Genomic DNA, 288,358 nt, shown 5'->3' with positions numbered 1-288,358 from the left:
TATTTCCCTCTCCGTGGCATACTTGTTAATCATTACTTTTGTTTTAGCCATATTCATCTTTAGTCCAAAATCCTTACTAACTGTGCATAACTGATTAAGATTTTCCTCTAATTCTTTGGGATCGTGGCTTATGACCACAATGTCATCTGCAAATCGTAAATGGTTTAGGTACTCTCCGTTCACATTGACTCCTTTCTGCGACCAGTCTAATCTTCTGAAAGCTTCCTCAAGGGCAGCAGTAAACAGCTTCGGAGATATTGTGTCTCCTTGTCGAACTCCTTTCTCGATTTTAAATTTTCTACTGTCTTTGTCTAGTCTAATAAAGGATGTAGCACTCTCATATATTTTCTTCAAAATCATAATATATGGAGTATCTATGCCTTGTCTTTCCAGTGCCCGAAACATTGCCTTATGCTGTATGGAGTCAAATGCCTTTTCATAATCCACAAATGCCAGGCATAATGATGTTTTATATTCATTTGCTTTCTCCATTAGCTGTGATATTACGTGAAGGTGATCTATAGTTGAGATTCCTGTCCTAAAGCCAGCTTGCTCTTTCGGTTGATTCTCATCAAGTATTCTTTCTAATCTGTTAGTAATGACCCTTGTGAACAACTTGTAGATATGGGATAACAAGCTAATTGGTCTATAATTTCCAATTTCTGATTTATCTCCTTTCTTATGCAGCAAAACTAAGATTGCATTATTCCACTGCTTAGGCATCACACCTTTTCTAATGCACTTTGTGAAGAGCCTTGCCAGTTTTTGTGTTATGTCTCTTCCTCCCAATTTTAACAACTCTACAGTAATTTCATCTTCCCCCGGGGTTTTCCGATTCTTCATTTTCTTCAATGCATGTTCTGCCTCATCAGGAAGAATATTGGGTATGTCGTATGTGTTGCTACTTTGCAATCCATGTTCCCCACTGCTGGTATCATTCCCTCGCTCCTTGTATAATTCTCTATAGTAGTCTTCTGCGATTTGAATTATGCCTTCTCTGCTGTTTATAAGTACACCATCGCTATTCTTCAGTTTCCGTATCATTTGTCTTTCTGTATTACTGCTCATGGCTGCTGATTTAAATCCTTTGTTTTCCCTTAATGCTTGTTCTACTTTTCTTGTGTTAAATCTTCTTATGTCCTCTCTGAGTCTCTTTCTAATGGCTTTGCATAACTCAGTATACTCAATTTTCTCCCTGTCAGTGTTTTTCTTGCTCTTCATTTGTCGTCTTTGGTTCATCATGACAAGTGTTTCATGACTAATTTTTTCTTCTTTGCATTTCTTTTTCCCTATAGGTTTCTTGGGCTTTATCACTTTCAAAAAGTTGTAATATTCCTCATCGATATCTTGGTCCTGAGCAGTCTGCAGAAGCTCAAACTTGTTCTTAAGTTCCAGTACATACTGATTTTTATCCTCCTCTGTTATTTCAAAGACCTTTGTAGTATTTACTCGAGTCAGTTTTTTCCTTTCCTTTCCTACATCTATATCAAGTGTACATCTTACCATTCTGTGATCACTTCCAACATTTACCTTATTCAGGACGGTAACGTCATTCACAATATATCTTCTGTTAGTGAGGATGAAGTCGATTTCATTAGTTGTTAATCCATTTGGACTCTTCCATGTCCACTTTCTGTTCACCCTTTTCTTGAAAAAAGTGTTTATTACTGACTGTCCTTGAGATTCTGCAAATTCCACAAGTCTTTCAACTCTTTTATTTCTTTCACCAATTCCAAAATTTCCTATAGTTCCTCTTTCTGCACTGTTTTGCCTTTTTCCAACCTTAGCATTGAAGTCCCCCATAATAATAGTGTAGTGGGTTTTCTGCTCATCTAGAAGACTCTCAATTTCAGTGTACATTTCTTCAACCTCTTCATCATCATGGCTCGATGTTGGTACATAAATTATTATAATCTTTAGCTTGTACCTCTTAGAAATCTTGAATATTAGTCTTGACACCCTTGGTGATGTACTTTTGAATTCCAAAATGTTGTTTTTAAAATCTTTATGGACCAGAAACCCAACTCCACCTTCGCTCCTTTCACTGTTTCCATTGGTGTACAGCAGATTTCCACTTGATAAACTTATAAGTGATTCATTTCTTCTTCTTGTTTCAGCCAAACCGATGATATTCCAATTCACATTTTCTAATTCCTTTTCCCGCTCTAATATCATGTCTTCACCGATGAGTGATCGTACGTTATAACAGGCCAAGTTCAATTTCCGTGCATGGCAGCCTGGTCGTACCCAGAGATTCTTAGCACCTTCTGCTTCCACTCTGATCCTCTCGCTGCCGTAAGAGGGAGAGTGAAAGCTGCTGGGGACTGAGGGCCATTTGTATTGTTGTGCTCTCATTGCTGGAGTGTTTGGTCTTTTCCTCTTCATGCTGACCAGGCGTCTTGAAGAGAACCACTCTACACGTTCGTTGCCACCTAAGTGACGTAACAGGGCTTACCATCGAGAAGGTGTGCATGAGTGGATTTTAGGGAGGCAGGCCAACCGGACTTCTCCTAAATCTTCTGTAATAGAGAGATATTGGATCCATCAGTGTTTTAGGCTGAGTGTCTGATAACACACAGGATACCTGTTCCCCTCTAAGCCCCATGGGTATAAACCCATGTGCAACTCCAAAAATATGGCACCTAACATACTGGAGGTGACCACCCAGTGCGAACCAATGTAAGCAGGGGTCTGAGGTGTGATGCCAACACCACACAGAGGAATGCAACCCCTCTGTTTTACCAGGCAATAATAGGTGATAGATGACTCTCATCATCCAGTTTGAGACTCAAAGACGGAAGTGGTGGAACCCATGTTTAGTCTCCATAGCAAAGCTCCAGCAGCCCTCCCATCTCTTCCAACATGCAATGTGGTTGATGTCTTTTCAGGTTATGATGGACATCATGGTGAGATCCAATCTTCCTTACATTTCAAGGGTACAGCTCTAAAATGGTGTTCGCAGGCCGGCCACTAGATAGTCCACCAGACCAAACCTATTGGTAACTCACTAGGAGGCTTCCGGATCAGCTAGTATATGATCTCGTTGCCTCTACTCTATCATATAGTGACTGGAGGGAGTTCGTGTATGCAAGGGTCGGGGGGGGGCAGGCATTGTTGAGGCATATGTGAAGGAGATGGGTATATTCTTGCCAAGTGTACGCCATATTTAAAAATTTCATTACTTCATATAGCTTGTCTTCCCCACCTTTTCTTACTACTGAATATACATCATGAATTGTCAATTTAATAGAACAAACTTATCTGCAAAAAGATCGAAACCTTACAACAATTTGTCGTTCATTTCACAAATATATGTAGCCTCAGTTCTAATCTCAATGATTTCCACTTAGTCTGCCAGACCCGATGTACTTTTTCTGACAGAATCCCATTTTTCAGTTGCTTCAACCACAGCTCATCTTCGTAGCCAGAATTATTCACTTTATGATTCCTTTCGTATCAAAGGTGGTACAGTTCATGTGTCTGTTCTGATATTCTCTGTCAGAGATAATTTGCTATCTTCTCTTTTCGATCTGTGGCTTAAAATCTTTCTACCACATTCTGTCAAATTCATCTGTTGCCTCTATTGTTCTCCCAATTCCACTAATCACATGTAACTCTTTGACTTCCTCTCTTTGAAACTTGACCTTCTCCAGTTCAACTTTCCTAACAGTTAAGTAATTTTACTTGATGATTTTAATGTTCACAACTCCAGGTGGCTTCCGTTTTTGTAGTTACACAGACCCAGCTGGTTGAGATGCTGAGGCTTTTGCAATTACTAATGACCTCACACAGACTGTTCATTTACCTATCAGAATACCAGACAACCCTAACCACATAGCCAACATGCGTGATCCTTTTCTCACAAACAACCTTTCTAAGTACAAATTCGAGATGAGTAGTTCTCCAGGCACCTCAGGTCGCAACTTGGTGATAGTCTCTTCTCCAATGGAGCCTTTCTGCTGTGGCCATTCTCAACCTTGTGTTGTTTGGCATTACAAGAATACAAAATGTTATGATCTGTGAGATTTCTTTTCTAATTTTCCTTGGTCAGATTAATGTATCAAATATTCTGATATTAATGTTTGCTCAGATCATTGAAATTTTTCTTGTAGCAGTGAAATCCTTTATTCCACATTCCAACTTAAAATCTTGTCCTTTATCTAAACCTTGGTTTTTCCATTAAATGTGCTAGGTTAGGTTTTTATTGGCGCATTAGCAACTAAGGCTACCATTAAATGTGCAAAGGCTGTTCAAGATAAGAATGTTGCATATCGCAATTGGCTTGTATTCAAATCTCCAGGTTCATTTTCTGCCTACACCAAAGTTTGCAACAATTGTCAAGCAATGATTAATCATTCCAAACTAGAATTCGAATAGGCTAAGAGTAGAAAACTTGCTTCTTGTTTAAATGGTACTCGACCATTTTAGTCTCTTACCAAGCTATTGTCTGCAACTTTTGCCCATCTCTATTCCCACTTCTGTCAAAACCATTTGGTTCTATTGCCACTTCAGTCAAGGATAAAGCTGACCTGCTAGAATCCTTATTTTCCTTCGAACTCATATATTGATGATCTTGGAAAACCACCTCCTACCATTCCCAGTACACTCCATTCAATGCCTTCTGTGGTCTTCCATCAAAAGTATGTCAGAGGGATTTTGAACAATCTCAAAAGAGTAAGAAAGCTCCAGGTCCTGATTGTATTTCTCCACTTGTTCTCAAAACCTGTGCTCCTGAACTTATTCTTGTTCTTTGTCACCTTTTATTCACTTTATTATTCCAAAGGTGTTTTCTCTTCTGCTTGTAAATTTAATAAAAGTTCCTAAAAAGGGTGACAAATCCCTCCCATCCATGTCTATGCTTTCTAAAGCAATGGAGAAATTAATTACCCATCAACTGTTAAACTATCTAAAAACTTTACATCTGATCAATGATCACCAGGAGTCTGTCAGTGTCGATTTGCTGGTGATATGGCTTATGTTACCCATCTATGGACAAATTCAATGGTACTGTTTGGTGAAACTCAAGCAGTTGCTCTTGACATTTCAAAGGCTTTTTTTTGATCATGTTGGCATAAAGGTCTTCTAAATAAGCTTCCATCTTATGCTTTGCAAGCTGTTTTTTTTTTTTTTTTTTTTTGTAATTGGGTATTCAGTGTTCCTCAAGATTCAGTTCTTTCTCCCTCTCTTTTCCTCTTCTTATATATTAATGCCCTTTTTCCATTGACCAGAAACAGGTCCAGCTTCAGGGGTGATTGAGTGGTGCAGCCGCACAGGGTGCCAAAATTTAGGGGATGCAAATGCCTTCCAAATTCACTGATTTCCTGTAAATCCCAAGTCACGATCTTCCAAAAGTCGCAATATGAAGTCAATAATGTGTTCCGATTCAAGCAATTCGGAAAAGTTCAGATTTCAGTTATCATGCTCTCAAATTATTAAACATGTCGCTCAACTCTCCAGAAATGGGCCCGGAGTCACTGGTGTTTCCCATGTGGCCTGTGGCCGATGACTTTCAGTTAATTTTTCAGTTAATAGTAAAAATATAATGCATAAACTTAATGGGAAGTTGGAGAGGGTGCACCCAAATATCTCGCACAGGGCACTGATAGACCTGGGGCCAGTTCTGACCAGAAATCCTGTCAATAGTTTTGCTGATCACAGCAGATTGCATTCCACAATCCAGTTTGAGAAACTCTGCCCTGCATAAACAGCTTCAACTTCCCAACTATTCTTGGGCTCTGTTCTTCTGAGCTGGCTTTTGTAATTCCTGCTCTCTCTCTCTTCCAAAGCAGTCTGAACATATGCCACAACCAATCAACATCCGTTTACTGTCCAACTTCAAACTCACCAATTCCTTAAATGCTGGTCTCCTCGTAATTCTCCATTGGGGCAAAGATAACTTAGCTGATTTCAATTCTTATAAACCTCAGTCCTGTCTTACATCTCACAAAAATGATTTTTTTTTTTCTGTTCCTATGTTTTTCTTCAATGACACTGATTTCCAGGCAAGATCATATATCTCTATTGGAATTACCCTTACTTCTAATCTGTCTTGGCTGAACTACATTATAAAAAAATTTCTCTCTTCATCTAAAAAACTGGGTTTTTTCTTCGCTGTATACAAATCACAAATTCACCCTACCATGGAATATTGTTCCCACATCTAGAGTGGTACCCCGAAACCTCTCTCAGGTTTCTAGATTCCATTCAAAAGAGGACAGTTAGGCTAATTAATGACTCATCTCAAATAGTGTCTCTCCACCCTCTGTCTCATAGAGGCAGAGAGCAGAAACACTGTTAGAAATGATTCTGTTTCTGCTTCATGCCTTTTCTGTAGATACTTTCATGGGCTCTGTTCTTCTGAGCTGGCTTCTGTAATTCCTGCTCTCTCTTTCAAAGCAGTCTAAACACATGCCACAACCAATCAACATCCATTTACTGTCCAACTTCAAACTCACAGAAACAACTTTTCTTCTTCTTCTTTTTCTTCATTCAACTTCTGTTTTCCGGAACAACCTTCCTTCATACATACAGAAATTCAAGGCTAATGTAATGGCTAAACGTAATGTCAACAAGTATCTTCTTTCATCATCTGCAGACCATTCATGGTACTAAGTACTATAGGTTCTAATGCCTCTTGTGTTTGGGGTGTTCATTAAAAAAAAAAAAAAAAAAAGTGTTCCACTCATGAACCATGCATTGGGGGGAAAAAAAAAACCACAGACATTCTTCTATAGTAAGCCCATTACACCAAGATGTACAAAGGGTACTAGGAAAGTTTTGCAATACAGCTTTGTTTATTTAATTTTTTCAAAGTAATTTCCTCTACATTCAATACACCTCTCCATCCTCCGAAACCAATCTTTAAACCAGTTCTGCCAAGTTTCACTAGGGAGTAAAGCACACTCGTTGTCCCAAGCCCGTAGAAGGTCCTCATCACTGGAAAACCGCCTCCCTTTTAGCTTCATTTCCACATGCGGGAACAGTGCAAAGTCGCAGGGAGCAAGGTCTGGATGTAGGGAGGGTGCTCGAGAAGTTTCAGTCCTGTCGTGGTCAAATATTTGGTGCAGGCTTTGGCGCGGTGAGCTGCAGCATTATCGTGATGGAGGTACCAGGTGTCCATTCTTGACTTTGGCTGCAGGTTCTTCATAGATCCAATGACTTTAGGCAGGCATTCAGTATACCACTTAGCTGTGACTGTCTTCTGCGTGTCCAAAACGACACGTTCCACAATTCCACTCGATTTGAAAAATACAGCTATCATTTTCTTCTTTACAGATCGGGATTTTCTGACAATTACGGGTGTGTCGTCATCATCAAAGACCCAAACTTTGTTTTGAGCCTTGGTCGGCAGATCGTAATAGTACAGCCAAGTCTCGTCACCTGTCACGATGTTGTTCACATACCGAGATTGTCCCTTATCAAACTTTTTTAACATCTCCCGGCACCAAGTCACACGTTGTGTCATCTGCTCTTCAGTCAGTTGATGCGGCACCCAGAGAGAACAAAGTTTCTTCACGTGCAAATGATCTTGCAGAATCGAACGAATTGCTGGTGCATTTAGGCCCAAAGTATCCTCTGTCTGTTGGTAGGTCACTCGCCTGTTTTCGTCAAGCATTTTCCTCACAGCAGTAACGTTTTCCTCCCTAACTGACGTTCGTGGCCTTCCCGGCCTCTCAGAATCCTCCAGAGTGAAATTTCCCCTTTGGAATTCTCTATACCACCTGAATATCATTGTACGATGTGGACAATCATCATCTAGTGCAAGAGTCATTTCTTCTAAGCACTGGTCTATGGTTAAACCACGCACGAAATTATACCGCAAAACTGTCCTTATCTCATTTCGTGACCACGATGCCATCGCAAGCACTTTACACTCTCACTACTAATGAATAACTGAGCCCGTCGACTTGGTTCGGCAGCTACTATGCACGTATGAACATGTCTCAACATGCAGCAACAAGCAGCTTCCTGATTCATTGTTGCGTCATATTGCAAAACTTTCCTAGTACCCTTTGTAGTAGTAAAGCAAGAACACATTTCATACATGGTAGAGTGTAGTCCAACAATAAGGAATTAAGAAAACAGACATTCTTCTATAGTAAGCCCATTACACCAAGATTTAGTAGTAAAGCAAGAACACATTTCATACATGGTAGAGTGTAGTCTAACAATAAGGAATTAAAAAATATCTTTCGTACTCAGACACACCTTAATGTATGTGTGTCTGAGTACTCTACCCAAATCACTCCTAGCATATTCATTTTCCTTATTCCTCACTTAGATTTTTGCCAGGTTTCCCACATGTCTCTTCTTCATTCCTGCCTTGCCATCTCTCTAAGTACATTTTATTTTTCAGCAAAGTGCAAATTAATCAGGATGGAATCAGCATTCAACACACAACATTAGTGTGCCTAATGGAGCACACATCACTCTTCTGGGACTAGTACAATCCTCAGATTATTATGGAAAGCAACTATAATAATATAATCATTTTCAGTCAACATTTGCTACAGCCACACTAAACTCATTTTTATCGGACGACTGGAGAAATATCAGACTGCAGTTTATCTCAATTTTTTTAGAAAATAACAGCCGTTTCTGGTAGCAGGCATTCCTCTAAGATAAGAACAAGGCTTCAACATGATGCCACACTATGTCGTTTTGGTTAAAAAGTAACAGAATATCTGAAATAGCATTACTTTGATTGGTTGTGGTTATACTATCAAAAATCTCATATAAAGAGAAAACTTTTGCATTGAATCATGGATGCTGCTATCTATACAAGATGTTTCATAATGTGTGCTGTACTCTCAGAATCAATTCAAGATCTCACTTTTCAGCAACAAATGCACGAATAACTTTAAATGCTCTATAACAGCCGAGAATGGGATACATGTTCATGTTACACTTGAAACTGAAAATCAATTAACTTTAACCCAAATGATATTGTTTCATGGCACTTCTTTTTATTTCAAACATTGTCAGTCAACTGTTAGATGTAGGTTTCCCACATGTCTCTTCATTCACACCTTGCTTCTGCAGAACCCATCTATTGCACTCCTGCAGTTTTCTGGATTTCATCTCTTCATCAAACTTCTTTTTATTTTAAACATTGTCAGTCCACTGTTTGATGAAGGTTTCCCACATGTCTCTTCATTTATATCTTGCTGCTGCTGCACAACCCATCCATTGCACTCATACAGTTTTCTGGATTTCATCTCTCCATCATACTCTAGGTCTTCTTCCTCATTTTCCATCCATTTGTTTCCATTACATTAATTTTCCAGTCCTTCTTTCATCACTACACCTTGCAATGTGTCCTGCCCTTTTCCACTGTAAGCAGTTAAAAGTGTTATGTAGTTACTCATGTTTTTGCTCTGACCCACTCATTTGTCTTTCTGCCCCTTAGATTAATTCTTAGCATGCTTCTTTCCATCTTCTGTTGTGTTACATTCAGTCTTTGGCTCAGTTGTTCTGTAAGACGTGTTTCACCTCCATATGATATTACAGTCGAAAACTCTTCATTTTAGACTTGGAATTTTTTTATCCCTAAAGATATTTCTCATTTTTACATATGCTATCCAGCCAAGTTGAATTCTCATTAAAGTTTCTACCTTCTCTCTGTCTTCCATGCTTATTATTTGCCCCAGATAGATGTAGAATGTAAGTAACTTAAGGCAGTCACACCAGGAATAAGAGTTCAACTTCACTGTGAAGATAAGATACGGACTCTAGGCTATTCACTGCCTTTCCCAGTCACAATGAGCCAGGCCTCAACTAACACTGTATGCCCAAGGAAGGCAATGATCCTGCACCCACTGGAGGAAGTGCTATACCAGTGGATGCCAGAAAAATGTGATCTTGTACCCCTGGTGGCCCAGACCAAGGGTACTAGCAAAAAATAAAATAAAATATGGAGAGAAAGAGAGAGACAAGCTAAGTTCCTGAGACTTATCAGGAAGATATGTACAAAACAGTGCATTAAAGATATACGATTAATAGAAGTAGTTTAACAGTAAATTTTTTTTAAACAGAAGAATAAATATAAGTTTAATGGAAATTAGGAAACAAAGTTGATAGTAAAATGGCAGAGTATTGTACATAATATAATATAATTTCAAAATATAACAACAATTTAACATAATGGCATACATAGAACAGATATTAAAAATTTACCAAGATGAAATGACATTCAGCAGATTAAAGTAGATTCAGTAGATAAGTTCAGTAGCTTAAAGAGAAGTGAGGGTAATTCATTTTAAGAAGCTATTAATTGCAAAATTTAATACTAAAAATTAGATTAAGAATGAGAATATAAAAAATCTGAAAAGGAAGATTTAAAAAATTAAGAGAAAGAAAGTAAAGCAGTATATAAAGATTGGAAATTGAGTAGTGTAGATAAGAAGGATTTCTTAACTTGGAGATATAGTACTTGTAATTGAAAAGAGATTAAGCTGGAAATCATTATATAAAGAACAGAAAAAAAGTATGTGCTTCCAATCTTAAGCCTGTCAATAGAGACAAGGTCTGTATTGGAAGGGCCATTGTCCTGTAAGAAGAGAATTAGAAAAAAGATTAGGAGAGAACTATTTCAGAAGACATTTTGAGATAGTTGTAATGAATGAGAGAAAAGATCTGTTTGTGAAACCTTTGTGTGGAGGGGGGGGGAGAGAGAGAGAGAGAGAGAGAGAGAGACAGAGAGAGAGAGAGAGAGAGAGAGAGAGAGAGACCAACAAGATTGCCATTTTTAAGGAGAAACTGACATTTTTTTTCAGATTTTGGCGAGGAAGAGGTGTCAATTTCAAAGCCATCAAAATTTAAAGGAATATTTTTCCTAATGTTGTAACAAAAGACTTGGTCAACTAAAAATAGATCAAGGGAGGGTGCAGCCAGAACATGTACATCTATCCTGCAACCATTCTTCCTCAATTTATTCCTCTTCGTGTGAAATCTGAGCAAGAACAAGAAGTCCATCAGCTGAACTTGCTCAATCATTAAGAACCTGCAGATAAATGAACCACTAGGTGGCAGTGATCACAGTGTGTTGAAGTGGGATTTACTCAAGGAGGTAACTACCATCAGAGGTAAAGAGAAGGGTTTTTGTTTTCGTAAAGGCGACTATGATGGTCTGAGACAGTATTTAAATTCTATACAGTGGGACCAACTGATGATGTTACCAACAGCAAACTCAAAATGGGAAGCATTCAAGGAACTAATCTTGGAGGCTACCAGGCTTTACATACCAACTAAGAAATATTGTTCAAGGTTTAGGCCTAAATGGTTGTCAGATGAACTAATGAGACATGTGGCAGAGAAGAAAAATGCATGGGATACAAACAAATTAATGGGTGACATGGAAGCCTATGATAGATATAAGTTGGTCTGTAACCAAGTCACAAAGGAGATTAGGCAGGCAAAGGCAGACTATGAAAAATCCTTGGCAAAGGATGCAAAGAAAAACAGAAAAGAGTTCTTTACATACTTGAACTCGAAAAGGAAAGGGATGAATCAGATTGGTCCACTGGATATTGATGGTTCAACAGTTGAGGATCCTGCTCAGGTGGCTAACAATCTAAACGAGTATTTTGCATCTACATTCACGCATGAGGAGTTATTCAGGAAGGAGAATGATGTAGGTAAAGTAAACATTGGCAGTGAGCTGGATGATTTTGTAATAACTGAGAGGAAAGTGGAGGAGAGATTGTTGAGGATAAACATAAAAAAGGCACCTGGGGTGGATGGGATCTATCCAGTTATATTAAAGGAGGCAGCAAAGGAAGTATGCAAACCCCTAGCCATAATTATGAGAGCTTCTTTGGACTCAGGGGAGGTACCCATAGACTGGAGATGTGCAAATGTAACCCCAATTCACAAAGGAGGATCAAAGGCTGACACAAGTAATTATAGACCTGTTAGTTTAACTTCTGTTCCAGGTAAATTAATGGAGGCACTGGTTAAAGCAGCACTGCAGGATCATCTAGACAAGAATTCAGTTATAGCTCAGACGCAGCATGGTTTTGTTAAGGGCAGGTCTTGCCTGACCAATTTGATTGGATACTATGATGTAGTCACAAAAGAACTGGATGCAGGGAATAACTTTGATATTATATATTTGGATCTTAGAAAGGCTTTTGATACTGTTGCACGTGGAAGACTGCTGCACAAATTGGAGCAGTGTGGCATTGGAGGCAAATTGCTGCTATGGATAAGGGGATGGTTGAGTGGCAGAAGACAGAGAGTGGTAATCAATCAGTGTTGTGTCCGTTGTTGTTTTCGGTGTTTATGAATGATATTGATGATGGGATATCAAGTTTAATGTCCAAGTTTGCAGATGATACAAAGGTTGGCAGGGTCGTTAAGGACAATACTGACGCTATGCTGCTGCAACAGGATCTGGAAAGGTTGAACAGATGGGCTGAGAGGTGGCAAATGAGGTTTAACATCGACAAATGTAAAGTGCTGCATATGGGAAACAGTAACCCCAGAGCAACGTATCAACTCTGCTGTACTACACTGACAGTGGTGGAGAATGAAAAGGACCTGGGGGTAATTGTGCAGGCAGATATGAAGTTCTCTGAGCAGTGCAGACGAGTTGCAAGAGTAGCTCATGGTGTCTTGTCAATGATATACAGGAATTTTTCTAGCAGGGATAAGGAGGTGATTATTCCCTTGTATAAGGCAATGGTAAGGCCACATCTTGAGTACTGTATACAGGTCTGGAGGCCTCATTTCAAGAAGGATGTAGAGCTGCTGGAACGGGTACAGAGAAGGGCAACAAGATTAGTAAATGGAACAAAGGGTTGCTCTTACGAAGAAAGGCTTAAGTTTTGCAAATTACAGAGTTTGGAGACTAGTCACCGGCGAGGTGATCTGATAGAGGTGTATAAGGCTTTGAATGGTTTGAGCATGCTCAATGCCAATGGGATTCTTCATCTTTCTCAGAATAATCACCTCAGAGGGCATAAATTCAAATTGAGGAAGGACGGATGTCGGATAGATGTGCGGAAATTTGCCTTTGGCCAGCGGGTGGTTGGTTGGTGGAACCGACTTCCATCACTTGTTGTTGAAGTTGATAGCCTAAACAAATTTAAAGCTCAACTGGACAGGTATTTCGAACGAACGGAGGGGTGAAATGGGAGTGGGTTTTTTTTTTTTTTTTTTGGCTGATGCTGAATAAGCTTGCTTTCTTGCATCATATGCCTCTGCTAATGCTAATGCTAATGCTAATCCATTCAGTCTTAAACACCTCAAACAGATCACCTTGTAGGTGCCTAGTCTCCAGGCACTAAGATTTGCAGAATTGACACTTTCTTCAAAAGAACAGCCTTTTATTTTACTCACCAATCCTTCGCCCTTCTCTGCATCCTCTTCCAGCAGATCCAATCATTTCTTAAAATGAAATGCCTCATTCTGTATTCAGCACTCAAGATGTGGCTTAACCATTGCCAATATACAAAGGGATAATCACCCCCTTATACCTGCTAGCAAAATTCCTGTATATCATTTACAAAACCCCGTGAGCTGTCCTAGCAGTCTGTCTGCACTACTAAGAGAACATCATTAACAACCTGCACAATTACTCCCAAGTCTTTTTCATTTTCCACTACCCTCAGTGTAATGTCACAAAGTTTGTATGTTAATCTGTGGTTACTGCTACCCCATATGCAGTACGTTGCATTTATCAGTGTTAAACTTCACATACCATTTCTCAGCCCAACTGCCTAATTTTTCTAGTTGTTGAAATAGCATGTTGTTGTTACTGTCATTAAACACCCTGCCAACCTTTGTATCAAGGCATACACATTAAGCCTGATAAACCTTCATCAATATAATCAATAAACACAGAAAACAACAATAAGTCCAGAACTGAACCCTGAGTGGACTGCACTAATATCATTAGTCCACAAAGAGCAGGTTCCATTGATAACAATTCTATCTTCTCCCACTCAACCATCTCTTTATCCATATTAGTAACTTGCCATAATACCACACTGCTCCAATTTTACAGCAGTCTATGTGTAGCAATATCAAAGTCTTTCTTGAAATCCAAGTATGTGATATCAAAATTTATTTTTTGTATCCAGTTCCTTTGTTACTGCATCATAATATCCAATCAAATTGGTTAGACAAGTTCACCCCTTGTAAACACGTGCTGTCTGAAGTAAAATCCTTACTCTGTCTATCTAGATCCTGCATTAATTCTTTAACCAGTGACTCATTATTTTTCCTGGAACAGAAGTTAAGTAACAGGTCTGTAATTACTCATGTCACATTTTAATCCCCCCCTTTGTTAATTGGGGATACATTCACACATTTCAAGTTCATGAGGACTTCCCCTGAATACAAGGATGCTCTCATAATTATGGCTAACAGTTTGGTTACCTGCTTTCCTTAATATAATTGGATAGTTCCCAATCCACCACAGGTGTGTTTCTTACATTTAACTTCAGTAATTTCTCTTCCACTTTCCTCTTAGTTATTACAAAATCTTTTAGCTCCATACTTCTGGCATTAGGGAGAATTCACACATAACATGAGGAATTCTCCCTAAAGAATTCCTCATGTGAATCTCTAAAGAATTTCTACATTCACACATGAGGAATTCTTTAGGGAGAATTCCTCATGTGTGAATGTAGATGCAAAATACATATTCAACTTGTCGGCAACCTAAGGGTCAACAATGGTTGAACTGTTGATATCAAGTTAACCTATGTGATCCATCCCCTTCCTTCTAGTGATTACATAGGCAAAGATTCTTTGCCTGAGTAATGACTAGAAGAATTGTTTATATGCATCCTTTGCCAAAGATTTCTCATAATGTAGATGCAAAATACATATTCAACTTGTCGGCAACCTAAGGGTCAACAATGGTTGAACTGTTGATATCAAGTTAACCTATGTGATCCATCCCCTTCCTTCTAGTGATTACATAGGCAAAGATTCTTTGCCTGAGTAATGACTAGAAGAATTGTTTATATGCATCCTTTGCCAAAGATTTTTCATAATCTGCTCTAGCTTGCCTAACATCCTGTGACTTGATTACAGACTAATTTATATCTACCACTGGCTTCTGTAGCACCAGGTAATTTATGTCTGCAATGATTATTTCATCTTACTCATTTAGGTCTAAGTCTTGAATAGTATGTCTGAGTGTGAAAATCCTAATAGCTTTTATGATTATTTCTTTGAATGCATCCCATTTTGAATTTCTTGAAGGTAACATCATTTGTTGGTGCCACTGTCACCTTTACCAAAGCTTTTTCCCTTCACCCTAGATGGTAGTTACATCTTTAAGTAAATCCCACATCAATACACTGTTATCACTCAGCTCCTAGTGGTTCTTTTATCTGCAGATTATTAATGCATTAATTATCACTGCTGTTAATCTGATCAAGAATATCACTCTCTCTCTCTCTCTCTCTTGTTGCCTCTCAAACATACTACTGTAGAACACAATCATCCAGTAGATCCACAAGTCTTGCTAGTGTGCAAGTGACCAACCACAAGTTCCAATCAATATCTGGAAAGTTAAAATCCCCCATTTTGATTTACTGGCCCACTCTCATTTCTGTGTACTCATCAGAGTCATTAGACCTCTAACACACTCCTACTCTCATTTTTGCTTTCCTAGTGCTTATGTCATACCAAACTGACTCGATATTTGCAGTGGCACCCATGTTAACTGTATGTACTCCCTCATATTTTGTGCTTCTTAACTAAGAGCATAATCCCTCTTTGTATCGTGTCTATCCTTTCTGTACATATTGTATTCCCCATATTCAAATTCTGCATCCTTTGTATCTGAGTGACACCATGTCTCTGATATCCCAACAATGTCTGCAATTTATACATGCACCTGTTCTTACTCCTACTCTTAGTTATCCTAACACAGCCCATATATTTACCTGTTTCATGATGACTCACAGTAAGCCTTGAAATTATCAGCACTTTCCAGGATGTTGTGCATTCCAATAGAAACAGTGCAAGAATCACTTTCTGCGGCTATAATTAATCTATTAGTTCTCATATCCCCTCAAGCTAGCAATTTTCAACCCACCTAGTGCTTATGTTGCCTCAATGGTATCAGAAAATATTCATGTACCCTTTCTATTTAAGTGGAGCTTAACCCTGTAGAAGCAGTCTTTCCCGTTAACTAGTACAGACCATGCTGACAAAAATTCTAATCCAAATTCTAATCTCTCTCTTGTTGCCTCTCAAACATGCTACTGTAGAACACAATCACTATCTCTCCAGGGCTGAATTAATTGACAAGGCACCCATCATAAACTCTTCCTATCATGTCGGGGAAGAATTGCAGACCATTTCAAATTTAACCATAACTTGTACTTTTTCTCATTGCCCTCTCCTGTTAAGTCAGTCACCCAATCTCCTACTCTTAATGTCATTAGTGCCAACATGTAGAACAATATGACTTTTTGTGCCCTTAAAAGTTTCCAACATTTGACCCTCGTAGACATATCCTGGTCCAATTTCACCAATCTTTTGTGGACAGTATATTTTCTGTTTCCCTGACAACAATCACCAACAAAAATTACCTCAAATATTTTTTTTATTATTAGCAAAGATTAGATAACCAATACACATACCTAGTTAAATCTGTGGAGTACATGTAGGTGGTAAATTTATATTACAGATACTTATTAAAATAATAATATATATTTAGCATTAGTAGAGGCATATGATGCAAGAAAGTTAACTTATACAGCATCAGGGTGAAAAAAAAAAAAAAACCTTCCCATTTCACCCATCCATTTTCTCCAAATGATTGTCTAGTTCTGCCTTCAATATATTTAAGCTATCAACTTCTACGACAGATGGAAGTTCTAGCAGTCAACCACATGCTGGCTAAACATCTATTCTACAAGTGTCCCCTCAGGCGATTAATCTAGGCGCCTCCGTAGCCAGGTGGGAAGGAGCAGCAGTGCGTAGCACACGCTTCTTGATTAGACCGGGGTTCGAGCCCGTCACCACCAAATACAGAGCATGCGGTAAGGTCAGAGAATGACCACCGCACCGGAGCAATATGGCCTTAGTTGCTAATACTCCTAAAAAAAACCAAATAACAATAACAATAACAGCGATTAATCTGGGCAAGAGGAAGGATACCATCAGCATTCAAGGCCTTATACACCTCACACAGATCGCCTCACAGGTGCCTAGTCACCAGACACTGTAATTTGCAAATCTTAAGCCTTTCTTCATAAAAGCAACCCTTTGTTCCATCCACTAATCTTGTTGCCCTTCTCTGTACTTGTTCCAGCAGCTCTACATACTTCCTAAAATGAGGGCTCCAGACATGTATACAGTACTCAAGGTGTGCCTGACCATTTCCTTATACAAGGGGATAATCACCACCATATCCCTGCTAGAAAAATTCCTGTATATCATTGACAAGACACCATGAGTTACTCTTGTAGACTGTCTGCACTGCTCAGAAAACTTTATATCTAACTGCACAATTACCCCAGGTCCTTTTCATTCTCTACCACTTTGAGTGTAGTACCACACAGTTGATATGTTACTCTGGGGTTACTGCTACCATATCCAGTGCTTTATATTTGTCAATGTTAAACTTCACTTCCCACCTCTCAGCCCAACGTTTCTAGATCCTATTGCAGTAGCATACTGTCATTAATATCATTAACAACTCTGCTAACCTTTGTATTGTCTGCAAACTTAGACATTAAGACTAATATAACTTCATCAATATCATTAATAAATACAGAAAACAACAATGGACCCAACACTGAACCCTGTAGGAATCCACTAATAACATTAGTCCACGTAGAGCAGTGTCCATTTATTACTACTCTCTGCCGTCTCCCACTCAATCATCCCTTAATCCATTGCAGCAACTTGCCCTTAAATTTGGAGCAGTATGGCATTAATGCCATACTGCTCCAATTTGTACAGTCGTCCATGTACCAATTTGTACAGTCGTCCAACAGTACCAAAAGCTTTCCTAAGATCTAAGTATATGATATCAAAATTATTTTTTACATCCAGTTCCTTTGTGACCATGTCATAGTACCAAATCAAATTGGTCAGACAAGACTTCCTCTTAACAAATCCATGCTGTGTCCCAACTATAATTGAAGTGTAGTCTAAATCATTTTTCAGTGCTTCTTTAACCAATGCCTCCATTAATTTCCCCAGAACAGAAGTTAAACAAACACTTGTGCAATTACTTGTTATTCTTTGATCCTCCTTTGTGAATTGGGGTCACATTTGCACATCTCCAGTCCATGGGTACTTCCTCTGAGTCCAATGAAACTCTCATAATTATGGCTAAGGGTTTGCTTACTTTCTTTGTGGCCTCCTTTAATGTAACTGGATAGATCCCATCCACACCAGGTGTCTTTATGTTTATCTTCAACAATTTCTCCTCCACTTTGCTCTCAGTTATTAAACAATCTTTTAACTCACTACCATAGTTTAACACACCACTGGTATTCCCCTCCCTGAATAGCTCCTCATGTGTAAATGTAGATGCAAATTACTCATTCAGTTTGTTGGCTACCTGAGCAGGATCATCAACAGGTGAACCGCCGATATGATTCATCCCTTCCTTGTAGAGTTTGCATAAGCAAAGTACTCTTTGCTGTTTTTCTTTGCATCCTTTGCCTGCCTAACTTCCTTTGTGACTTATACTACGGACCAGCTTATATCTTTAATAGGCTTCTGTGTCACCTGTTAATTTATATGTATCCTATGCATTTTATTCTCTGCCACATGTCTCATTAGTTCATCTGACATCCATTTAGGTCTAAACCTTGAACAATATTTCTTAGTTGGTATGAAAAGCCTAGTAGCTTCCAAGATTAATTCTTTAAGGTGAATGCTTCCCATTTAGAATTTGGTGTTGGTAACATCATCAGTTGGTCCCAATGTATAAACTTGTCTCAGACCTCCATAGTCACCTTTACGAAAGCAAAAACCCTTCTCCTTTTCCCTAATGGTAGTTACCCCTTTGAGTAAATCCCACTTCGACACTTTTGATTACTGCCACCTAGTGGTTCCTTTATCTGCAGATTCTTAATGCACAAAGAATCACTACTGATAATCAAATCAAGAGTATTACTCCCTCTTGTTATTACTCCTGAATGTGCTGCTGTAGAAAACAATCATCCAGTTAATCCACAAAAACCTTGCTAGTGTGCGAATGACCAACCCAGTCAATACCTGGGAAATTAAAATCTCCCCATTATAAGAAAATCGGATTTACCCGTCCACTCTATTTTTCTGTACTGCTGTTCATTATACTCATCAGAGTCATCGGGCCTATAGCACACTCCTACTCTCAATTTTGCTTTCCCAACACTTATGTCATACCAAACTGACTCAATACTGCACTGTCCATCCGTGTAAACTGGATGCACTTCCTTAGATTTTGTGTTTTTTAACTCATAGCATAATCCCTTTTAACTTCTTATCCTGTCTATCCTTCCTGTACATATTGTATTCCCGAAATTCCAGTTCTGCATTCCTTATATCTGTCTGACACCACATCTCTGATATCCCAACAGTATCTGCCTTTGAAAGTATACATGCACCTCTTCTTATTCTTAGCTGCCTTAACATAGCCCATGTATTTACTTGTTTCCCAGCAACTTGCTTTCTAAACTGCTGCTCAATACAATAGAATCAGTACAAGAATCACATTCGCCTCTGCTTGCAGCTGCTAGTCTGTGAATTCCCCTAATCTAGTTGTTTTCCAACCCACTTAACACTACCTCAATAGCATCAAGAAATATTCTTGCACCCTTTCTGTTTAAGTGTGTCCCATCCCTGTAGATGGAGTCTCTCCTGTTAGCAAGCACAAACCACGCTGAAAAAAATTCTATCTCGTGAGTCTTGAACAGTCTCTTCAGGGTAGAATTGATTGACAAGGCTCTCATCATATGCTCCCTCCTATCGTGTCTGGACAGAATTGCAGACACTTTTAAATATAACCCTAACTTGCAACTTTTTTTTCATCATTGACCTGTACTTGTTAAGTAAATCTGCAGAACTCTTACTCTTAATATCATTGGTGACAGCGTGTACAACAATATCACCTTTTGTGTCCTTAAAATATGATATCTGCTCTACAACATCATCAACTTTTGCCCCTGGAAGGCATAACCTGGTCCTGTTCCATCTATACTTTTTGCACAATATATTCCTCATTTCCCTGACAATAGACTCACTGACCGCAACTAGTTCCTGTGCGACCAGCACATTCTGCCTTGGGGATTGCCGCTGTGTTGCCTGATGTTCAAGTGCAAGCTCCGGCATTGATGCAGGCAGCTGAGAGCTTGATGGGCACCTCAATTTAAGTCCTTTGAGGGAATCGACCCTATTCTTCAAGTTTTCATAAAGGCCCATAACAACACTAAGTTGGTGCCTCATTTCCTCACACTCCTTACAATGAGCACACCAAGACATTCCCCTTGGCAATATCATCTCATTCCTGATAGTCCACAAACATCAAACAAGCAGTACATTTCAAAAGGCTGTGATTCAGAGGACAGTTCTCCTCTGAGCCATAGCATTCCCACTATCTTGAGTTTTGCTTTGTTGCTCAGGTCTGAGGCATGATTTCGATTCAGTTTTAATACAATTCAAATATAAATTTAATACAATTAAAAATATTACACTAAACTTCTATCCCAATGCAGAAAACACACTATACATATATATATACAGTAGACTCTCGATTTTCCGGGATAGATGGTAAAAAAAAAAAATCTCGGATAATCGATTTCCTGGTTGATCCAAAAATATAGAAGTCCCTGGAATAAGAGATACATTCCAGGACTTCTGACTTAAGTCGGGTTTTACGTAACTCAGGAATGACTAATAACATATTGCTATATATTATTATTGACAAATCTGAATTCAGCGCGATACTTGTTAATGTTTGACCATTTTCATATATCCTTATTAGTTTAATTTTCTGATCCAAATCAATTGCTTTCCTTTTGTTGGTAGATTTACTAGTACCGCTGTCACTTATTCTCTTAGTTGGCACCATGATAATGGTGCCGACTAAATGAAAATGAAATTTTCTATAAAGAAATTCACAGGTTAAGGTGAAAACTCACTATTATCACCCCACGCGAGCTCACATTTTACTAAAGCACATTTCTGGAGGTCATTACTAAATAAAAACAATTTGAAGTTTTTGGTTTATTGGGCTTTTCTGTTAGTTCATCTAATTATAAATGGGTAGTAAACTCGATCTTATTGCAATTGCGATAGCTGGAATTCTGTGGGTTTTTACATTATTATGGTGAAATGTGTCTCCCCTTCACTGAAATCTTCAGTCATATAAAAAAAACAAATAAATTTTAAGAATTTTCTCTTCTTTCCTATTTGTTTGCTTGTTACTCTGTATCTCACTTGTGCAATTTGTGTGTGCCGTGATCGTCGTTACTGATTGCTTATTATTATTTTTTTTTGTTTGTTTTAAATTTTACAATCCTAAAAAAACAAAAATTAAGTAAAAAAATATTTACGTCCAAGTTGTGTAAGTTTGGGGACTTACTGTATCGAAAAATGTTCAGCAACCTACGTAAAAAATATGCAAACACGATGCTTCCCTTAATTTTTTACAATGTCCATTTTAAATCTAATAGCTAACCTTTATTTTTTACGATGTTGCGTATGGTTTGGTTACTAACATTATAATGGTTCGTTATAGATTTAACAGGCGCACCATTTTCAGTTTTCAAACTTTTGAATAATTTCAAGTTTTTGTTTAACTGAAAGCACAACTCTTGCATTTACCTATCATTTTTGCGATTTCTAAACAAAAAAAAATATATATATATTTACTATAAAAAAATTTCGACATCGTGACCTAAATAATGAAACGAAATTTGTCATTTTGCGGTGCAACGGAACACAACAGTCGACACAATGCACTAAAACAAACTAAACATTTTTTCTCTCTCTTTTTTTTTTTTTTTTTTTTTTTGAGCGGTGGGTGTGAAGACAGCGGGGATTGCAAGATTATTATAGGCACTCTAATCTCCCAATGATAACTTATAACTCCCGCTTCTTGTCACTTTTTTATGACTTGCAAAACATCTGTTTATACCCATTTTGTTATTACTTGAATTTTATGATTTCTGGTTGGTTTTTTTTTTTCCCCTTTTTCTTTTTTTAATTTGAAGTCTTGAACTGGCCTGGTTAATCCGATCCTGGTAAATCGAGAGTCTGCTGTATTTCAGTAGTATCAAGTTTTATCTCCTTCCGAATTACGTTATATTAATTTCGTGTCTCCTATGAGGTTTAAGTTATGTGTATTAAGTTTAAATGTTACGTTTATAAAATTGAATTATTTATAATAGATAATAAATTTAGCTATCTATTGCCACCCACGTGGTTTGAACTCTCATGCCAGCTATCTATTCCAAATCGCCCATTCTAAAAGCTGTACTAATATTATTATTGTTGTATGTTACATCTACGTGACAAGTTAAAATTATTAAAACACGTAAGCAGTGCTATAATTTGTTTATAATCCTCTGTTGACACTGATTACACTGCTACAAGTTACATAGAAACTTCCAGTATCTGCTATACCAATATGAAAAACAATGGTGGCAGATTCGAATGCTACTATCGATAGTGACAAGTTAAAATTATTAAAACACGTAAGCAGTGCTATAATTTAGGTTTATAATCCTCTGTTGACACTGATTACACTGCTACAAGTTACATAGAAACTTCCAGTATCTGCTATACCAATATGAAAAACAATGGTGGCAGATTCGAATGCTACTATCGATAGTGACAAGTTAAAATTATTAAAACACGTAAGCAGTGCTATAATTTAGGTTTATAATCCTCTGTTGACACTGATTACACTGCTACAAGTTACATAGAAACTTCCAGTATCTGCTATACCAATATGAAAAACAATGGTGGCAGATTCGAATGCTACTATCGATACAATGTCGGCAGAATCGACTGTGGTTTTCTATGCAATTACAAGGCCGAGTGGCAAATAAATGCAACAAATTAATCAGAAAATCCAAAAAAATGCTATACTAATAAATTTAAATCAAAAGTTATACAAGAACAATTTCAAATCAATAAATAAAAAAAGTCGACAGTGGCTTTGAACATGACCAGCTCCCAGTAGTCTCGAAGATATACACACATACACACACAAGGGGAGAGGGGGTTGAAAAGTTTTTATCCCAATATAGATTACAAAGGTTTTCATGAAAGAAAATATTGCCAGTCTGTGCTGTGACTCCTTGTGTATTGTTCACAGAAAATGTCAGGTTTGTGACTATATATCCTTCTCCTTTACAGAGGGCATTAAAGTATGGAAGTGAATGAAGATGCCAACTGTTGAAAATCAAGCACTGTGCAGTGATTGAGTGCCTTCATTTAAACGAAATGTTGCCATAAGAAATTAATGAAGACATGCAGCAAACTAAAGGTGAATCTTGTCCTTCATATGCCAATCAAAAACTGGTTTGCAGAATTTAAGCATGGACATGACAGTGTTGAAGATGCACTCCGCAGTGGGAGTCCTGTTACCTTGTTGAACTTGCAAATGTGGATGCCATTCATGACCTTATTATGTAAGAGTGCAGGGTGACATTGAAGCACATTGAGACAACATTCAACATCTCCCATTAGGGAGTTCACAATATTGTTATGTTATTTTTGGTTTTTAGGAGCATTAGCAACTAAGGCCATATTGATCCGGGATATGCTGTGGTCATGGCTTTAACCCCGGGCTAATCAAGAAGTGTGTGCTATGCACTGCTGTTGCACCTGGCTATGGAGGTGCCTCACAATGTTGCGTGAATGTTTTGGAATGAAGGTGGGTCCCTAAAGCACCAAATGTAGATCACAAGAGAGAAAGACTGCAGTTTTGTCATAGGATTGTGCAGCATTTTGAAACTTACTTTTTGGGGGTATGTCACTATGCATGAAACTCGGGTGCACCATTTCAATTCTAAAACAAAAAGCAATCAAAACAGTGAAAGCATCCCCCTTCTCCCCCTCCTAAAAAGGAAGAGCCAACTTTCCCAGAGGTCAGCTGGAAAAGGCTTAGCATCCATCTTCTGGGATGCACAGGAGTGAACGTCGTTGATTTCCTAAAACATGGTGCCACTATCTATACCGAGTACTATTCTGATCTACTGAGACATTTCCACGAAGAATTGAAACTCAAAAGGCAGGGTAAATTGGCCAAAAGGAGTCACATTGCATCAAGATATAATCTGAAATCATTTTGGGGTAGAATTTTTTTAGCCTCGTCTGTGCTTGTTTACAGGACAGACTGCTTCTACAGGAATAGGATACACTTAAATAGAAAGGTTGCAAGAATATCGAGGCAGTGTTAGGTGATTTGGAAAATTGCTACCTTGGGGGGGGATACACGGACAAATAGATTAACAGTAGCTGCTGGCAGAGGTGAAAGTGATTCTTGCACTGCTTCTATTGGAATGAGCAGCAGCCTGGAAAACAAGATGCAGGGTTTTTCAGAGACTGCTGGGAGTCATTGCAGTACAAGTTAACACATGGGTTGTGTTAGGATAGCTAAGAATAGGAACAGGTGCATGTATACTTGCATATACACCAATGCTAGGAGTTTGGTAAATAAATTTGATGAATTTGAGGTATTGCTCAAAACATCAAAGGCAGATATTGTTGGAATATCAGATACGTGGTGTCACACAGATATAAGGAATGCAGAACTGGAATTTGGGGAGTACAACGTCTACAGAAAGGATAGACAGGATAGGAAGGGAGGAGGGGTTATGCTATTAGTTAAGAAACACCTAAAATCCAAGGAATTGCAACCAGTGGACATTCCAGGACAGTGCAGTATCGAGTCAGTTTGGTGTGACATAAGCATTGGGAGATCAAAATTGAGAGTAGGAGTGTATTATAGGCCTAATGACTCTGATGAGTATAATAAACAACTGTACAGGGAAATAGAGTGGGCCAGTAAATCAGAGAGTCTTATAATGGGAGATTTTAATTTCCTGGATATTAACTGGAATTTGTGGGTTGGTCACTCACACACTAGCAAGGCTTTTGTGGATTTATTGGATGATTATTTTATATATCAGCATGTTCGGGAGGCAATTAGAGGGAGTGATACTCTTGATCTGATTATCAGTAGTGATTCTTCATGCAGTAAGAATCTGCAGACAAAGGAACCACTAGATGGCAGTGATCACAGTGTACTGAAGTGGGATTTACTCAAAGAGGTAACTAGCATCAGGGGTAAAGGTTTTTGCTTTCGTAAAGGCGGCCAAGGTGGTTTGAGACAGTATTTAAATTCTATACGGTGGGACCAACTGATGATGTTACCAACAGCAAATTCAAAATGGGAGGCATGCAAAGAATTAATCTTGGAAGCTACTAGGCTTTACATACCAAATAAATGTTCAAGGTTTAGGTCTAAAAGGATGTCAGATGAACTAATGAGACGTGGCAAAGAAGAAAAATGCATGGGATACATATAAATGAATGGGTGATGTGGAAACCTATGATAGATATAAGCTGGTCTTGTCACAAAGGAGATTAGGGAGGCAAAGGCAGATGACGAGAAATCTTTGGCAAAGGATGCAAAAAAAAACAAAACACAGCAAAGAGTTCTTTACCTATGTAAACTCTAGAAGGAAAGGGATGAATCAGATTGGTCCACTAGATGTTGATGATCCTGCCCAGGTGGGTAACAAATTGAATGAGTATTTTGCATCTACATCCACACATGAGGAGTTATTCAGGGAGGGGAATGCCAGAGATGAATTAAACTCTGGCAGTGAGCTAAATGATTTTTTAATAACTGAGAGGAAAGTGCAGGAGAAACTGTCGAGGATAAACAAAAAGGCACTCTGGGTGGATCGGAACTATCCAGTTATATTAAAGGAGGCAGGAAAGGAAGTAAGCAAACACTTAGCCATAATTATGAGAGTTTCCTCGGACACAGGGGAGGTACCCATGGACTGGAGACGTGCAAATGTGAGCCCAATTCGCAAAGGAGGATCAAAGAGCAACACAAATAATTATAGACCTGTTAGTTTAACTTCTGTTCCAGGGAAATTAATGGAGGCACTGGTTAAAGAAGCACTGCAGGATCAACTAGACAAGACTTCAGTTACAGCTTGGACACAGTACAGTTTTGTTAAGTATCCAATAGTATCCGATTTGATTGGATACAATGGTGTGGTCCAAAGGAACCGGATGCAGAGAATAACTTTGATATCATATATTTGGATCTTAGAAAGGCTTTTGATACTGTTGCACATGGAAGACTGCTACATAAATTGGAGTAGTGTGCCATTGGAGGCAAATTGCTGCTATGGATAAAGGGATGGTTGAGTTTTTTTTTTTTTTTTTTTTATGAGACGAGATGTATTAGAACCTATAGTACTTAATACCGTGCTTGGTTTGAAGATTGAGAAGATGAAATAAGATATTTGTTGACATTAGGACTTGAACTTCTGTAGACTGTAATTTTCAGGAAATACGTACAAAAGAAGGTTGTTGCAGAAAACGGCAGTTGAATGAATAAACGAGGAAGAAGAAAAGTTGGTTCTGTGAGTTTGAGGTTGGACAGTAAATGGATTTTGGCTGGTGGTGGCACGTGTTCAGACTGTTTTGAAAGAGAGAGCGGGAATTATAGAAGCCAATTCGGAAGAACAGTGCCCATGGAAGTATCTGTAGAAAAGGCATGTAGCAGAAACAGTACGTCTATGAGACAGTGAATGAAGAGACTCTGTTAGAGAGGAGTCATTAATTAACCTAACTGCCCTCTTCTGAATGGAATCTAGAAGACTGAGAGAGGTCCTGGGGGCACAGCCCCAGAGGTGGGAACAATATTCCATGGTAGGGCAGATTTGCAATTTGTACAGAGTGAACAGCTGTTTGGAAGAAAAGTAATGCCGATAGTGAAAGACAAAACCAAGTTTTTTAGATGCAGAGGAAGCAGTATTTGTAATGTGCTTGTGCCAAGAGGGATTAGAAGTCAGGGTAATCCCCAAAAAAGATATATCATTTTGCCTATAAATTGGAGTGTCGCCAAATATAAGCATAGGAGCAGAAGAATCCTTTTTGCAAGATATAAGACAAGACTGAGTTTTAGAAGGATTGAAGTCAACTAAGTTGTCCTTGCCCTACTGGAGAATTACCTGGAGATGGGCATTTAAGGAATTGGTAGCTGATATTCGAGAAGTTGAAGCTGATTGAGCAGGGCAAGATTTTTCAAAACAGAAAGTGGAATGCAATGTGCTATCATCGGAAAAACTATGGATAGGATTTCCAGTGAATGAAAGAAGGTCATTAATATACAAGAAGAAAAAAGTGGGGGAAAGAACTGAACCTTGGGGACACCAGCATTAGTGGAAAGCTAGAAGACAGAGAGCCATCTCCCATCTCCCTCGGTGAGCGATCAGAGAGAAAATTGGATAACCAATTACAAAAAACAGTTGGCAAACCATAAGATGGAAGCTTGTTTAGGAGACCTTTATGCCAAACACGATCAAAAGCCTTTGAGATGTCAAGAGCAACTACTTGTGTTTCACCAAAATTTTCCTTTGAAATAGTCCATAAATGGTAACATTTTTTTTTTTTTTTTTTTTTTTTTTTTATGTGAACCCCAAACACGAGAGGTATTAGAACCTATAGTACTTAGTACTGTGCTTGGGTTGGAGGTTGAGAAGACGAAAGAAGATATTTGTTGACATTGGACTTGAACTTCTGTAGATTGTAATTTTCAGGAAATACGTATGAAGGAAGGTTGTTCCAGAAAACGGCAGTTGAATGAATAAATGAGGAAGATGAAAAGTTGGTTCTGTGGGTTTGAAGTTGGACAGTAAATGGATGTTGGCTGGTGGCGGCACGTGTTCGGACTGTTTTGAAAGAGAGAGCGGGAATTATAGAAGCCAATTCAGAAGAACAGTGCCCATGGAAATATCTGTAGAAGAGGCATGCAGCAGAAACAGTACGTCTATGAGAAAGCGAGTGGAGAGACTCTGTTAGAGATGAATCATTAATTAACCTAACTGCCCTCTTCTGAATGGAATCAAGAAGCCTGAGAGAGGTTTTGGGGGCACCACCCCAAATGTGGGAACAATATTCCATGGCAGGGCGGATTTGCGATTTATACAGAGTGAGCAGCTGTTTGGAAGAAAAGTAACGCCGAGAGCGAAAGAGAAAACCAAGTTTTTTAGATGCAGAGGAAGCAATATTTGTAATGTGCTTGTGCCAAGAGAGATTAGAAGTCAGGGTAATCCCCAAAAGAGATATATCCTTTTGCCTAGAAATTGGAGTGTCACTAAAGATAAGCATAGGAGCAGAAGAATCCTTTTTGCGAGATATAAGACAAGACTGAGTTTTAGAAGGGTTGAAATCAACTAAGTTGTCTTTGCCCCACTGGAGAATTACCTGAAGATCGGCATTTAAGGAATTGGTAGCAGATTTTCGAGAAGTTGAAGCTGATTGAGCAGGGCAAGGTTTCTCAAAATGGAAAGTTGAATGCAATGTGCTATCATCGGCAAAACTATGGATAGGATTTCCAGTCAATGGAAGAAGGTCATTGATATACAAGAGGAAAAGAGTGGGGGAAAGAACTGAACCTTGGGGGAAACCGGCATTAGTGGAGAAGTTAGAAGACAGAGAGCCATCTACCATCACCCTCAGTGAGCGATCAGAGAGAAAACTGGATAACCAATTACTAAAAACAGTTGGCAAACCATAAGATGGAAGCTTGTTTAGAAGACCTTTATGCCAAACACGATCGAAAGCCTTTGAGATGTCAAGAGCAACTGCTTGTGTTTCACCGAACCTTTCCATTGAAGTAGTCCATAAATGGGTAACATAAGCCAGAATATCACCAGTGGATCGACACCGACGGAATCCATACTGGCGATCGTTGATCAGACGGAAGGTTTCTAGGTAGTTTAAGAGTTGGCGGTTAATTGATTTCTCCATTACTTTAGAAAGAGTAGAAGTAATTGCAATGGGACGATAATTGGATGGGAGGGATTTGTCACCCTTTTTAGGAACTGGCTGGATATGAGCAAATTTCCAAGCAGAAGGAAAAACACCTTTGGAATAAGAAAGTGAAAAAAGGCGGCAAAGAATAGGAGTAAGTTCAGGAGCACAGATTTTGAGAACAAGTGGAGAAATACCATCAGGACCTGGAGCTTTCTTAGCATCAAGATTCATCAAAATCCTTCTGATATCCTTTTGACGGAAGACCACAGGAGGCATTGAATGGACCGTGTTGGGAATGGTGGGAGGTGTTTTACCAAGTTCATTAATACATGAGCTGGTAGAAAAATGGGATGCTAGCAGGTCAGCTTTATCCTTGGCTGAAGTGACAACAGAACCATCTGGTTTGGACAGAGGTGGAAGCAGAGATGGGCAAAAGTTGCGGCCAATAGCTTTGGCAAGAGACCAGAATGCTCGGCTACCATTAGGGCAAGAAGCAAGTTTTCTACTCTTAGCCTGTTCAAACTCAAGTTTGGACTGATTAATAACTGCTTTACAATTGTTGCGAGCTTTGGTGTAGGCAGAAAATGAAACTGAAGAATTAGAAACAAGCCAATTACGATATGCAACATTCTTCTCTTGAACAGCCTTAGCACATTTATTGGAAAACCAAGGTTTAGATAAAGGACGAGATTTTAAAGTGGAGTGTGGGATAAAGGATTCCATTCCTGCAAGAATAATTTCACTGACACGATCTGAGCAAATGTTGACATCAGGAGTTTTGAAACAGTAATCCAACCAAGGAAAAGAAGAAAAGAAGTCTCGCAGGTCATCCCATTTTGCATTCTTGTAATGCCAAACAACACGAGGTTGGGAATAGCCATGAGATAAAGGTTCCATTGGAGAAGAGACAATCACCAAGTTGTGATCTGAAGTGCCTAAAGGACCTCTCACTTCGACCGTGTACTTAGAAGGGTTGTTTGTGAGAAAAAGATCAAGCGTATTGGCTGTATGATTCGGATTGTCCGGTATTCTTGTAGGTAAATGAACAATCTGTGCTAGGTCATTAGTAATTGCAAAAGCCTCAGCATCTCGACCTGCTGGGTCGGTGTGACTAGAAAACGGAAGCCAGCTGGAGTTGTGAACATTAAAATCACCAAGGAAAATTACCTCACTGTTAGGAAAGTTGGACTGGAGAAAGTCAAGTTACAACGAGAGGAAGTCAAAGAGCTCCAAGTGATTAGTGGAGTTGGGAGAACGGTAGAGACAACAGATGAATTTGACACAATGAGGTAGAGAGATTTTAAGCCAGAGAAGATCAAAGAGAGGAGATTCCAAATTGCCAAGTCTCTGACAGGGAATATCAGAACGGACATATGCACAAGTACCACCTTTGAGGCGAAAGGAATCATACAGCGAATAATTTGGGCATCTGAGATGAACAGTAGTTGAATCAACCGATAACTGAGATTCTGTCAGAAAAAGTACATGGGGTTTGGCAGACTGCAAGTGGAAATGAACATCGTTGAGATTAGAATTGAGACCACGTATATTTGTGAAATGAATTAGGAAATCCTTGGGAGGTTTAGATCTTTTCGCAGATAAGCTTGTTCTATTAGTTTGACAATTCATGGTGTATTCAATAGTAAGAAAAAGTGGGTGGGACATGCTGTATGAAGTAATGAAATTTTTGGATATGGCGTACATGTGGGAAGAATATACCCAGATCCTTGACATAACGTGGCCTCGACAATGCTCCCCGCATACACACTACTCGGACTCCCTCCAGTCACTATCTGGCAGAGTAGAGGTAGCAAGATTATACACTAGCTGATCCGGAAGCCTCCTAGAGAGTTACCAATAGGTTCGGTCCGGTGTACTAACTAGCGGCCGGCCTGCGAAAACCGTTTTAGAGCTGTACCCTCGAAATGTAAGGAATATTGGATCTCGTCACAACGTTCATCATAACCTCAAAAGTCATCAATCATACTGCATGATGGAAGAGATAGGGAAGGGTTGACCGGAACTTAGCTCTAGAGACTAAACATGGGTTCCACCACTTCAAGCCTCCAATAAGCAAAGTGGTGGTATTTCACCGGTTGATGAGAGTCATCTACCACCTAGTACTGCCTGGTAACATAGAGGGGCGGCATTCCTCCATGTGGTGAGGGCGCCACACCTCGACCCCTGCTTACGTTGGTTCACACCTGGGTGGTCACCCACCATGTGCTTGTGCATGGAGGTTATACCCAGGATTACTAACAGTCCCACCATCGTGAAGGTGCAAGCAGAGGATTTGGTTGTCACAGACCGTCCGGACTTCGCCGAAATTGGGTCCACTTGACTTGAGTGTCACCCGAATATCAGTTCCATCAGCGTTTTAGACTCCCAGGTAGCAAGTACAGCTTGTCTGGCATATCTGAGAGAATGTCTGTGACAACCTCAAGGACCGAAGAGCGAACATAAGCCAGAATATCACCAGTGGATCGACATTGATGGAATTCATACTGGCGATCGCTGATCACACGGAAGGTTTTTACGTAGTTTAAGAGTTGGCGGTTAATTGATTTCTCCATTACTTTCAAAAGAGTAGAAGTAATTGCAATGGGATGATAATTGGATGGGAGGGATTTGTCACCCTTTTTAGGGTCTGGCTGGATATGAGCAAATTTCCAAGCAGAAGGAAAAACACCTTTGGAATAAGAAAGTGAAAAAAGGCAGCAAATAACAGGAATTAGTTCAGGAGCACAGTTTTTGGGAACAAGTGGTGAAATACCATCAGGACCTGGAGCTTTCTTAGCATCAATATTCATCAAAATCCTTCTGACATCCTTTTGATGGAAGACCACAGGAGGCATTGAATGGAACGTGTTAGGAATGGTGGGAGGTGTTTTTCCAAGATCATTAATTCTGGAGTTGGAAGAAAAATGGGATGCTAGCAGGTCAGCTTTATCCTTGGCTGAAGTGACAACAGAACCAACTGGTTTTGACAGAGGTGGGAGCAGAGATGGGCAAAAGTTGCGGCCAATAACTTTGGGAAGAGACCAGAATGCTCAGCTACCATTAGGGCAAGAAGCAAGTTTTCTACTCTTAGCCTGTTCAAATTTTAGTTTGGACTGATTAATAACTGCTTTACAATTGTTGCGAGCTTTGGTGTAGGCAGAAAATAAAACCGAACATTTGGAAACAAGCCAATTACAATATTCAATGTTCTTCTCTTGAACAGCCTTAACACATTTATTGGAAAACCAAGGTTTAGATAAAGGACGAGATTTTAAGTGGAGAGTGGAATAAAGGATTCCATTCCTACAAGAATAATTCAACTGACACGATCTGACCAAACGTTGACATCAGAAGTTTTGAAACAGTAATCTGACCAAGGAAAAGAAGAAAAGAAATCTTGCAGGTCATCCCATTATGCATTCCTGTAATGCCAAACAATACGAGGTTGGGAATAGCCATGAGATAAAGGCTCCATTGGAGAAGAGACAATCACCAAGTTGTGATCTGAGGTGCCTAAAGGATCACTCACTTCACCATGTACTTAGGATCGTTTGTGAGAAAAAGATCAAGCGTCAGGCTGCATTGTTAGGATTGTCCAGTATTCTTGTAGGTAAATGAACAATCTGTGCAAGGTCATTAGTAATTGCATAATCCTCAGCATCTCTACCAGCTGGGTCGGTGTGACTACAAAACGGAAGCCAGCTGGAGCTGTGAACATTAAAATTACCTCACTGTTAGGAAAGTTGGACTGGAGAAAGTCAAGTTGCAAAGAGAGGAAGTCAAAGAGCTCCAAGTAATTAGTAGAGTTGGGAGAACGGTAGAGACAACAGATGAATTTGACACAATGAGGTAGAGAGATTTTAAGCCAGAGAAGATCAAAAAGAGAAGATTCCAAATTACCAATTCTCTGACAGGGAATATCAGAACGGACATATGCACAAGTACCACCTTTGAGGCGAAAGGAATCATACAGCGAATAATTTGGGCATCTGAGATGAACAGTAGTTGAATCAACCGATAACTGAGATTCTGTCAGAAAAAGTACTTGGGGTTTGGCAGACTGAAAGTGGAAATGGACATCGTTGAGATTAGAATTCAGACCATGTATATTTGTGAAATGAACTTGGAAGTCTTTGGGCGGTTTAGATCTTTTCGCAGATAAGCTTACTCTGTTAGTTTGACAATTGATGATGTATTCAATAGTAAGAAAAAGTGAGGGGGGGCGGGACATGCTGTATTAATTAATGAAATTTTTGTTACCTCGGTTACCAACAGTCCCACCATTGTTTAGGTGCGAGCAGAGAATTTGGCCGTCACAGGCCGTCCGGACTTCTGCTAAATTGAGTCCACTTCACTTGAATGTTACCCGAATATCAGTTCCATCAGCATCTTAGACTCCCAGGTGGCAAGTACAGCTTGTCTGCATATCTGAGAGAATGTCTGTGACAACCTCAAGAAGTGGAAGTCCATTGATAAAATATTCATAATATTTTGACTCAAACCAGTTGTTAACTGCACCATCACATAACCCAATCTCATGTATATATGTAAGTCATACGTTTGGCAGCACCAGGAATGTTTGTTCAATTCCACTATTTAAATCTGTAGCTTTCATACAGGACACTGTGAATTTATAATTTAGAACAGGCAAAACCAAAAAGCCTTCACAGCATTCTATCTTGTCTGTGTGGAGGTAGGCCTCAATAACCAGCCCAGTTGGTCCTCAAAAGACCACAGATATCTTGTACTCAGGAGGAGAGGAGTAGAAAGAGGGGGTCAAAGTTCTCCTTAAGTTGGTGACCCAAACTGAGCAAAGAAATCAATAAACTGAACATATTTACACTCAGCATAAAACATAATATTACAACTGGAACTACACTCAGCATAAAACATAATATTACAACTGGAACTACACTCAGCAGAATACAAACAGTGCAGATGTGGAAAAAAAAATCAGTTGGAAGCAGTTGGTGTTTGCCAATAGATCGGCATCTTTTAAAAAAAAGAGAAGCAAAGTTCTAGAAGGTGGAGTAAATTTCTTTGTTTTCCACAAGGTGATGATGTTCTAGCCCAGGGTGAAATTTTCTAACAATTTTTTAAATGAATCTCAAGTCCTCAGAAATATCACAATCAAATAAACATGCTGCCAGTCTTAGCATTAGCAAAGGCACATGATGCAAGAAAGCAAGCCTATATAGCATCAGCCAAACCCCCCCCCCTATTTCACCCATCCACTTGCTCCAAAAGTTTGTCAAGTTCTGCCTTGAATCTATTTAAGCTATATCAACGTCTTTGGATTGACAATATAAAAGATCAGAAATCTTATAATACCCTGGACTAATAATAGAATAGCAATTGCTTATAAAATGGTACTCACCTTGAATAAATCTGCAGTGGTATATTGAGAAGAGGTGGTTAGTATTTAGGTTGAATTGGTAGCTAAGAAACTAAGGGGGCAAATGAAGAAAAACGGAATTTAAAATAAGCACAAGGAGGTAAAAGTGTACACATCTGATCCTTGGTTGTCATTGAAGAGGGAAGAAGTAATTTGAAAGCTTGAATAAAATAATACGTAAGGCCAATAGTCATTACAAAGGACTTTCATTAAATAATAACATCTTCAGTTGGCAATTGAATGGGCAGAGAATGCGTGTTGTTTTAAAGGTTTAAGTCTATACTCTCGTGATGTACTTTTCGACACATGGGAAATTTAACCGCGAAAGGTTCCAAGCTGGTGGAAGGTTGAAGGGGAGTTTGGCATTAATAATTTTAAGATTAGAATGATGTCGACACCATTCAATCACGAGTGCTTCATATTGAAGAATTCTAAATTAGATTTGAGTTTAATAATGGAAATAGCAGAGTCGACGAAAGGGGTGTGATTGTGGGTTTGGGCATGAATTGTGAGTTCTGTACTGGCTTGACTTGTTTTAAAACTGTTGAAATGGTAATATGCACGGGTGTTGGAGGATTTGGAAGAACCGAATTTGGTGGTAGTGCTGCCAATATAACAGGCATCACAGTTTGGCTGACATTTTATGAGGTATATTATATTATTAAGATCGCTGGTGGAATAAGTGTGTGTATCTTTATAGGAATTAAAAAAAGATCCTAGTTTATTGTAAGCGGAAAAGACGAGAGAAATGTCTGTGTTATTAAAAATACGGCGGAATTGGCCTGCAAGTTCATTATGGTAGGGGAGGATTATACGAGTGCTGGTTTTGTTATTGTGTCTGGTTGGATTAATAATTTTATTTTTGGCGGTGGAAATTGTATTTAGGATGAGTTGAGGGGGGGGTAACCTCTGGCTAGAAATTTTTCGGTAACGTATTGAAGTTCATTATGTAGGTCATCTTACAGAAAAATTTCTAGCCAGAGGTTACCCCCCCTCAGCTCATCCTAAATACAATTTCCACCGCCAAAAATAAAATTATTAATCCAACCGGACACAATAACAAAACCAACACTCGTATAATCCTACCCTACCATAGTGAACTTGCAGGACAATTCCGCCATGTTTTTAATAACACAGACATTTCTCTCGTCTTTTCCACTTACAATAAACTAGGATTTTTTTAAAATTCCTATAAAGATACACACACTTATTCCACCAGCGATCTTAATAATATAATATACCTCATAAAATGTCAGCCAGTGACGCCTGTTACATTGGCAGCACTACCACCAAATTCGGTTCTTCCAAATTCTCCAACACCCGTGCATATTACCATTTCAACAATTTTAGAACAAGTCAAGCCTGTACAGAACTCACAATTCATGCCCAAACCCACAATCACACCCCTCTCGTCGACTCTGCTATTTCCATTATTAAACTCAAATCTAATTATAGAATTCTTCAATATGAAGCACTCTTGATTGAATGGTGTCGACACCATTCTAATCCAATTCGAAAATTGTAGATCTCTTAAAGTACCATTTATAACTGACACAATATAATAGCGTAGCTTAATTTAATTTATTATGATACTCACCTTTTTATAATCTGCATTGATGTTGGAATAAATTGGATGATAATTTTAAATTAGCATGAATGAGTTAGGATTTAAAAACAGAATTAAAATGTGCGCAAGGAAGTAGAAGTGCACGTCTTCGTCCTTGGTTGTCAATGTTGAAATTTGAAATGATTTAAGTTATACGGTTGGAAACAGAAGGCCAATAGCCATAACAAGTGGCTTTCATTTTACACGTCTTCAGTTGGAAATGGTAGAATGAGAGTAAACGCGTGTATTTAAGAAGACTAAGTTCCCGTGATGCTCCTTGATACACGTGGGAATCTCAGGTGCATGAGATTCCAGACTGGAGCTATGTTATAGGGTAGTTTGGAATTTAATACTTGAAGAGTGGAATGGCGGCGAAACCATTCTATAACTAGGGCTTCATATGGGAAAATTTTAAAGCTGGATTTTAATTTGATAATAGGAATGGCTGAATCCACTAAGGAGGTGTGGTAGTGGGATTGAACATGTGTTGTTAATTCGGTATTGGACTGTCCCATCCTAAAGCTATTGTAGTGGTAGTACGCACGTGTGTTTGATGTTTTGGTAGAACCGTATTTTGTGGTGGTGCTACCGATGTAGCAAGCGTTACAGTTATCTTGACATTTTATTAAGTAGATGATATTATTCATGTCACTAATGTGGTAATTTTGTGTATCTTTATATGAGTTGAATAATGAACCTAGTTTATTATAAGATGAGAATGTAAGGGTGATATCAGTACTTTTGAATAAATGGCGGAATTGGTTGACAAAATTACTATGGTAAGGGAGGATAATACATGGATTATTATTGAACATGCATTTGGGTGGGTTGTTGATATTATTTTGGACTGTGATAATAGTTTGTTTGATTAATTGAATAGGATATTTCCTAGATATGAATTTACTTGTAAGATATTGTAGTTCATTATTAAGGTCATAATGTGTGGAACTGTATTTTATAGCATTGTAAATTTGATTATAAAGGACTGCTTTTTTTGTGTTGAGGGGGTGATGTGAATCAAAGAGTAAGTATTTGCCCGTGTGAGTATTTTTTCTGAAAATTCTTATTCCTAGTTTTGTATCGCTTCTGTATATAGTGAGGTTTAGGAAATCCCTTTTCTTCCAATTCCAGGGTATATTTTAATTTATTATGCATGGAATTAAATTTAATGAAAAGATCATTTATTGTGGATTTGTGCCCTATTAAGAGGATATCGTCAGCATATCGTATAAATAATTTAATATCTGGGGGGGGGGGGGTATGGTTGTAATATATGATTTTCTACAGAGGCTAGGTAAATTTCAGATGGGGGGGCTGAGATCCCTAATCCCATAGGTAGGCCATAGGTTTGCTGGTAAATCTGATTAAGAAATCAGAAGTATCTGGCATCTAATAGAAAGGTTGTGAGCTCTAGTATGCTGTTAATTGAAAGGGAAGTGCGATTGGATAAGGTTTTGTCAAGAAATTACGTAATAAGTTTTGTAATGTTGACGGCAAATGTACATTAGTGTACAATGAGACTACATCAAAAATATAACCTACTATCCCAAATACAACGATTAAGATTCAGCCTAAAAAGAAATATGACACTGCAATCTTGGGTGGATCTTACGACATATAATGAAATACGTATAGCAGCTGCCATCAACGACATCGAACTCAGACACAACAGAAAATGGGGGATCCTCACACAGAAACCTCACACCGCCACAAAATCTTCCACTATAAACATTTCTTCGTACCCTTTTTCTTCCACTGAACTCGCTAGCCTCGATTATGGTTTTAACTTTGCTATTAAAGATAATAAATATCCCTACAAAGAATGTATAATAGAACTACAAACCAAATTAGATAATCATCCAGATAAATGGCAAATTATACACCAAAGTAATTCAATTCTTAAATCCAGATTCAAACCCCAACCCAATATAAACAAACAACAGTTAATGAAAATGTTAATGTTACAAAAAATACATAACAATCCAAATATTATAGTCCAGAAAGCTGACAAAGGTGATTCCATAGTAATTATAAACAAAAGCACATATATAGAAAAAATGGAATCTATACTCTCTGATTCAGATACATACAAACTGGATAACACATATACTATTTCCAAACCTAAAAATAAGCTTGACATTATTTTAAGGAAATTAAGATCCAACAATAAAATTAATTTATACACCCTTCAACAGATTGGTATCCGAAACAATATTCTACCGCATATGTTGGGTATTACTAAACTCCATAAACCCAATCACCCACTAAGACCCATAATATCCTTCAGCAAAAGCTTTCACTAATTTATCTTCCTTCCTGGTTAAAATTATCTCCCCCCTCACCAGATTTTCGAAATTTAAAGTAAACAATACCTCCCAAACCTTTGAAAAAATAAATTCTATTACAATAACCAATGATGACATCCTAGCATCTTTTGATGTAGTCTAATTGTACACTAATATATATTTGCCGTCAACATTACAAAACTTACGTAATTTCTTAACAGTGGACAAAACCTTATCCAATCGCACTTCCCTTTCAATTAATAGCATACTAGAGCCCACAACCTTTCTATTAGATGCCAGATACTTCCGATTTCTTAATCAGATTTACCAGCAAACCTATGGCTTACCTATAGGATTAGGGATCTCAGTCCCCCCCCCCCACATCTGAAATTTACCTAGCCTCCGTAGAAAATCATATATTACAACCATACCCCCCCCCCCCCCCCGATATTAAATTATTTATACGATACACTGACGATATCCTCTTAATAGGGCACAAATCCACAATAAATGCTCTTTTCATTAAATTTAATTCCATGCATAATAGATTAAAATATACCCTGGAATTAGAAGAAAAGGGACAAATTAATTTCCTAAACCTCACTATATACAGAAGCGATACAAAACTAGGAACAAGAATTTTCAGAAAAAATACTCACACGGGCAAATACTTACACTTTGAATCACATCACCCCCTCAACACAAAAAAAGCAGTCCTTTATAATCAAATTTACAATGCTATAAAATACAGTTCCACACATTATGACCTTAATAATGAACTACAATATTTTACAAGTAAATTCATATCTAGGAAATATCCTATTCAATTAATCAAACAAACTATTATCACAGTCCAAAATAATATCAACAACCCACCCAAACGCATGTCCAATAATAATCCATGTATTATCCTCCCTTACCATAGTAATTTTGTCAACCAATTCCGCTGTTTATTCAAAAGTACTGATATTACCCTTACATTCTCATCTTACAATAAACTAGGTTCATTATTCAACTCATATAAAGATACACAAAATTACCACATTAGTGACATGAATAATATCATCTACTTAATAAAATGCCAAGATAACTGTAACGCTTGCTACATCGGTAGCACCACCACCACAAAATACGGTTCTACCAAAACATCAAACACACGTGCGTACTACCACTACAATAGCTTTAGGACGGGACAGTCCAATACCGAATTAACAACACAAGTTCAATCCCACAGCCACACCCCCTTAGTAGATTCAGCCATTCCTATTATCAAATTAAAATCCAGCTTTAAAATTTTCCCATATGAAGCCATAGTTATAGAATGGTTTCGCCACCATTCCACTCTTCAAGTATTAAATTCCAAACTACCCTATAACATAGCACCGGTCTGGAATCTCATGCACCTGAGATTCCCACGTGTATCCAGGAGCATCACGGGAACTTAGTCTTCTTAAATACACGTGTAAAACGAAAGCCACTTGTTATGGCTGTTGGCCTTCTGTTTCCAACCGTATAACTTAAATAGTTTCAAATTTCAACATTGACAACCAAGTACGAAGACGTGCACTTCTACTTCCTTGCGCACATTTTAATTCTGTTTTTAAATCTTAACTCATTCATACTAATTTAAAATTATCATCCAATTTATTCCAACATCAATGCAGATTATAAAAAGGTGTCATAATAAATTAAATTAAGCTACGCTATTATATTGCATCATTCTACTCTTAAAATTATTAACGCCGAACTCCCCTTCAACCTTTCACCAGCTTGGAACCTTTCACGGTTAAATTTACGTGTCAAAAAGTGCATCACGAGAGTATAAACTTAAACCTTTAAAACAACACGCGTTCTTTGCCCATTCAATTGCCAACTGAAGACGTTATTAATGAAAGTCCTTTGTGATGACTAGTGGCCTCATCGTATTATTTTATTCAAGCTTTCAATTTACTTCTTCCCTCTTCAATGACAACCAAGGATCGGATGTGTACACTTTCTACTTCCTTGCGCTTATTTTAAATTCCGTTTTTCTTCATTTCCCCCCTTAGTTTCTTAGCTAACAATTCAACCTAAATACTAACTACCTCTTCTCAATATACCACTGCAGATTTATTCAAGGTGAGTACCGCTTTTTAAGCAATTGCTATTCTGTTATTAGCTATCAACTTCTACAATGACAGATGGAAGTTTGTTCCACCAATCAACCACCCGCTGGCTAAAGGCAAACTTCTGCACATCAATCCTTCAACCGTCTTTCCTCAATTTGAATTTATGCCCTCTCAGGCAATTATTCTGAGCAAGAGGAAGAATCCCATCCTCATTGAGCATGCTCAAACCATTCAAGGCTTTATACACCTCAATCAGATCACCTCGCAGGTGTGACGCCTCCGTAGCCAGGTGGGCAGGAGCAGCAGTGCATATCACATGCTTCTTGATTAGACCGAGGTTCGAGCCTGTGACCACCAAATACGGAGGATGCGGAAAGGTCAGGGAATCACCACCGCATATCCTCGGAGCAATATGGCCTTTGTTGCTAATGCTCCTAAAAACCAAACAACAACAACCTCGCAGGTGCCTAGTCTCCAGACACTGTAATTTGCAAAACTTAAGCCTTTCTTCATAAGAGCAACCCTTTGTTCCATGCCTTCATGTTGTTTGCAAGAGAACAGGTTAGTATGATGAAGTCCAAATGTGTACCATTTATGGACCCATGTCCAGTGATGAGATGACATCTGCATCGATATAGAGAAACATTTTCTTCTTCCTTTTTCCATTAGGTAAGTAACCTCTGGGAAAAACTTTCTAGTAACCTGCCCATTCAGCGACATGTTCCATTATGTCTGCCATATGTTGACAAGCTTGTTCCAGCTGTTTTTCTTCTCACCCTTGGTGTTATGATTATTCAAGTTGATTCTAATATCAAAGAAGTCAGTTGGAATTGCTTTTTTCAGTCTATAGCACAACCCTCTGTAAGCTGTGTGAAGATCTAGTGGAATAGATCATGCAAGAACTTGAAGAGAAGCTGATGAGACTGTATGGCACTAATGATAGTATTAGTACACTCCTTTGTATAGAAATTATTTGATTTTGAAATGTTTTATTCTGTAACCTGTGAAACCATGTTCTGGCACTGAAAGTTACAATAGGGATGAATTCTGATGAGTAATAAAGAGTTTTCCTCAAAAGGTCTCAGTCCTGTTGAGTAATATATATGAGAGCTCTGGAGAAATATTTAACTTTAGTCACCAGATGAGAAAGGTGGGCATTAAAATTTTCATCTAATATTAATCCCAAGTATTTCGTTTCTGTTATTAAAGAAGTTGAAGATTATTAATTTTTATTTGTGGGGGTCTGTTCTGATCTAATTTACTTTCAGTAAGAGTGTTTTAGTTTGAAGTGGTTTAATATTTATCATGTTCAGTTTAACCCAGTTTGTAAGATCCTGTAGAACAGATTTGACATTGGATTCAAGTATTGGTCTTGATCTTTCAGCTGATAATAATATTAACATCATCTGCATAGGCAATGATATGTGTTTGAAAAATTTCTCATTACCCAATTGTTTAACACCAGATTCCATATCAGAGGTCCCAGAATGGAACCCTGGGGCACCCTCTGTAAATAGCTCCAGTAATACATTGATGTTTAGATTTTCTTAGAACTTGTCTGTCCTAGAAATAGTTTCAAACTAAAAGAGTTGGGAGCTACAGTTTGCTGTTCTTAGTTGTTCAAGAGAGCTCACCCACTAGAGGGAATCGAACATGCCCTTGAAGTCAATAAAAATAGCCAGCTTGTATTTCATTGTTTATTAATTGTTCAAGCAATTTTTCCATGTTGGTAAGTAATGCAATTGGTCTGTATGCTTTTGGGTCAGAGAATGGGTTTTCAGGTTTGAGGATTATACACAGCAAAGCTATTTCCGAAGGTATAGGGAAAATCCCCTCCGACAGCCATTTGTAAAACATTAGCAGAATACTGTTAGGAAATATTTTTACAACTCTAATGATGAAAATATTTTCAAAAGTGCTTGAAAGGGCATTTTTGTCCTTTCAAGTCCTTTTTGAGATTTGCAAATTTGGTGAGTAGAATGGCTGCTGTAAAAGTTCAAACCCATGCAGTGTTGCCTGCATCACAAACAGTGTGTGTGTGTGTGTGTGCGTGCATGCACGCTAATGCAATGCAGCTGCTGCTGCATTGCATTAGCAAGTAGAGGGTAGAGATATACAATGCAAGAAAGCAAACTTATGCAGCATCAGCACATAAAAAATAAATAAAACACTCCCATTTCACCCCCTCCGTTCGTTCCAAATACCTGTCCAGTTCAGCCTTAAATTTATTTAGGCTATCAACTTCCACAAAAAAAGATGGAAGTCTGTTCCACCAATCACCTATCCGCTGGCTAAAGGCAAACTTCTGCACATCTTTCCTCAATTTGAATTTATGCCCTCTCAGGTGATTATTCTGAGCAAGAGGAAGAATCCCATCAGCATGCTCAAACCATTCAAGGCTTTATACACCTCAATCAGATCCATTTACTAATCTTATACACCTCAATCGTTCCATTCACCAATCTTGTTGCCTTTCTCCTTACTCGTTCCAACAGCTCTATATTCTTCTTAAAATGAGGCCTCCAGACCTGCATACAGTACTCAAGGTGTGGCCTGCCATTGCCTTATACAAGGGGATAATCACCTCCTTATCCCTGCTAGAAAAATTCCTGTATATCATCGACAAGACACCATGAGCTACTCTTGCAGACCATTTGCACTGCTCAGAAAACTTCATATCTGTCTGCACAATTACCCCCAGATCCTTTTCATTTTCTACCACTGTCAGTGTAGTACCACAGAGTTGATACGTTGCTCTGGGGTTACTGATTCCCACATGTAGTACTTTACATTTGTCAATGTTAAACTTCATTTGCCACCTCTCAGCCCATCTGCTCAACTCTCCCAGACCCTGTTGCAGCATCACACCGTCACTAGTGTCCTTAACTACCCTGCCAACCTTTGTATCGTCTGAAAACCTGGACATTAAGCCTGATATACCATCATCAATATCATTTATAAATGCTGAAACAACAATGGACCCAACACTGAACCCTGAGAGGGACTACACAAGCTAGTGGATTGTGCCAGAAAGTGTGTTGACTTAGGGGGACTATGTTGCAAAATAAATGGGTTTTTCCGGCATTCCTTCTATGAGAACTAGAAACTTTGAGCTTCCTTGCACTATATGATTAATAATAGTAATGTGATTCAGATCCTTCCTTCCTTCTGCTGTTTATGTAAATAAAGAAGCCTTTGCTGCCTTGCTTGGCATTCTTTGCTAGAGACTTCTCATAGTCTGCTTTAACTTGTCTATAAACCCCTTTGTGACTAGATTGCAGAGAAGTTTATATCTATCACAGATATATGAATCCCACACATTTTTCTTCTCTGCCACATGTTGCAGTAGTTTATCTCACATCTATTTAGGTCTAAGGTTTGAATGGTATTTTAGTTGATATGAAAAGCTTAGTAGCATCTATCGTTATTTCCTCGAATGCTTCCGATTTTGAATTTGCTTATGATAACATCATCAGTTGGTCCGATTCTGTACAATTTAAAAACTGTCTAAGATCACTGTAGTCATCTTTATGAAAGCAAAACCCCTTCACTTCACCTCACCCTCATTGATAGTGATATCTTTAAGGGTGTTTCTGTTATTTCCCTGATTGAGAGGTTCAGTGTTGTCTGTCATGCAATAGCCAGAGCCATAATACATTGTGTAATATGTCTAATTATGATTTCTTTAACACATTCTCTGTCCCAACACAATTTTTTCAAAACGAACGGCTTTTATGCCTTTGTGCATTACGGCTGGGGATTTGCTGAGTTTCATTCACACTGTTAAAAAAGCTGTAAACTAGGTTCATAGTTTTATATGTTCTTTGCTTATATTGAAGTTATTTTACTAGTTCAATTAGATGAATTGTAGGATTCCTTAAGGTACCAATTTAATTGACTTAATAAATGGTAGCAATAGCTTAATTGTTAGTACTCACCTTAATATAAACTGCAGTTGGATTTAGAATAAGTGAAGTGGAAATTAGCTAAAATTGAGGTTAATATGGGTGAGCTTAATTGTTTTGAACGGAATTAAAATGCGCTCAAGGAAATAGAAGTGCACGTCTTCATCCTTAGTTGTCGTGAAATAAATTGAAAAAAATTGGAACTTGAGAATGTAATCACAGAGACCAATAGCTGTAACGATTGGCTTTCCTATTAATGTCTTCAGTAATAGTGAAGAAGAGAGCGCGCGTGAATATAAAGAACTCTAAGTTCCCATGATGCTCTTTGATGCATGCGGGAATCTCAGGTGCATGAGATTCCAGGCCGGGGAGAGATTATATGATAGTTTTGCGTTTAAAACATTTAGAATGATGTCGGAACCATTCTACGATTAGGGCTTCATACTGGTAAATTCTGAAACTGGATTTTAATTTAATAATGGGAATTGCTGAATCTACTAGAGGGGTGTGGTTATGGGATTGTACATGTAACGTGAGTTCTGTATTTGATTGTCTGGTTCTAAAACTATTATAATGGTAGTATGCTCGTGTGTTTGATGTTTTTGTAGAGCCGTATTTTGAAGAGGTGCTTCCGATATAACATGCATTACATTTTTGTTGGCATTTTATTAAATATACTATATTGTTCATATCACTGATTTGGTATTTGTAGGTTTCTTTATAAGAGTTGAACATGGATCCTAATTTATTGTGTGTAGAAAATGTGAGTGTAATATCAGTATTTTTAAAAATTTGCTGGAATTGTCTAGCAAGGTCACTATGATAAGGAAGAACTACACGTGTGTTGTTGTTGTTGTGTATGTTATATTTGGGTGGTTTATTAATATTATTTTGAACATTAGAAATTGTTTTTTGAATCAACTGTAAGGGGTATTTCCTGGATGTAAATTTTTCTGTGAGATATTGTAATTCATTAAATAGGTCATTCTGCGTGGAACTATATTTGATGGTATCATATATTTGATTTTATAAGACCGCTTTTTTGGTATTAAAGGGGTGATGTGATTCATAATGTAAGTATTTCCCAGTGTGGGTATTTTTCCTGAAGATCTGAGATTAGTATCGGACTTATATATAGTTAGGTTAAGAAAATTTAATTGTCTGCTTTCTTCTAATTCAAGGATATACTTTAATCTATCAAGAATTAAATTTAGTAAGCAGGCTGTCAATTAAAGTTTTATTACTAATATAAGAATGTCATCGGCATAACGCTTGTATAATTTTAATTCTGCAGGGTAAGGTTGTAAGATTTTTTTTTTTTTTTTCTATGGAGGCTAAGTATATTTCAGATAGAGGGGCTGAGATCCCCAGTCCCATGGATAAACCAAATATTTGTTGATATATTTGGTCATTGAAACGGAAGTGTCTAGTGTCTAATAGAAAGGAAGTGAGTTCTAGTATACTATTTATTGAAAGGGAGGTGCGATTAATTAGGGTGTTATCATTGGTTAGAAATTCGCATAGGGCCTGTAAAGCAGTTGGTAGATGTACATTGGTATATAATGAAACTACATCAAAGGATGCTAAAATATCTGTGCTGGAAATAATAATAGGATTTATTTAGGAACTACATAAACTCAACCACCCACTAAGACCGATAATCTCATTTAATAAATATCAGCTTTTGCCAACCTTTCTTCCTTTCTAGTTAAAATTATTTCCCCCCCTCACACGATTTTTTAAATTTAGAGTTAACAATACCATCCAAGCATTCGAGAAAATAAATCATATTATTATTTCCAAGACAGATATTTTAGCATCCTTTGATGTAGTTTCATTATATACCAATGTACATCTACCATCTGCTTTACAGGCCCTACGCGAATTTCTAACCCTAATTAATCGCACCTCCCATTCAATCAATAGTATACTAGAACTCACCTCCTTTCTATTAGACACTAGATACTTCCGTTTCAATGACCAAATATATCAACAAATATTTGGTTTACCCATGGGACTGGGGATCTCAGAGCCCCTCTATCTGAAATATACTTAGCCTCCATAGAAAAAAAAAATCTTACAACCTTACCCTGCAGAATTAAAATTATACACGTGTTATGCTGATCACAATTAAAGTAATAAAACTTTAATTGACAGCCTTCTTATTAAATTTTCTTAACCTAACTATATATAAATCTGAAACTAAGATCTTCGGGAAAAATACCCACACTGGGAAATTCTTACATTATGAATCACATCACCCCTTTATTATCAAAAAAAGCGGTCTTATACAATCCAATATACGATGCCATCAAATATAGCTCCACACAGAATGACCTATTCAATGAATTACAATATCTCACAGAAAAATTTACATCAAGGAAATACCCCTTACAGTTGATTCAAAAAACAATTTCTAAATGTTCAAAATAATATCAATAAACCAACCAAATATAACATACACAACAACACACGCGTAGTTCTTCCTCATTATAGTGACCTTGCTAGACAGTTCCAGTGAATTTTTAAAAATACTGATATTACACTCACATTTTCTACATACAATAAATTAGGATCCATGTTCAACTCTTATAAAGAAACCTACAAATACCAAATCAAGGATATGAACAATATAGTATATTTAATAAAATGCCAACAAAAATGCAATGCATGTTATATCGGAAGCACCACTTCAAAATACGGCTCTACAAAAACATCAAACACACGAGCATACTACCATTATAATAGTTTTAGCATTAGCATTAGTAGAGGCATATGATGCAAGAAAGCAAGCTTATTCAGCATCAGCCAAAAAAAAAAAAAAAAACACAACCACTACTCCCATTTCACCGCTCCGTTCGTTCGAAATACCTGTCCAGATGAGCCTTAAATTTGTTTAGGCTATCAATAAACTATCAATTGGTTTGTGGAAGTCTATTCCACAAACCAACTGCCCGCTGGCTAAAGGCAAATTTCCGCACATCTATCCGACATCCGTCCTTCCTCAATTTGAATTTATGCCCTCTCAGGTGATTATTCTGAGCAAGAGGAAGAATCCCATCGGCATTGAGCATGCTCAAGCCATTCAAAGCCTTATATACCTCTATCAGATCACCTCACCGATGCCTAGTCTCCAGACTCTGTAATTTGCAAAACTTAAGCCTTTCTTCGTAAGAGCAACCCTTTGTTCCATTCACTAATCTTGTTGCCCTTCTCTGTACTCGTTCCAGCAGCTCTACATCCTTCTTGAATTGAGGCCTCCAGACCTGTATACAGTACTCAAGGTGTGGCCTGACCAATGCCTTATATGAGGGAATAATCACATCCCTATCCCTGCTAGAAAAATTCCTGTATATCATTGACAAGACACCATGAGCTACTCTTGCAGCTCGTCTGCACTGCTCAGAGAACTTCATATCTGCCTGCCCAATTACCCCCAGGTCCTTTTCATTCTCTACCACTGTCAGCGTAGTACAGAGTTGATACGTTGATCTGGGGTTACTGTTTCCCATATGTAGTACTTTACATTTGTCACCTCTCAGCCCATCTGCTCAACCTTTCCAGATCCTGTTGCAGCAGCATAGCATCGGTAGTGTCCTTAACAACCCTACCAATCTTTGTATCATCTGCAAACTTGGACATTAAACTTGATATACCGTCATCAGTATCATTTATAAATACAGAAAACAACAATGGACCCAACACTGAACCCTGAGGAACTCCACTAATAACATTAGTCCACGTTGAGCAGTGTCCATTGATTACCACTCTGTCTTCTGCCACTCAACCATCCCTTTATCCATAGCAGCAATTTGCCTCCAATGCCACACTGCTCCAATTTGTGCAGCAGCCTTCCATGCCAAACAGTATCAAAAGCCTTTCTAAGATCCAAATATATAATATCAAAGTTATTCCCTGCATCCAGTTCTTTTGTAACTACATCATAGTATCCAATCAAATTGGTCAGACAAGACCTGCCCTTAACAAAACTTATATTGATACGTAATCAGGTATTTCTTCAGGGGACCACACCTGATCAAGCATCAAAAACTGCGTCTCTATACCTGTCGCCACTTGTGAAATAAAAGAATTTCAAAAACAAAAATAAGTAAGAGCAAATATGTAGTAGTAGTACAAAGCAGTAGCACTTCCAAAAAAAAACATGGACAGGGCAATCCCAATGCAGTCTATATTGTAGAACATAAGAAATTAAATTAAGAAGTAAAAAAAGTAACAAAATTAAAATTAGTGCTTACAGCGTAACTTAGATGCAATAAAAGGTGGTTATAAGTGAAAATTATTAAATGATGTGATTTAGCAAAAATGTCCCGGGAGAACCTGTATAAGAATGCAAAACTAGAAGATAATGCAAGAAAGTGAATCAAGGAAAGGGAACGGAAGAAAGTGTAGATAAAAAAAAAAGGTGAAGATAGTGAGAGGCCAAGGACAATAGGAACATTCGTATCACCCTCGAATTGCTCTAATAGTTTTACGAATGAGAGAGTTTTAGAACCGAACAATCAAATACAGAACTCACGTTACGTGTACAATCCCATAACCACACCCCTCTAGTAGATTCAGCAGTTCCCATTATTAAATTAAAATCCAGTTTCAGAATTTACCAGTATGAAGCCCTAATTAGCATTAGCATTAGTAGAGGCATTTGATGCAAGAAAGCAAGCTTATGCAGCATCAGCCAAAAAAAAAAAAAAATAACCACTTCCACTTCGCCCCTCTGTTCGTTCGAAATACCTGTCCAGCTGAGCCTTAAACTTATTTAGGCTATCCACGACAAGGGATGGAAGTCTATTCCACCAACCAACCACCCGCTGGCTAAAGGCAAATTTCCTCACGTCTATCCTACATCTGTCTTTTCTCAATTTGAATTTATGCCCTCTCAGGTGATTGTTCTGAGCAAAAGGAAGAATTCCATCAGCATTGAGCATGCTCAAACCATTCAAGGATTTATACAGCTTTATCAAATCACCTCGCCGCTGTCTAGTCTCCAGACACTGTAATTTGCAAAACTTAGGCCTTTCTTCATAACAGCACCCCTTTGTTCCATTCCCTAATCTTGTTGCCCTTCTCTGTACTCGTTCCATCATCTCTACATCCTTCTTGAAATGAGGCCTCCAGACCTGTATACAGTACTCTAGGTGTGGTCTGACCATTGCCTTATACAAGGCAATAATCACCTCCTTATCCCTGCTAGAAAAATTCCTATATTTCATCGACAATACACCATAAGCTACTCTTGCAGCCCGTCTGCACTGCTCAGAAAACTTCATATCTGCCTGCACAACCACCCCCAGGTCCCTTTCATTCTCTACCACTGTCAGTGTAGTACCACAGAGTTGGTACGTTGCTCTGGGGTTGCTGTTTCCCATATGTAGTACTTTACATTTGTCAATGTTAAATTTCATTTGCCACCTCTCAGCCCATCTGCTCAACCTTTCCAGATCCTGTTGCAGTAGCATAGTGTCAGTAGTGTCCTTGACAACCCTGCCAACCTTCGTATTGTATGCAAACTTGGACATTAAGCTTGATATACCATAATCAATATCATTTATAAATACAGAAAACAATAATGGACCCAATACTGAACCCTGAGGGACTCCACTAATAACATTAGTCCACGATGAGCAGTGTCCATTGATTATCACTCTCTGTCTTCACCCCCCTCAACCACCCCTTTATCCATAGCAGCAATTTGCCTCCAATGCCACACTGCTCCAATTTGTGCAGCAGTCTTCCATTTGCAACAGTATCAAAAGCCTTTCTAAGATCCAAGTATATAATATCAAAGTTATTCCCTGCATTCAGTTCTTTTGTGACTGCATCATAGTATCCAATCAAATTGGTCAGGCAAGACCTTCCCTTAACAAAACCATGCTGTGTCTGAGCTATAATTGAATTCTTGTCAAGATGATCCTGCAGTGCTTCTTTAACCAGTGCTTCCATTAATTTTCCTGGAACAGAAGTTAAACTCACAGGTCTATAATTACTTGTGTCAGCCTTTGATCCTCCTTTGTGAATTGGGGTTACATTTGCACATCTCCAGTCCATGGGTACTTCCCCTGAGTCCAAGGAAGCTCTCATAATTATGGCTAAGGGTTTGCTTACTTATTTTGCTGCCTCCTTTAATATAACTGGATAGATCCCATCCACCCCAGGTGCCTTTCTTGTATTTATCTTCAACAATTTCTCCTCCACTTTACTCTCAGTTATTACAAGATTCTCTAGCTTACTGCCAGAGTTGAATACACCTCTGGCATTCCCCTCGCTGAATAACTCCTCATGTGTGAATGTCGATGCAAAATATTCATTCAGTTTGTTAGCTACCTGAGCAGGATCATCAACAGTTGACCCATCGATATCAAGTGGACCAATCTGATTCATCCCCTTCCTTCTAGAGTTTGCATAAGTAAAGAACTCTTTGCTGTTTTTCTTTGCATCCCTTGCCAAAGATTTCTCGTAATCTGCCTTTGCTTGCCTAACCTCCTTTGTAACTTGGTTACAGATCAACTTGTATCTATCATACAATCACATGTTAATTTGTATGTATCCCATGCATTTTTCTTCTCTGCCATATGTCTCATTAGTTCATCTGACATCGACTTAGGCCTAAACCTTGAACAATATTTCTTTGTTGGTATGTAAAGCCTAGTAGCTTCCAAGATAAGTTCTTTGAATGCTTCCCATTTTGAATTTGCTGTTGGTAACATCATAAGTTGGTCAGCCGACCGGGCTAGCCAAGTGGGTAAAGTACTTGCCCGGCAACCCAAAGGTCGCTGGTTTGATTGCCGCCTCGGGCTTGGATCAAAGTACTGCAAAAACCTTGGGAGGTGCAATATGGCCACAGAAGCCGATGCGCCAACAACCACCAAATCAAAAAAAAAAATAAGTTGGTCCCACTGTTTGGAATTTAAATACTGTCTCAGTCCATCGTAGTCGCCTTTACGAAAGCAATAACCCTTCCCTTTACCCCTAATGGTAGTTACATCTTTGAGTAAATCCTACTTCAGCACACTGTGATCAATGCCACCTGGTGGTTCATTTACCTGCAGATTCTTAATGCATGAAGAATCACTACTGATAATCAGATCAAGAGTATTACTCCCTCTATTTGCCTCCCGAACATGCTGATGTAGAAAACAGTCATCCAATAAATCCACAAAAGCCTTGCTAGTGTGTGAGTGACCAGCCCCCAAATTGCAGTTAATATCTGGGAAATTAAAATCCCCCATTATAAGACTCTCTGATTTACTGGCCCATTCTATTTCCCTGTACAGTTTCTTATTATACTCATCAGAGTCATTAGGCCTATAGCACACTCCTACTCTCAATTTTGATCTCCCAATGCTTATGTCACACCAAACTGACTCGACACTGCACTGTCCAGCGATGTCGACTGGCTTCACTTCCTTGGATTTTATGTATTTCTTAACTAATAGCATAACCCCCTCCCTTCCTATCCTTTCTGTAGACATTGTACTCCCCAAATTTCAGTTCTGCATTCCTTATATCTGTGTGACACCACGTCTCTGAAATCCCCTCAGTATCTGCCTTTGATGTTTTGAGCAATACGTCAAAGTCATCAAATTTATTTACTAAACTCCTAGCATTGGTGTACACGCAAGTATACATGCACCTGTTCTTTTTCTTAGCTACCCTAACACAACCTATGTGTTTATTTGTACCCCAATGATTCCCAGCAGTCTCTGAAATATCCTGCATCTTATTTTCCAGGCTGCGGCTCATTCCAATAGAAACAGAGCAAGAATCACTTTCACCTCTGCCAGTGGCTACTGTTAATCTATTAGTCATTGTATCCCCCCAATCTAGCAGTTTTCCGACCCACCTAACACTGCCTCGATAGCATCAGCAAATATTCTTGCACCTTTTCTATTTAAGTGTATCCCATCCCTCTAGAAGCAGTCTCTCCTGTAAACAAGTACAGACCAGGCGAAAAAAAATTCTAGCCCTTGAGCCTTGCACAATCCTTTCAGGGCCGAATTGATCGACAGGGCTCTCATCATATACTCCCTCCTATCGTGTCTGGGGAGAATTGCAGACACTTTCAAATTCAACCCTAATTCACGGCTTTTTTTCAACAGTGACCTGTACTTGTTAAGCCAACGTGTACAACTATATCACCTTTTGTGCCCTTAAAAGATGATATCCGCTCTACAACGTGTCATCAACCTTTGCCCCTGGCAGACATACCCTGGTCCTGTTCCACCTATCCTTTTTACAAAGCATGTTTCCCGTTTCCCTGACAATAGAGTCACCAACAACTACTAGTTCCTTTGGGACCAGCGCATTCTGCCTTTGGAGCTGCCACTGTGTTGCGTGATGACCAAGTGCAAGCTGTGGCATTGGTGTGGGCAGCTGAGAGCTTGATGGGCCCCTTACTATTAATCCAAGGGCATCCACCCTGTCCTTCAAGTTCTCATATAGGCCCATAACAATGCTGAGTTGTCGCCTGATTTCCTTACACTCCTTGCATCGCGCGCACACAAAGACATCCCCCATGGCAGTATAATGTCCCGTACCTGACTGCTCCACAAACATCAAGCAATTAGTGCATTTTAATAGGCTGTGATTCAGAGGGCAACTGCCCCCCTCAGTTCTCCCCTGAGCCACAGCACTCCCATTAGCTTGAGCCTTTTGCTTTGCTGCTCTGGTCAGAGTCATGATTTTGATTTAATTTCAATAAAATTTCAATTTCAGTACAAAATTAAAACCCTAAACTTATATCTCAACACAGTTAGAACTCTATATTTATGTTTCAGTATCGAGTGTTATCTACGAAATCCCTTTATATAACTTCCGTATCAAGTTAAGTATTAATTATTTATTTTTTACTAATTATTTATTTTACGTAACCCAAGTCGTTATATGTATAGTTAAAAGTACAATTTAATTGACAATGAAGTTCAACAAGATTAATTATATGATTAATTGACAATATTATGTAATATTCTATACTATATTAAGCTTATGCTATCTATTTCGAGATATTTTGTATCGCGTAACAATGGCGGCTATTTACAAACGATAAACACGTAGATTTGATACCCTTTCCGATACTAAGTAATACCTACAAAATCTCTATCTAAGTTAATTTACTCTAAGTATCGTAAATAAAAATATAAAACTACTCTAGAAAATAAGTTAATATGCCAATTTAAGCTAATAAAACAGAAAATAAATCAGAAAAAACTTCTGTTCCAGGAGCGGCAAAAATGTACGTCCGCACGACGTACTCATAGAATGGTTCCAACATCATTCTAAATTTAATGTTTCAAACACAAAACTACCATATAATCTCTCCCCGGCCTGGAATCTCACGCATCTGAGATTCCCGCATGCATCAAAGAGCATCACGGGAACTTAAGAGTTCTTTATATTCACGTGCTCTCTCTTGTTCACTATTACCAACTGAAGGTGTTAATACGAAAGCCAATCATTATGGCTGTTGGTCTCTGTGATTACATTCTCAAGTTCCAATTTTTTCAATTTATTTCATGACAACCAAGGATGAAGACATGCACTTCTATTTCCTTGAGTGCATTTTAATTCCGTTCAAAACAATTAAGGTCACCCATATTAACATCAATTTTAGCTAATTTCCACTTCACTTATTCTAAATCCAACTGCAGTTTATATTAAGTTGAGTACTAAAAATTAAGCTATTGCTACCATTTATTAAGTTTATCTAGTTCAGTATTTTCCATAAAAAAGAAAAGGGAAAATACAAAAAAAATATTGAAAATTATGCTTGCTGAATTTTAATTCTTTAGTTTGTGAAAAACAAAACATCATCCTTAGTGCATATGTGTCTATTGGTAAAATTTTGTGTAAAAATGTTTTCGTATAAAATTTTAGCCTAAGGGTTGTTATAATGGATCCAAGCCTAGGACATCAGGACTGAAAAGTATGTTGAAGCTGATAGCACTGAGCTCTTTATAATATAAACCCCGGGGGCTTATATCTGGTGAGTATGGGCTTGGCACACCCAGGGTCCTGAGCTGGATATCATCATTCTTCTCTTTCTTGGTGATTCACTTCTACTTTTGACTCTGACTCTGACTCTCTCTCTCTCTCTCTCTCTCTCTCTCTCTCTCTCTCTCTCTCTCTCTCTCTCTCTCTCTCTCTCTCAGGGCAACTTGGGAATTTTTTTTTTCCTGGTGCAGCATAATCCTTAGGCTTCCTTGCATCATATGGCTATTAATAAAAATAATAATAATAATATTTCATCTAATACTAAAATAAAATTCTGTTAGCAATAGCAGTGGCATATGATGCAAGAAAGCAAGATACAGCATCAGCCAAAAAAAAAAAACTGCCCATTTCACCCATCCATTGCCTCCAAAAATTTTGTCTAGTTCTTCCTTGAATTTATTTAAGTTAAGCAATACAGTTTTCTAGTGATTTTTGTGAAAAATATTGTATAAATCAATTAATGCTATTTCAACACTACAGAAAATTGCTGTAAGTACACCACTCAGAACTATACTTAAGTACACAATGAAATAATATTCTTCTGGCCATTATCTTAGCATTAACAGTGGCAAACTACTAATATGCAAGGAAGCAAGCTATACAGCATCAGAAAAACAAAAAAAACCACCCACATTATATCTGTCCATTCCCACTAATAATTTGTATAGTCCTTCCTTAAATTTATTCACACTATCCACTTTCACAGATGGAAGTCTGTTCCAACAATTAATACATTTGCACATTTCATACGTAAAAAATGCGATGCATGCAGAAATTCTTCATCCACATTTGTTTACTTGTAAGGTTCTCTGAAACATGAATCACTCCATGTTGCAAGGTATGTGAATGATTCTTTGCAGTTGTTATGGCCGAACTAAGAATTGACTCATAGCCAAAAAATTTTGTTTGGCATTTTTTTATTGGTAATTGCTTTGTATATGTAAAAGTAGTTTCTGCATTAAAGGTTTTCTATCCAAACATATTCCACGTTATTTGCGTAACTCATGTCTGGCATATGCTTGTAGAAACAGTCTGGAAGAACTTTTCTAGTATAAAAGAGATCTTCCACAAGCGACTATTTTGGCAAAGGAGGGCAATGTTCCACAGTCTTTTTCTCTTTGCAGCACGCACACCTTAAGCTATCCATGACACAACACAGCATATCAAAATGTTAATATAAATATACTGAGTCCCAATAAAATTAATTATTATTGTTCCAACAATCCAACAGAAATTGGCTCATGCATATATTAACATTTTATGAATCCTAAATCACTGTACAAAAGCAAAGCCAAAAAAAAAAAAAAAAAAAATCTATTAGTATTAAACCAGATAACTATGCATACCTTCAATGTGATACTTGTGCCTGCTTTGCTGAACACAGACGGCTGATGATGCATGGTGGAATTGTTGACAATGCCTTTTCTTCATCAATGGATCCGAGTCTCTCTCCCTCTTTGATGTTTTAATTTCAGTCAAGGTCGAAAAGCCCAGTTCACACAAACATGTAGTCGAAAATAGTAATAACACATTAATTGGCATCTCGGAGTTAGCCGGGTATTCTTTCCTTATTGGCAACCAAAATGTGTCCACCTTCAGATCTGTTAGTTCCTCTTGTACATTCACTGGAATAGATTTTGCATCCACAACAAATGGATCACGAACCCAGTCAAAATCTGCAGTGCTCTCTCCAAAATAATCCTTGAACTTCTGCTGCAAGTTATCTAAATTCTCTTTAATGAAGTACAGCACCAAGCAGCCATACAGTTGAGAACATCTGAAACGACCCATTTGCAATGCAATGTATCCACAAATCCAGCTTATTCTGAAAGCCTTAAATCTTATCCATACTTGTAAAAAAGATTTTCGTTCTTACCTTGCATTTTTCGGTTTAGCTCATTCAAGTGATAAAAATATCGTAAAGATTGCCAACTTAGTCACCCATTCATCATCTGCAATAACTCTGCATACTCATGCCCCTCAACTCTTAAAAATGTCTGTACCTCCTTGATATCACTGCATGCCAGAGAAGAATGTTTTGTTGAGAAATGGCATTTCAGTTTACTGGGGATCATAGCAGCATTGCCAAGTTTTTTTCAGCACACAAGACACTCAGTGATTGGTCATGTTTTATCACCACACCAGAAAAAACCAAACAAATAATTATCACTATACTGTTTGCACATTAATTTTTGTTTCTTTTTTTTTGGGCTCATCATGTTCAGTACTTGCACTCGTGGATGGAATATTCCTTACTTGTATATTGTTAAAAAAAAGAAAATAAAATCAACAGTGTTATGGCTCATTATCACAGTTTTCTGACTATTTCAGAGCACAGCTGTGAAGAAACCGAAAGTAATAGACATGGGACCAATACTCTTCGAAGAAGGGGAACATCTATCGCTTTAAAATATAGTCTTACAACAAAGGGTGGGTGCATCGATACAGGAACAAAATAATGAAGTTGAAGTAGCACGGACAAATATCAAAACAAGCCAATAAAATAATAAAAGACGGGGATGTTTTGCTAATATACTTGTACATTCCATGCTGTTCCTTACACTTTTAAGGAACAGCACATACTTATCTAACTTTAACAAGTGGCATCTTATTTCAGTCAGCGCAGTGACAAAACGAGAAATATTGAAAGGGCAAACATACAAATAACTTTGGAAAGCAAGAGTTGGATACTCCTGCGAAAAATAATTTACTGTCCCACACATACAATTGTGTTTCAGTAAAAATGGCGTATTGTGAAATATAACAATGAGTAGCATTACAAACATATATACAAACTATAACTGGGAGTAAATAATGCACAGTTAATTTATTACAATGGGTAAAGTTCTCAATTGTCAATTTATAATCATAAATTGTTTATACTCTGGATACCGCAGCTACTGGTACTGCTAAGGGTAGTTATTTCAGATTATTTGGCTTGAAAATGTTTGCTATTCATTGCAATTCATTTTCCTTGATTAGCTAATTTAGTAAGTGAACCTGAAATGTGGAGGCTCTATCTTTGAGCAGTGCAGTTGAAGAGTAGAGAAAGTTCAGATGGAAATTTAAACCATGGAGACCAAAAGGCAGAAAAAAAAAAATTAATTTGATGTTTTTTTAAAAAAAAAAAACTCCAGATTTCATATTAAAAAAAACACCAATGACTTTTTTTTTTGTTTACTTATGTTTCAAGTAGAGGTTTCAAAGGCTCACCTTTTTAGATTTAACTCAATCACTTCTGTTGATATGGAAAGAATGTTCTCTACCTCAAAAATTACTTAAGGCAATAAATGCCACAGATTTACAGCAGACCACATTGAAAAATATACTGTTGTTTACTGTAACAAAGGTTATTTGTTATTAGCATTAGCGGGACACATAATGCAAGAAAGCAAGCTTATATAAAAAAAAAAAAAAAACGGCCCTTCTCATATCATCCATCCAATCGCTCCAAATTTTTCTCTAGTTCTGCCTTGAATCTGTTTAAGCTATCAACTTCTACAACGACAGATGGAGGTTTGTTCCAGCAACCAACCACCTGCTGGCTAAAGGCAAACTTCCGCACATCTATCCTACAACTGTCCTTCGTCAATTTGAATTTATGCCCTCTCAGACGATTATTCTGAGCAAGAGGAAGAATCCCATCAGCACTGAGCATGCTCAAACCATTCACAGCTTTATACATATCAATCAGATCACCTCACAGGTGCCAAGTCTCCAGACACTGTAATTTGCAAAACTTAACCCTTTCTTCATAAGATCAACCCTTTGTTCCATTCACTAATCTTGTTGCCCTTCTCTGTACTAGTTCCAACAGCTCTACATCCTTCTTAAAATGAGACCACCAGACCTGTATTACAGTGCTCAAGGTGTGGCCTGACCATTGCCTTATACAAAAAGGGATAATCACCTCCTTATCCCTACTTAAAAATCCTGTATATCATTGGCAAGACACCCTGAGCTACTCTTGCAGACTATCTGCACTGCTCAGAAAACTTTTCACTCTCTTCCATTCTTTTCACTTTTCACTCTCTACCACTGTCAGTGTAGTACCACATAGTTGATACGCTACTCTGGGGTTACTACTTCCCATATGCAGTACTTTACATTTGTCAAGGTTAAACTTCAGTTGCCACCTCTCAGCCCATCTGCTCAACTTTTCTAGATCCTGTTGTAGCAGTGTAGTCATTAGTGTCATTAACAACCCTGCCGACCTTCGTATTGTGTACAAACTTGGACATTAAGCATGATATACCGTCATCAATATCATTAATAAATACAGAAAACAACAATGGACTCAACTAATAACATTAGTCAACGAAGAGCAGTGTAGTAGTAGTAGTGGCATGTGGTGCAAGAAAGCAAGTGTATGAGCTTATGCAGAATCAGCCAAAAAAAAAAAATCGCACCATTCCCTCCAAATCCTGTCCAGTTCCTCCTTAAATTTATTTAACCTATCAACTTCCACGACAGATGGAAGTTTCTTCCAGCAATTAACCACCCACTGGCTAAATTTCTGCACATCTATTCTACATCTGTCTTTTCTTAATTTGAATTTATTCCCCCTTAGGTTCGTAATCTGAACAAGTGGAAGGATCCCATCAGAATTCAGCGTGCTCAACCCATTCAAGGCCTTATACACCTCAATCAGATCACCACGCAGATGCCTAGACTCCAGCCACTGCAATTTGCAGAAGTTAAGCCTCTCTTGGTAAGAGAATCCCTTCATTCCCCTTACCAGAATCCCTTCATTCCCCTTACCAATCTTGTTGCCCTTCTCTGTACATGCTCAAGAAAATCTACATCCATCCTAAAATGAGGCCTCCAGACCTGTACGCAGTACTCAAGGCATGGCCTGACCATTGCCTTATACAGAGGGACAATCAGTTCCTTTTCCCTGCTAGAAAAATTCCAATATATCATTGACAAAACCCCATGACCTGCTCTGGCAGCCTGTCTGCATTCCTCAGAAAACTTAATATCTGGCTGCACAATTACTCCCAGGTCTTTTTCGTTTTCTACCACCTTAAGTGCAATACCACACAGTTGTTACTTTCTCTGGGATTACTTCTACCCATATGCAGTACTTTGCATTTTTTAAGGTTAAACTTCAGTTGCCACTTCTTAGCCCATCCGCCCAAATTTTGTAGATCCTGTTGCAGTAGCACACTGCCATTACTGTCATTAACAACACTGCCAACCTTTGTATCGTCTGCAAACTACGACACTAAGCCTGATATATACCTTCATCAATATCATTGACAAATATACAAAACAACAGTGAACCCAACACCGAACCCTGTGGGACTCCACTAATAACATTAATCCACAAAGAGCAGCACCCATTGATTACCACTCTCTGTCTTCTCCCGCTCAACCATCCTTTTATCCATTGTAGCAACTCACCCTTAATGCCATTCTGCTCCAATTTGTACAATAGTCTTCCATGCCCAACGGTGGCAAAAGCTTTCTTGAAATCCAAATATATGATATCAAAATTATTTTTTGCATCCAGTTCCTTTGTAACCACATCATATCCTATCAGATTTGTCAGACAAGACTTTCCAAAGGGAAAGTCTTGTCTGACAAAACACAGGAAACAAAACTTGTTTCCCAAAACACAGCATGGGTTTTGTCAGACAAAACCCATGCTGTGTCTGAATTATTGCTGCACTCTTGTCTAGATGATCCTGCAATGCATCCTTAACCAGTGACTCCATCATTTTACCCGGAACAGAAGTTAAACTAACTGATCTGTAATTACTCGTGCCACCCTTCGATCCCCTTTGTGAATTGGGGATACATTTGCACATCTCCAGTCCGTGGGGACCTCCCCTGAGTCCAAAGATGCTCTCATAATTGTGGCTTAGTTGCTTTGCCGCCGCCTCCTATAATATAACTGGATAGATCCCATCCACCCCAGATGCCTTTCTTATGTTTAACTACAACAATTTCTCCACCACTTTGCTCTCAGTTATTACAAAATCAATAAGTACCCTGCAACAATTTGATAACCTTCTGCCATTTTCAAACCTTAATAACTCCTCCTGTGTGAATGTAGATGCAAAATACTCATTCAGTTTGTTTACTATCTGAGCAGGATTATAAACAATTGAACCATCAATATCAAGTGGACCAATCAGGATTCATCCCCTTCCTTTTAGAGTTTATATAAGTAAAGAAATCCTTGCTGTTTTTCTTAGCATCCTTTGCCAAAGATTTCTCGTAATCTGCCTTCGCCTGCCTAACCTCCTTTGTGACCTGATTACAGACTGGGTTACATCTGCCATAGGCTTCTGAGTCGCTTGATAATTTATATTCATCCCATGCATTTTTCTTCTCTGTCACGAGTCTCGTTAGTTCATTTGATAACCATTTAGGCCTAAACTTTGAACAATATTTCTTAATAGGTATGAAACTTTTAGTAGCTTCCACGATTAATTCCTTGAATGCTTCCCACTTAGAATTTACTGTTGGTAACATCGTCAGTTGATCCCACTGTATAGAATTTTAAAACTGTCTGAGACCACTGTACTTGCCTTTACGGAAGCAAAAACCCTTTCCTTTACCCCTGATGGTAATTATATCTTTAAGTAAATCCCACATCAGTACACTGTGATCACTGCCACCTAGTGGTTCCTTTATCTGCAAATTCTTAATACACGACTGATCACTGCTGATAACCAGATCAAGTATTACCCTCTCTGGTTGCCTCTCGAACATGCTGCTGCAGAAAACAATCATCCAATAAATCCACAAAAGTCTTACTAGTGTGTGAGTGACCAACCCACAAGTTCCAGTCACTATCTGGGAAGTTAAAATCCGCCATTATAAGACATTCTGATTTACTTGCCCACTCTTTTTCTGTACAATTGTTCATTGTACTCATTCGAGTCATTAGGCCTATAACACACAACTCTTATTTTTGCTTTTGCAGTGCTTATGTCACATCAAACTGACTCAACAGTGCACTGTTCATCTATATCAACTGGATGCACTTCTTTTGATTTTATGTTTTTCTTAATTAACAGCATGACACATCCTCCCTTCCTATCCTATCCTATCTATCCTTTCTGTACACATTGTACTCCCCAAATTCCAGTTCTCCATTCCTAATATTAGTGTGACACCACGTCTCTGATATTCCAACAATATCCGCCTTTGATGTCTTCACCAACACTTGAAATTCATCAAATTTATTTACTATACTTCTAGCATTGGTATACATGCACCTATTCCTAGTTACCCTGACACATCCCATATACCCACCTGTTTCACGATGACTGCCATCAGTCCCTGAAACCCCCAGCACCCCTCTCTCCAGGTCGCTACTTATTCTAATAGAAGTTGTGCAAGAATCACCTTCACCTCTGCCTGTGGCTACTTTTAACCTTTTAGTCTCTGAATCCTCCCAAGCTAGCAGTTTTCCGATCCACCTAACACTGCCTGAATAGCATCAGCAAATATTCCGCCTTTCTATTTAAGTGTATCCCATCCCTGTAGAAGCAGTCTCTCCTGTTAACAAGCACAGACCACGCTGAAAAAAATTCTACCCCTTGAGCCTTGCACATTCCCTCCAGGGCCAAATTGATTGATAAGGCTCTCATCATGTACTCCCTCCTATCGTGTCTGGGCAGAATTGCAGACACTTCCAAATTTAACCTAACACTCAACTTTTTTGCAACATTATTAAGTAAATCTGCAGATCTCTTACTCTTAATGTCATTAGTGCCAACTTGTACAACAATATCACCTTTTGTGCCCTTAAAAGATGATATATGCTTTACAACATCATCAACTTTTGCCCCTGGCAGACATACTCTGGTCCTGTTCCATCTATCCTTTTTACACAATATATTCCCCATCTCCCTGACAATAGTCACCAACAATAACTAGTTCCTTTGGAACCAGTGCATTCTGCCTTGGAAATTGCCGCTGTGTTGTCTGATGCCCAGGAGTGAGCTGTGGCATTGAATTGGGTAGCTGAGAGTTTAACGGGCCCCTCATATTAATTTCTTCGAGGGCATCTACCCTACACCTCAAGCTCTCATAGATGCCCAGTAGAACGCTGAGTTGATGCCTAATTTCTAGACACACTCTCTGGACCTGGCACACACAAAGACATTCTCCTCGGCTAGATTATGTTCTGTTCCAGAGTTCGGCAAACATTTCACATATTGCACATTTTTTTAGGCTGTGATTCATTGGAGAATTGCCCCCTCTGTTCTCCCCCGAGTCACAGCAATCCTGCGACTTTGTGCCCGTTGCTTTGCTGCTCTAGTCTGGGGCATGATATTTAAAATATCATGCCCCAGACTAGGTGTCCATTGATTACCACTCTCTGCCTTCTCCCACTCAACCATCCCTTTAAACATAGCAGCAATAGTAAAATAGTAAAAGCAATAGTTATAGTAAAGTGTAACAAATAACTTTTATTTGTTACCTGTGCAAATTGTAAAATAATCCTTACCGCAAAACTTTTAATTAATGGTTTGCTACTTTTAAATATTCAGTACAAAGAAACTGTAATTCAGTTAATTATGATAAACTGAGAGAAGAACTTTTTATTGCATACAAAAGACACATGCCATACACAATACTCTTCATGGCTACAAGCCATGTAATGAGATGTTTTGTGCTTGTTATTTGTTGTTATTTGGTTTTTAGGAGCATTAACAACTAAGGCCATATTGCTCCGAGGATATGTGGTGATCATTCCCTGCCTTTCCGCATCCTCTGTATTTGGTGATCACGGGCTCAATACACGACTGAAAGCCATGTAATGAGATGTTTTGTGCTTGTTATTTGGTTTTTAGGAGCATTAACAACTAAGGCCATATTGCTCCGAGGATATGTGGTGATCATTCCCTACCTTTCCGCATCCTCTGTATTTGGTGATCACGGGCTCAAATCCCGGTCTAATCAAGAAGTGTGTGCTACGCACTACTGCTCCTGCCCACCTGGCTATGGAGGCATCATGGTTTGTGCTGTTGGATACCAGAGTGTGTAATCTAAGATGTACATTACACATTCTGGTAAATATCATTGTGTCATTCCAACTGTGAATTCTGTCAGAAGTGCCATTGCCATGTGGTTTAAGTATAATGACATTTCGCACAATTCTGTTTTTACTATACTGTGATAGCAGTATGGGGGGAACCCTCCCTCTGTTTCGTTGATAGTGAACCATATATAACTTCAGCTTATAGTGACTTGGTTTGGCATATGCATGCAAAAACTTTATGGGCCTGCCCAAATTCGTTAGGAATCTAAGAAGGCCTTGTGAACACCTGTGATGAACCTTAGCTTTGAGTCAAACTAACACCTCCACAATCAATAGTTGAATTGACTGCTTTGTTCATGGAGGAACGGAACAAAATGTCACCATCCAGTTATCAGAAATTGCTTCAGTCTGAAGTGACAATACTGTGTATGTAATTGAGGTCAAAGGCCACGAAACACTTTATTAAACATTGTAAGTAAAAGATTATTTGAAACATGTAGGCAAAACTTGGTTTGCATTGTACTTTTAATTTTATTTTCTTTACTAAATTGTTATTTTGCCATATCCATTATGTGGAGTTAATTATCTGTTTATTATGCCCATGTACATAATTTGGTAATGCTGACAAAACGAAATGTGTTCAAGGACTTTGTAATATATACTTGTGTTCAATAGGATGGGGGGTCAATACATATGGGGAGGGAGATGCAGTGTGAAAGATAAAAAAAATTAATGGTGTAAGTTTATGGTTGACCCTAGTAGACTGTGTCATTGAACTCCATCATAACAACAAGTTTATGGTGTGGTCATTTGGTGAGTATCCCCAGATAGGGTATGGAAATAACCTGTTCTGACCTTATATATCAACCTATACAGTAAAATGCAGTCATTAAGCTGCTTTCTTAGACACTGTTCTTTTGGCCTTGTAGAATTGATTCTCTGCACTTGCCTCTAAACTATAAAAATGGAAACAAACTGACACAGTTAATAGTGTTTACTTATATGGGAAATTTCACACAAGAGAATAGCAAAATACAGTGGATTCCGGTTAATCGGGGCAGCTGTTTATTTGCAGCAAATCTTAAAAAAGAGACACCAATCATGAAAATAGCCATGTCTTACTTTGCTTAATTGGGACAGCATGCCATTTAATCGGGGCAGGAGACCACTGCACTGGAGATTACCCTACGATTGTCTCCGACGGTACCATGTGGTTTGGTCAAAATTCTGGAGGTCACAACCATAAATCAATAAAAACAATTAGCAGTCACCTGTTTATTGGGCTTTTCTGTTAGTGAAATCTATCATAAAAGGTAGTAAACTCGATCTTATTGAATTTGCGATAATACCGACAGCTGGAATTCTGTGGGTTATTATGGTGAAATGTGTTTACACTTCCATGAAATCTTCAGTCATATAAAAAAATTAATTTTAAGATCTTCTCTTCATTCCTATTTTTAAACTTTGTAACTCGTTACTCCGTTCTCACTTGCATGTATCATGTTACTTGCAATTTGTGTGCCGTGTTCTTTGATATTGATTGCTTATCTTTTTACTGTTTTAAATTTTAACCCCCAAACATAAATGTCAACTCGTTTTATGTACATATTACAGTACGTATCAATTATTCCGATTATCATGTATATTCTTCCGATTTTCACGTATCATTTAATTTTTTAATTGGTAAGGTAATAAAGGGTAAATCTGTGCTTAATATATCTTTGCTTTTATAGCCTGTGGATAATATTCCTCGTATTTTCTCTAATTAGAATCGCTGTTTAATAGAATTAAAATTCAATTCACAATGACCGGCGCTTACTATACATCGTATAGTGAACGGTACTTTACTATGGTGAGTTCGTAATAACGTGATTTGATTTGATTGTACACCTAAACCAATTGTAAAGGGGGGGGTACATTGTATTTTTAACTATTTACGTGAAACTTCGGATAATTGGGGCAGCCGCTTAATCGGGCCAAAATGCACTAGTCCCGATGTGTCCCAAATAACCGAAATGGACTGTATTTATATCCAAGAATTAAGCATGAATTTTTATTTTTAAAATGTGCAATTATGGTAGTACTCTTACCTAATAATGACTGATCTTATGACTAGGAATTGTTCCAGAAGTAGAAGATGCTTTTCCCAGTCTTGCTTACCGATCAAATCATCAGTTAATACCCCATGTATGGTATCCACCATCAGCACCTCGTATACCAATGCCACGCTTCTTTTAAAAGGAGGAACCAGAAAATCAAAGTGCAGAACTTATAGTTCTGTAATTTTATGATTTGCTATAGATTTTAAAAAATATGTATATTAAAAATTAAAGTGTAGTATTTGTTCCCAAATAAAATTTAATACTTTAAGAAATTGGTTTTCAAAATATTTGTTGTTGAACATGCAATATATTTATTAAAGCTGCTTTGTCTCAATTTTTTCACTGCTTTTCCATGATTCTACAATATCTTAATACATGGAGATCATGAATATCTTAAGTAAACTTTATGTATAAGTACTTACCTATTTTTAAATATTTATTTAATTTAATTAATAAAGTAAAACTTTCTTCTATCAGCATATTTCTCATTTACCACACATTTCCTAACAGTTGTGTCAGAGCAGAAAATCTGATTTTAGTCCAAATATTTGGACAATTGTTTAGTCTAGTACTGTCTATTTCAACATTCCTTTGTTTTATGTTTTCATGTAATTGATAACAAAAAAAAATGAATACTTTTTTTTTTTTTTAACTCTGCTAGTGCTACTAAGTACACCGAGGTTTACCGGTTGCACTAAGTAAAGAAAAATTAAAAATTTAATTAATATTAGAATTATGCCAGTGTGAATTTACTGTTAAATCCAGTATAGCAGTTCTGATCTTCAGAATTAATATATTTTTAATTGAAAAGTATGTTATAAAAATTGCTTTAAAAATAAAAAGAATGTTGAATTTGTGCTCCAGTATTAATCTTCAGTAGCTTTTTCGTTTCAGCTTCATTTTCTCCTATCTATTGATTTGCAGTAACAACTTAATTGCATAACTCAAGAGGTTCCTTTGGGGGGGGGGGGGTAAGGTTAGCATAGGCATATGATGCAAGAAAACAAGCTTATGCAGTATCAGCCAAAAAAAAAAAAAAAACTTCAACTTCACCCCTCCGTTCATTCGACATACCTGTCCAGCTGAGACTTAAATTTATTTAGGCTATCAACTTCAACAACAAGGGATGGAAGTCTGTTCCACCAACCAACTACCCGCTGGCTAAAGGCAAATTTCCGCACATCTATCCTACATCTGTCTTTCCTCAATTTGAATTTATGCACTCTCAGGTGATTATTCTGAGCAAGAGGAAGAATCCCATCAGCATTGAGCATGCTCAAACCATTCAAGGTTTTATACACCTAGATCACCTCGCTAGTTCCTAGTCTCCAGACACTGTAATTCGCAAAACTTAAGCCTTTCTTCGTAAGACCAACCCTTTGTTCCATTCCCTAATCTTGTTGCCCTTCTCTGTACTTGTTCCAGCAGCTCTACATGCTTCTTGAAATGAGGCCTCCAAACCTGTATACAGTACTCAAGGTGTGACCTGACCATTGCCTTATACAAGGGAATAATCACCTTATCCCTGCTAGAAAAATTCCTGTATATCATTGACAAGACACCATGAGCCACTCTTGCAGCCCATCTGCACTACTCAGAGAACTTCATATCTGCCTGCACAATTACCCCCAGGTCCTTTTCATTCTCTACCAGTCAGTGTAGTACCACAGAGTTGATACGTTGCTCTGGGGTTGCTTTTTCCCATATGTAGTACTTTACATTTGTCAATATTAAACTTCATTTGCCACCTCTCTGCTCAACCTTTCCAGATACTGTTGCAGCAGCATAGCATCAGTAGTGTCCTTAACAACCCTGCCAACCTTTGTATCGTCTGCAAACTTGGACATTAAGCTTGATATACCATCATCAATATTATTTATAAATACAGAAACAATAATGGACCCAACACTGAGCCCTCCAGGGACTCCACTAATAACATTAGTCCACAATTAGCAGTGTCCATTGATTACCACTCTCTGTCTTCTCCCCTTCAACCACCCCTTTATCCATAGCAGCAATTTGCCTCCAATGCCACACTGCTCCAATTTTTGCAGCAGTCTTCCATATGCAACAGTATCAAAAGCCTTTCTAAGATCCAAGTGTATAATATCAAAGTTATTCCCTGCATCCAGTTCTTTTGTGACTGTATCATAGTATCCAATCAAATTGGTAAGGTAAGGCTTCCCCTTAACAAAACCATGCTGTGTCCGAGCATGGTTTTGTTAAGGGGAAGGAATTCCTGGAATTTTTCTGTTCCAGGAAAATTCCAGGAATTTTCCTGGAACAGAAGTTAAACTCACAAGTCTATAATTACTTGTGTTAGCCTTTGATCCTCCTTTGTGAATTGGGGTCACATTTGCACATCTCAAGTCTATGGGTACCTCCCCTGAGTTCGAGGAATCTCTCATAATTATGGCTAAGGTTTTGCTTACTTCCTTTGCTGCCTCCTTTAATATAACTGGATAGATCCCATCCACCCCAGGTGCATTTCTTGTGTTTATCTTCAACAGTTTCTCCTCCACTTTACTCTCAGTTATTACAAGATTATCCATCTTACTGCCAAAGTTTACTTCACCTCTGGCATTTCCCTTTTTGAATAAGTCCTCCTGTGTGAATGTCGATGCAAAATATTCATTTAGTTTGTTAGCTACCTGAGCAGGATCATCAACAGTTGAACCATCGATATTAAGTGGACCAATCTGATTCATCCCCTTCCTTCTGGAGTTTACATAAGTAAAGAACTCTTTGCTGTTTTTCTTTGTATCCCTTGCCAACTATTTCTCGTAATCTGCCTTCGCCGGCCTAACTTCCTTTGTAACTTGGTTACAGATCAACTTATATCTATCATAGGCTTCTGTGTCACATGTTAATTTATATGTATCCCATGCATTTTTCTTCTCTGCCATATGTCTAATTAGTTCATCTGACATCCATTTTGGTTAAACCTTGAACAATATTTCTTAGTTGGTATGTAAAGCCTAGTAGCTTCCAAGATAAGGTCTTTGAATGCTTCCCATTTTGAATTTGCTGTTGGTAACATCATCAGTTGGTCCCACTGTATAGAATTTAAATACTGTCTCAGACCATCGTAGTTGCCTTTACGAAAGCAATAACCCTTCCCTTTACCCCCTGATGGTAGTTACCTCTTTGAGTAAATCCCACTTCAGCACACTGTGATCATTGCCACATAGTGGTTCCTTTATCTGCAGATTCTTAATGCATGAAGAATCACTACTAATAATCAAATCAAGAGTATTACTCCCTCTAGTTGCCTCCTGAACATGCTGATGTAGAAAATAATCATCTAATAAATCCACAAAAGCCTTGCTAGTGTGTGAGTGACCAACCTACAAATTCCAGTCAATATCTGGGAAATTAAAATCCCCCTTTATAAGACTCTCTGATTTACTGGCCCACTCTATTTCCCTGTACAGTTTCTTATTATACTCATCAGAGTCATTAGGCCTATAGCACTCTCCTACTCTCAATTTTGATCTCCCAATGCTTATGTCACACCAAACTGACTCGACAATGCACTGTCCAGCGATGTCAACTGGCTTCACTTCTTTTGATTTTATATGTTGCTTAACTAATAGCATAACCCCTCCTCCCTTCCTATCCTTTCTGTAGACATACTCCCCGAATTCCAGTTCTGCATTCCTTTTATCTGTGTGATACCACGTCTCTGATATCCCAACAATATCCGCCTTTGATGCTTTGAGCAATACCTCAAATTCATCAAATTTATTTACCAAACTCCTAGCATTCGTGTACACGCACGTATACCTACACCTGTTCCTATTCTTAGCTATCCTAACACAACCCATGTGTTTAATTGTACTGCAATGACTCCCAGCAGTCTCTGAAATATCCTGCATTTTGTTTTCCAGGCATCTGCTCATTCCAATAGAAGGAGTGCAAGAATCACTTTCACCTCTGCCAGTGACTACTGTTAATCTATTAGTCCTTGTATCCCTCTAAGCTAGCAGTTTTGTGACCCACCTAACACCGCCTCTGTAGCATCAGCAAATATTCTTGCACCCTTTTTATTTAAGTGTATCCCATCCCTGTAGAAGCAGTCTCTCCTGTTAACAAGTACAGACCAGGCTGAAAAAAATTCTACCCCTTGAGCCTTGCACAATCTTTCCAGGGCCGAATTGATCAACAAGGCTCTCATCATATACTCCCTCCTATCGTGTCTGGGCAGAATTGCAGACACTTTCAAATTTAACCCTAATTCACGGCTTTTTTTCAACAGTGACCTGTACTTGTTAAGTAATTCTGCCTGTCTCCTACTCTTAATATCATTAGTGCCAACGTGTACAACTATATCACCTTTTGTGCCCTTAAAAGATGATATCCGCTCTACAACGTGTTCCCCGTTTCCCTGACAATAGAGTCACCAACAACTACTAGTTCCTGTGGGACCAGCGCATTCTGCCTTGGGGGTTGCCGCTGTGTTGCGTGACCAAGTGCAAGCTCTGGAGTTGATGTGGGCAGCTGAGAGCTTGATGGGCCCCTCAATTTAGTTGCTTCGAGGGCATCCACCCTGTCCTTCAAGCTCTCATATAGGCCCATAACAATGCTGAGTTGTTGCCTGATTTCGATACACTCCTTGCATCGCGCACACACAAAGACATCCCCCATGGCAATATCATGTCCCGTACCTGAATGCTCCACAAACATCATGCAAGCAGTGCATTTTAAAAGGCTGTGATTCAGAAGGCAACTGCTCCCCTTAGTTCTCCTCTGAGCCACAGTACTTCCATTAGCCTGAGTCTTTTGCTTTGCTGTTCTGGTGTGAGTCATGATTTCGATTTAATTTCAATAAAATTTCAATTTCAGTACAAAATTATAATCCTAAACTTGTATCCCAACACAGTTATAACGCTATATATATTTTTCAGAATCAAGTATTATCTACGAGTTCCGTTTATATAACTTCCGTATCAAGTTATGTATTAATTAATTATGTTACGTTCGTAATCTAAGTTGTTATATGTATTTAGTTAAAAGTACAATTTAATTGACAACGAAGTTTAACAAGATTAATAGATTTTACTGATTAATTGACAATATTATATTATATACTATACTATACTAACGCTATCTAGTTCGGGATATAACGTTGTATCGTATAACAATAGCAGCAAGTTACGAACGGTGCGGACACTTAAGTATTAATTAACTTCCAAATCTCGCTGTCTCAATTCAGAATAAACTAACATTCTTGACTAGGTCTATAAGTTACTTATAGAAAATAATTTGATGTAACAATTGGTCAATAAAGCGGCTAAATATGGCTAAAAAACTTCTCGTTCAGTGGAGCTGCAACTTGTAACACGTGGATTTGATACCCTTACCAATACTTTTATGCAATTATAAGGCCGAGTAAAGAATAAATACACCAGATTAATCATAAAATCATAAAATGATGCTATACTACTAAATTTAAATCAAAAGTTTTAGAAAAACAATAATTTCAAATCAGTAAATAAGAAAATCCACTTAGCGGCTTTGAACACTAGGCGGCTCCCACTAGGTTTGTTTTGTACCCTGCATATTAAAATAAAATTTCAAAATCACCAGTTTCTCATGATACCACACTTACAAAAATTAAGAATTTTGAGCATACAGCATTAATAATTGTAAAAGAAAAAAAGCAATGGTGTAGTAATCATGCACGGACCAAAGATGAATATGGTTAAAACAACAAAAATAATGATGAACAAGTATGCCACAGAAAGGGATGTAATCATTGAAGGAGCAGTAATTGAAAGGCTGGATTCATATACTTATCCAGGACAAGTCAGCTGTAATAATGATAAATGGCTGGAAGTCAAGAGAAGAATAAATTTCGGCTGGATAGCATTCCACCCAAAGTAGGTGGAAATATAGTCACATACTGAGGAGCAATATCCCAATTTGCTTGAAATGTAAAATAATGACCCAATCTATACTCCCCACCATGCCTTATGGAAGAAACTTGGGCACTCACCAAAAGAATGGAAAAGAAGCTGAAAACTACACGTCAAAGAACTGAACAAATTATATTAGGAATCAGACTGTGATAGATAAGAAGAGAAACACATGGATTTCGGCAGCAAACACACAAAAAAAGACATTCTTATCAAAACTAAAAAACTGAAATGTACTTGGGCAGGACACATAGCTGGAAGACATGATGACAGATGGACTAAGAAAATAACAGAATGTTACCCAAGAGGAGCTAAAAGAAAACCTGAAAAACAACAATGGAGATGGACAGATGAAATTCACGCGTTCGTGGGATGGCCATTACACAAAACAGAAGGAACTGGAAAGTTGCTGGGAATTCTTCATCCTGGCAGTGCATGATGGATTCCACTTCGGATGTCTCACGTCAAAATGTATCTATCTTATTAAGGAAGCCATCTATGCAGGAATTCTTATTGATTGGAAATCAAGTGTACAAATTATACCAAAATAAGTAATAACCAGGCTAACTTTTTGCCTCTCCTAAACAGGTGAAGGCAGTATGTTAGCCTGATAAAACAGCAAGCAAAGTGCAGAAGTTGCCAACCTACAACTGAATCCCATAGCAAATGGAAACAGTCTTATCAAATCTTAGGGATATATGGGGAGCACTATTAGCATTAGTAAAGGCACGTGATGCAAGAAAGCAAGCTTATATAGTATCAGACAAAAAAAAAAAAAAAACCTTCAAAATTCACACATTCACTCGCTCCAGATGTTTCTCTAGTTTCTGCCTTGAATCTATTTAAGCTATCAACTTCTACGACAGATGGAAGTTTATTCCAGCAATCAACCACCCACTGGATAAAGGCAAACTTCCACACATCTATTCTACAACTGTCTTTCCTCAATTTCAATTTATACCCTCTCAGGCGATTATTCTGAGCAACATCAGCAGAATTCCAGATTCCATCAGCATTGAGCATGCTCAAACCATTCAATGCTTTATACACCTAAAGCAGATCGTCTCCAGACACTAATTTGCAAAACTTAAGCCTTTCTTTGAAAGAGCAACCCTTTGTTCCATTCACTTAATCTTGTTGCCCTTCTCTATACTCATTCCAGCAGCTCTACATCCTTCTTAAAATGAGGCTGCCAGACATGCATACAGTACTTAAGGTGTGGCCTCACCATTGGCTTATACAAGGGAATAATCACCTCCTTATCCCTGCTAGAAATATTCCTATATATCATTGACAAGACACCATGAGCTACTCTTGAAGACCATGTGCACTGCTCAGAATACATCATATCAGCCTGAACAGTTACTCCCAGGGCCTTTCCATTCTCAACCACTATTAATTGTGTTGTACCACAATTAATACATTATTTTGGGGTTACTGCTTCCTACATGCAGTACATTACATTTGTCAATGTTAAACTTCAGTTGCCACCTCTCACAGCCCATATGCTCAACTTTTCTAGATCCTGTTGCAGTAGTGTACTGTCATTAGTGTCATCAACAACCCTGCCGACCTTCGTATCATCTGCAAATTTGGACATTAAGCCTGATATACCATCATTAATAAATACAGAAAACAACAATGGACCCAACACTGAACCCTGGGATACTTCATTAATAACATTAGTCCATGAAGAGCAGCGTCCCTTGATTACAACTCTCTAGGCGCCTCTGTACCCAGGTGGGCAGGAGCAGCAGAGCGTAGCACACACTTCTTGATTAGACCGGGGTTCGAGCCTGTGACCACCAAATACGGAGGATGCGGAAAGATCAGGGAATGACCACTGCACATCCCCAGAGCAATATGGCCTTAGTTGCTAATGCTCCAAATAACAAACAAACAACACTCTTGTCTTCTCCCACTCAACCATCCCTTTATCCATAGCAGCAGTTTTCCGCCAGTGCCACAGTGCTCCAATTTGTGCAGCAGTCTTCAATGTGCAACAGTATCAAAAGCCTTTCTAAGATCCAAATATATGATAACAAAATTATTCTTTGCATCCAGTTCCTTTGTGACCACATCATAGTATCCAGACAAGTATTCCCCTTAACAAACCCGTGCTGTGTCCGAGCTATAATTGAAGTTTTGTCTAGATGATCCTGCAGTACTCCTTTTTAAACAGCACCACTATTAATTTCCCCAGAACAGAAGTTAAACAAACAAGTCTGTAACAAGTCAAAGGGTGACAAGACTAAAACAGGTCTTGTCACCCTTTGATCCTCCTTTGTGAACTGGAGTCATATTTGCACATCTCCGGTCCAAGGGTACCTCCCCTGAGTCCAATGAAGGTCTCATAATTATGGCTAAGGGTTTGCTTACTTCCTTTGTCGCCTCCTGTAATATAAGTGGATAAATCCCCTCTACCCCAGGTGTCTTTTTTATGTTTATCTTCAATAATTTCTCCTCCACTTTGCTCTCAGTTATTAAAAAATCTTTTAACTCACTACCATAGTTTAACACACCTCTGGTATTCTGCTCCTTGAATAACTCCTCATGTGTAAATGTAGATGCAAAATACTCATTCAGTTTGTTAGCTACCTGAGCAACAGTTGAACCATCAATATCAAGTGGACCAATCTGATTCATAGAAGGAAGCTTCTAGAGTTTACATAAGTAAAGAACACTTTGCTGGTTTTCTTTGCATCCTTTGTGACTTGGTTACAAAGGATGCAAAGATGGCTTTATGTTGCTAATGCTCCTAAAAACCAAATAACAACAACAACAGATGAACTTGTATCTATCATAGGTTTCCGTGTCACCTGTTAATTTATATGTATCCCATGCATTTTTCTTCTCTGCCACATGTCTCATTAGTTCATCTAGCATCCATTTAGGCCTAAATCTTGAACAATATTTCTTAGTGGTATGAAAAACCCAGTAGCTTCTCACTCACACACTTGCTAGTGTGTGAGTGACCAACCCACAAATTCATTAATATCTGGGAAATTAAAAATTCCCCATTATAAGACACTCCTGGCCTATTTCTCTGTATAGTTGTTTATTATACTCATCAGAGTCATTAGGCCTATAACACACTCCTACTTTCAAATTTGCTTTCCCAGTGCTTAGGTCACACCAAACTGACTTGACACTGCCCTGTCCAGCCATGTTGATTGCCTGTACTTCCTTGGATTTTGTGTTTCTTAACTAATAGCATAACCCCTCCTCCCTTTATATCCTTCCTGTACTCATTGTACTTCCCAAATTCCATTTCTGCATTCCTTATATCTGTGTGTCACCACATCTCTGAAATCCCAACAATATCTATCTTTGATCGAAAATTATTTCTTGACTGAATGTCTAAGAGATATGAATAAATGATGCTTTCATACTACCTCTGGGTAGTAGAAACGATGAAAGTGCCATACCCATGCATAAACAACCTCTTTCATACTCTTAGACATCAGCCAAGAAATATTTTTTGATTAAACCAAGCACACCATCAAGCATCTCTCATATTACGGAGTTATACTTCATAACTGGCTTTTCATTATGGGAACAGGGTACCTGCCAACCCACCGATGACGAAGCCAACCAGCTTCGAAACGGTGGTGGTGCCCATCTGAGAATAAGTAGCAGTAATCTTCTCTACCTGTGAAGTGTTAGTTATTCGAAGTAGTGCAATACGCAGGCAAATCGTTGTGAAGGTGTTCACAATACGACATGAATAAACGATACATTCATACTACCTGGGTAGTAGAAATGATGGAAGTACCATACCATGCATAAACAACCTCTTTCATCTGCCTTTTACATTTTGACCAACACCTCAAATTATCAAACTCCTAGCATTGGTGTACACGCAAGTATACATGAACCTGTTCCTATTCTTAACTACCCTAACACAGTCCAGATATTTACTTGTTCTGCAATGACACCCGGCAGTCTCTGAAATCCCCTGCACCTTTTTTGAAGGCTGCTGCTCATTCCAGTAGAAGTACAAGAATCACTTTCGTCTCTTCCTGCGGCTACTGTTAATCTATTAGTCCGTGTACCCCTCCCCCCCCAAGCTAACAGTTTTCCGACTCAACTAACACTGCCTCGATAGCATCAGAAAATATTCTTACACCCTTTCTATGTAAGTGTATCCCATCCCTGTAGAAGCAGTCTCTCCTGTTAACAAGCACAGACCAGGCTGAGAAAAATTCTACTTCTTGGGTCTTGCACAATCTTTCCAGGGCCGAATTGATCGACAAGGTTTTCATCATATACTCCCTCCTGTCATGTCTGGGCAGAATTGCAGACACTTTAAAAATCAACACTAACACATGGCTTTTTTTCAACATTGACCTGTACTTGTTAAGTAATTCCACCAGTCTCCTACTCTTAATATCATTAGTGCCAATGTGTACAACAATATCACCTCTTGTGCCCTTAAAAGATGAGCCAATGTCCCTTATTAGTAGAATGCTGGCAGAGAGCCAGACTAATATTGGCAGCCAGTGGCCTGCTAGTCTTCCTCTTTGTTACCCTAGGGAATGGACAGACAATGCAACCCAAACAAATATAGTTTGGAAACTCAGACCAAATTGGCTTTGGCAGAAACTGTAATGGCTGCAAGAGGTACTAAAGAATGTAGAAAACCATAATGGATACCCAGATGTCACCAGTACTCAAAATCAATATCATTCCAATCATCCATAACCTTCTAATTTGAAGTTTTAATGAACCATTCTGATGTTTCGTTAATAAAGTTTTTATTACAAAAACTTTTATCAAGCATCAGGCAAGGCAACCATGCTCCTATAGATTGATAAAAAATGTGGGGATAATGAAGATGATGATGGGAATGTGCAAACTCACCCCCACAGCCCAATTAATCTTGGATTGTGGGGTGGGTAATATAATCTTCAACAACACTCGTAAATAGAAACAACATGTTGTGCCAATATTGCAGTTTCCCCATTGCTGGGATGCCAGATTAAGTAGAAATTCCACTGCCAGCTTCTTAGGTTGATCAGCTGAGACATTGTTCAGCTGGTGTCACAGTTACGGGCGAGTCAGTAGATGCCACACCATATTCTTGTGTGTACATTTTGGCATGAAACTCGCCTAAAACTGTCGCCTCATGATCTCACCAAGGGATCTGGGCTTCAAAAATCCACCACTGTTTGCACAATTCAGTGTGTGTGTGGGGGGGGGGGGAGAATTACATAATTTGAACACCTTTTAAGTTAAGATTACAGGCAATGAGTGGAACAGCTTTTAAGTTAAAATTACAAGCAATGAGTGGAACAGCTTCTGAATTAAGATTACAGGCAATGAGTAGACCAGGTACATGTGGTGTAAAAAGGATGCACTGGAGTATGTCTTATGGCTTGTGACTAATAACATCAGAGTAGGTGGCCACTATTATCGAGGAGGACTTAAAAACTAATAATAACTGTACATTAACCAAGATACGCTTAATTCAAAATTTATTGTAATACGCAATTCAGAAACAGACCTCCAAACAGCCCACTAGGCAATATTATGCCAATCCTGCTCCACTTATGAGTCAAGAAAGCCAATAAAATACACCATTCAGCTGACTCAACTATTAAACTAATTTAAGCATTGAGCAACAAGCCAATGTGGACTAACCACTGCTGTAGACAAGTGAATCCTAAGAGCATGATTACCAAACACAGATGACATCCCTGTTTGCATCACACAACAAAAAACCTCAGGAATAGCACACAATCCTCTAGCACAGTGGTTTTAAACTGGGGTGCCACAACAATGTTCCAGGAGTGCCACATAATTTGGGTTTAAGTTACTTAAAAACATTTTTTTTTTTTTTTAATTTATATATTTATTTCATTATGAAAAGGTGTACGGTATCTATTTAATTTTATGATGATCTATGATTGACGTTTATTTATTACAATAAAGAATAAAATTATATAAGTACAGTATATATAATTTGTATTATGAATTGTAATTTTGTTTATAGTTATATTATTGTAATAAATACATAATATATATATTTTTTAAGATTAGTTGAGTATGGGTTCCACAAAATAAAATAAATTACTTAGGGGTACCATTATTAAAAAAAGGTTGAAAACCACTGCTCTAGCAAGATAGGTAGTGCTGTGAGTAATTCCATGGCTTATGACATTGAAAATATTTTACCAAAATATTCAGGGTATTAAAACCCAAAAACATATGAACAGCTCACAGAGCAATCACGTGATTTTTTCTGAAAGAAACATAAGTAAGAAAAGACTTTCGCATTAGCATTAGTACAGGCATATGATGAAAGACAGCAAACTTATACAGCATCAGCCAAAAAAAAAAAGAAAAAAAAAAGCACTTCCCATTTCACCCATCCATTTCCAAATGTTGACTAGTTCTACCTTAAATTTATTTAAGCTATCAGCTTCCATGACAGATGGAAGTTTATTCCAGCAATCAACCACCCGCTGGCTAAAGGAAAATTTCTGCATATCTATTCGACAACTGTCTTTCCTCAATTTCAGTTTATGCCCCCTCAGGTTTGTAATCTGAGAAAGTGAAAGAATCCCATCAGCATTGAGCCTTCTCAATCCATTCAAATGCCTTATAGACCTCAATCAGATCGCATCACAGGTGCCTAGTCTCCAGGTGCTGCAATTTGCAGAACTTGAGCCTTTCTTCATAAGAGCACCCCTTTGTTCCCTCAACAGCCCTGTTGCCCTTCTCTGTACTCATTCTAGTAACTCCACATCCTTCTAAAATGAGGCTTCCAGACCTTTACGCACTACTCAAGGTATGGCCTGACCATTCCCTTATACAAGAAGGTAATCATCTCCTTATAACTGCTCACAAAATTCCTGTATATCATTGGCAACATCCCATGACTTACTCGGGCAGCATGTCTGCACTGCTCAGAAAACTTCATATCTGACTACACAATTACCCCCAGGTCTCTTTCAGTTTCCACTACCCTGAGCTGGTGCCTCCGTAGCCAGGTGGGAAGGAGCAGCAGTCCGTAGCACACGCTTCTTGATTAGACCGGGGTTCGAGCCCGTCACCACCAAATACGGAGGATGCGGAAAGGTCAGGGAATGACCACCGCATATCCCGGAGCAATATGGCCTTAGTTGCTAATGCTCCTAAAAACCAAATAACATAACTACCCTGAGTGTAACACCACCCAGTTAGCATTGTCAACTGGGTGGTGTTACACTCAGGGTAGTGGAAATACAGTACTTTGCATTTGCCAATGTTAAACTTTAGTTACCACTTCTCAGTCCATCTGCCCAACTTTTCCAGATCCTGTTGCAGCAGCATACGGTCATTACTGTTATTAACAACCATGCCAACCTTTTTATCATCTGCAAACTTTGACATTAAGTCTGATATACCTTCATCAATAATTGACAAATACACAAACAACAATGGCCCAACTTGGACCTCTGGGGATTTCCACTAATAACATTAGTCCACGAAGAGCAGTGTCCATTGCTTACTATCTGTCTTCTCCCACTCAACCATCCTTTTATCCATTCTAGCAACTTGCCCTTAATGCCATACTGCTCTAATTTGAACAGTAGTCTTCCTTGTGCAACAGTAGCAAAAGCTTTCTTAAAATACAAGTACAGTCGATTCCGGTTATTTGGGACACATCGGGACTAGTGCATTTTGGCCCGATTAAGCGGCTTCCCCAATTATCCGAAGTTTCACGTAAATAGTTAAAAATACAATGTAAGCCCTCCACCCCTTTTACGGTTGGTTCAATGTACAATAAAATCACGTTACGACGAACTCACCATAGTAAAGTACCGTTCACTATACGACGTGTAGTAAGCGCCGGTCATTGTGATCATGTTTGTGAATTGAATTTTAATTCTATTAAACAGCGATTCTAATTAGCGAAAAAAGGAGGAATATTATCCACAGGCTATAAAAGTAAAGATATATTAAGCACAAATTTACCCTTTATTACCTTACCAATTAAAAAATTAATTGATACTTGAAATTCGGAAGAATATACATGATAATCGGAATAATTAATAACGTACTGTAATATGTACATACTAACTAAACTACTTGACATTTGTGGGTGGGGGTTAAAATTTAAAACAGTAAAAAGTTAAGCAATCAATAACAAAAAACACGGCACACACAAATTGCAAGTAACACGAGCGCAAGTGAGAATGGACTAACAAATTGCGAAGCTTTAAAAATAGGAATGAAGAGAAGATCCTGAAAATTATTTTTTTCATATATTACTGAAGGTTCCATAGAAGTGTAAACACATTTTACCATAATAACCCACAGAATTCCAGCTGTTGGTATTATCGTAAATTCAATACGATCGAGTTTACTCTCAGTTTATGATAGATTTCACTAACACAAAATAAACAGGTGACTGCTAATTGTTTTTGTTTTATGGTTGTGACCACTACCTAGAAACCTTCCTTCTGATCAACGATCACCAGTATGGATTCCATCAGTGTCGATCCACTGGTGATATTCTGGCTTATGTTACCCATATATGGACAAATTCAAAGGAAAAGTTTGGTGAAACACAAGTAGTTGCTCTTCACATCTCAAAGGCTTTCGATCGTGTTTGGCATAAAGGTCTCCTAAACAAGCTTCCATCTTACAGTTTGCCAACTGTTTTTAGCAATTGGTTATCCAGTTTTCTCTCTGATCGCTCACTGAGGGTGGTGGTAGATGGCTCTCTGTCTTCTAACTTCTCCACTAATGCCGGTGTGTCCCAAGGTTCAGTTCTTTCCCCCACTCTTTTCCTCTTGTATATCAATGACCTTCTTCCATTGACTGGAAATCCTATCCATAGTTTTGCCGATGATAGCACATTGCATTCCACTTTGCATTTTGAAAAACCCTGCCCTGCTCGATCAACTTCAACTTCTCCAAAATCTGCTACCAATTCCTTAAATGCCGATCTTCAGGTAATTCTCCAGTGGGGCAAAGACAACTTAGTTGATTTGAACCCTTCTAAAACTCAATCTTGTCTTATATCTAGCAAAAAGGATTCTTCTGCTCCTATGCTTATCTCTAGTGATACTCCGATTTCTAGACAAAATGATATGTCTCTTTTGGGGATTACCCTGACTTCTAATCTCTCTTGGCACAAGCAAATTACAAATATTGCTTCCTCTGCATCTAAAAAAACTTGGTTTTCTCTTTCGCTCTCAGCGTTACTTTTCTTCCAAACAGCTGCTCACTCTGTATAAATCGCAAATCCGCCCTGCCATGGAATATTGTTCCCACATCTGGGGGGTGGTGCCCCCAAAACCCCTCTCAGGCTTCTTGGTTCCATTTAGAAGAGGGCAGTTAAGTTAATTAATGATTCATCTCTAACAGAGTCTCCCCACTCTGTCTCATAGATGTACTGTTTCTGCTGCATGCCTCTTCTACACATACTTCCATGGGCACTGTTCTTCTGAATTGGCTTCTATAATTCCTGCTATCTCTTTCAAAACAGTCTGAACATGTGCCGCCAACATCCATTTACTGTCCAACTTCAAACTCACAGAACCAATTTTTCATCTTCCTTGTTTATTCATTCAACTGAAAATTATAGTCTACAGAAGTTCAAGTCCAATGTCAACAAATATCTTCTTTCATCTTCTCAACTTCAAACCCAAGCACGGTACTAAGTACTATAGGTTCTAATACCTCTCGTGGTTGGGGTTTACATAAAAGAAAAAAAAAAAAGGATGTGATCCATCCCAGGTGCCTTTCAAATATTTAACTTCAGCAATTTCTCCTCCACTTTGCTCTCAGTTATTAAAAAATCATTTAGCTTGCCTGCCAGAGTTTAAGAAACTTCTGTCATTCTGCTCTCCAATAACTCCTCATGTTCATGCAAAATATCATGTAGTTTGGCAGCTATCTGAGATTGATCGTCTACAGTAAAACCATTGATATCAAATAGACCAATCTGATTCATCTCTTTCCGTCCTTCTAGAGTTTTACTTAAAGAAGTTTTTACTATTTTTCTTTGCATCCTTTGCCAAAGATTTCCCATAATGTTCCTTTGCATTAAGAGTAAGAGATCTGCAGATTTACTCAAGTACAGGCCAATGTTGAAAAAAAAGTCGCTAGTTAGGGCTGATTGTGAAAGTGTCTGCAATTCTGCCCAGACACGATAGGAGGCAGTATATGATGAGAGCCTTGTCAATCAATTCAGCCCTGGAGTGATTGTGCAAGGCTCATGTGGTAGAATTTTTTTCAGCCTGGACTGTGTTTGTTGACAGGAGAAACTGCTTCTGCAGGGATGGGATACACTTAAATAGAAAGGGTGCAAGAATATTTGCTAATGCTATCCAGGTGGTGTTAGGTGGGTCAGAAAACTGCTAGGTTGGGAGTATACACAGACTAAAAGGTTAACAGTGGCCACAGGCAGAGGCAAAAGTGATACTTGCACTGCTTATATTAGAATGAGCAGCAGCATTAAAAACGAGGCAATGTAGATTTCCAGGAATCTCTGGAGTCATAGTGGAACAAATAAATGGGCTGTGTTAGCGTAACTAAGAGTTGAAACAGGGCATGTATACTTGTATGTACTCCAATGCTAGGAGTATAGTTAATAAATTTGATGAGCTTGAAGTGCTAGTCAAAACATCAAAGGCAGATATTGTTGGGATATCAGAGACATGGTGTCACACAGATATAAGCAGGGCAGAATTGGAATTTGGTGAGTACAATGTGTACAGGAAGGACAGGAAAATAGGAGAGGTTATGCTGTTAGTTAAGAAACACATAAAATCTAAGGAAGTGCATTCAATTGATGTTGGTGGAGAATGCAATGTTGAGTCTGTTTGGTGTGACATAAGACCTGGGAAAGGAAAAATGTGATTAGGTGTGTGTTATAGGCCTAATGAATCTGATGAGTATAATGAGTCATTGTGCAGAGAAATAGTGGGCCAGTAAATCAGAATGTCTTATAATAGGGGATTTAACTTTCCAGATATTGACTGGACCTTGTGGATTGGCCATTCGCACCTAGCAAGACTTTTGTGGATTTATTGGATGATTGTTTTCTACAACAGCATGTTCGAGAGACAACCAGAGGGAGTAATACTCTTGATCTGATTATCAGCAGTGATTATTCATGCATTAAGAATTTGCTGATAAAGGATTTTTTTTTTTTTTTTGTTGTTGTTGTTGGCGCATTGGCTTCTGTGGCCATAATGCACCTCCCAAAGTTTTTTGCATTTCACTGTGATCCAAGCCCGAGGCAGGATTCGAACCCAGGCAGGCAGTTTACCCACCTGGCTAGCCCAGTCGGTGCAGATAAAGGAACCACGGGGTGACAGTGATCACAATGCACTGATATGGGACTGATAGTTAAAGATGTAACTACCATCAAGGCTAAGGGACTTAATCTTGGAGGCAACTAGGCTTTTCAATCCAACTACGAAATAATGTTCAAGCCTAAATGGATGTCAGATGAATTAATGATGCTTGTGGCAGAGAAGAAAAATGTATGGGATGCAATTAAATTATCAGGTGACACAGAAGTCTATGGCAGATATAAGCTTGACTGTAATCAAGTCACAAAGGAGCTCAGGCAGGCAAAGGCAGATTACGAGAAATCTTTGGGCAAAGAATGAAAAGAAAAACAGCAAAGAATTCTTTACTTATGTAAACTCTAGAAAGAAAGAGATGAATCAGATTAGACCAGTTAACATAGATAGATTGACTACTGATGAACATGATCAGGTAGCTGATAAACTGACTGAGTATTTTGCATCTACATTCACACATTAGCAGTTATTCAATGAGGGGAATGCCAGAAGTTTATCAAACTCTAACAGGGAGCTAAGTGATTTTGTAATAACTGAGAGAAAAGTGGAGGAGAAATTGTTGAAGTTAAACATAAGGACATCTTTCTTGCTGTTATCCCTTTCTGGCTGCTTTCTTGGTAAGAGCAAGAAAGGCTTAAATTCTGCAAATTGCTGCACCTGGAGATCTGATTGTAGGCACCTGAAAGGTGATCTGATTGTGGTGTATAAGGCCTTGAATGGGTTGAGCAAGCTTGAATGCTGATGGGATTCTTCCTCTTGCTCAGTTACCTGAAGGGGCATATTTTCAAATTGAGGAAAGAGTTGTAGAATAGATGTGTGGAAATTTGCCTTTCGCCAGCGGGTAGTTAATTGGTGAAATGGACTTCCATCTTTTGTGGTGGAAGTTGATAGCCAAAATAAATTGAAGGCTGAGCTGGACCACCGAATGGAGGTGTATAATGGGAGGTGTTTTTTTTTTTTTTTTTTTTTTGGCTCAAGGTGCATAAGCTTGTTTTCTTGAATCATCTGTCTCTGCTAATGCTTGCCTAACCTCCTTTGTCACCTGATTACAGACTATCTTATATATACCGTAGGCATCTGTGTCTCCCGATAATTTATATGCGTCCCACACATTTTTCTTCTCTGCCACAGGTCTCATTAGTTGCTTGAACAGTATTTCATAGTTGAACTGTATTTCTTAATTGGTATGAAAAGCCTAGTAGCTTCCAAGATTAATTCCTTGAATACTTCCCATTTAGAATTTGTTGTTGGTAACATCATTCAGTTGGTCCTGCTGTATAGAATTTAAAAATTGTCTGAGACCACTGTAGTTACCTTTATGAAAGCAAAAACCCTTATCCTTTCCCATGATGGTAGTTACATCTTTAAGTAGATCCCATATCAGTACACTGTGATCACTGCCACCTAGTGGTTTCTTTATCTGCAAATTCTTATTGCATGAATAATCTCTGTTGATAATCAGATCAAGAGTATTATTCTCTCTAGTTGTCTCTCAAACATGCTTCTGTAGAAAACAATCATCCAATAAATCCACAAAAGTCTTGCTAGTGTGCGAATGATCAAGCCACAAGTTCCAGTCTATATCTTGGAGGGTAAAATCCCCCATTATGATTTACAGGCTCACTCTATTTCTCTGTAGAGTTGTTCATTAGCATTAGCAGAGGCATACAATGCAAGAAAGCAAGCTTATGCAGCATCAGCCAAAAAATAAAAAATAAATAAAACCATCCCATTTCACCCGTCCATTCATTCCAAATGCCTGTCAAGCTCAGCCTTAAATTTATTTAGGATATCAACTTCCAAAACAAAAGATAGGTCTGTTCCACCAATCAACCACCCGCTGGCTAAAAGCAAATTTCCGCACATCTATTCTACAACTGTCTTTCCTCAATTTGAATCTATGCCCCCTCATCTCAGCAAGAGGAAGATTCTCATCAGCATTCAGCTTGCTCAACCCATTCAAGGCCTTATACACCTCAATCAGATCATTTCACAAGTGCCTCCAGGTGCTGCAATTTGTAGAACTTAAGCCTTTCTTGGTAAGGCACCCCTTTGTTCCCCTTAGCAATCTTGTTGCCCTTCTTTGTACTCGTTCTAGCAACTCTACATCCTTCCTAAAATGAGGCATCCAGACCTGTACACAGTACTCTGGGAGTGTCCTGATCATTGCCTTGTACAACAGGATAATCACATCCTTGTCTCTACTTGCAAAATTCCTATATATCATTGACAAGACTGCATGACTTGCCCTGGCAGCCCGTCTGCAATGCTCAGTGAAATTCATATTTGACTGCACAATTACCCTGATGTTTTTTTTCACTTTCCACTTCCCTGAGTGTAGTACCACACAGTTAGTACATTTCTCTTGGGTTATTGCTACCCATATGCAGTACTTTGCATTTGTCAATGTTAAACTTTAGTTGCCACTTCTCAGCCCATTTGTCCAATTTATCTAGATCCAGTATGATAACACCACACCGACTGTGCAGTAACTGAATCAGACCCACGGTTCAGTTTATGGTGAATCAAAACGCAGCATTCACACGCATCACAGTATATCTCATTTTGGATCTAACAAGAGTGTAGTTACCAACTTCACTCTTAGAATCGCCATGTATTGGTGATGCATTTGCACTTCTCCAGTCCAAAGGAATCTCCGCTGAGTGCAAAGATGCCCTCGTAATTCAAGGGTTTAGTGTTAAATGTTAACTATAAAATCATTTTATAGTAAATGTTTTTGTAATTAACCAAGAAAAATCACTTGACATTTTTTTGGTTTACAGGAAATCTGCTTATAGCCAAAGCTAACTTGTAAAGTACTAGAGATACGGCTGCGTGACATAATATGCATTGTTATTTGTATAAAATAAAACTAAAGTTGTGTCAAAACAAAAATGCAATTTTGTAGTTAACATTGTTTGACCCTAAACCCTCGAATTAAACCCAATGGTAAAATACGCTCACTTGCAGTCTCCCTCAAAACTACCGGGTATAGCCCATCAACTCCAGGAGTCTTGCTTTTATGCTCAAACGTTTTTCCGATAAACAATCATATGTAATTACGAAATCACTAATTTCATATGGCTCAGCCTCTTCTCAGCATGAAGGGTCTTTCATCAATAAAGACCGATGCAAAATACCTATTGAATTCACCTGCAACCTCAGGTGGGTTATGTAAGGATTTCCCACACCCAGTGCTCAAGTGTCTGATTTGATTTGATTTCTTTGTTGTAGTCACATAAATGAAAAATTCCTTTTCTCCATTCTTTTCTCTCTGAGCCAATGCTTTCTCATATGCAGCCTTGGCCTTCCCCGACCTTATTTGTGGTACTATTACATGGACATGTGTTTTTGTAAAAGGCAGCTCCTAGAACAATATCAGTTCAATTCTGCCTTGTATCTCTATGAAGAACAGCACCACTACAAATGGCCAGATATGTGGGTAATGTAGGTTTGTGTGTGTTCTGTTGTGTTTTTCTGGCCACTTGGCTACCCAGAAGCATCAGTCACCTGAAGAGATGGTTCTGGGTACTCGTCCACACCAAGGGACGATGGGCCAGTTCGAATAGAGTGGGCCAGTTCCAAATACCATCTCAATTCGAGATTCTGACCCACCTGATATTGCCAAAAGGTGGGTCAGATTCCTCTGGGGGGCCTACTCCAGAGGAATAAAAAAAAAAAGTTCTCGTGGCATGTAAAAAAAAAAAAGAGAGAGAAAAGAGAAGAGACTCCTGCTGGCCTAATCCAGAAGGAGGAAAATTTTTTTTTTTTTTTTTCATTTATACGTTACAAAATTGTACAAGCACAGTAAACTAAATACAGCTCTACAGCTACAAATCGAAATAAATTTAAATGTAGCTAAAACATTCTCAATAAAGAACATACATACGTCAGCATCGCTTGCCATAAACCTCCAGTTTATAACCAAAGTTTTACCAGAAAGAAAAGATCTGAATTCAGTTTTTGTTTTACTAACCTGGCTAACATTCAATAATGCTATGAGGAATGTTTAAAGTACCAAGTGTAACTTGGGATAGCTTTTTATATTTCAAGCTTCTTTGTGCTTCTCAGTTCCCCATCCAAGGACCATTGTACACCAATTCTTTCATAACAGTCTTCAGTAGCTTCTCACAATGAAACTGACAGAATGGATCTGTAAAGCATCTATTTCTTTATTTTTAACATCAAGAAGCACTTGAGATGTCCATAATAAATTTCAAATTTAAAAATGATACACTGCCAATTGAATCAGTTTGTGCTAACTCAACGTTTATAAAAACATGTGTTCCATGGAAACTTGTGGCCCATGTAGTCACATGCAGGGAAAAAGCACTTTTTCACTGAACAAAAGAACAGAATCTTCTCCTCTTAGTTTTGACTCTCCATAACCTTAGTAGAAATGCGATGAGCAAGTCAGAATTATCATTCTGGTTTAGTCTGTTGTGCTATCAATTTCTAAGATGGAATTAATTTGAAAATTGTAGGTAAAATAAATATGCACATAACTTTTGTTATGTGCATAACAAAATATTGCCAGGAAAAATTACCTCAGTACAACCGCAGTCAGTTTGGATTTTCAAACATTAGCATAAATTTAAAAGAAAGAAGCAAATTGCCTTATTAAGCCAGAATTGAGAAATATAAATGGACTTCTGCAAGAAGAGAATAAAATGCCTAGAATTCAGAAGTTCATAAAATTCAGAAGTTCATTTTCTTGAATTCATAGATTTTTCTTTAAAAGCTTTTGGATCGTAAAATGGATTTGAATATTGAGTTAGTACTACCCATTAGTGATTGCTTGTTGTACTTTTCAATTTCATAACTCTTAAAAGCGTTCATATTGCTTTCTCACTCACTTCTAACTTCTTTAAACAGGCTTGTCAAAGTCTATTTAAAGAAGTTATATATATTCTTCCAGTCTAGTTAAACATTTATCCAAAGATAGAATATATATATACCACTAATGTTAACTTTTTATATTATTTTTCTAATTTATTTTAATATATATTTCAGTAATTTTTATTTCTCTATTTAATTTTTGGATTAATTTGATCATATATATATATACACATATATAGACAAATGTTAACACAGTTTAATATTTTTGATTTAATACTTTGTTTGCTTTCTTTGTTATTCGGTAACTTAATTATTTTTATCAATATTACACACACACACACACATATATATATATATATATATATATATATATACACACACACACACACACACACATTTGAATATATGTATATTCAAAGTGTTCTATTAATTTAACACTATAGTACTTAAGATAATTTAATTTAGTCTATAAGTGGCATTAATGCTAATGTATATAATTAGTCATTATAAGCACGTGAAATTCGATATTAACACGTTGAGTGCCAAGGCTTATTTGGGTAAACTGGTGTCCATCGCCAGTTTTGAGTTAAGCATGCTAAATTATTCAAAACACAAATTATTAGCATTAGCATTAGTAGAGGCATTTGATGCAAGAAAGCAAGCTTATGCAGCATCAGCCAAAAAAAAAAAAAAAAAAACCACTTCCACTTCACCCCTCTGTTCATTCAAAATACCTGTCCAGCTGAGCCTTAAACTTATTTAGGCTATCAACTTCCACGACAAGGGATGGAAGTCTGTTCCACCAACCAACCACCCGCTGGCTAAAGGCCAATTTCCGCACGTATATCCTACATCTGTCTTTCCTCAATTTGAGTTTATGCCCTCTCAGGTGATTATTCTGAGCGAGAGGAAGAATCCCATCACCATTGAGCATGCTCAAACCAATCAACGCTTTATACACCTCTATCAGATCACCTCGCTGGTGCCTAGTCTCCAGACACTGTAATTTGCAAAATTTAAGCCTTTCTTCGTAAGAGCACCCTTTGTTCCATTCACTAATCTTGTTGCCCTTTTCTGTACTCGTTCCAGCAGCTCTACATCCTTCTTGAAATGAGGCCTCCAGACCTGTATACAGTACTCTAGGTGTGGTCTGACCATTGCCTTATACAAGGGAATAATCACCTCCTTATCGCTGCTAGAAAAATTCCTATATATCATTGACAATACACCATGAGCTACTCTTGCAGCCCGTCTGCACTGCTCAGAGAACTTCATATCTGCCTGCACAACCACCCCCAGGTCCCTTTCATTCTCTACCACTGTCAGTGTAGTACCACAGAGTTGATACTCTGGGGTTGCTGTTTCCCATGTGTAGTACTTTACATTTGTCAATGTTAAACTTCATTTGCCACCTCTCGGCCCATCTGCTCAACCTTTCCAGATCCTGTTGCAGCAGCATAGTGTCAGTAGTGTCCTTGACAACCCTGCCTACCTTTGTATCATCTGCAAACTTTGACATTAAGCTTGATATACCATCATCAATATCATTTATGAATACAGAAAACAATAATGGACCCAACACTGAGCCCTGAGGGACTCCACTTATAACATTAGTCCACGACAAGCAGTGTCCATTGATTACCACTCTCTGTCTTCTCCCCCTCAGCCACAGCAGCAATTTGCCTCCAATGTCACACTGCTCCAATTTGTGCAGCAGTCTTCCATGTGCAACAGTATCAAAAGCCTTTCTAAGATCCAAGTATATAATATCAAAGTTATTCCCTGCATCCAGTTCCTTTGTGACTGCATCATAGTATCCAATCAAATTGGTCAGGCAAGACTTCCACTTAACAAAACCATGCTGTGTCTGAGCTATAACTGAAGTCTTATCTAAATGATCCTGCAGTGCTTCTTTAACTAGTGCCTCCATTAATTTTCCAGGAACAGAAGTTAAACTCACAGGTCTATAATTACTTGTGTCAGCCTTTGATCCTCCTTTGTGAATTGGGGTCACATTTGCACATCTCCAGTCTGTGGATACCTCCCCTGAGTCCAAGGAAGCTCTCATAATTATGGCTAAGGGTTTGCTTACTTCCTCCTTTAATATAACTGGATAGATCCCATCCACCCCGGGTGCCTTTCTTGTGTTTATCTTCAACAATTTCTCCTCCACTTTACTCTCAGTTATTACAAGATTCTCTAGCTTACTGCTAGAGTTGAATACACCTCTGGCTTTCCCCTCGCTAAATAACTCCTCATGTGTGAATGTCGATGCAAAATATTCATTTAGTTTGTTAGCTACCTCAGCAGGATCATCAACAGTTGAACCATCGATATCAAGTGGACCAATCTGATCCATCCCCTTCCTTCTAGAGTTTACATAAATAAAGAACTCTTTGCTGTTTTTCTTTGCAACCCTTGCCAAAGATTTCTCGTAATCTGCCTTCGCCTGCCTAACCTCCTTTGTAACTTGGTTACAGATCAACTTCTATCTATCATTGGCTTCTGTGTCATGTGTTAATTTGTATGTATCCCATGCATGTTTCTTCTCTGCCATATGCCTCATCAGTTCATCTGACATCCATTTAGGCCTAAACCTTGAACAATATTTCTTAGTTGGTATGTAAAGCTTAGTAGCTTCCAAGATAAGTTCTTTGAATGCTTCCCATTTTGCATTTGCTGTTGGTAACATCATCAGTTGGTCCCACTGTATAGAATTTAAATACTGTCTCAGTCCATCGTAGTCGCCTTTACGAAAGTAATAACCCTTCCCTTTACCCCTAATGGTAGTTACCTCTTTGAGTAAATCCCACTTCAGCACACTGTGATCACTGCCACCTAGTGGTTCATTTATCTGCAGATTCTTAATGCATGAAGAATCACTGCTGATAATCAAATCAAGAGTATTCTTCCCTCTAGTTGCCTCCCGAACATGCTGATGTAGAAAACAATCATCCAATAAATCCACAAAAGCCTTGCTAGTGTGTGAGTGACCAGCCCCCAAATTCCAGTCAATATCTGGGAAATTAAAATCTCCCACTATAAGACTCTCTGATTTACTGGCCCACTCTATTTCCCTGTACAGTTTCTAATTATACTCTTCATATCTGCCCTCAGAGTCATTAGGCCTATAGCACACTCCTACTCTCAATTTTGATCTCCCAATGCTTATGTCACACCAAACTGACTCGACACTGCACTGTCCAACGATGTCCACTGGCTTCACTTCCTTGGATTTTATGTATTTCTTAACTAATAGCATAACCCCTCTTTCCTTCCTATCCAGTCTATCCTTTCTTAATATTCTTAATTATAATATATATTCATCACCAAAACTCATAAAAACAGCTTATTGTTGTAAAAAAAAAGCCTCTCAAATTTTCTCGTAATTGGCGTGTGTAATAGAAAATTCTTCACGGCAGCCAACTACAAGTTAACAAGATTAAATGAGACGTGTTGCAGCTTGCAGAATTCTCTGAATATGAATCTGTGCTGTGTGTAAATCCACTGCAGTGATACAGACTTTGTCATGTACGTTGTATTTAGTACTTTGTTACGTGTTGTTGTTTTTTTTTTACAAAAATTTGAAGAGCTTTTTGACGAGTTGTACAGTTCTGGTTTATAGATCGATCGGATCAAATGCTCTCGTATTATTCAATGCTAAGAAAAAACATCAGATGTCTGAAAAAAACTGCATTATATATTATAGAAATATATATGCATAACGCATACATCCTTTTCCATCAAATTACAGGTTTTTCTGAATTTCAGACATTTTATGGTGGAATCCGTAACTTGATGGAAAAGTTACATTGGATCTTTGATTGGAGAAAAAATTGTAAATGTTCCAATAAGATTAAGTCTGAACGTAAAATTCATTATTTAGAATTTCAGTTGGCTATACCGCCAACTGAAAAAAAACCATGCCCGCTAAGCAGTGTCGAGTATGTACGAGAAATAAAAAAACTCCACGGAACATTCTATTATTGTCCCATGCATTAAGCGAAGCTAGCTCTCTGCGTGAAGAAAATATTTTTTTTTTGTGAATAAATTCTGTTTTCTGATGCACTGGTTGATTTTTCATTCTTATCCCAGAAGCCAACTATCCATCAGTTGCATATATTTGCTACGAATGTACTCGTAGCTGGGCTTGAAAGGTAAGTCATAGCAGTTTGAGTTAACTTTTAGTCGGCGTCCTGGGCCAGATCACCAAATATGAATTAACTCGTAGTCGGCATTCAACATGTTAAGTATAATTTTTACATGCATACAAGTAGTAGTGACAAATGGTACAAGAAAGCAAGCTTATACAGCATCAGAAAAAAGGAGATCGTATAATGGTTATACAGCATTTTAGTCTCCCGGCACTAAGATTTGCAGAACTGAAACCTTTTTTCAAAAGACCAGGCACACATTATCTTATATGCTTAACAGTATCACTTATAGAACCATTAATGCTTATGTGTCAGAAGCAGTGAACGTGTTAAGGTGTGAGTGAAGGAGAGTTAAAAGTGTGCTCCAGTGTGCCCTCTGTCCATGGAAAGCACCATGCAGAGTCAGATTAAGTGTGCCACTAAGAATTTTTGATTGCAGGGTGGAAATCAACTTTCTTACTCATATCTAGGATGATATAATCAACTTTCAAATGTGCATATATGAACCATGTCAAAAATTGCTGCTGCAAATGACAAAAATAGTAAAAGTAATAAACTGAATGCAATGCACTAGCTAGACCTAAGGAAAAGCAGAATCCTATAAACTTTTGTATGGTCTCTAGTCTCCCGTCATCTGGAATCCAAGTGTACATATCATGTTCCCTCCAAACCTGCTGAATATCCCTTACCTAACCACCAGACTTTGGTACTTTAACCTTCCTGGAAACTAAAATTGATGTAAACCTTCCTTAATTTTTATTCAGCAAAAAAAATAGATAACAATTGGGTTATTAGTTGCTTTTTTTGCTATTAAGAAATATTCCTAACACAGATATCAAATCATGTTACTTCAGTGCAAGACAATTTGTTGTGCCTCAGTTCAGTGTATGACATTTTGCTGTATGTGACAATTTGGTGCATGACAAATTGATGAAAGACGATTGTGGTGGCTACTAAAACTTTCATTTAACATTCTGTACATAATATCACTAAATGGTTAATTTAGTGATCATTATTTTATCCACCTTTGTTTTTTTAATGTGCATTTTACTTTTTTTCAGGGAAAACTTATGAAAATGTACCATGGACAAATTAAACATTACGAAATAAAAAGAAGTTTTTCACTATTTACTTTAAAAAAGTTCTTGTTTATACTCTGGCATGACCACCAAGTCAGTGGAGTTTACAATAAATCGTCAATACAAACTTTAATTGTATTTAGCAGTCAGGACTTGAACTAGGGCTTGAACCCTAGTCCACCCAAAGAGTGCGTGCTACTGCACTCTTGCTCCTGACCACCAGACTACATTTCTTCTATAGGTTATATTTTTAGGAAATAGATATGGAAGTAAGTTCCAGAGACCAAAAGTGTCATTAATGAATATTGGCTGGTTAGTGCACACCTGATCTCATTCTGCACCCACTTTACATGTTTTATTGAAAGCAATTCAAGTTAGTGTTAGGCTAGTAAATGTGAATGGGTTGAGGCAGGAATGCCAAAAGAAAGCAAACAGGTAAAGTCTCCCTGGGCATTTTGGAGGGGAACCAGAATTGGAGTCCAGGTCCCCCCCAAGGCCTCAGTAGTCCTTAATGCCCATAATTAAGGGTTGCTAAGCCAGAAGATACTTGGTTAGCATGGGAAGGAGAGGTAGGTAAAAGGGGTGCTTGTTTTTTCATCAAACAACTAAGGCTGTAGGGCATCCATATATAATGGCTACATATATTGAATTGTTTGTTTACCTTGTTTGCTTGATAAAAACTGACTTTTTGGGGTGGGGAATAACCATGTCCCAATCCATAAAATTCCAAGTCCTTTTTCATATGAATGGGCTTATTTATCCTAAGTAGTTATCCTAACCACTGTGCTACCCAAGACGGCATTAATGTGGAAACCACATAATTTAAGGTTTTTTTTTTCTTTTGGTTTCCCAAATCTTTGAGTTCATTGATTTTCTTAATTTTTGATCTCCATGAGATACACCAAATTGCCATAGCCATCAACTGTCTTTCACCAAATTAACTGTAGCACATAGTGAAAAATTTCATGCTCCAAATTGTTTCACACATTGAAATGGTGTGAAAACCATTTCAATGTGTGAAACTTCCTTTTGAAATACCAAACACTGAACTGTTGTACCACAAACTGTCATACAATCAATTGATGTGATCCCACTGAATTCAATCAATAATAATCTATTTGATTAACTACATAGAAAACTACTGTGGTTTTATAATGTTTAACTTGTCTTTCAACTCAGCTGGAAGAAACACTCCACTTTCTGTAATTATGCCTCCTGTTATCAGGTTTGCTGGTGTCACATCAAAAGCAGGATTCCAACAATTGATACCTATATCAAAACAAAAAAAAAAATACACTGAAACTGTGTTTTACTGCCACAAATAAATGGGGAAAAAAAAAACAGTGTGAATGTAGACAGAAGTGGAGAGCATGATCCTACACCAACCATTATAAACTTTTATTAAATAAAATAAAATAAAATAAATTAGAGTTGTTAAAAAAAGGAGGCGGATGCCTCTGAAAGCTTCGGTGTTTTATAGCTTTTATCTACATTATTTTATTTTATTGTATTTTATTTTTATTGTACAGACAGATCTTATATTATCAGTTTTATCCAGTATAATTGTACTATTTATTAGTATTAGTATTAGTATTAGTAACGGCCGTATGGTGCAAGAAAGCCTATGGCTTATGCTGCACCAGCCAAAAAAAAATCCGAACAAAACAATGATAAAAACAAAAATTAAATAAATAAATAATAATAATTAATAAATAAATAAAAATAATAAAATGAAATTAAAAATTAAATAAAAAGGAAATTAATCCTATCATCCTATGCGCTTCCCTTACCCGAAAGTACTATCCAGATGACCTTTGAATTTCCCCAAACTGTCGGCCTCTACCACCCATGAAGGCAACTTATTCCAGTAATTTATAACTCGCTGGCTAAAATAAAACTTCCTGCCGTCCAATCTAAACATTTCCCCGCGTAACTTGAATTTATGTCCCCTAGTTCTAGCATCATTTATAATCTTGAAAATTTTGTCCTCATTCATTTTACTGATGCCTCTCAGAGCCTTAAACACCTCAATCAAATCTCCTCTAAGGTGTCTAGTTTCCAAACTCTGCAACCCACATATTCGAAGTCTTTCTTCATAAGGACGCCCTTTTGCCGATCTCACCAGGCGAGTTACCCTTCTTTGCACCCTTTCAAGAAGCTCGATGTGTTTCTTTAGGTGCGGTCTCCATACTTGAACACAGTATTCCAAGTGTGGTCTAACATAGGCCTTATATAATGGGATTATCACGTCCCTATCTCTACTTGCAAAAGTTCGATAGATCATCGATAGGACACCATGGGCCTTCCTTGCAACCTGTTTACAATGCTCAGAGAATTTCATGTCTGACCGTATCGTAACACCCAAGTCCCTTTCCTCCAGTACTGGGTTTAGTTGAACTCCACCAAGTGAATAAGTTATTTTGGGATTACTGTTTCCCAGGTGTAATACCTTACACTTTGTTGGATTAAAGCACAGCTGCCATTTTTCTGACCATTCTTGAAGTCTATCTAGGTCTCTCTGAAGAAGCTCAGCTTGACAGTGATCATTAACTACTCTACCAACTTTAACATCATCTGCAAATTTAGACATCACGCCCTCTATCCCTTCATCAATGTCGTTTATGAAAATTAAAAACAACAGTGGTCCTAATACTGATCCTTGGGGAACCCCACTTCTTACATCAACCCAATCTGAGGAATAGCCATTTATCACAACCCTCTGCCTCCTGCCCTGAAGCCATCCTTCTATCCATCTAAGGATTTTCCCAGTGATTCCAACCTGTTCCAGCTTATAAAGCAACCGCTCATGTGGGACTGAGTCAAAAGCTTTGCTGAAATCTAAATAAACAATGTCGAAATTATTCCCTAAATCCAGCTCGTGAGTGACCCTTTCGAAATAGCGAACCAGATTTGTTAAACATGATTTTCCCTTTACAATACCATGCTGAGTATCCTTGAGAATTTCAATTCGATCCAAATGATCCTGAATTCCACCCTTGATCAATGCCTCCATGATTTTCCCTACTACTGAAGTCAGACTGACAGGTCGATAATTTCCCACTTCACTTTTAGAGCCACCCTTATGTATGGGAGATACATTTGCACTTTTCCAATCCAAGGGAATCTCCCCAGAGTCTAGTGATGCTTGCATAATTAGCCTCAGTGGTTCAATGCACTCACTTGCCGCCTCTCTCAAGATTATAGGGTATATTCCATCAACTCCAGGAGCCTTACTAGTCTGTAGGCTTGAAAGTTTTTTCATTAAATAATCTTGCGAAATTTCAATATCATTAATTACATATTTTTTAACTTCGCTCCCACAATTTCCCATTGCCACAAAAGGCTTTTCATTTGTAAATATCGATGCAAAATAACTGTTGAGTTCATCTGCAACGGCAGCTGGTGTATTTATTACTATCCCCTTTCCCTTACGTAAAGGTCCGATCTGGTTTGTCCTGCTCTTCTTGGCATTTATATATGTGAAGAATTCTTTATCCCCCCTCTTTGCTCTGTTTGCTAGTGATTTCTCATAAACTGCCTTTGCCTGTCGAACCTTTTCTGTGGCTCTATTACACATCACCTTGTTTTACTTATTTTAACAACTCTAATTTATTTTATTTAATAAAAGTTTATAAGGTTGGTGTAGGATCTTCCAGTCATTATGAACATGAACATTCCCAACCCCAGAGGCCTATTTGAAGAAAACGAAGTGGAGAGGATATATATATATATACAGGGTGTCTCAAAAATATTGGTATAAACGTTTAGGGGAGGTAGGTAACATCTAAAGGAAAGTGAATCGCATAGGAACCCATAACCGTAAGTTGGTAGATGGTGCTGTTCATCAGTTCGCGAGAGGGAAATTTCTGGTTTACTCATTCAAGCAGTAGTCGCCGCACGAAGAGCATGCATCAATATACAAACTGTGAGCTGGCAGCCATGCACCTATCGTATGGATTAGCAGAGGGCAATGGACGAGCCACTCGATGAAATTATGGAGAACGCTTCCCAGACAGATATGTACCGGACCACCGTTTGCTTGTGCGCACGTGCATCAAAATTTGTGCAATTATGGGTCATTTTGAGCAGACCATGTTCGACGCGAACTCCCGCCATGGAAAAATGTGTGTTGAATGCCGTCCAGCATAATCCTACCAGCACAAGTGCCGTTGCCTCTACCTTAGGAGTGTCTCGTTGCAGTGTACAGTGTGTCTTGCATGACGATTCCTTAGACCCCTTTCATCTCCAAAGGGTTCAGTTACTGCTCCCCCAAGATCATCCTGCACGTGTGACTTTTGCACAGTGGTTTCTCCAAGAAAGTGTTCAACACTTTAATTTTCCAGCCTATGTTTTGTTCACAGATGAGGCTTATTTCACTCGGGAAGGCTTATTCAATCAGCACAATGCTCATGTGTGGGCTCACGACAACCCACATGGTGTGCGCCCCCATGTGACACAACATTGCTTCCCAATAAATGTGTGGGCAGGTATGGTCGGTGACTGCTTAGTCGGCCCATACCTGTTACCATCCCGCATGAACTCCGCTAAATATCGGATCTTTCTTGAACAAGTTCTACCAGAGTTACTTGATGATGTTCCAGCAAATGTGAGATGCAACATTTGGTTTCGACATGACGGGGCACCTGCCCATTATGGAAGGTGTGTTTGTGACCATTTGAACAGGCGTTTTGGGCGTGATGGATTGGCCCCCACGCTCACCTGATTTATCGAGCCTTGATTTCTTTCTGTGGGGGCGCTCAAATCTATCGTGTATGAATCGCCTGTGGAGACGGAAATGGATCTCTTGTGCGAGACTCATCTGCGCTGCTGCTGGTACTGTCAAAGAAACTCCAGGTGTTCAACCATGTCCGCCAATCCATGCTTCATCAGTGTCACGCATGCATCGCGTCGGTGTCACGCATGCATAGTGTCTCATGGTGGAACCTTCGAGCATCTGTAACATCATGAAATGCATCCATCTCATACTCGATTGTTAATATTATGTGAAACTTGATTTTTAAGGAGTCCTATTATGTGAAATAAATGTTTGCCACTAATTACTGTCTTGTGTCATTTCTGCTTCTTGTGCCTCTGCTACTACTTTCCCGTGATGTTTCCGGTTATGGGTTCCTATGCGATTCATATTCCTTTAGATGTTTACCCACCTCCCCTAAACGTTTGTACCTATATTTTTGAGACACCCTGTATATATGAACAAAATTATTGGTTAAATTATAAGTTCACCTATAAAAATTTTGTTGCATATATCTAACTTTCTTACTCATATCTAAGATGATATAATCAAAATTATGGAATATGAATGAAAACATTCAAATGTGCATATATGAACCATGTTTGAAAGAGAAAATCACTTTAATTACCTTTAGGATACCAAACAACATTCTTAATTCCTACAATATTTCTGACAACATGGAAGACAGAACTCAACAAAATTTGATAACAATAATAATCATAAATACAGAAAACCCTCCCCAACTGTCTTGCCAACAACAGATTCCAGTTAGAGATTTTATATTTATACAGTAATACCCCGAAGTTACGCGATAGGTGGGTCCGACGAAAATCGCTTAAGTCGAATTCACGTAAGTCGGGGTACAACTTTGCATATAAATACATATAAATTTTGTTTAATTGGGACAAAGGACTAACAAAAACACTAGTTTAAAAGAAAAATATTTAATAAAATTGCAGTTACATATTAATACAAATTATGTATTAAAAAAATAAATGGGTTACGTAAAAACGTTATTCCGATGTCGATGGCTTCATAAAATCTAACAAATTCGTCTGAAGACACAGCGCCTTCTTTTTTTCACGCAGAATTTCTTCGTAGCAAGCTAATAATTTTTTTATTCCTTGCTTTGTAGCTTTAACGCGTTCTTCGTTGGAGTCTGTTTTCTAAAATTTTTAAGCTCTTTTCAATTGAGCTGAGACCTTCTGTCAAGCTTGCAATTGTCGTGTGCTTTTCTGGTGGAACTGGATCTGAAGTGTCGGATAATTCAGTAACGTTTTGCTCACGCATCTCTATGAGCTCATTCATTGTCAGCTCCTCACTATGTGAATCCAACAGCTCGTTCATTATCACCATTGACTTCCAAATCTAATTGCCTGGCAAGATTAACAACTTCTATCATATGAGCGACATGATCAGTTTCTGGCGTTGTTTTCGTCTCGTTTTTGAAAAAAAATGGACAAAGTTTCTTCCAGAAACCATTCAATGTTTTTTTGTGAATTTCATCCCAAGATTCTTCAATGATTCTTACGGCATCTAAAACATTGAATTGCTTCCAAAAGTCTTTAACAGATATCTCACTATTTTGTCTCATAGCTTCATTCAGACGTGCAAACGAACGCCTCGTGTAGTAGGCCTTGAATGTTTTGATGACTCCCTGGTCCACTGGTTGAAGCAAGCTGGTTGTGTTTTTGCAAGATGCAAAAACACAACTTTCACACGTTGGCAGGAGGGTGACCGGGTGCATTGTTAATAAGAAGGATAAATTTAAATGGAATCTGTTTAGACTTGCAATAACGTTCGACTTTGGATATGAAGTGGTGACCAAACCAGTCCTCAAAAACGGAAGCTGTCACCCAAGCTTTGATTTGACTTCCAAATTTTAGATATATTAGATGTAGGATTTTAGATGTAAGCTAATTTTAGATATATTTTTTTTAATTCTTGGGTTTTCAGAGCGATAAATTAAGAGAGGTTTTAACTTGCAGTCACCAGCTGCATTCCCGCCGACCATCATTGTCAATCAGTCTTTGGAAACCTTAAAGCCTGGAAAGTTTTTTTTTATTTGTGAAAACGATGTAATTTCCGACAAATGTTGAGCACGAATCCGAACGCGCACACATAAATATGACAGTTGGAATGCAAATTCTTGTATATGTGTGTGCAGCTCATGGGGCAGCAAAGTTGAATTTTGTTCATCTTTCGCTCTCACTCTCCGCCGTAGCACCGTATAATAATAGCATATGAAAAATGACATTGAAGATAGTGGGCGGCAGCATTGCCAAACATAAAAAATCAAGAACCGCGTAACTCCGAGTTCACGTAAGTCGGGGTATTACTGTATAGTAAAATTTTATAATTCACACTTTTTTTTTACACAAAGACACACCACACATTTTGAACAAGTCTCCTGCAGCAAAAATACAAGACAACCATTACTTTAACCTCCTGTAGGTCACAAGGGAGAAACTGTACAGTAATTCTGCCTGTGTTCTTCAGTCTATTTACTGTTCGGTGGATGAAAAACTCAAATTTCTGGGAAAGAAAAAAAAAACCCATAATCCTCGTCTGAGACTGACAGCTGCACTGTGAAACAAACAATACCTTGTACCAATAAGGATTCAAACTCAGGCAGTTTCCATTTGGTGCAGGAGAATGGTGATTATAACACCCTACTAGCTGGTCTGTAATCAAGTCACAAAGGAGATTAGGCAGGTTACGAGAAATCTTTGGCAAACAACGCAAAAAAAAACAGCAAAGAGTTCTTTACTTAAGCAAATTCTACAAGGAAGGGGATGAATCAGATTGGTCCACCTGATATCAATGGTTCAACTGTTGATGATCCTGCTCAGGTAGCTAACAAACTGAACGAGTATTTTGAATCTACATTTACACATGAGGAGTTATTCAGGGAGGGGAATAGCAGAGGTATGTTAACTCACTATGGTAGTGAGTTAAATGATTTTTTTAATAACTGAGAGCAAAGTGGAGGAGAAATTGTTTGAAGATAAACATAAAAATCACACCTGGGGTGAATGGGATCTATCCAGTTATATTAAAGGAGGCAGTAAAGGAATTAAGCAAACCCTTAGCCATAATTATAAGAGCTTCCATACTGGAAGCTTCATAATTATGAGAGGCCCATGGACTGGAGATGTGCAAATGTGACCCCAATTCACAAAGGACGATCAAAGGGTGACACAAGTAATTACAGACCTGTTAAGTTTAACTTCTGCTCTGGGGAAATTAATGGAGGCACTGGCTAATGAAGCACTGCAGAATGATCTAGACAACACTTCAGTTAGTTCGGACACAGCATGGGTTTGTTAAGGGGAAGACTTGTCTGACCAATTTGATTGGTTTTTTTGTTTGTTATTTGGTTTTTAGGAGCATTAGCAACTAAGGCCATATTGCTCCAGGGATATGCAGTGGTTATTCCCTGACCTTTCCGCCTCCTCCGTATTTGGTGGTCACGGGCTCGAACCCCGATCTAATCAAGAAGCGTGTGCTACGCACTGCTGCTCCTGCCCACCTGGCTACGGAGGCGCCCCAATTTGATTGGATACTATGATGTGGTCGCAAAGGAACTGGATGCAAAAAAATAATTTTGATATCATATACTTGGATCTTAGGAAAGATTTTGATACTGTTGCACATGGAAGACTACTGTACAAATTGGAGTAGTATGGCATTAAGGGCAAGTTGCTGCAATGGATAGAGGGATGGTTAAGTGGTAGAAGATGGAGAGTGGTAATCAATGGACACGGCTGTTCGTGGAATAATGTTAACAGTGGAGTCCTCCAGGGTTCAGTGTTGGTCCATTGTTGTTTTCTGTATTTATTAATGATACTGATAAAGGTATAGCAGGCTTAATGTCTAAGTTTGTAGACGATACAAAGGTTGGCAAGGTTGTTAAGGACACTACTGATGCTATACTGCTGCAACAGGATCTGGACAGGTTGAGCAGATGGGCTGAGAGGTGGCAAATGAAGTTTAACATTGACAAATGTAAAGTACTGCATATGAGTAGCACTAACGCCAGAGTAACGTATCAACTCTGTGGTATTACACTCAGAATGGTAGAGAATGAAAAGGACCTGGAGGTAATTGTGCAGTCTGATATGAAGTTTTCTGAGCAGCGCAGACGGTCTGCAAGAGTAGCTCATGGTGTCTTGTCAATGATATGCAGGAATTTTCTAGCAGGGACAAGGTGATTATTCCATTGTATAAGGCAATGATCAGGCCACACCTTTAATACTGCATACAGGTTTGGAGGTGTCATTTTAGGAAGGATGTAGATCTGCTGGAACGAGTACAGAGAAGAGATTAGTGAATGGAACAAAGGGTTGCTCTTAGAAGAAAGGCTTAAGTTATGCAAATTACAGTGTCTGGAGACTAGGCACCTAGGAGGTGATCTGATTGAGGTGTATAAGGCCTTGAACGGTTTGAGCAAGCTCAATGCTGATGGGACTCTTCCTCTAGCCCAGATTAATCACCTGGGGGGACATGAACATAAATTCAAATTGAGGAAAGACAGTTGTAGAATAGATGTGTGTAAATTTGCCTTTAGCCAGCGACTGGTTTATTTCTGTAAAAACTTACATCTGTTGTTGTAGAAGTGGACAGCTTAAATAAATTCAAGCAGACCTAGACAAACATTTGGAGCGAATGGATAGGTGAAATGGGAAGGTTTTTTTTTTTTTTTTTTTTTTGTTGGCATATGATGCGAGAAAGCATGTTGTATAAGCTTGCTTTCTTGCATCATATGCCTCTGTTAATGCTACCCACAAGGGGCTAGTGACAATGTCAGATTTAAGTAATATGGGGACCCTGATTCACAATTTAGAAGTCATAAAAATAAGGCTGCAGTAGTCCTGCTCTAACAGTAATTACTTTATTCTGGGATCCCAAGCAGCCTTGGGAACAGTGGACCAACTGTGGCACTGCACCTCCATAAATCCATCTTGCTAGTGCGTAAGGCAAAGGGATGGAATTTGCATATGTTCTCTCTCTCTCTCTCTCTCTCTCTCTCTCTCTCTCTCTCTCAGTGATGTATGTGTCAATACCACATATACCAGTCGCAACTGGTTCATTTTCTTTGTGGTCTATATTAGTAGAAAATGTAACATATCGCAGTCCAAATTCCATCTTGGCATAAAATTAATAAAAATTAATATTGTGATAACATATTTTTATTTCCTTCTATGAACACAAAGAAATTTGAATTCAATATAACGTACAATCAATTTTTTAAATGTAGCACATCTGAAGAAAATTTACAAAAATAAATAATCGATTAATTGAGAGTATCAGAAATAAAATAATTACTTTATGCTAAAAAAATTATTCACTTAGGTTCAGATAACTTGCAGTCTCTGAAAACTCAATGGCAGTCTGCCAATTAGTTACCCTGTATACATATTAGTTTGGACTTGTTTTCTTAATGCTTTGAACAATCATAGCAACCACCATGCTTGTTATACAGTAATTAAAATTAACATTTATTTTACCTTTTATAACAAACATTGCATGTATGTTGTAAAAATTAAATTTACTGTTTCTTCATATGTTTTATTGGCATGATTATTAATTTTCCCTTAATCCAATTTCTATAGGACCTTTGTCTTACTAAATTCAGCACTTTCCAGGAACATATAAACTGTTACAGGAATCCTATGCCAACTGTTGGGGAACAGTTGGCATAGGATTCCTGTTAAATTAATTTTTTTTTTATAAGTGTTCACAACTTATATATCCGAAATGGCATGCCCAGGGAATAGAGATAAATTTATAGTTGTGTCATTGACTTTGAATGCATAACATGACAGTCCTTTTTTTTTCTTTTCTTCAAATAAAAAATGTTATAAAGAGGATGAGTTACAAATAGAGCTTTCATTCAAAATGACAAAAATCAAATCTCCTACCAAATTTATGGAATAGTGGAAAAGTTACTGCTCTGGATAAAGGGATGATTGAGTGGGAAGAGACAGAGAGTAGTTCTTATGGTCACTGCTCTTCAGCTCTTCTTATGGTCACTGACCTTGGTAAAAACACCTCCCACCATTCCCAACACGTTCCATTCAATGCCTCCTGTGGTCTTCCGTCAAAAGGATGTCATAAGGATTTTGATGAATCTTAATGCTAAGAAAGCTCCAGGTCCCGATGGTATTTCTCAACTTGTTCTCAAAACCTGTGCTCCTGAACTTACTCCTGTTCTTTGCCGTCTTTTTTCACTTTCTTATTCCAAAGGTGTTTTTCCTTCTGCTTGGAAATTTGCTCATATCCAGCCAATTCCTAAAAAGGGTGACAAATCGCTCCCATCCAATTATCGTCCCGTTCCAATTACTTCTACTCTTTCTAAAGTAATGGAGAAATCAATTAACTGCCAACTGTTAAACTATCTAGAAACCTTCCATCTGATCAATGATCACCAGTATGGATTCCATCAGTGTCGATCCACTGGTGATATTCTGGCTTATATTACCCATTTATGGACTAAATCAATGGAAAAATTTTGGTGAAACACAAGCAGTTGCTCTTGATATCTCAAAGGCTTTTGATCGTGTTTGGCATAAAGGTCTTCTAAATAGTTTGCCAACTGTTTTTTTTAACTGGTTATCCAGTTTTCTCTCTGATCGCTCACTGAGGGTGATGGTAGATGGCTCTCTGTCTTCTAACTTCTCCACTAATGCCGGTGTGTCCCAAGGTTCAGTTCTTTCCCCCACTCTTTTCCTCTTGTATATTAATGACCTTCTTCCATTGACTGGAAATCGTATCCATAGTTTTGCCGATGATAGCACATTGCATTCCACTTTCCATTTTGAGAAACCTTGCCCTGCTCAATCAGCTTAAACTTCTCGAAAATCTGCTACAATTTCCTTAAATGCCGATCTCCGGGTAATTCTCCAGTGGGGCAAAGACAACTTGGTTGATTTGAACCCTTCTAAAACTCAGTCTTGTCGTATATCTCAGAAAAAGGATTCTTCTGCTCCTATGCTTATCTTTGGTGACACTCCGATTTCTAGGCAAAATGATATATCTCTTTTAGGGATTACCCTGACTTCTAATCTCTCTTGGCACAAGCACATTACAAATGTTGCTTCCTGTGCATCTAAAAAACTTGGTTTACTCTTTCGCTCTCGGCATTACTTTTCTTCCAAACAGTTGTTCACTCTGTACAAATCGCAAATTCGCCTTACCATGGAATATTGTTTCCACATCTGAGGTGGTGGGGTGGTGCGGTGGTGACCCCAAAACCTTTCTCAGGCTTCTTGATTCCGTTCAGAAGAGGGCAGGTAGGTTAAATAATGACTCCTCTCTAACAGAGTCTCTTCACTCGCTGTCTTATAGACATACTGTTTCTGCTGCATGCCTTTCTACGGATACTTCCATGGGCACTGTTCTTCTGAATTGGCTTCTATAATTACCGCTCTCTCTTTCAAAACAGTCCAAACACGTGCTGCCACCAGCCAACATCCATTTACTGTCCAACTCCAAACTTGCAGAACCAACTTTTCATCTTCCTCGTTTATTTATTCAACTGCCATTTTCTGGAACAACCTTCCTTTATACGTATTTCCTGAATATTACAGTCTACAGAAGTTCAAGTCCAATGTCAACAAATATCTTCTTTCATCTTCTCAACCTCCAACCCAAGCACGGTACTAAGTACTATAGGTTCTAATACCTCTCGTGTTTGGGGTTTACATAAAAAAATATATATATATTTCGTGGCTGATCTGGCAGAGAAGAGAGAAAGAAAAGTAAAAAGGAAATAACTTACTAGAATACCAAACAAGAGACGAGTTGGTATACGGACTGTGGGGAGAGTCTCCACACCGCAGAGGCATGTATCCAGAAAGATTACTCATAGCCAGTTCAAAGTTTTTATAGCTTGTCACTACAACCCCGTGTGTTGGACAAAAGAGACATTGTCATACAAAATTAAAATTACGAGGGTATATTAGGAAATTGGCATTAAATAAATGAAGTAGTTCACCCCAGGATAGAAAAGAAATGAACTTACGAAACAGCGGTAAATAGTACTTAACTTTGTGTACTGTAATACATACTTTTATTTGCAATAAAAGTATGTATTATAGTGGAAAAATAGAATCTTGTTATTGCATTCAGTAAACTAATGGCTCACGAGAAATAAAAATATATGGTAGTAGGATAGTGAAAAGAGTTCAGAATAGGAGGGAAAATAGGTGGGCTCGGGCAGTCAAGGGGTTGCATTTCCTGTTCCTATTGTGTACTGTAATACATACTTTTATTTGCAATAAAAGTATGTATTATAGTGGAAAAATAGAATCTTGTTATTGCATTCAGTAAACTAATGGCTCACGAGAAATAAAAATATATGGTAGTAGGATAGTGAAAAGAGTTCAGAATAGGAGGGAAAATAGGTGGGCTCGGGCAGTCAAGGGGTTGCATTTCCTGTTCCTATAGTAGGACCCTGAACATAGTTCTGGGAGTCTACTTCATGTGTTTAAGTCAGTTATGTTAAAATTAAAATTAAATTAATTAAAACTAAATTAAAATTAAGTATATATAAAAAAGCACATATAAAACCAATATCCCCTTGGTAGCCAATCGGTAGGTACAAGTTTTCTAGACTGTGTGACAACAGGATGGGAGTATAATCTGTACAATATGTACAAGCCTGTTAGCAGTAGAATATCAGCATACTATGTTAAGTGGTTAAACATCTTCTTATGCTTGATGATAATGATTGCTTTTATTGAAATGGTAATAAAGGTAGGCTGGAAGAAATTGGTTGTCCAAAAGCTTGTGGTATATATTTCTGATGTTATGAATTGTCAAACTATTGCTGTTGCATATGCTGCCTATCCTGATGTAATTATCATTACATCAGGATAGCCATTTTCAAATAGGGTACATTCTAATATCCTGATGACAGGATGATATTAGAATGTACCCTATTTGAAAATTTAGTGTCAGTGGGTGAAATTAACTACATCTACAGAAGAAAAACCTTTCGTAGCAATGGGAAATTGTGGGAGCGAAGTTGAAAAATATGTAATTAATGATATTGAAATTTCGCAAGATTATTTAATGAAAAAACTTTCGAGCCTACAGGCCAGTAAGGCTCCTGGAGTTGATGGAATATACCCTGTAATCTTAAGGTAGGCAGCAAGTGAGTGCATTGAACCACTGAGGCTAATTATGCGAGCATCACTAGACTCTGAAGAGATTCTGTTGGATTGGAAAAGTGCCAATGTATCTCCCATACATAAGGGTGGTCCTAAGAGTGAATTGGGAAATTATCGACCTGTCAGTCTGACTTCAGTGGTAGGAAAAATCATGGAGGCAATGATCAAGGGTGGAATTCAGGATCATTTGGATAGAACTGAAATTCTCAAGGATACTCAGTGTAAAGGGAAAATTTTGTTTAACAAATCTGGTTCGCTATTTTGAAAGGGTCACTCATGAGCTGGATTTAGGGAATAATTTCAACATTGTTTATTTAGATTTCAGCAAAGCTTTTCACTCAGTCCCACATGAGCTGTTTCTTTATAAGCTGGTACAGGTTGGAATCGCTGGGAAAATCCTTAGATGGACATCAGGATGGCTTCAGGGCGGGAGGCAGAAGGTTTTGATAAATGGCTATTACTCAGATTGGGTTGATGTAAGAAGTGGGACCACTTCTTACATCAACTCAATCAGTATTAGGACCACTGTTGTTTTTAATTTTCATAAACGACATGGATGAAGGGATACAGGGCGTGATGTCTAAATTTGCAGATGATATTAAAATTGGTAGAGTAGTTAATGATCACTGTCAAGCTGAGCTTCTTCAGAGAGACCTAGATAGACTTCAGGAATGGTCACACAAATAGCAGCTATGCTTTATTCCAATAAAATGTAAGGTATTACCTGGGAAACAGTAATCCCAAAATAACTTATTCACTTGGTGGAGTTCAACTAAACCCAGTACTGGAGGAAAGGAACTTGAGTGTTACGATATGGTCAGACACGAAATTCTCTGAGCATTTTAAATAGGTTGCAAGGAAGGCCCATGGTGTCCTATCAATGATCTATTGAACTTTTGCAAGTAGAGATAGGGACGTGATAATCCCATTATATAAGGCTTTTGTTAGATCACACTTGGAATACTGTGTATGGAGACCGCACCTAAAGAAAGACATCGAGCTTCTTGAAAGGGTGGAAAGATTGCCTGGCAAGATCGGCAAAATGGCGTCCTTATGAAGAAAGACTTCAAATATGTGGGTTGCAGAGTTTGGAAACTAGACACCTTAAAGGAGATTTGAATGAGATGTTTAAGGCTCTGAGAGGCATCAGTAAAATGAATGAGGATGAAATTTTCAAGATTATAAATGATACTAAAACTAGGGGACATAAATTCAAGTTACGGGGGGGAGATGTTTAGGACTGCAGGAAGTTTTATTTTAGCCAGCGAGTTATAAATTACTGGAATAAGTTACCTACATGGGTGGTAGAGGCTGACAGTTTGGAGAAATTCAAAGGTCATCTTGATAGTACCTTCGGATGAGGGAAATGCATAGGATGATAGGGTTAAATTTCCTTTTCTTTTATTAATTATTAGTTTTTTTTTTTGGCTGGTGTAGCATAAGCCATAGGCTTTCTTGCACCATGCGGCCATTACTAATACTAATACATTAAATTTGAAAGTGTCACATTTATTGTACATATTGATTTTGTGGGGCTATTAATATCAATGTCCAGATCCAAGTAATTTGCAGTAAGGTTATTGCAGTTAGTTCTTTCCAGTTTAAGCTCTAGAGGGAATATATTTGCAAATCCTGTAGGAAATTGGGGTTTATTACGAATAAATCATCAATTTATTTAAACATGTAGAGTTCTGTTGATAGTGAAGTTTCTGACCAGTATAGATAGAGGTTGGCTATGACACAGCTAGCAGGACTGGCCAAAGGAGTTCCCATGATTTGTAGGTAAACTGTATTATAGTGAAAGATGAAATTATCGGAGATACACAAGTTGATTAAATTATTCCGATATCCTAGTTTGCAGTTTATTTGCTTATATTTATTGTATAGTTTGTCAAAAACAGACTCAAATTAGATCAATCCTGGTGAAAAGACTATGGAAATCAAATGTTTGTATGTGTGAAATATGGTTTTTTCAGTGCTTCTAATACAGGTAAATTGTTGGTAATAATTCTACTGTCGGGTAGGATATTCATAATGGGTTTGAGTAACTACTCCAAGGCCTTATACCAGGTTTATGTGCATGGCTGTTCTTACATGACGAAATAAATCTGAAACCAATAGGAATCTTATGAAACTTGGGTATGAAATATATGTAAGGAAATCTGTAATTACCGATGTTAAGCTTGAATTTTTTGTTGAAAGCTATTAACTTTTTTTGTAATAATGTTACTGTTATTTGGTTACAGGCTTTTATGTTTCACTGGAATTGGGTTCTGTACTTAAGATATGGAAGTAAAAGGATTTGCATATGAAAGCATAGTTGTTGGAGGCTTTATCAACTGGAGTAATGATAAGCTGTTTATGCAGTTCTGATAATTGCTGTTTGATTTCGGTGAAGTTGCAGTTAATACTAGTTGTAGGTGGGGTTCCATATTATTAAAGTCTTATAGTTATTGATTAATGCTGTAAACACAATAATCCATATTTGGAAATCTTCTATGGGTGTTTTATATTTGTAAGCAAGCATGAAGCAGTAGCTAAGTAAGTCCTAATATAGTTGCTTTTTGACAGTAGTCAGGTTGATTTTTGTGTATAATCTGAATTTATAGCCATATGAAAGAATCTTTCTAAGCTCCAGGTAAGGTATAATTTCTAAGTTACCAGTTTAGATTATTTAGTTTAGAATTTCTAAGTTACCAGTTCTAAGTTTAGAGATTTTGTCAAAGACAATTTATCTTTAAAATCGAGTGAAATTCTCCTTACAATTAAGAAAGCCAGAAATATCTTTGAAACCATTGCGATTAGCTGTGCTGAAGCTGAGTGAGCTTTCAGCGTAATGAATAATATTGTGACAATTAAACATGTTGCAGATTATGATGACCATACATTTAATAGGGCTTAGAGGGGAACAGGTATTGTGTGATATCAGACACTCAGTCTAAAACACTGATGGATCCAATATTTCAGATTTAGGAGAAGTCCGGTTGGCCTGCCTCCCTAAAATCCACTCGTGCACACCTTCTCGATGGTAAGCCCTATTTTGTCACTTAGGTGGCAATGAACATGTAGAGTGGTTCACTTCAAGACGCCTGGTCAGCGTGAAGAGGAAAAGGCCAAACCCTCCAGCACATGACAGTAGGATGGAACAAATGGCCTTCAGTCCCCAGCAGCTTTCACTCCCCCTCTTATGGCAGCAAGAGGATCAGAGTGGAAGCAGAGGGTGCTAAGAATCTCTGGGCTGCCATGCACGGAAATTGAACCTGGCCTGTTACAACGTAAGATCACTCATCGGTGAAGATAGGATATTAGAACTGGAAAAGGAATTAGAAAATGTGAATTGGAATATCATCAGTTTGGCTGAAACAAGAAGAAGAAATGAATCGCTTATAAGTTTATCAAGTGGAAATTTGCTGTACACCAATGGAAACAGTGAAAGGAGCAAAGGTGGAGTTGGCTTTCTGGTCCATAAAGATATAAAAAACAACATTTTGGAATTCAAAAGTACATCACCAAGGGTGTCAAAACTACTACTCAGGATTTCTAAAAGGTATAAAATAAAGGTTATAATGATTTATGCACCAACATTGAGCCATGATGATCAAGAGGTTCAAGAAATGTACACTGAAATTGAGAGTCTTCTAGATGAACAGAAAACTCACTATACTATCACTATGGGGTACTTCAATGCTAAGATTGGAAAGAGACAAAACAGTGCAGAAAGGAGAACTATAGGAAATTTTGGAATTGGTGAAAGAAATGAAAGTGGTGAAAGACTTGTGGAATTTGCAGAATCGAGGATTGTCAGTAATGAACACTTTTTTTCAAGAAAAGGGTGAACAGAAAGTTGACACGGAAGAGCCCAAATGGATTTGGGCTCTTCCATGTCCACTTTCTGTTCACTTCCAAATGTTGGAAGTGATCACAGAATGGTAAGATGCACACTTGATGTAAGAAAAGAAAGGAAAAAACTGACTCGAGTAAATTATACAAAGATCTCTGAGATAACTGAAGAGAAGAAAAAGCAATATGCACTGGAACTTAAGAACAAGTTTGAGCTTCTGCAGACTGCTCAGGCCCAAGATATTGACGAGGAGTATTACAACTTTCTGAAAGTGATAAAACCCAAGAAACCTATAGGTAAAAAGAAATCCAAAGAAGAAAAAATTAGTCAAGAAACACTTGTCATGATGAACCGAAGATGACAAATGAGGAGCAAGAAAAATACTGACAAGGAGAAAATTGAGTATACTGAGTTATGCAAAGCCATTAGAAAGAGACTCAGAGAGGACATAAGAAGATTTAACACAAGATAAGTAGAACAAGCATTAAGGGAAAACAAAGGACTTAAATCAGCAGCCATGAGGAGTAATACAGAAAGACCATATTACTGAAGCTGATGAGGTAGAGCTGCTCTACCTCATCAACTTCAGCTGTCCTCCAAGAGCATTGAGAAGACAATATGCTGGCACAAGAGCCATTCAGAACTGATCAACTTAGATTCCATTACTTCAACAGAACTGCAAAATTGCTAAATGAATCCAACATTGATATTCTAGATGAAAATATTAATATCAAAAAAGAGTTTCAAAGGTTTTATAATCAAGTTACTAGAGAATAGGCACCTCGCAGATGCCTAGTCTCCAGACACTGTAATTTGCAAAACTTAAGCCCTTTCTTCATAAGAGCAACCCTTTGTTCCATTCACTAATCTTGTTGCCCTTCTCTGCACTTGCTCCAGTAGCTCTACATCCTTTCTAAAATGAGGCCTCCAATGGTCAGGCCACACCTTGAGGTGTGGCCTGACCATTGCCTTATACAAGGGGATAATCAGCTCCTGTTAGAAAAATTCCTGTGTATCATTGACAAGACACCATGAGCTACTTTTGCAAACTGTCTTCACTGCTCAGAAAACTTCATATCTGCCTGCACAATTACCCCCAGGTCCTTTTCATTCTCTACCACTGTCAGTGTAGTGAATGAAAATGACCTGGGGGTAATTGTGCATAAAAGAACCAGGAGCTGATGGAATAACTGCAGAGTTGCTTAAGAACAGTGGAGTGATACTATGGAGAATACATAATCTGTGCCGTCTGGGTAGTGGTATCCGCTGAAAATAAGTAAGAACAGTCTTCTCCTTTGGTGAAGCGTTACTTATTCGAAGTACAGGAATACTTCGCATAGCGTGGTTTCGCTATAGCGCAGTTTACAAATTGAAAAAAAATTAACTGCGTTACGCACCAATACATTTGATATGTATGTATGTATTCTAATGCCAGCACATGGGCCAATGCGCTATGGATTCAAAGCCATTCTGACTGTTGTCGAAACTCCCATTATATACGGACTCTGCTAGCATTCATACATTAGTAAACACATTAGATTCCTTGCTGTGAGGTCATTGATTGTGCGTAAGCTGTACAAATATTTTTCGCTGTGTATTTTTATTAAAGATTATTTTTTAAAAAACGTTACACCATTATACGCAAATATGAGTGGAAAGAAGAAATATAATGGCACCGCGTGTTCTTCTAGATCCAAACATCGAACAAGGTATGAAAGTAAGGCAGGTGTTGCAAAATGACATTCAATGTTATAAAGAGATTTATGCAGATAAAAAGAAAAAAAACTGTGCAAACTAAACTAATCAGTTATTTTTCTAAATAAAAATACAGTACATACTTCACTTATATTCTTTTGGTACTGCAATAAAAATGATTTTTACTGTACTTACTAGTATTTTTCATTTTTATCATTTTAGTTTCTTTTTTTGCAAGAACTTCATGTGCATCAATTTATAGTAAACAAACACCCATATATTTTTGCAACTCGACCCATATAATCAAATTGTCAGAAAGCATTGCATTAAAATACATACTAATAATACCTCGATCAGTGCGGTTTTGCATAGCACAGTATATTTTTGGCACGAATTAACCGCGCTATGCGAGATATTCCTGTAGTGCAATATCATGGCAACTCATTGTGAAGGTATTCAAACAATATGAGATATAACTTAAACGATGCCACCTTTGCATATTTTTGAAATTGGAAAATATCAGTGTGGTTTCAGACCCAAATGCTCAACAACTGACCAGATTTTCATTTTGAGGCAGATACAGGAAAAAGCATTTGAGTATAATATACACTTATTTAACCTATATGTAGATTTTAAACAAGCTTTTGATTCACTCAACAGAGAGGAAATGATAAATGATCTCCTTCTCCTTCTCCTGGTCATACCTACAAAGATTGTTAGGCTCATAAAAGCAACCCTGGTTGGCTCTAAAGCAGTAGTGAGAATTGACAATGAGTTGATGACTCCCTTTGACATTAATGCTGGTGTTAGACAGGGCATTGCACTCTCTACTGTGTTATTTAACTTGATTTTAGAGACGGCTGTCAAAAAATTAGAAGTGACTGGACACACATGCACAAAGACAGTGCAGGTCTGTGCATATGCTGATGATGTCGCTATTATCAGGACTAAAGGAGCACTGGAGGAAAGAGTGGCCAGGCTGGATAGTGAAGCACAAAGAAGAGGACTTAGGATAGATGAAGCAGAGACAAAATATATGGAAGCCTGGAGAAAGGCAGATAACACGGCAAATTTAAGAACCAGCAGCTTCTCGTTTAAGCATGTTCAAAATTTTGCTTTATCTAGGTTCGTAGATAAACCAGTCCGACTCTATTACTTATGAAATTAAGTCCCATATCCTGAGTGGAAACAGATGCTTCTATGGAGAAGAATATATAATCTGATACTATTAATAGAATACATAATCTGACACATGAAAAACTAATGAAATCCGGAGTATTTAACAGACATTGAAAATTAAGAATATACAAAAGTCTCATTAGACCAGTTGTAACATATGGTTGTGAAGCTTGGACTTAACGAGTAAAGATGAGCAGTTGTTGACAGTGTTCGAGCGTAAAATTTTGCGAATAGTCTTTGGGGCCGTACAAGACGTTGATGGATCCTGGAGGATCAGAATGAACCATGAACTTGACAATCTTATTCAGGGTGTGGACATCGTCAGATTTGTGAAGAGCCAGCGTCTTGCCTGGTTGGGACATGTTATGAGAACGGATGACAGCAGAACGACTAAGAGAATAACGAAATGAAAACCTACTGGTAGGAGGGCAAGAGGAAGCCTGCGGAAAAGATGGATAGATGATGTAGAAGAGGACTTAAAGATCATGAGAATAAAAAGTTGGAGAAGTTTGACTTCTGGGAGGGCTTTGTGGTGAAACATCATTGAGGAAGCTAAGACTGGGTTATAATGCCAGAAGAAGAAGAAGAACTGTATTACCATGAAAGATGTAATTATCTCCAATAATTACATCTTTCATGGTAATACAGTTTACCTGCAAACCATGGGAACTGCTATGGACAGTCCTGCTAGCTGTGTCACAGCCAATTTCTATCTATACCGTTAGAAATTTCACTACCAACAGAACTTTGCATGTTTAGATACACTGATAATTTATTTGGAATAATCTACCCCAATTTCCAATAAGATTTTGCAATTTTGCAATATCTACAAGATATTGCAAATATATATCCTCTAGAGCTCAAACTGGAAAAAACTAACTACAATAACCTTACCACCAATTACTTAGATCTGGACATTGATATTAATAGCTCACAAACTACAATCAAAGTATACAATAAATGTGACACTTTCAACTTAATGTAGTTAATTTCACCCACTGGCACTCTAATTTTTCAAATATGGTACATTCTAATATCATCCTGTCACAGTGCATCAGTATAGCCACCACATGCACATGGCAACAGTTTGATAATTCATATATCATAAATCTCTACCAGAAGCTTTTGGACAACCAATTTCCTCCAACCTACCTTTATTACTATTTTAATAAAGCACTCCTTATCATCAAGCATAAAAAGATGTTTAACCACTTAACTGATATACAGCAGACTCTTGATTAACCGGGACACTTCAAGACTCCAAATTAAAAAAAATAAATAAAAAATAATAATAAAAAAATCAACCAAAAATCAAAAATTCAACCAAAAATCAAAAAATTCAAGTAATAACTAGAATAGGTAAAATAAACAGATATTTTGCATGTTGTAAATAAGCGACAAGCAGCATTATAAGTCATCATTGGGAGATTAGCGTACCTATTATCTTGCAATCCCCGCTGTCTTCACACCCACTTCTCAAAAAATATAAAAAGGAAAAAAAAAAAAAAAGACCAAATGTTTAGTTTGTTTTAGTGGGTTGCGTCGATTGTTGTGTTCTCCGTTGCAGTGCAAAAGGACAAATTTTGTTTCATTATTTATGTCAGGGATGTCAGAATTTTTTTTATAGCAATTTTTTTTTTTTTTTTGTTTAGAAATCGAATAATGATGGGTAAATGCAAAAGAGTTGCGTTTTCAGTTAAACAAAAACTTGAAATTATTCAAAGGTTTGAAAATGGTGCATCTGTTAAATCTCTAAGGAACCTTTATAAGGTTGGTGACCAAACCATACGCAACATCATAAAAAATAAAGGGAAGCTATTAGATTTAAAATTAACATTGTAAAAAAATATAGGAAAGCTATTAGACTTAAAGTCAACATCGCAAAAAATAAAGGGAAGCATCGTATCGGACAGGCGAGTAGTGCGTGGTAAGTTCATTCGTTTTTTTATCTATCGCCATATTTTTTACGTAGGTTGCTGAACATTTTTCAATACAGTAAGTCCCTGACTTACGTAACTACAGTTTTATGTAAATTTTTTTTTCACTCAATTTTTTTTTTTTTTAGGATTGTAAAATTTAAAACAAACAAAAATAATAAATAAATAAAATAAGCAATCAATAACGATGATCATGGCATGCACAAGTGAGATACGGAGTAACAAGCAAAAAAATAGGAAAGAAGAGAAGATTCTTAACAATTTATTTATGGTTTTTTTTTTATATGACTGAAGATTTAAGTGAAGGGGACACATTTCACCATAATAACGTAAAAACCCACACAATTCCAGCTGTCAGTATTATCGCAAATGCAATAAGATCGAATTTATTACCTGTTTATAATTAGATGCACGAACAGAAAAGCCCAGTAACCTGGAAGGTGCAAATTGTTTAATGGCAGTGACTTCCAGAAATGTTCTTTAGTAAAATATGAATTCGCATGAGGTGATAATAGTATATTTCCCACTTAACCCTGTGAAGTTCTTTTCAGAAAATTTCATTTTGACTGTTGTCATGGTGCCGACTAAGAGAATAAGTGACAGCACTACTAGTAAATCTATCAACAAAAGGAAAGCCATCGATTTGGATCAGAAAATTAAACTAATAAAGATATATGAAAATGGCCAAACATTAACAAGTATTGTGCAGAATTCAGATTTGTCAATAATAATATAGTAGCAATATGTTATTAGTCATTCCCGAGTTACGTAAAACTCGATGAAGTAAGAAATCCTGGAACGTATCTCTTATGTATATCGGGGACTTTTGTATTTTTGGATTAACCAGGAAATTGGTTATCTGGGATTTGTTTTTTACCATCTATCCCAGAAAATCGAGAGTCTACTGTAAGAGCATGCTGAAATTCCACTGCTTATAGCCTCTTTGGTGTCATACAGTCTAAAAAACTTGTACCCACAGATTGGCTACCAAAGGGGTATTGGTTTTATATATACTAACTTTAATTTAGTTTTAATTAATTTTATTTTTAATTTTAACATAACTGACTTAAGCACATGAAGTATACTCTCAGAACTATGTTTAGGGGTCCTACTATAGAAACAGGAAATGCAACCCTGTACTGCCCGAGCCCACCTATTCCCTCTTATTATGAACTCTTTTCACTGTCCTACTACCCTATATTTTATTTCTCATGAGCCATTAGTTTACCAAATGCAATATCAAGATGCTATTTTTCTACTAAAACATACTTTTCTCACATACACAAAGTTTAGCGACCACTACTTCGAAAGTTTATCATTTGTTTTCTATCCTGGGATGTACTACTTCACTTTTTAATGCCAATTTCCCAATATACCTTCGTTTAGTTTTGTCTGAATCAATGTAGCTTCACCATTTCCACCACATGCTATGTATATTTCATGACACAAACAGAGGCCTTACTTCTTGCTGTCCTTCCTGTGATTTCGATGGTTGACTCTTGATGAAGATGTTGGAATCATGGGATCTTCGGCATTAAGTGTGTCTTTTTATTTTTACGTTTCATGAACCATCTGGGTTTTCTGTACTTTTGATTCCCACTTTGTTAGCTCATTATAATTCTCTTCCTCACTTTCTACCAACTTATATTCCATTATGGTTGTTGGGTTCATTCTGCTATAAATTTCAGTGTCCCTGGTCCTTAAACTATCTAAATAAATTCATTGGAACTATTCTCTACAACCTCTCATTAATACATTATATATGCAGGGTCATTATAGTCCTCGTGCAGTTTTACTGTGTCCTTTTTCCAATGCATGGGGTTGTCGTGACAAGCTATATGCAGGGTCATTATAAAGCCCTTACACAGTTTTACTGTCTCCTTTTCCCAAAACATAGGGTCGTCATGACAAGCTGCAAATACTTTGAACTGGCTATGAGTAATCTTTTTGGATTCACACCTCTGCAGGGTGGAGACTCCCTCCACAGTCCATATACCGACTCGGCTCTTGTTTGCTAATTCAGCAAACAAGAGTCGAGTCAGTATATATTCCATTAGGAAATAACTAAAAAGGAAATAAAGGAAATTCCAAAAAAGAAAATAACTTACTGGTATTCCAGTAAGTTATTTCCTTTTTTCTTTTTCTGTCTCTCTTCTCTGCCTCTGTCAGGTCAGCCGTGATATATACATATGGTTTCCTCTTACCTACCGCTACCTTTTGGCCATACTTCTGCTTAATTCAAAAATCAATATCGCTTCATTGTTTCCACCACATGCTATGTATATTTCATAGCTATGTATATTTCACGGCTAACCTGCCTCTGTCAGGTCAGCCGGGATATATACATATGGTTTCCTCTTACCTACTGCTACCTTTTGGCCATACTTCTGCTTAATTCAAAAATCAATATCGCTTCATTGTTTCCACCACATGCTATGTATATTTCATGTCACAAACAGAGGCCTTACTTCTTGCTGTGGTTTCGATGGTTGATTCTTGATGAAGACGTTGAAATCATGGGATCTTCAGCATTAAGTACTTCTTTTTATGTTTCATGCACCATTTTCTACCAACATATTCCATTATGGTCATTGGGTTCATTCTGTTATAAATTGCAGTGTCCCAGGTCCATAAACCCTCTAAATAAATTCATTGTAACTATTCTCTACAACCTCTTATTAATATATTATATATACAGGGTCATTATAAAGTCCTTATGCAGTTTTAAATTTTCATAACTTCTAATCTATACATGATAAAATTAATCTGTAAAAAGGGTAAGTGAAAGAATTTATTAAAGTTTTACATACATTTATTCTTGGTTCACTGATATGGTACATTTATCATTGACTTGATATATTTATTGTGGTTTATCATTGGTGGGACCTGTTTCTTTAATCGTTTTCATCCAATTAGTTATGGAATTCCAGTGTGGTGCATCTTTGTTGTAATGGGTTCTAAATCTTTTTTGTATTGCAATTACAGACTTTAACTCAAACAACCACAGCACACAATTTACTTTCTCTTCTATTGAAGCCATTTGGTCAAGCCTAATTCTGCAAAAAAAATAATAATAATAAAATTTTTGTAAACTACAATAAAATAAAAAAATCACTCTTAGTACATACTAAACTATTAAACTTCACTAAATTAAATTTCTAACATTTTTAACAGATTGATTTCATCATGTATAGAACGGAAGTTATGAAAATTTAAAACTGCACAAGGCCTTTATAATGACCCTGTGTGTGTGTGTGTGTGTAAAATTTTAATTAGTTTTTAACTTATATGTATTTTTATTAAATATACATTGTCCAAGAGAAATATAATTCTGTTTTTCAATAAAATACCTTCTAAAAAAACAATTTTTAATAAATTTTATTAATAAAAATAACTTTATTGTATTATCAAGATGGATGTATATTCTGTTACCATACTCTGACTTAAATTTAAAATGAATAAGAAAAATGCATTCATTTAAAATGAATGTATTCATTAAAAAAAAAAAATGCATTTATAGCCAAAGCTTATTTGTGAAAAACAATTGGATAAACATTCAAAAATTAAAGCCATTTTTTGCTATAAATAACTGTATTATTTAGGTTGAAATTATGCCAACAAGCACCCTCTACATAAAACTAAATTTTTAAGTAGCTTTTATACATAAAATGAATATTTATCACTTTTATTACAGCAGTTATGCAAAAATTTATAAAACATAAGTCTTCCATCATTTTATTTCTTGGAGAATTTATGAAAGATCATCAGGACTTTAGACTGACCCCGTATATTTTATACACTTCAGAAAATTTTCCCACACTATTAATTAAATGCAAAACAAATAATATCAGATACCTTGAGCAGCTATCTGTATGCCCTGCAATGAAATCATTTCATTATGAGGTCGTTCTTCTATGGGTATTGATACTCCAGACTCCAGCGTTAAATCAATTGTACTGAGCGGAGATGCCACATAAAAAGGAATCCCATGGTACTTAGCACAAACAGCAATTTGGTAAGTTCCAATTTTATTAGCTGTATCACCATTGGCAACAATGCAATCAGCCCCAACAATAACAGCTGATATTTTAGTAGAGTTCATTAAAGCTGCTACCATACTATCACAGATCAAAGTGGCAGGAATCTGATCATGTACTAACTCATAAGCTGTCAATCTAGCACCTTGATTGTAAGGTCGTGTTTCTGTACAGTAGACATGATTTAATTTTCCGAGCCCATGGAGGTAACGTATAATTCCTATTAGACACAAAACTCATATAAATTCCATGTAAAAACTTGTAAAAAATTTTTAAAAAATTATTGTTTTATAGCAAAGCCTGGAACAACATTTAACTAAGGCTCATCCCACCCAATATAAAATATTACAATAATCATAAAAATCTGACGTGTCATGGTCAGTAAGTATCTCAGTTGGTTCAAGCTTCCTTGTCCACACTACTTCAAAAAAGTCATGAAGCCACAGCAAATAATAAGGAGCATGTGATCAGGAGCATGAGTTTTAGCAGGCATATCATATATGCCTGCTAAAACTCATACTAACTTATTGAGATTTTTAGTGTTTCCTCTTGACTAAGAAAAACACTAAACTAGGGGTGGCAAACCTTATTAAAGGTGCATGCCAAAAATGGCTAAATCTGTTAAAAACTACCGTCGCATTCCAGAACACAAAATTATGCATTTTGTATTCTGTGTGTAGGACCTACACAAAACTTTTACAGAACACAATGCTTTATATATTTTGTTATCTTTCACTCCAAGAATGAAATTCTTTACTACCCTCTTCATTTGAACCTTTTTGTTTCTTTGCTGGTTGAGCTGACATTCTAAACAATGTGTAAAGGGCAAATAGCAATTAAAATATTTATGAGAATTTATGGGAATTAATGAAGAATAATCTCCAATCTACATATAAACAGTAATTGACAATAAAGGAAGCTACACTAAATAATGAATGTGGATAATATATCTCACATAACTTTACCAATAACTTATGTTCTGAATAAATGTGTGAAATGCATGAATTTTATTCGTAATTTCATTTCACAATTTCGTCAGTACATCTCACCACTCCGACGTCAAGCAAATCACTGCATGAAGTTTTAAATGGGGGGGGGCTCTGAATTCTGTGTGCCCAAAAAAATTGTCACGTGCCATGGGTTTGCCACCCCTGCGCTAAACCAAGCAGCAAATTGTCTAGCCATATGCTTCTATTACTTGTCATAAGGCCAATAATAGTTTCCAGATGTAACAATAAACTTTAGTTCATCAACAATAAACAACCAATCACATAGGAAACACAAATATACAATATATAAGTTATTTAAATGTAGAAATAAATAACAATATATGTTTTATCCATAATACATATTATTCCTGAAGTATGTCCAAATATTTCTGTGTATTATGCTCAGCTCTATGTTAACTGTTTTAATTTATATATTTTGTAAAGTTAATTCTGCAATATTTTGAAATTTTAATTCTTACATTAATAATGGTTGCCACAATATCCATTTTAATATTTGTCCATGGGTATCAAGATTCAGATGGAAATGGCTGTAGGCAATTCGTGTGTGAATCATGGATTCATCACTTGTATATCCTGTAGCACGTATTTTAGTCTAGTAAGTAATCTTATCTCAACTGTTCATTCTTCTCTTTTTGTCAGTGAAGTAAGGAGTTTGTCAATCTTAAATTGTGGTCAGAATGTGTATATAACAACAATTTTGCCCAGTAGAGACTTAAGAATACACCTAATTTACAGACAAAATACATATGGGTAGATGTAATCAATTACGGGTGGCCCTAATATAATAATATCATAATTAGTATGCATCTGCAAAACATTTGGAGAAAAAATTTTTTATCAGTGTATGGCCTACACTTACAGGATAGATTCTTTTTACTTGCAGGTAAAAGGAATCTATCCTGCAGAAACAGAAAACATTTGAACAAAGGCAGTCCAAAGATCCTTGTGAATACTACTGAGCAAGCATTAAGGGTTAGGAGACCCACTAGTTGGGGGAGGAGGGTAATACAGATATGCATACATTGATGATATGGGACAAATTAATGCTTGTGCACATCTCAAAGGTTCCTGTTGTTGCCACAAGAGCCAATATTGACAAGAAGTGCTAAGAGAAGCAAAGTTCCAGACAGACAGGAAGAAGCTAATGCTGCTAGGGACACAACCTTAAATAACTTTAAGATGTGTGCCAGGGTAGTAAACTAAATAACAACACTTAGCCTTAACTGTGTCTACAGTAATGTCAGGAGTTTAGTCAATAAAATTCCTAGATAGGCAAATTAATTAGCATTACCATTAATAGAGGCATATGATGCAAGTAAGCAAGCTTATAGCTTGCTTACAGAATCAGTCAAAAAAAAAAAAAAAAAAAACCTTCCCATTTCACTCATCCATTCACTCCAAATGTTTGTCTAGTTCTGCTTTGAACTTATTTAAGTTGCTGATCTCCACTACAACAAATGGAAGTTTGTTCCAAATATCAATCAACCACTGGCTAAAGGCGAATTTCCACAAATATATTCTGCAGTTGTCTTTCCTCAATTTGAATTAATGCCTCAGTAAGTAATCTGAGCAAAAGGAAAAATCACATTAGCACTGAGCTTGCTCAATCCAGTCAAGGCCTTATACACATCAATTAGATCATCTCGCAGGTGCCTAGTCTCCAGAAGCTGCAATTTGCAGAACTTAAGACTTTCTTGGTAACACCAACTCTTTGTTCCACTCACCAATCTCGTTGCCTTCTCTGTACTCGTTCCAGCAGCTCTACATCTTTCCTAAAATGCGCCTCCAGACCTTTATGGATATTAGTGAAGAATAATCTCCAATCCACATACAATTGTATACAGTACTCAAGGTGTGGCCTAACCATTGCCTTATACAAGGGGACAATCATCCCCCTTATCACTGCTAGCAAAATTCCTGTTCCAAGGAAATTCTGTTCCAGGGAAATTAATGCAGGCACTGGTTAAAGAAGCATTGCAGGATAATCTAGACAAGACTTCAGTTATAGCTCAGACACAGCATGGATTTGTTAAGGGCAAGTCTTGTCTGACTAATTTGATTGGATACTATGATGTAGTCACAAAGGAACTGGACGCAAAGAATAACTTTGATATCATATATATGGATTTTAGAAAGGCCTTTGATACTATTGCACATGGAAGACTGCTGAACAAATTGGAGCAGTGTGGCATTGGAGGCAAATTGCTGCTATGGATAAAGGGATGGTTGAGTGGGAGAAGTCAGAGAGTGGTAATCAATGGACATTGCTCTTTGTGGACTAATGTTATTAGTGGAATTCCTCAGGGTTCAGTGTTGGGTCCATTGTTGTTTTCTGTATTTATAAATGATATTGATGATGGTATATCAGGCTTAATGTCCAAGTTTGCAGATGATATGAAGGTTGGCAGGGTTGACACTAATGACAGTACACTGTTGCAACAGGATCTAGAAAAGTTGATCAGATGGGCTGAGAGGTGGCAAATGAAGTTTAACATTGACAAATCTAAATAGAGAATAAAAAGGAACTGGGGGTAATGGTGCAGGCAGATATGAAGTTTTCTGAGCAGTGCAGACGGTCTGCAAGAGTAGCTCATGGTGTCTTGTCAATGATATACAGGAATTTTTCGAGCATGGATAAGGAGGTGATTATCCCCTTGTATAAGGCAATGGTCAGGCCACACCTTGAGTACTGTATACAGGTCTGAAGGCGTCATTTTAAGAAGGATGTAGAGCTGTTGGAACGTGTACAGAGAAGGGCAACAAGATTAGTTAACAGAACAAAGGGTTGCTCTTATGAAGAAAGGCTTAAGTTTTGCAAATTACAGTGTCTGCAGACTAAGCACCTGCGAGGTGATCTGATTGAGGTGTATAAAGTCTTGAATGGTTTGAGCATGCTCAATGCTGATGGGATTCTTCCTCTTGCTCAGAATAATCACCTGAAAGGGCATAAATTCAAATTGAGGAAAGACGGTTGTAAGTTAGATGTGCGGAAGTTTGCATTTAACCAGCGGGTGGTTGATTGCTGGAACCAACTTCCATCTGTCGTTGTAGAAGTTGATAGCTTAAATAGATTCAAGGTAGAACTTGACAAACATTTGGAGCGAGAGGATGGGTGAAATAAGGAGGGTTTTTTTTTTTTTTTGGCTGATGCTATATAAACTTGACTTCTTGCATCATGTGCCCTTGCTAATGCTAACTACAAGTTGATCTGTAACAGTACCACAGATAAGGTTAGAGAGGCCAAGGCTGAGTATGAGAAAGCACTGTCTAAAATAGCAAACAATGGGACAAGGAGTTTTCCGTATATGGTGAATACAAAGGAGGAGGAAAAGAATCAGATAGAATGCTTGTACAGGGGTGTGGGAAAGTCACAGATAACCCAGCTGATGTTGCTGATGAATTGAATTGGTATTTCACATCAGTTTTGACTGACGAAAGACTTTATGCTAAGGAGAGGCCATGTGAGGGATGAGCCATATGAAATTAGGATTTCTAAATTAGATATGACTGTTTATTAGAAAAACTTTTGAGCCTGAAGGCAAGTAAAGCTCTTGGAGTTGATGGCATATACCTAGTAACTTTGAGGCAGTCATTGGAGATTGTATTGAAACAATGTGGTTAATTAATTAAGAAGGCGTCTTTGGATTCAGGAGAGATTCCTTTTGGTTGAAAAGTGCTAACATATTGCCAATAAAAAAAAGGTGGTTCTAAGAGTGAAGTTGGCAAATCCAGTTATTACTATTATTATTATTATTATTAGCCATATAGTGCAAAGAAGCCTGAGGCTTATGCTGCACCAGCTTAAAAAAAATTTCCAAAGTTACCCAGAGAGAGAGAAGTAGAAGGGAATCACCAAGAAGAGAAGAGAAGAATGATGATATCCAGCTCAGGACCCTGGGTGTGCCAAGCCCATACTCACCAGATGTGAACCCCTGAATTCAAACTAACAGAACCCTGGGGTTCTGTTAGTTTGAATTCAGTATTAATAAAAAAATCTTGGAAGCAATGATTAAAAGTGCAATCCAGAAACATTTCTATATAAATGGCATTTTGAAGGACAAACAACATGGTTTTAAGGGAAAATCATTTAACTAACCTGGTAAGCTATTTTTGACACAGTTACTAATCAGCTAGATGTAGGGAACAATTTCAACATAGTTTATTTTGATTATAACAAACTGATGATGTGACAGAAGTATAACTGCATTCCTGTCTAGATGGTCCTGCATCGCTTGTTTAACCCAACTCCATTCTTTTCCCTGGAACAGAAGTTAAACAAACAGATCTGTAATTACTCATGTTACTCTTTGATCCCCCTTTATGAATTGGGAATACATTTGCACATCTCTAGTCCACAGTGATCTCCCCTGAATCCATAGATGCTCTCATAATTATGACTAAAAGTTTGCTTACTCCTTTGCTTCCTCCCTTAAGATAACTGGATAGGTCCCATCCACCCCAGGTACCTTTTTATGTTTAATTTCAACAATTTCTCTTCCAATTTCCTCACAGTTATCAAAAAATCATTTAGCTCCCTGTTAGAGTTCAATAAACTTCTGGCCTCTTCTTCACTACATAATTCTCACGTGTGAATGTAGATGCAAAGTACCTATTCAGTTTGTTAACTACCTGAGCAGGATAATCTACAGTCGAATTATCAATATCAAGTGAACCAATCTGATTCATATCCTTCCTTCTAGAGTTTACATAAGTAAGTCTTTTGCTGTTTTTCTTTGCATCCTTTGCCAAGGATCTCTGATAATTGCCTTGGCTTGCCTAACCTCCTTTGTGACTTGATTGCTGACTATATCTACCACCAGCTTCTGTATCACATGATAATTTATATACATTCCATGCATGTTTCTTCTCTGCCACATGTCTGACCATCTGACACCCATTTAGGTATAAACCTTTAACAGTATTTCTTAGTTGGTATGAAAAGCCTGGTAGCATCTATGATTATTTCCCTGAATAATATGTTTTTAGTAACATCATTAGTTGGTCGCGTTATACAGAATTTAAAAACTGTCTGAGACTACTGTTGTTGTTGTTAATTCATCTTTAAATAAATCCCACACCAATACATTGTGATCACTGCCATCTAGTGGTTCTTTTATCTGTAGAATCACTGCTGACAATCAGATTAAGAATATTGCTCTCTCTTGTTGCCTCTATAACATGATCCTGAATAAAACAGTTATCCAATATGCATGATGCATAAACATCATGCTGGTGTTTGATTGAACAACCCACAAGTTTCAGTCTGGTATATGGTAAGTTAAAACCCACCATTATAACATATTCTTATTTATGGCATATAACTGTTATGCCACTCTATATATCTGTAGGGTTTATTCTACTCATCATAATCTGTAGGCCTATAATACACTCCTACTCTGGGGGTTGTTTTCTCAGTGCTAATGTATTGCATTGGCAATCCATGTCAACTGGATACACTGCTTTTGATTTTATGTGCTTCTTAACTAAGAGCATAACCCCTCCCTCCTGTCTTGTCTCTCCTTTCTGTATACATTGTACTTCCCATTTTCAAATTCTGCATCCTTTATGTCTGAGTGACACCACACCTCTGATATCCACACATTGTCTGCATTTGAAGACTTGAGCAAGGCTTCATATTTGTCAAATTTGTTTACTATGCTCCTAGCATTCATGTACATGCACCTGTTTTTACTACAAAGGGTACTAGGAAAGTTTTGCAATATGACGCAACAATGAATCACAGGAAGCTGCTTGTTGCTGCATGTTGAGACATGTTCATACGTGCATAGTAGCGCCGCGCCAAGTCGATGGGCTCAGTTATTCATTAGTAGTGAGAGTGTAAAGCGCTTGCGATGGCATTGTGGTCACGAAATGAGATAAGGACAGTTTTGCAGTATAATTTCGTGCGTGGTTTAACCATAGACCAGTGCTTAGAAGAAATGACTCTTGCACTAGATGATGATTGTCCACATCGTACAACGATATTCAGGTGGTATAGAGAATTCCAAAGGGGAAATTTCACTCTGGAGGATTCTGAGAGGCCGGGAAGGCCACGAACGTCAGTTACGGAGGAAAACGTTACTGCTGTGAGGAAAATGCTTGACGAAAACAGGCGAGTGACCTACCAACAGATAGAGGATACTTTGGGCCTAAATTATGCACCAGCAATTCGTTCGATTCTGCAAGATCATTTGCACGTGAAGAAACTTTGTTCTCTCTGGGTGCCGCATCAACTGACTGAAGAGCAGATGACACAACGTGTGACTTGGTGCCGGGAGATGTTAAAAAAGTTTGATAAGGGACAATCTCGGTATGTGAACAACATCGTGACAGGTGACGAGACTTGGCTGTACTATTACGATCTGCCGACCAAGGCTCAAAACAAAGTTTGGGTCTTTGATGATGACAACACACCCGTAATTGTCAGAAAATCCCAATCTGTAAAGAAGAAAATGATAGCTGTATTTTTCCAATCGAGTGGAATTGTGGAACGTGTCGTTTTGGACACGCAGAAGACAGTCACAGCTAAGTGGTATACTGAACAATGCCTGCCTAAAGTCATTGGATCTATGAAGAACCTGCGGCCAAAGTCAAGAATGGACTCCTGGTACCTCAAAAACGATAATGCTCCAGCTCACCGTGCCAAAGCCTGCACCGAATATTTGACCACGACAGGACTGAAACTTCTCGAGCACCCTCCCTACAGTCCATACCTTGCTCCCTGCGACTTTGCACTGTTCCCGCATGTGAAAATGAAGCTAAAAGGGAGGCGGTTTTCCAGTGATGAGGACCTTCTACGGACTTGGGACAACGAGTGTGCTTTACTCCCTAGTGAAACTTGGCAGAACTGGTTTAAAGATTGGTTTCGGAGGATGGAGAGGTGTATTGAATGTAGAGGAAATTACTTTGAAAAAATTAAATAAACAAAGCTGTATTGCAAAACTTTCCTAGTACCCTTTGTATAATACAGCCCATGTATTTCCATGTTCCCAGATGACCCACAGCCGGTCTTGAAATCTCCAGTATCTTGCTTTTCAGGCTGTTGTATTTTCCAATAGAAGCGGTGCAAGAATCATTTTCACTTCTGCCCACAGCTCTTGTTAATCTATCAGTCTTGTATATCTGCATGCTAGCAGTTTTCTGACCCGCCTAACTGTCTCTATTCTTCAGCAAATATTCTTGCACCCTTTCTATTCTATTCCATTCCTCTAAAAACAGTCTCTCCTGTTAACAAGTACATATCATGCTGAAAAAAAAAAAAATTCTACTCCATGAGTGTTGCACAGTCTATGGCAGAATTGATTTACATTTTCTCATCATGTACTCCATCCTTTCATATTTAACCCTAATTCACAAATTTTTCTCAGCAGTGCCCTATGTTTGTTAAGTAAGTCCTCACACCTCCTACTCTTAATGTCATTAGCACCAACATGAACAACAACAATATCACCTTTTTGCCCTTAAAAAGATGATATCTACTCTATGTCATCAACTTTTGCCCCTCCCAGACATACCCTGGTCCTCTTTCACATATTCTTTTTGCACAATATATTTCTCATTTCCCTGACAATAGAGTCACTGACAACAGCAACCTCCTGTGGGACCTCACAAACACCTGTTAGTATGCTCAGCTGACTCCTGATATCATCAAACTCTTACATCGAACATGCACAAAGATATTCGCCCTTTGATTTATCATGTCCCATTTCAGATAGATCTGCTAACATCAAACAAGTAGTACATTTGATAAAACCATGAATCAGAGGACAACTGCCCCCTTCAGTTTTCCCCCAAGCCACAGTACTCCCTCTAATTTGAGCCCTTTGCTTTGCTGCTCTGAAGCATGCTTTCTGCTCAAATTCAGTTTAATTGAGAGTATTACACTAAACTAACATGTTTAAATATAATAATAACACTATGCACCAGTTATTTATAATAAAATATATATTATGTTATCGAGTTCATTACATATGTTATGTTATTGGGTTTATTCTATACCTTTACACTTGTAAAGTTATAAGTTAATTACAATGTATAATAAATTATCTATTAACACCAATTTATGTGATTTGAATTTTTCAGATACCTATTTACCACAAAATTAAAACACTAGAATTTCCCTACCATGCACTACAGTACAAGTTACAAGATACAATATTCATGCCAAATCACAAATACAAAGGTGCTATGTATATTAAGTTATAACTTACAAAACATCTAGCTAAATTTAAAAATAAACTAACAAATGTGACTAGGACTATAAAACTATTTATAGAATACTATTTAATAGTTTGAACTATTACTATATGAACTCCTGGGAACAGAAACTTATCTGTTCCCAGGAGTTCAAAATTCTTTGACTTTGCAGTCCACACTCTCAAACTGCAGTCTCAATCCATATTGATTAAGTTGTAAGTTACAAAATCTCAAAAGTAAATTTTAAAATAAGCTAACAAATGTGACTAATGCTATTCAGCTATTTATTGAACACAATTTAATATATTAATTAAGCCAAAAAATGGAAAAATTTTCCAAAAAACTTATCCGTTCACAGGAGCTCAAATTCTTTGTCTGTGACCTCAAACCCAATAGTTATGACAGCAGAGAGAGAGAAAGAGAGTGAGTTGTTGTTGTTTGATTTTTAGGAGCATTAGCAACTAAGGCCATATTGCTCCAGGGATATGCGGTGGTCATTCCCTGACCTTTCCGCATCCTCCGTATTTGGTGGTCACGGGCTCGAACCCCAGTCTAATCAAGAAGCGTGTGCTACGCACTGCCGCTCCTGCCCACCTGGCAAGAGAGTATAGTGAGTATAGTAGCCATATGGTGCAAGGAAGCCTGAGGCTTTTGCTACACCAACTAAAGAATAATAAAATAATAATAATATTACATACAAATAAAATATTAATAAATAATAAAATAAGATGAAATAAAAACAAACCATCTACTTGACTTCTCCTTATGCAGATACCTATCCAAATGACCTTTGTTCCCAAAATGTCAGCATCAACTACCCGTGGAGGAAACTGATTTCATTAATCAACAACTCAGCGGCTAAAAGAAAACTTCCTGCACTAAATCTAAACCTTCTCCCCCGCTCCCCAGCTCTGGAACCAATAACAAACAACAAAATTTCGCCCTCACTCATTTTATTTTAAGAAGTTAATATCACATTTTTGTTCTTGTATGTACAGGACCGTACTTACACTTCTCGGGGCCGAGGTACTAAGCTCTTACTGGGCCCCCTTTAAAGATAACAGAGGTCCAGAGTCCAAAATGAAAACACTTGCATATATAAATATAATCAGAAAAAAATTATTTTTACCGATCTATTTAAACAAAAACGTTGCAAAAAAAAACTGGTTTATTTTTAGTTATATTAACAGAACCCTCACTAATTCCTTGTTCATGTGCATTGATACTACATACACAGGGCTGTACTTATAAGCAGGCACATTGGGTTTTAATGTGCTGCTTATAAGCAATACAAAGATCGCTTTAAAATTTTGAAATTACAGATGCCATGCATGACCCTCCTCAATGGTGAGGCCCGAGGCTAAAACCTAATGTGCCTGCTTATAAGTACAGCCCTGTGTATGTAGTATCAATGCACGTGAACAAGGAATTGGTGAGAGTTCTGTTAATATAACTAAAAATAAACCAGTTTTATTATCATAGTGTAATTGTATGTATAACTTACTTTCTCTTGATAAAAGCTTGTCATTCTCATTCCTAAGTGCAGATATGCCATTCAGCCAATAATCTGAATTTGTATGTTCCCATATCGTGATGTAAGTTCAGGTGTTCGGTAAGCCTGCTACTTTGGAAATCTATAGCCAAAATTCTCAATACTGATGAAAAGTTCCATTTGGGTACACTTGCCAATTTTTCGCAGTATTGAACAAATGAACAGTGACATAAATTATGTCAGTCCAAAATTTGGTGGACAAATTTATTATCTGAACGGATGAGTGAAGAAAGACACAATAGGCCTAATATCTTTGGCAAGAAAGCATTTCAGCACAATGAGTTTAACAACAAAATTTCAAATACAAAAATGCTTTTCTTAGAAATATCAAATAAATTTAGTTACAGTTCTTATTTAATGAAATCAATTATAAAATAAAATACAATTAATTACATATAAATAATAAAATACAGATTACCTAGTGCTGTACCATAACCTGCTGTTGCTAAGCTACCAGTGTTGCAGTGTGTTATTACAGACAATGGATAAACAGAAGAATTCTCAAGAATATAATTAGCCCCATATTTACTTATTGATTTATTTACTGATATATCTTCTGGCAGAATATTTTCTATTTCCCTAATAATGCTGTAAAAAAAATAAATTGTACATATGCCACAAATATTTCAAGACAATACTTTATCTTATATCAGTAAAAAAAAAAAACAACAAAAAATACACTATACTGTAATAAAAGAATAATTTATAATCATTAAAAGTTTCAGAAATACAGTACACCCTTGCTAATTCAGTTACAGTTAATCCAGATTGAAATATGAAAAATTCTGTTCACAGCTGAATACTTTGAAAGACACATGGGATTTAGGAAGGCAGATGAGTCACTCTGACTGCACACTGATGGACTGCACAGAGAGAGAGAGAGACAGAACATACATTACATTGTCTTGCGTGTTGTTCAGTATTGCTGTTGACTTTGAGTTGGACTGATGTTACTGCTTGTATCACTTCATTTGCACACTTCTTTATATGTATTTATGTACATAAGTTAACATATTTTATATAATTATGGGTTTTAAAGAATTGAAAAGTGGAATAAAAAGAAAACACATCACTTTAACAAGCTCATAGTGATAGAACAACTTGAAATGGTGTTCCTGGAAAAAAAATTGCTGAAGAATTTGTACTGGCCAACAGACTGTGTCAAATATTAAAAAAACAAAAAGAATCTATAAAGGCTTTTGCTTTTAAATTTGATGTGGAGAGTGATAAAAGCAGCATATCAAACAGACAGACATTAAAAAAAGCCAAAAGAAGTATTGCTGGAAGAAGTTGTATTTAAGTGGTATTTACAGCAATGATCAAGTGGCGTTGCCATGCAACACCAATGCCACTTGATAAATGTATAAAAAAACAACAGACAATACATTTATCCATCTATTGATGGATAAATCTATTGTATTTTTATAGTTTTTAAATAAAGACTGTAGAGTGATATTTTTTTAATTTATTTTCATCAGCACTACCTATACCATTAAACTTTCCATTTATTTGTGTTCTAATTTTTTTTTGTCTTTTGGGGCTATCTTTTGCTTCACTAATCTAGATTATCACTTAATCCAGATGACCTTTTTCCCCAATTAATCTGGATTAGCAAGGGTTGACTGTAATCATATATTCTCTATAATCACATTTTTTCATCAACAAGATTAAAATAATATACAGATAAACAAAATTAATCTAAATGATATTTTCGATTAATTAGTAAGAAATTTTAATTTAACTTTTATCCAGAGCTGATATCCATTGAAGATGATAATGATGTATGTGCTTGATGATTATGGTAATCATAGTAGGGAAGGGAGATTAACTGCTATTAGGAAGAAGCCCTCTGGACATTCTTCCTCCCCAACACTACCATCTCATTTCAAAGAAATATGGAACATCATCTGAAAGTTGAATTGTGTAAGTGTCTGTGTGTAGTTTAATGCTTTTGGTATTTTTTTGAGGCCACTGCATGATGGGTTGAGGCTCTTCTGAATCTGCCTTCACCTTTTTGAAAAAGGCACAAAGTGTTGGCTGAGTCGCAGTTTCAGAGAGAGAGAGAGAGAGATCTTCCTGTAGCTCCCTGTAGGGCTTGGACACATCTTTTGTCATCAATTGGAAAATAAAGTTTCATTAATGTGCATGTGATGTCACATATGCATTTTATAACATAGTGATACCACATATGCAGTTGATCACATACTCTGTATCTGATAAACTGCTATATTAAAGCAATAGAGTAATATGCCAAACACAAATTTCTATGGAGACTGAATGCAATATGATCACATGTAAATAAAGTTAAACACAGAAGAACAAACGATATAACTGTCAACTTTCGACATTTGTAAAGCTGGAGATCGAGTAACCATAAAGAGGATGAAACAGCTAATAATTTTGGCCAAAATCATCCAAAAATCGGGGAGGGGGCTTTTTCACAAACAGTTATTTGAAAAAATATATTATTCAGAAAAAGCACATAGTTTTTTAAAGTATGCACCACACTGGAAATTAAATTTCACTGACTTTTTATATTAAATATTTTATATTCATATTAAAATATAAATAAGAAATTTTATATTAAAATACAACCACTGGATTGTTAACAAGTACAGCTTACTTCTGAGCATTAGAATACCTGGATTTTTGTCAGAGGATTTCTGTTTGGACTGTCTGTTAGAGACCAACCGATTATGAGTGCTTTGACAAAGATACCATTCCAGATGAGGCCTCTTCAGAAATGTTAAGTCAAAGTATTGTTGATTTCAGTGGCATTACTATTTGCAGGGCCACTGATATGATATAATGCTATGCTAATCTCACTAATTTAACAGAAATACAAATTACACTCTTTTAGATTGTCACATACTAGTGATAAAGTCATGTTATTAAAACACATTTGCACTGCTATAAATTTTAGTTTATACACCTATTCTAATGATTACACTGCTACAAAACTATGTAGAAAACTTACAAGTATCAGTCATTAATATATATTAATGCTATAACAATGGTGGCAGAGTTTGAACTTTCTTATCAATACAACATAATGGCAGCAGAAGTTGACCGTGGTTTCTTAACCAATTACAAAACTAAGCAACAGATTCAGCAGCTTAATCAGAGAATCACAAATAATAACTACACTGCTAATTTTAAATCAAAAGTTACAAAAAGCAATAAAGAAAATTACACTTAACAGTTCCCATCATAACAAGCTAATAAATTTTGTGTTCATAATTAACTAATAAAATATATGTACTTTTTATAGCTTTTGACTTGACACGTTGATGAATGTTGCCGGATAATATGTTGTATATTTTTTAAGAACTGGTTTATTTTTTCCACTAAGGAGTCCCCTCCCCACCAAAGACCTGTAGCAAGCTGCAGACAACACTTGGGGAAATGCTAGTCCGATCCATCCTTAAATTTATTCATACTACCCACTTCTATAGTACCAAATGTAAGAGTGTTACACTGATCAGTTATCATCTGGCTGAAGCAAATTTCTGTACATCTATATTGCAATAATCATCCTTTTTTTCAGCCCCTCTTACTTCATTGTAGAAAGAAAGATCCATCACCATTTAGTTTAGTCAGTCCATTTGGAGCCTTGTTCACTTCAATCAGGTCAACACGCAAGTGCCAGTTTCCAGACGGTGCAGTTTACAGAACCCAGGTCTTTCTTGATAAGGATACCCTTTTGGATCCCTGATTAATTATGCTACTCTTCATTACACCTGCTCCAGCAGAACCACATCCTTCCTAAAACAAGATTTTGAGAGTCGTATACAGTATTTAAGATGTGGCCTGACCATTGCCTTATTCAAATTACCCCCTTATGCTTATGGGCAAAATTCTTGTATAGACTTTACAAAACCCAATTAACTATAGTGACATTGTGTCTGCACTGAACAGAGAAATTCCTATCAAACTGTACAATTAGCATTATTATTATTAGAAGTATTATGCAAGAATACAAACTTATACAGCATCAGCCAAAAAAAATAAATAAATAAAAAAATACAATACTTCCCAATTCACCTATTCATTCCCTCCTTGAATTTAATTAAACTATCAACTTACACAAAAACAGATGGGAATTTGTTTCAACGATCAACCACCCATTGACTACATGCAAACTTCCGCACATCTATTCTTCAACCATCCTTCCTCAATTTGAATTTGTGTCCCCTCGAGGTCTTTTATTCTAAACTATTGAACAAGTAAATTATTATAAACTAGTGGGCCAGGAAATCAGATTGTCTTATAATGGGGGATTTTAATTTCCCAGATATTGACTGGAACTTGTGGGTTTGGTCACTCACACACTAGCACTTTTGTGGATTTATTAGATGATTGTTTTCTACAGCAGCATGTTTGGGAGGCAACTAGAGGGAGTAATACTCTTGATCTGATTATCAGTAGTGATTCTTCATGCATTAAGAATCTGCAGATAAAGGAACCACTAGGTAGCAGTGATCACAGTGTGCTGATGTGGGATTTACTCAAACTACCATCAGGGGTAAAGGGAAGGGTTTTTGCTTTCATAAAGATGACTACGGTGGTCTGAGACAGTTTTTAAATTCTATACAGTGGGACCAACTGATGATGAATTACCGACAGCAAATTCTAAATGGGAAGCATTCAAAGAATTAATCTTGGAAGCTACTAGGCTTTTCACACCAACTAAGTATCGGTAAGGGTATCCAATCCATGTGTTGGACAAGATTTTGCAGCTCCGGCAAACGCTAAGTTTGTAATTATATTTAGCTGTTTTACTGACTTAGCATTAGCATTAGTAGAGGCATTTGATGCAAGAAGGCAAGCTTATGCAGCATCAGCCAAAAAAAAAAAATAAATAAATAAAAAATAACCACTTCCACTTCACCCCTCTGTTCGTTCGAAATACCTGTCCAGCTAAGCCTTAAACTTATTTAGGCTATCAACTTCCACGACAAGGGATGGAAGTCTGTTCCACCAACCAACCACCCGCTGGCTAAAGGCAAATTTCCTCACGTCTATCCTACATCTGTCTTTCCTTAATTTGAATTTATGCCCTCTCAGGTGATTATTCTGAGCAAGAGGAAGAATCCCATCAGCATTGAGCATGCTCAAACCATTCAAGACTTTATACACCTCTATCAGATCACCTCGCCGGTGCCTAGTCTCCAGACACTGTAATTTGCAAAACTTAAGCCTTTCTTCATAAGAGCACCCCTTTGTTCCATTCACCAATCTTGTTGCCCTTCTCTGTACTCGTTCCAGCATCTCTACATCCTTCTTGAAATGAGGCCTCCAGACCTGTATACAGTACTCTAGGTGTGGCCTGACCATTGCCTTATACAAGGGAATAATCACCTCCTTATCCCTGCTAGAAAAATTCCTATATATCATCGACAATACACCATGAGCTACTCTTGCAGCCCATCTGCACTGCTCAGAAAACTTCATATCTGCCTGCACAACCACCCCCAGGTCCCTTTCATTCTCTACCACTGTCAGTGTAGTACCACAGAGTTGATACGTTGCTCTGGGGTTGCTGTTTCCCATATGTAGTACTTTACATTTGTCAATGTTAAACTTCATTTGCCACCTCTCAGCCCATCTGCTCAACCTTTCCAGATCTTGTTGCAGTAGCATAGTGTCAGTAGTGTGCTTGACAACCCTGCCAACCTTCGTATCATCTGCAAACTTGGACATTAAGCTTGATATACCATCATCAATATCATTTATAAATACAGAAAACAATAATGGACCCAATACTGAACCCTGAGGGACTCCACTAATAACATTAGTCCACGATGAGCAGTGTCCACTAATTACCACTCTCTGTCTTCTGCCACTCAACCAGGCGCCTCCGTAGCCAGGCGGGAAGGAGCAGCAGTGCGTAGCACACGCTTCTTGATTAGACCGGGGTTCGAGCCCGTCACCACCAAATACGGAGGATGCGGAAAGGTCATTCAGAGAATGACCACCGCATATCCCGGAGCAATATGGCCTTAGTTGCTAATGCTCCTAAAAACCAAATAATAACAACAACAACAGCCACTCAACCATCCCTTTATCCATAGCAACAATTTGTCACCAATGCCACACTGCTCCAATTTGTGCAGCAGTCTTCCATGTGCAACAGTATCAAAAGCCTTTCTAAGATCCAAGTATATAATATCAAAGTTATTCCCTGCATCCAGTTATTTTGTGACTGCATCATAGTATCCAATCAGGTTGGTCAGGCAAGACCTCCCCTTAACAAAACCATGCTGTGTCTGAGCTATAACTGAAGTCTTGTCTAGATGATCCTGGAGTGCTACTTTAACCAGTGCCTCCATTAATTTTCCGGGAACAGAAGTTAAACTAACAGGTCTATAATTACTTGTGTCGCCCTTTGATCCTCCTTTGTGAATTGGGGTCACATTTGCACATCTCCAGTCCATGGGTACTTCCCCTGAGTCCAAGGAAGCTCTCATAATTATGGCTAAGGGTTTGCTTACTTCCTTTGCTGGCTCCTTTAATATAACTGGATAGATCCCATCCACCCCAGGTGCCTTTCTTGTATTTATCTTCAACAATTTCTCCTCCACTTTACTCTCAGTTATTACAAGATTCTCTAGCTTACTGCCAGAGTTGAATACACCTCTGGCATTCCCATCGCTGAATAACTCCTCATGTGTGAATGTCGATGCAAAATATTCATTTAGTTTGTTAGCTACCTGAGCAGGATCATCAACAGTTGACCCATCGATATCAAGTGGACCAATCTGATTCATCCCCTTCCTTCTAGAGTTTACATAAGTAAAGAACTCTTTGCTGTTTTTCTTTGCATACCTTGCCAAAGATTTCTCGTAATCTGCCTTCGCCCGCCTAACCTCCTTTGTAACTTGGTAACAGATCAACTTGTATCTATCATAGGCTTCTGTGTCACGTGTTAATTTGTATGTATCCCTTAATTGTTATATTAAATTATTTTCTATAAGTAGCTTATATCCCTAGTCAAACTCTTGGATTATTTTGAATTTAGATATCGATTTTGAAAGTTAATACTTAGTGACCGTAGATTTACCATTCATAACCTGCCGCCATTGTTATACGATACGTATATCCCGAACTGGATAGCGTAAGGTTTAATGTAAAACTAGATAGTGAAACACACAGCACTTTATTAGAAATCTGTTAGCATGGTATAGTAGAGTATTATCAATTAATCAGTAAAATTTATTAATCATTAAATTTCATTGTCAATTAAATTGTACTTAAACGGAATCATGACGCAGACTTGAACAGCAAAGCAACTCTCACAGATTAGCCAGAGTGCTGTGGGTCGAGGTAGAACCGAAGGGTTGATTCTCCAACACATCGCAGTCTAAAAAAATGCACAAAATATGAAATGTTTGCAGACCTATCTAGAACACGACATGATCTAGCCAAGGAGGATGTCTTTGTGTGTGCTAGGTGCAGAATTTATAATTTTCTAATTTGGCACCTAATTTAGGCGCCAAAGGAAATTAGAGGAAATTAGGCACCAAAATTAAGAGATCTGAAGATTTACTTAACAAGTACAGGTCAATGTTGAAAAAACATTGCGAGCTAGGGTTCGATTGGAAAGTGTCTGCAGTTCTGCTCAGACACGATAGGGGGAGTATATGAAGAGAGCCTGTCAATCAATTCGGCTCTGGAGAGATTCTGCAAGGCTCAAGGGGTAGAATTTTTTTCAGAGTGGTCTGTGTTTGCTATCAGGAGAGACTGTTTCTACAAGGATGGGATACACTTAAATAGAAAGGGTGCAAGAATATTTGCTGCTACTATCAAGGCAGCATTAGATGGATCGGGAAACTGCTAGCTTGGGGGAGATTTACAGACTAAAAGACTAACAGTAGCCACAGGTAGAGGTGAAAGCGATTCTTGCACTGCTTTTATTGTAATGAGCAGTAGCCTAAAGAGCAAGTTGCTGGGGGCTTCAACAGCTGCTGGGAGTCATGGAACAAAAAAATACATGGGCTCTGTTAGGGTAACTAAGAATAAGAAAATATGCACATATACCTGCATGTACAACAATGCTAGAAGTATAATAAATAAATTTGAGGTGCTGATCAAGCCATCAAAGGCAGATATCGTTACGATATCAGAGACAATGTGTCACACAGATATAAGAAGTGCAGAATTGGAATTTGGGGAATACAATGTTTACAGAAAGGATAGACAGGGTAGTATGAAGGGAGGAGGCATTGAGTGTTAGTTAAGAAACACATAAAATCTAAAGAAGTGCATCCAGTTGTCGTGGGCAGACAGTGCAACATTGAGTCAGTTTGTACTGACATAAACACTGGGAAAGTCAGTTTGTACTGACATAAACACTGGGAGTGAGTCATAGGCCAAATGAATAGGTCTGATGAGTACAACGAACAGTTGTACATAGGAATAGAGTGGACCAGTAAATCAGAATGTCTAGTAATGGGGGATTTTAACTTTCCAGATATTGACTGGAACTTGTGGGTTGGTTACTAGCATGCTAGCAAGATTTTGTGGATTTATTGGAGGATTGTTTTCTACAGCAACATATTCGATGGGCAATCAGAGGGGGTAATACTCTTGATCTGATTATCAGCAGTGATGAGACATGCATTAGGAATTTGCAGATAAAGGAACCACTAGGTGACAGTGATCACAATCTATTGATGTGGGATTTACTTAAAGATGTGACTACCATCAAGGGTAAACGGAAGGATTTTTGCATTCGTAAAGGTGACACAGTGGTCTCAAGCAGTTTTTGAATTCTGTACAGTGGGATCAACTAATGATGTTAAAAACAATGAATTCTAAATGGGAAGCCTTCAGGGAATTAATATTGGAAGCTACTGGGCTTTTTATAACAAAATTAAGAAATATGTTCAAGATTTAGGTTTAAATGGATGTCAGATGAACAAATGAGGCTCATGGCAGAGGAGAAAAATGCATGGAATGCATATAAATTATGCAGGTGATACAAAAGCCTAAGTCAGACAGAAGCCAGTCCATAATGAAGTCACAAAGGAGGGAAGGCTGATTATGAAAAATCCTTGGCAAAGGATTCAAAGATAAACAACAAAGGCTTCTTTACTTATGTAAACTCTAGAAGGAAGTGGATGAATCAGATTACTCCACTTGATCGTGGTTTGACTGTTCATGATCATGCTCATATAGCTGACAAACAGAGTATTTTGCATCTACATTCCCCCATGAGGAACTCTGTAAGAAAGGGGAGGACACAAGTTTACTAAACTCTAACAGGGAGCTAAATGATTTTGTAATAATAAAGAGCAAAGTGGAGGAGAAATTGTTGAAGTTAAACATAAAAAAGGCACCTGGGGCAGATAGAATCTATCAAAATATATTGAAGGAGGAAGTGAGGGAAGTATGCAAACCCTTAGCCATAATTATGAGAGCATCCTTTGGTTCAGGGGTTCATCCTTAGATTCAGGTCCCCATGGACTGTAGATGTGCAAATGTATCCCCAATTCACAAGGGGGATCAAAGGGTGACGCAAATAATTATAGACCACCTTATGCAACATCAGCCAAAAAAAAAAAAAAAAAAAAACCACTTCCATTTCACCCCTCCATTCGTTCGTAATACCTGTCCAGTTGAGCCTTAAATTTATTTAAGCTATCAACTTCCACAACAAGGGATGGAAGTCTGTTCCACCAACCAACTACCCGCTGGCTAAAAGCAAATTTCTGCACATCTATCCTACATCTGTCTTTCCTCAATCTGAATTATTTATGCCCTCTCAGGTGATTATTCTGAGCAAGAGGAAGAATCCCATCGGCATTGAGCATATAATGGAGTCACTGGTTAAACAAGTGATGCAGGATCATCTAGACAAGACTAGTTCAGACACAGCATGGGTTTGTTAAGGGGAAGTCTTGTCTGACCAATCTGATTGGATACTACAATGTGGTCACAAAGGAACTGGATACAAAAAATAATTTTGATATCATATACAGTCGGTCCTCGTATAACACGATAGTTATACGTGGATTAGCTGCATGATAAACAATAACAGGCTTCAGTTTCAAGTCCTAGAAATCCTCGTGCAATGCAAAATTGTGCAGTATAAACAACAGGCCCTATGGAAAATATAGGGTTAGGTGCCGACCACCCAAGATTGGACACACATTTTTAACCAAAACATTACCACACACAATAAATAATCGTAATAAAACAGTTACAGTTGAAAAATGTAAAATTAATAATTTAATCATTTGAATTTAGATTCTTACCTTAAAAGTAAATGAAGACAGCTTGAGGGAAAGGGCTTGAGAAAGGGTTGAAGCAGCGTAATTATGGGGAAAGTGGCGGCAGGTTGTCATCGTTATCGGAATTGGGAGGTGGAGGAGATGCCGATGAAGACTCTGAACGAAATGTGGTCACACCAGAACTAGAGGGCTGCGGCTCATTTTCTGTATTTTTCTTGGGTGTTTTCATAAAAAAGACATCTAGTTTCTGTTGTTTCGCAGTCTTCCTCCTTTCACAAAGCAGCTGCTTATATGGCTCCAAAGCAGACCGAATTGTATAAAGTGCTCTTCTGCTTCTTTCTGCATTATAATCATTATCTTCTAGCCATTGCATACTTTTCTCAAATGAATTTAAAACTGAAGATAACTCTGAAGTACAAAGCGGTTTTATAGTGGTGTTCAGGCATTCAACTTCGTCGTCTTTCTCATCTTCCACCTGCCTTCCAGCAACAAGTTGTTGCAGTTCTTCAGTTGAAAGTTCTTCTTCATGAGACTGAAGCAACTCTTCTAAATCATCTTCCTCCAATTCCTCAAAGCCAACCTGCTTTGCGAGGGCAACACAATGTGCTTTTAATTTAGGAAGCTCATTTACAGGATCAAAGCCTTTAAAATCACGAATAAAATCTGGTAAAAGTGGCCGCCAAACACCATGTAAGCATTCTTTTGTCACTTCGTTCCAAGCCTCCACAATTATGTAAATTGCATTCTTAATGTTGAATCGCTTCCAGAAGTCTTTAACTATTGGTGCATTTTCGCCCTCTGTTTCTGCTATCAGCATCTTAAATGTCCGTCTTGTGTAATAGTGCTTAAAAACAGCAATTACTCCTTGGTCAAGTGGCTGGATAAGAGATATTGTGTTAGGCGGTAAAAACAGGATTTTGATGTTTGGTGACAGTTCAGCAAGGGTTGGAGGGTGACTTGGTGCATTGTCCAAAATAATTAAAATCTTAAAATTCAAATTTTTCTTTTTGCAGTAGCTTCGAAACACATCCTCAAACACATGTAGTAGAAGTTCAGTGAAGATCTGCCCTGTCATCCATCCTCTTCTGCTGTTCCTAAAGTAAACACCCAGGGTAGTCCTTGTGATCCCTTTTAACGCTCATGGATTAGCTGCATGATAAACAATAACAGGCTTCAGTTTCAAGTCGCCACTTGCATTTGCTCCTAACATAACGGTAAACCTATCCTTAGCAGCCTTGAAGCCTGGAGCTCGTGCTTCCTCTCTTGAGATATATGTTCGTGATGGCATTTTTTTCCAATACAGTCCAGTTTCATCAAAGTTGAAAATTTGGTCCAGTGTATAGCCCTCTTCCTCAATTAGTTTTTTCAGTATCGGCGGAAATGCCTTTGCTGCTGCTTCATCTGCACTCGCAGCTTCACCTGATAATTTCACATTATGGAAAGCTTGACGTTTCCTGAAATTGTTGAACCAGCCACTACTGGCAGTAAAGGGAGGCACTTCTTGAGGGTTTTCAGCTTTATTTCTGAGGTCTTCAAATATTGCCAATGCCTTTATCGTAAGCAAACTTGTTCCTGATCTCTTCTTTGTTTGATCTTCTATCCAAACAGATAAAAGACGTTCCATCTCTTCCAGTTCTTTGTGTCTTGATCTAACTGATTTTGTTACACTTTGTGTTGTTCCTGCTATGAAAGTTGCTTTTATTTTTTCTGCATTCTTTCTGATTGTTCTCAGCGTTCCCTCATTTAGGCCTGTAGCACGCACAATATCGCATGTTCTTTCATTCCGGTCAAAGCGTTTCACAACTTCATATTTTTCTTCTATTGATATTGCTTTTCTTTTTCTCTCTGAAGTATTTTCACCAGAACGCTTCCTTTTCACACTTTTTTCCAGTATTTTACTCATTTTTTTGAGAATAGAGCACAATTATAAAATGAACAAAAATGAGGAGGCAAGCTTCATATACATAAACGCACAGCAAACAAGTAGCAACTGAATAAACGATGCAACGCCCCGTGAACAACTGAATAAATGCAGTAAAGGCGTAAACACACTATTCTCACATATTACATGCTTATGTTTTACTAAAGCACATTTCTGGAAGTCACTACCATAAAACAATAAAAACAATTTGCAATTTCCTTTTATTGGTGGTTCCTGCTAGTGGAGTCATTATAAACGGGTAGTAAAAGTCGATCTAATTACATTTGCAATACAGTAATACCGATACAGTAGCTGAAATTCTGTTGATTTTTACGTTATTATGTTAAATGTGTTTCCCCTTCCACGAAATCATAAAAACAAATTTTCAGAATCCTCTCTTCATTCCTACTATGTTGTTTTCAGTTGTGGTGATTTCGCCGCGTTCGACTGTCATTTATTGTAAACACAAAGGCGAATCGTGCATAAGCGAATTACGTTCGTGTTATATGCGACATTGTTCCCCTATTTATAAATCGTGTATGATCGAATTCGTGTAATGCAAACACGTGTTATACGAGGACAGACTGTACTTGGATTTCAGGAAAGCTTTTGATACCATTACACACTGCAGACAAATTGCTGCTATGGATATACAGATAGTTGAGTGGGAGAAGACAGAGGATGGCAATCAATGGACCCTGCTCTTAGTGGACTAACATTATTAGTGGAGTCTCCCTACGTGCAGTGTTGGGTCCATTGTTGTTTTGTGTATTCATTAATGATATTGACGATAGTATATCAGGCTTAATGTTTAAGTTTGCAGACGATATAAAGGTTGGCAGGGTTGTTAATGACACTAATGACAGTATGCTACTGCAACAGGATCAGAAAAGTTCAGTAAATGGGCTGAGAGGTGGCAACTGAAGTTAACATTGACAAATGCATAGGGGCAACAGCCAAAGTAGGTCATGGAGTTTTGTCAATGATATATATAAGTATTTTGCTAGCAAAGACAAGGAGATGATTTTACGTTGTATAAGGCAATGGTCAGGCCACACCTTGAGTACTGCATACAGATTTGGAGGCTTCATTTAGGAAGGATGCAAAGTTACTAGAATGAATTCAGAGAAGGACAACAAGATTGCTAAGAGGAACAAAGGGGTTCTCTTACAAGGAAAGGATTAAATTCTGTCAGTCGCAGCATCTGGAGACTAGGCACATGTGAAGTCAACTGATTGAGGTGTAAAGAATGGTTTGAGCAGACTCAATGCTGATGAGATACTTCCACTTGCTGAGATTAATAACCTGAGGGGGCATAGATTAAAATTGAGAAAAGACAGTTGTAGAATAGATGTGAGGAAGTCTGCCTTTAGCCAGCAGGTATTTGATTACTGGAACAGACTTCAATCTGATGTTGTGAAAGTTGATAGCTTAAATAAATTTATGGCTGAATTACACAAACATTTGGAGTGATGGATGGGTGAAACGGGTAGGTTTTTTTTTTTTTTTTTGACTGGTGCTCTATAAGCTTGCTTTCTTGCATGATATGCCTCAACTAATACTAATGCTAAGAAATACCGTTCAAGGTTTAGGCCTAAATGGATGTCAGACGAACTAATGAGATGTGCTGCAGAGAGGAAAAATGCATAGGACACATAGGTGACAGTGAAGCCTACAGTAGATATAAGCTGGTCTGTAATCAAATCACAAAAGAGGTTAGACAGGCAAAGGCAGATTATGAGAAATCTTTGGCAAAGGATGAAAAGCAGTAAGGAAGTAAGCATACCTTTAGCCATAATTATGAGGGAATCCTTAGATTCAGGTGGTATCCCCATGGACTGAAGATGTGCAAATGTATTCCCAATTCACAAAGGGGTTCAAAGGGGACACAAATAATTATAGACCAGTTAGTTTAACTTCTGTTCTGGGGAAAATAATGAAGTCACTGGTTAAAGAAGTGATGCAAGATCACCTACACAAGACTGCAGTAACAGTTCAGACACAGCATGGGTTTGTTAAGGGAAAGTCATGTCTGACCAATTTGATTGGATACCACGATGTGGTCAAAAAGGAACTATATACAAAAAAATAATTTTGATATCATATATATCATATACTTGTATGTCATGAAAACTTTTAATACAGTTGCCCATTGAAGACTGATGTACAAATTGGAGAAGTATGGCATTAAGTGCAAGTTGCTGCAATGGATACAGGGATGGTTGAGTGGGAGACAGCAGAGAGTGGTAATAAATGGACACTGCTCTACATGGACTAATGTTATTACTGGAGTCTCCCAGGATTCGGTGCTGTTGATTGGTGTATTTATTGTTGATTGGTGTATTTATTAATGATATCAATGAAGGTATATCAGGCTTAATATCCAAGTTTGCAGATGATACAAAAGTTGGCAGTGTTGTTAATGATAGTAAAGACAGTATGCTACTACAACAAGATCTAGAAAAGTTAGGCAGATGGGCTGAGAAGTGGCAACTCAAGTTTAATATTGACAAATGCAAAGTACCGCATATGGGTAGCAGTAACCCACGAGAAACGTACCAACTGTGTGGTACTACACTCAGGGAGGTGTAGAATGAGAATGAAAAAGACCTGGGGATAATTGTGCAATCGGATATGAAGTTCTCTGAGCAGTGCAGACGGGCTGCCAGAGCAGGTCGTGGAGTTTTGTCAATGATATATAGGAATTTTGCTAGCAGAGACAATGTAATTACCCCTTTGTATAAGGCAATGATCAGGCCATACCTTGCATACTGCATACAGGTCTAGAGGTTGCGTACTGCATACAGGTCAGGCCTGATTTTAGGAAGGATGTGGAGTTGCTACAATGAGTACAGAGAAGGGTTACAAGATTGGGGAGAGGAACAAAGGTGCTCTCTTACCAAGAGAGGCTTAAATTATGCAAGTAGCGACATCTGGAGACTAGGCAACTGTGAGGTGATCTGATTGAGGTGTACAAGGCCTTGAATGGTTTCAGCAGGCTCATTGCTGATGGGATACTACCACTTACTCAGATTAAGAACCTGAGGGGGCATAAATTAAAATTTAGAAAAAAAGAGTTTGCCTTTAGCCAGCTGGCATTTTATTTGTAGAATAGACTTCCATCTGTTATTATGGAAGTTGATAGCTTAAATAAATTTAAGACAAACATTTGGACTGACCAGATGGGTGAAATGGGAAGTTTTTTGTTGTTTTTTTTGACTGATGCTCTATAAACTTGCTTTCTTGCATCATATGCCTCGCCGACCGGGCTAGCCAGGTGGGTAAAGTGCCTGCCTGGCAACCCAAAGGTAAAGTGTGTTTAGGGTCAAACGGCACCAGGGGTTTCTCCCATCTCTGCATAGTTTACATTGTAGGTGAACCAGTTGAACAATACCTTCTACATTGACAGTGAATAGAAGAATACCAGAAGGTGAACAATACCTTCTACTGTTGTTCATCTGGTCATTTAGCCGCTAGGCCTCTATTGAGGCCCAACGTTGCCCCACTTACGCCCTGTGGAGGCATACCACGAACCCAGTAGTCTGTTTCACTCTGGCAGGTCCCGCCACTTAATTTTCTGAGATTTCGACGGATAGTACCTAAAAAAAAAAAAAAAAAAAAAAAGATGCATCGACATAGGGGTTGAATCGCTTGGTTTTGCTAGGCCAAGTTATGGGCGTAAGGTAATTTAGACATGTTAAGTTTTTGGTGTGTAGGGCTTTCACTAGAGTATAGGTAGAGGGGGGGGGCAGAAGGCTGGGGAGGAGAAAGACAGAAATATGGAGCCAATACAGTAGGTAGCCCAGGTTTCAGCGGGGCATGCCCTTGTCCCACCAGAGTATAAGATATGGGGTGGGAGGAGGGGAGAGGATAATAACGTCCCCCCAAGGATGTAGGTATAAAGGTGAAGGGGGCTAGAGTGCTCTCTTCAGATCACCATATGGCTATTGGCAACTATTGCTGCATTTCTGTTTACAAGTTTCTTCACTCGTGGGGCAAGCTCCGTCCTTGTGCTTGTGTCCCTCATCTTTAGTTGCAACCCTTACATTGTCCTGGCTGGTATCTCAATAGTGGTACTTGATGTCAGTCATTGTGGATGGTGATTAATGTCCTTCTCATGATGAAGAGGTCTTGTGCGAACTAGGATAATGCTCTATATTCATCCTCAGTATCTATGAAATGGGATTCCAATCCTTTTGGTAAGTATCTTATTTTTGTTATAAGTACCCCCTCTGAGGTCTTCGTATTGTGGGCACTCGTACACTATGTGATTCCAGCTTTCTGTCTCCCTGCACATACAATTGGGGTATGTGCGGGGAGACACATACCCCAATTGTATGTGCGGGGAGACAGAACATACAATTGGGGTCCTCAGTGAGTCCTAATCCATGCAGCTTCTCATTGTAGGGTCCGTGTCCTGTTATTAGAGGTGTCATATGGTACCCTGGGAAGTACCAGGTCAGCTGTTTTGGGTAGATTTTCTGGAGGTCTGGTAGATATCTTCTGGTTATTTCGCCCTTGGTGGTCTCCGTCCATCTTCTCTGCCATAATTTTAGCAGGTGGGTGTGTAGTCTAGTATTTTCTGTTTTTAGGTTGTTTGCTGGGTCAGTTGTGTAGTTCAGATGTGTGGCTGCAACTCCCCTGGATAGCAAGTATAGCAGACCTGTGCGAACGACCTCCAGGTCCAAAGGAAGCGCTCCAGCGAGTACCTGCAGTGCTGGGGTACTCACTGTGCTACTTGCATGCATCGTAGTTAAGAGTATGGTCCTTTGGATCATGTCCAGGATTCTTCTATTCACTGTCAATGCAGTTTTTGGGAACCAAATTGCTGAGGCGTAAGTAATTGCTGGGAGTTTGTTTGTTTGTTTGTTGTTTAGGAGCATTAGCAACTAAGGCCATATTGCTCCGGGATATGCGATGGTCATTCCCTGACCTTTCCGTATTTGGTGGTGACGGGCTCGAACCCCGGTCTAATCAAGAAGCGTGTGCTACACACTGCTGCTCCTTCCCACCTGGCTACGGAGGCGCCTAGTAATTGCTGGGAGAAACGTTGTCTTGTAATATACAACGTCAGGGTTCTTTTTTTGGGTCCCCAATCATTCCTAGTAACTCTGGCTACCAGTGCAGAATAGCTCCTGATTTTTTTCTTATGTACTTTAGGTGCGGCTGGAACGAGAGGTTGTTGTCGGACCATGCCTAGATACTTAAGTTGGTTTACAAACTTAATGGTGACATTGTCAATTTTGATTTGTGGTAGTCGTCGCAATTGCAGGGTTCCTTTAAGCAGGATTGAAGAGGTCTTTATGGGTGAGATTTTGAGCTGGTGTTTTGCGGCCCATTGCTGGAGTTGCTGCAGAGCCTGGTTTGCTTGGGTTTCCAAATGGGCCCCAGAATCTGCTCCCATGGATTGTGTCCTGACATGCCCCAGATCCATCACCAAGAACTCATCTAAGACCATATTTCACAGAAGTGGTCCCAGCACCGACCCCTGAGGACAGCCTCTGTGCACTTCTCTTGTGATCTTTTGATATTCTACATTGATCTCCACTCTTCTATGTGATAAATAGTTTTCCATGACCTTGAATAGGTTGGTTGGCACCCCTGCCTCCCTTAACCTCACCAGGACGCTTGACCACCAAAGTGAGTCAAACGCCCCAGCAAAGTCAACCGAGTTGAGAAGCAGGTACTTGTTTCTACATTCTTGCACCGTCCTGAGTAGGTTTCCCAGTGCGTCCACTGTCGAGGTCCCTGGCTTGAAGCTATATTGATTTGTGGCATGGAGTCCAGCTTTTCCGTAGTGGGCAATTATTCTTCTGTGAAGTAGTCTTTCAAATAACTACCGAGAACAACTAACCACCGAGAACAGTGCGATGGGTCGATATGCATCTGGGCTTTCTGTTGGATTTTTTGGAATTAGTTTTAAGTTGGCCGTTTTCCATGCCTTTGGAAAGTGGCCAGCTTCCAGGCATCTGTTGTATAGGGTGAGCAATAGGTACAGTGCGTATTCAACAGTTTTCTTTAAGATTTCAGGCTCAATCATTAGCATTAGTAGAGGCATTTGATGCAAGAAAGCAAGCTTATGCAGCATCAGCCAAAAAAAAAAAAATAAAGTAAAAAAAAATAAATAAAAAATAACCACTTCCACTTCACCTCTCTGTCCGTTCGAAATACCTGTCCAGCTGAGCCTTAAACTTATTTAGGCTATCAACTTCCACGACAAGGGATGGAAGTCTGTTCCACCTACCAACCACCCGCTGGGTAAAGACAAATTTCTGCACATCTATCCTACATCTGTCTTTCCTCAATTTGAACTTATGCCCTCTCAGGTGATTATTCTGAGCAAGAGGAAGAATCCCATCAGAAATGAGCATGCTCAAACCATTCAAAGCTTTGTACACCTCTATCAGATCACCTCGCTGGTGCCTAGTCTCCAGACACTGTAATTCGCAAAACTTAACATTAGCATTAGCAGAGGTATTTGATGCAAGAAAGCAAGCTTATGCAGCATCAGCCAAAAAAAAATAAAAAAAAAAGAAACCACTTCCACTTCACCCCTCTGTTCGTTCAAAATACATGTCCAGCTGAGCCTTAAACTTATTTAGGCTATCAACTTCCACGACAAGGGATGAAAGTCTAAAGTCTGTTCCACCAACCAACCACCCGCTGGCTAAAGGCAAATTTCCGCACGTCTATCCTATATCTGTCTTTCCTCAATTTGAATTCATGCCCTCTCAGGGGATTATTCTGAGCGAGAGGAAGAATCCCATCAGCATTAAGCATGCTCAAACCATTCAAGGCTTTATACAACTCTATCAGATCACCTCGCTGGTGCCTAGTCTCCAGACACTGCAATTTGCAAAACTTACGCCTTCTTCATAAGAGCACCCCTTTGTTCCATTCACTAATCTTGTTGCCCTTCTCTGTACTCGTTCCAGCAGCTCTACATCCTTCATGAAATGAGGCCTCCAGACCTGTATACAGTACTCTAGGTGTGGCCTGACCATTGCCTTATACAAGGGAATAATCACCTCCTTATCCCTGCTAGAAAAATTCCTATATATCATTGACAATACACCATGAGCTACTCTTGCAGCCCGTCTGCACTGCTCAGAGAACTTCATATCTGCCTGCACAACCACCCCCAGGTCCCTTTCATTCTCTACCACTGTCAGTGTAGTACCACAGAGTTGATACGTTGCTCTGGGGTTGCTGTTTCCCATGTGTAGTACTTTACATTTGTCAATGTTAAACTTCATTTGCCACCTCTCAGCCCATCTGCTCAACCTTTCCAGATCCTGTTGCAGCAGCATAGTGTCAGTAGTGTCCTTGACAACCCTGCCTACCTTTGTATCCTCTGCAAACTTTGACATTAAGCTTGATATACCATCATCAATATCATTTATGAATACAGAAAACAATAATGGACCCAATACTGAGCCCTGAGGGACTCCACTAATAACATTAGTCCACGACAAGCAGTGTCCACTGATTACCACTCTCTGTCTTCTCCCCCTCAGCCACCCCTTTATCCACAGCAGCAATTTGCCTCCAATGTCACACTGCTCCAATTTGTGCAGCAGTTTTCCATGTGCAACAGTATCAAAAGCCTTTCTAAGATCCAAGTATATAATATCAAAGTTATTCCCTGCATCCAGTTCCTTTGTGACTGCATCATAGTATCCAATCAAATTGGTCAGGCAAGACTTCCCCTTAACAAAACCATGCTGTGTCCGAGCATGGTTTTGAACATTTAGACAAGACTGAAGTCTTGTCTAAATGATCCTGCAGTGCTTCTTTAACCAGTGCCTCCATTAATTTTCCAGGAACAGAAGTTAAACTCACAGGTCTATAATTACTTGTGTCAGCCTTTGATCCTCCCTTGTAAATTGGGGTCACATTTGCACATCTCCAGTCCATGGGTACCTCCCCTGAGTCCAAGGAAACTCTCATAATTATAGCTAAGGGTTTGCTTACTTCCTTTGCTGCCTCCTTTAATATAACTGGATAGATCCCATCCACCCCAGGTGCCTTTCTTGTGTTTATCTTCAACAATTTCTCCTCCACTTTACTCTCAGTTATTACAAGATTCTCTAGCTTACTGCTAGAGTTCAATACACCTCTGGCAGTCCCCTCGCTGAATAACTCCTCGTGTGTGAATGTCGATGCAAAATATTCATTTAGTTTGTTAGCTACCTGAGCAGGGTCATCAACAGTTGACCCATCGATATCAAGTGGACCAATCTGATTCATCCCCTTCCTTCCTTCTAGAGTTTACATAAGTAAAGAACTCTTTGCTGTTTTTCTTCGCATCCCTTGCCAAGGATCCTTTGTAACTTGGTTACAGATCAACTTGTATCTATCATAGGCTTATGTGTCACGTGTTAATCTGTATGTATCCCACGCATTTTTCTTCTCTGCCATATGCCTCATTAGTTCATCTGACATCCATTTAGGCCTAAACCTTGAACAATATTTCTTAGTTGGTATGTAAAGCCTAGTAGCTTGCAAGATAAGTTCTTTGAATGCTTCCCATTTTGAATTTGCTGTTTGTAACATCATCAGTTGATCCCACTGTATAGAATTTAAATACTGTCTCAGTCCATCGTAGTCGCCTTTACGAAAGCAATACCCCTTCCCTTTACCCCTAATGGTAGTTACCTCTTTGAGTAACTCCCACTTCAGAACACTGTGATCACTGCCACCTAGTGGTTCATTTATCTGCAGATTCTTAATGCATGAAGAATCACTACTGATAATCAAATCAAGAGTATTACTCCCTCTAGTTGCCTCCCGAACATGCTGATGTAGAAAACAATCATCCAATAAATCCACAAAAGCCTTGCTAGTGTGTGAGTGACCAGCCCCCAAATTCCAGTCAATATCTGGGAAATTAAAATCCCCCATTATAAGACTCTCTGATTTACTGGCCCACTCTATTTCTCTGTACAGTTTCTTATTATACTCATCAGAGTCATTAGGCCTATAGCACACTCCTACTCTCAATTTTGATCTCCCAATGCTTATGTCACACCAAACTGACTCGACACTGCACTGTCCAGCGATGTCGACTGGCTTCACTTCCTTGGATTTTATGTGTTTCTTAACTAATAGCATAACCCCTCCTTCCTTCCTATCCTGTCTATCCTTTCTGTAGACATTGTACTCCCCAAATTCCAGTTCTGCATTCCTTATATCTGTGTGACACCACGTCTCTGAAATCCCAACAATATCTGCCTTTGATGTTTTGAGCAATAACTCAAATTGATCAAATTTATTTACTAAACTCCTAGCATTGGTGTACACGCAAGTATACATGCACCTGCTCTTCCTCTTAGCCACCCTAACACAATCCATGTGTTTACTTGTACCCCCATGATTCCCAGCTGTCTCTGTAATATCCTGCATCTTATTTTCCAGGCTGCTGCTCATTCCAATAGAAGCAGTGCAAGAATCACTTTCTCCTCTGCCAGTGGGTACTGTTACCCACTGGCAGAGGTCCTTGTATCCCCCCAAATCTAGCAGTTTTCCGACCCACCTAACACTGCCTCGATAGCATCAGCAAACATTCTTGCACCCTTTCTATTTAAGTGTATCCCATCCCTGTAGAAGCAGTCTCTCCTGTTAACAAGTACAGACCAGGCTGAAAAAAATTCTACCCCTTGAGCCCTGCACAATCTTTCCAGGGCCGAATTGATCAACAGGGCTCTCATCATATACTCCCTCCTATCGTGTCTGGGCAGAATTGCAGACACTTTCAAATTCAACCCTAATTCACGGCTTTTTTTCGTCAGTGACCTGTACTTGTTAAGTAATTCCGCCGGTCTCCTACTCTTAATATCATTAGTGCCAACGTGTACAACTATATCACCTTTTGTGCCCTTAAAAGATGATATCCGCTCTACAACGTCATCAACCTTTGCCCCTGGCAGACATACCCTGGTCCTGTTCCACCTATCCTTTTTACAATGCATGTTTCCCGTTTCCCTGACAATAGAGTCACCAACAACTACTAGTTCCTTTGGGACCAGCGCATTCTGCCTTGGGGGTTGCCGCTGTGTTGCACGATGACCAAGTGCAAGCTCTGGCATTGGTGTGGGCAGCTGAGAGCTTGATGGGCCCTTCACTTGTAATCCTTCGAGGGCATCCACCCTGTCCTTCAAGCTCTCATATAGGCCCATAACAGCGCTGAGTTGTCTCCTGATTTCCTTACACTCCTTGCACACACAAAGACATCCCCCATGGCAGTATCATGTCCCATACCTGACTGCTCTGCAAACATCAAGCAAATAGTGCATCTTAAAAGGCTGTGATTCAGAGGGCAACTGCCCCCCCCTCGGTTCTCCCCTGAGCCACAGCATTCCCATTAGCTTGAGCCTTTTGCTTTGCTGCTCTGGTTTGAGTCATGATTTCGATTTACTTTCAATAAACTTTCAATTTCAGTATAAAATTAAATCCTAAACTTGTATCCCAACACAGTTATAACGCTATATTTATGTTTCAGTAACGAGTGTTATCTACGAAATATTTATGTTTCAGTAACGAGTGTTATCTACGAAATCTACGAATATTTGTTTCAATAATGAGTGTTATCTATGAAATATTTATGTTTCAGTAACGAGTGTTATCTACGAAATTTACGAGTGTTATCTACGAAATATTTATGTTTCAGTAACGAGTGTTATCTACGAAATATTTGTTTCAGTAACGAGTGTTATCTACGAAATCCCTTTATATAACTTCCGTATCAAGTTATGTATTAATTATTTATTTTTACTAATTATTTATGTTACGTAACCTAAGTGGTTATATGTATAGTTTAAAGTACAATTTAATTGCCAATGAAGTTCGACAAGATTAATAGATTTTACTGATTAATTTTCCCGTAACAATGGTGGCTAATTACGAACGGTAAACACGTGGATTTGATACCCTTTCCAATACTAAGTAATACCTACAAAATCTCTATCTAAGTTACTTTAAACTTAAGTACCGTAAATAGGAATATAAAGCTACTCTAGAAAATAAGTTAATATGTCAATTTAAACTAATAAAGCAGAAAATAAATCAGAAAAAACTTCTCTGTTCCAAGAGCGGCAGAAAGGTACGTCCGCACCGGCAACTCTCGTCCTCAGACGAGACCTCGTCCTCATGTCAAGACCTGGGCATTTCTTGCTTCTTACTCAACTAGCTGCTGCGCTGAGCTCGTCCATAGTAAAGGGAGGGGGGGGGGTCCATTGCCTGATTGGTGTAACTGGCATTGCTCTCGCATATTTGGCTCTGTGCTGGTAGTATCGGCATCGCTGGTTTCTGGTAGATTGTGTCCCGTATGTCCAGTATCCATCGACTGCTCCCAGGTCGTGGTAAGGTTTCCCTGCCGGGTCCTGGTGGTGGTATTCACCTCCCATCTGGGCATTTTGTTGGTGGTTACCTTATAGACCAGGCCCCAGGGATCAGTGTTTCCTTCTGTAGATACTAAGAGTTCCCAAGAGCATGTTTTACTCTTCTTAATGGCATCAGTATATATTTCTTATCTCCCTATATTGCTGTCTCAGGGCTTTGACTTCGTTTGCAGGCCATGATCTGCGGGCCCTCTGAAAGTCCTTCCTTGCTTTTATCGTTTGCCGCCGGAGCGTGGAAATTTTTCGAGTCCACCAGGGTACTGCCGCCAGTTGAGGGTGTTTTTTTGTTATTGCTTGGTTAATGATAGTTGTCATCAGTTCAGTAGTACCTTTGTGCAGTTCATTCGGCAACCCAAAGGTCGCGGGTTCGAATCCTGCCTCAGGCTTGGATCAGAGTAAAATGCAAAAACTTTGGGAGGTACATTATGGCCACAGAAGCCTATGCGCCAACAACTAACAAAAGAAAAATCATATGCCTCAACTAATGCTTTTCTAAGAAAAGCAGCAAAAAGTTCTTTACTTATGTAAACTCTAGCAAAACATTCCTTACTTATGTAAATTCTGTTAACTAGTACAGTATTATCAATTAATCAGAAATATTTATTAATCTTATTAAATTACATTGTTAATTAAACTGTATTTAAATGAAAATCATGACCCAGATTAGAGCTGCAAAGCAAAGATTACAGACTAACAAGCGTCTGTAATCTCTTGTTAGTCTCGGGGGAGAAACGAAGGGGGCGATTCTCCAAAGCATTACAGTCTCAAAGAATGTGCGAAATGTGAAATGTCTGCTGAACTTTCTAAAACGGGACATTATCTAGACAAAGAGCTAGAGTGTCAAGAAATTAGGTGCCAACTCAGCATTCTGATGGGCATCTATGAGTTTGAGGTGTAGGGCTAATGCTCTAGAAGAAATTAATATGAGGGGCCCATCAAGATCTCAGCAGTCCAGCTCAATGGCAGAGCTCACTCCTGTGCATCAGTCAACACAGAGGCAATATCCAAGGCAGAATGCACTGGTCCAAAAGGAACTAGTTATTGTTGGGGACTCTATTGTCAGGGAGACGGGGAATATACAGTCAGTCCTCATATAGCACGATAGTTGTGTTCCTAGAAACCCTCGTGCAATGCAAAATCGTTCAATATGAACAGGCCCTATGAGAAATATAGGGTTAGGTGCCGACCACCCAAGATTGAACACACATTTGTAACCAAAACATTACCAAACACAATAAATAATCGTAATAAAATACTTACGTATTTTATATTATACTTTATATTTTATTATACTTACGTATTTTATTACGACTATTACGTAATAAAATACATGTATTGCTAATGCTTTTGCTTCTATCGTAAGCAAACTTGTTTTTTATTTGATTTTCTATCCAAACAGAAAACAGATGACAGCCGTTCCATCTCTTCCAGTCTTAATCTAATGGATTTTAATTACACTTTGAGTTGTTCCTGCTATGAAATTTGTTTTTATTTTATCTGCATTCTTTGTAATTCTCGGCGTTGCCTCATTTAGGTCTGTAGCACGTGCAATATCACATGATCTTTCATTTCGCTCAAAGCGTTTCACAATTTCATATTTTTTCTCTATCGACAGAGGCGGACTGGCCATAAGCCTTGCCGGGGAAACCCCGGTTGGCCGGAGGCCGGTGTGATTTTGGCCATAAACGCTAGTATGAGGCCACTATAAATTTTCCCGGGTAAGAATTTTTGACCCAGTCCACCTCTGTTTATCGATATTGCTTTTCTTTTTCTCTCTGAATCTGCAGTGTCTTCACCAGGACGTTACTCATTTTTAGGGAATAAACACAATTACAAAACGAGGAGGCACGCTTGATACACATAAACAAAGCTGCGTGTGTGTAGTAACTGAATAAACAACACCGTAAAGGCAAACAGCTCACATTTTACTAAAGCACATTTCTAGGGGTTACTACCATAAAACAATAAAAACAATTTCCAGTTGCGTTTCTGCTAGTGGAATCTGTTATAAACTGGTAGTAAACTCGATCTAATTGCATTTGCGATAATACCGATAGCTGCAATTGTGTGGGTTTTTACGTTATTATGGTGAAATGTGTTTCCCCTTCAGTGATATAAGAAACATAAATACATTTTCAGAATCTTCTCTTCATTCCTATCGTGTTGCGTTCGGTTGGGGTGATTCTGCTTTCGACTGCTATTTCTTGTAAACACAAAGGCGAATCGTGCATAAGCAAATTCGGTTCGTGTTATATAAGATATCGTCTCCCTATTTATAAATCGTGTATGATCGAATTCGTGTAATGTAAACACGTGTTATACGAGGACTGACTGTACTATGCAAAAATGATAGGTGGAACAGAACCAGGGTGTCTGCCAGGGACAAAAGTTGATGACATTGTAGAGCAGACATCATGATTTAAGGGCACAAAAGGTGATATTATCGTACAGGTTGGAACTAATGATATTAAGAGTAAGAGATCTGCAGATTTACTCAACAAGTACAGGTCAATGTTGAAAAAAAGTCGTGAGTTAGAGTTAAATGTGAAAGTGTCTGCATTTCTGCCCAGACACAATAGGAGGGACCATATGATGAGAGCCCTATCGATCAATTCGGCCCTGGAGAGATTGTGCAAGGCTCAAGGGCTAGAATTTTTTTCAGCCTGGTCTGAGCTTGTTGACAGGAGAGACTGCTTCTACAGGGATGATGTACACTTAAATAAAGAGGGTGCAAGAATATTTGCTGATGCTATTGAGGCAGTGTTAAGTGGGTCAGAAAACTGCTACCTTGGAGTGATACACAGACTAAAAGGAAAACAGTGGCCGCAGCAGAGGTAAAAGTGATTCTTGCACTGCTTCTATTGGACTCATATACAATGTGTGCAGAAAGGATAGACAGGACAGGAAGGGAGGAGGCGTTATGCTGTTAGTTAAGAAACACATAAAATCCAAGGAAGTGCATCCTGATGTTGGTGGACAATGCAACATTGAGTCTGTTTGGTGTGACATAAGTACTGGGAAAGGAAAATTAAGAGTAGGTGTGTGTTATGGGCCTAATGAATCTGATGAGTATAATGAGCAACTGGACACTGCTCTTCAAGGTCAAATGTTATTAGTGGAGTTCCCCAGGGTTTGGTGTTAGGCCCATTGTTGTTTTGTATATTTATCAAAATGTTGATGAAGGTATATCAGGTTTAATGTCCAAGTTTTCAGATGATACAAAGGTTGGCAGGGTTGCTAACAACAGTAAAGACAGTATGCTACTCCAACTGGATCTAGATAAGTTGGGCTGAGGAGTGGCAACTCAAGTTTAACATTGACAAATTCAAAGTACTGAATATGGGTAGCAATAACGCAAGAGAAATGTACCAACTGTGTGGTACTACAGTCAGAGAAGTGAAAGTGAAAAAGACCTGGAAGTAATGGTGCAGTCGAACATGAAGTCTGCTGAGCAGTGCAGACAGGCTGCTAGTGCAGGCAATGGAGGCTTGTCAAAGATATATAGGAATTTTGCTAGCAGGGACAGGGAGGTGATTATCCTGTTATACACGGCAATGGTCATGCCACACCTAGAGTACTCTGTACAGGTGTGGAGGCCTCATTTTAGAAAGGATGCAGAGGTGCTAGAACAAGTACACAGACAGGCAACAAGGTTGGTGAGGAGAACAAAGAAGTGCTCTTACCAAGAAAGGCTTAAGTTCTGAGGTGTATAAGGCCTTGAATGGGATGAGCAAGCTGCATACTGATGGGATTCTTCATCTTGCTCAGATTAAGAACTTGAAGCATAGATTCAAATTGAGGAAAGACAGTTGTAGAATAGATGTGCGGAAATTTTCCTTTAGCCAGCAGGTGGTTGGCTGGTGGAACAGACTTCCATCTTTTGTTGTGAAAGTTGATAGCCTAAAGAAATTTAAGGCCTAGCTGGACAAGCATTTGGAATGAATGTAGGGGTGAAACGGGAGGTTTTTTTTTTTTTTTTTTGGCTGATGCTGCATAACATATCAACTCTGTGGTACTACACTGAGAGTGGTAGAGAATGAAAAGGACCTGGGGGTAATTGTGCAGGCAGATATGAAGTTTTATGAACAGTGCAGACAGTCTCCAAGAGTAGCTCATAGTGTCTTGTCAATGATATACAAGAATTTTTCTAGCAGGGATAAGGAGGTGATTATCCCCTTGTATAAGGCAATGGTCAGACCACACGTCGAATACCGTATACAGGTCTGGAGGTCTCATTTTAAGAAGGATGTAGAGGTGTTGGAATGAGTACAGAGAAGGGCAACAAGATTAGTGAAAGGAACGAAGGATTGCGCTTACAAAGGGTTTTGCAAATTACAGTATTTGGAGACTAGGCATCTGCGAAGTGATCTGATTGAGGTGTATAACACCTTGAATGGTTTGAACATGCTCAATGCTGATGGGATTCTTTCTCTTGCACAGAATAATCACCTGAAAGGGCATAAATTCAGACTGAAGGAAGACAGTTGTGCAAAATGTTGCATTAATTGATTGGTGGAACAGACTTTCATCTTTTGTTGTGGAAGTTGATAGCCTAAATAAATTTAAGGCTGAGCTGGACAGGTATTTGGAACGAACGGAGGGGTGAAATGGAAGCTTTTTTTTTTTTTTTTTTTGGCTGATGCATACACTTGCTTTCTTGCATCATATGTCTCTATTAATGCTAATTCTAATGAGCTTGGTTTCTTGCATTGTATGCCTCTACTAATGCTAATTGTGCAGAGAAATCGAGTGGGCCAGTAAATCAGAATGTCTAGTAATGGGGGGTTTAAACTTTCCAGATATTGAATGAAACTTGTTTGGGTCAGTCACTCACACACTAGCAGGACTTTTGTGGATTTATTGGATGACTGTTTTCTACAGCAGCATGTTCGAGAGGCAACCAGAGGGAGTAATACTCTTGATCTGATTATCAGCAGTGATTATTCATACATTAAGAATTTTCAGATAAAGTAACCACTAGGTGATAGTGATCACAATGTACTGATGTGGGAATTACTTAAAGGTGTAACTACCATCAAGACTGAAAGGAAGGGCCTTTGCTTTCATAAAGGTGACTACAGGGGTCTCAGACAATTTTTAAATTCTGTACAGTGGGATCAACTGATGTTACCAATGTTGAATTCTAAATGGGAAGCCTTCAGGTACTTAATCTTGGAGGAATTTTCATTCCAACTAAAAAATACTGCTCTAGGTTCAGGCCTAAATGGATGTCAGATGAATTAATGAGACTCGTAACAGAGAATAAAAATGTATGGGATGCGTATAAATTATCAGGTGACACAGAAGCCTATGGCAGATATAAGCTTGTCTGTAATCATGTCACGAAGGAGGTTAGGGTGGGGAAGGCAGATTATGAGAAATCTTTGGTAAAGGATGCAAATAAAAACAGCAAAGACTTCTTTACTTATGTAAACTCTGGAAGGAAATCGATGAATCAGATTGGACCACTTAATATAGATGGGCAGTCTATTGATGATCATGCTCAGGTAGATGATAAACTGAATGAGTATTTTGCATCTACATTCACACATGAGGGGGTTATTCAATGAGGGTAGTGCCAGACATTTATCAAACTCTAACAGGGAGCTAAGTGATTTTGTAATAACTGAGAGCAAAGTGGAGGAGAAATTGTTGAAGTTAAACATAAAAAAGGCACCTGGAGTGGACGGGATCTATCCAGTTATATTAACCCAAAGGAGGCAGCAAAGGAAGTAAGCAAACCTTTAGCCATAATTATGAGAGCTTCCTTGGACTCAGAGGAGGTCCCCATGGACTGGAGGTGTGCAAATTTATCACCAATTCACAAAGGGTGTTCAAAAGGTGAACAAGTAACTACAGACCTGTTAGTTTAACTTGTGTTCCAGGTAAAATAATGGAATCACTGGTTAAAGAAGCATTGCACGATCATCTAGACAAGACTGCAGTAACTGTTAAGACACAACATGGGTTTGTTAAAGGGTGGTCTTGTCTGACCAATTTGATTGGATACTATGATGTGGGCACAATGGAACTGAATGCCAAAAATAATTTTGATATCATATACTTCGATTTCAGAAAAGCTTTTGATACAGTTGCACATGGAAGACTGTTGTACAAATTGGAGAGGTATGGCATTAAGGATAAGTTGCAACGATGGATAAAGGGATGGTTGAGTGGGAGACGATAGAGAGTTGTAATCAATGGACACTGCTCTTCTTGTTCAAATGTTATTAGTGGAGTTACCCAGGTTCGGTTTTGGGCCCATTGTTATTTTTATATTTATCAATGGTATTGATGAAGGTATATCAGGTTTAATGTCCAAGTCTGCAGATGATACAAAGGTTGGTAGGGTTCTTAACGACAGTAAAGACAGTATGCTACTCCAACTGGATCTAGATAATGTGGGAATTACTTAAAGATGTAAGTAATTGAGCAAATGGGCTGAGAAGTGGCAACTGAAGTTTAACATTGAGAAATGCAAAGTTCTGCATATGGGTAGCAATAACCACTGAGATACGTACCAACTGTGTGGTACTATACTTAGGGAAGTGGAAAGTGAAAATAACCTGGGGGTAATTGTGCAGTCAAATATGAAGTTCGCTGAGCATTGCAGAAGGGCTGCCAGGGCAGGTCACAGAGCCTTGTCAATGATATATAGGAATTCTGCTAGCAAGGACAGGGAGGTGATTATCCCTTTATACAAGGCAATGGTCACGCCAGACCTAGAGTACTGTGTACAGGTCTGGAGGCCTCATTTTACGAAGGATGTAGAGTTGCTAGAACGAGTACAAAGAAGGGCAACAAGTTTGGTGAGGGGAACAAAGGGATGCTCTTACCAAGAAAGGCTTAAAGGCTTAAGCAGCACCTGGAGAGTAGGCACCTGCAAGGTGATTTGATTGAGGTGTATAAGGCCTTGAATGGGATGAGCAAGCTGAATGCTGATGGGATTCTTCCTCTCTTGCTCAGATTAAGAACTTGAGGGGGCATAGATTCAAACTGAGGAAAGAATGTTGTAGAAAAGATGTGTGTGGAAATTTGCCTTTAGCCAGCGGGTAGTTGATTGGCGTAACAGACTTCCATCTTTTGTTGTGGAAGTTGATAGTCTAAATAAATTTAAAGCTGAGCTGGACAGGCATTTGGAACGAATGGAGAGGTGAAATGGGCATTAAGGATAAGATGCTACATTGGATAAAGGGATGGTTTTTTATTTTTTTGCTGATGCTGCATAAGCTTGTTTTGTTGCATCATATGCCCCTATATTTAAAGATTCTGAGGGGTGGCTTTGGAGCCTTTCAGCTCCAAAGCCACCCTTCAGAATCTTTAAATGTCTCATCATCTCCACCAAGTAGCTTATGAAATTTAAGTGCCTGTGCTTTCAAAATTACCCCATTTATCGGTACTTCTTGACTACACTTCTGTAGAAACCACTTTTATAAGTATTGGTCCACATCACTGTTTTCAAAAATCTAGTTTTCTTTCTTTGGAGGCTTGCTTCACCTTCTATGGAGTCTACGAATGAATGCAATTTTTGTATCTCTTTCATCCAGCCGCAGATTGTTTCTTCTGGAATTCCACACACATGAAATATACTGCATTTTGTTTCACCACTCTTAACACTTTGAATAATCTTTAACTGGTATTTATACCAATCTCATTGCCCTTCAACTGTATAATTTTTTTATTTTGATGGACATTATTTCAGTCCAACTGATTTTCTAATTTTGTTGTGTATTTATTTCTGATGCTGAAAATTTTCTCCTATTTTGAGAAAAATTATTTCAAAACTAAACTGTCCAGCCTATTGTAGTGCAAAAGTGAAGCCACATGATTTCTCCATAGTTCATAGATATTTTTGTCTAGTTTAGCCCGTAAAATATCCTATAAAGAAGCCATGGTCATGCTGTGGCTTCTTGTTAATATAATAAGATAATAGTCTTCCCTTTTATCTTTTTATACTGTTAGTTGTAATTTATTTAACCTCATTTCTTAAAAAAGCCTTCCTAAGCCTTTGCCCACCTCACCCCACAGTTCTTTTCACTGATGCAGGTGCACTTGGTGTTGCACTATAATGAAACTAACTTTTCAACCTCGTGAACCCATAAATTATAAAAATTCTTATCCTACTATTACAATAGCTAAAAGAGTATATGTATTAGGCTCTTCTTTGTATTAGCATTAGAAGATAGAAGCATCTAATGCAAGAAACCAAGCTTTTACAGCATCAGCCAAAAAAAAAAAAACCCTTCCCATTTCACCCATCCATTTACTCTAAACGGTTCTCCAGTTCTTCCTTGAATTGATTTACACTATCAACTTCCACAATGACAGATGGAGGTTGTTCTAGCATGGCTAAAGGCAAACTTCCATACATCTATTCTACAACTGTCTTTCCTCAATTTGAATTATGCCCTCTCAAGTGCATAATGTGAGCAAGAGGAAGAATCCCATCGGCATTGAGCCTGCTCAAATCACTGAAGGACTTATACACCTCAATCAGATCAACTCACAAGTGCCTAGTCTCCAGATGCTGCTATTTGCAGCACTTGGTAGGACCACCACTTTGTAACCTTCACCAATCTCATTGCTCTTCTCTGTACTCGTATACATCACAAATACATCCTGTCTAAAATGAGGCCTCAAGTATGCAGTACTCAAAGTGTGACCTGACCATTTCCTTATACAAAGGGATAATCACCTCCTTATCTCTACTAGAAAAATTCCTGTATACCATTGACACGACCCCATGATCTGCTCTAGCAGCCCATCTACACTGCTCAGAGGACTTCAATCTGACTGCACATTTACTTCCTAGTCTTTTTCATACTCCACCTCCCTGAGTGTAGTACCACACAGTTGGCACATTTCTCTGCAATTACTGCTGCACATATGCAATACTTCGCATTTGTCAATGTCAAACTTCAGTTGTCACTTCTCAGCTGATCTGCCCAACTTTTTTAGATCCGGTTGCAGTAGCATACTGTCATTAACAACCCTGCCAACCTTTGAATCATCTGCAAACCTGGACATTAAGCCTAATATACTTTCATCAATATCATTAATAAATACACAAAACAACAATGTGCCTGGCACCGAACACTGGGGGACTCTACTAATGACATTAGTCCACGTAGAGCAGTGTCCATTTATTACCACTCTCTGCCATCTCCCACTCAACCATCCCTCTATCCATTGTAGCAACTTGCCCTTAATGCCATACCGCTCCAGTTTGTACAGCAGCCATCCATGTAACAGTATCAGAAGCTTTCCTGAAATCCAAGTATATAATATCAAAATTTATTTTTTTGCTTCCAATTCCTTTGTGACCATATCATAGTATCCAATCAAATTGGTCAGACAAGGCTTCCCCTTAACAAACCAATGCTGTGTCACAACTATTACTACAGTCTTGTCTAAATGATCCTGCATCGCTTCTTTAACCAGTGATGCCATTATTTTCCCCAAAACAGAAGTTAAAATTACAGGTATGTAGTTATTTGTGTCACCTTTTGAACCTCATTTGTGAATTGGTGATACATTTGCACACCTCCAGTCCATGGGGACCTTCCCTGAGTCCAAGGAAGGCTCTAATAATGATGATTAAGGGTTTGCTTACTTCCTTTGCTGCCTCCTTTAATATAACTGGATGAATCCTGTCCTAAAAGATCTATAATTATTTGCATCACCCTTTGAATTGCCTTTGTGAATTGGGGATATATTTGCACATCTCCAGCCCATGGGGACATCCCCTGAATCTAAAGATGCTCTCATAATTATGGCTAAGGGTTTGCTCACTAACTTACTTCTTTGCGTCCTCTGCCAATAATATCCAATCAAATTGGTCAGACAAAACTTCCCCTTAACAAACCAAAGCTGTGTTTGAATTATTACTGTAGCCTTCTCTAAATGATACTGCAATGCTTCTGTAACCAGTGACTCCATTATTTTCCCCGAAACAGAATTACACTAACAGGTCTATAATTACTCGTGTCACCCTTTGATTCCCCTTTGTGAATTGGGGATACATTTGCACATCTCCAGTCCATGGAGTTCTCCCCTGAGTCTAAAGATGCTCTCATAATTATGGCTAAGGGTTGCTTACTTTAATATAACTGGATAGATCCCATTTTCCCCAGGTGCCTTTCTTATGTTCAACTGCAACAATTTCTCCTCCACTTTGCTCTCAGTTATTACAAAATCATTTAGCGTCCTGTTTGTGCAATAAGTTTCTGCTCTCCAATTCCCTACAGAATTCCTCATGTGTGAAAGTAGATGCAAAATATTGTAGGTGCAAACAATCGATATCACGTAAACCAATCTGATTCATCCCCTTCCTTCTAGTGTTTATATAAGTAAAGAAGTCTTTGCTATTTTTTTTTTTTTGTATCCTTTGACAAAGATTTCTCTAAATCATACGTCTGCTTTCACTTGCCTAACCTCCTTTGTGGCTCGGTTACAGACTAGCTTATAACTACCAAAGGTTTCTGTGTTGCCTGATAATTAGCATTAGCATTAGTACAGGCATATGATGCAGGAAAACAAGCTTATGCAGCATCAGCCAAAAAAAAAACACTTCCATTTCACTCCTCCGTTCATTCAAAATACTTGTCCAACTGAGCCTTAAATTTATTTAGGCTATCAACTTCCACAAGGGATGGAAGTCCGTTCCACCAACCAACTACCCGCTGGCAAAAGACAAATTTCCGCACATCAATCCTACATCTGTCTTTCCTCAATCTGAATTTATGCCCTCTCAGATGTTTATTCTGAGCATGAGGAACAATCCCATCGGCATTGAGCATGCTCAAACCATTCAAATCTTTATACACCTCTATCAGATCACCTCACCGGTGCCTAGTCTCCAGACACTGTAATTTGCAAAACTTAAGCCTTTCTTCATAAGAGCACCCCTTTGTTCCATTCCCTAATCTTGTTGGCCTTCTCTGTACTCGTTCCATCATCTCTACATCCTTCTAGGTGTGGCCTGACCATTGCCTTATACAAGGAAATAATCACCTCCTTATCCCTGCTAAAAAAATTCCTGTATATCATTGACAAGACACCATGAGCTACTCATGCAGACCGTCTGCACTGCTCAGAGAACTTCATATCTGCCTGCACAATTACCCCCAGGTCCTTTTCATTCTCTACCACTGTGGTACTATCAACTCTGTGGTACTACACTGTCAGTGTAGCTTATCAACGTATCAACTCTGTGGTACTACACTGTCAGTGTAGTACCACAGAGTTGATACGTTTCTCTGGGGTTGCTGTATCCCCATATGTAGGTGGTAGATGACTTTCATCAACCGGTGAAATACCACCACTTTGCTTATTGGAGGCTTGAAGTGGTGAAACCCATGTTTAGTCTCTAGAGCAAAGTTGCCGGCATCTCCCTTCCCCCATACTTCTTCAACCCATGCACGGTACTAAGTACTATAGGTTTTGATACCTTTTGTGTTTGGGGTTTTCATAAAAAAAAATGTAGCACTTTATATTTGTGAATGTTAAACTTCATTTCCACCTCTCACCCATCTGCTCAACCTTTCCAGATCCAGTTGCAGCAGCATAGCGTCAGTAGTGTCCGTAATAACCCTGGCAACTTTTGTATCGTCTGCAAACTTAGACATTAAGCCTGATATACCATCATCAATATCATTTATAAATACAGAAAACAATAATGGACCCAACACTGAACCCTGAGGGCTCCACTAATAACATTAGTCCACAATGAGCAGTGTCCACTGATTACCACTCTCTGTCTTCTCCACCTCAACCATCCCTTTATCCATAGCAGCAATTTGCCTCCAATGCCTCACTGCTCCAATTTGTGCAGCAGTCTTCCATGTGCAACAGTATCAAAAGCCTTTCTAAGATCCAAATATATGATATCAAAATTATTCTCTGCATCCAGTTGCTTTGTGACCACAGCATAGTATCCAATCAAATTGATCAGACAAGACTTCCCCTTAACAAACCCATGCTGTTTCTGCGCTATAATTGAAGTCTTGTCTAGATGATCCTGTAGTGCTTCTTTAACCAGTGCCTCCATTAATTTTCCTGGAACAGAAGTTAAACTCACAGATCTATAATTACTTGTGTCAGTCTTTGATCCTCCTTTGTGAATTGGGGTCACATTTGCACATCTCCAGTCTATGGGTACCTCCCCTGAGTCCAATGAAGCTCTCATAATTATGGTTAAGGGTTTGTTTACTTCCTTTGCTGTCTCCTTTAATATAACTGGATAGATCCCATCCACCTCAGGTGCCTTTCTTGTGTTTATCTTCAACAATTTCTCCTTCACTTTACTCTCAGTTATTACAAGATTATCTAGCTTACTGCCAGAGTTGAATACACCTCTGGCATTCCCCTCACTGAATAACTCCTCATGTGTGAATGTCGATGCAAAATATTCATTTAGTTTTTAGCTACCTGAGCAGGATCATCAACAGTTGAACCATCGATATCAAGTGGACCAATCTGATCCATCCCCTTCCTTCTAGAGTTTACATAAGTAAAGAACTCTTTGCTGTTTTTCTTTGCATCCTTTGCGAAAATTTTCTCGTAATCTGCCTTCGCCTGCCTAACCTCCTTTGTAACTTGGTTACAGACCAGCTTATATCTATCATAGGCTTCTGTGTCACATGTTAATTTATATGTATCCCATGCATTTTTCTTCTCTGCCATATGTCTCATTAGTTCATCTGACATCCATTTAGGCCTAATACTTGAACAGTATTTCTTAGATGATACGAAAAGCCTAGTAGCTTCCAAGATTAATTCCTTTAATGCTTCCCATTTAGAATTTGCTATTGGTAACATCATTAGTCGGTCCCACTGTACAGTATTAAAAAACTGTCTGAGACTACTTTAGTCACCTTTACGAAAGCAAAAACCCTTCCCTTTACCCTTGATGGTAGTTACATCTTTAAAAGTAAATACCATCAGGTAGTGGAACTACACACCATCTTGCTGTAGACTGGCAATATCACAATATATAAATATGTATACACGTTGTTACAATACATCTAAAAATTTAATCTCCTTGTACCCCCATGCCTATGGATGTATAACATACTGGGATATGTCCTCCTAGGCCGTTGCCCAACTGACCCCACGTTTCTTTACACTATGGCAGGCGTTCTGGTGTCTCACTGTACTGAAACAGTCACTTTTCACCCTTCTGAACCCATAAATTCTAAAAATTTTTATACTACTACAATGGCAAAAACAATTTCTACACACACTATATAATCAAGTATAATATAACTTATTGGAATAATTGGTTTAATCTTTGTAACTTTGATAATTTTGTCGATGCTAATTTAGTTTATCAGCGTATTAAAGGTACACCTATAGGCACTCAAGCTTCTTGTATCATTGCTAATTTATACCTCTACTGGTGTGAAATCACTCTCCCACAGGACACTGTACTATTTAGATATGTCAGTGAGCTTTGTATGCTTAAATTTCAAAATTTTCTTGAAGATTCTTGCCATATATACTAATACTAAAAGACTAATTCATGTAACCATACTGCTAATTTTTAGGACCTGAATATCAACATTAATAATGTGCAAACCAGTATTAATCTTTATGATAAATGTGATTCCTTCAACTATGAAGTAGTTAATTTTTTCTCATTGGTTATCAAATATCTCTAGGAATGTTCACTCTAATATCATCATTTTCCAAAGTGTCAGGATTGCTACTATTTGCAATGATTACGAAATTGCTATTTCCAACATTAAAAAATTCTTAAATTCATTGGCAACTGTTTTCCCTTACTTTTTTTGAAGTATCATTTTTTAAAGCTCTCAATATTGTTAATTTTAAAAAAAATTTCCCAAAATACAAGGTGAGGCAAAAGTCAGGATGCAAAATATTTTCAGAAATGGCTTTAATTATAAATACACCTACAAATACCATTATATGAACACTGATCTATAATATTTTATTTTAAGTATTCAAAGTGGCCACCTCCTCCCATGTTGATACAGCATTGCAACCTGACCCAGATACTTGAAATTACCTTATCATGAAAGTCATGATCATTTTCATTTCCTTCAATGCATCCTTGATGTAACTTTGCAACTCTTGAATTGGTCTGGGTTTGTGTACATACAATTTATCTTTAACCACTCCCCAAAAGTTATCTGCTATAAGGTCAGTCAACCTAGGTGGACATTACTGCTCCACTACTACTGCTCTTCATCCGATGATCAATAGTAGTGGAGCAGTAATGACCATCACAGACCATCTTTGAACAGACTTCAAAGATGATCAGAGAAGTGGCAGCTAAGTTTTAATGCTGCTAAATGCAAGGTCTGACACTTGGGAAATAGCAACCCATAAATAAATTATACACTTTGTGGGGTTGAATTAAAAATAGTGAGGAGGAAAGGGATCTGGGAGTTACAATTCAGGCAGATATGAAGTTTTTCTGAACAGCGTAAACAGGCAACCAGGAAAGTCCATGGTGTCCTATCGATGATTTATTGAATATCCTGTAGAGATAGGGAGCTCATAATCCCACTGCATAAGGCAACTGTCAGACCACATTTGGAATACTGTATTCAAGTATGGAGACCTCATTTGAAAAAAGACATTCACCTTCTTGAAAGTACTCAAAGACAGGCAACTCGAATGGTGAGACCAGCAAAAGAACGATCGCATGAGGAAAGACTCAGATTACGTGGGCTACTTGGCAACTTGTTTGTTTGGCATTTTTTTCTATATTTATTAACGATAATGATAAAGGAATGTCAGGCTTAATGTTTGAGTATGCAGATTATTATCAGCCATATAGTGCAAGGAAGCCTGAGGCTTATGCTGCACCAGCCAAAAAAAAAATTTTGTAACCCAGAGAGTGAGAGAGAGAGAGCAGTAGAAGGAAATCACCAAGAAAGAGAAGAATGGTGATATCCAGTTCAGGACCCTAGGTGTGTCAAGCCCATACTCACCAGATGTGAGCCCCTGGGGCTAATGATACAAAGGTTGATAAGGGTAGTTAAATCACAGTTACTGCAGTATGCTGCTGCAACAAAATCTAGACAAATTAGGCAGATGGGCCAAGAAGTGACAACTGAAATTAAATAATGACAAATTCAAGGGTACAGTAATCCCAGATTGATGTACTAGCTTGTGTGATAGCACACCCAGGGCAGTGGAGAATGAAAAAGACAGGGAGGTACTTGTGTAGTCAGATATGTAGTTCTCTTCACAATGCAAACAGAAGAACAGCTCATGGGGATTTGTCAATGATAAGTAGGAATTTTGCTAACAGGGATAAGGAGGTGGTTATCCCACAGTATAAGGCAGTGGTCGGGCCACAACTGCATACAAGTCTGGAGGCCTCATTTAGAAAGGAAATAGTACTGCTGTAAATGCTGAAAAGAAGAGGAAAGACTATTAAGTGAAACAAAAGGGATGCTCACTAAGAAAGGCTTCAGTGCTGCAAATTGCAGAATTTGCAGAACTGAAGCCTTTCTTAGTGAGGAAGGAGACTAGGCACCTGCAAGGTGATCTGACTGAGGTGTTTAAGGCTTTGAATGGATTGAGCAAGCTCAAAGCTGATGGCATTCTTCCTCATGCTCAGACTGTGAGTTGCATAAATTGAAATTGAGGATGGTGGCAAAATAATGTGTGGAGGTTTGCCATCAGCCAGTGGGTAGTTGATTGTTGGAAAAATCTCCATCTGTTATCATGGAAGTGAACAGTTGGAATAAATTTAAAGAACTAGACAAACCATTGGAATAGATATACAGGTGATGTGCAAAGGTGTGTTTTTTTTGTTTTTTTTTTTGCTGCATAAGTTTGCTTCTAGCATCGCATGCCACTATTAATGTTTTTTTTTTTTTTTTGTTATTTGGTTTTTAGGAGCATTAGCAACTAAGGCCATATTGCTTCGTGGATATGCGGTGGTCATTCCCTGACCTTTCTGCATCCTACTTTCTACACCGTATTTGGTGTCACGGGCTCAAACCCTGGTCTAATCAAGAAGTGTGTGCTATGCACTGCTGCTCCTGCCCACCTGGCTACGGAGGCACCACCACTATTAATATTAATACTTTGTCATTATTAATAATAATCTTAACTCTCATTCTCCCACTAATTCTCATTCCAACCATAGATTGCAAGTGACATTCATCACTATCCTAAAAATACTCTAAACACCAGAAGTTTAAATGATATATTGTATATTAAATAATAAACATGCTAGCCAAAAAAATATGTACCTTTGTATTAAAGCCAGTCACAGATAGAATAAATGTAAACGGATGCAAAGAAAAATGTGACATGGGGATGAGGACTTGTTGTCTCATTGACAAAAGACTGTACAGGCTGTTTGCCTACAGCAATTTGAACTCACAATGGGGAAAACACTTGATCTATCAGACTTTGAAAAAGATCTTAACATGGGTGTATGTTCAGTAGAAGCCATGACTCAAGAAATGAAAAGACATAACTGGTTTCACAAAAGTATCCATGTCAGAGGTTTTTAGGGACTGGAAAGCAAGCAGTTCTTCCACATCTCAAATGCATATGTGACAGAAAAACAATAATTCAAAAGTGAAGCTGTCATACTCTAAACAGAACTGTATAAAAAATAGGACATCCAGTGTGAGAAAATAACATCTGAATTCAATCAAGCCTAGAACTGCCCTATTTAAAACCATACCATGCACAGGGAATTGAAAAAATTGGGTAATGGCAGTTGCATGCCTATTCGGAAGCCACTTGTTTTGGAGATAAACAGAAAAATCTGCTTGCAGTGGTTCTGAGAACATCATAATTGGGCAGTGAAACAATGGAAAAAAGTCATGTGGTCTGACGAATCAGATACACTTTGTTTTCACTAATGGTAGGCAGAGAGTGTGGCAAGAACCTCATGGCAATGGACCTTGCTTGGCTTGTTAAGATAACTCAATCATGTGGAGGTAGTATAATGACATGAGGAATGTTTTGTTGGCAGGACTGGATCCATTGATACCAATGGAAGGTCGCCATCAAGGGAGCCTGAATTCTGTATCAGATCTATCTACTGCACCCTGCAATGTTAGACTTTTATACTGAGGGTGATGTCCCCTTTATATATGACAATGCAACAGCGCATCATGCCAGATTCGTGCAAGAATGGTTCAGAGAAGATGACACAGATTTTCATCGTCTTCCCTGGCCTCCAGATTCAATCCTATTTGAGAATGTGTAGGATATTCTGGAAAGCTATTTGGCAACAAAAGTCCTCTTCCTTCAATTTGTTGCACCTACGCTGTTATTGTTGTTGTGGTATTTTCTGGTGCAAGAGCTATTTAGGCCATATTGCACCTCCCAAATCAATTGATTTTCTATGTAAAAAACTGCTTGAGCAGCATGCAGCTATGCAATATTTTTCTGGAAGAATGATTACAATTAGACCAAAACATATTAGAACACCTTATAAAATCCATGCCACATTGCACACATGCTAACAGAGATGGCCTGATTCAATACTGAATAAAGGTTCATATTGTTTTGGCCAGTGTGTGCAACTTATAACAATATGCAAAAAATAAAAATTCTGTACATACCATCTTTTCATTTCTTTAAGAGTAACCTTTTGATTTATTAAAAATGAATGACTAAAACCAATAAGTTTATTTGCTGTTTGCTTCATATTTACTGCTGTAGGTCGAGCAGTCATTAAATATTCCAAGTTTTGCTTAACACTATTATGTAGTTCCTGTTTTGATTCTGGAACAAAAGAATGAAGATGCACTGCTAAACTCAAGGCACCAACAATGGCAATGGCAGGTGCTCCTCTCACCTGAAAAATAAATGTGCATTAGCTGAGATTCAGATCAAGTCCTATAAAATGCCACATTGAATGAAACATTTTTTTTTAACATTTATAATGTTTATTGTTTAACTGTTAACTTCAATGATTAAATGTTTAACTGTTGTTTAATTGTTAACTTCAAAAATTAAATTAATTAATTTTTACTATAGGTCAGATATGGCTGTCAGATTAACCTGCATAGATACCTTTTTTCTCCGGTGTTTTATTTGAGATGAAACTGTAGATCGCTTTTCTATTTCAGGTAGTTGTTATCCTTCAAGCCACAAAAAATATTAATATAATTTTTTAAATACAATGATATGTACCCATTTAACACATGTAGTTATGTTAGGATGCTATAGACATACCAATATCTCTTATTACCGTTAATGGGATTGCTGCTTACTGCACAGCTACCAATTTTAAACTTTCAAACAGCTGGAAATTAGATATTTATTAAGAATCATTTAAAGACTGAAGCCATTTCCAAAGAAAATGAAATTATTCTCGATTTTTTTTTCATGAAAAGCAAGGTAACTAGGCAAAAACTATTTCTTGGTTTTCATACAGTATTAATTTCAAACTGATAAAAAAAAACCAAAGCATACATTTTTTTTTTATAATGCAACGAAAGCATTATAAAAAAAAAAGTAAATTGGGAGGATTGGGAAAAACTGTGGAAGCAGATGAAACAGTATCAGCAAGAACAAAACATCACAGGGCAAAATTTAACTGCTAAAAAGAAATGCATGTTTGGAATATATGAAAAAAGATTAAAATTGGTATAGTCAACTCAGTTATAGCATATAATGAATGGACCACAATATTATTGATTAGCATTAGTAGAGGCATATGATGCAAGAAAGCAAGCTTATGCAGCATCAGCCAAAAAAAATTAAAAAAAACCCTTCCACTTCACCCCTCCGTTCGTTTGAAATACCTGTCCAGCTGAGCCTTAAATTTATTTAGGCTATCAACTTCCACAACAAGGGATGGAAGTCTGTTCCACCACCCAACTACCCGCTGGCTAAAGGCAAATTTCTACACATCTATCCTACATCTGTCTTTCCTCAATTTGAATTTATGCCCTCTCAGGTGATTATTCTGATTATTCTGAGCAAGAGGCAGTATCCCACCAGCATTGAGCATGCTCAAACCATTCAAGGCTTTGTACACCTCTATCAGATCACCGTGCCGGTGCCTAGTCTCCAGACATTGTAATTTGCAAAACTTAAGCCTTTCTTCGCAAGAGCAACCCTTCGTTCCGTTCACTAACGTTGTTGCCCTTCTCTGTATTTATTCCAGCAGCTCTACATCCTTTTTGATGAAATGAGGCCTCCAGACCTGTATACAGTACTCAAGGTGCAGCCTGACCATTGCCTTACAGAAAGGAATAATCACCTCACTATCCCTGCTAGAAAAATTCCTGTATATCATTGATAAGACACCATGAGCTACTCTTGCAGCCCGTCTGCACTGCTCAGAGAACTTCATATCTGCCTGCACAATTATGCCCAGGTCCTTTTCATTCTCTACCACTGTCAGTGTAGTACCACAGAGTTGATACGTTGCTCTGGGGTTGCTGTTTCCCATATGTAGTACTTTACATTTGTCAATGTTAAACTTCATTTGCCACCTCTCAGCCCATCTGCTCAACCTTTCCAGATCCTGTTGCATCAGTAGCGTCCTTAACAACCCTGCCAACCTTTGTATCATCTGCAAAATCGGACATTAAGCTTGATATACCATCATCAATATTATTTATAAATACAGAAAACAACAATGGACCCAACACTGAACCCTGAGGGACTCCACTAATAACATTAGTCCACGATGAGCAGTGTCCATTAATTACCACTCTCTGTCTTCTGCCACTCAACCACCCCTTTATCCATAGCAACAATTTGTCACCAATGCCACACTGCTCCAATTTGTGCAGCAGTCTTCCATGTGTAACAGTATCAAAAGCCTTTCTAAGATCCAAGTATATAATATCAAAGTTATTCCCTGCATCCAGTTCTTTTGTGACTGCATCATGGTATCCAATCAAGTTGGTCAGGCAAGACTTCCCCTTAACAAAACCATGCTGTGTCTGAGCTATAACTGAAGTCTTGTCTAAATGATCCTGCAGTGCTTCTTTAACCAGTGCTTCCATTAATTTTCCTGGAACAGAAGTTAAACTCACACGTCTATAATTACTTGTATCAGCCTTTGATCCTCCTTTGTAAATTGGGGTTACATTTGCACATCTCCAGTCTGCGGGTACCTCGTTGTTATATGTTATTTGGTTTTTAGGAGCATTAGCAACTAAGGCCATATTGCTCCGGGATATGCGGTGGTCATTCCCTGAAGGACCTTTCCGCATCCTCCGTATTTGGTGGTGACGGGCTCGAACCCCGGTCTAATCAAGAAGCGTGTGCTATGCACTGCTGCTCCTTCCCACCTGGCTACGGAGGCGCCTGCGGGTACCTCCCCTGAGTCCAAGGAAGCTCTCATAATTATGGCTAACGGATTGTTTACTTCCTTTGCTGCCTCCTTTAATTTAACTGGATAGATCCCATCCACCCCAGGTGCCTTTCTTGTATTTATCTTCAACAATTTCTCCTCCACTTTACTCTCAATTATTACAAGATCATCTAGCTCACTGCCAGTGTTTACTTATGGCATTCCCCTTCCTGAATAACTCCTCATGTGTGAATGTAGATGCAAAATATTGATTTAGTTTGTTAGCTACCTGAGCAGGATCATGAACAGTTGAACCATCGATATCAAGTGAACCAATCTGATTCATCCCCTTCTTTCTAGAGTTTACATAAGTAAAGAACTCCTTGCTGTTTTTCTTTGCATCCCTTTCCAAAGATTTCTAGTAATCTGCCTTCGCCTGCCTAACCTCCTTTGTAACTTGGTTACAGATCAACTTATATCTATCATAGGCTTCTGTGTCACATGTTAATTTGAATGTATCCCATGCATTTTTCTTCTCTGCCATATGTCTCATTAGTTCATCTGACATCCATTTAGGCCTGAACTTTGAACAATATTTCTTAGTTGGTATGTAAAGCCTAGTATCGTCCAAGATAAGTTCTTTGAATGCTTCCCATTTTGAGTTTGCTGTTGGTAACATCATCAGTTGGTCTCACTGTATAGAATTTAAATACTGTCTCAGACCATCGTAGTTGCTTTTACAAAAGCAATAACCCTTCCCTTTACCCCTGATGGCAGTTACTTAATGAGGTTATAACAGAGGCTGAAATTTTTTAAAATGTAATTTTAAAAAATTTCAACCTCATTTTAAGTTACAATTGAAATTAGTATAATAATGACAAAATTTAATTGACAGATATAAAATACATACACATCACACATAGTTATGACTACAGTTACACTAAATAACATTACAGTTTCACAAGCATTGCTCACGCTACATCCACACATTAACAAAAATTTACATACATAGTACACTGAAAAAGATCCCAGAATTGCACACTGTTATTTAAATTGTGCTATGGCTGTAAGGTTTTGTGGGGCACTGACGACCTTACTGCACACGCATGGGAACTGGCTTGACCACTTTTTGCTGCACCAGCTAAAAAAATAATTTCTGAGTTACCCCTAAAAGAGAGAGAGAGAGTCAGAAATAGAAGGGAATCACCAAGAAAGAGAAGAATGATGATATCCAGCTCAGGACCTGGGGTGTGCCAAGCTCCTGGGGGTACCACTTAACAAATTTGACTGACCCATCAAACAGGCAAAGGAAACCAGAGTGTATCTAGAAGAATATATGCACAAGCAAACCAACAGGATTACTTCTGCAATTAGGTTGCAGACAGTGAACTGTTGGTCACTGCTTGAACAGTGCCTGATTGAATTAAACACAGAGAACCAAGTGTTAAAATCAAAATTAGAGATTACAACTGCGGAGAAGTACAACTAAAAAACAATGAACACATTAAGCTATGCCCAATGTGCAAAGGTTAATGGCAAACAGGACATAAGTAGAGCAAAACAAATAGCTACTAAGCAACCTGATATAAACAAGGAAAGCAACATTATTATTCTGAAAGCAAAAAGTGACTCTACCCATAAAATCAGTGAGGCAGTTAAGGTAGGATTGTCCATACGTCCTGGGATTTGTCCCGGTTTATGTGAAAACTGTCCCGGTGTCCCAAAATTTTTTTTCGGGACACTTAAGTGTCTTAGTTTCTTATCAAAAACAATTTTGCACAAATTTATTTGTGCACAATAAAAAATTAGTAGCAGAGTTCATAGCATTGTCTTCAATCGCGTCATCAGTTACAGCCTGTTCACCGCCGGTTTGCGGCCACCTCACTATAAACTTTATAATGGTCAAAAAACTTAATCCATATAATCGAGGAGATGGTGCCTAGCACTGACTGGCAGGCCTTCATTTCTCGTGCATGCACTTGCGATGTTACGTGTTCAGTTTCATTTCACGCAACTTTTAGTTTAAGTTCAGTAGTAGTGGCATGTGATGCAAGAAAGCAAGTGTATGAGCTTATGCAGCATCAGCCAAAAGCCAGTGATTTGGATGTTCGGACGTGTGTTTTCTTCCTTTATTTTCAGTGCATGTGGCTCGATCAGTTTATAGATAAAGATAAAAACATAATCAAGTTTTTGTGTAAGTTTTTTAAATTAGTTTAAGCTGCATAATAAAAAAAAATGCCTAAACATAAATGTGTTTTCAAAGAGGACTTCCAGAAAGAATGGAGTTTTATAAAAAAGGGAAGACATGAAAATGAGGCTGAATGCAGAATGTGCTCATGTTTTATCAACATAAGTCACGGTGGGAGATGTGATATCAAAAGATCATGTTAATTTGAAAAAATACGCAATGAAATTTCAAGCAACTGCATCATCATCTAAATTGGAACACTTCTTTGTCAAAGAAAATTCAAATGAACATGACAAGGTTGCCATCGCTGAACTTACGATGGCGTATCATTTAATTAAACATCATCAGTCGTTTAGAAGTGCTGATTGCTCCTCAATCCTTTTTGATGACTCAAAAATTGCACAAAATTTTTCTAGTACACGAATGAAAACAATTACACTAATAAATACTATACTGGCTCCTTATTCACTTAACAAAATTTTAAAAGATGTCAGTAGTACTGAATTCTTTGGAATTTCCATCGATGCAAGCAACCATAAATCGGAGAAAGTATTTCCATTGTTATTGCATTATTTTAACGAGAAAAATGGTATGCAAGTTACGCTTCTTAAAATGAATTGTTTATCCGATGAGACATCAGAAACTATCGCCAACTACATCTCTAAAGGAACATAATATCCCCAAAGAAAAGTGTATTGTGTTCAGAGCTGACAATACGAATGCTAATTTTTGAGGGATCAACAGAAGAGGCCAATGCAACGTATTTTCTCGACTCCAAAATTTAGTTAATTCCAATATATCAAAGATGTCGGATGTATAGCACACATATTTCATAATTCTGCTCAATCAGGAGGACTAGCCGTTGACGTGGAATTGGTAGTTATAAAAATATTTTCTTACTTTCACACTTATACTGTTTGAACGGAACGTTTAAAGCAATTTTGTGCTACTGTTGATATATAGTATAAAAAATTACTCTCTCACTCTAAACTCGCTGGTTGTCATTATTTCCTGCCATTGAATGCATTTTAAAAATTTTCGAAGGTTTAAAATCTTTTTTTTTTTTATCCGAGGAAAAGCCTCCCATTTTTATTGAGAAATTTTTTAACCTTTTTATCTGAGGAAAAGCCTCCCGTTTTTATTGAGAAATTTCTCCCATTGGGAGAAGCATATTTGTGGACTGCCCACAGATTTCTCAGTTTCTTTAAATAACCAGATACTAAAAATTTAAAAAGCAAGCATAACTATTTTAGAGGTTAAAATTATTGTTTAAGAAATGATTGAGATGTTAGATAATAGAATATCTGATCAATTTCTGCCATTTGAGGCTAGAAAAATTATTCAGTGTGATATAGAAAACCAAAAAGTTCATAAGTTTAAAAACGTAATCATAGATTTTTATTCAACAGCTAAAAATTATTTAGAAAATTGGTCGAAACCCCTAGAACAATTCCAGTTCTTAAACTGAATGCTAATGAAAAACATCCCGAAATGGGAGGATATAGCAAATTCTCTGGAATCATTTGAAAAAATTGAAATTAAGTTTGATGAAAATTTATTATATGATCAGTTTGGAGTTTTAAAAAATATTGCCATAAACAAAATCGAAAATAATAAAGAATGGAATACAATGAGTTGTGTTGAAAAATGGAAAACATTACTTATAAAAATAGAATACCTTGAACAAAAGAGCGAGTTTATTAGATTATGTTCATATTTACTTGCAATTCCAGGTCACAACGCCAGCTAGCGAATATTTTCTTTAATGGAAATACAATGGACTGGTGAGCGTAAGAGGTTAGAGATAAGTATAGTTAATGCAATTATTACCTGTGTTTTTAATTTGAGAGACTTAAACTGCACAGATTTTAGGAATAAAATTAAAAATAACAAATCTCTGTTAAATGCCGTGAAGAGTTCTGCTAAATATATTAAGAAATAGTTTTCATATTTATTGCATAAATTTTGTTCAAATTTAAGAACTGTATTCTGTTTTTGTTAATTCTACATTTTGAAAATAAAAATGGGGGGAAAAAAAATCTTTTATTAAAAACAAAATTTCCAAATTTTTTTTATATTATCAGACTTTTTTTTTTTTTTTTTTAATCGGGGGAGGTGGAAAAGATTACCCACCCTCGATAACAATGCCATAAGATAAGTGTTCCGGTTTTGTGTTCTTCCAAAATGGACACCCTAAGTTAAGGACACAGTGGTAACAAAGCTGAGGCCTCATCTGAGAGAAATACAGATAAACAACATGCGGAAAATGAGGAATAATGGAGTCCTGATCGAGGTAGCAAGCAAAGAAGATCTAAGAAAAATAGAAAACCATCCTGAGGTGGAAAAACTGGGTTTGCTCCCTGAAAAACCAAAAGGGAAAAACCCAAATATTATAATCTCTGATGTACCTGTGTCAGTAATAGAAAAATAATTCATGATGGACATCTACTTTAAAAACTTGAACAATGAAATGACAATAGATGAATTTGCTGCTGAGTTCCTGCTGAAAAGAGCAACAAAAAACAAAAGGAATGGACAGCTCAACATAATTGCAGAAATTACACCAATAATTTGGAGGGTATTGCAGGGACAACAGAGAATCTATGCTGACTGGACCAGTCATAGATTTAGGGAACACTTCCCTATCCAAAGATGCTTTATCTGCCATAAATATCGTCACATTGCCGGAGACTGCAGTCAGAAAGAACCTGTGTGTGTGGTCACTGTGCAGTAGCTGGCCATGATTGCAAAAATAAGTCTCAGCAGCCAAAATGTGCTACCTGCAACGCAGCACGGCTGACTGACTATACACATAGTATCAGGGATGATAAATGCCCGTTATAAAAAAAATTGCAAAACTTATTCAATCTAGGACCAACTATGGGCCAGATTGAAAACATAAATGTGACTGGGGTTCTAAATCTCGTCCAATTGAATGCTCAAAGAGCAAGAGCCATTGTAGATCAGATCAAACTCAAAACCCAAGAGGCTATAAAATAATAGAATACACCTCAGGTGTCCCTTCTTGTGACTGTAAGATCAGTATTTGTTAAAAATACTGATCTTACAGTCACAAAGGTGGGTCACCTCTGCTCCCCAGTGGCAGTGTGTGCCCATATCATCAGTGCAGTTGGACAGTTCTATATTATATCTCTTTATGCAAGACCAGGTGAAGACATTTCTGAAGACTTTTTTTAGCCTATATAAACCTTAATATAGATTACTTACAAGCAGTCATAAATTTATTACCTACTGCAAATATCATAGTGTGTGTTGATGTCAACTGCCGGTCAGCCTTATGGCACAGCCGTACAGAAGACAGAGAAGGCACACACAATTTCCAGATATTATCACCTCACCCTTCCAACATATCTTTCCTGCATATCTCTGTGCAAGTGATAAATCAAACTAATAACTTACCAACTTTTAGCAGTACCATGCGGGAGAGTGACATTGATGGTTACTCTTGCCACCAATTCAATAGCTTATAAAATCACAAACCGGTGTGTCCAGCCAGCCTGGATCACATTAGATCATAGAGCCATCACCTTCAAACTAAACAGGCAATTACAAACAACCTAATACTCTTTGTTGGATATCAAAAGGTATAACCTTAAAAATGTAAACTGGCAGATTTTTACAGAACATACAGGAAAATGAGTGGTCTAGATCAGGCAACTGTAGCCCGGACGAACAAGCACTGACTATGACAAACATTTTAACAAAAACAGCAACCCTGTCTATCCCATGGAAAAAATCGAGGAAGCAGGCAGTTTCCTTGTGGTGCCCCAAACTGACTATACTCAGAAGTAGGGTACACCAGGCTAGGAGACATTTTCAAAGAGCCAGAACATCTTGGCCACAAAATGAGGTGGATGCACTGAGAGATTCTTATAGAACTCTCAGGAATCAGTATACAGTCCTCATAAGAGAAAAGAAAAAGGAATGCTGGAGGCACTTGGTGGGAACTACTGGAAATAATAACCCTTGGGGAGTTGTCTACAGAATAGTAACCAACAAGCTGCCAAGAGGAGATGTGTTAGAAACTACTGTCAAACCAGATGAAACCCCAACCCTTTGTTCGGTGAATTCTGTAAATAACATCCACGCAGTGCTTCTCAAACTTTTTTGGATCACCACCCCCTAAAAAAAGCCCTCGCCAGGGCCTTTTTTTAGCCTACCAATATAAAGTGAAGCTAAATAACTGAAATGAATATTTGTCTGTTTGCCTCCAAAAACATAAATGCAGCCCTGCACGTATGTGTGTGAATTATAAAGAAAACTATTTACTGCACTTTATTCCTTCTTCGTAAAAAATTACAACTACATAAATAAAGTCAGTAATAGTCACTTAAATTAAGTCATAAAAATTAAAGTTAATTATATAAATAAGTCATGATATTAATGGAAATAGTTAATTATATTTTAATATTTAATGTGATGGATGAGCTTGGTGGAGATTTATTAGCTTATAAATATAAGGTTTAATATCTGTAAGTTGAAGTCGTAAATCACCACGTTTAACAACATCCAGACAATTTCTTTGTTTTGTCAGCAATTGAGATACAGCACTGAAACCAGTTTCGACTAGATATGATGTTGGAACGAAATAAGTAATTTTTTTACAATTCCCCACAATGCAGGATAATGATCAGGGATTTTCTTTTGTAACCAAAATTCCTGATATGAATTTTGAAATTTTGGCTTCAATTCAACTTCATTTTGTAACTTAATCAATTCTTCTTCTTCTTCTACAAAACTTTCACCATCGTCATTATTTAAAAAAGGATTTATAACCCAATCTGTAATTTTCAAATTAAGGAGATCTTCGAACCTTTCCTGCATATCTCTGTGCAACATTTCTAGATGATTACAAAAAGTTAGTAGAGTTTCATCAGCCTATTTTTTTCTTTTTTCTCTATTTCCAACAGATTTGGAAATTGAATATTTGTATAAAAAGCTTTAATTTTGAAATAAATGCTGAAATTTGAGTTTTCGCCTTAATAAGAGTTACATCTTGTTCTTGTAAATTCATTGAGTTGAATCTAGTAAATAAATCTGCAAGATAAGCAATATCAGTTTTCATTTTCTTGAGGTCATTACTAAGGTCGTTGTTCCTATCTTCAAAAAACTTGACAACAGTATCAAAGAATTCATAAAATCTGTTGAGACAGTTGCCTTTTGACAGCCACCGAACCTCGAAGTGAAGTAGCAATCGTTCAAAATCTTCACTGTTTTGATCACAAAGCTTTCGAAATATACGATCATTCAAAGAATGTGCTTTAATTTTGTTTATAGCAGTAATAACAGTTTGTAGAGAATTGTGCAGTTGATCAAGTTTTTTCGCAACTAAATGTTGACGGTGAATGACAATGAACAGTCATTCACCGTCAGCATTTAGTGAGTCATTGACTCACTCTTTGGCCTAGTGTCCTTAGGAGACTCTGCCAGGCAAATGCACTACAAAACCTCTATAAGGTAATAAACAGCTACCTTACAGACAGAAGTGTCTCAGTATGCACAAGGTTCCAGGAATTTACACGCCCTGTGAATAAAGGCTGCCTGCAGGGTTCAATCCTTGGCCCTTTCTTCTGGAACATTGTTCTGGACGAATTTCTGGCCTTGGATCTGGGCCCCATGGAAAGCCTGATCTTTGCAGATGACAAAATTTTCCTTGTAAAAGGTAACATGCGAGTGGCTGTAGAGCAAAGATCAAATGCCGCCCTCTTGCAGCTGCAGGAGTGGGCACAAATGCACATACTCAAAATATCGCCTGAAAAAACCAAACAAATACTTCTCAAAGGCAATTTGGACATAAGAAGACGTCCATAAATCAAAATTAACACAACCACTGTAAAAATGGTAACAGAACTGAAATATCTTGGAGTGGTCTTTGATTCAAAATTAACTTTTTACCCCCATTTTGATCTACTTGGCGAAGAAAGTGAGAAATTATGCAGATATGATTGCCAGGATCAGTCGAGCAGACTAGGGACTCAAAAGAAAGACACTGGCAATCGTATACCGTGCAATGTTCCTACCTGTTATCACATATGGAGCCAGTGCGTGGTTCACCCGCTCGGCCATAGTAAGAATCATCATCATGAACTTGGTCCGACTTAGGTCTTTAAGACCTGTTCCGTTGTAGCTCTTGGGGATAGTCTTGATCTTGCCATCATTGTCTTGGTCAACCAACATCTCTCTTGCCTGTAGGTTTGTAGCTAAAAGCTAATTTTGGTATCCGGTCTGGGTTCATTCTTTCTATGTGGCTGATCCATTTTTCCTGATACCATTTTATGTCATTTACTATGTTATCTATTTTTAATTCTTGCAGATATCTAAATTTCTTTGGTGGTCTAGTCTTGTAAAGCCTAATAATGGTCTAAAAATCTCATTTGTGCTGCTTCTAGTTTGTGTGCATCTTTCTTATTTATGACCCAAGTCTGACCTAAGCTGTAGAAGAGGGCTGCTTTTGAAGTGATATTGTGCAGTCGTAATTTTGTTTCAGTTGTCATTTGTTTTCCAAAGTGGCGTTTAATCATTCCATTCATTTTATTATATTTTTGTAGTTTAGTGTGGATGTCTTTCCCTTCATTTGATATTAAATTTCCCAAATAGGTGAAGTCAGATATTTGTTCTATTATTTTATCATCAATAACAATTTTGACTCTTTGTATGTTTTTTCCACATAATCCCATTGATTTTGTTTTTGAGGTGGAGATTTTCATCTCGTACTTTTTACCTATTTTATTAAGTTCATCTTCAGATTTTGCAATTATAACTTGATCATCAGCATATAATATAGTTTGGATTTTATTCCTGTTGTTCATTGTTTGTTTGTTATTTGGTTTTTAGGAGCATTAGCAACTAAGGCCATATTGCTCCGGGATATGCGGTGGTCATTCCCTGACCTTTCCGTATCCTCCGTATTTGGTGGTGACGGGCTCGAACCCTGGTCTAATCAAGAATGGAACAAAGGGGTGCTCTTACGAAGAAAGGCTTAAGTTTTGCAAATTACAGTGTCTGGAGACAAGGCACCAGCGAGGTGATCTGATAGAGGTGTATAAAGCCTTGAATGGTTTAAGCATGCTCAATGCTGATGGGATTCTTCCTCTAGCTCAGAATAATCACCTGAGAGGGCATAAATTCAAATTGAGGAAAGACAGATGTAGGATAGACGTGCGGAAATTTGCCTTTAGCCAGCGGGTGGTTGGTTGGTGGAACAGACTTCCATCCCTTGTGGTGGAGGTTGATAGCCTAAATAAGTTTAAGGCTCAGCTGGACAGGTATTTTGAACGAACAGAGGGGTGAAGTGGAAGTGGTTTTTTTTTTTTTTTTTTTTTTTGGCTGATGCTGCATAAGCTTGCTTTCTTGCATCAAATGCCTCTACTAAGAAGCATGTGTGCTACGTACCGCTCCTCTTTCCGTTGTTAATTGTTTGTTTCCATTCTTTAAGAATTTTATTGATGTAGATATTAAATAAATTTGGTGATAGTCCACATCCTTGTTTCACTCCTTTATTGGTGTTAATTGGGTCTGATAGTTGGCCATTAGAATATTTTATACAGACCTTTGAGTTTTTATATAGGCTTTGGATCGCTTTCCGGAGTTGGGTTGGGATATTTTCTTCACGTAGAATCTGCCAAAGTTTTTCCCAGTTTACACCGTCATATGCTTTTTCATAATCAATAAAGAGCAGAAATGTTGGTAGATTGAATTCTCTTTTTTTCTCCAAAATTTGTTGCAGTGAGAAAATGGCATCTATTGTGCTTCTCCCTTTTCTGAACCCACATTGTTCTTCTTCTACGAATTGTTCACTGTGCTCCAATTTATGTATATTATTGTTTGTTTGGTGATCTCATGCCAGGTCTCAGGGGCCAGACTGAGCACCCTGTTTGTAGAGCCTCCTCTTCTGCTCTTGGTTTGGAATCTCGGCATTATAAGGCTGTAGGAGCTCTGTCAGGTAGTGCCTGTTGCAGGTTTCATCTGTACACTTCTTCACATATGATGGAAGAGGTGACGTCTTTGTCACTGTCAAATATGATGATAGAGGGGCCTTTCTATCTGGGCAGTTCAGCTGTGAGCCCAAGCGTGGGGATCCTGGAGTTGCTCGTGATGAAATTTGCATCACCTTTGGTTTCAGTTTCGATGATGACCCCTGTGTTCCGTGTCTTCCTAACGGATCTGATTTTGGCAGATGTGAAGCCTTGGGGGTGAGAGAGTCAATCACTGTTTTCTTTACTTTCTCACTGGTTTTGTGGGTATCATTAGTAAGGGATTTAAGAATCACTAGTTGTGGCTTTGGGAGTAATGTCTTCCTAGGAGTAGGCATGGAAGTGGTGGTTATAGTTGAAGCTGTGGTTGTGATTTTGTTGCTCAGCACCTCAGAATAGGTAGGGGTACAGTGTGCCATTTCACTTGCCCCTCCTTGCAGGTATGCCTCCAGTGTGGCATTCACTTTCTCGTATTCCATTTGCATTTTGTATAAAATAATCTAGTTTTGTCCAAAAGGAGACTATGTCAGTGCGAAGCCATGCGGTCACTGGATTGCTCTGTTCCTTTAGGAGGTCCTCAAGCATCTGATCGGGCACAATGCCCTCTAGCAAAGCTGGGTCTAGGCTGCAGCGTTCTTCAACAATTTCTAGTTGTTGACTATGTTGTTATTGTTGCTTCCTCTCAAGGTCAGATCGAGATCTAGTTTCCCTTTCTGGTTTAGGGACAGTTGGCCTCTTGTTTTGCTTTTTGGAGAGAGATTGAAAGAGAGGAGCCAGTTTCTGTTCCTCAGCACTGTCTCTTGGGTCGTCAATCAGTATAGTTTTGGGTACTTCTCCGACGTTTTCTTTCATTTGGGTGAGATCTTCCAATGGCTTATTAGTTTAGGTCGGAAAAACAGGGTTTCCAAATTAGCGGGATTCTGTCAGTGGATCCTTGTAGGGGATAAGAAAAGAAGGATTTTGAGGGGCTGCACACAAGTCCGTGCATTTATTAGGAGCTGCACAGCTCTCTGTTGAAGATTTGGGATATCCCCACAGTCACATGAGGGAGGGGAGGGAGAAAACAGCCAATTTAAAATTTGTCACAGAAGGATAGAGCTACTTCCTGTAGGGGTATTTGGGGATGTAGAACACAATGGTAAGGTCTGTTTCACAGCTAAAGTTATTTGTTGTTGTTGTTCTGGAGGCTTAATGGCACATAAGCTGCTAAGGCTATAATGTGCCTATTCACTTCTTATATTAAAACATGAGTTTTTCATAAATCAGAAGAAAATCTGAAATCAGAAATAATTAAAAAGCCCAGTTTGCCTGAGAAAGTCAAAAAATTCAGAAATAATTGCCTTATCACCAGTGAGATTTTCAAGAGTTATAGGTTTATGAAGATTAACCAGTGAGATCAAGGATGACGTTCTGACTTGTTTATAATAGGGACGGCCAATAAGAATATGTTTTACAGTCAAATTATTAGAACAATGTGTACATTGTGGTGGATCATCTCCTGTGAGTAAATGAAGGTGGGTCAGATGGGTATGTCCTATTCTTGCCCTTGAAAGGACTACTTCTTCTCGTCTCGATGTACGGATACTGGAGCGCCAAATTTTCGGATCATGTTTAAACTGAAAGAGTTTATTATTAGTCTGAGAGTGCCAGAGTGCTGTCCATTGTGATAGGCAAGCAGCATGAATGGTTAGTGCATAATCTGATGCTGGAACAGGGATGTTGGTTAAATCTAAGGTAGTTGGATTTTTTGCAGCTTTATCGGCAAGTTCATTGCCTAAAATACCCGAATGGGCTGGAATCCAGCAAAAAGTGACCAGTAGGTTGCGTTCTTTAATTTTCAGTAATAAGCTTCTGATTTCATCTAGAACAGGGTGAACTTTATCTGAGGAATTACATAACGACATGATTGAGCTGAGTAAATCAGTGTAAATAACTGATTTTAAGGAACTGTCAGAATAGAGATTTTCTAAAGCTAGTTTGATTGCATATAATTCAGCAGAAAATATACTGAATTCTGATGGAAGGGAAACTGATACAATTGTATTCGGAAACACTGCAGCTGCTCCAACATTTGAATTAGATTTAGAGCCATCTGTATAGATTGGGGAGAAATCACTATATCTTTTGAGTGTGAACTGCATGAATTTGGTTGACATTTGATGCTTGCAAAGTATTCTTTCTCCATTGACAGAGGTAAGTGTCACAGGTTGGAAGAGGAGGAGGAGCCCATGGTGGTTGAGTATAGGTTGGTACCTGCTTTACGGAATGGATGGAAATATTCCAAACTTGCACCAATTCAAGAAGGCGAAGACCAGCTGGTTTTACTATGCTAGGTTTGTTTTTGTATAGGATTTCTAACGGTGGGTTGAAAAGGTATGACTGAACGGGATGAGAGGCACAACTTTGTATCTTGACAGCATATTTGAGTAACAGTGTTTTCCTGCGTAAAGTTAGTGGGGACTCGTGAGCATCAATGTAGAGACTATGTGCTGGCGACGTTCTGAATGCACCAATTGCAATTCTCAAAGCACTGTGCTGAATTGGATCAAGCCAGCGTAATGCACTCTTTCTGGCAGAATCATAGATTGGAGCACCATAATCGAGACGGGATCTGATTAATGCCCTGTATAAACGAAGAAGCGAGGTACGATCTGCACCCCACGTTTGGGCAGATAAAGCTCTGAGTATGTTCAACTTTTTTAGACATGAAGTCCGTACATTTTTAATATGATCTAGGAAATTTAACTTGTTGTCAAGGATTAATCCAAGAAATCTGATGTTGCTGGTGACCGGGACAAAGATGTTAGAAATTTGAAGTTCAGGATCTGGATGAAGTTTGCGTTGTCTACAGAAATGAATGGCAACTGTTTTCTGCTGCGAGAGCCAATAGCCGTTGAGGCTTGCCCATTATTGAATTTTATTAAGTGATATCTGAAGCTGTCTTTCAATAGACCTCATGTTTTGAGAATGACAGGAGATGGAAAGGTCATCTTCATAAAGGTAAGTCTCAACTGTATTTGGAAGCTGCTTAGTGATAGAATCTATTCTCAGAGCAAAAAGAGTGGCACTCAGTACTGATCCCTGTGGAACACCTTCTTCCTGGATGAAAGTTGTGGAGAGGGCATGTTGGTATCGAACTTGAAATGATCTAGTATATAAGAAGTTCTGAACAAATATAGGAAGGTTGCCTCGTAGTCCGAGAAGGTAAAGATCACTAAGTATACCATACCGCCAGGTGGTATCAAAAGCCTTCTCTATGTCTATTGAAACCATTACTAGATGTTCATGTTTGACAAAAGCATTACGGATGGCAAATTCGACCTTGACTATAAGATCTAAGCATGACCTGTTTTGACGAAAGCCATATTGACTATGGCTCATTAGATGTTCCGACTCAATGATCCAGACGAGTCTTCTGTGGATAATTTTCTCAAGGATTTTACTGAGGCAGCTTGAGAGAGATATGGGTCTATAGCTATTTGGGTTGGATGGATCTTTTCCAGGCTTCAGGAATGCCAAAATTGTAGAGTGATGCCAAGATGCTGGAAAAACATTTTCTAAAAATATGCGATTGTAAAAAATCAGCAGCAAGCGCAAAGCTTTGTCATCAAGATGTTGTAGCATGACATAATAAATCCCATCTGGCCCAGCAGCACCATTGTGAGCTGTTCTAATGACATATAAAAGTTCAGAATATTGCAGAGGTTTGTTATATGGGAGAAGACGGGCAGTTTGAAAATGAATAGCATGCTTTTCTTTATTGTTTTTAATTCTTTGGAATGCGGTAGTATAGGCTGACGTTGCTGAGATTTCTGCAAAAGTATTGCCTAAAGCATTAGCTATATCTACAGGATTAGAGAGATCTTTCCCATTCCAGGAGAGGATTGGAGAAGGTATGGTAGGAAACTTACCAGACAGCTGTCTAATTTTTTTCCATATTATTTTGGGATCAGTATTTCTGTGAAAACTGCATGCAAAACGGGTCCAGGATTCTTTCTTTGCTTGCTTTTGTATGAAGTGTGCTTTTGCCCTTAATTTCTTATAATTGATGAGATTGACTGTGCTCGGACATTTTCGAAACAAATTCCAGGCATTATTTTTTGCTCTCTTTGCTGTGGTGCATTTGTCATTCCACCAGTAATTATAATGCTTTCGGCCCGGCGGATTTGATAGTAGTATTGTGTCTTGAGCCACATTTAGAAGATGCTACGTGATGTAATCTGTCACATCATCAATGGGCTGGAGGCGGATTTTTTCCTCATCGAGGTCAATTGATAATTGAAATTTTGCCCAGTCTGCTCGGACAAATTTCCACTTTCTGCAGGGTTGAATTGAATGAGTCTTTGCTTTCAGAAAGTTGCATACTATTGGGAAGTGGTCACTGCCCATGGGATCGTTTATTGCATACCACTCTATGGCTGGGACTAGTACTGGTGAACAAATTGAGAGATCTATTGCTGAGGTGTGTCCTGTTGGTAGCTGTACGTGTGTCAGTGCACCTGTATTGAGTATAGTGAGATTTAGTGCCTCCAAAAAACTTTCAATTAGTCGGCCTCGTCTATCCAATTTAGGAGAGCCCCATAATGGGTGGTGCCCGTTAAAGTCTCCTAATATACAGAGAGGTGGAGGTATCTGTATAAAGAGGGCTTCAAGATCTTTTAAGGAGTTAGCACAGTTTGGTGGTAGGTATATTGAGACTAGTGTTATTGCACTATGGAGAATTATACGAACAGCAACAGCTTCTATTTTGGTTTGGAGTGGGATATGCTTAGTTGGGATCTTTGAATTTACTAGGATTGCCACACCACCATGGGCAGCGCTAGCAGTATTCCGATCTCTTCGATAAATGCAATAGTTCTTTATCGAAGGAGAAATTTGTGTGGTTAGGTAAGTTTCCTGTAAACAAAAGGCAACCGGAGAATATTGGTTAATTAGGTATTGAATATCGTCTGTGTTGGAACGAAAGCCTCTGCAATTCCATTGTAAGATGCTGTGGTTCATTTTGGTTTAGTTGAGGATGATTCATCTGACTGTTTTTTGTTTGAGGAGGATTTTTTTCGGTCTCTTTTCGGGAAGGTAGGGCGTCTGGTATCCATAGTATCGTTTGCGTGAAGTTCTAGTAATGGTTCTTCATGATCTGGGTTTACATCTACTTTCATACTACCAGTGGATGATTCAGGTTTATTGTTGTGTTTAGTAGTTTTTAGTTTTTCTTTGTCATGCAGGACTGTCCGAGTCTCAACTGGGATACTGATTGGAGTATTGGTCGATTCACTGATTTTAATTTGATGTGTGTCTTTTACAGGGTTTGATAATGTGTTTTTAACCCAGTTAGCTAGAGATGTGCAGGGAGGTATTGATACATCTGTTTGAGCTGCTGTTGAATTAAAGCTTCGAGTGTGAGATGCATATGAACGACTGGGCATGGTCGACGTAATCTGTCTGTGTGCCTCAGGGTACATAACTTTGTGTTCTATTTTATATTTTTGGATTTTCTTCCCCGTTTTCCACATTTCACAAGATTTCAAAAAGGCTGTGTGACTTTCTCTGCAGTTGGGGCAAATGGGACTTGAGGCTGAACAGTCTGTTTGTGTATGCTCCTTGGAACCACAAATTGGACAAATGGCATCACCTCTACATGCTTGTTGCGAGTGTCCATATTTTTGGCATTTAAAGCAACTTAGGGGATTAGGTATGTAAGGCCGTATTCGGCAGTTTAAATAGCCAGCTTTTACTGAGGATGGCAAATCTGGGGTGCTGAATGTTAAAATTATGGATCAGGTTGGAACAAGATTTCCATCTTTTTTGGTCTTTATATGTTTTGCACTAATTACTTTTTGATTGCCCAGTTCCTGTACTAATTCCTCTTCAAATACTGTAATCAGGTCCCACTCTGTGATCACACCTTTTGACGAGTTTAACGTATTGTGGGGAGTGATAGATATGGGTAGCCCAGCAAAAGTTGTTGTTTTAAGCAGCCACTCTGAATGTTTTGAGGAGGCTGTTTCGATTAGGTCTCCGGATTGCAGTCGTTTAACCATTTTCGGTGTACCAGCAATGGATTCCAAAAATCTTGGGATGACAAAAGGTGATAATTTGCCGACAGGCTGGTTGGAGAGCGAATGTATTACAAGGAAGTTTGGCATCTCATTGCTCTGCACTTCTCTTCGGAGCCTTTTTGGTTGGTTTGGGTCATCATCATTTGGTTTGTCTGGCCTTGAATTTGAAGGCTCTAGTGGTGGATAGTCATTTATATCCATCGTTACTCCTTTTCGCCCTGGAGGATAACTTTTCCCCCAGGTTACCGGCCCCGCCACGGGGAGGCAGGAGCAGTGCCGCTCGGAGGCCAAGCGGTTGAAGTGTTAGTTAATTAGTAAAAATATAAATAGAGGAAAATGTAAAGAAAGGTATATTTCCTTTTTGTGTTCTACTTGTTACTTTTCAAGTATAGAACTGTTTTTAAAGTAAGACTGTTTAAAGAAATGTGAACGTAAAATATAATTTCAATCGCTTATCAAGAGCACTTTATGAATCGCAAGAATATAGCTTGGCCTCGAAATACACTTGGCACCCGGGGCCAGCTAAAATTATAGGTTCCAAGATTCTGTCCATATAAAGTTTATGGCAGGGTAGGGGGATCACAAAATACATGTTTCTAAGTCAGGAACAAGGGTAAATGACACAAATAGGTGGAGCACTCTTGCAGTTCGGGCTTGGCACAATATGGGACACCTCCCCAGTCAAGTGCAACCTACCAGCATGGCAACCACTTTATATTGGTGCCTCTCTGTGGCCCTGATGTCAGCCACATGGTGACCATGCAGTGTGACAACAAAGGACACAGAAAACGCTGATAAATTGCTATATTCCCAGTAAGTTAATAAAGTTTTATCACCTAGAGAGTCCTCATATATGAAGGTCAATTGATGAGCACACTTTCCTTGAATAATTAGACATTTAAAACACATATTTAGAGACAAAATTCAGGAGCGCTGAAAAACATGACTGCACATAACAGCAGCCATCGTTGTTTACCTCCCAATGAAGTAATGAAATTTTTGGATATGACATACACATGGTAAGAATATACACAGCTCCTTGACGAGGCCTCAACAATGCCCCCACCAAATACACACTACTTGGACTTCCTCCAGTCACTACCTGGGAGAGTAGAGGCAGCGAGATTAAACACTAGCTGATCCGGAAGCCTCCTAGAGAGTTACCAATAGGTTCAGTCCAATGGACTATCTAGCAGCTAGCCTGTGAATACCATTTTAGAGCTGTACCTTCAAAATATAAGGAAGACTGGATCTTGTCATGATGTCCATCACAACCTCAAAAGAAATTAATCATACTGCATGACGGAAGAAATGTGGGAGTTTCTGTAACTTTGCTCTGGAGAGTAAACATGAGTAAACCACTTCAAGTTTCCAATAAGCAAAGTGGTGGTATTTCACCAGTTGATGAGAGTCATCTACCACCTAATATTGCCTGGTAACACAGAGGGACAGCATTCCTCCGTGTGGTGTGGTGCCACACCTCGATCCCTGCTTACACTGGTCCGTACCTGGGTGGTCACCTCTAGTATGCTAGGTGCCGTATTTTAGGACTTGCATATGAGTATAAACACAGGGTTATTAACAGTACCTCAGTTTCATTGTATTCCAGAGGAAAAAGTACCTTATGGTGACTTTTTTTTTTTTTTTTTTTTTTTTTTTTTTTGGCAAGTTCTCTTGATCTCTCTCTCTTTGTAATTTAGCCTGAATGGTTACTTTAAAAGAGGACCGCTCGCCTATACTATACTTGGGTTGTTTGTGAGAAGAAAATCAAGTGTTGGCTGTGTGGTTAGTACTGCCTCGTATTCTAGTAGTAAATGAACCATTGATATGAGGTCATTAGTAACTACAAAAGCCTCAGCATCTCAACCAGTTGGGTCCTTGTGACTAGAAAACAGAAGCCAGCTGGAGTTGTGAACATTAAAATCAAAAAGAAAATTACCTCACTGTTAGGAAAGTTAGACTGAAGAAAGTTAAATTTCAAAGAGAGGAAGTCAAAGAGTTTCAAGTTATTAGTGGAGTTGGGAGAATAATAGAGGCAACAGATGAATTTGACAGAATGGACTAGAGAGATTTATAGCCAGAGAAAATCGAAAAGAGGAGAATCCAAATTACTGATTCTCAGACAGGGAATATCAACAGTGGACATATGCAGAAGTATCACCTTTGAAGCGAAAGGAATCATACAATCAATAATTAGGCAAACTGAGATGAGCAGTGGTTGAATCAACCGGTAAATTTGGAACAGGACCAGGGTATGTCTGCCAGGGGCAAAGGTTGATGACGTTGTAGAGCAGATATCATCTTTTAAGGGCACAAAAGGTGATATAGTTGTACACGTGGGCACTAACGATATCAAGAGTAGGAGACCGGCAGAATTGCTTAACAAGTACAGGTCACTGTTGAAAAAAAGCCGTGAAATAGGGATGAATTTGAAAGTGTCTGCAATTCTGCCCAGACACGACAGGAGGGAGTATATGATGAGAGCCTTGTCGATCAATTCGGCCCAGGAAAGATTGTGCAAGGCTCAAGGGGTAGAATTTTTTTCAGCCTGGACTGTACTTGTTAACAGGAGGGATTGCTTCTACAGGGATGGGATACACTTAAATAGAAAGGGTGCAAGAATATTTGCTGATGCTATCGAGGCAGTGTTAGCTGGGTCGGAAAACTGCTAGCTTGGGGGGATACAAAGACAAATAGATTAACAGTAGCCACTGGCGGAGGTGAAAGAGATTCTTGCACTGCTTCTATTGGAATGAGCAGAAGCCTGAAAAACAAGATTCAGGATATTTCACAGACTGCTGGGAGTCATTGCGGTACAAGTAAACACATGAGTTGTGTTAGGGTAGCTAAGAATAGAAATAGGTGCATGTATACTTGCGTGTACACCAATGCTAGGAGTTTAGTAAATAAATTTGATGAATTTGAGATATTGCTCAAAACATCAAAGGCAGATATTGTTGGGATATCAGAGACATGGTGTCACACAGATATAAGGAATGCAGAACTGGAATTTGGGGAGTACAACGTCTACAGAAAGGAAAGGAGGGGTTATGCTATTAGTTAAGAAATACATAAAATCCAAGGAAGTGAAGCCAGTGGACATCGCTGGACAGTGCAGTGTCGAGTCAGTTTGGTGTGACATAAGCATTGGGAGATCAAAATTGAGAGTAGGAGTGTGCTATAGGCCTAATGACTCTGATGAGTATAATAAGAAACTGTACAGGGAAATAGAGTGGGCCAGTAAATCAGAGAGTCTTATAATGGGAGATTTTAATTTCCCAGATATTGACTGGAATTTGTGGGCTGGTCACTCACACACTAGCAAGGCTTTTGTGGATTTACTGGATGATTGTTTTCTACATCAGCATGTTCGGGAGGCAACTAGAGGGAGGAATACTCTTGATTTGATTATCAGCAGTGATTCTTCATGCATTAAGAATCTGCAGATAAATGAACCACTAGGTGGCAGTGATCACAGTGTGCTGAAGTGGGATTTACTCAAAGAGGTAACTACCATTAGGGGTAAAGGGAAGGGTTATTGCTTTCGTAAAGGCGACTACGATGGACTGAGACAGTATTTAAATTCTATACAGTGGGACCAACTGATGATGTTACCAACAGCAAATGCAAAATGGGAAGCATTCAAAGAACTTATCTTGGAAGCTACTAGACTTTACATACCAACTAAGAAATATTGTTCAAGGTTTAGGCCTCAATGGATGTCAGATGAACTGATGAGGCATATGGCAGAGAAGAAACATGCATGGGATACATACAAATTAACTCATGACACAGAAGCCTATGATAGATACAAGTTGATCTGTAACCAAGTTACAAAGGAGGTTAGGCAGGCGAAGGCAGATTACGAGAAATCTTTGGCAAGGGATGCAAAGAAAAACAGCAAAGAGTTTTTTACTTATGTAAACTCTAGAAGGAAGGGGATGAATCAGATTGATCCACTTGATATCAATGGGTCAACTGTTGATGATCCTGCTCAGGTAGCTAACAAACTAAATGAATATTTTGCATCGACATTCACACGAGGAGTTATTTAGCGAGGGGAAAGCCAGAGGTGTATTCAACTCTAGCAGTAAGCTAGAGAATCTTGTAATAACTGAGAGTAAAGTGGAGGAGAAATTGTTGAAGATAAACACAAGAAAGCCACCTGGGGTGGATGGGATCTATCCAGTTATATTAAAGGAGGCAGCAAAGGAAGTAAGCAAAGCCATAATTATGAGAGCTTCCTTGGACTCAGGGGAGGTACCTACAGACTGGAGATGTGCAAATGTGACCCCAATTCACAAAGGAGGATCAAAAGCTGACACAAGCAATTATAGACCTGTGAGTTTAACTTCTGTTCCAGGAAAATTAATGGAGACACTAGTTAAAGAAGCACTGCAGGATCATTTAGACAAGACTTCAGTTATAGCTTGGACACAGCATGGTTTCGTTAAGGGGAAGTCTTGCCTGACCAATTTGATTGGATACTATGATGCAGTCACAAAGGAACTGGATGCAGGGAATAACTTTGATATTATATACTTGGATCTTAGAAAGGCTTTTGATACTGTTGCACATGGAAGACTGCTGAACAAATTGGAGCAGTGAGGCATTGGAGGCAAATTGCTGCTGTGGGTAAAGGGGTGGCTGAGGGGGAGAAGACAGAGAGTGATAATCAATGGACACTGCTCGTCGTGGACTAATGTTATTAGTGGAGTCCCTCAGGGCTCAGTGTTGGATCCATTATTGTTTTCTGTATTCATAAATGATATTGATGATGGTATATCAAGCTTAATGTCGAAGTTTGCAGACGATACAAAGGTAGGCAGGGTTGTCAAGGACACTACTGACACTATGCTGCTGCAACAGGATCTGGAAAGGTTGAGCAGATGGGCTGAGAGGTGGCAAATGAAGTTTAACATTGACAAATGTAAAGTACTACACATGGGAAACAGCAACCCCAGAGCAACGTATCAACTCTGTGGTACTACACTGACAGTGGTAGAGAATGAAAGGGACCTGGGGGTGGTTGTGCAGGCAGATATGAAGTTCTCTGACAGTGCAGACGGGCTGCAAGAGTAGCTCATGGTGTATTGTCAATGATATATAGGAATTTTTCTAGCAGGGATAAGGAGGTGATTATTCCCTTGTATAAGGCAATGGTCAGGCCACACCTAGAGTACTGTATACAGGCCTGGAGGCCTCATTTCAAGAAGGATGTAGAGCTGCTGGAACGAGTACAGAGAAGGGCAACAAGATTAGTGAATGGAACAAAGGGGTGCTCTTACGAAGAAAGGCTTAAGATTTGCAAATTACAGTGTCTGGAGACTAGGCACCAGCGAGGTGATCTGATAGAGGTGTATAAAGCATTGAATGGTTTGAGCATGCTCAATGCTGATGGGATTCTTCCTCTCGCTCCGAATAATCACCTGAGAGGGCATAAATTCAAATTGAGGAAAGACAGATGTAGGATAGACGTGCGGAAATTTGCCTTTAGCCAGCGAGTGGTTGGTTGGTGGAACAGACTTCCATCCCTTGTCGTGGAAGTTGATAGCCTAAATAAGTTTAAGGCTCAGCTGGACAGGTATTTTGAACGAACAGAGGGGTGAAGTGGGAGTGGTTTTTTTTTTTTTTTTTTTTTGGCTGATGCTGCATAAGCTTGCTTTCTTGCATCAAATGCCTCTATTAATGCTAATGCTAAATGGGGATTCTGTCAGATGGTTTGGTTTGGTTTTTTTTTTAGGAGCATTAGCAACTAAGGCCATATTGCTTCGGGGATATGCGGTGGTCATTCCCTGACCTTTCCACATCCTCCGTATTTGGTGGTCATGGGCTCGAACCCCAGTCTAATCAAGAAGCGTGTGCTAAGCACTGCTGCTCCTGCCCACCTGGCTACGGAGGTGCCGATTCTGTCAGAAAAATATATGGGGGTTTAGTAGACTATAAGTAGAAATGGACATCACTGAGAATGGAATAAGACAACTTATATTTGTGAAATGAATGAGGAATTGTGTGAGAGGTTTAGCAGATAAGCCTGTTCTATTAGTTTGAATATTCATGATGTATTCACTAGAAATGTATTGCAAGAAAAGGTGGCAAGGACATGCTGTATGAAGTAATGAAATTTTGGTTGTGCCATACACACAGCAAGAATATACTTAGCTCCTTGACATATCGTGGCCTCCCTCAGTCAATATCTGGCAGAGTAGAAGCAGCAAAATTAGATACTAGCTGATCTGGACAGCCTATGAACATTTTAGAGCTGAAACTCTAAATGTAAGGAAGATAGGATTTCGCCATGATGCTCATCATAACCTCGAAAGAAATCAATCATGATGCGTGATGGAAGAGATCAGTGGGGGGAACTCGGTTCCTCCAATAATCATGGGTCCTCCAATAAGCAAAGTGGTGGTGTTGCACCGGTTAATGAAGATCATGTACCACCTACTATTGTCTGGTAACAAAGAGGGGCGGCATTCTTCTGAGTGGTGTGGGTGCCACACCTCAACCCTCTACTTATGTTGGTTCACACATGGGGTCACCTTTAGTATACAGGGGTCCTCGTTATCCAAGGATAATTGGTTCCAGAAAGTTCCACTTAAAACAGGGACCAATTTTAGTAATGTTTATTATTTAAATAAAACTAAATGCAACTAGACATAATATTTTAAGAGTTTAAGATTCTATATCTATATAATATCGGTGGCGCCTCCGTAGCCAGGTGGGCAGGAGCAGCAGTGTGTGGCACAAGCTTCTTGATTAGACCGGGTTCGAGCCCGTGACCACCAAATACAGACGATGCGGAAAGGTCATGGAATGACCACCGCCATATCCCTGGAGCAATATGGCCTTAGTTGCTGATGCTCCTAAAAACCAAAACCAAATAACAACAATATCGGTGTAGATACACCATAGACAACTCTTAAAGAAAAACTATAATGGTAATGTGAAAAGCATCATGAGCATATTGTGCTTGTCCTTCACATCGAGTTGCCCATGTATTGCAATACCTCGAATAAGTAATGCTTCACTGATAGAGAAGACTATTGTTACTTATTCTCGATGGGCGCCGCCACCCAGACGGCACTGTTTCAAAGCTAGTTGGCTTTTCATGGGAGTACCCAGGTATTGCAAGTGAAGTGTTACTTATTCGAGGTAGTGCAATATATGGGCAACTCATTGTGAAGGATGAGTAGATATGGTGTATCTACACCGATATTATATAGTAACGTTTATTATTAGCACTAGCATTAGTTGAGGCATATGATGCAAGAAAGTTTCATTATGTACTTGTACATAGTAAAAAAATGGATGAAGGAACTGAAAAAGGAGAAAATTATTTTATTAGACATTTTTTATTATAATATGTAGACACAATGTAGACATTTTTTATTATAATATGTTACACAATATAAGGCTAAGTAAAGTTTATTGAAGTTACATTATTTTTCAGTTGTACAAATAGAGTTTGTGTTTTCTTGTTGATATTCTCAGGAACCGATATACCATCCATACGATCTTTTATTTTAAGGAGCGATGATATTTTGTTTTGCAGGTACCGATGGCTTTCCGATATAGCTGGAAAGATACGTGGGTGTAATTTTCAGACGTGTGGTGTGCGGAACATTACTCATACGATTGTTTCAGATCTATGACAATCTGAAACGTCAAGCTCCATCAACCAGTGGCAGTGCTGTGTGCTTCTAAGACTTTAAAACCAGCAGAGGCTGGTTTGAGCACTTCAAAAAAAAAAAGGGCGAATATCAAAAGTGTTGAAAGACATGGGGAGGTATCCAGTGCTGATAATAAAGCAGCTGAGACTTTTAAAATTGAATTCCAAGAGTTAGTTGATTGGGAGCAGGTTTTTAACATTTATGAAATCAGCCTCTTCTGGAAGTGAATGCCCAGGAATACGTACACCCAAGAGAAGAGTGAGCCTATGAAAGATAGGCTCACTCTTCTCTTGGGTGCCAATGCCTCTTGCGATTTTAAGCTGAAGCCTTTGCATATCACTCTAATACCCCCATAGTATTTAAACAACAAAAGGTCGACAAATGCGTGCTGGGAGTGTTTTGGCACAGTAACAAGAAGGCCTGGGTTACAGGATATGTCTTCAATGAATGGGGACTTGAAGTTTTCTGTCCTTCAGTGAAGAGTTGTCTTGAGAAAAATAAGCTTCCTGTGCTCCTGCCGGATAATGCACCAGGCCATGATCCCAACCTTGTTCAATCTCTTCAGGTACAATTTTACTTTGTTCAAGTCAAATTTTTGCCACCCAACACCACTCCTCTTCTTCAACCAAACCAGCAAGTGGTTACAAACTTCAAGAAAATCTACACCCCAAAAATGTTCGCAAGTTGCTTTGCAGCGACCTCTGGTGAAAATGCTCTCACCTTCAAAAGATTTTTAGAGGTCGAAGTTCAACATGCTGGACTGTGTGAGGCCGATTGTAAGTCCTTGGAATGATGTTTCCACCAGGTACTTTAATTCAGCCTGGAAAACGATCTGCCCTTTTAATTATTCATAATGTTGACAGATTTGAAGACGATGGTGCTTTGACAAGTGATAAAATATTGTCACTCTTGGAAAATCAATGGGTCTGGAAGTTGGCGAAGAGGATGTGGAGGACCTTATTGATGCTCATGGGTGTGAGCTAACAACAGAGGAGCTACAAGAGTTGGAGAAAATTACGGAGAGTGACACTGGACTTCAGGAAGCTACAAAAAAGTCGTTGAAATCAGTGCATTTGGACAGTTTCTTTGCCAGTAGCAACAAAAGACTGAAAAGACACCTGATGCTTGATATAGTCCCACCACCACTACGCCACCATTGATTTCATCAGCTCTGCACTTCAAGTATGTTTTTGGTTTGTTTTTTTTTTATTTTCAAATGTTTCATGACTATATATTAAGTAATCTTTATTAAAAAAAAAAAACAAAACTCATTTCTAATGTAAAAACGAAGTATAACATGTAAGAAATACCTATTTTATGTGTTGTTGGGAAACGAATTACAGAAAATCAATTATTGATTTCAACTTACAATATTTTCAACATACGATAGATTTTATGGAACGAATTACCATCGGATGTTGAGGCCCCCACTGTAGCAAGCCTAGCATGATATACCTGGGAGAATGTCTGTGACAGCCTTAACCATCATCAAGGGCTGTTTCAGGGTAACTAAGAGTGGGAGCCAGATGTGTTCAAAGCCGCTGTGGATTTTTCTTATTTATTGATTTGAAATTATTTTTTTTCTAAAACTTTTGATTTAAATTTAGCAGTATAGCATTATTTTGTGATTTTCTGATTAATCTGGTGTATTTATTCTTTACTCGGCCTTGTAATTGCATAAAAGTATCGGTAAGGGTATCAAATCCACGTGTTACAAGTTGCAGCTCCGCTGAATGAGAAGTTTTTTAGCCATATTTAGCTGCTTTATTGACCATTTTTTACATCAAATTATTTTCTATAAGTAGCTTATAGACCTTGTCAGGATCGTTAGTTTATTCTGAATTGAGACAGCGAGATTTGGAAGTTAATTAATACTTAAGTGTCCGTAGATTTACCGTTCGTAACTTGCCACCTTTGTTATGTGATACATTATATTCCGAACTAGATAGTGTTAGTATAGTATAGTATAATATTGTCAATTAATCAGTAAAATCAATTAAACTTGTTAAACTTCGTTGTCAATTAAATTGTACTTTTAGCTAAATACATATAACAACTTAGATTACAAACGTAACATAATTAATTAATACATAACTTGATACGGAAGTTATATAAACGGAACTCGTAGATAATACTCGATACTGAAAAATATATATAGCATTATAACTGTGTTGGGATACAAGTTTAGGGTTATAATTTTGTACTAAAATTGAAATTTTATTGAAATTAAATCGAAATCATGACTCAGACCAGAGCAGCAAAGCAAAAGGCTCAAGGTAATGGAAGTGCTGTGGCTCAGAGGAGAACTGAGGGGGGGGGGGAGCAGTTGCCCTCTGAATCACAGATTTTTAAAATGCACTGCTTGCATGATGTTTAGTGGAGCAATCAGGTACAGGACATGATATTGCCATAGGGGATGTCTTTGTGTGTGCACGATGCAAGGAGTGTAACGAAATCAGGCAACAACTCAGCGTTGTTATGGGCCTATATCAGAGCTTGAACGACAGGGTGGATGCCCTCGAAGGAACTAAATTGAGGGGCCCATCAAGCTCTCAGCTACCCACATCAACGCCAGAGCTTGCACTTGTTCATCACGCAACACAACGGCAACCCCCAAGGTAGAATGCGCTTGTCCCACAGGAACTAGTAGTTGTTGGTGACTCTATTGTCAGGGAAACAGGAAACATGCTTTGTAAAAAGGATAGGCGGAACAGGACCAGGGGCAAAGGTTGATGTCACGTTGTAGAGGTATGTCTGCCAGGGGCAAAGGTTGAAGACACGTTGTAGAGCAGATATCATCTTTTAAGGGCACAAAAGGTGATATAGTTGTACACGTTGGAACTAATGATATCAAGAGTAGGAAACCGGCAGAATTACTTAAGTACAGGTCATTGTGGGCAAAAAAGCCGTGAATTAGGGTTGAATTTGAAAGTGTCTGCAATTCTGCCCAGACACGATAGGAGAAAGTATATGATGAGAGCCTTGTCGATCAATTCGGCCATGGAAAGATTGTGCAAGGCTCAAGGGGTAGAATTTTTTTCAGCCTGGACTGTACTTGTTAACAGGAGAGACTGCTTCTAGAGGGATGGGATACACTTAAATAGAAAGGGTGCAAGAATATTTGCTGATGCTATCGAGGCAGTGTTAAGTGGGTCGGAAAACTGCTAGCTTGGGGGGATACAAAGATTAATAGATTAACAGTAGCCACTGGCAGAGGTGAAAATGATTTTTGCACTGCTTCTATTGGAATGAGCAGAAGCCTGAAAAACAAGACGCAGGATATTTCAGAGACTGCTGGGAGTCATTGTGGTACAAGTAAACACATGGGTTGTGTTAGGGTAGCTAAGAATAGAAACAGGTGCATGTATACTTGCGTGTACACCAATGCTAGGAGTTTAGTAAATAAATTTGTTGAATTTCAGGTATTGCTCAAAACATCAAAGGCAGATACTGTTGGGATTTCAGAGACGTGGTGTCACACAGATATAAGGAATGCAGAACTGGAATTTGGGGAGTACAACGTCTACAGAAAGGATAGACATGATAGGAAGGGAGGAGGAGGTTATGCTATTAGTTAAGAAACACATAAAATCCAAGGAAGTGAAGCCAGTGGACATCGCTGGACAGTTGCAGTGTCGAGTCAGTTTGGTGTGACATAAGCATTGGGAGATCAAAATTGAGAGTAGGAGTGTGCTATAGGCCCAATGACTCTGATGAGTATAATAAGAAACTGTACAAGGAAATAGAGTGGGCGAATACATCAGAGAGTCTTATAATGGGGGATTTTAATTTCCCAGATATTGACTGGAATTTGTGGGTTGGTCACTCACACACTAGCAAAGCTTTTGTGGATTTATTGGATGATTATTTTCTTCATCAGTATGTTCGGGAGGCAACTAGAGGGAGTAATACTCTTGATTTTATTATCAGTAATGATTCTTCATGCATTAAGAATCTGGAGATAAAGGAACCACTAGGTGGCAGTGATCACAGTGTGCTGAAGTGAGATTTACTCAAATAGGTAACTACAATCAGGGGTAGAGGGAAGGGTTATTTCTTTCGTAAAGGCGACTACGATGGTCTGAGACAGTACTTAAATTCTATACAGTAGGACCAACTGAAGATGTTACCAACAGCAAATTCAAAATGGCATTTTGAATGGCAAATTCAAAAGCATTCAAAGTACTTATTTTGGAATCTACTAGGCTTTACATACCAACTAAGAAATATTGTTCAAGGTTTAGGCCTAAATGGATGTCAGATGAACTAATGAGACATATGGCAGAGAAGAAAAATGCATGGGATACATATAAATTAACATGTGACACAGAAGCCTATGATAGATACAAGTTGATCTGTAACCAAGTTACAAAGGAGGTTTTGACATCGATAGTTCAACTGTTGATGATCCTGCTCAGGTAGCTAACAAACTAAATGAATATTTTGCATCAACATTCACACATGAGGAGTTATTCAGCGAGGGGAATGCCAGAGGTGTATTAAACTCTGGCAGTAAGCCAGAGAATCTTGTAATAACTGAGAGTAAAGTGGAGGAGAAATTGTTGAAGATAAACACAAGAAAGCCACCTGGGGTGGATGGGATCTATCCAGTTATATTAAAGGAAGCGGAAAGGAAGTAAGCAAATCCTTGGCCATAATTATGAGAGCTTCCCTGGACTCAGGGGAGGTACCCATAGACTGGAAATGTGCAAATGTGACCCCAATTCACAAAGGAGGATCAAAGGCTGACACAAGTAACTATAGACCTGTGAGTTTATCTTCTGTTCCAGGAAAATTAATGGAGGCACTGATTAAAGAAGCACTGCAGGATCATCTAGTCAAGACTTCATTTATATCTTGGACACAGCATGGTTTTGTTAAGGGGAAGTCTTGCCTGACCAATTTGATTGGATACTATGATGCAGTCACAAAAGAACTGGATGCTGGGAATAACTCTGATATTATATACTTGGATCTTAGAAAGGCTTTTGATACTGTTACACATGGAAGACTGCTGCACAAATTGGAGCAGTGTGGCACTGGAGGCAAATTGCTGCTATGGATAAAGGGGTGGTTGAGGGGGAGAAGACAGAGAGTGGTAATCAATAGACACTGCTCATTGTGGACTAACGTTATTAGTGGAGTCCCTCAGGGTTCAGTGTTGGGTCCATTATTGTTTTCTGTATTTATAAATGATATTGATGATGGTATATCAAGCTTAATGTCCAAGTTTGCAGACGATAGAAAGGTTGGCAGGGTTGTTAAGGATACTACTGACACTATGCTGCTGGAACAGGATCGGGAAAGGTTGAGCAGATGGGCTGAGAGGTGGCAAATGAAGTTTAACATTGACAAATGTAAAGTACTACATATGGGGAAACAGCAATCCCAGACAACGTATCAACTCTGTGGTACTACCCTGACAGTGGTAGAGAATGAAAAGGACCTGGGGTAATTGTGCAGGCAGATATGAAGTTCTCTGAGCAGTGCAGACAGGCTACAAGAGTAGCTCATGGTGTCTTATCAATGATATACAGGATTTTTTCTAGCAGGGATATGGAGGTGATTATTCCCTTGTATAAGGCAATGGTCAGGCCACACCTTGGTCTAGAGGCCTCATTTCAAGAAGGATGTAGAGCTGTTGGAACGAGTACAGAGAAGGGCAACAAGATTAGTGAATGGAACAAAGTAATAAGCCTTGAATGGTTTGAAAATGCTCAATGCTGATGGGATTCTTCCTCTTGCTCAGAATAATCACCTGAGGGCATAAATTCAAATTGAGGAAAGACAAATGTAGTATAGACATGCGGAAATTTGCCTTTGGCCAGCGTGTAGTTGGTTGGTGGAACAGACTTCCCTTGTCGTGGAAGTTGATAGCCTAAATAAATTTAAGGCTCGGCTGGACAGGTATTTCGAACAAACGGAGGGGTGAAGTGGAATTGGGGTTTTTTTTGTTTTTTTTTTGGCTGATGCTGCATAAGGTTGCTTTATTGCATCATATACCTCTACTAATGCTAATGCTAAGAGTAAGAACAGGTATATGTATACTTGCGTGTACACCAATGCTAGGAGCATGATAATGTGCTGGTTAAATCATCAAATGCAGACATTGTGCAGATATCAGAGATGTAGTATCACTTAGATATAATGGATGGAGAAATTGAATATGGAAGTATAATGTATGCATAAATTCAGTGTATTCAGTACAGTGTGTAGTGTTTATTGTTAAGCAGCACTGGAAGTCTCCCTTAAAACCACATAAAATACTGTGCAGCAGTATAAACTCTGTAAACGTCAGAGACGATGTAAGTTTTAATGTTAGTCTGCAGTGTAGTGTTGGTCTGTTCTTCCTCCAGTATTTAGCCACGGGCCTAGTGAGACCCCATGTTACCAGCCCATTGCCCCGAGAAGGCGGCCAGGCGTAATAGAGACAGATGTAGAGTCTGGTATGGGGACAAACCCTGGTCTCCAGTTGGGCTTGATAGGGAGAGTCCTAGAACAAAAAAAACAAAAAAAAAACCTCTGAAAGGTGAAAAGAAAGTGAGAGAGAGGCAGTGAAGGTAAGAGAGAACAGATGAAGATAAAGAAGGTGAATGAGAAGACGTTCCACTTGGAAATAGGAAGTTTGGGATGGGGACAGAGCAGCACTCCTGTGGAAAGAGCCCATCCTCCACACACATGGAGAGAAGAACTGTCAAGAACGGTAAAAGGTTTGTGGTGGTAGAATCCACTAGGGGAAATGTTTTGGATATCACACTGTGGCTCTCGCTATGAGATCCCAGACCAGCTGGAGCTGGTGTCAGTAGTTCACACACCATGCCTCAAGAAGAGGAGGCATGACATCAACATGCAGGGGGGGATAGGGGCACAAAATAGTTTGCACCAAGTGCAGTCTAATTTGGAGGGGGGACCTGTCAGAACACACACACTCCAGATATATTTGGCCCATCTATACACCTGTCACACATACATATACACAAGTATAGACTTTTTTATATAGTCGAATCTTATTAATACAAAGTTCAAGGAACCTAGATTTTCATGTTTTGTTATAATGAGGTCCCTGAAAAGTGTCAAAATTTTAGCATTTTTTTTTTAGTCCATATTGTATATCTAAGAATAAAAATAAATAATAATAATATTAAAAATAAATGAAAAAATAAATTAATTTAAATTAATAAAATAAAATAAAAGAGAATAAAAACAAAAGCCTTGTCTAACAATACAGTAATAGGAATAACACATTTTTTAAAGATTTTATTTGTAAGATAAACTAAGAGAAAAACAATTAACAGAAATGAAAATATTGAATAGTATATATATATATTGATATATACAATATTTTAGTATCACAGTAAAAAGAATTTCAATCTTAATATAAAAGGAAACATACACACCATAAACTCTTTAATAAATTAATTTAATTTGAAGAAAGAATCCAATGTTGTTTGTAATTTTTGTAATATATGCATTTTTAACTACAGCACAGACATTATCAAATGCAATACTTGTTTTTTTATCAACATTACTGCAGGCCAACACATTCTCTATTATGCTCAATGCATTTTAGGAATCTTTTATTGATGTCAGTGTGTGTGCTTCACTTTTTCTGTTGCTGGTAACAAAAACATCATCGTTTTTGTTACCATCAACACTGCTCAGCAGCTCTGCTGATGTTGACGTTGCTGAGGTAGCAACTCATCATCCATCTTCACAAACACAAAAGAAACTTCAAACTGAAGATTTCTCAACTGTGTACACAGGCTGTCAGAGCAGCTCAAGGAGTCTTATCAATGATACACAGGAATTTTGATAGCAGGGATAAGAGGATAATTATCCCCTTGTGTAATGGAATGGTCAGGTTACACTTTGAGTACTGCAGGCCTCATTTTAGGAAGAATGTAGAGCTGCTAGAATGAGTACAGAGAAGGGTGAGGGGGAACAAAGTGGTGGTCTTACCAAGAAACACATCAGTTCTGCAAACTGCAGCTAAGGCACTTGCGAGGTATTCTGATTGAGGTGTTTAAGGCTTTGAATGATTCGAGCAAGCTCAATGCTGATGGAATTCTTCCTCTTGCTCAGATTATGCACTTGACAGGACATAAATTCAAACTGAGAAAAGACAGTTGTAGAATAGATGTGCAGAAAGTTGCCTTCAGCAGCAGGTGGTTAATTGTTGGAACAAACATCCATCTGTCATTGTGGAAGTTGACCTAAATAAATTAGCATTAGTAGAGGTACGATGCAAGAAAGCAAGTTTATGTAGCATCAGCCAAAAAAAAACCCGCTTCTCATTTCACTCATCCATTCATATCAAAGGCTTGTCTAGTTCTGCCTTGAATTTATTTAAACTATCAACTTCCACAACTACAGATGGACGTTTCTTCAAGCAATTTAACTATCCACTGGGTAATGGCAAATTCCCACACATCTATTCGACAACTGTCTTTCCTCAATTCAGTTTATGTCCCCTCCGGTTTATAATCTCAGCAAGAGGAAGAATTCTATCAGCATTGAGCCTGCTCAATCCATTCAAGGCCTTATACATACCTCAATCAGATCACCTCGCAGGTGCCTAGTCTCCAGACGCTGCAATTTGCAGAACGTAAGCCTTTCTTTGTAAGCCCTTCATTCCCCTCACCAGTCTTTTTGCCCTTCTCTGTACTCGTTCTAGCAACTGTACATCCTTCCAAAAATGAGGCTTCAAGACCTGTAAGAAAAATTCATGTATATCATTGACAAAACCCCATGACCAACTCTGGCTGCCTGTCTGCACTGATCAGAAAACTTCACATCTGACTGAACAATTACCCGCAGGTCTCTTTCATTCTCCACTAGCCTGAGTGTAACAGCACCCAGTTGATGTGTTACCCGGGTTACTGCTACCCATATGCAGTACTCTGCATTTATCAAAGTTAAACTTCAGTTGTCACTCCTCAGCCCATCTGCCCAACTTTTCCAGATCCTGTTGCAGCAGCATATTGTTATTAACAACCTTGCCAACCTTGGTATCATCTGCAAAACTTTGACATTAGGCTTGATATACTTCCATCAATATCATTCATGAAAGTATATCAAGTCTAATACAAAACAACAATAGGCCCAACATTGAACCCTAGGGGAACACCATTAGTCCATAAAGCGCAATGTCCATTGATTACCACTCTCTGTCTTCTCCCACTCAACCATCCTTATATCCATTGTAGCAATTTGCCCTTAATGCCATACTGCTCCAATTTGCACAGTAGTCTTCCATGTGCAACAGTACCAAAAGCTTTCCTGAAATCCAAGTATATGATATCAAAATTATTTTTTGCATCCAGCTCCTGTGACCATGTCATAGTATCAAATTGGTCAGACAAGACTTCCCCTTAAACTCATGCTGTGTCTGAATTATTACTGCAGTCTTGTCTAGATGATGCAGCAATGCTTCTTTAACCAGTGACTCCATTATTTTCCTTGGAACAGAAGTGAAACTAACAAGTCTGTAATTACTCATGTCACTCTTTGTGAATTGGAGATACATTTGCACATCTCCAGTACATGGGGACTTCCCCTGATTCCAAGGATGCTCTCACAATTATGGCTAAGGGTTTGCTTACTTACCCTGTCACCTCCTTTAATATAACTGGATAGATTCCATCCACCCCAGGTGCCTTTCTTATGTTTAACTTCGACAACTTCTCCTCCACTTTGCTCTCAGTCATTAAAAAATAATTTAACTCCCTTTGTTACAGTTTGATAAACATGTGGTTCTCCCATCCTTCAATAACTCATGTGTGAATGTAGTTGCAAAATGCTCATTTAGTTTGACAGCTATCTCAGAATAATCTTCTACAGGCCTAACCTCCTTTGTGACTTTATTACAGACTAACTTATATCTACCATAGGCATCTGTGTCACCTGATAATTAATATGCATCCCATGCATTTTTCTTCTCTTCCACAAGTCTTATTAGTTCATCTGACATCCATTTAGTCCTAAACCTTGAACAATATTTCTTAATCGGTATGAAAAGCCTAGTAGCTTCCACCATTAATTCCTTGAATGCTTCCCACATAGAATTTACTGTTGGTATCATCATCTGTTGGTCCCACTGTATAGAACCTAAAGAAAAAAACTCGGAGACCACTGCAGTCACCTTTACGAAAACAAAAACTCTTGCCCCAGATGGTAGTTACATCTTTAAGTAAATCCCACATCAGTACATTGTGATCACTGCCACCTAGTGGTTCTTTTATCTGGAAATTCTTAATGCATGAATATTCACTGCTGATAATCAGATGAAGAGTGTTACTCCCTCTATTTGCCTTTCTAACAAAACAATCATCTAATAAATCGACAAACGCCCTTCTAATGTGTGAGTGAGTGACCAACCCACAAGTCCCAGTCAATATCTAGGAAGTTAAAATCCCCCATTATAAGACACTCTGATTTACTGGCCCACTCTATTTCTCTGTATAAATGTCATTGTGCTCACCAGAGTCATTAGGCCTATAACAAACTCCTATCCTCATTTTGGCTTTCCCAATGTCACACCTATCTGACCAAACATTGCACTGTCCATCTATGTCAACTGGATGCACTTCCTTAGATTTTATGTGTTTCTTAACTAATAGCATAACCTCCCTTCCCTTCCTATTCTGTCTATCCTTTCTATAACATTGTACTCCCCAAATTCCAATTCTGCATTCCTAATATCTATGTGACACCCCATCTCTGATATCCCAACATTATCTGCCTTTGATGTCTTGACCTGCACTTCAAATTCATCAAATTCATATACTATACTCCTAGCATTTGTGTAAATGCAAGTATACATGCACCTGTTCTTACTCTTAAGTACTTTAACATAGCCCACGTATTTACTTTCATGACTGCCAGCAGTTCCTGAAATCCCCAGCAACTTGCTTTCCGGGCTGCCGCTCATTCTAATAGAAGCAGTACAAGAATTATTTCTCCTTCTTCCTGCAGCTACTGTTAATCTATTAGTCTGTGAATCCCTCCAAGCTAGCAGTTTTCCTATTGTTAGGAAACTGTTATTCCCAGTCTAGCAGTTTTCTCACCCACCTAACATTGCCTTGATAGCATCAGCAAATATTCTTGCACCCTTTCTATTTAAGTGTATCCCATCCCTGTAGAAGCAGACTCTGCTGTTAGCAAGCACAGCCCACACTGAAAAAAATTCTTCCCCATGAGTGTTGCACAATCTCTCCAGGGCTGAATTGATTGACAAGGCTCTCATCATATACTCCCTCCTATCATGCCTGGGCAGGATTGCAGACACTTTCAAATTTAACCCTAACTCGTGACTTTTTTTCAATGTTGACCTGTACTTGTTAAGTAAATCCGCAGTTTTCCTACATTTCATGTCATTAGTGCCAACGTGTACAATGATATCACCTTTTGTGCCCTTAAAACATAATATCTGCTGTACGTCATTAAGTTTTGCCCCTGGCATACATACCCTGGTCCTGTACCACCTATCCTATTTGCACAATATATACCCTGTTTTCCTGACAATAGAGACACTGACAACAACTAATTCCTCTGGGACCAGCACAATCTGCCTAGTGAATTGCCACTATGCTGCCTGACGATCAGGTGTAAGCTCTGGTGTTGATGTGGGCAGCTGAGAGCTTGACGCATCCCCCAATTTAAGACTTTCGAGGGTATCTACTCTGTTCTTCAAACTCTCATAGATGCCCATCAGAACGCTGAGTTGGCACCTAATTTCTTCACATTCTCTACACCTAGCACACACAAACACATCCTCGTTTGCTAGATCATGTCCTGTTCTAGATAGGTCTGCAAACATGTCATATTATACACTTTTTTATACTGTAATGTGTTGGAGAATCTCCCCTTCGGTTCTCCCCCGAACGACAGCACTTTTGCTACTTTGTGCACGCTGCTTTGTTGCTGTAATCTGTGGCATGATTTTCATTTAAATACAATTTAATTAACAATCAAAATTAAACTCCTTCTTCTTTTGATGCTATCTCCTATTGGAGGTTCTCTCTGTCTTGGGTGAAATGAAAAAAGATCCTTAGCTGATCTGCCAGTCCAGTTGCAGATGTTTTTCAGCCAAGAAAGTTTCCTTCTCTCTTTTCCTCTATTATTACTTTTAAGCAATTTATATTTCACATTTCTAAGGATGTGTCCCAGGTAGGCAGTTTTCCTTCCCCTTGCTAAGCTCAACAATTCACATTTTCTTCCTGCTCTTTTCAAGACTTCAATGTGGGTGATTCTGTCTATCCAAGATATTTTTAGCATGCATCTGTTGATCCACATTTCAAAGGCCTCTATTTTGTTCATGCTTGATGTTTTCAGCATCCAAATTTCAACTCCATATAATAGTAGGGATCATACATAGCACATAACAAATTTCAGTCTGATTGACAGATCTAGAGCTTTGTGACACAGCATTGTTCTGTATTTTGTAAAGGCATTTCTCACAACCTCTATCCTTGCTTTTATTTCTGCTTCATATCTATATCAGCATTTAGCCAACTACCAAGGTACAGGAACTCACCGTCTTGCATAAGGGATGCGTTCTGCAGAACGCTACATAAGTCGAAATTTCCCCCGTGCTGTGCAGCACTCGCAACTGTGCTCGCTGAATTGGTTGAATCAAAAAACAAATGTTCAACGAACATGTAAATAGAATTATTTATTGTATTTATTTAATTTTTTATCTCATGAACAGGAAAAATTGCAAAACATGCAATTTAAAAAAAATTTCAAAATTATAAAATTACAAAAAAAGAGAGGAGATGTGCATAATATCAATAAGTTTTACCTCTTGAGCATCGTTGCCAGAATCAACGTCTTCAGCTGATAAGTAAGCCACTGCGGAAGTTGAAAGCTATGGAGATTTAGAAGGGGTCGGCCGCTCAACCTTACGAAAGAACATATTAATGGATGACTGGATGTTGGCTTTTTTTTCTCTTCATCATAGATTTCTTTGTGGCAAGCAAGCATATCATTCACCCCTCTGTTAACTTTTAAGAATCGTTCGCTGTCAGGCTCCATCTTCTCAAACCTTGCCATTGCCATCTCTCTGGTGATGAAGCATCTCAGCTCCTCATTTGGTTCACCTTGAGCTTCATCAGCATTTTCTTCTTTCACTATCACTGCCTGCAAGCCAATAAGTTCTTCATTAGATAATTACTTCTCTTCTTCCTCTATTAACTCCATGTCTTTGGCATTAACCTCCAACTGAAGTAGCTCTACAACCTTTACAATCTTATCTGTAACTGCTTCGTATGATTCATCTTTTTCAAATCCTTTGAAGCATTTTAAGTGCTGTGGGCATATTTTCTTCCATGCACCATTTAAACAACTTTAATAATTTCCACCCAGGCATTATTAATGTTTAAGATGGTGTAGTAAATATTGTAATATTTTTAAGTCTCTTAATGAAAATTTTTTTCGTCTACTGCAGACAATGCCTGAGCAAATGTTGTGCGTAAATAGTATGCTTTTAAATTCGTAATAGCATCCTGATCCATAGGTTGGATGAGTGAAGTCGTGTTTGGCAGTAGAAATATGACTCTCACGTTGAAATTGAAATCATCTAGATGTGTAGGATGTCCAGGAACATTATCTAATAGAAGCAAAATCTTGAAAGGAACATCGTTGTCTTTACAATATTTTTCAACCTCTGGAATGAAGCAGCATTTAAACCAATCCTCAGAGGGAGATACTGTTATCCATGCTCTCTGGTTTGATCGGAAATACACAGGTAGGGTTGCTTTATTGATTCCCTTAAATGCAAGAGGATTTCCAGAATGGTATACAAGCAGTGGTATTAATCTGTAATCTCCCGCTGCATTAGCCCCAATCAAGAGCGTGGCCCTATCATTTGAAGACTTGAAACCTGGCATTGTCTTTTCCTCTTTGGCAATGTATGTTCGATGCGGCATTTTTTTTCCAATACAGAGCAGTCTTGTCAACGTTAAAAATTTGCTGCATTGAATAGCGGCCTTCATCAATAATTTTTTCCAACACATCACAAAATTTCTTTGCAGCTATAGAATCGGCACTGGCAACTTCATCGCATACTTAACGTTGTGGAAACCAGCATGATGCTTAAACCTATTAAACCACAGGCTTGCCATGAACTTAGGTTGGGGTTCACCGCACTTATCCTTAATATCTTCATAAATACTTGTTGCTTTTGCTTGAATGGTTATTAGACTGATTTTATTATTAATAGCTGTTCCATCTTTGATATCAGTGTTGATCTTAAGTGCGTTGATCCTTTGACATGTTCTTTTATATGCACACTGTCCTTCAACACTTGTTGAAGCAGCAAGACCTAATTCCCTTGCAACAGAGGACAAACCTTGTCCTGCTTCATACTTCTTAATCACTTTCATCTTTATTTCTAAATCAATTTTATTTCGTTCCCTGGCACTATCACCACTTGGACTTTTCGTTGGTCGCTTTCCCTTCATCATTGTAATATGTAAAATAGGAATGAAGAGAAGATTCTGAAAATTTATTTATGTTTTTTATAATTTTCAACATTTACATCCTGGTATTTCAAAATTTACATCCTGTGTGGCATCTTGATGTAAGTTTCCCACATATTTCTGTCATCACCTCTTAAAACTAATTGATTCTGGGCATTCTTTATTGTGTATGGCATCCTTCTGTTTGTATTTCCTGTTTTAATTCTTTTAGCTTCTTATGTAAATAGAAATTATCCTGCCTTCATTCTAATTCTGCTATCTCTAGCATTATTTTTCTATTATCCGCTCTTCTTTTGCTTCCTTAATTTTCCTCTATCATTTTTTTGATCAGCTGGTATTTAGTTAGAGCACCATTTTTGAACTTCCTTCTTTCATCCATTAGGTTTAGGATCTCTTCTTTCATCCACTGCTTTTTTGCAGGTGTTTTTCATCACTTAGAATTTCTTTTCCAGTACTGATTTTATGTCAGGCAAACCCTTCCACTCGTCATTTACATCTTCAGCTCTTACTCTGTTATTAATAAGATTTATAAATTTAATTGATAAATTGCCACTACTATATTAAGCTAACAAATTCCTAATACAGCGATACGTATTATGCTATCTAGTTTTACATTATACCTTATGCTATCAAGTTCAAGATACACATTACGCTATTCCATATCGATCTAATATGCTACAATGGCAGCAAGTTTCAAATGGTGCAAATATTACCGATACTAAGTAATAACCATACAAAATCTCTATCTAAATTCAAAATAAACTAAGTATCATAACTAGGAATATAAAGTTGCTTCTAGAAAATAAATTAATATGCCAATTAAGTCAATAAAATGGCAAAAATTAAAGAAAAACTTTTCTATAACTTCGCCTGCACAGAGCTACCCTCATTCCCAAACTTCAGAGAAGACAGCAATTCAATGACGAACTGGACAAACTTCTGGAGGGAATGGATGGGAGAAATGGGAACGGTTTTTTTTTTTTTTTTTGGCTGATGCTGTATACATTCTTGCATATTATGCCTCTACTAATGCTAAAGGAACATGGCAATGTTGAGGAAATGTTGTAAGTTAGAGTTAATTTCATGAGTGTATTATGCCTGGGCAGAATTTGCAATTCTACCCAGGCAAAATATACTCCTCAAATACTCACTCCGACCGCCCAGGCAATAGGAGGGAATATATTATGAGAGCCTTGTCAATCAGTTTGGCTCTGAAGAGATTGTGCAAGGCTCATGGGACGGAATTTTTCTCAGCTTTACCTGTGCTTGTTAACAGGAGAGATTTCTCTATGGGGATGGGATACACTTAAAAGGGTTACAAGAATACTTGCTGATGGTATCAAAGCAGCATTAGGTAGGTCGGAAAATTGCTAGCTTAGGAAATAGATTAATGATAGCCAAACACACAGGTTAAAATGATTCTTGCACTTTTTCTATTCTAATGGTAAGCAGCATATTCAATAGAAAGCTGGAAAGCAAGGTGCTGAGGATTTTAAGACCTGTTGTGGGTCATCATGGAACAGGTAAATACACAGGCTGTGTTATGTATACTTGCATGTACACCAATTCTAGAAGTTTAGTAGATGAATTTGAAGTGCTGGTTAGGTTATCAAATGCAGATGTGAAGATGTCAGAGACATGGTGTCACTCAGATATAAGGATGCAGAATTTGAATATGACTGAGTACAATATGTACAGAAAGGATAGACAAGATAGGAGTTGGAGGGGGGGGTTATGCTCTTAGTTAACAAGTATATAAAATCTAAGGTAGTGCATCCAGTTGACATGGGTGGCAGTGCAACATGAAGTCAATTTGGTGTGATATAAGTACTGAGAATGCAAAAATTACTAGGAGCATCTTATAGGTTTAATGACTCAATGTGTACAATGAACAACTGTACAGAGGAATAGAATGGGCCAGTAAATCAGAATGTCTTATAACTTGGATTTTACCTTTCCAGTTACTGACTGGAAACTTGGGGTCAGTCACTCACATACCGAGCAATAAAAAGTACTGAAGCCTACAGCTACAAATTGGTCTGTAATATTTCTGTAAACAGGAAAGTTTAGGCTGGCAAAGGCGGATTTTGAGAAATCGCTGGCAAAGAGAGCAAAGTGTGGGAATAAGAAATTCTTCACATATATGAATGCAAAGAAGAGAAGGACAAACTAGATCGGAACCTTATGTAATGGAGTGGGATAGTATTAGATACCCCAGCTGATGTGCAGTTGAACTCAACAGTTACCTTGTATCGATATTTACAGGAGAAAACCCTTTATACCAATGAAAAATTATAGGAGTGAAGTTGAAAAATATGTAATTAACAATACTGAAATGTTGCATGATTATTTAATGAAAATAACTTTTGAGCCTACAGGTAAGTAAGGTTCCTGGGGTTGATGGCATATACCCTATAATTTTAAGGCAGGTGGCAAGTGAGTGCACTGAACCATTGAGGCTAATTATGAGAGCATCACTGGACTCAGGAGAGATTCCGTTGGATTAAAAAAAGTGCCAATGTATCTCCAATACATAAGGGCGCTTCTAAGAGTGTAGTGCAAAATTACCGACCAGTCAGTCAGTCTAACTTCAGTAGTGGTGGAATTCATCGGTGGAATTCAGGGTCATTTAGATAGAAATGGAATTCTGAAAGATACAGCATGATTTTGTAAAGGGAAAATCATGTTTAACAAATCTGGTTAGCTATTTTGACAGGGTCAATCATGAACTGGACTTAGGGAATAATTTCGACATTGTTTATTTAGATTTCAGCAAAGAATTTGACTCAGTCCCATATGAGCAGTTACTTTATAAGCTAGAACAGATTGGAATCACATGGGAATTCCTTAGATGGATAGCAAGATGGCTTCAGGGAAGGAGGCAAAGGATTGTGATAAATGGTTATTCCTCAGAATGGGTTAATGTAAGAATTGGAATTTCCCAGGGATCAGTATTGGGACCACTGTTGTTTTTGATTTTCTAAAATAGCATGATGAAGGGATATAGGGCATGATGTCTAAATTTGCAGTTGATGTAAAGACTGGTAGAGTAGTTCATGATCACTTACAAGCAGAGCTTCTTCAGAGTGACCTAGATAGACTTCAGGGATAGCCAAAAAAGTGACTGCTTTGCTTTAATCCAACACTGTGCAAGGTCACATGGGGAACAATAATTCCAAAATGACTTATTATACACTTGGTATAGTTATTACACACTTGGTAGAGTTGAATTAAAGTCAGTAGTGGAAGAAAGGGACTTGGAAGTTATGATATGGTCAGACAGGAAGTTCTCAGAGCAATGTAAACAGATTAAAAGGAAGGCCCGTGGTATCCTCTCGATGATTTATCGAACATTTGCTAGTAGAGACAAGAACATCATAATCCCATTATACAAGACTATTGTAAGACCACACTTGAAATACTGTGTTTAAGTATGGAGACTGCACCTAAAAAAAAGACATCAAGCTTTTTGAAAGGGTCCAAAGACAGGTAACTCACCTGATTAGATTGACAAAATGGCAAGCATGTGAGGAGAGACTTAAGTAAAAGGCATAAGAATGAGGAAATTCAGTTATACTAGGGACCATAAATTCAAGTTACAGGGTGGAGATATTCAGACTGGATTGCAGCAAGTAATAAATTTCTGGAATAAGTTACCTACATGGGTGGTAGAGGCTGACAGTTTGGGGAAATTCAAACGTCAGCTGTATAGTTACCTACAGGAAGAGAGAAATGCATCTCAGATATGCCAGACAAGCTGTACTTGATACCTGGAAGTCTAAAACGCTGATGGAACTGATATTCGGGTGACACTCAAGTCAAGTGGACCCAATTTCGGTGAAGTCCGGATGGTCAGTGACAGCCAAATCCTCTACTTGCACCTTCACGATGGTGGGACTGTTAGTAATCCTGAGTATAACCTCCATACACAAGCACACGGTGGGTGACCACCCAGGTGTGAACCAACTAAAGCAGATGTCTAGGTGTAGTGCACACACCACATGGAGGAATGCAGCCCCCTCTGTGTTCTCTCTACCAGGAAGTACTAGGTGGTAGATGACTCTCATCAACCGGTGAAATACCACCACTTTGCTTACTGGAGGCTTGAAGTGGTGGAACCCGTGTTTAGTCTCCAGAGCTAATTCCGGTCAACCCTTTCCAATCTCTTCCATCATACAGTATGATTGATGGCTTTTGAGGTTATAATGAACATCGTGGCATGATCCAATCTTCTTAACATTTCAAGGGTACAGCTCTAAAACGGTGTTCACAGGCCGGCCGCTAGTTAGTACACCAGACCGAACCTATTGGTAACTCTCTAGGAGGCTTCCGGATCAGCTAGCGTATAATCTTGCTACCTCTTCTCTGCCAGATAATAACTGAGGCAGTCCGAGCAGTGTGCATGCAGGGGGGCATTGTCGAGGCCATGTTATGTCAAGGATCTGGGTATATTCTTACCATTTGTACACCATACAGCATGTCCCACCCGCTTTTTCTTACTATTGAATACACCATGAATTGTCAAACTAATAGAGTAAGCTTATCTGCAAAAAGATCTAAACCTCCCAAACACTTCCTAATTCGTTTCACAAATATACGTGGTCTCAATTCTATTCTCAACGATGTGCATTTCCACTTGCAGTCTGCCAAATCCCATGTACTTTATCTGACAGAATCTCGGTTATCGGTTGATTTAACTACTGCTCATCTCAGTTGCCCAAATTATTTGCTGTATACTTGTGGTTGTGCATATGTCCGTTCCGATATTCCCTGCCAGAGAATTGGTAATTTGGAATCTCCTCTTTTCGATCTTCTCTGGCTTAAAATCTCTCTCTCTTTTTTGTTGTTAGTTGTTGGCGCATCGGCTTCTGTGGCCATAATTTTGCATTTTCTACTCTGATCCAAGCCCGAGGCGGGATTCGAACCCGCGACCTTTGGGTTGCCAGGCAGGCACTTTACCCATCCGGCTAGCCCGGTCGACTAAAATCTCTCTACCTCATTATGTCAAATTCATCTGTTGTCTCTACCATTCTCCCAACTCCACTAATCACTTGGAGCTCTGACTTCCTCTCTTTGCAACTTGACTTTCTCCAGCCCAACTTTCCTAACAGTGAAGTAATTTTCCTTGGTGATTTTAATGTTCACAACTCCAGCTGGCTTCCATTTTCTAGTCACACCGACCCAGCTGGTCGAGATGCTGAGGCTTTTGCAATTACTAATGACCTTGCACAGATTGTTCATTTACCTACAAGAATACTGGCCAATCCTAACCATACAAGTGTGCATTACCAATGATGCACACCTGATTCGAGCCTCAAAACAGAAAAACCAAGTGCGAACTACTCTGGTTAAAAAGGACATTGTTTTATTAGAAGACTCCATTGTCAGGGAAATGGGGAATATTTTTTGTAATAAGGATAGGTGGAGTAGAACCAGAGTATGTCTGCCGGGAGCAACTATTAATGATGTCACCAACAGACTGTCAGATTTTAAGGGGGGGGGGTATAAAGAGACTATTATTATTCATGTGGGGACTAATGATATTAAACGTACACGATCTGACGGAAAAATACAGAACCATGCTGAGAAAATGCTGCAAGCTAGGCCACAATGTCTATGTGTCTGCAATTCTGCCCAAACACGATAGGAGGGATTATATGTTAAAAGCTTTGTGGATTAACTCAAGACTTGAAGGACTCTGCAAGGCTTTAGGGGGGAAATTTCTATCAGCTTGGCCCACACTTGTAGGTAGAAAGAATTTGTTTTGTAGAGACGGATACACTTAAACAAAGGTGGTGCAAACGTTTTTGCCAATATTATTGAGGATACCTTAAAGATTCAGGGAAACTGCTAGTTGGGGTGGGGGGGGGATGTGGGTAATACTGACACGTGTTTATCTGATAATATTGGTCAAAGTAACTCTTGCACATACCTCAAGAGTTCTTATCTGTTACCCCAACTGGACATATTATCTAGATGTTCTGGGGACAGAAACGTTTCAAGTGAACGGGTAGCTAATGCCAGGGAAGAGAGCCTAAAAATCTTAAAGGGTTGTGCTAGGGTTGTTAAATATACAAGAACAGTAAGTCTTAATTGTTTATACAGTAATGTTAGAAGTGTCGTCAATAAAATGAGCGAATTCAAACTGCTGGTTAAAACAAGTAACGCGGACAAAATAGGGCTTACGGAGACGTGGTGCCACCTGGAAATTGGGGATGATGAGTTTCAGTATGGCTTGTATAATGTATTTAGGAAGGACAGAGTAGATAGAAGGGGTGGTGGGGTAATGCTTCTTATCAGAAGCAGCCTGAGTGCGATGATAGGTTTCCCAGATTCAGACGTTTCACATGCTAGTACAGAATCTGTATGGTGTGAGATAGTTGGAAACAAAGGTATAATGCGAGTAGAAGTAATCCAGGTGATTGTGAAGGTAGGAGTAGACCAGGTGATTGTGAAGATTATGACGAAAGCCTCTACATGCAAATGGAATGGGCAAGTAAGCGTCAATGTCTTATTATGGGTGATTTCAATTTACCTCTAATTGATTGGAGTAAATGGGAAGGAAACTCGACATGGGGAACAAAATTTTTAAATCAACTAGATGACTGTTATTTGTATCAACATGTCAGGGAAAGTACTAGAGAAAAGAATATCCCAGACCTCATCATCACACACGAATCAGATGACATAACAGGGCTGACAGTAGAGGAACCAGTAGCAGGAAGTGATCACGGATTTCTACGGTGGATGATGATGAGAGAGGTAGCAGCAGTAAAAGGCAAAGGAATGGATTTTAATTTCAGAAAAGGAAATTATGATGCCTTAAGGTACTACATGGCCTCTATTAACTGGGTAGATATCATGCAGAGAATGAATACATTTGAACTGTGGTATGCTTTTAAAACATTAATCACAGATGCCTTGAATGCGTATATACCATTAAAAAAATACTCCATGAGGAGGGTTCCAAGTTGGATGAATAGTGAAGTCGTCACATTACTTGAGCAGAAAAAGGTGGCATGGAAAGGTTACAGAGCAATAAAAAGTACAGAAGCCTATAAGAGCTACAAGGTGATCTGTCATAGAGCCACAGAAAAGGTTCGACAGGCAAAGGCAGTTTATGAGAAATCACTAGCAAACAGAGCAAAGAGGGGGGATAAGGAATTCTTCACATATATAAATGCCAAGAAGAGCAGGACAAACCAGATCGGACCTTTACGTAAGGGAAAGGGGATAGTATAAAATACACCAGCTGCCACTGCAGATGAACTCAACAGTTATTTTGCATTGATATTTACAAATGAAAAACCTTTTGTGGCAATGGGAAATTGGGGAGCGCAGTTGAAAAATATGTAATTAATGATATTGAAATTTCGCAAGATTATTTAATGAAAAAAACTTTCGAGCCTACAGGCCAGTAAGGCTCCTGGAGTTGATGGAATATACCCTATAATCTTAAGGGAGGCGGCAAGTGAGTGCATTGAACCATTGAGGCTAATTATGCGAGCATCACTAGACTCTGGGGAGATTCCCTTGGATTGGAAAAGTACCAATGTATCTCCAATACATAAGGGTGGCTCTAAGAATGACGTGGGTAATTATCAACCTGTCAGTCTGACTTCAGTGGTAGGGAAAATCATGGAGGCAATGATCAAGGGTGGATTTCAGGATCATTTGGATCGAATTAAAATTCTCAAGAATACTCAGCATGGTTTTGTAAAGGAAAAATCATGTTTAACAAATCTGGTTCGCTATTTTGAAAGGGTCACTCACGAGCTGGATTTAGGGAATAATTTCGACATTGTTTATTTAGATTTCAGCAAAGCTTTTGACTCAGTCCCACATGAGGGGTTGCTTTATAAGCTGGAACAGGTTGGAATCACTGGGAAAATCCTTAGATGGATAGCAGGATGGCTTCAGGGCAGGAGGCAGAGGGTTGTGATAAATGGCTATTACTCAGATTGGGTTGATGTAAGAAGTGGGGTTCCCCAAGGATCAGTATTAAGACCAGTGTTATTTTTAATTTTCATAAACGACATTGATGAAGGGATAGAGGGCGTGATGTCTAAAGTTCCAGATGATGTTAAAATTGGTAGAGTAGTTAATGATCACTGTCAAGCTGAGCTTCTTCAGAGAGACCTAGATAGACTTCAGGAATGCTCAGAAAAATGGCAGCTTTGCTTTAATCCAACAAAGTGTAAGGTATTACACCTGGGAAACAGTAATCCCAAAATAACTTATTCACTTGGTGGAGTTCAACTAAACCCAGTACTGGAGGAAAGGTACTTGGGTGTTACGACACAGTCAGACATGAAATTCTCTGAGTATTGTAAACAGGTTGCAAGGAAGGCCCATGGTGTCCTATCGATGATCTATCGAACTTTTGCAAGTAGAAATAGGGACGTGATAATCCCATTATAAGGGTCCAACATATTTTGTTAGACCACACTTGGAATACTGTGTTCAAGTATGGAGACCGCACCTAAAGAAAGACATCGAGCTTCTTAAAAGGGTGCAAAGACGTGTAACTCGCCTGGTTTGATCGGCAAAAGGGTGTCCATATGAAGAAAGACTTCGAATATGTGGGCTGCAGGGTTTGGAAACTAGACACCTTAGAGGAGATTTGATTGCGGTGTTTAAGGCTGTGAGAGGCATCAGTAAAATGAATGAGGATGGAATTTTCAAGGTAATAAATGATGCTAGAACTAGGGGACATAAATTCAAGTTACAGGGGGAAATGTTAAGATTGGACAGCAGGAAGTTTTATTTTAGCCAACGAGTTATAAATTACTGGAATAAGTTGCCTACATGGGTGGTAGAGGCTGACAGTTTGGGGAAATTCAAAGGTCATCTGGATAGTACCTTCAGGTCAAGGAAGTGCATAGGACGATAGGTTTAATTTCCTTTTCTTTTACTAATTATTATTATTTATTTATTTTATTTTATCATTGTTTTATTCGTTTTTTTTTTAATTTTTTTTAAATTTTTATTTTTTGGCCAGTGCAGCATAAGCCATAGGCTTTCTTGCACCATGCGGCCATTACTAATACTAATACAGACAACAGACTTGATCTTTTTCTCACAAACAACCCTTCTAAGTACACGGTCAAAGTGAGAGGTCCTTTAAGCACCTCAGATCACAACTTGGTGATTGTCTCTTCTCCAATGGAGCCTTTATCTCATGGCTATTTCCAACCTCGTATTGTTTGGCATTACAAGAATGCAAAATGGGATGACCTGCGAGATTTCTTTTCTTCTTTTCCTTGGTCAGATTACTGTTTCAAAACTTCTGATGTCAACGTTTGCTCAGATTGTGTCAGGGAAATTATTCTTGCAGGAATGGAATCCTTTTTCCCACACTCCACTTTAAAATCTCGTCCTTTATCTAAACCATAGGTTCCCAAAGTGGGCGGTACCGCCAGTGGGCGCTGAAGCATTCTAGGGGGGCAATAGTGGGTTCAGAAGCAATTGGGGGGCATTCAGGCGGTCTAGAGGTCGGTGGCTCCTTATCCGTATATTTATCTCCTTGGGTCCAGTGGACCCAGTTCGAAGGTCAACTAATAAATTCTATAATTTTTACTCTATGGACACAGCTGAAATTTGCTATAGGTGAAGCCAGAACTGTTTTCTTTAATTTTCAAAACCTTCTATTGAATTTCATGGAAATGACAAAAATGTGACATCAAGTGTGCATTTTTTTAGGCCTTTTTCTGTTATTTTTCTAAACCCACCCTAATTAGCCTAGGGCCTTTGAAACGCAACAACGTGAGCTATTGTGAGTTGACATAAGAAGCAATAAAGTGAAACAGTAGCAACAACTGTTTTTGAAAGGCAAACAGATCGCATTTCCTTTCTTCAACGTGTATTGCTCCTTGAAACAGAAAATTAGGAAAATTCATCTTTTAGAAACGAGAAAAACTGGTGTAAAACTGATAACACTGCAATGCGCATTTGATAAAAAAAAAAAAAGTTTGCTTTATTGTAATTGTTTTTAGTAAACAATATCGGAACAGCAGTTTCCTGGGTTTGATCTTCTAACGAAATTTCAAGAAAATATTTCTGTTTGTAGCGGCAAACTGCAATGTTTTCTAACAGTACAAAGCTAACAGATTGCGACTAATGGCTGCTCAAAAAGTATTCTTAGAAGATATTTGCTGGTTACGCTTTGATGTCATCGCAAAGGGAGAAATTCTGTTTTAGTACAGAAGCCGAATAAATTCACTATCCACAGGCTTAATGCTGTTCTGAACTGCAATAAACAGATAAACCCAGCTGAAAAATAGATTTTCAATCCATCACTTCTCTTGCTTTGCTGTGGTTTTTGGCGAGCAATTTCACACAATCAAGTCGGTGACTGCTAAATGTGATGCAGTTTTTTGTATTCTCTCTCTCTCTCTCTATTTCGTGATCTCTAGACCGTGTGGTCATCCTGGAGTATAAACACAAAATTTGTTAGTTGGAACTCTGCCCACCAATGGCATCAATTAACTCTTTTACTGTCCTTCTAATTTTCAATATGTGCAGATAATCGACTTGGGCAAAATTCAAAAGTGCTACTTCAGTTAGGAGCAAAAACTGTTTTCCCCAACATAACAAATTACTTTAGGTACAATAAAGGACGACTACTGATGATTTTACTGACTGGAAGGAAGTGTCCACAACTGTACAAGGCGGTCACTCAAAGGAAAGTAACTGTAGTCATTTGTATTCAAGGACAAGCTATACAGCGATGTTTGAAATTTATAATGCAGTTCACTGGCTAATATTTCCAGGGGGATTATTGCAAAATATTGTTCCAAAAAACAATTACAATAAAGCAAAGAGGGTTTTTTATTCAATGCACACCGGACAAAAATCTGACTAATCTGAACTTAGGCATCCTACGATGAAGCTGACTTATTAGAACTTTAGCATCTGTTGTGAAACTGAATGCAATAAAGAAATACTTTCGAATCCGCAATGAAACTGACTTACTAGAACTTCAGCATCTGTGATGAAAGTTACAGTTGTGGACCTTTGACAATCTCCTGGCCTTCCTCCCACCAAAAGAATATTTTTATTTCTTTCTCTCTGTCTCTTTCCCTTAGGGTCGGACTAGAAAGGGTGAACTCCCTCCCCCCAAGTGAATGAAAGGAAGTGTAAATTTCAAGAAAATGAACCCTGTTTTCCTTCATTCGGCAAACAGCAGCACAAGAGAAGTGAAATTACATTTGCAGCTCAGAATGGAATTCAAGCAAGCAAACATATGACACTTTATGGTGAATTTTTCGGGCAAGTGTGTGATAATGAAAATTCAATTTTTCCCTCAAATTTTTTGATGGCATCAAATGCATATAAAACAATCTGTTACTCGTAGCATATATATATTTTTTATTTATTTTTTTTTTTTTCGTTTGCACACCTGGTAAGATGCATGCGAAGTTCCTTCAACATAAGTTTTCGAAGTTTATAACGCAGCTATGAATAGAAATATTTTCTTGAAAGTTTGTAAGAAGAACAAATATACATCCATGAAACTGCTTTTCCGATTTAGTCCTCTAGAAACAATTACAATAAAGCGAACTTTTTTTTTATGAAATGCACATTGTAGTGATCAGTTTTACGACAGTTTTTTTTTTTTCTTTCCGTTTCCAGTATGGCTTCCAATAGATGAATTTTCTGTATTTTTTGTTAGTAGATACAATACATACTGAAGAAAGTAAATGCGATATTTTTGTTTTTCAAAACCAATTCGTTGCAATTCTTTCATACAACAATTATGAAAAAATGTTGTGAGAGAGCGACAATGCAAAATATTGTTTGCAAGTAATGATGCTCAACTGTTTGTATTCCACGAAAATTGTTTACAGTTTTATTTTCTCATTGGATCACCTTGGTAACGATAATGACGTAAGCTTGACCAGTCAATTATATCTCCGCATCTTTTGATTCGTTTGAGACAGATTAGACGTGAATTTTAAACTAATGCCATAGCGCATTTCATCTTCAAAGCTTCCTAGGCCGTTTTGCCGACGTAATAATTCATAAATTGATATGTGATCGTACATTTTTGCTGTTTAGGAATAAGTTTCATTACAATCATCAGTTGAAAGTGTGATAGATAAGTGGAGTCATACAAAGTGTAAATTAAATCTTTTAATTTGTGAATATTGTTGCAAATTTTATTACTTCAATATGTCTGAATCTAAGAAGAAATGTTGACAGTACAGTATTGAGTATTTGAAATATTGCTTTATTCAGTCTCCTACAAACCAATTATTACCTATGTGCTTGATTTGCCAAAAAGTATTTTCAAATGAAGCAATGAAGCCTTCTAGGCTACAAGAGCATTTGACTAAAATGCATGCTGACGAAAAGGATAAAGATTTGTCCTATTTTTAAGTACTAGAAGAAAAATATTTTAAACATCCAACTGTATCAAAACTTTTTTGTGTCGTCCACTAAACAAGATGACAGATTACAAGCTTCTTATAATATTTCATTATTAATCGCAAAAGCGGGAAAACCACACACAATTGGTGAGGAATTAATCTTGCCGGCAGTAAAAGAAGTAATAAACACTGTGCTTCATAAGCCAGCGTCAGATATCATCAGGAAAATTCCTTTGAGCAATAATTCAGTGCAAAGAAGAATCGATGAAATGGCTGAAGACATTGAAAAATCATTGTGCGATTATTTGAAGACATGTCAATTTTCCATTCAACTCGATGAATCAACTCTTCCAAATAATGAAGCACTACTCTTATCATACGTACGATTCATAAAAGAAGAAAAAGGTTGTCAAGAATTATTATTTGCTAAAATTTGGAAGCGGATACAAAGGGAGAATCTATATTTAATATCACGAATAAGTTTTTTCAAGAGAAAGACATTCCTATTCGTAATATTTTGTCTGCTGCTACTGATGGTGCTCCAGCAATGACAGGGTGCCACAAGGGTTTCATAGCGCATCTGAAACAAGCAGTACCAAATGTACTCGCTATACATTGTGTTCTTTAAGTGAATGCCTGCATACGTCGCTCCATTACATTATTAGAGCAGTCAACAAGATTTGAAGCAATTCATTGAGTGACAGATTGTTTAGCAAACTTTGTAGAGAAAACGATGAAGATTTCAATCGTTTGCTGCTTCATACAGAAGTTCGTTGGCTTTCAAAAGGTATTTGTGTGAATTGATTTTACAATTTATTTGATTCAGTACTAGAGTTCCTAGAAAACAGACACGACGGATTGCGGGCCAACCTGATTACATCCAAAAATGACATCGCTTATTTGACAGACCTCTATAAAATATTTAATGAAGTCAATCTACAATTACAAGGTAATGAATGGAATTTAATTAAAACAAAAAACGTTATTGCCGCTTTTGTGGGGAAACTTCTTCTGTTCAAGGAGAATCTTGGCCGAGGGGAATATAGCCACTTTTCAAATTTATCAGCAGTGTCTCTCTCATAAAGGAAGATTTACTTACATACTGCCAACATCAGCATGGAGGATCTCCATGCTGATTTTAATGAGCGATTCAAGGATATTCTAAACATGAATATACCAAACTGAGTTCTAGATCCTTTCTCACATGTAAACACATGTGAGAAAGGATCTAGAAAATTACAGTAGTCTCAGACAGTTTTTAAATTCTTTGTAGTGTGACCAACTGACAGTATTACCATCAGCAAATTCTAAACGGGAAGCATTCAAGGAACTAATCATAGAAGCTACTAAGCTTTTCATACCAACCAAGAAATACTATTCAAGGATTAGACCTAAATGGATATCAGATGAACTAATGAGACTTTTTGCAGAGAAGAAAAATGCATGGGATGCATATAAATTATTATGTGATGAGAAGCTTATGGTAGATAAAAACTAGTCTGCAATTAAGTCACAAAGGGTGTTAGTCAAGCTAAAGCAGATTATGAGAAACTTTTGGCAAGGATGCAAAGAAAAACAGCAAAGACTTCTTTACTTATGTAAATTTTAGAAGGAAGGGGATAAATCACATAGGTCCTCTTGATGTCAATGGTTGAACTGTTGATGATTCTGCTCAGGTTGCTGAAAAGCAGAATAAGCAGTTTGCATCTACATTCACATATGAGGAATTCTTTAGGGGAGTGAATGCCAAACATTTATCAAACTCTACCATGGAGCTAAATGACTAAAATAACTGAGAGGAATTTCACCTATCCAATTATACTAAAAGAGGCAGCAAAGAAGGTAAGAAAACATTTAGCCATAATTATGAGAGCATCCCTGGATTTAGGGGAAGTTCAGGAGAACTTTCCCTGAAACCCAGCACATCTCTAACTCCGTAGAATGAAGATCTTGGAAAATTAATGGAGTCACTGACCATCTAGACAGGAGTGTAGTTATAATTCAGTCACAGCATGTATTTCTCAAGAGGCAATCTTGTCAGACAAATTTTATTGGATACTATTATGCAGTAACAAAGGAACTGGATGCAAAAAATAATTTTGATATCATATACTTGGATTTAAGGAAATCCATTTGATACTGTTGCACATAATAGACTACTATGCAAATTGGAGCAGTGTGGCATTAAGGCCAAGTTACTGTTATGCAGTGCTTTTTTTGGATGGTACGGCATACCGGCACCTTTATTAACAGTGACATGTGACATTTGGATGCAGTACACTTCGAAATTTGTAATATTCTGTAATTTTTTTTCATGTGTTTACATACTATTTCAAATAAGCTCAAAATTATTTAACTAAATTTGCATTTTTTATTGTCTATTTTTAAGATATTTTCTATATAAAACTGTCTAACCATTTGTATAATTCTAAATTACTCAGTCGGGCCTCTGTTTAACGAAATCCTTTTATAGCGAATTATTTTGAATTCCCCTTGGAAGTTACAATTAAAATAGTTTCTGTTGAGTGAAGAAAATTTTCATATAGCGAACGGATTAAGAGAGAATTAACTCGGTATGCACTGTTCACATTTCTGGCCTTCAGGCAATTAGTGCTACTGCGCGAATTAAGAGAGCTAATGCATTCTACAACTTAGTGTTATCTGGTAAAAACCTATCCGACCACCTGTCCCACATACGGAGGAGTTGCACTAGTCAAGAGTGGGCAGATCAAGGTGTATTCCCAATGGGTTCTGGCCCACCTTCTACTGCAGTGGTGTCCAACCTTTTCCTGTACAGGGGCCATATTCAAAAAAATTCAGTTAGATTTCTTTAGTGTGTTATATTTTCCATATCTTGTTGCATGTAAAAGTAAAATTGAAATATTCAAAAATTTTTTTAAGTACAATACACAGTTACATTTACTGAACATTATTACATTTAATGAGAAAAATTTTTTTAATAATTAACAAAATTTAAAATGCTGTTTTAGTTCACCTTCCTTGCGGGCCGTAGGTTGGACACCTTTGTGAATCAACCGTAAGCATCCCGTTCGAGAATTAGAAAAGTGATTTTCTTTTACCCCGACAAATAACCATCTGTTGTTTCACGGAAGTACGTTATCCACATTTTTCCGTAAAATTTCCCTATTTCTGTTTACATGGTCACAGTACCTGAATATCCGAATGACACTGACATTTTGGGCAGCTTCAAAAAAAACGAAAAGAAAAAATTCAAATTTAAGAACTAGTGACGATACCGATGAGGAGAGAAGGAAAACGAGGACAACGATGGTATTAAACCTTCTAAACATGAATTTTTTAACAGGTTTAATTGTTTAGAAGGTTTTAACATGTAATTGTGGCTCTTTAACTTTACAGCTCACATGAAGCACAATTTGAAATGGAGTTAGAGGACTGAAAAATCAAGGACATGTGGAGTGAAAGACTAAAATGCCTTAAAACTGAAATTGGGGATTTGGAGAGGCAAAAGGCTACCCATGCCATTCTACACAAATGGACAGCGATCGATGAGCTTAAAATGCAGACCAAATTGTGTTTGATGCGTGGTGTAGCTTACCAGACCCATACGTAAATTTGAAAATATTTGCATTTGGACTTTTCAATTTTTGGTTCGACGTATTTCTGCGAGCAAATATTTTTGAACATGAACTATATTAAAAAATAAATCAAGAAACCGTCGTCTGAACAATGCGAGCATGTTTAATTACGACATACTCGCATGATGTTGGAAGACACTTGCTCAAGAAGTTCATCAGCAAAAGTCACATTAATTTGTACCTAATTGGATGTTTGTTACTTTTTTTTCAGTATTAATAAGTAATATTTCAAAATATATATATATATTTTTTTTAATAAACACCTTCCTACTCTATTCCATTTCTTAAACAGCTCTCGCCCCCCCCTCCCAGCTTGAGCTGAGGTGCGGCTCTTTGGATTCTCTCTCTCTCTCTCTCTCTCTCTCTCTTTTTTTTTTTTTTTTTTTTTTTTGTAATTAGATCAAAAATGGCTCTTCACTCAAAAACGGTTGCCGACCCCTGGCATAGGGTGTCGGATGAGAACTTAATAAAAATTTGGAATATTCTACAAAAACTTTATTATGAAATTATTTTTACTTATGTTATTATTTTTTACTTATTTTACTCACATTTTACTTATTTTTTTTATACTTGAATAATAAATTTATGCTTAATAAACTGTGTGTTAATACACTTAATTTGTTGTTCTTATTCTGAAAACATTACTACTAAAGTAACAATATCAGGAGAAAAAAAATTTCAGAGTACTTTTCATATCCTTTTAATTTTCAATTTTTTCTGATAGCAAAGAATGAGTACCGGCACCTATATTTTTTACAAAAAAAGCACTGCTGTTATGGATAAAAGAATGATTGATTGGGAGAGGAGAAGAAGAATTACACAAACTTGTTATTAATGTAGACTAATGTTATCAGTGGAATAGACACTGCTGTTTGTGGACTAATGTTATGAGTGGAGTTCCCCAGTGTTCGGTGCTCGGTCCATTGTTGTTTTCTGTATTTATGTATAATATTGATGAAGGATAGATAGCAGACTTAATGTCTATGTTTGCAGATGATAAAAAGGTTGGCAAGGTGGTTAATGCCAGTAAAGACAGTATGCTACTGCAACAGGATAAATTAGACAAATGACCTAAGAAATAGCAGTTGAGGTTTAACATTGATAAATACAAAGTACTGCATATGGGATAGCAGTAATCCCAAATTAACTTACCAGATGTGTGGTATACAATCAGGATAGTGCAGTAAAATATGGAGTTCTCTAAGCAATGCAAACAAACTACCAGTACAGCACATGGGATGGGATTTTATAAATGATATACAAGAATCTTTCTAGCAGAGATAATGAGGTGATTATTCCATTGTAGAAGATAATTGGCAGGCAGGCCACATCTTGAGAACTACATACAGATTTGGATGCCTCATTTTATTAAGGATGTAGAGCTGTTGGAGTTGGTGCAGAGAAGGGAAAGAAGGTTGGTGAGGGAACAAAGAGGTGCTTTTACCACAAAAGGCTTCAGTTCTGCAAACTGCAATGTCTGGAGACTAAGGCAACCGCGAGGTGATCTGATTGGTGTTTAAGGCTTTGAATGGACAGAGCAAGCTCATTACTGGTGGGATTCTTCTTCTTGCTCAGACTATATACATGAGGAGACAAATTCAAGTTGGGGAAGGATGGTTGCAGAATAGAAGTCGTAAGTTTGCCTTTAGCCAGTTGAGTGCTGGAACAAAGTTCTGTCTGATGTTGTGGAAGCAGATTGTTTGAATAAATTTGAAGAAGAATTACACAAACTGTTGGAGTGGGATGGATAGGTGAAATGAGATTTTTTTTTTTTCTGGTGCTGTATTAAGCTCGCTTCTGTGCATCATTTGCCACTAATGACACTAAGTCATGAGGTGAGGCTGCTCAGCTCAGAGGCAACAGCAAAGTTTACCATAGTCATATATAATTTTCAATGCTAAAATAGCAGTACTTAATGAAGTACAGAACTTTGGGTAATTTCTAAATTATTGGAAACATTTTAATATACAATTTTTAAATAGTCAAATTCCAAGGATTATGGATTTTTGAATGCCATCTTCATAAAATTTTACCATATTTCAAACACATGCAGCTTCTTATATGAAGGCATAATGGAGGGCATAAATTCAAATTGAGGAAGGCCAGATGTAGGATAGACGTGAGGAAATTTACCTTTAGCCAGCGGGTGGTTGGTTGGTGGAACAGACTTCCATCCCTTGTCGTGGAAGTTGATAGCCTAAATAAGTTTAAGGCTCAGCTGGACAGGTATTTCGAATGAACAGAGGGGTGAAATGGAAGTGGTTATTTTTTATTTATTTATTTTTTTTTTTTTTGGCTGATGCTGCATAAGCTTGCTTTCTTGCATCAAATGCCTCTACTAATGCTAATGCTAATGATGAAATAAATTTACATTTGAACTCTTTTATCCTTATATTTTTTTCTATCAGAATTATTAGATAGTTGAAACAACTGTAAACTTACCTTCATGGAATGGATTGCATCCCATCCTTCTTGTACATTTTTTATACTTTCATAATAACTTTTCTCAGGTAACAGTAACTGATTTAAAATTTCTAATTTTCCATTTTCATATTTAATTGATTCCAACATAGTCTTCTTTTCCAGATAAGACTGCAGTAAAATATTCAATATTTTTGTTATGCCAACATGAATTACAAATTTTAACAATTTTCATAAGGCATATAAAATGATCTAAAAATTACAATAAATAAATCTCTTGCACTTTAAGATTATATTTTTAATAGCTGAAATTAAAATTCTTTCTGACAGTAAATATCATTACAGCTTTCAAACCATGTGGTGCATTCTGATGTATATTCATTAACCCACTCTTGACTGCCTAAGGGCATAAAATATATATAGAGGGTATTGCACCACAATGTCCAGCTTATTTTTAGGTTATTGGACAAGAAAGGTTCTGAACCTTTTTTTTTTTTTTTTTTCATATTTAAGCAGAAATTTTTGAATTTTACATTAAAATTAAGTATTACCATTTGGAGTGTATGAATTCCAAAATTAAATTTTCTTTAATCAACTGCTTTTTTTCTCAATGGGAAAGATGTTCCCACGCTGTCCTCGGTTTAGTCTAAAAATATCAACAGTGTACATGTACTTCTGAAATGAATGTAAACTGATTTTATTTGAAAAAAGAAAATAAACAAACACAACAGTCATATATGACACATTACTGTCCTTGGGCAGTAATGTGTCACATCTCCTCTTGCAAATAATTACAAAAAAAAAAAATGAAATTCAAAACAATTATTTAAAAAAAAAAAATTCTGGGATGGAAAGCTGTAATTTCCGAAAATAGCAGATTATGAAAAAAAAAAAAAAAAAGTATAATAAATTCATTATCATAAAATAAAGAAAAGGATAAATGAAACAGAAATGGAAAAATTAGGTGCTTATTTTGGCGATTTTAGCCATTTGTGTTTAAACAAATCAGTTTACATCAAAGATACGTCCACAACACAGTAATGGCTGCTGCTATTATATTCACAAATGAAAGGTAAGAATGTAACTAATAACAGTGGCAGATCAAATAATTTTAATTGTATTGCAATCACCACCACACAAATAATTTACAAAATTCTACATTCATTGTTTCTACATGAGACTATAGGCAGCATAGTTTTGTAAGCACCAACATGTGCGTTAAATGTTAATCATAAACTCAATATAGCTCTGCCACAATACAAGCCCATAACATACATAATAAATCATAAGAAACGTTCTTTATAATAATAACAACATGATAATTTCAGAGCATGCATTAAATAATAATAAGATTTTTTATTAACATAAATTTTATACAATAGTGATTCCTTAAACAGAAAGCCAGAGTAAATCTTAAAATTCGTTGATTATACAAGTGATTTTGTTTTATAATAGAAAAAAAAAATAATAATAAAATAATCATCATCATCAGCCATTTTCAATCCACTGCAAGATGAAGGCCTCTCCAGCAACTTTCCAGTTCCTTCTGTTTTGAGCACTGGCCATCCATTTACTACCCAGAAACTCATGAATTTCATCTATCCATCTCCACCTTTGTCTTCCAGGTTTTCTTCTAGCTCCTCTTGGATACCATTCTGTTATTTTCTTAGTCCATCTGTCATCATGTCTTCGAGCTATGTGTCCTGCCCAAGACCATTTAGTTCTTTAGTTTTGATAACAATGTCCTTTACTTGAGTTTGCTGCCTAATCCATATGTTTCTCTTCTTATCTAACAGTCTGATTCCCAATATGATTCGTTCCATTCTTCGCTGTTCTCAGCTTCTCTTCCAATCTTTTGGTGAGTGCCCAAGTTTCACTTCCGTAAGTCATGGTGGGGAGTATATATTGGTTCATTATTTTACGTTTCAGACAAACTGGGATATTGCTCTTCAGTATGTGACTATATTTCCTGAATGCTATCCATCCAAAATTTATTCTTCTCTTGACTTCCAGCCATTTATCATTATTACAGCTAATAACTTGTCCCAGATAAGTATATGACTCCACCTTTTCATTACTGCTCCTTCAATCATTATTTCCCTTTCTGTGGCATACTTGTTCATCATTACTTTTGTTTTAGCCATATTCATCTTTAGTCCAAAATCCTTACTAACTGTGCATAACTGATTAAGATTTTCTCTAATTCTTTGGGATCGTGGCTTATGACCACAATGTCTTCTGCAAATCGTAAATGGTTTAGGTACTCTCCGTTCACATTGACTCTTTTCTGTGACCAGTCTAATCTACTGAAAGCTTCCTCAAGGGCAGCAGTAAACAGCTTCGGAGGTATTATGTCTCCTTGTCGAACTTCTTTCTCGATTTTAAATTTGCTATTGTCTTTGTCTAGTCTAATAAAGGATGTAGCACTCTCATATATTTTCTTCAAAATCATAATATATGGGGTATTAATGCCTTGTCTTTCCAGTGCCCGAAACATTGCCTTATGCTGTATGGAGTCAAATGCCTTTTCATAATCCACAAATGCCAGGCATAATGGTGTTTTATATTCATTTGCTTTGTCCATTAGCTGTGATATTACGTGAAGGTGATCCATAGTTAGAATCCTGTCCTAAAGCCAGCTTGCTCTTTCGGTTGATTCTCATCAAGTATTCTTTCTAATCTGTTAGTAATGACCCTTATGAACAACTTGTAGATGTGGGATAACAAGCTAATTGGTCTATAATTTCCAATTTCTGATTTATCTCCTTTCTTATGCAGCAAAACTATGATTGCATTATTCCATTGCTTAGGCGTCACACCTTTTCTAATGCACTTTGTGAAGAGCCTTGCCAGTTTTTGTGTTATGTCTCTTCCTCCCAATTTTGACAACTCTACAGTAACTTCGTCTTCCCCCGGGGCTTTCTGATTCTCCATTTTCTTCAATGCATGTTCTACCTCATCAGGAAGAATATTGGGTATGTCGTATGTGTTGCTACTTTGCAATCCATCTTCCCCACTGCTGGCATCATTCCCTGCTCCTTGTATAATTCTCTATAGTAGTCTTCTGCTATTTGAATTATGCCTTCTCTGCTGTTTATAAGTACACCATCGCTATTCTTCAGTATCATTTGTCTTTCTGTATTACTGCTCATGGTTGCTGATTTAAATCCTTTGTTTTCCCTTAATGCTTGTTCTACTTTTCTTGTGTTAAATCTTCTTATGTCCTCTCTGAGTCTCATTCTAATGGCTTTGCATAACTCAGTATACTCAATTTTATCCCTGTCAGTGTTTTTCTTGCTTTTCATTTGTCGTCTTCGGTTCATCATGACAAGTGTTTCTTGGCTAATTTTTTCTTCTTTGGATTTCTTTTTCCCTATAGGTTTCTTGGGCTTTATTACTTTCAAAAAGTTGTAATATTCCTTGTTGATATCTTGATCCTCAACAGTCTGCAGAAGCTCATACTTGTTCTTAAGTTCCAGTACATACTGATTTTTCTCCTCTTCTGTTATCTCAAAGACCTTTGTATTATTTACTCGAGTCAGTTTTTTCCTTTCCTTTCCTACATCTATATCAAGTGTACATCTTAATAATAAAATATAATAAATATAATAATAAAATAATAATAATAACTAAATAATAATTAATAGATAAAAACAAAGATGATAATCAAAATGTAAAATTAATGAAGTAGTAATTACAGCGAAAAAGACTACAAGTTGAGCAGAACATGAAATGACATCGACTAAGATCAGTACTTACATAAATGTCCTTTACAAACAGCAAGTTAGGATTTCAGATGCCATCACGATATGACTTGTCTATAGTCCACAGGTCGATGTGGAACGAGTTGAGAGTGCCCAGAGTCACATTTGGGAAGTGTCTCTTGAAATTCTGTAACCGCTGGAGCCTTGAGCACGAGGAGGGGGTACTACGGAGATGTCCGCCTGCCAAACGCCAACCAACCATGTTCTAGATGTTGATGTGATCCTGCTTAGCTGAGCACAGATGAAGGAATGACTTCATTTTTAGCACATGGGCTCTGTGGACTATGGGCGTATATTGCAGGTTGCATCAGAGAGTAGATTTAGATCTGGTGCACCCACAAGTTGGCCCACTTCAGCACCCAGAATTCGAGGCCCCATAGATTCCTGAGGCTGGCGGCTGGTGCTGTCGACCAAACTTCCACGGCATTAGCATTAGCATTAGCATTAGCAGAGGCATATGATGCAAGAAAGCAAGCTTATTCAGCATCAGCCAAAAAAAACAAAAAAAAAAAAAAAACCCACTCCCATTTCACCCCTCCGTTCGTTCGAAATACCTGTCCAGTTGAGCTTTAAATTTGTTTAGGCTATCAACTTCAACAACCAGTGATGGAAGTCGGTTCCACCAACCAACCACCCGCTGGCCAAAGGCAAATTTCCGCACATCTATCCGACATCCGTCCTTCCTCAATTTGAATTTATGCCCTCTGAGGTGATTATTCTGAGAAAGATGAAGAATCCCATTGGCATTGAGCATGCTCAAACCATTCAAAGCCTTATACACCTCTATCAGATCACCTCGCGCTTGCCTAGTCTCCAGACTCTGTAATTTGCAAAACTTAAGCCTTTCTTCGTAAGAGCAACCCTTTGTTCCATTTACTAATCTTGTTGCCCTTCTCTGTACCCGTTCCAGCAGCTCTACATCCTTCTTGAAATGATGCCTCCAGACCTGTATACAGTACTCAAGATGTGGCCTTACCATTGCCTTATACAAGGGAATAATCACCTCCTTATATCATTGACAAGACACCATGAGCTACTCTTGCAGCTCGTCTGCACTGCTCAGAGAATTTCATATCTGCCTGCACAATTACCCCCAGGTCCTTTTCATTCTCCACCACTGTCAGTGTAGTACCGCAGAGTTGATACGTTGCTCTGGGGTTACTGTTTCCCATATGCAGCACTTTACATTTGTCGATGTTAAACCTCATTTGCCACCTCTCAGCCCATCTGTTCAACCTGTCCAGATCCTGTTGCAGCAGCATAGCGTCAGTATTGTCCTTAACGACCCTGCCAACCTTTGTATCATCTGCAAACTTGGACATTAAACTTGATATCCCATCATCAATATCATTCATAAACACCGAAAACAACAACGGACCCAACACTGAACCTTGAGGAACTCCACTAATAACATTAGTCCACGTTGAGCAGTGTCCATTGATTACCACTCTCTGTCTTCTGCCACTCAACCATCCCCTTATCCATAGCAGCAATTTGCCTCCAATGCCACACTGCTCCAATTTGTGCAGCAGTCTTCCATGTGCAACAGTATCAAAAGCCTTTCTAAGATCCAAATATATAATATCAAAGTTATTCCCTGCATCCAGTTCTTTTGTGACTACATCATAGTATCCAATCAAATTGGTCAGGCAAGACCTGCCCTTAACAAAACCATGCTGCGTCTGAGCTATAACTGAATTCTTGTCTAGATGATCCTGCAGTGCTTCTTTAACCAGTGCCTCCATTAATTTACCTGGAACAGAAGTTAAACTAACAGGTCTATAATTACTTGTGTCAGCCTTTGAACCTCCTTTGTGAATTGGGGTCACATTTGCACATCTCCAGTCCATAGGTACCTCCCCTGAGTCCAAGGAAGCTCTCATAATTATGGCTAAGGGTTTGCTTACTTCCTTTGCTGCCTCCTTTAATATAACTGGATAGATCCCATCCACCCCAGGTGCCTTTTTTACGTTTATCCTCAACAATCTCTCCTCCACTTTCCTCTCAGTTATTACAAAATCATCCAGCTCACTGCCAATGTTTACTTTACCTACGTCATTCTCCTTCCTGAATAACTCCTCATGCGTGAATGTAGATGCAAAATACTCGTTTAGATTGTTAGCCACCTGAGCAGGATCCTCAACTGTTGAACCATCAATATCCAGTGGACCAATCTGATTCATCCCTTTCCTTTTCGAGTTCAAGTATGTAAAGAACTCTTTTCTGTTTTTCTTTGCATCCTTTGCCAAGGATTTTTCATAGTCTGCCTTTGCCTGCCTAATCTCCTTTGTGACTTGGTTACAGACCAACTTATATCTATCATAGGCTTCCATGTCACCCATTAATTTGTATGTATCCCATGCATTTTTCTTCTCTGCCACATGTCTCATTAGTTCATCTGACAACCATTTAGGCCTAAACCTTGAACAATATTTCTTAGTTGGTATGTAAAGCCTGGTAGCCTCCAAGATTAGTTCCTTGAATAATTCCCATTTTGAGTTTGCTGTTGGTAACATCATCAGTTGGTCCCACTGTATAGAATTTAAATACTGTCTCAGACCATCATAGTCGCCTTTACGAAAACAAAAACCCTTCCCTTTACCTCTGATGGTAGTTACCTCCTTGAGTAAATCCCACTTCAACACACTGTGATCACTGCCACCTAGTGGTTCATTTATCTGCAGGTTCTTAATGCATGAAGAATCACTACTGATAATCAGATCAAGAGTATTGCTCCCTCTAGTTGCCTCCCGAACATGCTGGTGTAGAAAACAATCATCCAATAAATCCACAAAAGCCTTGCTAGTGTGCGAGTGACCAACCCACAAATTCCAGTCAATATCTGGGAAATTAAAGTCCCCCATTATAAGACTCTGATTTACTGGCCCACTCTATTTCCCTGTACAATATCTTATTATACTCATCAGAGTCATTAGGCCTATAGCACACTCCTACTCTCAATTTTGATTTCCCTATGCTTATGTCACACCAAACTGACTCGACGCTGCCCTGTCCATCGATGTCGACTGGCTTCAATTCCTTGGACTTTATGTGTTTCTTAATTAATAGCATGACCCCTCCTCCCCTCCTGTACCGTCTATCCTTTCTATACACATTGTATTCCCCAAATTCCAGTTCCGCATTACTTATATCTGTGTGACACCACGTCTCTGATATCCCAACAATATCAAGCATAGGAGAGCACACTACAGAAGTAAGTTGCAAGGTATTTCTTGATTATTTGCTTATTGTGCATTTTGCACAGATAAATTTTCATTCCCCAGAACGCTCTCAGGGCTTTGGAATGAGCTTGGATTTGTTTTTTATAGGTGAGGTTGGCATCAAGGATTACACCTAGGAATTTAACACTGTCTATGGGAATCAAAACATTTCCTGCCAATTCCGGAAGTAGAGAAGATGCGGTATCAGCAGAATTTATCCAACTTGGCGTAAAGATGAGATAGTTTGACTGACAGGCCAAAAAATTTGGCATACTTACAGAATGTATTTAGGTAGCTGTTTACAGATTCAGAGGAAGTTTGTCTTTCTTGTGATCACCAACATGGCGTTTGCATGGCAAGTAGCATACAATATCATCAGGATACGATAGGAAAGCTGGAATTTCATCCATTAGTGGAACGAATATTGCTGCAAATAGCAAGGCTGAGAGAGAACCACCTTGTGGGATCCCTACTTCGACGCTTTTAGTGACTGTAATGCCATCGCCTTTGAAGTGAAGCATTCTCCTAGATCGCAAATTATTAAGGACCTCGAGCATATTTCCGGATATCCAGTAGAATCTCTGAAGTTAGGCAAGAAGGGGTGTTATTTGGACTGAGTATTTTCTGTGATAATGACTGTAGGCAGGTTACAGTAGATCTATTAGGCATGGCATAATGGGTATGTTCTGGACTATGCACAAAGTTTGCGAGTGCTGCGTCATTATAGATGAACTTCTCGGGGCATTTCAGGAAGGGAGAGGCAATTGATATTGGCCTGAAGTCAGCCGGTCTTTTCACATAAGGCTTCTTCGGAACTGACACGACTATGTATGATAACAAGCTTGAAGGCATCTGTGCAAATTTGAGTACTTTGTTGTAGAGTTGATTGAGCTCTTTTTTTAGACTAAAAAAAAGCTCAAATTTTTAGACTAAAAAGAGGTATTGCATCAATTCCTATGGTGGACTTGTCAGGTAGTGAATTTATTATTTTTATTAGCTGTTCTTCGGAAATTTCTGTATTACTAGAAGGTGAAGAAACGTTAAACGCTTCGTTCAAAGGATATGCTTCGGACACACGGTGATATCCCTTAAAACGCAGCACATGCTCACACCACTCCTGGACATCTAAAGATAGAGGGGTGCAAGTATGACTTGTGGACCACACACGTTTTCCCCTGGATAGCCGGCCGTTCGTGAAATTGTCAGTAACAAATTGTTTACTCTTCTGGAAATACATCATTGCTTTGGAAAATTTGGCGTATGACTCTCGGTGAAGGCGACTTCTTGTAGGAGGCATGGGTTGTCTGTTTTTCCCTAAAGGCCTTAGTCAGGAGGTCATTCCACCATGGCATTGAGAGCATTAGCATTATTAGCATTAGTAGAGGCATTTGATGCAAGAAAGCAAGCTTATGCAGCATCAGCCAAAAAAAAAAAAAAAAAAACCACTTCCACTTCACCCCTCTGTTCGTTCAAAATACCTGTCCAGCTGAGCCTTAAACTTATTTAGGCTATCAACCTCCACCACAAGGGATGGAAGACTGTTCCACCAACCAACCACCCGCTGGCTAAAGGCAAATTTCCGCACGTCTATCCTACATCTGTCCTTCCTCAATTTGAATTTATGCCCTCTCAGGTGATTTTTCTGAGCTAGAGGAAGAATCCCATCAGCATTGAGCATGCTTAAACCATTCAAGGCTTTATACACCTCTATCAGATCACCTCGCTGGTGCCTAGTCTCCAGACACTGTAATTTGCAAAACTTAAGCCTTTCTTCGTAAGAGCACCCCTTTGTTCCATTCACTAATCTTGTTGCCCTTCTCTGTACTCGTTCCAGCAGCTCTACATCCTTCTTGAAATTAGGCTTCGGGACCTGTATACAGTACTCTAGGTGTGGCCTGACCATCGCCTTATACAATGGAATAATCACCTCCTTATCCCTGCTGGAAAAATTCCTGTATATCATTGACAATACTCCATGAGCTACTCTTGCAGCCCGTCTGCACTGATCAGAGAACTTCATATCTGCCTGCACAACCACCCCCAAGTCCCTTTCATTCTCCACCACTGTCAGTGTTGTACCACAGAGTTGATACGTTGCTCTGGGGTTGCTGTTTCCCATGTGTAGTACTTTACATTTGTCAATGTTAAACTTCATTTGCCACCTCTCAGCCCATCTGCTCAACCTTTCCAGATCCTGTTGCAGCAGCATAGTGTCAGTAGTGTCCTTGACAACCCTGCCAACCTTTGTATCGTCTGCAAACTTGGACATTAAGCCCGATATACCATCATCAATATCATTTATAAATACAGAAAACAATAATGGACCCAACACTGAGCCCTGAGGGACTCCACTAATAACATCAGTCCACGATGAGCAGTGTCCATTGATTACCACTCTCTGTCTTCTCCCCCTCAACCACCCCTTTATCCATAGCAGCAATTTGCCTCCAATGTCACACTGCTCCAATTTGTGTAGCAGTCTTCCATGTGCAACAGTATCAAAAGCCTTTCTAAGATCCAAGTATATAATATCAAAGTTATTCCCTGCATCCAGTTCTTTTGTGACTGCATCATAGTATCCAATCAAGTTGCTCATGCAAGACTTCCCCTTAACAAAACCATGCTGTGTCTGAGCTATAACTGAAGTCTTGTCTAAATGATCCTGCAGTGCTTCTTTAACCAGTGCCTCCATTAATTTTCCTGGAACAGAAGTTAAGCTCACAGGTCTATAATTACTTGTGTCAGCCTTTGATCCTCCTTTGTGAATTGGGGTCACATTTGCACATTTCCAGTCTATGGGTACCTCCCCTGAGTCCAAGGAAGCTCTCATAATTATGGCTAAGGGTTTGCTTACTTCCTTTGCTGCCTCCTTTAATATAACTGGATAGATCCCATCCACTCCGGGTGCCTTTCTTGTGTTTATCTTCAACAGTTTCTCCTCCACTTTACTCCCAGTTATTTCAAGATTCTGTAGCTTACTGCTAGAGTTGAATACACCTCTGGCATTCCCCTCGCTGAATAACTCCTCATGTGTGAATGTCGATGCAAAATATTCATTTAGTTTGTTAGCTACCTGAGCAGGATCATCAACACTTGACCCATCAATATCAAGTGGACCAATCTGATTCATCCCCTTCCTTCTAGAGAGGGGACTAAGGATGGAAGTTTTGGACATTGCAGACCTTGCAATGAATTCCATCCATCTCGAAGGTCAGTACGCAGCCTCATTTATGTTAAGCTCAGCCCAGTATGTTCCATGGGTAAAGTTGGGAAAGGTTAGTAACTTTTCCATTATTGATGTAATTTGGATTGTATACTCTCCTGACAATGTTTGTACTTGTGTACGTTCATCATTAGGTACCTGCAGAGAAATCATAGCAGCAATCGGAATGTGATCAGACGGGAGGAAGTTCTCAGTTATGGTCAGGGTTTCCTTAACTAAACAGTTTGAGAAGATGCACTGCATTCATGTTCCTCCCTCCCATGGCATCGCCATGGGAGGGAGGAACATGAATAAGACCAATGCCCATTTCCGACATGTAGTAGTAGTAGTAGTAGATGTAGTAGTGGCATGTGATGCAAGAAAGTAAGTGTATGAGCTTATGCAGCATCAGCCAAAAAAAAAAAAAAAATCACACCATTCCCTCCAAATGCCTCTCCAGTTCCTCCTTAAATTTATTCAACCTATCAACTTCCACGACGACAGATGGAAGTTTATTCCAGCAATTAACCACCCGCTGGCTAAAGGCAAATTTCCGCACATCTATTCTACATCTGTCTTTTCTTAATTTGAATTTATGCCCCCTTAGGTTCATAATCTGAACAAGTGGAAGGATCCCATCAGAATTCAGCGTGCTCAACCCATTCAAAGCCTTATATACCTCAATCAGATCACCGCGCAGGTGCCTAGTCTCCAGCCACTGCAATTTGCAGAACTTAAGCCTCTCTTGGTTCTCTTGGTAAGAGGATCCCTTCATTCCTCTCACCAATCTTGTTGCCCTTCTCTGTACACGCTCAAGTAAATCTACATCCTTCCTAAAATGACGCCTCCAGACCTGTATACAGTACTCAAGGCGTGGCCTGACAATTGCCTTATACAGAGGGATAATCAACTCCTTTTCCCTGCTAGCAAAATTCCTATATATCATTGACAAAACCCCATGACCTGCCCTAGCAGCCTGTCTGCATTGCTCAGAAAACTTCATATCTGACTGCACAATTATTCCCAGGTCTTTTTCATTTTCTACCACCTTAAGTGTAGTACCACACAGTTGGTACGTTTCTCTGGGGTTACTTCTACCCATATGCAGTACTTTGCATTTGTCAAGGTTAAACTTCAGTTGCCACTTCTTAGCCCATCTGCCCAAATTATCTAGATCCTGTTGCAGTAGCACACTACCATTACTGTCATTAACAACCCTGCCAACCTTTGTATCATCTGCAAACTTCGACATTAAGCCTGATATACCTTCATCAATATCATTGATAAATATACAAAAGAACAGTGGACCTAACACCGAACCCTGTGGGACTCCACTAATATCATTAGTCCAAGAAGAGCAGCACCCATTGATTACCACCCTCTGTCTTCTCGCACTTAACCATCCTTTTATCCATTGTAGCAACTTACCCTTAATACCATTCTGCTCCAATTTGTACAATAGTCTTCCATGCGCAACAGTGTCAAAAGCTTTCCTAAAATCCAAATATATGATGTCAAAATTATTTTTTGCATCCAGTTCCTTTGTAGCCACATCATAATATCCTATCAAATTTGTCAGACAAGACTTTCCCTTAACAAACCCATGCTGTGTCTGAATTATTGTGCAGTCTTGTCTAGATGATCCTGCAATGCATCTTTAACCAGCGACTCCATTATTTTACCCGGAACAGAAGTTAAACTAACTGGTCTGTAATTACTTGTGTCACCCTTCGATCCCCCTTTGTGAACTGGGGATACATTTGCACATCTCCAGTCCGTGGGAACCTCCCCTGAGTCCAAGGACACTCTCATAATTATGGCTAAGGGTTTGCTTAGTTGCTTTGCTGCCTCCTTTAATATAACTGGATAGATCCCATCCACCCCAGGTGCTTTTCTTATGTTTAACTTCAACAATTTCTCCCCCACTTTGCTTTCAGTTATACCAAAATCATTAAGTATATCCTGTTACAATTTGATAACCTTTTGCCATTTTCAAACCTTAATAATTCCTCATGTGTGAATGTAGATCAAAATACTCATTCAGTTTGTTTGCTATCTGAGCAGGATCATCAACAGTCGAACCAGCAATGTCAAGTGGATCAATCAGATACCCCTTCCTTTTAGAGTTTATATAAGTAAAGAAATCCTTGCTGTTTTTCTTAGCATCTTTTGCCAAGGATTTCTCGTAACCTGCCTTCGCCTGCCTAACCTCCTTTGTGACCTGATTACAGGCTCGCTTATATCTGCCATAGGCTTCTGAGTCGATTGATAATTTATATGCATCCCATGCATTTTTCTTCTCTATTACGAGTCTCATTAGTTCATTAGATAACCATTTAAGCCTAAACCTTGAACAATATTTCTTAATAGGTATGAAACGTTTAGTAGCTTCCACGATTAATTCCTTGAATGCTTCCCACTTAGAATTTACTGTTGGTAACATCGTCAGTTTATCCCACTGTACAGAATTTAAAAATGTTCAATGACAGTGTATCTAGGAGCTTCTTTGTGGCTGGCAGTGGAAGGTTAAGGTCTCCGAGGTTGATAATGATGAGCTTTTGGCGATGATTGATTGTGGATGACAGCCATGCTGTCAGATTAAGGACAGAATCCTCACAAACCGGTGGAGGGAAATAAACGGCACACACAGACATCAACAAACCAGCAATTCGGTAGATTCCAAGAACAGCTATGTCATCTCCTGGATAAGCGGATGTCTTAATCAGGGGAAGTGAACCATTTTGACAGATTACTACACCGCCACCTCATCTCCCAATTCCAATAGCAGCCAGCATGTGATAGCCATGATTTGAGGTGACGGCAACAATTTCCATTTCATCTCTGAGCCAGGCTTCAATCAGAATGACGAAGTCGTACTCTGCACAGGAAAGCAAATCAAGTAGGCCATCTAGTTCGTTTTTGACACTCCTGATGTTTTGTAGAAAACATCGAATATTTACTTCGACAGAAGGTTGTACTATGATGAGATTACTCCCAGAACAGTATTTGCTTTTCATATAATAATCTGAAATCTCGTCCCGAGATTGATGTCGCGTTCGAGGTGCCCTCTTACTGGATATTCTAACTGGAATGCGACCGGTCCGATGTTCGCTCGTCATCTCCACGTTAGACATCCACAAATTTACATATTCTCTCTTTAAGATTGTCTGAATTGTCAGCGAGTGTTTTGTACTTTTGCTTTTATGAAACCCGATAAGAAGAAGAAGATTGGAGAATTGGGAAGAACATCATAGCCAAGATAATTCACCTCTATATCTTATGCAGTCGCCTTTAAATATGCATCATACCCAATGTTGTACTGCTATAATTTTGTGCAGTGGAGAACCATCAAGCTGGACACAAAGACATTAATGGACTTCGATGTTTATGGAAATTTTAAACCAGTCAAATAAATTAATGCAAAGTAAGTCATATTTTGCCCCAGTCAGCATGTCATAAAGAAAAACAGGGCAAAAAATATGCCACACAACACACTGACAGACCATCTAACCTGATGGCTGAGTATTCTGCAAAAGTATGGGTTTTGACATATAGGAGTCCAGCATAAGAAATTGTAGCTGTTTGTAAAGCCATCATGGGTGAAGGTAACCCTTGTCAATCCACAGAACATTGCGAGGGAAACTGGGATTTTCTTCCACCTTGATTAACAAAAATTACAAAACTAAGTGTTTTGTATACCTTCATACAAACCTTGTTGTAAAAACAATTAATAGGGATTAAATTTGTTCTTTAGTAAGATCCTTCAAATTTGCATATGCTTGATCCTTGGAAGAAGCTCCCCGGACACTGCTAATTGGATATGACTAGAAGAAGGTCACAGCATCTTCTACGTGAACATATTCAAAATTCTATGCATATCTGTGTCCCTTTTTTTCATGCAAGCATAAAGTTAGCAAATGATGCTTACAGTTAGCATAAAGTTAGCAAATGATGCTTACAGTTAGCATAAAATTAGCAAATGATGCTTACAGTTAGCATAAAGTGATTCGTAACAAGCATAATTTTGGTATGTAAAATTTGCAGTCTCTCTTAGAAAATAATCTTGCTATTGCTCTAACATTTTGCCACATCGCCATGCAGTAATACCATCTTGCATAAAACATTTCTGTAAAACATACTTTTGTGCAATTTTACAAATATGATTGAGAATAAACACAACAAAGTTGAACTTCCAATGAATTTTGCTGCACTCTTCATTCAGTTTATATAGTTCAGCCAACACTGTAATATGTAAATTTCGTGCTTCCACGGCGGCAATGCTTATTCTGGATTTTGCTATACCAATTGAGGGATCAATTTGTGTCCATATTTGATAAAATTCTGTACTGTAAGGTATTTGACATTCCCAGTGGACCAACGAGAATGTCGCAATTCACAGGATGTTGAAACTGACAACCCCCTCACATTTAAATCAGATGTTTGCTCTTTATTTTAACTGTCATTTACACTTGCTTTTGAAACCATACCTGTATCACATAAATGAATTATAAGTTGATAAGCCAGTCTTAACTATAAACAACGTAGAATGTGTTTTTTATCTGTGTGCTGTATCTGCTATTTCATTATAAGATTAAAATTAATTGAAACTGCATTAATAATTACATTGTTATCTTTCATTTGTGGAAATAATAGCAGTAGTCACAGAGTTTTGTTATTGAATGTTACTAATAACTGATCTTTGATAACAAACAGCTAAAATTGCAGAGTTAAGCACTGAAATAACCATTCCAATTTCATATATCCCCCCCCCCTCACCTTTTTTTCCCTTAACAATAAATTTATTATCGTGCATTTTATTTCAGGAAATTGCTGCATTCCACACCCCAGAATTTATTTCAGGAAACTGCTGCATTCCACACCCCAGAATTTATTTCACTTGCACATAAAAGACTGCTACACAAATTGGAGCAGTGTGCATTAAGGGAAGTTGATGTTATGGATAAACAGGGACGGTTGAGTGGAAGAAGACAGAGCAGTAGTAGCAGTAGCGGATTAAGGACGGTTGAGGCCCTGGGCCCAGAAGAAAATATTGGGCCCCTTAAAAAAAAGAGAGAGACAGGGAAAATAAAAATACATATTAACCATTTTTTTAAATATTATGTACTATTAATGTTTTATTTCCAATAAAATTTGAATATAATATATGTATAATATAATTAATAATAGGATAATAATAATCACAAAGTTTTGAACTAATAGTTGAACATATTACTTCAACTAATTTGTTGGGGTTTTGCATATAAAGTTGGAGTTTTGCGTGGGCCCTTCAAAAGTCGGGGTCCAGGGCGCGCGCGCCCGGTCGCCTGCCGTTAAATCCGCCTCTGAGTAGTAGTCAATGGCAGTGTTGAATCCAGGTGTCATCGTAAGGTTGGTGGCATGGCGACCAGGTTTTTGAGTGTTTTTTTTTTTTTTTTAGAACTAGGAACACTTATATGCATATAAATAAGGGATTATCATTTTTTGAATATTAGGAAAGCATGTAAATAATAATATCTATTAATTAGAAAAAAATGACAATATATTATTTCCAAACATCTTGCACACAATTATTTCCAAACATCTTGCACATCTTGCACAGCAAACAAGGTTATAAAATATAAGAAAATTATGAAAGGAAAGAATAACAGAAGTATATGTATACACTAAAATTTGGTATAAATCGTTTACAGAATTGCAAACTAGAAAAACAACAATATTACAAAGTAAACAAAATTCTGAAATAGGTAACAAAATTAGACTCGCGGCAGAGAAGAAAAATGCATAGGATGCATATAAATTATCAGGTGAAACAGAAGCCTATGGTAGATATAAGATAAGCTAGTCTATACCTACTATAGGCTTCAGTCACAAAGAAGGTTAGGCAAGCGAAAGCAGATTATGAGAAATCTTTGGCAAAGGATGCAAAGAAAAACAATAAAGACTTCTTTACTTATATAAACTCTAAAAGGATGAGAATGAATCAGATTGGTCAGCGTGATATTGATGGTTTGATGTATATGATCCTGCTTAGATATCTATCAAACCCAATTAGTATTTTGCATCTACATTCACACATAAGGAATTCTATAGTGAAGTGGAGAACTGAAGTTTATCAGACTCTAACAGGAAGCTAAATGATTTTGTAATAACTGAGAGAAAAGTGGAGGACAAATTGTCGAAGTTAAACAAGAAATGCACCTGAGACAGATTGGGTTCTATCCAGTTATATTAAAGGAGGCGGCAAAGGAAGTAAGCAAACCCCTAGCCATAATTAAGAGAGCATTATTGGACTCAGGGGAGGTCCCCAACGACTGGAGATGTGCAAATGTACCTCCAATTCACAAAGAGCGGATCAGAGGGTGACAGGTAATTACAGACCTGTTAGTTTAACTTCAGTCCCCGTGGAAAATAATGGAGTAATTGGTTAAATAAGCAATACAGGATCATCTAGGACTGCAGTACTAATTCAGCAGAGAATAGTTTTGTTAAGAGGAAGTCTTGTCTAACCAATTTGATTGGATGCTATGAGGTAGACACAAAGCACCTGGATTCAAAAAATAATTTTGATATCATATACTTGAATTTCCAGCATATGACAGCAAGACAAAACAAATGGCCCTCAGTCCTCAGCAGCTTTCACTCCCCCTCTTACGGCAGCGAGAGGATCCGAGTGGAAGCAGAGGGTGCTAAGAATCTCTGGGTACGACCAGGCTGCCATGCACGGAAACTGAACTTGGCCTGTTATAATGTACGATCACTCATCGGTGAAGACAGGATATTAGAGCTGGAAAAGGAATTAGAAAATGTGAATTGGAATATCAAACAAGAAGAAATAAATCACTTCTACGTCTATCAAGTGGAAATCTGCTGTTCACCAATGAAAACAGTGAAAGGAGTGAGGGTGGAGTTGGGTTTCTGGTCCATAAAGATTTTAAAAACAACATTTTGGAATTCAAAAGTACATCACCAAGGGTGTCAAGACTAATACTCAAGATTTCTAAGAGGTACAAGCTAAAGGTTATAATTATTTATGCACCAACATCGAGCCATGATGATGAACAAGTTGAAAAATGTACACCGAAATTGAGTCTTCTAGATGAGCAGAAAACCCACTACAATATTATTATGGGGGACTTCAATGGTAAGGTTAGAAAAGGACAAAACAGTGCAGAAAGGGGAACTATAGGATATTTTGGAATTGGTGAAAGAAATGAAAGAGGCGAAAGACTTGTGGAATTTTCAGAATCTCAAGGATTGTCAGCAATAAACACTTTTTTCAAGAAAAGAGTGAACAAAAAGTGGACAAGGAAGAGTCCAAATGGATTAACAAATAATGAAATTGACTTCATCCTCACTAATAAAAGATATATTGTGAATAACGTTACCGTCCTCAATAAATGTTGGAAGTGATCACAGAATGGTAAGTTGTACACTTAATATAGAGGTAGGAAAGGAAAGGAAAAAACTGACTCGAGTAAATAATACAAAGGTCTTTGAAATAACAGAGGAGGAGAAAAATCAGTATGTATTGGAACTTAAGAACAAGTTTGAGCTTCTGCAGACTGCTCAGGACCAAGATATCGACGAGAAATATTACAACTTTCTGAAAGTGATAAAGCCCAAGAAACCTATAATTTGATAATTTATTTATCCCTATTTTGTGTTACAATTGTTGGGAGATAACAGCAAGAAGGGAGGGAGAACACATAAGCCAGAGGCTTTTTAGGGGGTGTTCCCTTTGAAAAAGATAACAATAAAAACAGATACATCATGAATCGGACATGTTTCTACATTCCATTACCGAGACTACGTAAACCAACCACACATGTCGCGTGGTTAACAACAGTACATACTTATAATTACATTGTGAGTACTTTTACAATAGCAAGTATGAAAGAAAAATTATGAAATAATTGCATAGAATGTTACAATTTATGACAGCTATTCCTTCAACTTGTTTACACAATTTCCAAACTGGTATGCATTGTGGAAAGTTCAGGAGTTGAGTGGAAGGTGATTTAGATCAGACCCCCCTGGTGATGTGTTCAGTCAGGAGCTTCTTGAACTTGTTTAGTGAAATGGCATTTTTGATGTTTTCAGGAAGATTATTCCAGGTTTTTGCGCCTCTGTATTTTATATTTTTCTGGCCTGTGGCTTTTCTGAAAAGCGGAACCTTCAGGTTCGCTTCATTTCTTAAATTATATCTTATTCCTTCTTCTTCTATTGTTATAAAAAAGGATCTGAAGAGAGGAGGAAAGTTTGGTGTTTTCAAAGCATTGTAGACAAAGACCGCTTCAGCTTTTTTATCAGTTGGTAGATGCTTAAGAGTCTCGCTTCCTTATATCTCGAAGTCACCGATGCATTCCAGGGAAGGCCCAAAATTGAACGAACACATCGATTGACAATTGAATTGATTCTCGTAAGGTTATATTGACTGGTCGTACCCCATGAGATGATTCCATATGTGAAGTGAGGCTGTATTAAGGAAAGGAATACTAGTCTGAGAAGGGAAGGAGGTACCCAGGCAGAGGCTCGGGCGAGTATTCCTGCTAGTGACGAAGTTTTCTTTCGTAAGGTGATCATTTGTTTATCCCAACTCAGCTTGTCATCTAGCCAGATTCCTAGAAACTTGGTATCATTCACCCTTTCCAGTTGTTTTCCTTTGTATGTTATTTCGAAATCAATATTCAATGGTTTATTTTTCGTCCTAAACACCATATATTTGGATTTTTCTGGGTTTAGTATCAGCTGATTCTTTTGAAGCCAACTATGCATTTCAGAGAGCAGGGCAGAGATCTTGCATTGAAGTTGGTTAGGGTCTTTATCAGTGATTAGAATGGAAATGTCATCGGCATACGCTACTAGGTGGGAAGATGGAAGATGAGAGAGAAATTCATTAATGTAAAGAACAAATAGGATCGGTCCGAGAAGTGAGCCTTTAGGTACTCCCCTAGAGAAATAAGAAATGTCTGAAAAAGACTGGTTTGTTTTAACGACAAATGGCCTATCACTAAGGTAGTCTTCAAGGAGAAGGTTAATTTTTCCTCTCAAGCCAAGATTGTTGAGCTTGTTGAGTAGGATATTATGATTTATGCAGTCAAAAGCTTTTGATAGGTCTAGAAACAGTGCTATTGCATAGTGACCCTTTTCAAGACAGTCCGTGATCCTGGAGCAGAAGTCAACAATTGCCAGGTCAGTGGATCTTTTTGAACGATAAGCGTACTGTTGTTGATGGATAAGCTGATTGACTTCCAGGAAGCTCATGAGTCTGCCGTTAAGAATTTTTTCGAATAATTTTGCAAAAACTGAGAGTAGAGCTATTGGACGAAAATTGTTGATAGAGTTACAACTTTTCCCCTTAGGAACAGGAACAATGACCGCTTTTTTGAATTGAGACGGGAATTTACCAGATTGAACGGAAAGATTGTAAATATACTTCAGTGGTGTTAGAATTGAGTTAAGGACCTTTTTCAGCAGAGCAGGAGATATTTCATCAAAGCCAGGGGCTCCCTTTTCTTTTAATTGATGTCCTGCTTCTAAAATCTCTTGATCTGAGAGTGGAGCGAGGAAAAAAGAGCTCCTCATTGAGTGCTTGACAGATTCTTTCGTTGCATTATCTCTAGAGTCAACTTCGTCTTTAAAAAGGTTATTCACGCTTGAGATAAAGTGATTACGGAATGCTGCGGCTTTTTCCTGGTCATCCGAAATGAGTACCTCGTTCTCAACTACATCTCCAACGTAGCTCTGTGGTTTCGTTTTTCTTCCAGGTAGTAGCTTGTCCAAGACTGCCCACTTTTCCTTGCTTGTAATGACGCCTTTAAGTTGGGAACTATAATATTTCCTTTTCTCCGACCTAATACTGTCGGTGACTTTGTTTCTGTACGTTGTGTATTTGTTTTTATCCTCCTCCTTTCCTGTTTCTCTAGCAATTCTTGCAAGTTTGTCCCTTTTCTTTAGCATGTTACAAATTTTGTTTGACATAAATGGGCATAATTTCCATCTTGGCCTAGTGGACTTTTTATTCCCTGGGATCCTAATGTATGACGCGCATTTTTCGTAACTATTTAGGATATGCTCAAAGAAGAAGTTCGTCGCAATTTCAGGATCATCTGTAGCAGCCATTCCATCCCACGAAGACTGCTGGAGATCATAACAGAGCTGATTGAGAGAGCCTGGAGTCACAGATCTATGAGTGTGCATGATCTCTTCCACAATTTCTTCATTTTCAATTACCATTAAGATGGGACGATGATCAGAAATGGTTGCATCCAGTACTGCATAGGTTAGTGAGCATTCCCCAATTGCGAAGTCAAGAAGGGAATTGTGGGACTCTCCCATTCTAGTCGGGATAATTCCGTCAGTCAGAAGAGAAAAACCATTGGAAGAAATGACATCTAGGAGGTCTTGCACTTGAGAGGAAGAGCTTTGAAGTATGTTAATATTAAAGTCTCCCATCAGCAGAAGACTAAGGGATTTGCTTGTGAAGTGAGATAGAATATTGTCAAGAGTTACAAGGAAACTGTTGACTGAAGCTGAGGGAGGTCGGTATAGACACCCAATCACCAGAGAAGCAATGCGGATAAAAGTGATTTCAAAAGCTTGATCAGGCAGATTTGTGATAGGAAAGGCAGAGCATCGCAGATGATTGTGAACGTAAATAGCAACTCCACCCCCTTTAGAATCACATCTGCAACTGTGAAAGAGAGCATAGTCTTGAAATCGGACTGAAACTTCAGGGGAGAACCAGGTCTCAGTAAAAACCATCAGGTCTGGATGGAGATTCCATGATGTCAGTTGCGCGAGGATTTCATCATTATGTTTTACAAGACTGCGTGCGTTCATATAGAATACAGTAATTGCATCTTTTGATGCTGTAGTAAGGCATAAGTTATTTGGTTTAATTGTTGGCAAGTGACATGGCAGAAAGGTATTTTCACAAGAGTTAGAGTCATTGAAATTCTGGTAGGATGAAGAGATAGATGAATCGTTTATAGAAGTTCTTCCCAGTTGAGATTCCAGAATATCTGAAAAATGCTCGATATGTCATTCACGTTGACTAGTTTCGATTGCTAAGTCACTGGCTGATGACCCAGTACGAGGAACAGGGGGGCGTCCATAGAAAGGCCGAATAATGGCTCCCTCAGGGGTTCGAGTCGCGAGACGAAAATACTCTTGGTTGAACTTTTAGTTCTTGGGACTGCTCTGATTGAAGAGTTGGTAGCTGTTCCCACAACAGCAGGGGTGTGTCGATGTCTTCCTGCCTGATTATAGGCAGATTGATTCCGTTGTCCTCTGATGTTATCTGCCTGCCTCCTGGAGAAAATGACATCTTCTAGGAGTGGATTGACAGATCTATTGCCATATTTACACGCTTTCTGAGATTGACTAGTAACTGGGCCATATACTGGAGTATGTGGAAGTTCCTTTACAATAGATGCATAAGTGGCTTCTGCTTTAGAAGTCGGTTGAAATGTGGGATTTGCCATAGATTTCGCCAAGTTTCTTGTAGGACTGGAGTTTTGAATAAGTCTACTGGAGTTTATATAAGATTTGTTAAATCCAAAATTTTTTGTAGTAAGATATAATTTATTTCGCGAATTTGGGCGTTTTCTGACCTGATTTTTTTAGTTTCGTCAAGAAGAGAAGCCATCATGGATTTTTGAGTGTCCAGGATTTGAAAATCATTTTCGTGGTCATCTCATTTATAGGGAAACAGAAATCCAAAGAAGAAAAAATTAGTCAAGAAACACTTGTCATGATGAACCAAAGACGACAAATGAAGAGCAAGAAAAACACTGACAGGGAGAAAATTGAGTATACTGAGTTATGCAAAGCCATTAGAAAGAGACTCAGAGAGGGCATAAGAAGATTTAACACAAGAAAAGTAGAACAAGCATTAACGGAAAACAAAGGATTTAAATCAGCAGCCATGAGCAGTAATACAGAAAGACAAATGATACTGAAACTGAAGAATAGCGATGGTGTACTTATAAACAGCAAAGAAGACATAATTCAAATAGCAGAAGACTACTATAGAGAATTATACAAGGAGCGAGGGAATGATGCCAGCAGTGCGGAAGATGGATTGCAAATTAGAAACACATACGACATATCCGATATTCTTCCTGATGAGGCAGAACATGCATTGAAGAAAATGAAGAATCAGAAACCCCGGGGGAAGATGAAGTTACTGTAGAGTTGTTAAAATGGGAAGGAAGACACATAACACAAAAACTGGCAAGGCTTTTCACAAAGTGCATTAGAAAAGGTGTGATGCCTAAGCATTGGAATAATGCAATGATAGTTTTGCTGCATAAGAAAGGAGATAAATCAGAAATTGGAAATTATAGACCAATTAGCTTGTTATCCCACATCTACAAGTTGTTCACAAGGGTCATTACTAACAGATTAGAAAGAATACTTGATGAGAATCAACCGAAAGAGCAAGCTAGCTGTACGACAGTATTCTCAACAATGGATCACTTTCACGCAATATCACAGCTAATGGACAAAGCAAATGAATATAAAACACCATTATGCCTGGCATTTGTGGATTATGAAAAGGCATTTGACTCCATACAGCATAGGGCAATGTTTCGGGCACTGGAAAGACAAGGCATGGATACCACATATATTATGATTTTTAAGAAAATATATGAGAATGCTACCCCTTTATTAGTCTAGACAACGCCAGTAGGAAATTTAAAATCGAGAAAGGAGTTCGACAAGGAGACAATATCTTCGAAGCTGTTTACTGTTGCCCTTGAAGAAGCTTTCAAAAGATTAGACTGGTCGCAGAAAGGAGTCAATGTGAACTGAGAGTACCTAAACCATTTACAATTTACAGATGGCATTGTGGTCATAAGCCACGATCCAGAAGAATTATAGGAAAATCTTAATCAGTTATGCACAGTTAGTAAGGATTTTGGACTAAAGATGAATATGGCTAAACAAAAGTAATGATTAACAAGTATGCCACAGAAAGGGACATAATGATTCAAGTAGCACTAATTGAAAAGGTGGAGTCATATACTTATCTGGGACAAGTTATTAGCTGTAATAATGATAAATGGCTGGAAGTCAAGAGAAGAATAAATTTTGGATGGATAGCATTCAGGAAATATAGTCACATACTGAAGAGCAATATCCCAGTTTGTCTGAAACGTTAAATAATGAATCAATGTATACTCCCCACCATGACTTATGGAAGTGAAACTTCGGCACTCACCAAAAGAATGGAAGAGAAGCTGAGAACTGCACAGCGAAGAATGGATCGAATTATATTGGGAATCAAATTGTTAGATAAGAAGAGAAACACATGGATTAGGCAGCAAACTCATTCAGCAAACAGAATGGTACCCAAGAGGAGCTAGAAGAAAACCTGGAAGACAAAGGCGGAGATGGATAGATGAAATTCATGAGTTTGTGGGTAGTAAATGGATGGCCAGTGCTCCAAACAGTAGGAACTGGAAAATTGCTGGAGAGGCCTTCATCCTGCAGTGAATTGAAAGTGGCTGATGATGATGACTTGAATTTGAGGAAAGCTTTTGATACTGTTGCATATGGAAGACTACCGTACAAATTGGAGCAGAACGGTATTAAGTGCAGGTTGCTACAACTCATAAAAGAATGGTTGAGTGGGAGAAGACAGACACTGGTAATCAATGGAGACTGCTCTTTGTGGACTAACGTTATCACTGGAGTTTTCCCAAGGTTCGGTGTGGAGCCCATTGTTGTTTTGTATATTCATCAATGATACTGATGAACATATATCGTGCTTAACATCGAAGTTTGCAGACGATAGAAAGGTTGGCAGGGTTGTTAATGACAGTAATGACAATATGCTACTGCAACACAATCTAGAAAAGTTGGGCAGATGAGCTACGAAGTGGTAAATGAAGTTTAACATTGACAAATGCAAAGTACTGCATATGGGTTGCAGTAGCACCAGAGTAACATACCAACTGTGCGGTACTACACTCCGGGTAGTGGAGAATGAAAAAGACCTGGGGGTAATTGTGCAGTCAGATATGAGGTTTTCAGAGCAGTGCAGACAGGCTGCAAGAATAGCTCATGGGGTCTTCTCAAGGATATATAGGAATTTTGCTAGCAGGATAAGGGAGGTGATTATCTCCTTGTACAAGGCAGTGGTCTCCAAAGTTGGGTTCGCGCACCCCTAGGAGTGCAAGAGATAATCCGCAATAAATCAATATTTATTAATTATGGAAACTATTTTTTTTGAAATGTAATGGTTCTTGAGAACCATCACGTAATGTAGTGTAATGAAATGTAATGGTCCTTTGGTCCTTAAGGTTGTCACAGACAATCTCTCACATATGCCAGACAAGCTGTACTTGTTACGTGGGAGTCTAAAACGATGATGGAACTGATATTCGGGTGACTCTCAAGTAAAGTGGACCCAATTTCGGCGAAGTCTGCACGGTATGTGACAGCAAAATCCTCTGCTTGCACCTTCACGATGGTGGAACTGTTAGTAATCCTAGGTATAACCTCCATACACAAGTTTTTTTTTTTTTTTTTTTGGTAGTTGTTGGCGCATCGGCTTCTATGGCCATAGTGCACCTCCCAAGGTTTTTGCAGTACTTTTATCCAAGCCCGAGACGGGATTGGAACCCGAGACCTTTGGGTTGCCAGGCAGGCACTTTACCCACCTGGCTAGCCCGGTCGGCCCATACACAAGTACATGGTGGGGACCACCCAGATGTGAACCAAGGTAAACAGTGGTCAAGGTAAGGCGCCACACCACATGGAGGAATGCCGCCCCTTTTGTTACCAGGCAGTAATAAGTGGTAGATCAACTGGTGCTATACAACCACTTTGCTTAGTGGAGGCTTGAAGTGGTGGAACCCATGTTTACTCTCTAGAGCTAAGTTCCGGTCAATCCTTCCCTACCTCTTCCATCATTCAGTATGATTGATGACTTTTGAGGTTATGATGAACATGGCGAGATCCAATATTCCTTACATTTAGATGGTACAGCTCTAAAACGGTGTTCGCAGGCCAGCCGGCCGATATTTAGTACACCGTACCGAACCTATTGGTAACTCTCTAGGATGCTTCCAGGTCAGTTAGTGTATAATCTTGCTACCTTTACTCTACCAGATGGTGACTGGAGAGAGACTGAGTAGTGTGTATGCAGTGGGCATTGTCGAGGCAGCGTTATCTCAAGGAACTGGGTATATTCGTACCACGTGTACGCTAGATCCAAAAATTTCATTACTTTGTACAACCTGTCCCATTCACTTTTTCTTACTATTGAATACACCACGAATTGTCAAACTAATAGAGTAAGCTTAACTGCGAAAAGATTTAAACCTCCCAAACACTTCCTAATTCATTTTACAAATATATGTGGTATGAATTCTAATCTCAATGATGTCCATTTCCACTTCCAGTCTGCCAAACCCCAAGTACTTTTTCTAACAGATTCTCAGTTATCAGTTGATTCCACTACTGCTCATCTCACAGTTGCCCAAATTATTCCCTGTGTGATTCCTTTCACCTCAAAGGTGGTACTTGTGCATATGTCCATTCCGATATTCCCTGTCTGAGACTTGGCAATTTGGAATCTCCTCTTTTCGATCTTCTCCGGCTTAAAATCTCTCTACCTCATTATGTCAAATTCATCTGTTGTCTCTACCGTTCTCCCAACTCCACTAATCGTTTCGAGCTTTTTGACTTCCTCTTTTTGCAACTAGACTTTCTCCAGTCCAACTTTCCTAACAGTGAGATGATTTTCCTTGGTGATTTTAATGTTCACAACTATAGCTGGCTTCCGTTTTCTAGTCACACTCACCCAGCTGGTCGAGATGCCGAGGCTTTTTCAATTACTAATGACCTTGCACAGATTGTTCATTTATCTACAAGAATACCAGTAACAACCCTAACCATACAGTTAACACGCTTGATCTTTTTCTCACAAACAACCCTTCTAAGTACACATCGAAGTGAGAGATCCTTTAGGCACCTCAGATCACAACTTGGTGATTGTCTCTTCTCGAATGGAGCCTGTATCTCATGGCTATTCCCAACCTCGTATTGTTTGGCATTACAGGAACGCAAAAGGGGATTACCTGTGAGATTTCTTTTCTTCTTTTCCTTGGTTGGATTACTGTTTCAAAAGTTTTGAAACAGTAATCCAACTTTTCCTCAGATCCTGTCAGTGGAATTATTCTTGTCGGAATGGAATCCTATATTCCACACTCCAATTTAAAATCTCGTCCTTTATCTAAACTTTGGTTTTCCAATAAATGTGCTAAGGCTGCTGTTCAAGAGAAGAATGTTGCATATCGTAATTGGCTTGTTCCTAAATCTTCAGTTTCATTTTCTGCCCACACCAAAGCTTGCAACAATTCTAAAGCAGTTATTAATCGGTACAAACTAGAGTTTGAACAGGCTAAGAGTAGAAAACTTGCTTCTTGCCTAAAGTTAGCCAAGCATTCTGGTCTCTTGCCAAAGCTATTGGCCACAACTTTTGCCCATCTCTGCTCCCACCTCTGATCAAACCAGATAAAGCTGACTCGCTACCATCCAATTTTTTCTCCAACTCGTGTATTAATGATCTTCGTAAAACATCTCCAACCATTCCCAACACGTTCCATTCAATGGCTCCTGTGGTCTTCCATCAAAAGGATTTTGACGAATCTTGATGCTGAGAAAGCTCCTGGTCCCGATGGTATTTCTCCACGTGTTCTCAAAACCTGTTCTCCTGAACTTATTCCTGTTCTTTGCCGCCATTTTTCACTTTCTTATTCCAAAGGTGTTTTTTCTTCTGCTTGGAAATTTGCTCATATCCAGCCAGTTCCTTAAAAGGGTAACAAATCCCTGCTATCCAATTATCGTCCCATTCCAATTACTTCTACTCTTTCTAAAGTAATGGAGAACATAGTGACATAGTGTTTTTTGACAAGCGGCACCGGTGCTTTCGCACAACTCCGCATTTGAATCTCTTGTGAAGTAAGACAGTACAGTACTGTCAAGGCCAGATAGCATATGTTAGTGTATGTTCATGTTTGCTTAGTGCAGGTTATGTTGTTCATCTGGCCGCTTAGCCTAGGGTCTGTGGAACACCATAGACTGCTAGTTACCATCACTGGCACTGGGAGTCGGATCAGGTATGTGGGAAGAGAACTCTGGCTGGCCGACCCTGGGGTTCGCCTGAGATTCCCAGGGAGAGCAAAAAAAAAAAAATAGAATAAAATAAAATAAATTTAAAAATAATAATAATAAAAAATAAATAATAAATAAATAAATAAATAAAAAAAATAAATATTAAAAAAATTAAAATAATAAATAAATAAATAAATAAATAATAATAAAAAATAATAAATAAATAAATAAATAAATAATAATAAAAAATAATAAATAAATAAAAAATAATAATAAAAAAAATAATAAAATAAAAAATATAATAAAATAAAAATAAAAATAAAAAAATTTTTTTTTTTTTTTTGAAATAGGAGAAGGGGTGAGAGATTGAGGTGAAGAAAGAAGGTAAGCAGAAGAAAGAGGGCGAGGTAGGGGACAGCCCACCCTACCTCAGGAAGAAGAGAAAAGATTGTGAGGTCAAGTGACCCACAAAGTCAGATTGCCTAATAGCATGATCCTGCATTTGATGTCAAATGCCAGTCCCACTCCCAGAGGAGTATTTATATGAGTTCCTACACAAGTAGGAAAATCAGATATTGTCCTACAACTTGAAGAGAAGAGGTGCCGGTAAGTGGGTGGGTCCCACATTGGGCAAGGGGCCCAGTGTCAGCAATTTAATCTTCTTCATCCAAGGGTGACTTGTAGGCAATGAGCAGTGTCCCACACTGGGTAGAGGACTTGGATAATCTTCTCTTAGGGGATGAGAGGAGGCACATGGATTCATGAAGCTCGAGGGTTGCTTAGAGTTCTTGTGTCTATTGTAGAAAAGTCCTTTTTGGGTTCGTGGGTTTGTCAGATAGTTTCCTTTGTGAACGTCAAGAGATTCCTGTTAGGTCAGGATAAAGATCAATATCCTGTTTGTGTTTTCTTTGATTCCATTCAGGATATGTTCTGTGAATTGAGTTTTGGGTTCATTATAAGATGGGGGTGCGTTGAACAGTTTGCTGTAGGTGAATTTGGCGCATTTCAAATACAGTCTGGGCAATCATAAAGAGGGCAATTATACATGAGGTGAATCCAGTCTTCATTGTCACCGCATGTGCAGAGAGGAGAATCGGTGAGACCCAGGGCATGCAGCTTGGCCCGAAACGATCCATGACCAGTGAGGAAGAACGAGACGTGAAGGCCTGGTGAGTACCACGGAGGAGGTTTTGGTGCAGTTATCATAACTTGTGAAAGAAATCTTTTAGTTGTTTCACCTTTGGTTGTTTGCTCCCAAGATCTTTGCCAATGCTGGAAGAGCTTAGAGTAAATCTGTTTCATCTCGTTTTTTGGATCATTAGCTAGATCGAGTGTTATATCCAGAATGGTGGTGGGAATTCCTCTCTTTATGCGGTATGCAAGGCCGCGACGAATAACCTCCAGGTCCAGAGGAAGAGTACCTGCTAAGACCTGCAGGGCAGGATTACTGACTGTGCGGCAAGCTCTAGTCACAGTGAGTAGGATATTGCGTTGAATTGTATGTAGCTTTGCTTTATTATGGGCAATGATGGCACGAGGGAACCATATGGCTGCACCATAGCACACAGCTGGTAAGAAGATGGTTTTGTAAAGTAGAATGAGAGTCCTCCTCTTCAAACCCGTCTGCTCTGCTAATTCTTACGATCATGGCAGTATAACGACGTATTTTGTTGGAGAGGTAATTAAGATGAGGTAAGAATGTTAATCGGGAGTCGAAGGTTACTCCTAGATATTTTAGTTCTGTTTTGAGTTGCAATGTCTGCCCAGAGATTTTAATTTGGGGCGGTCTTCTTATGTCCAAGGATCCTTTGAGGAGGATAGTCTTCGTTTTTTCCCCAGAGATGACTAACTTGTGGTTGTTTGCCCAATTTTGGAGGTTCGTTAAGGCAGGGGAGGCAATTTGTTCAAGCTGAGTTCTAGAATCAGCTTTGATAAGGAGGATGAGGCCATCTGCATAGGCCATGCAGTCCACAGGACCTAGATCCATAAGAAGGAATTCATCTAGTAACAAGTTCCAGAAGTAGGGCCCAAGAACTGAGCCCTGTGGACACCCTCTAATAACTGGTCGGGAGGTTTTTTGAAAATTTGTTTGAACAGTTACTGAGACGGTTGAAGAGGTAGTTCTGGAGACAGCGGTAGAGGTTGAGTGGAATATTGAGTTGACGTAATCTCCTGACAATGCTGGGCCACCAGATGGAATCGAAGGCACCAGCAAAGTCAATGGAGATAGCCAGTAGATATTTTTCTGTGGTTGAGTTTGCTGTGTTGAGGAGATTGTTCATAGCGTCTTCAGTGGAGCATCCTGGCTTAAAGCCATACTGCTTTGGAGAGTCTAAGTTGGCTGTCTGGTAGTAGGTGGATAATCTGTATTGAAGCAGCCGCTCCATTACCTTTCCCAAGACCGGGAGAAGAGCAATGGGGCGGTAAGATTTGGGTAAAGTAGGATCTTTATCTGGACCTTTTAGGATGAGTCGAAGCACTGCCTGTTTCCAAGAATCAGGGAAAATTCCTTTCGCAAGGCATTTGTTGAACAATGCTAATAGGTGGTTTGGGAGATGTGTTGCTGCTTTCTTGATGACCTCAGCCTCAATATTATCATGACCAGGGCATTTATTTATTTTTGTTCTGTCTAGTGCTTTGTTCATTTCCTCAGAGGTGAAAGGAGGTTCTATTTTATCGTTGGAGAAGGCCTGGTTGTCTTGTTTAATTTGCTTTTGTTCATCATTGAGGGGACTCTCGTCAGTCTGAAGTAGGGCATTCAGAATATTATTCATGGATTCAGCCCATGTGTGTGTGTTGGATTGCCATCAGGAGTCAGGGTTGCATTTAACATCTCTCCCCTGGGCAGCTTGTTCATAACAATGCGATAAACGACCCCCCAAGGATCTGCGTTTCCAGTAGTTGTCACAAGGTTCTGCCAAGACACTTTCTTTTTCTCCCGAATAAGGCTTGTGTAGTCGTTGCGATATCTTCTATATGCTTCCCGTAGAGCCTGGACCTCAGCAGGAGGCCAGGAGTGCCTCGCTCTCTGGAAGGCTTTTCGGGCAGTGTGGACTTGGCGCCTTAGGTTTTCTAGTTCCCTGCACCACCAAGGGACTGCTTTTAGGTGTTTCTGACGTTTTTTCATAGTTCTCTCACATGCTTGTTGGATTGTACTTGTTAGGAGGGAGAGGTGCTCCTGTGGATCAAGATGGTTTAGTTGGGATGTATCCATTTGTAGCTTTGATTTTATATTGTCCTTGAAGGCATTCCAATCAGCTGTTCTGGTGGAGTATCTGATGATATCGTGGTATATGAGAGGAGTACTATCAAGTTGTCTCGATAGATGGAAGGAGATGGCCCTGTGGTCTGAGGTGGTCCAGGCCTCATGAACCATCCATGATGAGAACTTTTGTGCTATGGACCGTGTGGCAAGGGTAACATCAATGTTGCTTTCCCACAGGGTATTGCTGGTAGAAAGGTGATGTGGTTTGTTAAGGACCTCAAATGGAGAAGATGAAAGGAAATCTTCTAATCGCTGTCCATTCTGGGAAACCACATGACCATCCACCCGGCTATGCCACAAGTGAGATTTACAATTGGCATCCATCGTTACTAGGATTTTGCTGGAAGGTAAGAGAGTTATGACTGACTGGAGATATTCAATATATGGTGCGATATCAGTTCGTGGTCGGCAGTACAATGAGACTACGTGCAGAGAGCCCTGTTGGCAGATAATGTGTGCACAAACACCAAAGGGGGTGCATAAGGAGTCGATCTTTGTGACTGTAATTGTAGTATTCCTAATAATGATGGCTGCCCATGGAGTATCTGTAGTTGTCTCAATGATCCTATATGCGCGAGGGTAGTCCTGTACCCCTCCCTTGTAGGTGTAGGGCTCTTGAGCGCAGAGGATATCAATTTCTTCTTCATCCATTTTCATTCTAATTTGTTCGACCACATTTCTGGCTCTTTGGGCATTCAGTTGGAGAATTTCGAGGACGTTGGTGGAATGGCGATTATCGTGTACAGCCATAGTCGGTTTTGTTCTGGATGGTTCTCAATACCCTTAAATAGATTGGACATTTGACATCCCGGAGGGAGTGATTTGGATCCGTTTTTGCTGCTTTGCAGTTGGCGCAGTTAGGGGCTCGATTTCTGTTTGGACAGTTGTTGTAGGTGTGTCCGCGTTCAGCACAGTGGCCACAGGTGAAGTCTTGTCGGGCACAGACATGGGATGTGTGTCCAAATCGGAGACATTTAAAGCACTTGATGGTAGGTATGTGCTCCTTGAACCGGCAAGAGCTCCAGCCGATAAATATTCGTTGTTGTTGGGATAATATTTTCCATATCTTCGGGGAGAGTTCGACTACCCAGTTGCAACAAGTACCCGATCTGGATTTGGTGGAGTACTTGACTTTAAGTTCACTTTGAATTTCATGTCTAGTGATATGATCAGCAAGGTTACTGTCATATATTTCCTCAAGGAGGTCATCTTTGGAAATTCCTTTTTCGACATCAAAGATTACAATAGATGGGCCTTTTGGTTTGGGTATCTCAGCGCTAAGACCAAGTTCATTTATCTGGGGGATTTGGATAATGTTTTCTGCATCTTTTTTGGAAGCAGTCTCAATGATGATCCCAGAATTACGGATTTTTCTGAGGCTTTTAATTTTTATGGTTTTCATTTGAGGTTTCAAGTTGGTAGTAACAATGTCCTTGACAGCCTAGCTTGAAGTAAAGCAACCTTCTCGGGTCGCACGAAGGATGACTAGGTTTTGTTCTCTATTCTGTCTAGTATTGGGAGGAGCAAATAGCTTATCTGCCATTGGTTGGATCCTCAGCGCATCTGAATAGGACCGGGGGCGCTGTGGCATTTCACTTGGCTCCCGGTTCTTGGTCTGGTGATAATCATTAACCGTGATATTCGGTGCACTGTCCATAAGGTGGCAGCCAAAACTGGCTGGTGGTAAGGCAGTGTGATTGGGAGGATGGGCATTAATTTTTGGTCGCTGTACCATAGCAGCATAGGTTGATTCTGAGATAGGTGTAGGGAGAAGTGCTGGTCGTGTCTGGCGGTTTGATTGTGCTGTCAGATCTGGGAGCATAGAGTTCTGAGTGCTATGGCTGGTCTGAGCTGGACTGCTGAGGGCCTTTGTCAAAGTATAATTTGTTTCCCTCTGTTGTTCATTGATTGCTCTTAATTGTTCATTCTGTAGTATTAAGTCATGTAACATTTTCTCGAGGGTACCCCAGCAGCCTATAACTTTTTGGGCAGCTGGCTTGGTTACTCTGCTTCCTTCAAAGCGAAGGCAGCATTCCATCATGGACCTGAGGATCATAATTTTCTCCAAGTGACAGCAATCCTTATCTAGTGAGGACTGCATGGAGTTCAGTTCTTCTTCTAGGTTCTCCCAGAGAGCAGCTGAAGGAGAACAGGTTTTAGTGGATTTCTTTTTTTTTTTGGGGGGTTTTAGCCGTTTTCGTTCAGCTGGAGGGGTGGAGTTGTTCATATTGGTGTCCACACTCGCCACCTCCTCATCAACAATAATATTACTATTATTTGGGTCCCGTTGCGAGGAAACATCAGTGCCTAACTTAGCTGGTTTGTTGTTGAGCCGTTTAATCAGAGCTGAGTTTCGGCAGGTGTTTTCAAGTAATTCCTCGTTGCTTGAGGTGTGCCGTTCTCTGCATGAAGGGCGCAATAGCACAACTACGGGAGTATTGTTTCCCGTTTGAGATTCAATTTTTGACATATTATTTAATTTAATTTAATTTTTTATTATTACTATTTTTTTTATTATCATTTATTTATTATTATCACCTATTATTATTTATCCATTTATTATTATTATTTATTATTTTTTTTTTTTTTGAAGTTGTTCAAAACAGCTAGAATTTATAGCCAATTAGCAGGATGCTTCTTAATGCCAACTCGAAAAACGTAGGTTCGCTAAGTGAAACAATATGGTGGCGAACAAAGGAGACTGATGATTATTATTATTATTATTAGCTATATGGTGCAAGGAAGCCTGTGGCTTATGCTGCACCAGCCAAAAAAATATTCCCGAGTTACCCAGAGAGAGAGAGAGAGAGAGAGAGAGAGAGAGAGAGAGAGAGAGAGAGAGAGAGAGAGAGAGAGAGAGAGAGACATAAGTAGAAGGAAATCACCAAGAAAGAGAAGAATGATGATATCCAGCTCAGGACCCTGGGTGTGCCAAGCCCATACTCACCAGATGTGAGCCCCTGGGTTATACACATGGTAAAAGGTAAAATAAACTGCTAGGATCTAAAATAAAGACGTTGTATGTGAGGTGACCAGTTTAAAAGTTTCCTGGGAGAACTCCGTTCCCAGTCAGTTTCACAGTTTACAGGTTTCACTGCCTCAGTGACACTATCGCTACGGCGACCACGTGGGTTTCCATAGGGAAGATACGGCGATATATTTCACTTGCTTGTAAAATGGCCTTCCCACATCAAATAAAAGATAAAATTTTACCTGCATGTAGAGAAAGCGATGCTGCATCCACTGAAATGGTCGTCACAGTCCAGGGAATTGATAATCCAAAGTAGAATCCATATTTTATGGGAACACTCTAAACATCGTTGCAACACAGGGAATGAACAGTAGGAGAAATCAATTAACCGACAACTGTTAAACTACCTAGAAACCTTCCGTCTGATCAATGATCACCAGTATGGATTCTATCAGTGTCGATCCGCTGGTGATATTCTATCATATGTTACCCATTTATGCACTAATTCAATGGAAAATTTCAGTGACACACAAGCAGTTGCTCTTGATATCTCAAAGGCTTTCATTCGTATTTGGCATAAAGGTCTTCTAAACAAGCCTCCGCCTTATGGTTCGCCAACTGTTTTTTGTAGTTGGTTATCCAGTTTTCTCTCTGATCGCTCACTGAGGGTGATGGTAGATGGCTCTCTGTCTTCTAACTTCTCCACTAATGCCGGTGTCCCCCAAGGTTCAGTTCTTTCCCCCACTCTTTTCCTCTTGTACATTAATGACCTTCTTCCATTAACTGGAAATCCTATCCATAGTTTTGCCGATGATAGTACATTGCACTCCACTTTCCATTTTGAGAAACCTTGCCCTGCTCAATCAGCTTCAACTGCTTGAAAATCTGCTACCAATTCCTTAAATGCCGATCTCCGGGTAATTCTCCAGTGGGGCAAAAACAACTTAGTTGATTTCAAACACAAAAACAACTTAGTTGATTTCTTAGTTGATCCTTCTAAAATTCAGTCTTGTCATATATCTCAGAAAAAGGATTCTTCTGCTCCTATGCTTATTTTTGGTGACACTCCGTTTCTCGGAAAAATGATATATCTCTTTTGGGGATTACCCTGACCTCTAATCTCTCTTGGCACAAGCACATTATAAATGTTGCTTCTTCTGCATCTAAAAAACTTGGTTTTCTCTTTCGCTCTCGGCATTCCTTTTCTTCCAAACAGCTGTTCACTCTGTACAAATCGCAAATCTACCATGCCATGGAATATTGTTCCCACATCTGGGGTGATGCCCCCAAAATCTCTCTCAGGCTTCTTGATTCCGTTCAGAAGAGGGCAGTTAGGTTAATTAATGATTTTTGGGCAGCTGGCTTGGTTACTCTGCTTCCTTCAAAGCGAAGGCAGCATTTCATCATGGACCTGAGGATCATAATTTTCTCCAAGTGAGAGCAATCCTTATCTAGTGAGGACTGCATGGAGTTCAGTTCTTCTTCTAGGTTCTCCCAGAGAGCAGCTGAAGGAGAACAGGTTTTAGTGGATTTCTTGACTTTTTTTTGGGGTTTTAGCCGTTCTCTCCGTCCGCTGTCTCTTAGACGTACTGTTTCTGTTGCATGTCTTTTCTACAGATACTTCTACGGGCACTGTTCTTCTGAATTGGCTTCTATACTTCCCGCTCTCGCTCTCTCTCTCTCTCTCTCTGTTTCAAAACAGTCCAAACACGTGCCGCCACCAGCCAACATCCATTACTGTCCAACTTCAAACTCGCAGAACCAACTTTTCATCTTCCTCGGTTATTCATTCAACTGCCGTTTTCTGGAACAACTACGTTTTTTCCTGAAAATTACAGTCTACAGAAGTTCAAGTCCAATGTCAACAAATATCTTCTTTCGTCTTCTCTACCTCCAACCCAAGCATGGCACTGAGTACAATAGGGTCTAATACCTCTCGTGTTTGGGGGTTACATAAAAAAAAAAAAAAAAAAAATATATATAAAATTATAAATGTTTTCTTAATACTTCAATAAATGGCTTTGTTTGATCATGCCATCAGATTCTTCCATCCTTGTACAGAAGATACAAGGATGGAAGATACTTCTTGTATCTTCCATCCTTGTTGAACTTGAGTCTGCTGGCGAGGCTAATAGAAGCCAGACGTGTTCAAAGCGCTAAGTGGATTTTTCTTATTTATTGATTTGAAATTTTGATTTAAATTTAGTAGTATAGCATTATTTTGTGATTTTCTGATTAATCTGGTGCATTTATTCTTTACTCGGCCTTGTAATTGTATAAAGGTATCGGGTGGGACACGTATTACAAGTTGCAACTCAGCTGAACGAAAAGTTTTTTAGCCATATTTAGCCGCTTTATTGAATATTTTTTACATAAAATTATTTTCTGTAAGTACCTTATAGACCTAGTAAGGATCGCTAGTTTATTCTGAATTGAGATACCGAGATTTGAAAGTTAATTAATACTTAAGTGTCCGTAGATTTACCGTTCGTAACTTGTAGCCTTTGACATAGCTAGCGTTAGTATAGTATAGGTTATAATATTGTCAGTTGCTCGGTAGAATCTATTAAACTTGTTGAATTTCGTTCTCAATTAAATTGTACTTTTAACTAAATACATATAACGACTTAGCTTACAAACGTAACATAATTAATTAATTCATAACTGATACGGAAGTTATATAAAGGGAACTCGTCGATAATTAATACTTGACACTGAAAAATATATATACCGTTATAACTGTGTTGGGATACAAGTTTAGGGTTATAATTTTGAACTGAAATTGAAATTTTATTGAAATTAATAGAAATCATGACTCAGACCAGAGCAGCAAAGCAAAAGACTCAGGCTAATGGAAGTACTGTGGCTCAGAGGAGAACTGAGGTGGGGGGGGGCAGTTGCCTTCGGAATCACAGCCTTTTAAAATGCACTGCTTGCATCATGTTTGTGGACATTCAGGAACGGGACATATTGCCATGGTGGATTTTTTGTGTGTGCACGATGCAAGGAGTGTATCGAAATGAGGCAACAACTCAACGTTCTTATGGGCCTATATCAGAGCTTGAAGGACAGGGTGGATGCCCTCGAAGGAACTAAATTGAGGGGCACATCAAGCTCTCAGCTCCCCACATCAACGCCAGAGCTTGCACTTGGTCATTACGCAACACAGCGGCAACCCCCAAGGCAGAATGCGATGGTCAAACAGGAACTACTAGTTATTGGTGACTCTATTGTCGGGGAAACGGGTAACATGCTTTGTAAAAAGAATAGGTGGAACAGGACCAGGGTATGTCTGCCAGGGGCAAAGGTTGATGACGTTGTAGAGCGGATATCATCTTTTAATGGCACAAAAGGTGATATAGTTGTACACGTTGGCACTAATGATATCAAGAGGAGATCAGCAGAATCACTTAACAAGTACAGGTCACTGTTGAAAAAAAGCCGTGAAGTAGGGTTGAATTTGAAAGTGTCTGCAATTCTGCACAGACACGATACGAGGGAGTATATGATGAGCGCCTTGTCGATCAATTCGGCCCTGGAAAGATTGTGCAAGGCTCAAGGGGTAGAATTTTTTTCAGCCTGGACTGTACTTGTTAACAGGAGAGACTGCTTCTAGAGGGATGGCATACACTTAAATAGAAAGCGTGCAAGAATATTTGCTGATGTTATCGAGGCAGTGTTAGGTGGGTAGGAAAACTGCTAGCTTGGGGGGAAACAAGGACTAATAGATTAATAGTAGTCACTGGCAGAGGTGAAAGTGATCATTTGCACTGCTTCTATTGGAATGAGCAGCACACTGGAAAACAAGATGCAGGATATTTCAGAGACTGCTGGGAGTCATTGCGGTACAAGTAAACACATGGGTTGTGTTAGGGTAGCTAAGAATAGAAACAGGTGCATGTATACTTGCGTGTACACCAATGCTAGGATTTTGGTAAATAGAGTTGATGAATTTGAGGTATTGCTCAAAACATCAAAAGCAGATATTGTTGGGATATCAGAGAAGCGGTGTCACACAGATACAAGGAATGCAGAACAGGAGTTTGGGGAGTACAATGTGTACAAGAAGGACAGACAAGACAGGAAGGGATGGGGGGTTATACTATTAGTTAAGAAACACATAAAATCCAAGGAAGTGAAGTCAGTCGACATCGCTGGACAGTGCAGTGTCGAGTCAGTTTATTATTACATAAGCATTTGGAGATCAAAATTGAAAGTAGGAGTGTGTTATAGACCTAATGACTCTGATAAGTATAATAACGAACTGTACAGGGAAATAGAGTGGGCCAGTAAATCAGAGTCTTACAATGGGGGATTTTAATTTTCCAGATATTGACTGGAATTTGTGAGTTGGTCACTCACACACTAGCAAGGCCTTTGTGGATTTATTGGATGATTGTTTTCTACATCAGCATGTTCGGGAGGCAACTAGAGGTAGTAATACTCTTGATCTGATTATTAGTTGTGATTCTTCATGCATTAAGAATCTCTAGATAAAGGAACCATTAGGTGGCAGTAATCACAGTGTCCTGAAGTGGGATTTACTCAAAGAGGTAACTACTATCAGGGGTAAAGGGAAGGGTTTTTGCTTTCGAAAAGGTGACTACGGTGGTCTGAGAGAGTATTTAAATTTTGTATGGTGAGACCAACTGATGATGTTACCAACAGCAAATTCAAAATCGGAAGCATTGAAAGAATTTATCTTGGAAGCTACTAGGCTCTACCTACCAAATAAGAAATATTGTTCAAGATTTAGGCCTAAATGAATGTCAGATGAACTAATGAGACATGCGCCAGAGAAGAAAAATGCATGGGATACATATAAATTAATGGGTGACATGGAATCCTATGATAGATATAAGTTGGTTTGTAACTCACAAAGAGGGTTAGGCAGGCAAAGGGAGATTATGAGAAATCCTTGGCAAAAGATGCAAAGAAAAACAACAAAGAGTTCTTTACCTATGTAAACTGTAGCAGGAAAGGGATGAATCAGATTGGTCCACTAATGGTGGATATTGATGGTTCGACTGTTGATGATTCTGCTCAGATGGGTAACAAACTAAATGAGTATTTTGCATCTACATTCACCCATGAGGAGTTATTCAGGGAGGGGAATGCCAGAGGTGAGCTGGATGATTTCGTAATAACTGAGAGGAAAGTGGAGGAGAAATTGTTGAAGATAAACATAAAAAAGGCACCCGGGGTGGATGGGATCTATCCAGTTATATTAAAGGAGGCAGAAAAGGAAGTAAGCAAACCCTTACCCATAATTATGAGAGCTTTTTTGGATTCAAGGGAGGTACCCATGGATTGGAGATGTGCAAATGTGACCCCAATTCACAAAGAAGGATCAAAGGGCAATTACAAGTAATTACATACCCAGGAAAATTAATGGAGGCGCTAGTTAACGAAGCACTGCAGGATAATCTAGACAAGACTTCGGTTATAGCTGGGACACAGCATGGTTTTGTTAAGGGAAAGTCTTGCCTGACCAATTTGATTGGATACTATGATGTGGTCACAAAGGAACTGGATGCAGGGAATAACTTTGATGTCATATATTTGGATCTTAAAAACGCTTTTAATACTGTTGCACATGGAAGAATGCTGCACAAATTGGAGCAATGTGGCCTTTGAGGCAAATTGCTGCTATGGATAAAGGGATGGTTGAGTGGGAGAAGACAGAGTGGTAATCAATGCTCATCCTGGACTAGTGTTATTAGTGGAGTCCCTCAGGGTTCAGTATTGGGTCCATTGTTGTTTTCTGTATTCATAAATGATAGTGAAGACGGTATATGAAGCTTAATGTCGAAGTTTGCAGATGATACGAAGGTTGGCAGGATTGTTAAGGACACTAATGACAGTACGCTGCTGCAACAGGATCTAGAAAAGTCGAGCACATGGGCTTGAGAGGTGCCAAATGAAGTTTAACATTGACAAATGAAAAGTATTACATATGAGAAGCAGCAACCCCAGAGTGACGTATCAACTCTGTGGTACTACACTGACAGTGGTAGAGAACGAAAAGGACCTGGGGGTAATTGTGCCGGCAGATATGAAGTTCTCTGAGCAGTGCAGACGGTCTGCAAGAGTAGCTCATGGTGTCTTGTCAATGATATACAGGAATTTTTCTATCAGGGATAAGGAGGTGATTATCCCCTTATATAAGGCAATGGTCAGGCCACACCTTGAGTACTGTATACAGGTCTGGAGGCCTCATTTTAAGAAGGATGTAGAGCTGTTGGAACGAGTACAGAGGAGCGGAACAAGATTAGTGAATGGAACAAAGGGTTGCTCTTATGAAGAAAGGCTTAAATTTTGTAAATTACAGTGTCTGGAGACTAGACACCTGCGAGGTGATCTGATTGAGGTCTATAAAGCCGATGGAATTCTTCCTCTTGCTCAGAATAATCATTTGAGAGGGCATAATTTCAAATTGAGGAAAGACAGAGGTAGGATATATGTGCGGAAGTTTGCCTTTAGCCAGCAGGTGGTTGGTTGGTGGAACAGACTTCCATCCTTTGTTGTGGAAGTTGATAGCCTAAATAAATTTAAGTGTGAGCTGGACAGGTACTTGAAACGAACGGAGGGATGAAATGGGAGCGTGGTTCTTTTTTTTTTTTTTTTTGGCTGATGCTGCATAAGCGTGCTTTCTTGCATCATATGCCTCTACTAGCTAATGCATTGGTGTACATGCAAGTATACATGCACCTGTTCCTATTCTTAGCTACCCTAACACAGTCCATATATTTACTTCTTCCGCAATGACTCCCAGAAATCTCTGAAATCCCCTGCACATTGTTTTCCAGGCTGCTGCTCATTCCAATAGAAGCAGTGCAGGAATCACATTCACCTCTGCCAGCGGCTACTGTTAATCTATTAGTCCGTGTAATCCCCGTAGCAGTTTTCCGACGCACCTAACGCTGCCTCGAGAGCATCAGCAAATATTCTTGCACCCTTTCTATTTAAGTGTATCCCATCCCTGTAGAAACAGTCTCGTTAACAAGCACAGACCAGTCTGAGAAAAATTCAACCCCTTGAGCCTTGCACAAACTCTCCAGGGCCGAATTGATCGACAAGGCTCTCATCATATACTCTCTCCTATCGTGTCTATGCAGAATTGCAGACACTTTCAAATTCAACCCTAACTGATGGCTTTTTTTCAACATTGACTTGTACTTGTTAACTATTTCCACCAGTCTCCTACGCTTAATATAACCATTTGTACCCTTGAAAGAAATCTGCTCTACAACGTCATCAACCTTTTATCCCTTGGCAGACATACCCTGGTCCTGTTCCATCTGTCCTTTTTGCACAGTATGTTCCCCATTTCCCTGACAATAGAGTCGTCGACAACTACGAGTTCCTGTGGCAAGTAGCAGAGATAGGGATCGTTAATATTGCTAACAAAGTGCCGCTTGAGGTTTCTACAACTGATGCCACTGATCTGTTTCAAGCCCACAATGGAGAGCTCCCAAATGAAGACCACCATCTTCTTCATCTTTGCCTTCTTCCCACTTTTATATGGGGTCAGCAAAAAAAACAATCCTATCACTCCTTCTGTTAACCTCACAAACTCCATCTTTTAACACCTTATCAACTACAATACCTACTCCATTTCTTCCTCTCTCATCCACTCCCCTAAAGAACAACTTTTACCCTTCACCCACCGAGCTCTTTTGCTTTATTTCCCTTCCACCTCATCTCTTGTAGGCATAGGATCTTCACTCTTCTTCTTTGCATCAAATCCACAATCTCTCTACTCTTTCCATTCATCGTCCCAATGTTCCTATTCTAACACTTTTCATCCTTTTCTTCTCTAGCTGGACTAACTTCTTTAACCGAACCCGTCCTTTGTTCGGTAGCCCTGTCCCTTTTCTCACAGTTTCCGGGCGACGTGACTGTGCGTCGCTTATGGGTGACTGTGCATCTCTTCATTCCTAAACTAAATGAAGACCACCATGAAATGGCAAAATGTGAAGCTGAGGAAGAAGATTTATCAGCTGAAACTCCTGTTCTTTCCTTCGCTCTCAAGGTGCTTGGCAAAGCTTTTCAACACAGAAAAAAAAAAAAACTAAGATTGGAGGTGCAAGATTCAAATTTTGAGCGCACTAGAAAAGTTGCTACAGCTTTAAAAATTTTCTGCATACTATCATGAAATTTATAAAAAAAAAAAAAAAAAAAAAAAGAGAGAAGACTGTCTTGGAAACAAACGCCTCTTGAAGCATTTCTGAAGAAGACAACTCCTTGTGATTCCAACAAACCAACAATGCGGGCCAAGGCAACAGTGAGTGATGAACCATCAACGAGTGTGCATTTAGTCGATGACGATGAAGAATAAACATTCTTTAACATTTGGATGACATAAATAATTTCTTTATTATTATAATTTGCTTGACTTTAAAGCCTACATTTCATTTCTTTGGATAAATAAATCATTATTTAAGCATAAACTATTGTTTGGCTGACCTTTATTTAACATTACTATGGTAAAATTTCTTTGTTGAGAACGTAACATTATGTCTATGGGGAATAAATTCCCACTTTACAAGCATGAGTTAGTAACCAATTAACTCGTAAAGTGGGAATTACCTGTATATCTAAACTTATATCTAAAAGTACTTTGTATATCTAAAATTAAAAATATAACTACTATTATATGTTTAAGTTTAGGCTTTTTATAGTAATTAAGATATATTGTTCAAAGTTTAGATGAAAATGGTTGTCAGATGAAGTGATGCAATTAGTGGCAGAGAAGAAAATGCATGGGACAATTATAAATTATCAAGGAACACGAAACTAGTCTGCTATCAAGCCACTAAGGTTGTTAGGTAAACTATCAGGTAAGCCAAGGCAGATCACCAGAAGTCATTGGCTAATAATGCAATGAAAAGCAGCAGTGAATTCTTTGCTTTCAACAAACTCCATATTGTTAATGTAATTCTTTGCTTATGTTGACACTATAAATGGAAAGGAACACAACACAGTTTTACTACATATGAAAGTATAACTATTAAAGATGCTAATCAGCTTGTCAACAAACTGAACAAATATTTTGCATCTACATCCATGCATGAAAAACTTTTTAGGGATCAAGATACTACAAGTATACCAAGTTATAGATGGAAACTCAGTGATTTTTTGATAACTGCAAGGAAAATTGAAGATAAAAGTGAACATTGCATCTCGGATTGATTGAATCCATCTAATTATTTTAAAATAATAAGCAGAGATAAGCAAACGTACAGCGCTCATTATTAGAGCATTCTTAAGTTGAGGGGGCAGTCCCTACAAACTGAGATGTGCAAATGTCTCTCCTATTCATAAAGAAGAATCAAAGGAAGAAGTAAGTGATTACATACCTATAAGCTCTAATCCTGTTCTATAGGCAATCGTGGCACAGAACTGTTAAGGGCAGACCTTTTCTGACCAAACTGATTAGCAACTATGATGCAATTATAAAAGCCTGAGCAAAAAATAATTTTCATACACCGTTCTACATGAAAGAATGACATACAAATGGGAGCAGTGTGGCATTAGGGGAAAGAACAAAGAGGGCCTATAAACTAGGCACCTAAGAGGAGACCTGATTGAAGGGTTTAAATTAAATGTTGACAGGATGTTTACAGCATGCTCACTCATTCACGAATGATACATAAAGAAATCTAAATTTAAAAAGGATGGTAGCAGGATAGCTGTGTGAAAATTTACTTGGAACAAACTTCGATCTATAAATAAACTATTCTAGCACTTTACACACTACAATAAATAACACTTTATATGCCGCAAGAAACTTCTATCTGATACAGTGAAACTTCCCTTAACGGACAGCCATAGGGAACGAAAATGTGTCCGTTAGAGAGAAGTGTCTGCTAACAAGAAGTCTGAGGGAGAAAAAAAAAAAAAAAAAAAGAAAGAAAGAAAAATCGTTAAACGTTTAATGTAAAATTAAATTAAAATATATACAGATTTTGAACAATATTTTTGTAAATAATATACATACAATTGTGCTATGCATATTATGACTTTATCTTAAGAAAAATACATACAGTAATCACTTATTTTCTTCTGCACCTTCTTCCGGCTGATAATTTTGTTTTCAACATTTGTTTGGAGTGAAGAAACCATCGAAAGTCCTTCAGTATCTTCTTCAGCGGCGAAAAACATTTTTAAACGATTGATTTGTATGAGCGCTTCTTCTATTTTCATCGGTGGTTCGTCGTTAATATGTTCTTCGACAGAATGACCTCCTTCCATTTCTTCATCCTCATGAGGAACTTCTCGAAAAATATCGATGTTAATGTTGTTGATATCTATAGCACCATCTTCTGTAGTGAGGTTCGAGTCTATATCTTTGTAGCCAGGGTCACTTGTAGCTGAAGTAGCGTACATTATCAATAGATGCTGAAGTTCTTGTTCTTTTTGGTGCTCCACATTGCTGTTCACAACTTCAATTTTTGCGTTTGAGAAGCCAGACTTTACAAAACAGTTCACGACAGTTCCTCATGAGGAACTTCTCGAAAAATATCGATGTTAATGTTGTTGATATCTATAGCACCATCTTCTGTAGTGAGGTTCGAGTCTATATCTTTGTAGCCAGGGTCACTTGTAGCTGAAGTAGCGTACATTATCAATAGATGCTGAAGTTCTTGTTCTTTTTGGTGCTCCACATTGCTGTTCACAACTTCAATTTTTGCGTTTGAGAAGCCAGACTTTACAAAACAGTTCACGACAGTTTGTTTTCTAATTGCGTTTACTGAAGAGGAAATCCATTGAATCGCATCTAGAATGCTGATTTTCTTTGCAAGGTCACTTGCACATTTTAGATCGTTCATGTTTGCAATGAGATGTCTTAAAACACGTTTTCTGTAGTGAAGTTTAAAATTTTTTATTATCCCTTGATCCAAGGGCTGACACTCTGCAGATGTGTTTGGTGGCAGAAAAACGATTTGAATGTTGGACAATTCAATGTGCGGGTGGATTGCAGCATTATCCATGAAAAAATAATTTTTCTTTTTTGACGAATCATATTTTGCTTAAAGTGACTTATCCATTCGCTCATGATATCTCGTGTCATCCACGCTTTTTATTAGACTTCCAGTCAACATTCAAAAGATTCAACTTTATGCCCTTGAAACAACGAGGATTTTGTGGTTTTCCTATAACAAGTGGTTGTTCAAAGTCTCCCAGCATATTTGTACACAATAGTACAGTCAAGCGTTCCTTAGAAATTTTTCTGCCCTGGCACTTTTCGTTTTTTAGACTCTGTTTTTTCAGGAAGAGCTTTAAAAAACAACCCTGTTTCGTCACAGTTGTAAATATCCGTAGCTTCAAAATCACGACATAAATCTTCCAATTTGACGGTCCACTCTGTTACAACCCCAGTATCAACAAATCCACCTTCACCACTTACGGTTTTCCAAGAAATTTTATGCCGAACTTGCTAGCCATCCCACAGAAGCTTTGAACTCATTTACTCCCATAGATTTCGCAACCTCCAAAGCCTTTTCCCTAATAATAGGCCGATTAATGGGAATTTTTTTAGCACGTGCGCGACAAAACCCTTCATACGTAACATTGTCAATTTGAAGTCCACCAGTTTTAGGGAATGATTTTTGAACCTGATCATTTCCGTGTTGCCAAAATTGTTTGAGCAGTTCATTTTTTTTTCTTTAGGATGTCGCTTACTTGCGTCTTCCCGATTTTGAATTTTGCGGCGAGATTGCGAATACTATTTTTTTGCCGATCATACGCATTAATGGGTTCGAATTTATCTTTTAAAGTTAAATGTTTACGAGAAGACATTGTGCACTTCACACGACACTGAACAAAACTGAAACTGAAAAGACGAAAGGCCGACAAAATTCCCCCCCCCCCTGCACACACTGAATTCATCAGAAGTTTTACACGTGCCTTAAAATTCTTGAAAAATGGTTTAGAACCGCGACATAAAAGGGTTTAGAACCGCGACTGTCAGCTGGACAGGTATTTTGAACGAACAGAGGGGTGAAGTGGAAGTGGGGTTTTTTTTTTTTTTTTTTGACTGATGCTGCATAAGCTTGCTTTCTTGCATCAAATGCCTCTACTAATGCTAATGCTAATAAACTTTGATAAAATTCAGAGAATCGGAAATAGAAAATAAGCACACGATTGAGGCAATACGTGGAAGAAAAGTTCTTGAAAAAGGACCGTGAGCTCTCCCGCAGTCCGTTGTGGGGAGATCAAATTAAGTGCTAATCTAAACGAAACAGTGCAGATTGCCTGTCCACGTCCGTTACAGAGAATGTCACAGACAGAAGCTGCAAACACGTTAAAACCAATAGAGGTAAGTTGGGGAATTTGAAAATGTCCGTTAACGAGAGGTGTCCGTTAGGAGAAGTTTCACTATATTATGGAAGTGAGTAGTTTCAATAAATTAAGGATTCTGATTTGATTTTGCTGGCCCAACAGCCAAAATTTAAGGACTGCACAAATTATTACAGAGGAGGAACAGATTATGTAGATTTTATTTATTTATTTTTTTTTTGCTGTCTTATCCTTTCATCAACTACTACTACTAATATATTGTACATACATGTTCAAAAACAATAAAAATGATAGAAGGGTAAGGTCAAGCTATTATAAACAGCCTGAGCAAGAGAGAAGCTTTTGCACATTCCCGACTTGTTGTAGTACAGAACATGTTGTTCACTGGCTGCAATAGTGGCATAAAACAAAAATCGTAATTCTGAGATAATCAATGAGAAAAATTTGGCTTTTAAAATTAGTTTCTTTAGAATTGAAGAAATTATGTGATTATTCAAATATACTGTATTGTGATTCATCTCATCGTAACCAGTGGTACCCAAAATTAGGCTGGCTTGATCAAGATTCCCTTATGGGTAACCAGAATTTCAAAAATTTGACCTCCCACCTTTTGAGTTGTGCAGCTATTGCACGCACAAACAAACAAACAAACATCCAAAATTTGTGACTTGAGTCTCCTAAAGATCGAAGGTAATTAGGATGAAGAACAAAAAAACCATTAAACAAGAACTTTATTTATATTCATAAACTCAGGATATGTATGAACTACATTTTAATCTTTGAGAAAATAATTGTGGTAAAGCATAAATAAGAACAAGAAGATAGTACAAATTTATTAGTGTGCAAAGAGCAAAAATTGGGAAGAATTTAGTCATTCTTATGAAAATTTAATCCTTCCGTAAATCAACTTTTAGACTTATAAAACTAGCGTGACATTTGGGAATTTTGTTATTATTCAACAAACATTAGAGATCACTGTGCTTCTTTTTCGAAATAAAAACTCTTTTAGGCTTTTTTCAATTTAAAATCTACAAATGACTAAAAGTTTTCTTGCTTTACTAGCTTTAATATTAACTGATTTATAATCATCCTGTTTTTATGATGTTTTACAAGAGTCTAAATGCTGCTTTTCTACTTTAATGATAGCAATGTCATTGAAGTTGAACTTCACTTTATCAGTATTTTCATTAAATTTCATTGAAGTGTGTCAAGTCAAATCTTGCAGGTTATAAAAATTGTCATGACTCATCTCTGTCACCTTGAAAGAGTTCCTATCTTTCTTGCAGTTCTAGCTAATGTAACATATTGTGATGGGACGAATACAGGACCAGACTTTACTGATCTTTCAATATTTTTCCTTATTAATGAGTGTGCACAGTCAATTTCATTTTGCGTAATGACCTACAACAAGAAATTTGTGTGTAATGGTTTTGATTTGAAAGTTTGCCACAGCATACAAATAGGCTGTTATAATAAATTTGGTCTTCTGTTGTCCCACACAATTATCTGAATAAAAGGTAATTTTAAGATCATCGGATTGGCAAGAAGCTGCTTTATCTTCTAAATATTTTAGTAGGCAAGATCCTATTTCAATGGAACCTTTTCCACCTTCATGCCATATGTAGCAATTTACGTCTAGTCTTTTTTTTTTTTAACACATCAATTTGCCACGGCTTGAAGTTTTCCCTTCCATAACAGAACAGTCAATGATAAACTATTACAAGTAAAAAAAAAAAAAAAAAACACTAAGCGGCACAAAACAATGTAAACTATTTTGAGTACAACAGTGGCTCAACTAAATTAAATTAATGCCAACTGATATTATAAGCAACTGATACTATTACACTGCAATGCTGGCACAACTCAAAAAGGGTCACTGTAGCACACACACCTTGCTACAGTGACCCAAGGGCGGGGTCACACTGAAGAAGTGCCACTGTTAATGCTTTTCGATGCAGTAAAACCTAAAATGGCATAACAACACTTGTGCCAGTTGGCGAGGAAATATTGAACTCGCACTGTACTGTTAACTGCATAAATAGTAGAGTCCACTATCCCAACTTCATTAGTTGTATTAACTCAAAAATTAAGAATTTTTAGTTGTGCCTCTGGTAGATGACTTTCATCAACCGGTGATATACCACCACTTTGCTTATTGGAGGCTTGAAGTGGTGAAACCCATGTTTAGTCTCTAGAGCAAAGTTTCCGGCATCCCCCATACTTCTCCCATGCACGGTACTAAGTACTATAGGTTTTGATACCTTTCGTGTTTGGGGTTTTCATAAAAAAAAAAAAAAAAAAAAAAAAAAGCTAGTGAGCGATACACGGTGTAAGTTAGTTGAAAACAAAGCTATTTCAATTTGTCCCTTAGCGACTGAAGAAAGTGGGAGGGAGAACTCACCATGGGGAACAAAATTTTGAAGCAACTAGATGATTATTATATGTATTTATCACATTAGGGAAAGTACTAGGGGACAAGAATATCCTAGACCTAATTTCAAGAACTATCACCAAAGAAGTGATAGTTCTAAGTTAAACAATAGGGAGAGAGAGAGAGGTTACAGTTGTTAAAGGCAAAGGTGTGGGTTTCAATTTTAGGAAAGGAGACAGCATTACAGAATTTTTAGTGCAAACCCCCGGAACACTTTCAAAAACCCCCAGAGATCCATGAACCACTGGTTGGGAACTGCTGCTATAAACTGTATTCCTAATTCACAAATGGGTATCAAAAGGTGATAAGAGTATTTACAGACCTATTTAGCTTAACTTCTGTTCCAGGCAAAATAATGGAGTCACTGGTTAAAGAAGTAATGCAGGACCATCTAGACAGAGATGCAATTAGCATTAGCATTAGTAGAGGCATTTGATGCAAGAAAGCAACTTATTTAGGCTATCAACCTCCACCACAAGGGATGGAAGTCTGTTCCACCAACCAACCACCCGCTGGCTAAAGGCAAATTTCCGCACGTCTATCCTACATCTGTCTTTCCTCAATTTGAATTTATGCCCTCTCAGGTGATTATTCTGAGCTAGAGGAAGAATCCCATCAGCATTGAGCATGCTTAAACCATTCAAGGCTTTATACACCTCTATCAGATCACCTCGCTGGTGCCTAGTCTCCAGACACTGTAATTTGCAAAACTTAAGCCGTTCTTCGTAAGAGCACCCCTTTGTTCCATTCACTAATCTTGTTGCCCTTCTCTGTACTCGTTCCAGCAGCTCTACATCCTTCTTGAAATGAGGCCTCCAGACCTGTTTACAGTACTCTAGGTGTGGCCTGACCATCGCCTTATACAATGGAATAATCACCTCCTTATCCCTGCTGGAAAAATTCCTGTATATCATTGACAATACTCCATGAGCTACTCTTGCAGCCCGTCTGCACTGCTCAGAGAACTTCATATCTGCCTGCACAACCACCCCCAAGTCCCTTTCATTCTCTACCACTGTCAGTGTTGTACCACAGAGTTGATACGTTGCTCTGGGGTTGCTGTTTCCCATGTGTAGTACTTTACATTTGTCAATGTTAAACTTCATTTGCCACCTCTCAGCCCATCTGCTCAACCTTTCCAGATCCTGTTGCAGCAGCATAGTGTCAGTAGTGTCCTTGACAACCCTGCCAACCTTTGTATCGTCTGCAAACTTGGACATTAATCCCGATATACCATCATCAATATCATTTATAAATACAGAAAACAATAATGGACCCAACACTGAGCCCTGAGGGACTCCACTAATAACATCAGTCCACGATGAGCAGTGTCCATTGATTACAACTCTCTGTCTTCTCCCCCTCAACCACCCCTTTATCCATAGCAGTAATTTGCCTCCAATGTCACACTGCTCCAATTTGTGTAGCAGTCTTCCATGTGCAACAGTATCAAAAGCCTTTCTAAGATCCAAGTATATAATATCAAAGTTATTCCCTGCATCCAGTTCTTTTGTGACTGCATCATAGTATCCAATCAAGTTGGTCAGGCAAGACTTCCCCTTAACAAAACCATGCTGTGTCTGAGCTATAACTGAAGTCTTGTCTAAATGATCCTGCAGTGCTTCTTTAACCAGTGCCTCCATTAATTTTCCTGGAACAGAAGTTAAGCTCACAGGTCTATAATTACTTGTGTCAGCCTTTGATCCTCCTTTGTGAATTGGGGTCACATTTGCACATTTCCAGTCTATGGGTACCTCCCCTGAGTCCAAGGAAGCTCTCATAATTATGGCTAAGGGTTTGCTTACTTCCTTTGCTGCCTCCTTTAATATAACTGGATAGATCCCATCCACCCCGGGTGCCTTTCTTGTGTTTATCTTCAACAGTTTCTCCTCCACTTTACTCCCAGTTATTTCAAGATTCTGTAACTTACTGCTAGAGTTGAATACACCTCTGGCATTCCCCTCGCTGAATAACTCCTCATGTGTGAATGTCGATGCAAAATATTCATTTAGTTTGTTAGCTACCTGAGCAGGATCATCAACACTTGAACCATCAATATCAAGAGGACCAATCTGATTCATCCCTCTCCTTCTAGAGTTTACATAAGTAAAGAACTCTTTGCTGTTTTTCTTTGCATCCCTTGCCAAGGATTTCTCGTAATCTGCCTTCGCCTGCCTAACCTCCTTTGTAACTTGGTTGCATATCAACTTGTATCTATCATAGGCTTCTGTGTCATGTGTTAATTTGTAAGTATCCCATGCATTTTTCTTCTCTGCCATATGCCTCATTAGTTCATCTGACATCCATTTTGGCCTAAACCTTGAACAATATTTCTTAGTTGGTATGTAAAGCCTAGTAGCTTCCAAGATAAGTTCTTTGAATGCTTCCCATTTTGAATTTGCTGTTGGTAACATCATCAGTTGGTCCCACTGTATAGAATTTAAATACTGTCTCAGTCCATCGTAGTCGCCTTTACGGAAGCAATAACCCTTCCCTTTACCCCTAATGGTAGTTACCTCTTTGAGTAAATCCCACTTCAGCACACTGTGATCACTGCCACCTAGTGGTTCATTTATCTGCAGATTCTTAATGCATGAAGAATCACTGCTGATAATCAAATCAAGAGTATTGCTCCCTCTAGTTGCCTCCCGAACATGCTGATGTAGAAAACAATCATCCAATAAATCCACAAAAGCCCTGCTAGTGTGTGAGTATCCAGCCCCCAAATTCCAGTCAATATCTGGGAAATTAAAATCTCCCATTATAAGACACACTCTGATTTACTGGCCCATTCTATTTCCCTGTACAGTTCCTTATTATACTCATCAGAGTCATTAGGCCTATAGCACACTCCTACTCTCAATTTTGATCTCCCAATGTTTATGTCACACCAAACTGACTCCACACTGCACTGTCCAGCGATGTCGACTGGCTTCACTTCCTTGGTTTTTATGTGTTTCTTAACTAATAGCATAACACCTCCCCCCTTCCTATCCTGTCTATCCTTTCTGTAGACGTTGTACTCCCCAAATTGCAGTTCCGCATCCCTTATATCTGTGTGACACCACGTCTCTGATATCCCAACAATATCTGCCTTCGATGTTTTGAGCAATACCTCAAATTTATTTACTAAACTCCTAGCATTGGTGTACACGCAAGTATACCTGCACCTGTTTCTATTCTTAGCTACCCTAACACAACCCATGTGTTTACTTGTACCACAATGGCTCCCAGCAGTCTCTGAAATACCATGCATCTTGTTTTTCAGGCTTCTGCTCATTCTAATAGAAGCAGTGCAAGAATCTCTTTCACCTCTGCCAGTGGCTACTGTCAATCTATTGGTCTTTGTCTCCCCCCAAGCTAGCAGTTTTCCGACCCACCTAACACTGCCTCGATAGCATCAGCAAATATTCTTGCACCCTTTCTATTTAAGTGTATCCCATCCCTGTAGAAGCAATCTCTCCTGTTAACAAGTACAGTCCAGGCTGAAAAAAATTCTACCCCTTGAGCCTTGCACAATCTTTCCAGGGCCGAATTGATCGACAAGGCTCTCATCATATACTCCCTCCTATCGTGTCTGGGCAGAATTGCAGACACTTTCAAATTCAACCCTAATTCTCGGCTTTTGTTCAACAGTGACCTGTACTTGTTAAGTAATTCTGCCGGTCTCCTACTCTTAATATTATTAGTGCCAACGTGTACAACTATATCACCTTTTGTGCCCTTAAAAGATGATATTCGCTCTACAACGTCATCAACCTTTGCCCCTGGCAGACATACCCTGGTCCTGTTCCACCTATCTTTTTTACAAAGCATGTTCCCCGTTTCCCTGACAATAGAGTCACCAACAACTACTAGTTCCTTCGGGACCAGCGCATTCTGCCTCACAGCATCACATTTTATACTGCATCACAGAATGGATTTGCTAAGGGACAATCTTGTCTAACTAATCTGATTGCATACTGTGATGCAGTAACAAAGGAACTGGATGCAAAAAATAATTCTGATATCTCACATTTGGATTTCAGGAAAGCTTTTAATGCAGTTTCACATAAGACTGCTGTACAAACTGGAGCAAAGTGACATTAAGGGCATGGATTAGGGGATTGTTAAGTATCTTAAGAAGACAGAGTGTTTATTGATGGCCACTGCTCTCCATAAACTAACGTTATTAGTGGAGTCACCCAGGGTTCGGTACTGGACCCATTGTTTTTTTATATTTATTAATGATATTCATGAAAATACCTCAGTCTTAATGTCTAAGTTTGCTGATGATAAAATAGTTGGCAGGGTGGTTAATGATTAATCACAGTAAGCTACTACAACAAGGTCTAGAAAAATAAGGCAGATGGACTGAAAACTGACAATTAAAGTTTAACATTGACAAATACAATGGTGCTGTACCTTGTATTTATCAATAACTATTCAGAGGCGGACTGGCCATAAGACTTATTGGAAAAACCTAAGTGGGCCAGAGGCCAGTGTGATTTTAGCCATCAACGCTAGTATGAGACCATTACAAGTTTTCCCCAGTAAGAATTTTTAACCCAATCCACCTTTGTACAGCACAAGGATAGCAGTAATCCAAGATTAACATACTGTGTACACTCGGGTTAGTGGAAAATGAAAAAGACTAAGGAGTAACTACGCAATCAGGTATGAAATTTTCCGAGCAGTGCACACAGGCTGCTATGACAGCTCATGGGATTTTGCCAATGATATATACAGTAAATTTGCTAGTAAGGATAAGGATGTGATTATCCCATTCTACAAGGCACTGATTACAAAACATCTTGAGTAATGCATAAAGCTTTAGAGGCATCACTTTAGAAAGTGATGTAGAACTGTTGGAACAGGTGTACAGAATCTAAAAGATATTTCTTGGCTAAATGCTGAAGAGTATGAAGGAATTTACTTAATTAGCATGGGTAATGCACACATATCATCTAAAACCTGTACTCCTGAACTTATTCCTGTTCTGTGTCGCTTTTTTTTTTTTTTTTTTTTTCCCACTTTTTTTAATCCAAAGGTATTTTTTCTTTCTTCTGCTTCCCTTTCCTGTTTATACTTCTGCTCATATAGAGTCAGTTCCTAAAAAGGGTGACAAATCCCTCACATCCAATTATCATCCCATTGTAATTACTTTTACCCTGTCTAAAATAATGGAGGAATCAATTAAGTGCCCACTCTTAAACTATCTAGAAAACTTCCATTTGATCAATGATCTCCAGTATGGATGCTGTCAGTCTCAGTCCACTGGAGTTATTAAGGCTTACGTTTGGTCCATGAGGATTTCATGGACATTCTCTCAGACAAGCTTTACTGGCTACCTGGGAGTCTAAAATGTTGATGGAACTGATATTTGGATGGCACTCAAGTCAAGTGGACCCACTTTCGGCAAAATCCGGATGGTCTGTGACAACCAAATCCTCTGCTTGCACCTTCACAATGGTGGGACTGTTAGTAATCTTGGGTATAACCTCCATGCACAGGTACATGGCAGGTGAACACACCCAGGTGTGAACCAATGTAAGCAGAGGTCGAGATGTGGCGCCCACACCACATGGAGGAATGCCGCCCCTCTATGTTACCAGGCAGTACTAGGTGGTAAATGACTCTCATCAACTAGTACAATACCGCCACTATGCTTATTGGAGGCTTGAAGTAGTGGAACCCATGTTTAGTCTTTAGAGCTAAGTTCTGATCAGCCCTTCCCTATCTCTTCCATCATGCAGTATGATTGCTGACTTTGGAGGCTATGATGAACATCGTGGCTATCCAATATTCCTTACATTTCGAGGGTACAGCTCTAAAACGGTACGGTGTTCACAGGCCGGCCACTAGTTAGTACACCGGACTGAACCTATTGGTAACTCTCTAGGAGGCTTCCGGATCAGCTAGTGTATAATATTGCTACCTCTATTCTGCCAGATAGTGACTGCAGGGAGTCCGAGTGTGTATGCGGGGAGCATTGTCGAGGCCACGTTATGTCAAGGATCTGGGTATACTCTTACCATGTGTATGCCATACATGGTATACAGCCAGCACGCTTGATCTTTTTCTCACAAACAACTCTTCCAAGTACACGGTCGAAGTGAGAGGTCCTTTAGGCACTTCAGATCACAACTTGGTGATTGTCTCTTCTCCAATGGAGCCTTTATCTCATGGCTATTCCCAAAGTCGTGTATGCCATTTCATTACTTCATACAGCTTGTCCCACTTTTTCTTACTATTGAATACACCATGAATTGTCAAACTAATAGAGCTAGCTTATCTGCGAAAAGATCTAAACCTCCCAAACACTTCCTAATTCATTTCACAAATATATGTGGTCCCAATTCTAATCTCAATGATGTCCATTTCCACTTGCAGTCTGCCAAACCCCATGTACTTTTTCTGACAGAATCTCAGTTATCGGTTGATTCAACTACTACTCATCTCAGATGCCCAAATTATTTGCTGTATAATTCCTTTCGCCTCAAAGGTGGTACATATGTCCGTTCTGATATTCCATGTCAGAGACTTGGCAATTTGGAATCTCCTCTCTTTGATCTTCTCTGGCTTAAAATCTCTCTACCTCACTGTGTCAAATTCATCTGTTGTCTCTACCATTCTCCCAACTCCACTAATCACTTGGAGCTCTTTGACTTCCTCTCTTTGCAACCTGACTTTCTCCAGTCAAACTATCCTAACAGTGAGGTAATTTTCCTTGGTGATTTTCACAACTCCAGCTGGCTTCTGTTTTCTAGTCACACTGACCCAGCTGGTTGAGATGCTGAGGCTTTTGCAGTTACTAACGGCCTTGCACAGATTGTTCATTTACCTACAAGAATACCGGACAATCCTAATCATACAGCCAGCACGCTTGATCTTTTTCTCACAAACAACTCTTCTAAGTACACGGTCGAAGTGAGAGATCCTTTAGGCACTTCAGATCACAACTTGGTGATTGTCTCTTCTCCAATGAAGCCTTTATCTCATGGCTATTCCCACCCTCGTGTTGTCTGGCATTACAAAAATGCAAGGGATGACCTGCGAGATTTCTTTTCCATGGTCGGATTACTGTTTCAAAACTTCTGATGTCAACGTTTGCTCAGATCGTGTCAGTGAAATTATTCTTGCAGGAATGGAATCCTTTATCCCACACTCCACTTTGAAATCTCATCCTTTATCTAAACCTTGGTTTTCCAATAAATGTGCTAAGGCTATTCAAGGGAAGAATATTGCATATCGTAATTGGCTTGTTCTGGTCTCTTGTCAAAAGCTATTGGCCGCAACTTTTGACCATCTCTGCTCCCACCTCTGTCCAAACCAGATTGTTCTGTTGTCACTTCATCCAAGGATAAAGCTTACCTGCTAGCATCCCATTTTTCTTCCAACTCATGTATTAATGATCTTGGTAAAATACTTCCCACCATTCCCAACATGCTCCATTCAATGCCTCCCATGGTCTTCCGTCAAAAGGATGTCAGAAAGATTTTGATGAATCTTGATGCTAAGAAAGCTTCAGGTCCCGATGGTTTTTCTCCACTTGTTCTCAAAACCTGTGCTCCTGAACTTACTTCTATTCTTTGCCACCTTTTTTCACTTTCTTATTCCAAAGGTGTTTTTCCTTCTGCTTGGAAATTTGCTCATATCCAGCCAGTTCCTAAAAAGGGTGACAAATCTCTCCCATCCAATTATCGTCCCATTGCAATTACTTCTACTCTTTCTAAAGTAATGGAGAAATCAATTAACTGCCAACTCTTAAACTACCTTCTGTCTGATCAACGATCGCCAGTATGGATTCTGTCAATGTCAATCCACTGGTGATATTCTCACTTATGTTACCCATTTATGGACTAATTCAATGGAAAGGTTTGGCGAAACACAATAGTTGACATCTCAAAGGCTTTCGATCGTGTTTGGCATAAAGATCTTCTAAACAAGCTTTCGTCTTATGGTTTGCCAACTGTTTTTGTAATTGGTTATCCAGTTTTCTCTCTGATTGCTGACTGAGGGTGATGGTAGATGGCTCTCTGTCTTCTAACTTCTCCACTAATTTGCCGGTGTGTCCCAAGGTTCAGTGTTTTCCCCCACTCTTTTCCCCTTGTATATTAATAACCTTCTTCCATTGACTGGAAATCCTATCCATAGTTTTGCTGATGATAGCACATTGTATTCCACTTTCCATTTTGAGAAACCTTGCCCTGCTCAATCAGCTATAACTTCTCGAAAATCTGCTATCAATTCCTTAAATGCCGGATCTTCGAGTAATTCTCCAGTGGGGCATTAGCATTAGCATTAGTAGAGGCATTTGATGCAAGAAAGCAAGCTTATGCAGCATCAGCCAAAAAAAAAAAAAAAAACCCACTTCCACTTCACCCCTCTGTTCGTTCAAAATACCTGTCCAGCTGAGCCTTAAACTTATTTAGGCTATCAACCTCCACCAAAAGGGATGGCAGTCTGTTCCACCAACCGACCACCCGCTGGCTAAAGGCAAATTTCCGCACGTCTATCCTACATCTGTCTTTCCTCAATTTGAATTTATGCCCTCTCAGGTGATTATTCTGAGCTAGAGGAAGAATCCCATCAGCATTGAGCATGCTTAAACCATTCAAGGCTTTATACACCTCTATCAGATCACCTCGCTGGTGCCTAGTCTCCAGACACTGTAATTTGCAAAACTTAAGCCGTTCTTCGTAAGAGCACCCCTTTGTTCCATTCACTAATCTTGTTGCCCTTCTCTGTACTCGTTCCAGCAGCTCTACATCCTTCTTGAAATGAGGCCTCCAGACCTGTTTACAGTACTCTAGGTGTGGCCTGACCATCGCCTTATACAATGGAATAATCACCTCCTTATCCCTGCTGGAAAAATTCCTGTATATCATTGACAATACTCCATGAGCTACTCTTGCAGCCCGTCTGCACTGCTCAGAGAACTTCATATCTGCCTGCACAACCACCCCCAAGTCCCTTTCATTCTCTACCACTGTCAGTGTTGTACCACAGAGTTGATACGTTGCTCTGGGGTTGCTGTTTCCCATGTGTAGTACTTTACATTTGTCAATGTTAAACTTCATTTGCCACCTCTCAGCCCATCTGCTCAACCTTTCCAGATCCTGTTGCAGCAGCATAGTGTCAGTAGTGTCCTTGACAACCCTGCCAACCTTTGTATCGTCTGCAAACTTGGACATTAATCCCGATATACCATCATCAATATCATTTATAAATACAGAAAACAATAATGGACCCAACACTGAGCCCTGAGGGACTCCACTAATAACATCAGTCCACGATGAGCAGTGTCCATTGATTACAACTCTCTGTCTTCTCCCCCTCAACCACCCCTTTATCCATAGCAGTAATTTGCCTCCAATGTCACACTGCTCCAATTTGT

The 288,358-nt window shown here is 38.5% G+C and overlaps 2 protein-coding genes across 2 annotated transcripts in view; one reads left to right on the top strand and one right to left on the bottom strand.

Moving 5' to 3' along the window:
- The window catches only part of LOC150081740 (F-box only protein 7-like), a 389,948-nt gene extending 324,267 nt beyond the window's left edge, over positions 1–65,681 (top strand). Inside the window, exon 11 of the mRNA XM_090379603.1 lies at positions 65,411–65,681. Within this exon, the coding sequence (XP_090235729.1) occupies positions 65,411–65,532 (122 nt within the window). The 3' untranslated portion in view covers positions 65,533–65,681. The remainder of the gene's footprint in view (positions 1–65,410) is intronic.
- Positions 65,682–92,355: 26,674 nt separating this feature from the next.
- LOC150081739 (methylthioribose-1-phosphate isomerase) lies at positions 92,356–231,343 on the bottom strand. The gene is made up of 6 exons (XM_090378842.1): positions 231,241–231,343; positions 230,711–230,860; positions 171,194–171,429; positions 130,490–130,659; positions 119,132–119,533; positions 92,356–93,964 (listed from the first exon to the last, which is right to left on the bottom strand). The coding sequence occupies exons 1-6, from the start codon at positions 231,241–231,243 to the stop codon at positions 93,834–93,836; spliced, it is 1,092 nt and encodes a 363-aa protein (XP_090234968.1). The 5' UTR covers positions 231,244–231,343; the 3' UTR covers positions 92,356–93,833.
- Between the last annotated feature and the right edge of the window lie 57,015 nt (positions 231,344–288,358).

This window comes from Mastigoproctus giganteus, chromosome 8 (assembly GCF_048544385.1).
Source record: "Mastigoproctus giganteus isolate SK-2022 chromosome 8, ASM4854438v1, whole genome shotgun sequence".
In the NCBI taxonomy this organism is placed as follows: Eukaryota; Metazoa; Arthropoda; class Arachnida; order Uropygi; family Thelyphonidae; genus Mastigoproctus; species Mastigoproctus giganteus.
This window is presented reverse-complemented; position numbering and strand designations above follow the sequence as displayed.

What these genes read in the sequence shown, in the direction of transcription:
- LOC150081739 (XM_090378842.1), bottom strand. An exon ending in ATGCAATCCATTCCATGAAG is followed by an intron (nt 171,430 to 230,710) that starts GTAAGTTTACAG and finishes TTTATTTTTCAG; the next exon opens with GTGAGAGGAGCACCTGCCAT. An exon ending in AGGTTATGGTACAGCACTAG is followed by an intron (nt 119,534 to 130,489) that starts GTAATCTGTATT and finishes TGTGTCTAATAG; the next exon opens with GAATTATACGTTACCTCCAT.